General features: G+C 51.4%; 4 protein-coding genes across 7 annotated transcripts; 2 read left to right on the top strand and 2 right to left on the bottom strand.

Annotated features, from left to right (window-relative positions):
- Positions 1–10,954: 10,954 nt before the first annotated feature.
- On the bottom strand, positions 10,955–20,261 carry LOC106738621 (uncharacterized). The gene is made up of 15 exons (XM_059721354.1): positions 20,198–20,261; positions 19,541–19,861; positions 18,954–19,253; positions 18,747–18,851; positions 18,176–18,541; positions 17,370–17,681; positions 16,863–17,219; positions 16,409–16,720; positions 15,888–16,244; positions 15,116–15,427; positions 14,609–14,965; positions 14,155–14,466; positions 13,636–13,992; positions 11,970–12,281; positions 10,955–11,819 (listed from the first exon to the last, which is right to left on the bottom strand). The coding sequence occupies exons 1-15, from the start codon at positions 20,259–20,261 to the stop codon at positions 11,269–11,271; spliced, it is 4,695 nt and encodes a 1,564-aa protein (XP_059577337.1). The 3' UTR covers positions 10,955–11,268.
- A 13,539-nt stretch (positions 20,262–33,800) lies between these two features.
- On the bottom strand, positions 33,801–47,026 carry GMFB (glia maturation factor beta). The gene is made up of 7 exons (XM_014595123.3): positions 46,856–47,026; positions 44,919–45,015; positions 44,020–44,069; positions 42,274–42,323; positions 41,290–41,372; positions 39,737–39,810; positions 33,801–37,815 (listed from the first exon to the last, which is right to left on the bottom strand). The coding sequence occupies exons 1-7, from the start codon at positions 46,856–46,858 to the stop codon at positions 37,744–37,746; spliced, it is 429 nt and encodes a 142-aa protein (XP_014450609.1). The 5' UTR covers positions 46,859–47,026; the 3' UTR covers positions 33,801–37,743.
- A 5,955-nt stretch (positions 47,027–52,981) lies between these two features.
- Positions 52,982–72,402, top strand: CGRRF1 (cell growth regulator with ring finger domain 1). Of its 3 annotated transcripts, none has more exons than XM_019494099.2 (6): positions 52,982–53,132; positions 57,917–58,056; positions 59,184–59,361; positions 59,558–59,705; positions 64,335–64,442; positions 71,904–72,402. In XM_019494099.2, exons 1-6 carry the CDS (start codon positions 53,029–53,031, stop codon positions 72,057–72,059), a joined length of 834 nt encoding a protein of 277 aa, XP_019349644.1. In that variant the 5' UTR covers positions 52,982–53,028; the 3' UTR covers positions 72,060–72,402. The 3 variants fall into 3 exon arrangements, with proteins under 3 accessions (XP_019349644.1, XP_019349643.1, XP_006269747.1); XM_019494098.2 differs by lacking the exon at positions 71,904–72,402 and adding an exon at positions 65,397–66,365; XM_006269685.4 differs by lacking the exon at positions 71,904–72,402 and adding an exon at positions 67,450–68,283 and having other exon boundaries at positions 52,986–53,132.
- A 15,399-nt stretch (positions 72,403–87,801) lies between these two features.
- Positions 87,802–258,991, top strand: SAMD4A (sterile alpha motif domain containing 4A). 2 transcript variants are annotated; one of them, XM_006269683.4, is made up of 13 exons: positions 87,802–87,895; positions 88,176–88,967; positions 181,306–181,824; positions 215,080–215,343; positions 225,855–225,964; positions 227,292–227,378; positions 232,377–232,671; positions 233,974–234,059; positions 239,301–239,419; positions 242,314–242,515; positions 243,151–243,277; positions 250,079–250,162; positions 254,000–258,991. In XM_006269683.4, exons 2-13 carry the CDS (start codon positions 88,772–88,774, stop codon positions 254,026–254,028), a joined length of 2,118 nt encoding a protein of 705 aa, XP_006269745.1. In that variant the 5' UTR covers positions 87,802–87,895; positions 88,176–88,771; the 3' UTR covers positions 254,029–258,991. The 2 variants fall into 2 exon arrangements, with proteins under 2 accessions (XP_006269745.1, XP_006269746.1); XM_006269684.4 differs by lacking the exon at positions 215,080–215,343 and having other exon boundaries at positions 87,803–87,895.
- Positions 258,992–283,216: the final 24,225 nt, after the last annotated feature.

The following is a 283,216-nucleotide window of genomic DNA, read 5'->3' as shown; positions in this document are numbered from 1 at the left end:
TTTCCCCTGAAGTCACGTGTCTCTGACCGTTCCAAGGCTTTTCCGTCCACGCTCCACTCAATGCGATGGATCTCCCGGGGGAAGAAGTTCTGCAGGTGGACGGCAAAGGGCACCTCCCCCGGGGGGTCCCAGTGCGGTAACACCTGGATCCTGGACAGCTCCGGCGGGGATGGCGAGAAGCGGGAGTGCGCCTGCTGCAGCTGTTCTGTGCCAGGTACTACGCAGGAGTCATGGAGACAGACACAGGCAGAAATGGGTCGGGGGTGGGTCATGGTCCCAGTGCCCAGGGAGGGTCAGAGGGTCCCAGCTCCCCTGGCTGCACTGGGAGAAGGAGGGCTCAGTTCTGGGGTCAGACGAGAGCCCAGGCGAGGGCTCGCTGCTGGCTGTGCTGCGCTTCCTGCTCTGCCCGGCTGGGCAGCTGTGCCGGGCGCAGGCTCCCTGCTCACCAGCCGGCGCTAGATAAGTGCAGAAGGAAAGGGAGCTGCACTGCTCTGGTCAGTACGGGGCTCGGGTGGGCCCGGGGCTCGCAGGGTCACTGCTCCCGCTTGGCTTCACGCAGCTGGACACAACGGGACTCACCTCTCTCCAGCAGCGCCCTGCAGTGTCTCTCGATGGGGGTCTGCAGGGCGACGTGCTCCACGCGGCAGATGAACTCCGCCTCCAGGTCCTTGTCATCCACAGCTGTGAGGACCAGTCTGGCCTCCTGCTCGAAGCTCTTCCCATCCCCTGCTGGGACGGCTCTGCCAGGGATTAGCCTGCGCTTGGGGGAGTCTTGTACGGGAACAGGATCATGGGCTATTTTCTGCTTCTGGAGCCAGGTCACCTTCAGCTCCCCTGGGAAATGCCCTGCGATGTGGCAGCTCAGGGTGACTTCCCTTGCCGCGGTCACTGAATGGGGCTGGGAGATTTGTGACACCGATGGGGGCTGCAGGAGACCTGGGGAAGGAAACATGCAGAGGCAGGGACAGGCCCCGTCAGGGGAAGCCGAGACCTGGTGGGGGCCGCTCTGCCTCCCCTCCGGCAGGGGAGAGGGAGCCAACACCTGCCTCACCGCCCCCCACAGTGGGTCTGTGACCTCATGAACCCAGCCCCCCGCCTCTCACCGGTGTCCCGGAGGCTGAGTTCTTTCTCCATCGGGGGGTCTCCGGGGCCGTGCTGCACAGACACTCGCACTCGCTGCTCCGGGCGGGCCAGGCTCCGGCTGGGCACCCTCCACACACTCGTGGCACTGAACGAGCAATCTTCATTCTCCCTGTAGTCACTCGGCTCCGACCGTTCCCAGGCTTTTCCGTCCACGCTCCACTCGACGCGGTGGATCTCCCGGGGGAAGAAGTTCTGCAGCTGGACGGCAAAGGGCACCTCCTCCGGGGGGTCCCACTGTGGTAAAATCTGGATCCTAGACAGCTCCGGCGGGGCTGGGGGACAGCAGGAGCATTAGCACAGGCAGGCGATGGGATGGGGAGAAGTGGCAGTGCACCTGCTGCACCCACTGTGTGCCACGTACTACACAGGAGTCATGGAGACAGACACAGGCAGAAATGGGTCGGGGGGGGGGTCATGGTCCCAGTGCCCAGGGAGGGTAGTAGGGTCCCAGCTCCCCTGGCTGCACTGGGAGAAGCAGGGCTCAGTTCTGGGGTCAGACGAGAGCCCAGGCGAGGGCTCACTGGTGGCCATGCTGCGCTCCCCGCTCTGCCCGGCTGGGCAGCGGTGCCGGGCGCAGGCTCCCTGCTCACCAGCCAGCGCTAGAGACATGCAGAAGGAAAGGGAGCTGCACTGCTCTGCTCAGTGCGGGGCCTCTGCACGGGGCTCGGGTGGGCCCGGGGCTTGCAGGGTCACTGCTCCCGCCTGGCTTCACACAGCTGGACACAACAGGACTCACCGCTCTCCCACAGCGCTCTGCTGTGTCTCTCGATGGGGGTCTGCAGGGCAACGTGCTCCACGCGGCAGATGAACTCTGCCTCCAGGTCCTTCTCCTCCACGGCCGTGAGGACCAGTCTGGCCTCCTGCTGGAAGCTCTTCCCATCCCCTGCTGGGACGGCTCTGCCAGGGAGTAGCCTGCGCTTGGGGGAGTCTTGTACAGGAACAGGGTCACGAGCTCTTTTCTGCTTCTGGAGCCAGGTCACCTTCAGCTCCCCTGGGAAATGCCCTGCCATGTGGCAGCTCAGGGTGACTTCCCTTCCTGCGGTCACTGAACGAGGCCAGGAGATTTGTGACACGTCTGGGGGCCGCAGGAGACCTGGGGAAGGAAACACGCAGAGGCAGGGACAGGCCCCGTCAGGGGAAGCCGAGGCCTGGTGGGGGCCGCTCTGCCTCCCCTCTGCCAGGGGAGAGGCACCCAAAACCTGCCCCCTCCCGCCCCCCGCAATGGGTCTGTGACCTCATGGTCCCCCCCACTCACCGGTGTCCTGGAGGCTGAGCTCTCTCTCCGTCGGGGGGTCTCCGGGGCCGTGCTGCACAGACACTCGCACTCGCTGCTCCGGGCGGGCCAGGCTCCGGCTGGGCACCCTCCACACGCTCGTGGCGCTGAACGTGCCGTCTGGGTTCTGGCTGGGCTCGGCGGTGTCTGCTCTCCCGCTCCCGTCCCCGTCCCAGCCCCACGCGATGCGGTGCATTTCCTTCGGGTGGAAGTTGTGTATCTGGACGGCAAAGGGCACCTCCTCCGGGGGGTCCCAGCGCGGTAACACCTGGATCCCAGACACCTCCGGCGGGGCTGGGGGACAGCAGGAGCGTTCAGAGCGGTGCGCAGGGGATCCCAGTCACCCCTGGTGCGGACAGGACAGGACGCAGTTGCCCCCGACCCCACATCATGAACCCCGCGTCCAAGCCACGAGCAGCCCGAGTGCTGCACTCACCTGTCACCTGCAGCTCTGTGCTGCGTCGCTCCACGGGGGTCTGCAGGGCCACGTGCTCCACCCGGCAGATGTACTCGGCCCCCTGGTCCCTGCGCACCGAGGGGGTGAAGAGGAGCCTGGGCTCCTGCTGGAAGCTCTTCCCGTCGGCGGCTGGAACCGGCCGGCCAGGGACGAGCCGGTACTCGGCCGAGTCCTGCAGGGGCGCAGCACGAGCCTCTCCTCTGCCCTTGCGCAGCCAGGTCACCCCCAGCTCCCCTGGGAAATGCCCTGCCACGCGGCAGCTCAGGGCCACTTCCCTCCCCGCCGTCACTGCCTGGGGCTGGGAGATTCCCGACACGTCTGGGGGCCGCAGGAGACCTGGGGAAGGAAACCCCCCGAGGCAGGGACAGGCCCCGTCAGGGGAAGCAGAGGCCTGGTGGGGGCTGCTCTGCCTCCCCTCAGGCAGGGGAGAGAAAGTGAAACCCCCAAAGTGGGGCCGTGACCTCCTGAAACCTCCCCCTGCTCACCGGTGTCTGCGAGGCTGAGCTCTCCCTCAATCGGGGGGTCCCCGGGGCCGTGCTGCACGGACACTCGCACTCGCTGCTCCGCGCTGGTCAGTCTGCAGCCGGGCACCCTCCACACGCTCCTGGCGCTGAACGACCCGTCTTCGTTCTCCCTCCAGTCACTCGGCTCCGACCGTTCCCACGCTTTTCCGTCCACGCTCCACTCGACGCGGTGGATCTCCCGGGGGAAGAAGTTCTGCAGGTCGACGGCAAAGGGCACCTCCTCCGGGGGGTCCCAGCGCGGTAACACCTGGATCCCGGACAGCTCCGGCGGGGCTGGGGGAGAGGGATTCGCCGTGTCAGTGTGAAGACGACAGATGTGCGCCTCTACAGACTGACCAAGCACCGTGTACTTTTATGGCTTTAATCACCCCAGGGCTCCTGACCACATGCTGGGCAAGGACGCCGGGGCTGTTGGTGTTAGTCTGAGCAGGGACTGGGGGAGCTGAGGGGAGTCAGCCTCATCTGCGGTCCCAGGGGGGGATCCCTGCCAAATCATTCCTGGCACTGCCGGTCCGTGCAGGCTGCAGCTTCCCAGTGCGGGGCCAGGGGAGCGGGGAAAGCCCTTCCTCCAACCCAAGTCCCCCAAACCCCAAACCCCCACCTCCAAGGAGGTTCCTCTGGGCAGACCACTCCCCGCTCTTGCACCATCCTGGGCCCTGATTTCATGGTACGCTCTCCAGCGTGTCCTTGTCTTACATGTAATGGGCTCCTCGCTCAGCCGCTGCCCCCGCCTCCCCCCGGGCCTGGGACCTGCAGGGACTCACCCCACACCCGGATCTCCCACCACGCGGGCTCCTTGCTGCTGTGCTGGGCCTCGTGCTGGAAGTGACACCGGACCCGTGCCCCGTGGTCCTGCACCGTGGGGGTGAAGGTCAGGGAGGCCGTGAGGCAGGTCTCAGACCTCTCCTCTGTCGGTGTCCAGCCCGGGGGCAGGGCCGGTAACAGCGGCTGGTGCTCAGGGGCCGCCCCGGGCCCGTCCTTCTGGATCACCGCCCTGTCCTCGCCCTGTGTCCGCTCCCACGTCACAGCCGTGTCCGCAGGGATCTTCCCCTCCATGGAGCAGCGCAGAGTCACCTCCTGGCCCAGCCGGCACCGCTCCGGCCCCTCCACCTTGGACATGGACCCCCAGCCTGGGGTGGGAGGAACACACCAGACTCAGGGTCAGCTTGGGATGGTCCTGGGGATGCATCCAGCCTGGGATTGGGGCTGCGGGCTGTGGGGTCCCCAAAGGCTGGAAGGTAAAACCTGCCCTGATCCAAGGGGCTCCATCTGCGTAGAGGCCTTTGCACCCCCCAGCGTGTCCCCGCCTGAGACCCTGTCGCCGTCCCACTCCCTCGCCTCTGCCACCCCCAGACCGCCGTGCCCGGTACCTCTCCTCTGCCTCCAGCAGTAAAAGGCTGTGCCCACAGCTCCTAGTGTGATGACGATGCCCACGACGGCCCCAATCACAGCACCGGTGCGATCCAAGCCTGCAACTGGGACAGGACGGGAGGGAAAGTCGGTGCACAGCCTTGGCTCTAACATTGGCCCGATAGCACTGTCTGGCCTCACTGCCAGGGCCCATTTTGGGCTCTCACCTGGGACATCCAGGGCAAGCTCGGCCTGCAGGGGCTGCTCCAAAGCTGGATGTTGGACGCGGCAGGAGAAGACACTGCTAGTGTCGCTTTTGGCAGGGGTGAAGGTGTAGGTCAGGGTGAGGCTGAAGGTCCCGTCCAGGTTCCTCTTGGGGCTGGAGTGGGTGGAGCTGTCCAGGACCCGTCCGTCTCTCAGCCATGTGGCATCCACATTCCTGGGGTAGAAGCCCCCCACGTCACACAGGAGGGAGGTCTCTGTTCTACCCACCGCCTGCTGCTTTTGGATGGAGATGGTCGGGGACGCTGGGAAGAAGAGTGACAAGGTGCATGTGCTGCGCCTGCCTCCTGCACCACAGCCCAGGGGTGTTTCCTCCTGTGCTCGGGCATCTCTCCCGCAGTGCTCGTGGCCTGCTCTCAGCCTGCCACAGCCTGGTTGCAGACCCTGGACCATTTGGGAACTCCCACCCCTGTGTGTATCTGTGCCCAGACCATCCCCACGCAGGAGCCCCCGGTCCTCACCGAGCACGTGGAGGGTGGTGCTCCCCTGCTGCTGCTGGGCACCGTAGCGCACGTCGCACTTGTACAGCCCCTCGTCCGACACGGCCACCTTGGCCAGAGACAGGGAGGCGTTTCCGCTCTGCAGGTCCGTGTCCAACAGTCTCCCTCCGAGCTGGATCTGGCCTTTGTCGAACCACTCAATCCTATCCTCCCAGCGGTACCACGTCACCTGCAGGGAGCCCAGGGCCACGGGCCCCCCGACGTCGAAGCGGCACGGCAGCACAGCCCTGGAGCCCAGCAGGGCCTGGGAGGAGGGTGCTGTGAACACCCGCAGCTGGGAGCCTGCACGGGGGGGGGGAAAGAGCTGTGGGCTGCAGTGGGCAGGGGGGAGACGGGGACCTGGGGCCCCCCGGGGCAATGCCGTGGTGGCTGCAGTGGGTGCTTTTTGCACTCTGGTGCCCTTGGGCTGTGAGCTATGTGAGACCCCCCCAACCTGCCCCCTTTTGGGACCCATCATGGATACCCCAGAGCCGGCTGTCCCATGCAGGCACATTGGGCTGCCTGGGTGTCTCCGTTGTGGCACGTTTGCGCGGCGGTGCCTGGCTGGCTGCACCCAGGGGCCCAGATGGGCACGGCCAGCCCAGCCCTGAGAGCGCTGACTCCAGTACGCACGCGGTGGGCACTGACCTGCCAGCACGGGAAAGAGGAGGGGGAGGAGCAGGCCCCCAAGGTGCAGGACCCAGCTCTCCATGTGTCCAGCCAGGCTCGGTCCCTCTGCTGCACGGTGGAGATGATTTCTGCGAATTCGGTTTTTGCTTTCACTTTCCGGTGTTACATGGCACAGGGACCAAAGTCCCAGGACAGGGGCGCTCTGGCACCAGGAGCTGGGCTGGGCCCAGGCGTGGCCCCTGCCACCTGGCAGAGCGGGACGGCTCAGCCCAGAGCTCTCCACAGCCCCCGACTGCCAGGATTAGAGGAGGCGGCTGTGGGGCTCGGGGTCAGGTCTCTCAGCTCCTCCCTGGTCTCCGTGTGTGGGGGCAGGGCGAGGGGAGCTGCCCCCAGGCCAGAGGTGGGCCAGGCAGGGCTGGTCCCAGACTGCTCCCACCCATCCTGCTCCCGCAGGGGCCAGCGGCACCCGTGCTGCCCCCACAGCCCAGACTCACCACCATGGGGCCGGGCTCTCAGCACCTTCCCGGTCTGCACATCCCAGGACCCCTGGCCACAGCGGGAGGGGAGGAGATGCACCGACTGCTGCACCCTTCCTGCGCACAGACCCGAGCTGCCCGGTGGCCACAGGATGCCCAGGGCACTGTGGCTGGGGCAGCTTGCAGAAAGGTGCCCACTATGTTGACAGCATGGTACAGGCTCCTGGCAGGCTCATGCCCTGTGCTTGGGCTGCCCCATCTTTGCTACTCTCAGGCGCTTCCCGCTGCCCCAGACACACATCTGGACAGACACATCCCAGTGCTGTCTCTTCCACATCATCGCTCCCAGCTCCGACCACTCGGCTGAGGGGGAGCAGCCAGGGAGATGCTGGGGAAGATGCTCCCTGGGGAGGGATGGGGACTGGCATGCACGGCCTGCACCAGGGGAGAGGAAACAGCTGTCAGATCCCACAAGGGCCCAGGGACCTGCCCCCAGCCCCTGCCAGACCCCAGGCTGTGGCCAGAAGCATTTGTCTGTGCAGGGCCCTGTGCCCTGCCCTGCATGGGGGGCAGCGTGTGGGGGCATCAGGACTTTGCTTACCGGCCACCCCAAAGCAGGGGCAGGGGAGAGCCCCAGCCCACGGACCCGCTGTGTGTGCATCTGTCTGCTGTGGATACCTGGGATTCGTACGTGCGCATGGGTGTGTGTGGGTGTGCATGGGTGCCCGGATCGCGGTGGAGTCAGGGTCTGGCAGGGCTGCCTGGTCTCCCCAATCCTGTTCATCTGCACCATCGACCTGGCCCAACGCCTAAGGCAGGACCCAGGGATCCCCAGAGTCCACATCCCAGTAGCAACAACCAAGAAGCCAAGGTCCCGGCCTACACGGACGATTTGGACATCCTGTGCTGGAGCAAGGTGGCAGCAGAGGCCAAGCTCAATGTGAGCAAGAGCACCTGCCTTGCCGTGGGCGAGCTCAGGGACGCGGATTAAGGACCACAAGAAGTCCTTCTTTAAATACATAGTGGGTAAAAAGAAGGTACCGGGGAACGTGGAGCCTCTGCAAGGCACGCTATGAAGTCTGGTTGTCGCACTAGACAGCAAAGCTAACCTATTTAACAATTTCTTTGCCTCCATGTTTCTGAGCAGGGACCAGGTCACCTCCCCTACCCCCACCGGGACCCCCTCAGGCCCCAGGGGAGGCACACCGTGGCCTAGGGTCAGAGAGGACCTCGTCAGGGAACTTCTGGAGGAGCTGGACGTATTTAAATCAGCTGGTCCTGACGATCTCCACCCCAGGGTGCTGAGGGAATTAGCAGAGGTCATTGGGGGACCCCTGGCACGGCTTTATGAGCACTCATGGTGCTCTCACGTGGTGCCAGAGGACTGGAAAAGGGCCAACATGGTTCCCATTTTCAAAAAAGGGAGGAAGGAGGACCCAGGGAACTACAGGCCAGTCAGTCTTAGCTCGGTCCTGGGTAAGCTTTTTGAGAGAGTTATCCTGGCGCATGTCTGCGAGGGGCCAGCAGGGGAGGTGATGCCTACAGGACAAAAGCCTGGTGCGGAGGCTGCGGTCCCTCTGGTCACCCGAGTGGGGGATGGAAAAGCCCCTCCTCCTCTGCCCAGGTGACCAGTGATGCTTTTTAAATCGGTTGGCCAGTTGCCAACACTGCTGGCTTCTCCTGGACTGGGCTGCTGAGGTCAGAAAGGCGATATAAGAGCCTGGTCCAAGAAGGAGGAGGAGAGAAGCCATTTTTCCAGCAGGGCACAAGCACCAGGACACAGGGCGAGAGTCTGATCCGGCCGAAACGCTCTCTCTCTGGAAATGTCCAAGCCAGATCTCTACCATCTTCTGGATGATACTTGTAAGTGTTGCTAGAGAGCTAGCAGCTCCCAGCGATGCATTTGCATCTCAAACGGCAACCTCAGCCAGACTGGTTTGCTCAACGGTAATCCCTTGATAGTGCTCTACCTCTTACCCCATTCCAGCCCTGCCCTTTGTACCCAATACAGTTCTCCTTCGTGACTGGCGTAGGAGGCTTATCAAGGGGTGGGTTTAATTATGCCTAGGAGGCTCCTTAGGTCTGCGGACTAAGGGAGACTATCCTTTTTGGCCCCCGACTTGGGGAGGAGCCCCAAGTGCTTGTATTGGGTTGAGTACCCATAGGATGATTAGGTCTGTGTTTCCCTGAGGACACAGGACCCAGACGGTCCCCTCTCAGGGTGGTGGCAGCACGTTACCCCTGGACTCTGCGGTGGAGCTCGAAAGGGGGTCTGCCAGGGCTTAGGCGCCCCAGGAGAGACACACAGAGTCCAGCAGGTGGACGGGCATGGTGAGGTGGGAGGATCAATGTGGGAGCTCCTCCAACTGGCCCACCACACAGGTCACAAAAACCTTGGACGCAGGCGTAGCAGTGGACGTAGTCTTTCTGGACTTCAGGAAGTCCTTCGACACTGTCTCTCACCCCATTCTCATTAAAAAACCAGGTAACCATGGCGTCGACACCTACACAGTCAGATGGGTTGCTAACTGGCTGGAGGGCCGCACCCAGAGAGTGGTGGTGGATGGGTCTTATTTGACCTGGAGGGATGTGGGCAGTGGGGTCCCCCAGGGCTCGGTCCTCGGGCCTGCGCTGTTCAACATCTTCATCAGTGACTTAGATGGGGGTGTAAAAAGCACCCTGTTCAAATTCACAGACAACACTAAGATGTGGGGGGATGTGGGCACGCTAGAAGGGAGGAATAGGCTGCAATCGGACCTAGACAGGTTACAGGGGTGGGTGGATGAGAACAGGATGGGTTTCAACACTGACAAGTGCAAGGTGCTGCACCTGGGGGGGAAGACCCAGCAGCAGACCTACAGGCTGGGGAACTCCTTTCTCATCAGTGCAGAGGCAAAAAAGGATCTTGGAGTCGTTATTGATGCCAAAATGAACATGGGCCGACAATGTGGAGATGCACTTAGGAAGGCCAACCGCACCTTGTCATGTATCCACAGATGCATCTCGAGCAGGTCCAAGGAGGTGATCCTCCCCCTCTGTGTGGCACTGGTCAGGCCGCAGTTGGAGTACTGCGTCCAGTTCTGGGCGCTGCACTTCAGGAGGGATGTGGACAGCATGGAGAGGGACCAGAGATTGCTGCTTCTGCCTGCCACAGCCCAGCTCCTGCCCTGGGCTGCCCTCCCTACGCTTCCCAGAGCCCAGGGCTCGGCCAGGGGAGGGAGGAGCTGGGCTGCTTGCCAGGCGCTGGCCCTCCAGACCTGAGCCGGTTCATGGGCACAGCATGCCCGAGGCGCTGTGCGGAAAGGCGTCCCAGGGACCGCAGGGGCTGCTTGCCGTGAGCTTCAGCTGCCTCGTCGTTGAAAAACCCAGGCCTTTTGTGCTCCTCAGTCCAGACCGCCTCTGGGTCCGGACGTACCGGCCAGCCCGAGGCAGAGGAGGAGCAGGGGGAGCAAAGACCACAGCCCCACAGCCCCACTGCACGTGTCTGTTTGCAGTACTCGTGGGCTGAGTCCCTTGCACACCCTTCTGCTTTTCCTGGAGGGCCGGGACCCTAACCCAGCACAGCGCGTGTGTGTGTGTGTGTTGAGGGGGTTACCCCAGAGAAGCCCCCGCATGGGTCCCAGGGGGCAGTGTCACTGTAACCTGTTGCTGATACCAGGTGCCCCCTAATCCCCATCACTCCCATTGCACAGCCAACGGCCCCTGCCTAGGGACCCCCAGGTCTCCCCGAGCCCCCGCCCCATGGTCCTGCACCCCAGGAATACCCTTCAGTGCCCCACTCCCACCCTCAGGAGCTCACTAAGGCCCAAAGGGCCCCCAGCCCAGAAGAGGGCATGGGTCATGGGGTCCATCTGCTTGGACCTGCACCCCTGAGCGCCAGGCAGGGCCCCGCTTCTGCCAGCCTCAGCAAAGGGCATCCTGAGAGGCAGAGAGCGAGGGGGCTCTGCCGGCCTGGACAGGCCCCGAGAGCCTTGCAGCCTCCTGTGGGAGACCAGGGACCCTCAGGAAGGAAGGAGGAGGCAGCCGGCTGTCCTGAGCTTGGTTTTATTCATGACTGACAGACCTGGAAAACCTTATTCAGGGTCACATGGGATTGTGGGTGCCTCAAACATGTGTGCTGTCTTTCACAGTCCCGGCATCTGGAAATTGCATCTTTCCCCTTGCTGGTATGTCCGGGCTCCCTGCGCCGGGCTGAGGCCAGGGCTCCGCTGGTATCTCCTCACTGCCTGCAGCCACAGTCAAGGTCCTGGGGGCACCAGCTCTGTCCCCATCCTCCTCACTGCTCAGGGCCCCGGCCCTCTGTTTTTGCACGGACGTGCCTCCCTTTGTCCCGTCATGTGAACCGCTCACGTCCCCTGGGGCTCCCTCATCTGCTTTCCCTTCCTTGGACTCAGGATCCTGGGACATGGGGGCATCTGGTGTCCTGGAGCAAGAGATGTCCATGGGGCTGGTCAGTGCTCACTGCCCTGGGGACCCAGACCCTGCATAGGACCTCCCTAGCCCTCCCCGCATCCCCTTCCCCCGGCAGCTGGAGTGAAACGCCGAGCAAGGTGGTCAGTTCCTGGGGCCTATGCATTCTCCTCGAGGGGCTGAGACCGAGGGTCATTCTGGCCCCAGTGCCGGGGCCCAGCCGCAGCAGCCAGGAGCAGCAGTGTTACCACAGGTGCTGGCCTCCCCACACCATCCTCGACCTTCCCTGATGGAGAGTGGGGTCCGGTCTCCCACTGGGAACTCCCTGCTCCAGCAAAACTGCCATCACCACGAACGCAGCCTCCTGCCCAGAGGGCCCAGAGCGAGTGGGAAAGGACCGGGACCTTGTGACATCCCGGTGTAAAGGCGCTGACTGACCTGTGACTTGCAGCTCCCCGCTGTGTCCCTCGATGGGGGTCTCCAGGGCAATGTGCTTCACACGGCAAATGAACACTGCCCCCAGGTCCCCCTTCTCCACGGCTGTGAGGACCAGTCTGGGCTCCTGCTGGAAGCTCTTCCCATCCGCGGCTGGAACCGGCCGGCCAGGGACGAGCCGGTACTCGGCCGAGTCCTGCAGGGGCGCAGCACGAGCCTCTCCTCTGCCCTTGCGCAGCCAGGTCACCCCCAGCTCCCCTGGGAAATGCCCTGCCACGCGGCAGCTCAGGGCCACTTCCCTCCCCGCCGTCACTGCCTGGGGCTGGGAGATTCCCGACACGTCTGGGGGCCGCAGGAGACCTGGGGAAGGAAACCCCCCGAGGCAGGGACAGGCCCCGTCAGGGGAAGCAGAGGCCGGGTGGGGGCCGCTCTGCCTCCCCCCAGGCAAGGGAGAGAAAGTGAAACCCCCCAAAGTGGGGCCGTGACCTCCTGAAACCTCCCCCTGCTCACCGGTGTCTGCGAGGCTGAGCTCTCCCTCAATCGGGGGGTCCCCAGGGCCGTGCTGCACGGACACTCGCACTCGCTGCTCCGCGCTGGTCAGTCTGCAGCTGGGCACCCTCCACACGCTCCTGGCGCTGAACGACCCGTCCTCGTTCTCCCTCCAGTCACTCGGCTCCGACCGTTCCCAGACTTTTCCGTCCATGCTCCACTCGACGCGGTGGACCTCCCGGGGGAAGAAGTTCTGCAGGTCGACGACAAAGGGCACCTCCTCCGGGGGGTCCCAGCGCGGTAACACCTGGATCCCGGACAGCTCCGGCGGGGCTGGGGGACAGCAGGAGCATTAGGAACAGTAAGCAGGGTGTAGACAGGGCAGGGGACAGCTGCATGGCTGGGGCAGGGCACGCAGCCCTCTGGGGAAAGCACTGTGTGAGACAACCCCAACTCCTTGTGCCCGTCCAACTCCTGTCCTGGGGCTGCACCATGTGGGGCAGACGGGGATGCTGCACATGGCTGTCACAACCCAAAGTTGTGATTTTTTGTTTGTGCGTGCGCTTCGGCACCACTAAATTATTTCCCACCAAATTTGTCGCTTCCTTTGCACGGTAGAGCTCTCTGCTGCTAGGGAGAGCTCTGGTGCAGCGGGGGATTTCCCGCCGAATTGCAGCTTCTTTGCAGTGTGCATCTCTTTTTTGCATCGTAGTGATACACGTTGCAAAGAAGTTCCCGCCATTTGTATTAGGGTCCACGCCATGTTATTGGCCGACTCCTAATTTAGGCACACATAGCAGCTAGCGATTGGCTTGCTAGCCATACAAAAGGCTTGGGTGGTTTACGCCCAAGCCGCAGGAGGGAGGAAGAGAGAGAGATTCTGTGTGAAGATCTCCAAGCGCTGTGGACCCTCGCAGACCCGGCGCGCCTCCCCTAAGCAGGCAAGAGAGGCAATAGAACCGAGCCTACGGAGCTTTCACTTCTCGCCTCTCCCCATCGCCGAGCGCAATCCTAGACGTATCCCTTTCCTGTAACTTCGGACCCCGCGGAGCCTAGCAAACTCCGGGGAAAACTTATCAGACCCGCGGAGCCTGAATAACTCTGGGGAAACTTTTCAAACCCAACTTAACCAGACCCGCGGAGCCTAGCAAACTCCGTGGGAGCAATTGTTTTGTCAGAGTCCTCCAACGAGGGTTCAAGCAGGAGCTGTGCCTGGAAACTTGTCCAGCCTACACCAATACCATCTTTGGGTGTAAGTAAATAATCTTTTCAATCAACCGTTACGCCTCCGTGACTAATTCTAACTCACGTGTGCTAAACCGCTTCGCGGTTCTCTCCCACCCTGTGTGCCCGGGCTGCTGGCCACAGCCCGCGTGCACCGGACACGGGTCCGGTATGATCCTGGTTCACCCCCGGCTTGCCCATGGCAGCCAGAGTGGGATCGGAATCACTGCCGCGCGTGGCAACGAGGGCGGGCTCGGGGCCTGGCCCGCACAATGACGTACACCTATCCCAGGCCTGGGTATTTCAGTCCTTGGAGACACTGGGACACCCTGGGCCTAGCTCAACCTATTTATGGAAGAGGAGTGTGGTAGAGGGGTGGGCACCTCGGTAACAGACTGCTGCCCCCCGACCCACGTTGTGAAACCCACGTCCAAGCCACGAGCAGCCCGAGTGCTGCACTCACCTGTCACCTGCAGCTCTGTGCTGCGTCGCTCCGCGGGGGTCTGCAGGGCCGCGTGCAACACCTGGCAGATGTACTCGGCCCCCTGGTCCCTGCACAGCAAGGCGTTGAAGAGGAGTCTGAGCTCCTGCTGGAAGCTCTTCCCGTCGGCGGCTGGAACAGGCCGGCCAGGGACGAGCCAGTACTCGGCCGAGTCCTGCAGGGGCGCAGCACAAGCCTCTCCTCTGCCCTTGCGCAGCCAGGTCACCCCCAGCTCCCCTGGGAAATGCCCTGCCACGCGGCAGCTCAGGGCCACTTCCCTCCCCGCCGTCACCGACTGGGGCTGGGAGATTCCCGACACGTCTGGGGGCCGCAGGAGACCTGGGGAAGGAAACCCAAGGCAGGGACAGGCCCCGTCAGGGGAAGCAGAGGCCTGGTGGGGGCCGCTCTGCCTCCCCTCCAGCAGGGGAGAGGGAGCCAACACCTGCTCCCCCTGTGCCCTGCAATGGGTCTCTGACCTCATGAACACCCCCCGCCCCTCACCGGTGTCCCGGAGGCTGAGCTTTCTCTCCGTCGGGGGGTCTCCGGGGCCGTGCTGCACAGACACTCGCACTCGCTGCTCCGGGCGGGCCAGGCTCCGGCTGGGCACCCTCCACACACTCGTGGCGCTGAACGTGCCGTCCGGGTTCTGGCTGGGCTCGGCGGTGTCTGCTGTCCCGCTCCCGTCCCCGTCCCAGCCCCACGCGATGCGGTGCATTTCCTTCGGGTGGAAGTTGTGTATCTGGACGGCAAAGGGCACCTCCTCCGGGGGGTCCCAGCGCGGTAACACCTGGATCCCGGACACCTCCGGCGGGGCTGGGGGACAGCAGGAGCGTTCGGAGTGGTGCGCAGGGGACCCCTGTCACCTCTGGTGCGGGCAGGGCAGGGGGCAGCTGCCCCCAACCCTACATCGTGAAACCGACGTCCAAGCCACGAGCAGCCCGAGTGCTGCACTCACCTGTGACCTGCAGCTCTGTGCTGCATCGCTCCACGGGGGTCTGCAGGGCCGCGTGCTCCACCCGGCAGATGTACTCGGCCCCCTGGTCCCTGCGCACCGAGGGGGTGAAGAGGAGCCTGGGCTCCTGCTGGAAGCTCTTCCCGTCGGCGGCTGGAACAGGCCGGCCAGGGACGAGCCGGTACTCGGCCGAGTCCTGCAGGGGCGCAGCACAAGCCTCTCCTCTGCCCTTGCGCAGCCAGGTCACCCCCAGCTCCCCTGGGAAATGCCCTGCCACGCGGCAGCTCAGGGCCACTTCCCTCCCCACCGTCACTGACTGGGGCTGGGAGATTCCCGACACGTCTGGGGGCCGCAGGAGACCTGGGGAAGGAAACCCCCCGAGGCAGGGACAGGCCCCGTCAGGGGAAGCAGAGGCCTGGTGGGGGCCGCTCTGCCTCCCCTCCAGCAGGGGAGAGAAAGTGAAACCCCCCAAAGTGGGGCCGTGACCTCCTGAAACCTCCCCCTGCTCACCGGTGTCTGCGAGGCTGAGCTCTCCCTCAATCGGGGGGTCCCCGGGGCCGTGCTGCACGGACACTCGCACTCGCTGCTCCGCGCTGGTCAGTCTGCAGCCGGGCACCCTCCACACGCTCCTGGCGCTGAACGACCCGTCCTCGTTCTCCCTCCAGTCACTCTGCTCCGACCGTTCCCAGGCTTTTCCGTCCACGCTCCACTCGATGCGCTGGATCCCGCGGGGGAAGAAGTTCTGCAGGTCGACGGCAAAGGGCACCTCCTCCGGGGGGGCCCAGTGTGGTAACACCTGGATCCCGCACAGCTCCGGCGGGGCTGGGGAACAGCAGGAGCATTAGCACAAGCAGGCGATGGGATGGCGAGAAGCGGCAGTGCGCCTGCTACACCCATCACGTGCCAGGTACTACGCAGGAGTCATGGAGACAGACACAGGCAGAAATGGGTCGGGGGGTCATGTTCCCACTGCCCAGGGAGGGTCGTGGGGTCCCAGCTCCCCTGGCTACCCTGGGAGAAGGAGGGCTCAGTTCTGGGCTCAGACGAGAGCCCAGGCGAGGGCTCGCTGGTGGCTGCGCTGCGCTCCCTGCTCTGCCCGGCTGGGCAGCGGTGCCGGGCGCAGGCTCCCTGCTCACCACCCTGCACTAGAGACGTGCAGAAGGAAAGGGAGCTGCACTGCTCTGCTCAGTGCGGGGCCTCTGCATGGGGCTTGGGTGGGCACGGGGCTCGCAGGGTCACTGCTTCCGCCTGGCTTCACGCAGCTGGACACAACGGGACTCACCGCTCTCCCGCAGCTCCCTGCTCTGTCTCTCGATGGGGGTCTGCAGGGCGACGTGCTCCACGCGGCAGATGAACTCTGCCTCCAGGTCCTTCTCCTCCACGGCCGTGAGGACCAGTCTGGCCTCCTGCTGGAAGCTCTTCCCATCCCCTGCTGGGACGGCTCTGCCAGGGAGTAGCCTGCACTTGGGGGAGTCTTGTACGGGAACAGGGTCACGAGCTCTTTTCTGCTTCTGGAGCCAGGTCACCTTCAGCTCCCCTGGGAAATGCCGTGCGATGTGGCAGCTCAGGGTGACTTCCCTTCCTGCGGTCACTGAACGGGGCCGGGAGATTTCCGACATGTCTGGGGGCCGCAGGAGACCTGGGGAAGGAAAGACGCAGAGGCAGGGACAGGCCCCGTCAGGGGAAGCCGAGGCCTGGTGGGGGCCGCTCTGCCTCCCCTCCAGCAGGGGAGAGGGAGCCAACACCTGCCCCCTCCCATCCCCCGCAATGGGTCTGTGACCTCATGAACCCCCCGCCCCTCACCGGTGTCCCGCAGGCTGAGCTCTCTCTCCGTCGGGGGGTCTCTGGGGCCGTGCTGCACAGACACTCGCACTCGCTGCTCCGGGCGGGCCAGGCTCCGGCTGGGCACCCTCCACACGCTCGTGGCGCTGAACGTGCCGTCCGGGTTCTGGCAGGGCTCGGCGGTGTCTGCTCTCCCGCTCCCGTCCCCGTCCCAGCCCCACGCGATGCGGTGCATTTCCTTCGGGTGGAAGTTGAGTATCTGGACAGCAAAGGGCACCTCCTCCGGGGGGTTCCAGCGCGGTAACACCAGGATCCTGGACAGCTCCGGGGGGGCTGGGGGACAGCAGGAGTGTTCGGAGCGGTGCGCAGGGGATCCCAGTCACCTCTGGTGCGGGCAGGACAGGACGCAGCTGCCCCCGACCCCACATCATGAACCCCACGTCCAAGCCACGAGCAGCCCGAGTGCTGCACTCACCTGTGACCTGCAGCTCTGTGCTGCATCGCTCCGCGGGGGTCTGCAGGGCCGCGTGCTCCACCCGGCAGATGTACTCGGCCCCCTGGTCCCTGCGCACCGAGGGGGTGAAGAGGAGTCTGGGCTCCTGCTGGAAGCTCTTCCCATCAGTGGCTGGAACAGGCCGGCCAGGGACGAGCCGGTACTCGGCCGAGTCCTGCAGGGGCGCAGCACGAGCCTCTCCTCTGCCCTTGCGCAGCCAGGTCACCCCCAGCTCCCCTGGGAAATGCCCTGCCACGCGGCAGCTCAGGGCCGCTTCCGTCCCCGCCGTCACTGCCTGGGGCTGGGAGATTCCCGACACGTCTGGGGGCCGCAGGAGACCTGGGGAAGGAAACCCCCCGAGGCAGGGACAGGCCCCGTCAGGGGAAGCAGAGGCCTGGTGGGGGCCGCTCTGCCTCCCCTCAGGCAGGGGAGAGAAAGTGAAACCCCCCGAAGTGGGGCCATGACCTCCTGACAGCTCCCCCTGCTCACCGGTGTCTGCGAGGATGAGCTCTCCCTCAATCGGGGGGTCCCCGGGGCCGTGCTGCACGGACACTCGCACTCGCTGCTCCGCGCTGGTCAGTCTGCAGCCGGGCACCCTCCACACGCTCCTGGCGCTGAACGACCCGTCCTCGTTCTCCCTCCAGTCACTCGGCTCCGACCGTTCCCAGGCTTTTCCGTCCACGCTCCACTCGACGCGGTGGATCTCCCGGGGGAAGAAGTTCTGCAGGTCGATGGCAAAGGGCACCTCCTCCGGGGGGTCCCAGCACGGTAACACCTGGATCCCGGACAGCTCCGGCGGGGCTGGGGGAGAGGGAGTCGCCGTGTCAGTGTGAAGACGAGAGATGTGCGCCTCTACAGACTGACCAAGCACCATGTACTTTTATGGCTTTAATCACCCCAGTGCTCCTGATCACGTGCTGTGCAAGGACACCGGGGCCGGGGCTGGATATGTTAGTCTGAGCAGGGACTGGGGGAGCTGAGGGGAGTCGGCCTCATTGCGGTCCCACGGGGGGATCCCTGCCAGGCCAGTCCTGGCACTGCCGGTCCCTCCAGCCAGCAGCTTCCCCGTATGGGGACAGTGGAGTGGAGAAAGCCCTGCCTCCAACCCAAGACCCCCAAGCCCCAAACTCCCACCTCTGGGGGCTCCTCTGGGCAGACCACTCCCCGCTCTTGGGCCATCCTGGGCCCTGATTTCACGTTACGCTCTCCAGCGTGTCCATGTCTTACATGTAATGGGCTCCTCGCTCAGCCGCTGCCCCCGCCTCCCCCCAGGCCTGGGACCTGCAGGGACTCACCCCACACCTGGATCTCCCACCACGCGGGCTCCTTGCTGCTGTGCTGGGCCTCGTGCTGGAAGTGACACCGGACCCGCGCCCCGTGGTCCTGCACCGTGGGCGTGAAGGTCAGGGAGGCCGTGAGGCAGGTCTCAGACCTCTCCTCTGTCGGTGTCCAGCCCGGGGGCAGGGCCGGTAACAGTGGCTGGTGCTCAGGGGCCGCCCCGGGCCCGTCCTTCTGGATCACCGCCCTGTCCTCGCCCTGTGTCCGCTCCCACGTCACAGCCGTGTCCGCAGGGATCTTCCCCTCCATGGAGCAGCGCAGAGTCACCTCCTGGCCCAGCCGGCACCGCTCCGGCCCCTCCACCTTGGACATGGACCCCCAGCCTGGGGTGGGAGGAACACACCAGACTCAGGGTCAGCTTGGGATGGTCCTGGGGATGCATCCAGCCTGGGATTGGGGCTGTGGGGTGTGGGGTCCAAGGGGTTCATCTGTGCAGGGGCCACTACACCCCCCAGCGTGTCCCTGCATGAGACCCTGTCGCCGTCCCACTCCCTCCCCTCTGCCACCCCCAGGCGCCGTGCCCGGTACCTCTCCTCTGCCACCAGCAGTAAAAGGCTGCACCCGCAGCTCCTAGTGTGATGACGATGCCCACGACGGCCCCAATCACAGCAGCGGTGCGATCCGAGCCTGTAGCTGGGACGGGACGGGAGGGAAAGTCGGTGCACAGCCTTGGCTCTAACGTTCGCCCGATAGCACTGTCTGGCCTCGCTGCCAGGGCCCATATTGGGCTCTCACCTGGGACATCCAGGGCAAGCTCAGCCTGCAGGGGCTGCTCCAAGGCTGGATGGTGGACGCGGCAGTAGAAGACACTGCCAGTGTCGCTTTTGGCAGGGGTGAAGGTGTAGGTCAGGGTGAGGCTGAAGGTCCCGTCCAGGTTCCTCTGGGGGCTGGAGTGGGTGGAGCTGTCCAGGACCTGTCCGTCTCTCAGCCATGTAGCATCCAGATCCCTGGGGTAGAAGCCCCCCACGTCGCACAGGAGGGAGGTCTCTGTGCTACCCACCACCTGCTGCTTTTGGATGGAGATGGTCGGGGACGCTGGGAAGAAGAGTGACAAAGTGCATGTGCTGCACCTGCCTCCTGCACCACAGCCCAGGGGTGTTTCCTCCTGTGCTCGGGCATCTCTCCCGCAGTGCTCGTGGCCTGCTTTCTCAGCCTGCCCCAGCCTGGTTCCAGACCCTGGACCAGCTCCTTTCCACCCATTTCCCACACGGCAGGCAGCATCATGGTGCATGTGCCCATCATGTCAAGCAGAAGTTTGGGGACTCCTGGCCCTGCGTGCATCTGTGCCCAGACCATCCCCATGCAGGAGCCCCCGTCCTCACCGACCACACGGAGGGTGGTGCTCCCCTGCTGCTGCTGGGCACCGTAGCGCACATCGCACTTGTACAGCCCCTCGTCTGGCACGGCCACCTTGGCCAGCGACAGGGAGGCGTTTCCGCTCTGCAGGTCTGTCTCCAACAGTCTCCCTCTGGGTTGAGCCTGGCCTTTGTCGAACCATGCGACCCTCTCGTCCCAGCGGTACCACGTCACCTGCAGGGAGCCCAGGGCCACGGGCCCCCTGACATCGAAGCGGCATGGCAGCACAGCCCTGGAGCCCAGCGGGGCCTGAAAGGAGGGTGCTGTGAACACCTGCAGCTGGGAGCCTGCACGGGGGAGGAAAGAGCTGTGGGCTGCAGTGGGCAGGGGAGACGGGGACCTGGTGCCCCCGGGGTGATGCTGGGGCGGCTGCAGCAGGTGCTTGTTGCACCCTGGGCCCTTGGGCTGTGAGCTACTTGAGACCCCCGACCTGCCCCCTTTTGGGACCTGTCACGGATGCCCCAGAGCCGGCTGTGCTGTGCAGACACGTTGGTCTGTCGGGTGTCTCCCCTGTGGCAAGTTCTCAAGGCGGTGCCTGGCTGGCCGCACCCAGGGGCCCAGATGGGCACGGCCAGCCCAGCCCTGAGAGCGCTGACCCCAGTACGCACGCGGTGGGCACTGACCTGCCAGCACGGGAAAGAGGAGGGGGAGGAGCAGGCCCCCGAGGCACAGGACCTCGGTGTCCATGTGTCCAGCCAGGCTCGGTCCCTCTGCTGCACGGTGGAGATGATTGCTGGGAAATCTGTTTTTGCTTTCACTTTCCGGTGTTACATGGCACAGGGACCAAAGTCCCGAGACAAGGGCACTCTGGCACCAGGAGCTGGGCTGGGCCCAGGCATAGCCCCTGCCACCAAGGAGAGCGGGACGGCTCAGCCCAGAGCTCTCCACAGCCCCCGACTGCCAGGATTAGAGGGGGCGGGTGTGGGGCTCGGGGTCGGGTCCCTCAGCTCCCCCCCGGTCTCCGTGTGTGGGGACGCCAGGCTGCAGGGTGAGGGGAGCTGCCCCCAGGCCCAAGGTGCGCAGGCTGTGCAGGTGCGGTTTTTGTAATGGATTATGTTTTTGTGTGTGGATACTCGGAGTGTAGACATGTATAACCCCATATATATAGGGAGAGATATTTAAAAAATAAAAGTGAGTGTGTGTGTGTTGAGGTGGTGACCGCAGAACAGCTCCCACCGTGGGCACCAGGGGTGGGGACAACACCGTGTTAACCTGTCGCTGGCCCCGGGTGCTCCTCCCTGAACCCCATCACCCTCCAGCCACCCTCTGCCCCAGGCCAGGGCAGGGGCATGCACTGGCACTGCCCCCACCAGCAGTGCCAGCAGTTTCCACAAAACGGAAAGTATCCTAGGGAAGCCCCTCCATAGCACTAATCATCCTTACCGCCCTCCTCTGGACCCTCTAGTTCTTCTATAGCCTTTGTGAGGTGTAGGGGCCAAGAGTGGGCACAGTATTCAAGGTGTGAATGCACTCTGGATTTCTAAAGGGGCGTAGTGATACTTTCCATTTTGTTTCCAATTCCCTTCTTAATAATCCCTAACACTTTGTTCACCTGGTTGATGGCTGCTGAGCTGACGCTTTTAGCAAACTATCCGCAACGGCTCCCAGATCTCTTTCCTGTGTGGTAACAGCTAATGTAAAGCCCATCATAATGTAGGCATACTTTGGGTTATTTCTGCCTATGTGCATCACTTCCCACTTACCTAGACTGAATTTCATCTGCCATTTAGTTGCCCGTTTGCTCAATCGTGCCAGATCGTTCTCTAGGTCCTCACAGTCCACCTTGGTCTTTACCACTTGGAATAATTTTGTGTCATTGGCAGATTGGGCCACTTCGCTACTCAGCCGTTTTCCATTCTGTGCAAACCAAAAACATTATCTATCTATCTATCTATCTATCTATCTATCTATCTATCTATCTATCTATCTATCTCTCTCAATATTTAACTGTGGCTTTTCTTTTCTGCATCTTTAGCCTTTCTTTATTTTTAAAAGCTGATTATTCTCCATGCAGTAAAATTCTCTGGAAGAAAATCAGACACAAAACTGAGCAAATTGAAACCAACAAGCGAGGAATCAACATGGAAGTGTTTTCAACACAGAATTTAGCCTGAAAGAGCAGATACCAAAAACACTCTTGTTCGCTTTGAAACTTGGACACACACACAATGGCAATAAATACCGTTCCACACCGGTGACATGTTTAATAAGATTAGCAAAATGTGGCTGGAGAAAAGGAAGATGGATAGATGCCTGTTAGTTAGAAACACTTGAGAATACTGAACTGTCAATGCCCCGAGGAAAAGGATCATAGGTGTATACAATCCAAAATCAATGTAATTTAGAGGTTGCTCAGAGGAAACAGCAAGAAGATGAGAAAAGAAATAGTTTGAGGGGAATGTCAGATGTTTTCCTTCTATAGCAATCACATAAAAGTAATTTGAGTCCTAGAGAAATAATATCCTGCAATAAAAACAAAAGACCAGCTAGTAGCTTTGCAGTAATTCTTCTAGACAAATATAGCAAATATCAATGCTTTCCATAAAATCAAGAGCAAAGTCTGAAAAATACATAAATACAATACTTTGCAGCTGCAAAGCACCTTCCCTCTGAGCCGGCCTATAGAACATGGCACATAATAAAGTCAGCCTCACTTTCTTCCCCTCTTTCCAACTCCTTTCACAGAAAGGTAAACTGAGGCACAGATCATTGAAAAAAAGTTGCCCTAAGTAGAGACAGACCCTTTGCACTTTAGCTAAGAAGCAATCCTCCTCTTTGATGCACCCTTCTCCAAAAGTGTTCCTAACTGTCTGTTCCATCTCTGTTACTGACAGGAAATCCAGAAAATGGATCTGAAAACAGATTTCAGGAAACTTCACAATCAAAATCTACAGGAAGCAAAACAAGCCAACAAACAACAGGAAAACAATGAGAGGAATGCATGCCGCCCAGGCTGCTGCTAAGGAGCCTAGCCCTACTTCCACTCGGCTTAAATGGAGTTTTCTTACTGAATTTAAAGGATCATGATCAAGTGATGTAGAAACCAGATTAAAAAAAAATCAGTGAAAGGACAGAACATTGTGGCTCTATCCGCACACAGGAAACCATTCTCCAGATGGAGGAATTGAAGGACAGCAGAAGCAACAGATTTATCAGTACTTTTGAGGGGTGAGATGTGTGTGGGCAACGACTTTTTGCTGGTGGAAAGGAAGAATGGCTTACTTTGGAAAAATCACACGTCAGTAGCTGATGTGGCAGGTTTATATGCAAGACCCTTCTCTTATTAATGTTGCCAGTACATCATGGCTGCTCTCTGAAGCCATCTCTCTCATTCCTTAGGAGTAATTTTGGAAGACGGTACAACTGACTCCTCATTTCCTTAGCAGTGGGATTTATTTTTTGCTGTAACAGTCCCCTTACTTCAGCTGTGAATGCAGCTCTTGTGGGTGTAAACTCCCATGACGTTCACCTGAATGTTTTGCCTTTTCCAGTTGCTTGGACGCAGCTGACTCCTTGCAGGGTGACACCTTGCCCTCCGGTGAGATTCCCTAAAGGGCCCCAAGTGGTTCTTGCCTGCCACGTCTTGTTAAGGATTATTGGTGGGAGGAAGTTCTCTAATCCTGCCTCTCCTGGTTTCCTCTTCAATTTCTCACCTAGGTCTTTGTCTCAGGGCTCTGCCTCCCCTGCACCCCACCTTGCACCAACCAACGATGATGTTAGTCCTTGGCCAAGGCTAAAGCAAAGTCAGTCAGCTGCAGCTGGGCCTTAGACCTTATCTAACCTTAGTCCCATTCTGTTAGTTTATAAGGTGTACCTCTACCTTGCCCAACTTCAAAACAAGCATGGTTAACTACCTCTCTCTACAAAAGACTAAGGGAGATAATACAACAGTGAATGCATATACGGTTGTTTTTGTCTTGTGGTAATGGGGATAGGGGGCTAATGGCCCTTAAATGGGAGAAGAAGATCAATAGCTGTGTCACTCATGGCAAAGATAAAGCAAAAGTTGGTACTTAACTTGTTAATAGAAAAGGACACAGGAATGTAGAGGCCTTCACTGACCACAGCTTAATTCAAAATGTCCATGGCTTCCTCAATGGGCCAAAATCCTGTAGTGTTTGTAATTGCTTTTGACACTAGGCCTACAATAGTATCCATAAAAAGCCAACAGTATTAATCATAAAAGAGATCTGATCCCCCATGAGATCCACGCTCTAATCACCATCAAGCTCTTAATCAGCACGCAACAGCTCAAGCTCCAAACCACGCAGCCTGCACAGGAAACAACACGCGGATCGCGCAGTCAGTTCTCGGTGGGCTGAGGTGACCCATGAAGAGGCATTTCAATCCCGCTACAGCCAAGAGTTTGACTGTGTTTCAGCAAATACCCTACAGTAGTGCTGCTACCGTCTAAACTTTTTGAATGAGCACTATAATAGCAGTCAGGAGTGTTCCTGTTAGGAAAGTCCCATGATAACACATGGAGACATTTGGGGATTAGAATATATCACCCGTATTAGCTTGGACATGATGGAAGAAAAGGAAGCCTTTCTTTTACACATGAATAAGCAGCAGTGTTGCTAATTATATTGCTGTCACTCACAGTAAAATACCTTGTAAGGTAGCTCTGCAATACATACAATTAGTAATATTCCTGCTCCAAACAAATTTGGCGTTTGATTAGCTCTAACATTTGCATACATTTCTGGAAGTCATTGTCATTTTGTTCTGAAAACTGGAAGTCAGCCAAATATAATTTCACACCCCAAGGATCTGATCATTGCAGGATTACTTACAGTTGGGATTATCTAAATCAATCAAGAATATTTTTTTAACAACTTATTCTGCGGACTACAGTCAAATCAACTCCCTTTCTTTCAGATTATATATCGATAGATAGATACACGTGTGTGTGTGTGTGTGTGTGTGTGTGTGTGTGTGTGTGTGTGTCTTTATTTATTTGGCTTCTCAAATTTCCCAACAACTGATTCTGTTTTCTCAGGAATGTCACTCTCCAGACCACAAAATTATGACAACGTGCATCAAACAAATGCTCACATTGTTAAATACAGAGGGTGGGATGAGACATATAGGCTTAATGCATTAGCTCATTACTTCTGGATTCCTGGATTTTAATCCTGGTTGAATCCCAAGTGAAAACAGCAATGTCCATTGGTTTCCTCTTACATCCCTAGAAAGCATTTGTCTACATCAGAAAACAGGTATAATTCAGCAGATTTCACATAGGGAAGACTCCAACCAGAAGCAGCTGAAGAAAGCTGCTGCAGGTCATGTCTGCAGCACATCAGCAGAATTGCGAGTGAGGTTGAGAGCTAAACTAAACAGCCAGAGATTTATCCTCTGACATTCCTAAATTAACGATATTCAGTACCAGGGAGGGTAGGGCAGGGAATGAATTACTCTATTAGTCTGTGGGCGCATCTACACATGCACATTTACTGCACAGTAATCAAAATTACTACAGAGTATGCATCTACACGTGCATGCCCATACTGTGCAGTAAATATGGCAACTTATGCCAACTTGAGCATAAATTTGATACTTACTTTAGGCCCGATTAGTTACTGCACAGTAATGCACATGTAGACACCTTACTACATAGTACCACTGTGTGTGGACTGACTTGGGACTAAATTGGGACACACACAGCGCTAATGTGCTTTAATGCCTGCACATGTCGACACTGGCCTATTCCTGCTTACTGCACAGGAACTTACTGCACAGTAAATTTAGGCCAGTATAAATGCATGTGTAGAGATGCTCTGTATATATATTCTCCCTCTAACGCATCTACCATTTGCCACTGTTAAAGGCAGGATACTTCCTATGTTAGATGGACCATTAGTCTAATGCAGTATAGCACTTAAGTTCTTCTTATGTATTGGTAACATAATTTCCTATTAATTGTGTTTGGCACTGCTTACTACCACTTGATGCCGGCTGCCAACTAGACATCGAGCCATTGATTACTACTTGCTGAGCCCAATGCTGTTGTGGGAGACAGTATCAAAAGCCTTGCTAAAGTCAAGGTACACCACATACACCCATCTCCCTGCACCCACAGAGCCAGTCCAGTCATCTCACCAGAGAAGGCAAATCAGGTTGGTCAGGCATGACTTGCCCTTAGTGAATCCATGCCGGCTGTTCCTAATCACCTTCTTCTCCTCCAAGTGCTTATAAATGGATTCCTTGAGGATCTGCTCCATGATTTTTCCAGGGGCTGAGGTAAGGCTGACTGGTCTGTAGTTCCCTAGATCCTCATTTTTCTCCTCATCTTAAATATGAGCACTATGTTTGCCCGTTTCCAATCATCTGGGACCTCTCCTGATCACCACAAATTTTCAATGATGGCCAACGGTTCTGCAATCACATCAGGCAACTCCCTCAGCACCCTTGGGTGCATCCCATCCGGCCCCATGAACTTGTACACATCCAGCTTTTCTAAATAGTCCCTAACTTGCTCTTTCACCGCTGAGGGCTGCTCACCTCCTCCCCACACTGTGCTGCCCAGTGCAGTCATCTGGGAGCTGACCTTGCCTGTGAAGACCAAGGTAAAAAAAGACATCGAGCACCTTAGCCTTTTCTGCACCCTTTGTCACTAGGTTGCCTCCCCCATTCGGTAAGGAACCCACACTTTCCCTGACACTCCTTTTGCTACCGATTTACCTATAGAAACCCTTCTTGTTACCCTTCTCATCGCTTGCTAGCTGCAACTCCAGGTGTGCTTTGGCCTTCCTGGCTTCATCCCTGCGTGTCCAAGCAATGCTCTTATACCTCTCCCTAGTTGTTAGTCCAAGTTTCCACTTCTTATAAGCTTCCTTTTTGTGTTTAAGCTCACTGAAGAGTTCCCTGCTAAGCCAAGCTGGTCTTCTGCCATACTTGCTAGTCTTCCTGCACATCCGGATGGTTTGTTCCTGCACTTTCAGTAAAGCTTCTTTAAAATACATCCAGCTCTCCTAGACTCCTCTGCCCCTCAGTCTGGCTTCCCAGGGGATCCTGCCCATGCATTCCCTGAGTGAGTCAAAGGGAAGAGAATCTAGGAGGTCCCTCTTTTTGCTCAGGAGGAAGGCAAGAGTCTGCTGCCTCTTTTTTCTATCCAAAACCTTAAGTGCCCTCTCCTCCTATCTACCCAGAGGCTGCCACAGCTACCTCCCAGTTGCCCGCTTCCAGCAACACTTGCAGTGTCAGCATACACTTTCAATGGGAAAACAACCTGTTAGCACATAGACACCTAAAAATGGGGGGAGCAGAGGAGGGTGCATTGGCTGGTGTTTCAAGTTAAGGGACGATAACCATGCATTTCTAAGCTTTTGAATTTGAACATTAAAACGAGCAGCATAAGGAACACTCTGCTGATTGGCTTGGCCTAGCCAGCGCATGAGCACAAGAGAGAAGAGGTAGGGAGCAGGACAAAGCAGTGCAAGTGTAAGGGGACATCCCAGCAGGCGCTACCTTGGGACATAGCAGGCCTGTAGGTAATTCCCTGCTCTCCCACAAACTGCTCGGTCTTTTTGGGCTTGTCACCTGAAGCCAGATTACTGCAGGTGTGGAGGCACTGAGAGAGGGAGAGGGGATGGGAGGGGGTATTCAGAAGTGCCTGGCTTTGCTTTCAAGAATACTTTAAGTTAGCTCATTCTCACCTTTCGTGCTAGTGAGACATCTCTGACATAAATTAACAGAGTCTAATTGAAATGACACTCTGTTTAACCCAACATCTCTAATAGCTCTTCCTTTGGGGTGGTACATATAATTGAAATCACTGATTCAAGGAAAGCAAGGGGGTTACTTAAAGCCCTTTGCAAATCCAGGCGGTAGGTTCCTTATAGGATTGTGAATAACATCCATCTGCAACTGCAAGCACCCGAACACCCTTCAAGAACTGGTCCTCATTTTTTCTGTCTCCCAGTTCCCCATCTGCTCCTCACCACAGGGCAGGACCATGGCCGATGAAGGTGCTCCTATGCTCTGGTAATGGGGCCCTTTGGGATGGACAGCAGGTGCACGTGTTTGATTGGTCTATCACAACCACAGCCGGCAGCTGGCTTTGAATTTCCGAGGCAAGCAACTGCAAGCTCACAGCTGGAGGTGGAGCAGGTCTAAGCATTACATTGAGCTGATCCCTTCCTTAAGCCGTGTGGCCGTCCTAACCAAATGAATCACATTCGCAAATCAATCCAGGATTTGATGACAGCGGAGCAGATGGCACAGCACACGGCACGCACGCGCAGGGCAGGCACGCTCTCCTTCGCATCGCCCACTTGTCTTTTCCAACGGCTGGTATAAAAGTGAATCACAAAAAGGAGCAAAACCTCACTGAGATTGCTCAGAGGGTAGCTTGGAGCCTTTTTATTTCACAACCGTATAATGCTAGGCCAGTTATTGATATCTCTTCCTCACCCCCAAACATTTTGCTTTCGTGCCTTTTTATCTTTTCAATTGCTCCCTTGAGAAGACCAGCGCACGATACCCAAGGTAGGGATTCCAGCGGCTGTGGCGTCGCAGCTCCGGGAAGCGCCGCAGAGTGGAATGAGCCTTCAAAAAGTCTTCTCCCCTCCCTCACCCCCCGCTTTATCCACAGCACCCATTGCATATTCGCAGTGAAACGGCAATAAGTCATGGAGCTTTCCCAACATCAACGTCTCATGGTCTCAGTCTCTCTGGACTGAATTTACACTCTCCCTGCTAGCAGCAGGGCCATTTGACCTGTCAGGCTAAGAAGAGTATAATTTCAATTAAGCTGAGTTAATTTGTCAGGCATGTCTTATTGGTAACAAAGGTAGGCTTTTCAAACACTTTCAATTAGGCAATTCCTAACGGAGTAAAACATTACAACACTTATTTAACTCTGCATCTGCTTCTCTCCCAGACCTAAGGAAAGGTACAGTATTACCCCAATGCTTATTTAAGCTTCTCAATCAGGCGATGGATCCAGCAAAAGACATCACCCCCAACAATCCTGACCTAAAACATTAGAGAACATTTGGGGGGGAGATAATGCACCCCAAGTGCAGGAGATGACATAAGCTTACTACCTCACTCACCTGTTTTTAAATGTATTAAAATAAGATTTGCTTCAGTTAACAGTATGCACGTTGTTTAGAAAGACTAAAGTGCTGTTACATTAGCACTGGACAGATCAGCGAGTCTCAAACAGGGTGCCACGGCAGCCTGGGGTGCCGTGAGATCCTTTCAAGGGTGCCATGCAACGTTACCACCGCCAGGTTTACAAATATGCTTCATAAGACAAACCCAGAGATTTCAAATGGAAATTCCTATTGTGATCTGACTTCTTTGCAATAGAAAAACTGTAGTATTTGTCTGTAATCAAAAAAAAAAAAGTGAAAACAAAGAGCTGGTGCTTTCCAAGGACTGCCCTTAACCTACCCAGGGGTGCCTCAGGTCTAAAGAAGTTGAGGACCACTGGTACAGATCTATCGCAAAGGGCTTATACAAGCTTAAGATAACAAAAATATGTAGCAGTGGGCAAAGAAATTAAACATGAGAAGCTGGAGCGGGAATAGATGCAAGGCATACAGCGGTAGTGTTGCAGATGTAGTGTTCTGCGTTCTCGGGTTTTTTGTTTTGTTTTTTTAATGTCCGGGAAATTTTCAGGGTTTATCTTCAAAACTTAAAAACCGGGACAAAAAAAAATCAGGATAAAAGGAAGAAAAGGGAAAAAAATGATATAAAAATGGGGGGGGGGGGGTGGAATTCGGCAGTGGGGGAGGGAGGGAGTAAGGCTGGGACTAGGGAAGGGACAGGGGGAGTATCGCACGGCTGGACGCGAGGGGCAGGGACCCAACCCCAGCACCAGCACCTTGCAACCTACCTGGGGTCAGAGCCAGGAGCCTGCACCCCCAGGCAGCTGCTGCCACCACCGTCCCCCTGCTCTGGCTGGAAACCTGTGCCTTGGGTACCTGGCACTTTTAGTTTACCAGTGCCACCCGTTTTTCAGTTCAAATCCCTGTTAACTGGCACAAGTGGGGAATGGGCCATTCCCCACTCATGCCAGTTAACAGGGATTTGAACTGAAAAAATGTGTAGATCAGTAAAAATCAAATGACTACAAAAAAAATCCAGGAATATATCAGTAAAAACTGAAAATATGGAACACTATGCATATGGTAGCATTGTAGCAAAACCCCATTTTTGTTTTTGTACTTTTTTAAACTTAAAAATACATTCCCTCCCCTTCCCCAACTATTTCTGACTTTCTCTCTGGCCCCTCTATCCCTTATAAGTGATTACAAGTAGTACTAGGTAAGCTAAGCTCTTGCATACTATTATTGTAAGAAGTCCCTTTTTCATATTTTGTAACTAGTGTTCTGTTATGTTTGCAGACAAGGTTCCTTGGGTGAATTTGATATCTTTTATTAGACCAACCCAAATGGTTGGAGAATAGTTATTAAGCAAGCTTTTGGGATCAAAACCCCTTCGTCAGGCTAAGGAGGCTTCAGCAGTTGGTGTGTGCTCTTCCTGGATGGGATGAAAAGTGAAGAAGCCAGGGGCTGGGCTGGGCTGGGCTGGGCTGGGCTGGGCTGGGCTGGGGAGTCAGCTGCCAGGCAGATTGTAATGTGTCAAAAATCCAATGTCTATGTTTAGTCCTTGATCTCTAGTATCCAGCAGGTTGATGAAATGGAGCTCATAGGCTCGTCTCTGGGAAGTGTTGTGTACGTTTCCCTTGAGGATCAGGACAGAGAGTGGCCCTCCCGTGAGAAATGTGCCCCCACCAGTAATTGGGTGTTTCTGACTTTGATGGATTTCCGGTGTGCATTCATTCTGGTGCGCAGTTGTTGTTTGGTCTCTCCTTCAAGAAACCCACAGACCAACATACATATCTGCACAGAACCAGCAATCACCCTAAACACACCAAAAAAGCTGTGCTATACAGCCAAGCCCTCAGATACCACCACATTTGCACTGAAGAGCACACCTGGGATCGCCACCTCACCAATCTTAAAAAGGCTTTCACCCAGGAAGGACACTCGTCCAGAGAGGTAGATCGCACGTTTGAAAGAGCCACCCAGATACCACGTGAAGAACTGCTGCAGTACAGAAGAAAACCCCCACAAATCGCACACCGCTGGTTATGACCTATCACCCCTCCCTTGAACCTGTACGGAAAATCCTCCAAAAATTGCAACCCATACTAGACAGAGACCCTATTCTTAAAAAGATCATCCCAGAGCCACCCATCCTAGCCTTCAAACAAGCACTGAACCTCGCCAACCTCATCACCAGAAGCAAACTTCCTCAAGGCCAGAACACACGGAAAGGATCCAGACCGTGCCAGGACAAGGAATGCAAAACCTGCCAACACATCTCCACCACCCCCACTATTACTACACCCCACAACAGAGCCATCAGCATCCCTGCATCTTACAGCTGCACCTCCAGAAATGTAATGCATTTCATCCTATCAAATGCCCCAAATGCCCTGATGGAGAATACGTAGGGGAGACCAAACAACAACTGCGCACCAGAATGAACGCACACCGGACATCCATCAAAGACAGAAATACCCAATTACCAGTGGGGGCACATTTCTCACAGGAGGGCCACTCTCTCTCCAGTCTCTCAGTCCTGATCCTCGAGGGAAACTTACACAACACTTCCCAGAGACAAGCCTACGAGCTCCATTTCATCAACCTCCTGGATACTAGAGATCAGGGACTAAACACAGACATTGGATTTTTCATGCATTATAATCTGTCTGGCCACTGCCTCCCCAGCCCAGCCCAGCCCAGCCCCTGGCTTGTTTACTTTTCATCCCATCCAGGAAGAGCACACACCCACTGCTGCAGCTTCCTTAGCCTGACGAAGGGTTTTTGAACCCAAAAGCTTGCTTAATAACTATTCTCCAACCATTTGGGTTGCTCTAATAAAAGATATCAAATTCACCCAAGGAACCATGTCTGCCTATGTCCTTAGACCAACACGGCTACAACCTAAACCCCTGCTGTTATGTTTGTATTGATTTTTACTGTTTTATATTGTATTTTATTGCATTCCTATCATTTGTGCATTGATTTTTTATTGTTTCATATTAATATTGTATGGTTTAGGCCAGCGTCTATAAAGTGATGTCAAGTATCCATTCCCAGCTTGTCCCTGTACCCTGTTGTGTAAGTATGCTGCAATTCTGTAACCTCTCCCCTGTAAATTGGTTTTCCATGAATACCTGAAACAAGTGTGAATGGATGAGCGAAACACAATGGCAGCAGGACCCCTACTAAATCACCCCACCATCAAAACCAATACCTGGACCAACGAGCCAGCCATTGCAACCACCCTCCACATTCAAGACACAAAAGACAAGGCAACCCACCACTGTGCCAAGGCTGCACGTGTGCAGTATGAACATCTGGAAACCTCTGGAACCGAGCTGACATTGCCTGGCCTTGCCCTCCCCATAGGGGATCATAGGTAGTCTGCCCCATAAAAATGGGTAGTGAAGACTGACTCCCAGGGACGCTCTCTTCAGCTGGACCAGACCTGCTCCATGTCACGCTGCCTTTCAACCCAGAGGCCCTGCCAGCGACGACTCCTGGACTACACCTGCTGGAGAAAGACCCCACCTGGCTCTCGAGGACCCCCTTCCAGCCTGGATAGGTAGCTATCACCCCCACCCTCTCTTCAACCAAGGACTTGGACTCTGTTTCTCTTCCCTACCTGGACTCCAACCCTTCCACCGAGTCTCTTTCTCCTGCTACCATCGTGTGAGCGTGTGTGGGAACCAAGCTGTACAGTATGGTGTTCATTTAATAAAACTGTTGTTTGGACCCTTAATTGGGTTTTGCTTTACTACAGCTCAGCCCTGCTCCAATCTCTGCTCCTCGCCCCTCTAACTTCTGTCTCAGTTCTCCCTCTCCTGCTTCTGGCTCACCGCCACCTCCAACACCTGTCCCATGCTCCTGTGCCTCCAGCCATCCTGAGCTCCTCTCTGCCTGCAAACCCTTGGTTCTTTGCTATTGTCTCGTCCCCACTGCCTTTTCCCTGATCTCTGCCACTTGCTATTGCCTTATCTCCACTGCCTTTTCCCCTGATCTCTGCCACTGTTATTGCCTTGTCCCCACTGCCTTTTCCCCTGGTCTCTGCCACCTTCTCTTTAGTTACCAAGCCCCCAAGCATAGATACCCCAAACACACACACATTCATACCGTACCATCCAAGTTAAAAACTCACATGTGTATGTGTAGGTGGGTGGTGTGTGTGTGAACTGGTGAATATACACATAAGTATATGTCATCATGTGTATGAGATACGAATTAGTGATCCGTGTATGTGTATTGGGTGTGTGGATATTGACAGTTGATTTTTGTCTAACTTTTGGTGTGTGTAGTGTGTAGGTGCTTGAATTGGTGATAGGTGTGCATGTGCCTAGGCTGGTAATTTTGGATGTGTATGTGCCTGAGTTGGTAGTGTGTGTGCACACCTAGTGGGGGTGTATACACCTAGAGTGTGTGTGCGCACATCTAATTGATTTTTGTATGTGTGTATGTGCAATTGTGCACCACACCCTCCTGTCTAACAGCACAATACTGAAATCCTGAGCATTGGCCTGACCCCACAGGGCAACAGCACTGCCCCTTTTTTCTTGCTCCTCTTGCTGAAGGAGGCCAATAAGCAAAGCAGCACCAGTATTCACAGCCTGCCACTTCCCAGAGAGGAGGAGATTAACTGCTAATAAGAAATATAGTTTGTGCAAATTGCTTGGCTCAGCCTTCCAGCCCACTGTATCTTGGTAACTACAGTAAAAATGCAGGTTACTGAGGCATTACAAAATAACAGCAGAGCTCACAGATTATGCAGCTCTGGTATTTACCAAACTGTACTTCAGGATTCATAAAAACATGTCTTTGTAAAGGACACCACAAATGGAGAGGATGGGAGCCCCACAATGCCCACCTCCTGCAAGAGTGGAGATGAGCCACACGCTCATCAGAATTGTGTTCAGCCTTGACCCAGTGATGACACAAAGAGCATCTAAGTACTTCCCTGATGATCATTTTGGCAGAAACTTCCCGCAGTTTAAGAAGTTGCTGTCTTGGAAGCATAAAAGACATTTTACTGCAAATCTCTCTCTGAGATGCACCTGCTCAGAAAACAAAAAACAGGTGCTGTGACTCATGCAATGGTGCCTTTTATGGTTAGGCCTTCTTACGCAGTTCATTAAGTACTTGAAAACAGGACAGGAAACAGCAATTTATGTATTAACATTTTATTTAAACCAATACAAGCACCATGCTTAGCAAAAGGTTTGGTTTAAAAATAAACATGCAGTATGAACTAGCAGAGACTAAGTAGTGCATGGAAACTGTACCAGTTATGGACATTAACAGTTACATGGAATTGCTAAATTAACAACATTGACCATCAGTATTTCAAGCCTCCTTGATACCCTCCTCTATCTGCAGCATTGGGAACTTATCTTGGCATGTGCTTAAGCAGCACACAGCAGCCTCTCTTTTGTTGCAACGGGCCAAAGCAGCTGAAAATTTCCACTCGTCTCTCATTACACCTTGTTTCTGCAGTAGCTCGAGCGGGATGTTTCAACACACATTTCAGTGTGCACAGAAATTGTGGAGTGAAGATTGAAGGCAATTACTTTACTCTTGCACATTTGACTCAGACCCTTAACATTATTTTAGGATGATTTTTGGGACTAAAGCTGGTTAGTTTTAAGATATAAAAATAGGATTTCAGTGGGAATGTGCAAGACACTCCTTTGCGCGATACACGGAAAGGTGTAAATCCCACCCTTATTGCCATTTTAGTTTATCAAGGGAGGCATACACAGTACTGGAATTACTAGTAAACCACCAAATATCAGCATTTAAACATTTTTATTCAAAAATCCAACAGCATCAGTCCATTTTATGAACTAACAACATGCAAACTCTCATGCTAAATCAATTTGGCCATTTTTTGATTAATGGGATTGCAACCGGGTATCCCTCACCCACTTGCCTTACATATAAAACAGCCAAATTTAATGTTGCAAAAGGGGCTCCCCGTTCTGGAGAGCTTTCAGTCAAGTTTCTGGTCAGGGGCTGTTGCCAAGGCAGGTATTCACTTCTCAGTAACAGAAGCCCATAACAGAAAAAGCTGACTGAGTGAAACCTAGAACTACAATGGCTCCTCCACCTGTGATGATTTAAATACTGTTCTGTCTTCAGCGTCTGAATACTCTTTAGGTGTAAACGTGTTTTTTGGTCAGACAAGAGTCATCATTAGTAGTTAAATTTGCCCATCTGATATAATACGCAAAGTCAGAACTTACTGGCTTTCCGACTACAGGGAAAGGTTTACCGCCTTATGATCTTAAGGGATTGCTGTAATTGCTGTAAAGAAAAAGCAGTTCTAAAGACAGGATTAGGCAGTTAACAACATGGCAGCATTACAAGTCACACCTGTTGTGTGGACTGCATCGAGGTTAGCAATGCCTGCACTGAGTTGTTATGACAGTCCTGAACACTGTCCTTGTAGCCTTTATCATTCGACAGCCAGCAGAAGTATGCGTTAATAGTGTACAAAACCTGTACAGTGCAGAAAGCCACTGGTTTAGAGCGCCTCTAACTACTGCAGTTGCTTCTCTTCTTTCACTGGAGAGTGAAGAAAAGAAACCAAGGAAGCACCCCTAGAGCCATCAGTGCCCCTAGAGCCACCAGTGCTTCTAGGGATTCATGCATCCTATACATCACAAGCATCTTCAGATCACAAAGTCCCACATGATTCGGGGATGCGTACAAGGGTAAGCAAAGGGGCAAAAGATCCTGGGGTGAGGTTGAGGTGGAAGACGGTAGAAGATGAGCCAGCAGGAGGGCCAGAAAGCTGAATGAGGCATAGTGGAACAGTGAAGGAAAGACTGGGAAGACTGAGGGAGAAGCTTGTGGTTCAGGGATACAGGCAGGGGGCAACGGTGCAGAAGACTGGCAGCATCCCATATTAATTTCTCATCACCACTTGAATTAATTGGTATATTAATTTCAGTGAAAGAGAAACTCTTCCCAAAGAGGTCCCTTTTATTGACATAATTTTCAGAAGTCTTATCTATATGTCTGTCAACAGGAGCCGATTCTACTGGCCCATAGCACGCAAGAAAAATCACATTTTTAATTTTTAAAAAAATATATAGTCAGTAAGTTCTCTGTCCAAGAATGAGAAAATGGGTTGTTCCAGTTCAATACGGTAAAACAGGAATCTTAGGGCATGTCTACAGGCCATGATGCAGTGCTATGCAGATGCCAGAAATAGCTTGGGAACTGAAAACCATATGGATACCTTAATCTGGGCACTGGGCCCAGACTAATACAGCTACACTGTTTTCAGTGTCAACCGCATTCAGGATATACTGCTGTGCAGAGACCTGCCATGTAGACCCCACCCTCACTTCCTCCAGTTACAAGATCTTCTAAGAAACACAATAGTTTTGGAGGAAAAAAGCCCAAATCCATATTGTGAATATATGAAGGAGCAATAAAAGTTGAAGTAAACAGTTACTGCCACTGAAGACAAGTGTACGAGCTATGTGCAGATTTCTTGAAAAACACTGCTATGTTGTATTTGCAAGTAAACATGCATTCCTTCCACAAAGGTTTCACAGCATGAAATACTGGCCTCCTAGTTTGAGTCCTGATTCTCCTCATTAGACACAGATTATTAGGGCAGCTGTACTTTAAATAACAGCTATCCCCAACTGGAAGCTGCACTTCAGAAGACACTTATTCAGAAGCACAAACACACCCATATAAGCTGTAAGTGAGACATGGTTACACGAATACCTTTTTGCCACTACATGGGTCAAACAGAATATCCCAGTTCAAACTATTCTACTTTTTTATATAATATATAAAAGACTCTTAAAAAGATGTCAATTATAAAAAGTTAAATACAATTTATATATTAGACTCTTTTGCTGTTTTGCCAAGGAGATGAACCATAACTAAGTGAAGAATGATTCGAGTTATTCAGGCTGGAATGTAATGTTGATCGACAAACAATTAAGAGTCAGGAAACTGTCTTTCATTAAAAAAAAAAAAAACAAAAAAAAACACAGTAGTTACAAATGGCCAAAGTCTCTCACAAAAATAAGACCATTTTGAAGTCAAATGACTCACAAAAATAATGAAAAATAACTGAACCACTGGACTCCCAGGCCTTTGCTAGAGGTGGCAGTCAATTGGAATTTTTTTCTTTGAGGGACGAGGAGGGGAACAGGAACATTTCAAAGGTTTGTTTCATTTTTTTACATGTCAGTCGCACCATGAGGCACTAGGAAACATGTTACTTGGACCCCTTAACAAAAGTCAGTCTTCAAATTTGGAGTAAGTGGCAGTGTAAAATTGTTAGTTTCAAGCTAACGAAGTAAAGGCACACACTATTAACAGGTGTTCGTATGACAAAAGGATGCGAATTAAGAGGTAAATTTATGGACAAAGTCGCCTATGAGAGACACATGGAATGGATGTAACCAGTAGTGTAATTGAGCCCTTGAGTTTATATAGTCTTGGCGAAATTAGGCTATTTTCTATAAGTCCTGGTCAGTCATGATTCTGCCCTGAATTTTAGTTAGACTAACTTATAAGCAGCTGAGATAGTCATTGGAATTACAGAGTCAGTCCTGAAAGCTTGAAAAAAGTTATTAGGACAAAAAGGCTACTTTTTTTTGTAGTACAAATATTCAGATTCAGTTAGTATTAAACACTTCCACAGACTAGTTTGGGAAATTCAAAAGCCATAAAGTCAAAGTTTCATAAGATCAAAACAGGTTGTCATGTACTATTTTCACATATAAACAGTACAGAATATCTGTCAAAAGGGTGTATTTGCAGCTCAGAAAGTTAGTGTCAGCTTCTGAGTTATATCTGTAAATAGCTACAAATTCTGAATGGTAGTAGTAATAGATATCAATCACGAGAGTGCAAAAGAGTCCCTGCATACAAGCATTCCCTCAAGGTACAAATAAGAAAATACTTTGCAAAGTTTTGCTAAGTCAAGGAGACAAACCTTCCCCTCCTTGTAGAAACTTTGCACAAGAGATGTTCTGCAGGAAACTGTTGTAAATACAGTGCATTTAGGCATAAGTATTCATGTCTGGTTCCAGTATTGTCAGGATGGTACATAAATACTTAATACAGAGGTTCTGTTAGTGGAAGTAGCCCAATTTCTCGCGCAGCCATTCTTCAGTTAGGTCTTCTGTATTTCTTATTTCAAACACCTAAACAAAATTGCAAAAAAAATAATCAAGCAGACATTTATATTCTATTACTTGGAAAGGAGAGAGGCATCATGTAACACCTCCAACGATACAATATAGCAGCACTGTAAAAACAGTCACGATGCACAAGGAATTGTGCTCATGTGCTCTTTTCATGTACATTCTTTCAAAGGCAGGTTAACATCCTAGAATAGTGAGGCATAAAACTATGCAGGACCCTAGGTGGCAGCATGTGTTCAAGTTAATTTGTATTACAGATGTCCATAATTTCTGTTTCTGGGTTTCCTACCCTTGTTTGTAATGAAGATACAGTATCTGAACAATACCCAAGAATGCCATTTCAGAGTAATTTAAAATATTATGTTGATATGTAAAGAATTATAATCTGAAACGATATCTCTAGTTTAAAGTTACCATCCACTGCTATAAATTAACGTTGAAGCACTTGGAGTGCATTCCATCCAAATTCTAGTTAAGTGGTAGGAGACACCCACAAAAGTTCAATCACTAAATTATTTTGTTCATCTGGTACTTGAAGGTAGAGGAGAGGTATATAGTCAAATATTAAGCTCACAAACACTGAACTTTTGCAAAAGTTCTTAAAAAAAGAGGTCCTGAACCAGCTGATTAAACCAAAGTACAAAGTATTCCATCACCCTTGTCAATAAAAGTCTAGTAGAAGAGTAATTATTGACCTGATAATGCCATATGCCAAGTCAGGCTGTACTACATTGCTCTAGCTAAGGTCCTTGGGTTTTGCACTAGTGAATTACTACCTTCTTAAAAGGTAGTCAATAGCTCAGTAATTAGTTTTGCCTCAATAGCAAGTGGACAGAGCTCTCTTTAATCCAATGCAAGCAAGATAAGTCTCAAGCAGAGAAGCTGCAAGTTAGAATTATTAGCAGAAAGAGGAAACGCCCTGTATCCTAACAGAAATCAGGATATTTTACTATAATATTCAGTCTAAATTTGAAGTTGTGCCAATTCCAACATAGCTTAAGGACATACGAGGACAGGAAGCCAATGCCAAACGTCAACTAAGAGTAGGGGGATTCAAACAAGAAGTTATTTATGAATAAGTTGCCAATGAAATTACTTTTTGGCTGGCATGAATTGCCTTATTAACCCTTTTCTTAATAATCCCTACATTTTAAGATTCATTATTAGATTGTCCCCTTGTTTCCATTTTGGCATTGTCATCCTCATCTTGCTTTCTAGCCTTGTTGGCCCCATCTCTGAACACCAATTCTTGTGTTCAGTCTGTTGTTTCCTGGACTATTGATTGTAGAGTAAAAAGATGAAACAAGATCAATATTATAGCGTCAAACAGCAAAACGGAAGCCAAGACAATACGCCAAGACCCAGAGAAACAGAGTGAGTCAATTAAGTCAAGTCAGGTGGAAGTCAGTGGGAGAAGGCAAGAGCAGAAGCAAAAAAGAAATGCCTCAGGGAGAGAGCAATTTAGCAAGAAAATATTACATACCCGCCTCCCTATTAGGCACAAGGGGATCAACACCCTGACTACATCTAAAATAGGGCTAGTTTCGGGACAAGAGACAATCATCCCCTCTGATTCGCACCTGGCCATTCTTTCAAAATGCTTTCACATTGGCAAGAGAGGTGTTTGTAAACAAAGAGGGAAAAAAATCACGGGCAGAGCTGGTCTCTGGGCTTTCCCCTCTTACGTGAGAAGTCTGGGCAGTCTTCCAACTGACCAGATGGATGAGCTGTTTGTAGTATGAGCTCCCCCTTGAGCCCAGGAAAGCTCTCACCACTCAGCATCAGGAAAGCAGGCTACAATTTTCAGGCCTGCCTGACTCAGAACCCAAGGATCCTGCTGTATTATGTACCAACAGTAACTTGGCCTCTTTCCTTGGAAAACAGAAAAGTACATTTCTTTCAGTTGATCGGTAAGTTGTACCTTGGTGAGTTCAGCTGTTTGTACAAGTTTATTCTTGCTTCCAGCATACATCATCTGTTGCTCAGGCTTACACCCTGTAGTGGGGGGAGGGACAGAAAAGAGAGGAGAGGAAAGCAAAGCCATATTTAACAGACATTTTTTACTACAATCCTTTAATACTACAAAGTTTACACTTTCAACAGAATGCAGGAATCTCTGCCTGGCAGAGACCTGTTCCTTTTGAAGCATCAAAGGGAAACTAAGAAAAAAAAATACTATATCAGTATTTATGAAGTTATAACAAGTGAGGCTGAAGTGGCAGCCTCATCAACAGGCATCTGTACTTCTGCTTAATGCTGAACTGAAAGAATACAAGATATCGACCTATGCCACTGTGGAGCTTCTTTATAGTGCAATTCAAACTGCATAGCCAGCAAAGCAGAAATCTGAATCTGCTACATTATAAAGAAGTGCTGATCCACTGGAAACCAAATTTGCCTTTGCTACCTTTTCTGAAGGACTCATCTTCCCAAAAAGCACAGAAGTAGTTTGCAATGAAGCCTGTTATCTGTCTGGATCTAACCAATGCTGCTTTCAAAATATTTACTTTCAGGGCAAAGCAAAGAAATATTCAACTGCCACGGAAAAATATGTATCATCTTATTGAACTTAGTAAGCTATTTTCTAGAAAAGATTACTTTGGGAAATTTCTGTAGCTTTAAAATCAGACTGCTTCACTGGGAAGTAGGGATAGAAAGGGGGTGGGGACAGGACATTGAGGCAGTCTTCAAGATAGCAGCGGTTATTTATGTAACTATTTGAAGGTCTTTCATGAAGTATCTTACTGCTGTTCAGATTCTCAGACAGCAGAGCCTTCTCAGCACTACTGTAAGCATGGCTTATGACTTCTGCTACCAAAAGTCACTATCAAGCACAGAGAAAGATCTTTTATGCTAAACTCTTCCACCCACCTGGCTAGTCTAAGTCTGCAGAGTAATTTAGGGTAAAATAATATAATCAGCTTATCTCCTAGGACCTAGAGGATAACAACGTAATCCAATAATCCTAAAAGCTGCCCTCGTACTATTCACAACCTGCAGCCCAATACCAAAGCACTAATTTGTCTCTACATATTAAAAGAGCTCAGAGCAAGACAGAAGTGCATTGGCTTTGCATGCTCCTATCCCAGATGTTACTCTACTCCTCATGCCAGTGAAGGCAGCCTTAGAGTTGCTCCAACAAACTCCAGAATTACAATAGTTTTTTTTTTGACAGCTGGGAATAGCTGAGACACACAAGTGTCTTACAGACCTCTGCTACAGGGTATAATGTAAAGCCCTCTTCATGCTTGACAGGGTCTTCCCTCTAGTAACTCCTTGAAGATCACACACGTTACTTTGCAGAGCCTTCATGCCAGGGTTGGCAGATAATGGGCCACTTTGAAGAACTGGGCCTACATGTGAAAAGCCTGAGTCTTCAGAAGAGCAAGATGAAACTGCTTAATACTTCCTTAGAGATAAAGGACTTCCACATTTATAATCACACAGCATCATGAATGATAGCTGCTCACTCACCAACAGGACTGGAGAAGATGAAACACAGTGGATAAGAAACTCTTCCATCCTCGTGCTCATACTTGTAGCTATACACAATGAATGTTTTTATAAGGTTAAAGAAACTTAAGAAAGCAAAGATCTGAGAGCATCATCCTCAAAGTTAGCAACATTTATATAAATAAAAATGAGTTGCTTAAACATGAAGATGAGACCTAGATGAGATGGAGATGGCTAAATTCTATTTCTTAATTCCAATTTAGGTTTCACCTGCTGTAGGACCTTACTTCTTCTATCCCAGGGGGTGTCAACTGGGGGCATGCGGACCCTTGGGGGTACTTGGGAAGGCCCCAGGGGGTATGTGGCAGCAACGCAGAGAAGAGGAGGTACTTGGGAAATGCGCCACCCCACATTGCTGCTGCCTGCCACATTGCAGTACCCTCCTGCAGGGAGATGCAATATGCCTAGTGGGCAGGGTCTTCCCTCGCTCACTTGAGTGCAACTCCCCCTGCAGTTGGGAAGTCAATGGAAGATGTAATCAAGCAACTGTGGGTAAATTAGACCCTGGGTGTTTTGCAACAGAAATTGAGAGTAGATTCACAGCAGTTTACATTAATAAACTGAAGGCCTAGAGCAGATCAACTGTTCTGTCTGCATACAGAAAGATGTACCACCAACATATTTATTAAAAAATGGACATTTTACTTTACACAAACTAAAAATAAATATCAAACTAGCAATTATACTATAATTCTGTAAAAGTAAGGGAGTCTTAAAGACTTTACTAGATCATTGTACAAATAAATCTGTGTTAAGTAGGGGATATGAATGCAAGGTACATATGCAAGTGTGAGAATCACTATTGAACTGGCATGTGGAGAATTACTGTAACAGAATCTCACAGTACACAAACAATTTTTTTAAGAAATGGTTGAAAACTTCAATATATTTTAGACATCATTCTTCAATGAAGAAGATTTAATGCTAGCAACAGAAGAAGGATATCGAGGTTGTCGCTCAGGTAGCTCATCTTTTAGTTCATCAGGAGAAATACCCTGGCAATATTGGAAACATAAGCAATATTTAACCAAGTGAATAAAAGTTACAGCACCAAGGATGAAAAACTACTGTAAAAATGAAGTGACACGGGTAGTTTAACTGAAGACAATATTGCACAAAATTATTAAAGCATCTTTGGAAAAAAATGTCCAGTAAGATTTGGAATAACCAGCAATATGAACAGCACTCTTGAAATGTCACACTTTGTTTTTGTTCATGAGAGACCAGTTTTTGGGCCAGTGAACAGTAAGGTCTATTAAAATAGCCAATACCTCCCTCTCCAAAATATTACAGCAAATTTCAATGTGCTGGGAGTGAAGGGAAGTTACTTCAAGTCACTTTATTGGTTTTTTTTCATAGTAGGTAGGGTCGGAAGGGACCTGAGCAGATCATTAAGTCCGATCCCCTGCCGTGGCAGGAAAGAGCACTGGGGTCAAACACCCCCAACAAGGTGTTCATCCAGCCTCCTCTTAGAGACCCCCAGGGTAGGAGCCAGCACCACTTCTCTCGGAAGTTGGTTCCAGATCCTAGCTGCCCTGACAGTGAAGTAGCGCCTCCTGATGTCTAGTCTGAATCTACCCTCTGCCAGCTTGTGACCATTATTTCTAATCACTCCTGGTAGTGCTCAGGGGAACAGGGACTCCCCCAATGCCTGCTGGTCCCCCCTGACCAGTTTGCAAACTGGTCCCCCACCAGTTCCCAGCCACTAGATCCCTTCTCAGCCTTCTCTTGTGGAGGCTGAACAGGTTCAGGTCCCTTAACCTTTCCTCGTAGGGCCTGCCCTGCTGCCCCCGGTCATGCGGGTGGCCCTCCTCTGGACCCTCTCCATGTTGGCCACATCCCTTCTGAAGTATGGCGCCCAGAACTGGACGCAGTACTCCAACTGGAGCCGGACCAGTGCCTTATAGAGGGGGAGGATCACCTCCTTGGACCTGCTTGAGATGCACCTGTGGATGCATGACAAGGTGCGGTTGGCCTTCCTGACCGCGGCCCCACATTGGCAGCCCATGTTCATTTTGGGATCAATAACGACTCCAAGATCCCTTTCTGCCCCTGCACTGATAAGAAGGGAGTTCCCCAGCCTGTAGGTCTGCTGCTGGTTCTTCCTCCCCAGGTGCAGCACCTTGTACTTGTCAGTGTTGAAACCCATCCTGTTCTCATCCGCCCACCCCTGTAACCTGTCTAGGTCTGATTGCAGACCGTTTCTCCCTTCTAACATGCCCACTTCTCCCCACATCTTAGTGTTGTCTGTGAATTTTCCCGCTGCACATCACAAAAGGCTACCTGTTGGACTGAACCCAATATATTTAAGATCTGCAGAGGATTGAGGGGCCTAACTTCTAATTGCTGGCACATCAATTTAGTCTGTAGCACGCAGATCAGCAAAAATCCCTCCACAAAGGCAAGAGCTTCCAAGCGATGCCTTCTGGTTTACAATATAATTTCATTAACAAATTTCAATTTCTTAAGCCATTTTACTTGGCTAATTAACACAACTCAATTGCTTCTTTACAGCTACACCATTAATAAACATTTAAGCTTTACATGCAGCGACCATGCGTTTGAAATAATGCTAGTGACCCAAATGAGATGAAGATTTAAGAACAAATTTGAAACTAGAGGCAAGCACCTGAGGCAGCAATACATGGCAGGCTGAAGATATTCTTATTTACAATTCATGAAAAAACAAACCTCATGCTCCTCATCCAGTACCACCAGCTGCTTATCCTTGTCAATCTTCACTGTAAGAAACACACAACACAGGTGAACAACTTTCCATAAAAGACTTCTCTACATACACCTTGCTTGTTTATTTGAAGGCTAAAACTAGTAACCTGGGGGGGGGGGGAAAAAAAAAAAAAAATGAGCATAAAATTCTTCAGCAGTTTCCTGCCTCTTCCCCTACCTCCCACTGCACTAATATGCTTTTCTCCTCCGGCACTGCCAGCCTACCCCAACCAGGACAGGAAAGACGTGCTTGAGTGTGGCTCCTTAGATCACTCAGCCATGCTGACAGCACAAGTCATGATGAGTCACTGAAGTCATGCCAAAGTACTTAACTATGTGTGCACGGGAGCAGCATGGGCAGCAGCAGAGGGTTGTGCCCCTCGCTGCTGCCCCTGCCTGCAGGGGAAGTGTGGCAGGGCAGTGGGGAGCTGGGAGCAAACAGCTTTCTGTGCCCCCCGCTGTGCCCTGCCATGCCAGGTTCTAATGCTGCTTTGCAGAAGCGGCGAGAGCAGCACAGCGGGGAGCACTGCCAGTACGTGCTGACTCCCCAGAGTCCGGGCAGACAGGCAGCAGATGTTTGAAGCTAGCCCAGGTTCTGGGTAGCTGCTGATAACCACGGAGTCCAGGCTGCTTGCAGCAGGGCTTCCATGGGAGCAGCCTGGGCTCCATGGCTATCAGCAGCTACCCCAGAGCCAACACATGCCGAGGAAAATGTCCTCGCGTGCCATGCTCAGTATGTGTGCCGGAGCTTGCCAACCCCTGTACTAGAAGCACAGTCTGTCATCCTGCTGCAGCAGGTCAAGATGATCAAAGAGACTTCTTGTAAGACCTTGTAACTTTCGTTGCCAGTGATTTTAGCTTACTTATAATGGCAGCATTGTTGGTTTCCCTGCGAAACCGGAATCTCCTCAACTTCTCCACCAGGTCTTCAGCAACATCACAAACAACGAGGGATTCACTCTACATAGGAAGAGGGAAAAAAAGAAAAGAAAAGAATTGTTTCAATTTTAATCTCAACTCCACTAAAACAATGAGAACAACACGCATGCCATCCAGATGTAGATATGTGTCAAGCCCTGTGAAAGCAGACTTCCGTTATACAAAAACAGAACTCATCTCATTTTTTAGAAGGTCACGCTGACGCTTAACTAATCAGAAACGTGTCAGTTATAGATAGTTATATATTCTCAATTCCTAAAGTCAGAATGTTATTTCTAAGTCCTAGGACTTACAACACAATTAGTTTCTGAAAACCGTCTGTCAAAACACTGCAAATCGGAACCAATTTTCTCATAAGAAAATGTTGTAACTGTGGGATTGGTTTCTGAACCAAGGCTTGATACCGTATTTTCACCAAAAATAACCCAAAATTTTGTACTCGATCAATTATAGATGAGTAATATAGCTACATTAATGTATTTATATTGTAAACAGCAATCGCATTGATTTGGAAGGACTTCTCTGAGGTGACTGGCTGAACTTCTTGAAGGACTCTCGGTTGGATTTTTGGACAGGTTTTTGGCTGGAGTCGTCTCAGGGGTCCCGGCTGCAGGTTTTTCTGCAGTGTTGTTTGCTTTCTTAAAGAAAGTGTCCAAGGAAGTTTGGACAGATGTTCTCCAGGAAGATGAGCGACACAGCGAACTTGTTCTCTGGCGTGATGTCGTGTTGGATCAAGCGTCGTAAAGTTGAAACTGACGTCAGAAAGTTGAAACAGGGCGTCCATTTAGAAACGCTGTAAGCGCGAAATGTTGTAAGTCGACGACTACCCGTACGTGTATTTTACCAAGTGTCCCTATGCCTGTAACTTAGTGATGAAGGCAGAGCTTCAAGTCTTGTTGCAAGTCTGGTCCTGAAATGAGATGGCTTCATAAACCTTGCGTTGCATTTGCTATTGTGTACTCTGACCGTTTAGAGCAGCAGGAACTAGTATTGCAACCGGAGGCAGCAGCGTCACGTATTCAGATTTATACCCAAAAAGGGCTCGAAATTAGAGGTGTTAAACACAAAAGTACCGCTTCGAACTTTCAAACGTTACCCACGTGGGGAGCATCTAACAAGACGTACGAGTCAGGTAACGCACGCTTACGCTTCAGACTAATTTAAAATCAACACACAGTAATTTAAAATTTAAAATCCCCCCCCCCCCGACCTCTTTACTATTCCTCCCCCCAGGAAGGGCGAACACCAACTGCAGACGCTTCCTCAGCCGGACCAGGGGGGTTTAAACCAAAAAGCTGGCTCAGAAAATGCTTCCCAACTAATTTAAGGTGGTGCAATAAAAGAGATCAGGGTCACCCAAAGCGCCTCGTCTGCCCCACACGCTCGCTCTCGCTTTCCCTTTTGTTCATGTTTGTTTTCGAAGCCGTTATTTGGAGGCATCTAACACGAGCGCCGGCGGAGACGGTCCCGCAGCCGGCGGAGGGGAGGAGCGATCAGCGACGGTCTAGCAGGGGTGGACGAGCGGTCCCTTCCAACCCGAACTGAACTACGCGGCCCCGCAGACGCTCTGCACCAAAAATGTTCATTTTTAACCTACACAAACCAATCTGTATCTGCATAAAACGATTGGGGGAGGGGGGGGTGTTCCTGTACACACTCATTCAAAGGCGGGGAAGGAATTTCCCACTTTTTCCCGTTTGAAAGCAGGGCCCGTGTGGCTGGTTTGCTCCTCGCCTTGGCGTGGAGGGCCGCCCTCCTCCAGCACCCCCTGCCCGCCTTTCTCCGCCGCGGGAAGACAGCAGCCGTGGCCCCGCTGCTCCGCGCCCGCCCCTTGGCAGGACCGCGACCCCCCGCCGCTCACCATCGTGCCCCGGCCGCGCCGCTGCCCTCGCGCTGTGACACCGACCACCGACCCCTCCTCACGGCGGCCGGCCCCCACTGCGCCTGCGCCGCCACCTCCCCAGCCAATCAGAGCATCGCCCCGCTACAGGGCGCGAGAGGGGTCAAAACGCGGCCCTCGCGGGACGTGTATGCAAGGGGGGACGGGGGGTGGGGCACAGGTCTCGAGCCAATCAGAGGCGTCGGTTGAGTTGGCACTACGGAGAGCGGGAGGGGGTCCTAAAGCTGTCCGGCGGATGTGTACAAGAGGGAGAAGAGGGGGCGGGGCATAGGTCTCGAGCCAATCAATCAGAGGCGCCGGCTGAGCTGGCCTCGGGCTACGGCCAGAGGGAGGGGTCATGATTCTTCCCTGAGCATGTATGGGGAGGCGGGGCATGAGCCTCGAGCCAATCAGAGGCGTCGGTTGAGCTGGCACTACGGGGAGCGAGATGGGTCACTCCGCTGAACTCACGGGAGGTGTATGCGAGGGAGCGGGGTGGTGCATAGGTCTCAAGCCAATCAGAGGTGCCGGCTGAGCTGGCCTCGGGCTACGGGAACCGGGAGGGGTCATGTTATTTCCCCGCGGATGGCACGGACTGAGCCGGGGGAGGGGGCACAAGCCTCGAGCCAATCAGAGGTGCGGGCCCGCGCTGCCCAGCTTCCACGGGGCGTGATTGGTCGCGCCCTGCCGCGCGCGGGCTGTGAGATGTACGACGTCAGCAGACACTGCGTGACGTCAGCATGTCCGAATCTTGTTCTTAAAAGTCTACGCTTTGGGACCGTGAAAAACATAGCTCTTTAATATAACTCATAAGATCATTGGGTCCAGCCCCCGAAGTTATTAACTTTGCAGACAATTGCAAATTGCTGGTAGTTGCAAGCACTTTGGGAGGTGGGATTAATGTTCAAAATGATGTTGACAATCTGGAGAAATCTTTGGGGGAAAAAGAAGTTGCAATTCATTACAGATAATGGCAAAGTACTTCCCATAGATAGGAATAATAAATAGCACAAGAAGAAGATGGGGAACCACCGGCTAGCAGCAGTTTTTCAGGAAAGGATCTGGGGATTATGGAGAATTGCAAATTGAATGGGAGAGAATAATTCACACATTTACAAAGAGAGCCAGTGCTGTACTGGGACGTATAAAAAGGAGCGTTGTATATAAGATGTATTGAGTAATCCTTCAACTACCCAACGGGAGTGCTGGGTGTAGCCTTGGGCGCCCTGCTGCAAGAAAGATGCGCACCAGCTGGAGAGAGGACAGTACAAGGGACCGGACGTCTGAAAAACGTGGCCTGTGTGGAAAGATTGAATGAGGGAAAGGATGGGGTCTGTTTAGAGAAAAGAAGGCTGAGGGGAGACCTGATCGAATATGCAAAGAGGAAGGTAATTAAATTGTTCCCCCGTCCACCGGGGATAAGAGGACGAGTAATTGGCTTCAATTTCAGCAAGGGCGTTCTAGGTTAGCCATCAGGAAAACACTGCTGACTAAAAGGATGGTCAAGCCCTGGACTAAATTGCTGGGAGAGGTTGTGGCATATCCATCATTGGAGGGTTTTATGAACAGATTAGATCAATGTCTGTCAGAAAAAGTTGCGGCTGATCTGCCTCGGGGCAGGGGAATGGACTAGGTGACCCCTCAAGGTCCCTTCCAGCCCTGTTTTCCACGATCAACACTGTCACAACATCCCCGTGGTCTGTACAGGCCACGGGTCCCTGGCCAATTGCTGCGGTTTTAAAATAACATCCGCTTCTCTCTCCTAAAGTTTGCTTCTTTCCCCTGCCGCTGTGGGAAACATCAGCATAAACAGGGAGAAGTTTCATAGACATAGACGTTAGGGCTGAAAGGGACCTCGGAAGATCATCGAGTCCAGCTCAGGAGAAAAATTAAATTTCAAGCACGCTTCTGTAAAATGCATATGAATGTAGGAAGCAAATGGATAAAGAGATTTTTTTCCCCCCTCACTCTCATTCAGCTTCAGTGACCTGGGGTACAGTAGTAACAATACACAAAAACGACCATATTGTGATTTTTTCCAAAATGGCTAATGTCCTTTTTAAATGCACAAAAGGCTGGGTGTGTTCATGCAAGCCCCTATCCTGCAAGGGGCTTTCCCTGTGTACAGCCCCATTGCCTTAAATGGTACAGAGCTCTGCTCAGGACTTACTGCATAACCGTAGCCTTAATAATGTCAATTAATATTTAGTTCTCATTACTGGAAATACAACTAGAATTGTACCATGAGACTGTCAGACACTGCGTGTCCAGCGTTGCGGGGAAAAGAAATCACCAAAGTAAGAGTTGCTTGAATTTCTAGACGCATTTCATTTCTCATATTAAAATAATCTTTTCGTCTAAGATCTGAAAGGAAGGCAAGAGGCTCTAAAGTGAATCCCAATTCCTTGCTACATTTATCTGAATCAAGCAAATCTTTTAAATTTATAGCTCTGCAAGGGACACTGAAAAGGCAAACTCTGTTTTTCTCAGATTACAGTCCAACTCCAGCATACGAGATGATGAACATAGATGCCACTAAGTGGAAACTATCAAAATGACAGATCTTGAGGCCTGCTTATCTACTGAATAAATAAGTATGAATGTATACAAAGTACATCCATAAAGCCAGAAGAGAGAGCTGGGGCGGAGATATAGTCTGACATCCAAAGTACAGCAGATATTTTCAAATGTATTATTGTTAGTCTAAGTATTTTCTCATGTGACCTTTTATATAAGTCTCAACTAATTCTGGAAATGGGGCAGCATTAGGCATAAACAAAACCCTAATATGAGCATTAAGCACTAGGAATGCTTGTTCTCCATATAAGGTTGCCGGTGGATTTCTCTCTTTATGATATTGTCAAAAGTTGGCCTGTTTCATGTAGCTGGAAACTTAATCTCGCTACAGCAAGGGGATGCCAAGTATCTTAGAAATCGTACAATTTTGAGTAGTAAAAGTCATTGTCTTGCCTTGTTTTATATGATACAGTGAAAGCATATATGTGAAGACTAATGACCTCAGACACTACATCAAATTGATTACATTAATTGCTTAAAATGTCAAAGCTATAACATAAAATTGCAGTCTTTCAGCAAGAGCATGAGTCAACATAACAAAACTGTGTTCTGTCAAACAACTAGTTAAAAATCTAAACATCACCTTCAGAAAAGGAAAAAAAAGCAAGTTTACTGGATCCTCACATCAAGAGATTTGTTTGTGAGTATAATGCATATATAGGTGCAACTGCTTCAATATATAAGGAGTGTTTTAATAGTATGCAATAGGAAGTTTATATATTCAAAAATCATGTTCAATCAAAAGGGTACAGTTTGGAAGCAAAAGTTTGTGGGGAGTTTTTTCCTGGAGTACAGCATTACAGAAATAGCTAGGTCCAAACATTAGGAAAGGAGATGATTTTAGTGTAAGGATAAGTATCCTGTACCATCTCATGATCTTAGGATTTCAATGTTGTGTTGAATAGATGTATCATGTTGAATAGATTTAAATGTTATGTTGAATAGATTGAACAATAATGATGTCCTGATGTCTACTTATTTGAAGGAAAATCTTTGTTACTTATTTTCTCTGGGAGGCCAGACATACTTTTTGCTCTTAATACCTATATGGAATACTTTTGATCTAATTTGTAGGATCAGTTTTTCCTAAAGTATTATAGGGAAAAAACCAAGGGATTAATCTCCCTCCATCTCTGGAGTTAGAGACATGGAATGATTTACTTCGATCACATGCAAAATGATTTTGATAACCGAGGCACCTTACCATATGATCCTTATCTACATGACAGCACTATTTGTCTGCTGCTTTGTTCCAGTCACGCAAAGGCCCAGGGTGAAATATCAGGGTGCTGAGCAGGATGAAGCTGCATTGGTTGAGTTGCTGTAGGGACCGAGAATTGGGTTTCAGCAGAGTTGTGTTACAGGTAAGGACGAAGGTTCATTGGCAGATCAGTACCAAGTGTAGGACTGCATTGAAACGGCAGGGATGAGGTAGGTGGGGATAGATACCTGCTGGCAGGGCTGGGGTTTGCACTGGGATAGCTGCAATGCTATGTTAATAGTCTGAATGCTACTCAGGCCTATAACATTAAAAAACACTGGAAAAGAAGTTTACTGTGAGAGTTTCCTTTTATATGTATTGCTGCAGCATCACAGCAGCTCATGGAGGATTACCCTGGTTTAGGGGGATTTTCCAGTAGCATAACAGCCCCAGCCTCGCGGCAGGCACAGCTGCTGCCCTCCAGCAACCCTCAAGTACTGAAATAGGCTTTCACATGGCATTAGGGCTAGGTGGGACAGTGCTGCTTTGAGCCAAGCCTGTTCTATGCCTCACCAAGCATCTAGGCCCTACCCATTGGGTGCGAGGACAAGAGGCATAAAGGTACCATGTGGTCACATCTCTCACCATCATTTTTTCTTTGTGCCAGGCATAACTCAGACCGAGGCACAGACTGAGCCCAGTGCATATCAGAGCATAACATCCTCCAAACAAGTCTCAACCCCACTCTCTGTTTAACCTCTGTGGAACACGTGGTTATCCGCAGAACAACTGCTGACCACCATGGGAACCCACACTGTTGTTAAGTCTATTTATGCCAGGGATGGGCAATTATTTCAGGCAGAGGGCTGCTTGACAGGCAGCCAGGGACAGATAAATATTAATTTTCTAAAAATTTTAGGGGCCCAGTGGGCCAGATAGGATGGGCTGGCGGGCCGCATCTGGCCCACGGGTTGCTTTTTGCCCACTTTTGATTTATGCTCTTCCCTATTTGCCTCTCCGTCCCCCACGTCCTCTGCAGATCTACACCACTAGCCTTAAACCATCTCCTCCTCTCTCCATTTACACTCTCCCGAGCTTTTTCACACCCCCACAGGCTCCAATAGACCTCTTCTGAGCTTCCCTGCTCCACCCTGCCTTCCCATATCCTGTGTGGCCAAATCCCACATGCTGCCAAAGACCTCAGCTGGCCGCTTCTGCATGCAGCCGTCAGCATGGGCATGCACCTATTTTACAGACACCCCCAGCACTTGCCCTTTCTGCTACCAGAGAGAGACCCTGGCGCAAGCCTACCTTGAGCACACCAGGTTGCAACCTCTTTTCTGCCCCCACCAGAACCCCCTGCTGAAGCTCTTCGCTGCATTTCTCCCTGCACCTTTTCTTTTATGCATTCTCCTTCCATGCCTCACCAAGCCCTGGGACCTCCTGGTCCTCTTCCTCCTGGCACTCGCCAAGCTGGCCATCTACCTGACCAGGGCAAGTGTGAGGTTGTCTTCCCGTCACTCCTCTGCTCACATCTCCAGGCAGCGTTTCACCGGTTGACGCCCTCAGCTCATTCAGCAGGCGCTGGGGCATAGTGTCCCCTTGTTATGAACCCGTGACGTCATTCCCGTCCCTGTTTTCTTTGCTTTTTGTCCCTTTGACGTGCCTGTTGTGACCTCTCTTATTAGGGGAGGCTTATACTTTCCTAGCGGGCTCCTGGAATGGCACGTCATGTATAACTGCAAACAGCCCCAAACTTTCAAAGACTAACGAGAACAACTTGCAGACCCTTTCCTTCTCGTGTCCTCGGGACAAGGGATTTAGCAGAATTCACAGCCTCGTTTGAGCCCGGCGGGGGCCCGTCTACGGCCTTGACCTTGCAACCTCTGGGCTGTCAATGGTGCAGCTTAGCACCCGCTGCACCCCAGCCCTGGCCCGTGCTCTAGGGTGGTTTGGACGGCCTGGGGTGGCTTGGACAGGGCTGATCCTGGCTCAGGCAGGGGTTGGACTAGAGACAACCTCTGGAGCTCCCTTCCAGCCCCTCTTCTTCAGGGTTTTCATGTATCCCCTATGGACTTGGGGTTGGACTAGATAACCCCTGGGCTCTTTGGGTGCTTCTCTCTAATGTCTCCTCCACTGCCTGCCTTGCTTGCTTCAGTTGGATCGAGTTTCCCCTCCCCTGGAGCCCCGAGGCTGAGCTGCAACCCCCGTGCCCTGTCCCCAGCCCCTGCGCAGCATCCTCTGCACTGCCCGGCTGCGGGCAAAGGGCAGCGTGAGGGCAGTGGCTTCGAGGCGGCTTCACGTCCCTCCGGCGCCTGCGCGCAGCCCTCCGCGCAGGCGCAGTGGCCGGGTTGGGACGCTGCGCGGAGCCGGGCCCATGGCCGCTGTCTTCCTGGTGACGCTGTACGAGTACTCGCCGCTCTTCTACATCGCCGTTGTCTTCGTCTGCTTCCTCGTCACCAGCGGCCTGGTGCTGGGCTGGTGAGGGCGGGGCACCTGTCGCGGGGGGGAGGGGCGGGGCATTTGCCTGGGGGGAGCAGGGGGCGGGGCACCTCCTTGGGGGAGGGGCGGGGGACCTGCTGGGGGGCATTTGTTGGGAGGGGAAGGGAAGGAGGCGGGGCAGTTGCCTGGGGGAGGGGCTGGGGTACTTGCCTGGGAGGGGGCAGTTTCCTGGAGGGAGGGGCAGGGGGCGGGGCACTTGTCCTGAGGGGGAGGGGCATTTGTCTGGGGGAGCAGGGGGCGGGGCAGCTGGGGATCATTTCATTGGGGAGGAGAGTAGGGGGAGGGGCACTTGCTGGGGGACATTTGTTTGTGGGGGGAGGGCAGGGTGCAGGGTTGCTGTGGGGGGTATTTGCCTGGGAGGGGGCAGTGCCTTGGGGCAGTTGCTGGGGTGGGGGGCAAGGGGCGTGGCACTCGTGTGGGGGCGGGGCTTGGGAGCTGCCTGCAGGGGGTGGGGCTGGGGGTCAGTGGGGGGGGAGACTGCTGCTGAGCAGGGCGAGGGCTGGGGGCACGGTGTGGCAGGGCTGGAGGGCACAGGGCACTGCTGGGTAGGGCAGGGTGGCAGGGGTCCCCTCGAGCCTTGGCTTTGTGGGCCCGGGGGCGGTTCAGCGCTGGTGCCCTCCCAGGTAGCCTGCGAGCGGAGAGCGAGCCACGGGCAGCGTCGAGCCTCCCGGAGAGCAGGGAGCCAGGAGATCAGCTCGCAGAAGATGCAGCCTCTGTGCCAAGCTAGCAGCGATATCCCTGACACGGCCTTGTCGCGTCTGAAGGCCGTTACTCGACGCGCTGCCACGTCAGAGCTGTGCTGCGCTCTGCCCGGCTTCTCTCCTGCCCCCTCCTCCCCTGCAAACGTCTCCCTGCCGGTCGCTACCAGCTCCAGTGCCCCGTAGCCTCTGCTCCCTTTGGCGCCGTGCAAGGCCATTTCTCCATCGTTTTTCCGGAGATGCTGCGCTCGAGCCTTCGGTGTAGCTGAGATTCTTGGGTAGACCTTGGTGAGCTGTTCTGTTGTTCGGTTCACGTGCTCTCTGCTGGTGCTGTAAACCAAGGGAGAATGAGACCAGCGATTCTCAACCGGGGTTCCCCAGCAGCCCGGGGTGCCACCGCATCCCTTGCAGGGTGCAGCAGGGAGCTGCACGATATTAGCGCCGTTGTGGGTGCAAACACCTGTGCACGGCTTACCAGACAAACCCAGAGGAATCCGGGGCGTCCAAACCATTCTGACCTGCCGGGGCTTTCTGAGCTCTTCGCAATGCAAGAATTGCTATATTCTTTTTTCCATCGTCAGAAATGACTGAAAGCCAAAAGCTGACGTGTTCTCAGGGGGCCCTTGAGTCTAACAAGGGGGTCTTTGAGTCTGGAGGTAGAGAACCACCACGCTAGACTGCTTGACACTGTTACCACTAAGCACAAGTCCAGCTGTTTCTGTGGGGATGTGCTAGCGGTTCCCCAACTCTGACAGACTGCGCACCACCCGTTTACAACAATACGACCTTAAGTACCGCCAGCAGATTTTTGTCACATAAAGTAATTATAATAAATCTGTTAACGTGTACCGCTGACAAGTTGTCTGTACCATTGGTGGTACCCGTACCACAGATTGGGAACTGCTGTCTAGCACATAATCCAGGAGATCCTTCCCCTTTGTCATTCTTCTTCCCTCCTGTTGCACGTTAACAGCAGAACACAAGACCGCCCACTTCTGCCACTTACTCATTTTTTGCTCCCTTGGGGTGCCTGAGGATTTGTTTTTTGGCAGAGCAGAGCACCCATTTCCCCACATGATGTCACTCCACACCTCTGGAAAAGCAGTCCTAAGGAGGGTCTCCGGAGTGGATGCTCTTTGACAGTGTTGGTATGCTACTGTATGCTGTAGTCTAGGAAGCTATGTAGGTATGTCCCTAGCTTTCGCATGGGCTTTCAGCCCAATGTCACTAGAGTTATATTACAACACTGATGCATTCAAGTTCAGGGGGTCCGTTCCTGCAGTTGGTTTAAGGAACTCAGTGGAGTTACATCCCTTAAAATCCTCTGAGGATCTGACCCAAAGAGTAAGAATGTCATACATTAAACTTAAATTCATTCCTGGATTGCCTGTTCCTTCCAACAGTGCTTCTATCCATTTATATTTGGTAGCTGGTTAATTTAGTTAATTATCCCCAAGGCTTTTGTTTTGATTTGGGGGAGAAGGGGTTGTCCCTAACGCATTATAAGACTGCTCTAGAGCCTGTTTTTTTCCATGAATACTTTCTTAATGGTATCTTGTTGTTGCTAATCGGTGGTGGTGGTGGGTGGGGTGGGGGCCTTTCAAAGACCAAGACGCAAGAGTTTTTATGGGTGATATCTCTGATTGGACCAGCTGCATGGTTGAGATGGCCATAGATGAGCTTTCAGGTGCACTGCATTCTTCTTCAGTCACCTGCACTGCATTCAAAATCTTGCCTAAGTCTATCCCAGCAGTGCAGTTAGTTTAGTAAGAGGTCTCGCCCACAGCCATCCTTGCCTCTTGCTAATTTCCTGGTCCATCCTGGTAACTGCATCCCTCCGACGCAACTGATTCCAGAGAGCAGGGGTTTTTACCATTTGGAATCAGCACCTGGCAGGAAACTGCATGTGCCTTAAAATATCTATATAATAGTTATTGTTTTCTATACATACCAAGACACACTTTTATATATTATATAAATAGATCAACATAAATAGTTTTATACACACACATATATTTCTATATTATAGAAATATACAATTAATTTATATATACACACTGGGGAACATCCACAGAATATTAAATTCACCCCATCCACTTACATTAAGAGCTGGATCCTCAGCTAGTGCAAATCGGCATCGCTCTGATGGAGCCAGCGTAGCTGAAGATATGCCTCTCCATGTGAACAGGCTGATCGGTGCTGAGCTGTCCAGATGCTCTGTATAGTTGACTAGAAACATTTCCAACAGAGCACAGCAAATTCTAGGCTTGTTTCCAAGTCTTGTTGCCTCTCTCTGATCTGGATTAATAGGGGGTATTTTTGTTACAGAGAGAAGACGTGTAGGGCTCTTCTGCCTTGTGCCTCTTCCCTCCGCGTGCACGGGCAGCCTGTGGATGCTATTATGGGAGCCTTTTGCTAGACAAATGGGGATTCTTTATTGTTGCTGCAAGCAGGGTTGGGATTTTTTGCTCTTTAAAGGGACACTGTCAGCTTGAAAGTCCTCCCTTTCCCTTCTTGGATGTTTTACCTCTTTCTGTCACAAGTAACACCTAGGTTTGACTTGCTAATAGGTTGAAGGGAAAACAAATCTGTTGTTTAGTTGTGCATTTGGCAGCACCATATGTTTAGATGTGCTTCTCCTGTTGCCGTAATGGTCCTTTCACACAGCGATGGGGGACGGAAACACAGTTAAAAATAGGGAGAAGCAATTGTGCAGCCACAGATGTGGTCCAGCTGGCTCGGAGCAGATGCCACGTGCGACTGCTTCTTAAGACAGGCGAGATTTAAGTTGACAGTGCCTGTGTGAGCTTGAACTGCGGTCCAGTCTTGTGTGATAACCAGTAGTCTGGCTCTCTTACTGGAAACCATCATTGCAGGGAAGCAGGTGCATTTCCTTCCATCCTCATCGGGAAGTTTGTTATAAAAGAGGTAAGAGCATCCCAAAGAGTTCTCCGGCAGGTGGGGTGCTGCTACACATCCTGTAAACGAGCCATTAATTAAGCACGTCAGCGAACAGTGATAGAGGCACTGACCATACATATTAAGGTGACTGGAGCAAGCAGAGGACAGTTTATAAAGTGCACTGACAAAAGTCCCTTCAACATGTGTGTGCTGTCTCCTTTGTATAGAGATGAACGTGGAAACAAAAGTCTCTCTTTTGTCATCTCTGGAATTGTCCTCTGATTTAGCAATGTGTCTCCGCTGTTACTTGGACGATTGTCCTCTTCTCTAGAGGTGAAATTATCTTGAGCTTACATGCCGTGGATCACAGTTTCTGCTGTTGGTTCAGTGAGAAGTTTCATTTGAAGATTATGAAAATACTAGGTTTTGTATCTGATATTGAGGATCTTCCTACAATATTTCACATTATACATTATGCTTATTTATGCAGGTGGGTTAAGCTAGGGGAGGGGAGCTGTGCATTGAAAATTGGGAGCGCAGAATCTTTAAACGTTTTTTCAGACCATATTGGGCTGAGAGGCTGTCGTTTCCTTTGAGAGCTTGATGCCGAGCCCTGACTCCTTGGGCTTTGGTTCTGGCTCTGAAGCAGAGATTAAAATCACCAACTTAGAAATGTAACGTTATAATCAGGATTAAAATGGAAACCCAGTTCCTGCAGTCCTCGTGAGCTCAGCTCCCGGGGCTGCAACAGAAGCTGTCTGCATGAAAACGGCTGCATGATCTGACTTGAGCTCTTGCTACTGCCCAGAACACAGTAGGTTTGTCCCTGCAGGGACCAGTGGGCAGCTGTGTGGAGTATCCAGCTCACGGGAAGTTTAGACTGGACTTTACCACTCGAGGGAACTAAGCATCCTTCACTGGCCTTGCAAAGCTCACCCCAGAATAAAGGGTCATTTCTCTCTACCAGCACTAAAGATGAAATCATTTCTCTCTACCAGCGCTAACGATTCCCACTTGTTATGTGAAGGACTCTTGAGATTTCCAGCATCTATTGCCTGTGCATCCTTGCACATATTGTGCAATTGCTCATTATTTATATCTGGACACTAGTTGAAATGCCCCATCACTAGCACGTGCCCACTGACACATCTTGCTGTCTCTTAGGTTCGGTTGGGATGTTCCCGTGATCTTGAGAAACTCGGAAGAGACAGAATCCAGTGCAGGAGTATCTAAAAAGCAGATGAGACAAGTGAAGAACCCTTTTGGCTTGGAGATCCTTCATCTCACTGCAGCTTCAGTAACAAGTCAGTGAATTTTTGTCTGGGATACCTGTTCTTGTGCCCCTCCCTCACCAGTATCTCCCCAAACCTTGCTTGCATTGCAGTAACCTGTCACCACTCACCTTAGAAATTCCCTGTGCAGTCCATCAAAAAGCACTGTGCTCCAAAGTGGCAGGCCCAAAACTTGGCTTGTGTGTGTGGTTTAAATCTCATTTTATTAAAACATTTTTCTCATGGGGGAAGGTTTTATTAAGTAATAAAAGCAATTGAGGATGATCAGCTCTGGTATTTTTAGCTATCTGCCTCTCAAAATCCATGCGATACACTCAAGGGCTGAGTTATGCCCGTGTATTTCAGAGGGGCCGGGAAGTGAAATTTGCACCTAGCTGCACTGATTGAAATGAGTGAGCCAGGCTGGTGAGCAGCCCCTCACGGCTCTGGCTGTGCTTATAGGCAGAGTAAAGACCTGTGTGCCCACTGTGGAAAGTATTGGGGCAGCTGGGTACGTGGAAATGGCCCCTTTACTCCCAGCCCTCTCTTAGAACGCCCTGCCTTGCAGCTGTCCTGTCCACACCACCCAGCCCAGAAGGATACTTGAGTGTCCTTAGGATGCAAACTTCAGTGGCTGGTGACATTTTTGCCTGGCTGTTTGAAAGTGCTTTTTTGTTCAAATGTCCAAACCCTTCCAGGGAGCATCAGAGTGGAGATCTCAGCACAGCTCAGACAGTTGACATGTTGTAGCACATCAGAGTTGAGCAACAAACCTACAAAGGTGTCATAAGTGCCTAAAGAAAGTACTGCAGTAGCCAGTGCAGCCTCTTCATCCCTTTCTGCCCCTAAGGAGTCTTGGTGTTACACTTTCAGAAGGAGGCACCCACCTGTCCCTCCATGCTAACCAGAGCAGCAGCACTCCCCTTTCACCAGCACTCAGTCCAGTCTAAATTGGAAATGATTAAATGTGAATTAAAAAAGAAATAATCTGGGGCACTTGCAGTGCTTTCCATCTCCTGCCTTTAATGAATTACAGTTGGTAATTTCAGGAATCATGAAGCCGGCAGCTGGTCATTTCATGTCTCCAACGGACTGGTAAGTGCATGAGACTTGCAGTGTGCACAATGCGTATTTTCATGTCCTTGTGTTCTTTCTGCAAGAGGGCATAACGTTGAAACCCGACTGCCTGGAGGATTGTTTCCTTACGTGCTATTGGGGGTGCAGTGTGCAAAAGCTATATGAAGCTTTGCAGAAACACATCTACTGCTTCAGAATAAAGACTCCGCAAGCACTAGAAGATGCTCTGTACAACGAATACCTCTATCGACAGCAGTACTTGTATCCTTTAAAAAAAAAAATTGTTGTGACATCCTATGCTAATTTATTGGCACAGCGAGAAACGAGGCTGTAAGCATGCTGCAAGTCTTGGCAGAGTGTATTTATGAATGAATAAGATCAAGAATACTCTTAGCATAAGCACCGCGTTTGCCTTCCATTGCCGTGACATTGATTGTTTTCCTTTACGCAAGTACAGCATTAAAAAAACCGACAAGGAAGAGAAATATTGTCAGTTATCAGAAGATGCTCAAATTACAGATTTTGGCCCCGTGCCCAGATCTTGCTACCCACTAGTAGCTCTGTTGACTTTAGCTGAAGAAGAAGACAGAGAAATATATGACATTGTAAGTAACACGAGAACACACAGTAAGCCAGCTGGTTTTAGGCGTTTGGATGCTTTGGAACATGTGTTAGTCCTGAGTAGAATGGCTGGGTGTCTTTTCATGTGTCAGCTGAAAGATGGATCTCTGCAGTAATGGAGGCTCCTTAGACAGGGAGCGAAGGCAGCTGTATTTTGCTGTGGAAAGAACAGAAAAGAATGCGTATGATATCCAAGGAGTGCTTAGCCTCTGCATAGCACCGAGATTATCTGCCAGGGTTTTCTTGCGGGCCAGGCATAGGTGGCCTACAGGCCATAGTGGGCAAGGGTTTAATATCCCTTTCAAACTCTTTTTCAACCGCTGTAGTTTGAATTTGTCTCTCTTGGAACATAGGTGGCAAGAATTGTGCACAATTTTCTAGACAAGGCCTTCTCAGTGCCTTGTATGATGGCATTAATATTTTCCTCTCTCTCATACACCCTGGAATCGTATACCTCTTTCCATGGCTGCATCATTTCAGTGGGTTTTAGTAATCCTACGACCAGCTGATGTAGGACTTTCTCCTCCTTGGCATCAAATGGATGAGTCCCAGTTTAGAGCAGAAATTCTTGTTAGTCCCTAAGCTCATGTCATATTTGGTGCTACTAAATGTCATCCCATTTCTGTGATTCCAGTCCTGAGTCATCCAGTTCTTCCTATGTGATTTTTTTGGCTCTCTTCCTATACTGATGCTAAGTAAAAATGAATGTGGTGCAACAGTTTTGATCACAAATTGTTTTGACGGTATAAATCTTCAGGAAGCCCTTTGCCCTGAAGCTTTACAGCACATCTGAGGTGAGCATCCTTCAGCTTTCACTGCAAACTCCTGTTCTTTTTATTTAAAAGCTCTCACATGGCTGGCATTTGCTAGTATGTGAAATTTTGAGTACTGTCTGCTGTAGACAAAGACAGCGGTATGACCAGGACCTAAGACTATCTTAGACACTCTGTCATTGTTTGGTCTAGTTACAAAAGTGGTGGGAAGTGTGCTGGCCATCTGTCCAACAAGATCCAGGAGGGCTAATCCCACTGAATATGGGGAGGGCAGCATGCCATTCCTGTGCCCTTGCACATTAGTACTCCCAGGGGTTGATGGTCTGTAACAATAGCCTAAAACTATCCATTAAGAAGTGATTATATTCCACTGATTCTCAACCAGGGTGCCACAGCACCCAGGGTGCCTTGAGAGCCTTCAAGAGAGTCACGGGGTGCAACAGTGTTAGCGCTGTTAGGGGTGTAAACATGATTCACGTGATAAACCCAGAGATTTGCAATAGGAATCCCTAGTTGTGGTCTTTCTGATTTCTTTGCAACAGGAAAAACTTCTATATTATTTTTTCTGTAGTCAAAAAAAGAAGGAAAACTAAGAGCTGACATTTTCTGAGGAAGGTCTCAGGTTTATCCAGGGTTGCCTCGAGTCTGAAAAGGTTGAGAACCACTGTTCTACTCTGTTTCAGATGGTCTCCACTCTGCAGTGAGAGGGTTTGACAAGGATATGTTAAGACAAGACTTTGATTTCCATTCTTCATAGATTACTTTGAATTAACACCTTTGATGTCCTTATTGAATACAAATTAGTTAAAAATACAGCATGTTTCATCTCTTCTAACAGCATAGCTGCATGACAAGTGACACAACAAAGCCTACGTAAGCAATACATTTAATATGAAGTAACCGCCTGGGCACAGTGGGTCCTGTGAAGCTGTTGATTAACTATACCCAGCATACAAGGTTTAGCTACCCATGGGATTACATACAGAGTTGCGGGATGGGAAAATAATTATTACCAGTCACCACATATTTGTGGCCAACAATTCTTCTCATGCAAACTTGCTTTTTCATTTTTGAGATTGCAATTTTGGTTAAAAAGGGGAACAGTATAAAAGTTGCATACTTGAACTACTGAAATTCCTTTGATGTAATATCGCATGACATCCTGATTTAAGAAGTAGCACTACAGGGTATCATAAAATACATGTGAAGTGGCTTTTGAAGTGGTTAATACACAGATCTCAACAAAGTAATAGAGGAGAAGCATTGCTGAGAAGTGGTGTTTCCCTTAGGCTTCTGCACTGATTGAGTCTAAACCCAAAGTTATTCAACATTGCCATTAATGATTTGGAAGTAAATATAAAATCAGTGTTGACAAGAGTAGTAGGTGATTCAAACAGTGGGGACAAGGCAAACAGACTGATCTGGATCGCCTGGTGATACAAGCCCATTCAAACAAAATATGTTCATAATAGAGCTAAATGCCAAGTTTTCTATGTAGGAACAAGGATTCCAGTTTGTGCCTAGGGATAGGACAGCATGAAGAGGATTTAGGGAGCCCTAATGGAAGAGCAGTTCTCAGTAACCCATGAACCAGAGGGCTGCCACCAAAAGTAACCTGATCCTACACACCCAGGGGGTATAAGGAGAAGCAAGGTGGTGGTTTTACTGTAGTCTCTGTCATTGGTGAGGTCGATACCGGCATCCTTAATACAGCTCTGGTACCCGGATCTTAAAAAGGATGTTCAAAAAGCTGAGAGGGGTTCCGACAAAAGCTGCAAAAAATGAGTTGAGGGTTACAGAGACTTAAAAAATCCAATCCATTTATCAGGAGGGATCCTGATTTTCTCTGATTTAAAAAAATCCCCAATTTTTGATTTAAAAAAGTAACTCCAAATCCACACTTTTCCATGCTTAAAATGAAACTCCACTACATATATATTAGTGGTGTTTCATTTAAATCACAGAAAAGTGTGGATTTGGGTTTGTTTGTTTTTTTACCTGAAAATTGGGGATTTTTTTTTAAATGAGAGAAAGCAGGATCCCTGCTTATCAGAAAGAAGATTGGGAAGTGACTGACTTACTGTTGCTGCTTATTCTGTATATAAGCGTCTTTGCTGGGAGAAAATATTCGATACTAAAGGGCTCTTTTATGTAACAAGAAAAGGCGAAACAATGGACAGCAGCTGGAAGCTGAAGCCGAATACATTTAAATGAGAAGTTAGTCACACATTTTCTTAGCACCGGGGGGTGACTGAGTGTAAGAACTAACTACCAAGGAAGTGGTTGAGTTTCTGTCTCTTGATTGTCTTCAAATCCAGCCTGGATGCGTCTGGTAAAACACAAGTTATTGGTACATGGGTGAAATACAGAGGCCTTTGTTATACCCAAGGTTGGGCAATATGACCTGGTTGTCCCATCTGGCCTTAAACCCCCTGATTGTATATCCATTGCTGCTCTACCAGGCTTCTGGTGGCTTCTGAAACGAGGGTTATGGCTACTAGAGACAGCACAGATTATTTAGAGGGATACTACCCAATTTTTATGCAGTACTTCTAGTACATAATTTTTCTTGGGAACCAAAATAGTTCTGCAAGTTTTGACCATTCTGCTCTACACCAGGTTGCTGTGTATCAGGCAGGGACATAAATAGTCATGGAGAAGTAATTAATTTTGTATTGAAATGAGTCACTAGTACAGTAGGAGTTGTTGGCTCTTAAATCCCTTTTACTGAGCAGCAAATCTGCCAGTTTTAAGTGAGTATAAGGGGCTTCCGGATGCCAAAATGAAATTAATGCATCTCTAGGAAGCTGTAAAGTGTATTGTGATTAAAAAGAGGCCCCAGCCTTGAGGGATGGTAAATGTAATTAGTATAAATACATATGCATGATGCATTTAATCTCTATGTTCTCTTTATTTTTGTTCGCTGACTAGAGTCATTCTAAATGCAGTTCTGCGTCCCAAAGCTTTTAAAACAACTTTAGAGAAACATCTTGGTGATCACACTTCCCGGAGGCCATCAGAGGAAGCTGCAGTAATATTGGGCTTTGCTCTTTTTCTTTACAAGCTATTATATTATTTTGGGGCTTGAAAACAGCATACTTGCCTTTGGGTGCCTTTCTTGTTGGAATAGGGACTGTAGAAAGCAGTCTGCAGGGTTCCTTCCTTTGCTAATTTTCAGGATTGTGTCTGGGGGTCACTCGGTTTATAAACCAAATGATGATACTTCCGAAAGCTCTCTGGGATCTGAAAACTATGCCCTGCACGTCTGGGGCAAGGGGAGGTGCAGGAGCCAGATAGCAGGTTCTGTCTTTCACGTCATCGGCAGCAATAGAGATTCTACACCAATGATGGTCAAGGCAGCGTGGAATCCAGCCATGGGAGTATGAGTTGTCCTGGACTTGCAGTCCCTTGGTTTATTGGGTGCTCAAAGAGTTGCCTCCCTGTTGTGCTGCTTCATGCCACAACAGCAGTTCAGAGGAGGGCAGCGCCCCTTTCTGCGTAAAACTCATCATTACCATGCCAAGAGCCAGCGAGAGGTGCTGCCTCTCTCAAGTCCCCAGCTGAGCAAAGCTACTAAAGCATGGGCCTTCCATAACTTCGTGTGCCTAAGTCCAGGAGCAGAGAGGGGTGGTGAGTGGATTAGCTGCAGGAGGAACATATGTAGAAAGAAGGCAACACTTAGATAGGGTAGCAACATGAACCAAACTTCATGGTAGTTCCACTTTGTCTAATAGACTGCCCTACTTGTCTGTGCGATATGCATGTCACTGTGCATATATAAATTAACAGATCAGGTGCATGGAATGTGAAAGTACTAAATACAGCTTTTCTTTTCTCCAGATTTCCATGGTGTCCATAATACATGTCCCTGATGAAAGTTACAGACTTTCCTGCAGAATATTGTATCAGTATCTGCTTCTAGCCCAAGGCCAGTTCCATGATCTAAAGGTAAGCTCCATTCTGTGCCTTATTTCACTCTGACTGCAATATTAATGTCATTCGTGCAGTGACAAGTCCATGAAATCAATCTGCTGCTTTTACAGTTTCTTATTGTAAAGGCCTGGCTCCGTCAGGATCCTCATTGCCAGCCCCACCTGGTCTGATTGGTGTGTCAGTCTGGCTATCCACACATGCCGTCTCCTTTTCAGAAAGGGGCAGCAGGCCGCCTATTTATGCTTGCCTGTGGTGACTGACACACAAGCTTCTAGGACGGTTGCTGACTTGCTCTTGAATGTCTCTCCTCAGTCCTGGTTCCTGAATATGGCTCATGGGTTGCCAACCCCAAAAAATTATTTTTACTGACAATCTGCAAATTTTTTACTGACACCCAAACTATTTCACTGGCACACGTCCATAATTATGTATGTTTTACATTATGTAAATATAACCCTTGTGCCAGGCCCAGGACAGCAGTTTAGAAGGGGCGAGCTCAAATGTAGAGGTTAACACCAACCATAGTAAAAAGTTTGGTTGATAGTAAAACGTCTGCAACTTGTCAGTAAAAAAATGTTCTTGGGTTGGCAACCCTGCTCAGATTTCAGTCTAATATAATTGAAGGATCTTCAAGGATCTTCTCCTTTTAAACAGAGGCAAGTGGTCTACTCTGCTAGTCTGCTGTCCCCTCCTCGCACCCCTTCCATCCCCTCTCTGCTGTACGGTGCTGAATTACAGCATTGGGAGCACTGTCTCAAATGCACTAACTGTTTAACTGCTGTGTTCTCCTAACATCAATGTGCACTGACAATCGAGTACCCTAAGCTGCTCTTCAGTAAAGACAGGGATTTGTATCAGTGTCCCCTCTCCTGCATCAGGGGACTTTACAGACCTGTATCCTTTCTGTGTGGGATCATAAATGTTCAACCAGTGCTGTGAGAATGAGCTGGTCTCTTTTCCCCATTCCAGGTACTCCTGCTCCCTGTCCGTCCTCCTGGTATCTCTTCTGTTGCCTGCGCCTCAAGTGTCCCTTATTCACCCCACGCCCTGACACCTCCAACTGTACCCTGCACCAAGCTGCCCTGCAAGCCCCGCTGTCCTCATCCTGGACAGACTCTCACCCACCGCCTTTCCCCCCTCCTCCCAGCCCCACAGCTTTATCCCAGACACATTCCTTCCCTCCATGTCATGCCTTGCCTGGGACCATGCAGCTACATACCATCGGAGTGAGCACTGAGATGCTGTTACAAGCAGCAGCAGCACTTGGATAGGATAGGAGGGGAGAAGGAGCTACAGAGGCTTCAGTGAGCTAGAAAGCCCTAACAGACGATTTACTGTACGGTTCATGCTTAGACATCAGGAGAAGGCACTGGTCTGCTGTGGCCGGGATGGGATCTCTATCCGGCATCAACATTTCATCGTGACAGCAGATCTTGAAACGAATGGAGCATGTCTTGGATTTTTTAAGCACAGCTTAATTTTCTTACAGATTTTTCAAACAGGCATTTTTAGGCTGCTTTCTTAACAGATCGCCTATACGTTTATGGCCAGTTGGCAACCCTGCCCGTGGCCCTGTCTCCTACTGCTGTCACTGTCCATTGGTTCTGGGTTGCTCCCAACACCCAGTCATTACCTTTGTGTCAGACCATGCGGGTCCCGGTGACATAAGACAATAAAGTACATTTAGTTCTTGCTAAATTAGTTGCAACCAGGCCTGCGCAGGTTTATATATATTACCATCCAGTCACCCCTAGGCCCTGCTGACTTGGTGGTGGTTATAGGTGGCAGCTGTTATTTCTGTCAGTATTCAGAACAAGCCTGATTCAAAACCTATGGGAGTCCATTAGAATCTCTCATTGATTTTTTTTTTCCTTGCTTTGACTTTGTTCCAGTGTATGTTATCAAATTAATTATGAATAAAGTAGATATTGAAAATCATTTATTAAGGACACTGCTCAACCCTTTGCTTTATAATATAACAATTAATTATAGTATCCTATGTCTGGGTTCCTGAAATCTTGTTTTAGCAGGTTGTATCAAGTGCAGTCTTGCCTCTAAAGGAACAGTCCTCTAGAATACTTTTGTAAAGATAATTTTCCTAGCTGGTCTCTTCAGTCATATCGTTATCTTCTAGGGAACACTTCACTGACTCCTATTTCCCTGTAGCATCACTTTGAAAGTGCATCACAGGTAGGGTGAAGATTGGCTGTCACCTCTTGTTTGCAGTCAGGACCCTGCCGCACACCTGTGCTAGGCCCATGAAGTCTCCATCATTTGCCTGTGAGATTTTCAAACATGTGCCCCCGTGCCTTTTCCCTTGCTACCCCTTGCGTTTGAGAGAAGCTTCCCATAAATCTCTGCTAAGACAACCTTCTCCTCCTTCAGATCCATCCTTACAACTTTCCTTTGCCGCGGTGCCTACAAGAAGCTTGACACAGGTTCAGCTCCTGCAGCTCTGAGAGCACTGCCTGGCACGCTGACCAGCCTCATCTCACTGTTCATTTATGTTCCCACACTGTTTCTCTTGTTTTATACTTACATTGTAAGCTGTTTGGGACAGGGATTGTCTTCTGCTGTGTATTTGCGGAAAGCAAATCGTACTGTGGGATGCTGGGCCATGACGGGTGCTCCCAGGTGCTACAAATAATATTTCTAATTCTAAGCCATCCGAATTATTTTCCTGCTCTATCTGTATTGATTTGATTGAAGTTTAAAAGCAAAATAGATTGGTCCCAATAAATATAACCACTAGCAGCTCCTGAGGCTCTGGTTTCCCTGTATTTAGGGAGGCATCTCTCTGTCCTCTCAAAACGGATGAGGCTGAAGGCAATGGAGTAGTGCCTGCTTACATCTGCAGTGAATCTGAATCTGGCCCTGAGGTGTACAGTACACGATGGTTATGGGATGTATGCATGCGGAGAGAAGAGAGACCGCATCAGTTTGTATTTGATCCATGGTACATCAGATTAGCAAATAAAACCCAGTTACTGACGGCTGAAATTTTGTTTGGGTTTCTGTTTAGCAACTCTTCATGTCTGCAAACAGCTCACCACCCACCAGCGATCCCCCCCCGGGAGAGAGAGACGCTGACCGAACCTTGCTGGAGAAGGTCGGACTGGCCGAAGACGAACCCGAATGGCACGAAGAAACCAGTAAAGACTGCGTTGTCTGCCAGAACGCAACAGTGAACTGGGTCTTGCTGCCCTGCCGGCACGCCTGCTTGTGCGACGGGTGCATGAAGTACTTTCAGCAGTGCCCCATGTGCCGGCAGTTTGTTCAAGAATCTTTTCCGCTTTGCAGTAGGAAGGAGCAAGATGAAGCTGAGCCCAAGCCTGTTTTGTAGAACGCTCCCCGCGGAGGAGACGTTGGGTGGAAAAGCAAGAAAAATGAACTCGTATGTTGAAGCTGACGGTGCAGAACCTCAAGCACTTCGAGTCCTTGGGAGCATATGCAGTGCAATTGGATTTGCTGCTCATGGGTAGATCACTTGTAAGCAGCTTTTATATATCCACATTCCTTTATACCTACAGAGGCACAGCACGTGCACTGATAACGTGGACAGAAGCGTTGTGGGAGATGTTCAGGAAGAAGAGAAATGTTTATTTATCCTGCTACTGGCTTTTCATGAAGAATTACTAGCGGTTACTTTGACTAGTCCGTTTCCCTAATCTAACTACTAAATTAAAAAGAATAAAAGTTTATCACTAAAGCTGAAAACTATTCACTACTCTTAAATGTATTTATAGTTGTTTTTTTTTTAATGTGAAGCCAGAAGAAAATATACTTTTACTCCGGTATTGTTTAGAAACTGTAGCACTTTATAGACCGTGACTGAAGTAAAGGAAGAAAAGCTTGAGTATAGACTACGTGTGTTTCTTTTGTAGCTGGCTTGGCCATGGAAGGAGTAGGAGCCACTTGACTCCTGTCTAAGTCACTGGAAGCATAGATGCTTGGGGCATTTTAAATGTTTCAGAGAGATTTTCCTTATGCACAATGCATAATCCAATGCTACTTTAAGTCAGCGAAGTGACTGCCAGTGATTCCAGTTAGCCTTAGTGTTGGGCCAGTAGCAGCTTTCAAGCTAGTAGAAAGTCTCAGCGCACCTAGCACATATAAATTGCCACCTTGAATTGGTTTGTGCTTTAACTCTAGCTAGTGGGAAAACAGAGGGTTATGAAGGACTAAGATTTGCATGGAAAACAGGCTAGTGATTTTCTAGGGGAAGTTAAATTAGGCAGCAAAAGGTAAAATGGGTTTCCAACACTCTCTTATTTGTCATTCTTCATGGATGGGAACAAGCTAACTCTGTTACTTTTCCTCGCATCAGTAGACCCATGAAACATGGTGGAGCAGGAAAGGAAGCTGAAGGATGTAAAAGGATGACTGTCTTTTCTGGTGTGTTACTAAGATAATAAAAATGGTTGTTCAGAAATCACATTGTTCGGTTTTGAATACATAAGAGACGAATACAAGTCCGGGGAATATGACCTCTAGGCCAGGACTTCTGATCTGGTGACATGACACGCCAAAGTAGAAACAGGAAAACTCCGTACCTAGGATCCAGCGGGAGACAAGGACTTGGAGAGAAGCCGCAAATCACTGCCTTCTCCATGTTGCTTTCTCACTGCTTCAATCCCAGAGTAGGATTTCACTGCTTTCACTTTGGCGTCTCAGGCCACTAGATGGAAAGTCCTGGCCCCAGACAGCACTTGGCTCAATGGAATAGAGGCGCTGCTTCAATGGGGGCTCTGCAGCTTCTCCCCCAGCTTCTTCTAGTGGTGCTAAAATTTGAGCCCTCTACGGATTGGAGAAGGGGAGGAAACTTCTGTCCTAGAACTTAAACCATGTGCATTTTCTTGCCATGACACCATTTCAGAATCCTTCATGGGCACAACGGGATTTGGTGGGTGGTGGTTTCCAGGTAGCAAGGTTGTGGGGGAAGGTGAAGAGCCAATGCACTAGGCAGTTCATCATTTTACAAGAGTGTGATTCATTCGAGTGAGTACTAAGATCCAGTTCCTCCAGTGTTTTAATGCTAGGTTGCTTCTCACCCCCTCAGTGACTTCAGACCAGCTTTGGGGCTGTACATAAAACTGGAATTCTGACTTGGATGTTGGTGAGGACTAGTTAATGTTTGTGAAGACCTTTGGAAGCTGGACATTTCTGGATAACTATTGTTATCTTCACCATGGGGAAATCCCAAGAGGGTAAAGCTTCCAGAGGTCAAATGTGACTGATCAATCTCTAGGTAGGTTCTTGTGGTGATCTGGCTGGGTGTTGGGTCCATAGTTGGCCATCTTTTTGTGCCAACAAAAAGCTTTAGGGGACAGCATGGTCATTGACCGGTTGCATCATGCCTTGGCAAACATGCTTTGTAATTCATTGACCTTCCATTCTAATGTGCCCAGACCAAAAAAGCAAGCCCAATGCTGTTAACACAGTTGGCTCAGTTCAGTTACAAATGTCTTTGTTACTGATTTTGTTTTTGCCACTTAATATGAAGCAGCTAATAACGATAATGAGAACTGAGTGTGTGAGTCCACTGTACTTCAGCCTTTCTCAGTGCCCCTGTTTTACAGCTGTGCAGTAAAGAGGTGATATAGCAGGTGTGTTTGTAGATCTGCAGCTTTGTAGAAAGTTTGATGTCTCCATGGAAGCCATTGAAGAGTCCGGAGCATGTTGACAGCAGCTGTTTATAAGAGTATCTACATGGGTAATTCCCATATGTTTTCTGACTGTCACCCTGCTTACAGACAAATACTTCTTGTGTGAATGCAAATGCTAGAATAAACCAGCTTTACATATGGCTGCGCTAAAAATGAACAATAGCAACCACACTGGGTTATTGAGTTAACGTAACACACGTGCTGGAGCATCCTCTTTTTAAACTATAGTGGTGTTGCAATGGCACTTCCCTTATTTAAAGGGAGATCCACAGTGGAACAACGTCGTGGCTTGATGGAAGCCAATGCGATGAATAGAGCTTTGTGTGGTTGCAAAGAGTACCAGCAACGTTGATGTGTGACTTGATACCAGTTACCAGTCATTGAGCAAATGGAAGCTTTGAGTCTCAGAGAGCATTTGTGCACACCACGGTCTTTGATCCTCGTTAAATTTCTGCTCCTTAAAAATTTTAACCCAGGTTATTGTGGCGCATCGCATTTGTGTTTGCACGCCACATGCTTTCTAGCGAGCTGCTAAATTTCAGTTGTCAACCCTGTTGAATCAGGTTGAAACTTAAATGAGTTTTGCACCCAATCATTTGATGTGTCCAAGTCTAGAAAGGAAGCTGCAGGCTGGGAGAGGGTCAGTTCTAACATCAATGGGAGGTTGATGGCTGCTATTTTCAGTTTAAAAGTTGCAGAGCTGAGGGAATGTCTTCTAGTTTATCTTTACCAGGTTATTCATCCAGAAGACAGTTTTCTTCAGGAGCTCAGCTACATGCTTGCAAAGCAGTAGAATATGTGTCTTCTTGCTTTGCAGACTGTGAGGTTATCTGTTTCTTAAGAAAATATCTCCTTGATAGGCAAGAAGAAATGTTTTGTCACCATAAAAACCACCCAAACTTGATTCAGTTCAGATTTCTTGGCATCCGTAGTATGTGTAGGTAGCTTGTGTCTCAGTCCAAAGAAGCTTTCCAAAAATTTTCCTCTGGAAAGCACCCACCTTGCGTGTGTGAAACTCATACACCATGCTCTGATCCTGTTTTCTCACGCAACTTGGCCAATAGACAAGCCCTTACCAGCAAAGCATTGACATAGTTTATTAAAATAACGTGTTTCAAAATCCCACTGAGTATGGGGTCAGATCTCCTGATGTCACTTGTTTTCAGTGAATTATGCATTTTGACCACAGAGTTGACGGCACAACTTCCTTCACCCAGGCCTGCCGGCCTGATGTATAGCCAGCCGTAAAGGAAGAATCTAGCCCTGTGATCCACGGATATTTCTTTTTTGTATATAGCTACAAAGAGCATCAAACCATTTTTTCCTGCCATCTCATGTCTGGGAAGGAGTCAAAACCACGTCCCCAAAAATATCTTCTTCCCATATGTAGCTCAGATGGGCCAGAAATGTGCAACACGGCTCTTAGTGTTGACATCTGCTTGACATGCACATGGTGTATTTTTGCAGTCGACCAATATGTTTGACTGATTTGGGACAATGGCTTTGATTTTTTAAATTTTTTTTTCACTGAATGGGAGAATCATATAGCTTTAATTTACCTTGGATCTCCCACACGTAACTTTTACCATATCAACAGTGGGCAAAACCAGTCTCCCTAGTTATGTGAGGTTTCTTACTCTGTGCACTGCCTCAGACGAGGTTCTCAGAGACCAAGCCCTCCTGAATCATAATTTCTGAAACAACAGTTTCCCCCTTGCAACACTGGACGAATTACTTTGGTTTTCCCCATATGCTTTCCCTGATGTTTCCAAACACAGCTTAAGTTTGTTTGGTTTTGTGATTTCTGCAGATAATGCTACGTGACGCAGAATGCATTGTGGCTTTTCTTCGTTGTTCAACCACAACACATGAGCAACCAAAGAATGTCTTTGTCCTGTCGAGCATAGTCCTTGCATCCTCCTTGCTGATGTGGCTGATGCCAATAAATGTTACTGCTAGAGCTTGAAACGGATACTTTTTTTTTGAAGGAATCCTGATATTCTCACAGGCAACTACGAATGTTGCAAATGTGGTATTCACAAGAACAAACAGCAAATGCTAGAAGGATATGACCCAACACTGAGTAGCACATGGACCGTGAGAAATCAGCTAGAGAAGAGCACCCCCAAGCACCAGCTTGCCAGCTGTGGTCGACCCCAGAAGTGATCAAATGAAGGCATCTTGACAACAGTGCCACGTTTCTACCACTGGTTTTCTTTCTTCCTGAAATAATAGGTGAAACTGCATTTCACTCGGGTTTATGGCTGCACTCATAGGCCTCGTGATTTGGGAACCACCAGTCTACATCTTGATAGTTCATGGCTGTGGGCTTAGTTTTGTCCAAATCTGAGAACCAAACTAATAAACGGTGCTTTTTGCCCGGCCAAATCAACTACAAACTGCAGCAGTTCATCAAACTAATTAAGTTAGTAAGACAATGCCATCAGCACAGTCATGCAGCCAGCTAGCTACCTCCAAAAACCCTGCCTGAAAGATTGGGTCAGTAGTGGAATGATCCTGTCTGACACTTCATTGAGTCTCCCCGCCTCTGCCAGGGACTGCACCTTCAGTTCAGGACATTAACACACACAAATATTTCCAATGGGATTACAACGGCGTAGTACCTCAACAGGGGTGTAGGTTGCAGCCGTGTTGGTCCAAGGACATAGGCAGACAGGGTTCTTTGGGTGAATCTGAAATCTTTTTTTGATATCCGTAGTACCTCAACAGCTGCCACAGCCTGCCTTATCACTGTTTCTAAAGAGATGCTAAATAATGCCTTTTCCAGTTGCTGTGGATTATATTATACCAGGTGATTTGGAAAAACCTTTGCAGCTGTAGACCAAGAGTGCTTTCACTTGTTTTCAGCGGCTCAGGGAGTAAAAGAAACCCCTGGCACCTTCCCAAATATCAATTTATGGACCATCATCTGGATCACTCCTTGGTTGAAGGATGGTTGCTCAACGGAGAACTTCCTGATAGGAGAGAATCATAAACAATTCAGGTTGGAAGGGAGCTCAGGAGGTCACATCTAGTCCAACCCCCTGCTCCAAGCAGGACCAGCCCCAAATACATCATCCCAGCCAAGGCTTTGTCTAGCCAGGTCTTAAAAATCCTCCAAGGATGGAGAGTCCACAGCCTCTTTGGGTAACCTGTCCCAGTGTTTTACTACCTTTCTAGTGAGAGATTACTTCCTAATATCTAACCTCAACTTCCTTTCCTGCAATTTGAGCCCATTGCTCCTTGTCCTGCCATCTGCCCCCACTGGGAAGAGTCCAGCTCCATCCTCTTTGCAGCCCCCCTGCAGGGAGGTGAAGGCTGCTATTCAATCCCCTCTCTGCCTTCTCTTCTGCAGACGAAATCAGCCCAGTTCCCTCAACCTCTCCTCATAAGCCATGTTCCTCACCCCCTCATCACTTTTATTGCCCTCCACTGGACTCTCTCCAACTTGTCCACATCCTTTCTGTAGTCGGGGGCCACAGCTGAACACAGGACTCCAGATGTGAGAAGTGGCAGAATGGAAATCTAAAAAGCATCTTAAAATCATCTTCCCATAAGATGCCACAGTCCTTATTCCTTGCTAGGCAGGTTGATACCACGCTCCTTTGTGAACTCTGCAAAGTTAAAAAAAAGTTGTGGAAATGGCATCTGTTACAGCCAGCTTAGACCAGGCTGCCTGCAGGGATCACCTTGTCTTCCGCAGGGACTTGGCTACTGAAGTTGAGTCCATTTGGCCTTTCCTGTTGCTCTTAACAGACAAGTCTTAACCCCACGCTCTCGCCTTGCTTTTCTTCTTTGCTCCCACGGCTGATCTAAGGGCTGAGGCCCCAGCCCTTTCATCAACACCATTCCTCAGCAGATGACAAAGGAAATGAGACCTCCGTCTCTCTTCCTTCCATCACCTTGTGCAGTTTGAACTGGAAAGTCATCTGGTAGGTCGCTCCCGTGAAAGCTCCTGCCTCGGTCAGCCCACCTTCTGTCTGCTGGCTTCCTGACATCAAAGTCAGAGATGCGCCTCTGTCAGGGGAAGCTGATGGGCCAGTGTTGAGTCCAGCACCTCTGAACTCATGCCCTGGCTCATGACAAGGGCGTGATCAATCAACACTCATAGTCCAACCATTTGGGCTGTGACACCTGCGGGCAGAGCAGTGTGACTGTGTTCCTGGTGTGAGAGCGCTTTACTAAAACTGACCATCTCCTTGTGATCAGGACAAGAGTTTGTCTTTGCCACTGTGGTGAAAGAGCCCCCAGCAGCCCTACCCCTATCTGCCATGCAGGTAGCTCACACAAAGTTGGAGCTGGGAATGTCTGAACATTGCCTGAAATGGCTTAAGCATCCTCAACCACCGTTTGCAAGGCCGGGATGGTTGCGATATGCACTTACCCGAGTGGGCTGTCCAAGAACTAGTGAAAAGAACTTGATGATCTCCGAGGTCCCTTCCAGCCCAGCCCTAACATCTATGAAATCTATGAAAATTAAGTGGGGATTTTGTTTTTCTGGACAGACATTGAGTATCCTTAGTAATGCAACTGAATGTCACCCTGCCCTGTAGGTATGTTCCTGGAGACTTAGTTGTTGGACTGTGTGCATGCATGCCTGTCTGGTGTGCAAAGCTGCTCCCTTGCAACCATCAGATCCTTGTGCCCTGCGTTCCCAACTCTTAGGAGCATTGATGGTGACCTCATGCAGCCTCTGTCCCTGCAATGGCCACCAACCAGGTTTTTGGGGAGGTCAGATAGGGGGTTTCTTTTATGGATGGCTGCTGACCTGGAGCAGAAGGAGAAGATGCGCAATAACTTTAGTAGTGGACATAAGTAGCCTGGATAGCCCCCCTGACCCTTTTCCATTTAGCTTGTTGGAGAGGCAGAGAGAAGGGAGGAGACCGCTGTATCAATGCAGTATGTTCCTCTTTTCCCCGAGTCTGCAGGTGCCCCTCTGGATATGCTCCACAAGCCTGGTACCCCAGGTTTCTGGGCATAGGGCAGCTCCTCTGCCAGTTCTCCACTGACCACCACAGAGCTCCAGTGGTAACATTGCACACAAGTTAATCACGAGGAAATCCTCCGGGGATCCCTCTGCCAGGCCAGGGCTGCTGAATGCCAGCCAGGTCCTGGGTGCAGCTGCATGAGCAGGGGTCACCGAACAATGCTGGCCGAGGAGGAATCGACTGCCCACTGAAGTGTGAAGTTTCCCATGCATAGGTCAAGCTCTTTGTGGAAACCAGTGCAGTCTGGGGGTTACTCCTCGGCCTTTTCTGGAAGCTGTTAGCATGCTGCTCGGAGGGGAGAACTGGACCCCTGCCTCACCAGAGACTGAACCCTGATCTTTCCACGTGCCCAGGCCTCTTCGTGGGCAGGTAGCACCTGACCTTGTAACAGGAGAAGAAAGGTAATCCACAGCCTCAGCACTGGCCTAGCTCCCTGCTCATGGACGGAGGGAGGACAGATAAGGCAGTCTGAGGACACTGGGAAATCCTGCTTCAGATGATTATTTCTGGCACGACCCTGAAGCTGTGAGCTTTGAAGCTGTTACACACACTGCATGAGTCACGATCTTCCTCTGGCAGTGATTAAGTTTCGGGCCTTTCCACAGTCCCCATTCTTGGCATCCCGAGACTCGTTACACCTCTTTCGACGGGAGGACCGTTCCTTCCTGCCTCGGAGTGAGAGGAGAGCTCCAAGCTGGCATTGTGCATGGAGCTGGGTTTGGTTTTCCCCGTGGATTTTGATCGAGCTTTCTTGGTGACAGAACGTGCATGCATTTACCGCACAACGGTATGGCCCAAGGGGAATTTCTCTGTTGGCTTCCAAGTCTTCTGGTTGAGAAGCGCAATCTTGACCCATCAGCTTGAGCCGCTTTGCAAAAGTTGGATGAAATGTCTTCTCTTTCTCTGCCACCAGTGTCGCTGCAAGTCCCTTACACCTTCAGATACAGATATCCTTTCCTGCCCAGTTCTCAGATTCATGGCTTCATTCATATTATAGTGGGACCTAGTGGCTCCCAGCATAGGTGAAGGCCTCATTTTGTCCAGGCCTAGGCTGCACTGACGAGCCTGCCATCTGTATAGGAGTGGGCATAGGATGCGTTGAGCCATGAAGTAACGTGTACTAGGTCAGCGCCAAAGCTAGGAAGACGGCCCAGGACTCCTGACTCTGGACTCGGTGCCCTGGCCCTTGGGTGGCACATCAGGTCTTCTTCACTGCGTGTAGACGCTGGTGTCTACACTGGTTTGGACCCACGTGAACTCTGTCGCTTTGGGGTGAAGACCCATAACACATCTACGGTATCGTGAATTGACCTTTCTTTGCAGTGGAAGGGGAGAGGGTGCCTGACGCGCGGCCCTACTCAAACCCAGAGTGAAGCTACCCCTTAAAAACTATACCGTAGGTGGGAAAGTCACTAACTGGAAGGTGTCCTCTGTCCACACTTTCACGCTGGGGGAAGCCACCGCCTAGTTCCCAAGCACTGCAAGAGCACCTACTTTCAGCAACTAGTTCAGGAGCACTGGGTGTATCTGTTCCTTACTACAGCATAAAACCAGGGGTAAGTTACCCTGGAATAATCCTGTTGTGTGTCCACACCCTTACAACTGATGTAGTTACAGTGGTACAGCCCTGTACAAGCCCCGCACATGGGGTTGGTACAAAACCCATAGGCCTGATCATACAGCTCCACAGACCAGGTTCGACCTCAGGCCGTATGTTTGACCCCCCTGCCTCACAGCAGTGTTGTCACATGCCCGTAGCTACATACAGTTTGAATATCAAGATCTAATCCTGGATGGCCACTCTGTGGTTCCTATGGAAATTCCCCATAGATAGTAAACACTGTCAGGACCAAACCTGTTTCTGGCTCTTCATTCATTATTACTTAAGAAAGGATCAACTGTGCAGGTGTCACTCATGCTTGTCTTCTAAGATGCAAGGAGCCAGACTTCCAAAGTGAACGGCTTGCTCAAAGGGGTCATTGCCTGGGTGGCTTCCTCGTCCACATGTGCATGTGCAGGCTTTGGGGTCCAATTGCAAACAGCTGGCTCAGGCAGCGAAGCCATTTGGTTGGAAGTGCCTAAGCATCTTCCTTCACTGGGGCCATCTGCTTCCAGCACTCCCACCGCCCCCGCTCTGAGTCTGAAGTTGAGCCACTTTGATGAACAGCTGAGCTGACTGGGATATATCATAGACATGATGAGAGGATCTGGGCTACAGCCCTCCAGGGAGTTTTCTCACCCTCCACCAGCTACAGTGTGTTACCATTTACCAGAGCCTCACTTCGTGTTATGGGGTGCCTCCATGGTGCAATTACACACAAACAGAAGTGCTTGCGTGATGGGCACATACAAGTTTGGACCTAAAGGTGAGGGGATTCAGGATGCTCCAAAGCTGAGCCGCTGTCTCCCTTGCACAATGAATGCTTCAGAGCCAGTCTTTCTGCAGCTATTCCTACTCAGCGATGGCGTGTGACTGCATGCATCTATGAGCTCGGGAGGTTTTTGCAAGGGGCCTTTTGTAAGCCCAACTGGTTTGTTTTGTGGCGGTGGCAGGAGCCACTTTGCTGACTGGAGATGAGAGAGATGACGGCTTCCTGAAAAGCAGGACCCTGCCTCCTGCACCATGGAAGTAGGGTGATGTGCGGTGAATGAGGCAGAGGTTCCCCATGCAATGACTTGACATTGCCAAGGCACCTGTGCATTGTGACCACTGCTTACTATGCCGAGCCCTTCCATCTTGCTGCTTCCTTGGGCTCCTCTGTCCCACGTATTCACCTCTTGTCTTACATCCTGTAGCAATAAGAAGTATTCCAGGGCAGGGATTGGCTTTTGTTCCCCCCTGGTAGAGCACCTAGCATGAGCAGCACCCTGGTTTCTCTTGCGTTTTACCTACAGCACATTACAGGCCTTTTTTCTTTTCCAGAGGTGCTTTGAGGCTGTGCTGCATGCGGTGGGTTGTAGCGAATGATCTTGTGGATGCATTGCACAAAAAGTTGCCTACAAGCACAGAGGATTGGATGCAGTGGGCCAATGGGACCCCTTCTAGCCACAGCAGGGATCCAGGATTGTCAAGATCAGTCAGAATGCAAATGTATTGCATTGCATCGTATTGGGCTGTATCATCAGGAGATCACTGCCTCATTTGCTGTGGATTCAGATGGATGGCATGCTTTGAAGCATGGGCCATGCACTGAATGATGAGGATAAAAATAGATAGTGAACAGCTGCCTCCTTCAACTGGGGCATGAAATTCAGCCCTTTGCAGAGGACCAAAACTTGCTTTCTGCACCACTGAAACTTAAAGCCTCGAAAAATAGGGCCCCAGGAGACCTGATGTGGTGCCTAGCCCTTGTGCTGTCTCTCCGCACAGGGAGGGATTTCCCCTGGAAGGAGACAAGAACCCTGCAGAAAATAGCATGTGAACATGTCACTCGGGACCGTCACACTACAGAGCGGGGATGAAGGAAGACTGCATTTCGTGACAGGTCGGCAGGATGATGGCAGGCCAGATGGCCCAGCTCAAGTCCAAGGCAAGCCAGTGCTAGGTCCTAGCTGCCACCACCATTTCCCTCCTGTCGCAGCTTCTCTCTGCCGTCAAACCACAGCACAGTGCCGGCGGGACGTCCTGCTGTTGAACGCCACCAAAGTCCCCAGGCTGGATGTGGCCCAGGTTGCCAACCCTGCCCTTCATCACTTTTTGTGCAGATCTGTTATATCCATGGATTTCAAGCTACTGGGGAACTTGCAGAAGATACAGGAAAAAGAGAAACCAGCCCGCTGTTGTGCCCGACAGCATTCCAGTTATAAAAGAGAAGGGGCCAATCCGTAATTATTTTATTCAGCTGACCCTCAGATTTTTGTTAGCGGTTGGTTTTGGTGAGATTGTGATGGGACATGTTACAAACTTCTTTGCAGACAAATACGCAATCAGAAAGCCTCGTCGGAGATGAGGCATTGTTTCCCCTGTGCTCATGGGCAAACGTGTCAGGATTTACTCATTGTTTAAGGCAGTTGGGCGGATAAAATGTTCCCAGAAGTGCGCAGAAGTTACAGACATGCAGGACAAACTTTGAAAGCAGGGTACTGGTGCCCAGCCCAATAGACAACTCCCCCGGTAAGACGCCACCGTCCAACTTTTCCCATGTAAATTATACTAGTTTTGGTGGCGTCTGTTCACGTCCACCCCAGGGCAGCCGTCGCTTGAGCTGACTGTCTTCTGCTTGTTGGGCATGCAAAAGGGTCTTTCTTTTGTATGTATCAGTAACATTTTTATTTAAAATTTACCCTACAGACCTATAGGAAAAGTCAGAAGCACTGTTGGGTACATCAGAGCTGACCTGCGGGTTCATATAGTGGGTGACTTCAATACAGGTTTTATCAGGACATTGATTTTGCCAGGACGTTGTGAGGGCTGGCTAATTAACGCTGAGGCCTAAGCACTTACAAGTGTTTTGGGGTCCTTTGACATGAGACACTATGGCATCATTATGATTATTATCAATAGGCCTGTGCGAGTAGGCAGCTATTCAATCCGGCTTCGGATTCGGCTGCTTCAGATGCCGGGGATCTGATCTGGAGCTCTGGACCGGGTTTCTGCTTCGGCCTCAGAGATCCGGCCATAGGGTATAATGGGGAATCAATTAAATATCTATAACTTTGTTGTTTTTGTCTGATTTGGATGAAACGTGCAGGGCTGGTAGCCTCCGTTGAGAGCATGAAGCTTGCCAAGTTTTAAGATCAGTCAAGGGATTTGGGGGGAATTGCACCCCAAATTCTTGAAAGCAAAACTCATGTCACGTGTATGTGTTACATCACAGGGGGGTGAAAACTGCAGGGTGGTGGCCCCGGGCGAGGCCACAAAACCTGCCAAGCTTCAAGGAGATAAGTGCAGGGGTTGGGGGGAACTGCACCTCAAGCTGCCGACAAGCAAACCTCGTGACATGGGTGACACTGCGTGTGTTAAGGCACAGCGGGGTGAAAGCCGCAGGGATGGTGGCCCCAGCTGCAGTCACGACCCCTGCCAGCTGTGGAGGAGATCGGTGCAGGGGTCTGGCTTCTGGGGCCCTGCACCTCTAGCTGCTACGGGCAATACTCATACCATGGGTGCTTCAGGTGCAGTTCCCCCCAAACCTCTGCTCCTATCACCTTGAAACTTGGCAGGCTTTGTGGCCTCTCCAGGGGCCACCATCCCTGCAGTTTTCAGCCCGCTGCGCCGTAACACATGTATGTGACATGAGTTTTGCTTTCAAGAATTTGGGGTGCAGTTCCTCCCAAACCCCTGCACCTATCGTCTTGAAACCTGGCAGGCTTCCTGCTCTCAGCAGAGGCTACCACCTCTGCAAGTTTCATCCAAACCAGACAAAAACAACAAAGTTATAGATATTTCATTGATTCCCCATTATACCTTATGGCCGGATCTCCGAAGCGGCTCCGAAACTTTTCCGAAGCGTTTTGGAAGCTCTGAACCACTTTGGAAAGCCTAACAGAGCCAGTGCTTCGATACGGACATGCTGCTTTGGATGCCAAAGCGTCCAAAGCTTCTCCAGATCCGAAGCACGGTCCAAAGCCTCCCACAGCCCTAATTATCAACACAGAATCACAGAAAACGAGGGGTGAAGGGACCTCAGGAGGTCACATCTAGCCCAACCCCCTGCTCCAAGCGGGACCAGCCCCAACTACATCATCCCAGCCAAGGCTTTGTCTAGTTGGGCCTTAAAAACCCCCAAGGATGGAGATTCCCCAACCTCTCCAGGTAGCCTGTTCCAGTGCTTCACCACCCTCCCAGTGAGAAAGTTTTTCCTAATGTCCAACCTCAACTTCCCTTGCTGCAACTGGAGCCCATTGCTCCTTGTCCTGTCATCTGCCCCACTGGTGACAGATGTGGTGACAGATGATGATGATAAACATTGTCATTAGTATTATTGTTGTTATTCCTGCAGTTGAAGGGCAACATGTAAAGCTTCTGGGAACAGCCCCAGAGCCAAGCTCCATCTTTGTCGAAGCTGTGCTTTGTAAGTAAGCAAGAGCTCCTGGTGCTCGGCCTCCTCCTGGTGTTAGTCCTTCTGCCTTGACCTCACTGTCCCATCCACGCATCTCGTTGGTTATCCCGTGTAGCAGGTTCATCTCTAAGATGTGCACGTAAATTCAGCAGATGGTGCGTCCTCTCCACTCCAGTTGCCGTTCATCAACACGTTAGGTTGATGAACAGCAACTAGGAAGGGAAGGAAATGGGGGCTCCTTTGACTGGCTGTTTATTAAGACAGAGCTGGAAGATTAACAGATGGCTGTAGTTTACTGGCGGGGAACGTTTCATGTTTGCTTCATTAGCTGCACATCACACTGAAGCATGGTACATGCAAGTACAGAAGCATCTCTGCGAGATGGCTCATTTGCGCTGGATGCCAGAAATTACATCTGGAGGAACAGAGCTCCTGACCGAACCTGGTACTCCCAAACATAAGATGTCTGAACACCGAAACCTCAAGTTCTTGGCGAACCGAGGCGCCCTCATCTCACCAAAATCAAGTTCTCCCTTGAAAAGAGAGATTTGGGGGTTTTTTTACTTGCTTTAAACCAAACCATAAGGAATGTCATGGCTTTTCCTGACTAGGTAACTAGTGGAAGAGGAGGAGGATGGTATTGTGGAGAAGGTATGATACCGGGGCTCAGGACCTTGTGTTTGATTCCACTATGGGACTTTCCCTAACTCAATGGTGTGCCTCTTTCTCTAGCTCCTTCCCCACCACCTTGGGGAAGGGGAAGGGATTGGGATACTAATGTATTCCCAGCTGCTGAGGTTACGGTTTATAAAGCACAAGAGACCCTGAACTGGGAAGTGCAGTCGAGATGGGGAAGATGACTGTTGTTGTTACTATTATTATTGTGAAGCACAAGCAGCACGTGGAGCACACGTTTCTTATCTTCCCACTGTGCCTGCTTTGGTTCCCTATGACTAAAATTTCACACATTTTTCTATTTTTAAGACACTCAAGTCAGATTTCTGCTTCTGCAGCTGAAATGTTTGCTGACGTCTTGCAATGCACCCTTCATGCTCTCTTGTTTTGGCCTGAAACTATTTCTTTTGTCCAGCATCCAGCGACTAGGTGAATGAAAATGTGTTGAGTGAATCAATACCTTGAAAGCCAAATCCTGCCCTCTGCTATGTCCCTGTAGTCCCACCGCAGTCAGCGCTTGCTGAGCGAATCCAGCCACCCGCATTGATTCAGCAGAGCTGCAGAGGCAGAATCGAGGGCACGATTTGACTCTCGAGCATCAAACGACTCCCCTCGGGGTTCACACCCAAGCACCTCTTGGGAAAATGCTACTGATTGTATATGATGGGTGTAACCAATGCACGGTGCTATCGGGGGGCAGTGCTGAGTAGATTTGGCTTACGGCTGAGAACGAAGTAACCTGGGTTGTGCTGTTGTTTCACTACGTGACCTTGGACAAGGTGCTTCTCCTCTCTCCGCTTACCTCCCCCGTGGCAACATGGGCAAAGCAATGATGCATTGCCGTAGAGTGCCCTCTGAGTCCAACAGAGTAAAGGGCAAAGCATTTTTACCTTGGACTGTGCTGCTTTCTGCTTCACCAGGAGAAAGCTCTTGGCCACTGCAGCAAGCCTGGGCCTTGGTGCATTCGCTGTGGGACTCATGCTGCGAGAGCAGGCACTTGCGTGAACTTGGGTCTTACTCTGACTGCGATGGAGAGGCGTTTGCATGGGGTCCTCTCCCTGGCAGAGGGGCATGTTGTGATGTGGGACAGAGGTAAGTGGCTGGCCGTCCTGAATCTTCTGGGACGGTTGCAAATTGGGCAGCCATGTCCCCGGTGTCTCCAGAGAACCCCCGAAACAACCATTTTAACTCCAATTTGGACAGCCTCTCCCCAAATGCGCCTGGAGGCCAGGCAACATCCTGCTGAGACTCTGCGCTGCTCTGCATTAGCTAATTAGCTATGCCGAGTACAGGCTAAGTAGCCATATTCATGTGGCACGGTGCCTGAGCTAATTAGTGTCACGCTCAGGCAACTCCATTAACTGGAAGCAGAAGTGATGCGGCCTCTCGGGTCAGGGGTCTGTAAAGAGCCTTGGATCTGTGGAGAGCGCAGGGCTGGGTCCTAGATTTCGGTACCTAAACGTGGGTCACTTTAGGATGGGGATGTACCCATGAAAAAAAAATCCCCCCCCCCCGATGAGCAAGGCCAGGGGACACTAAAATGTGTGTCCTTTGGAGCTGTGATTTTTTTAAGGTCACTTTGTTACTGATGAGTTATCAGTTAAATGGACAAAAAAGGGCTTTTGTCACCAGTTTATGATGTTCAGGACCTGGAACTGCCTAGACACTAAACCACGGTGCCACTGTAAGCCTTGGCTTCGCTAGGAGGGTTTGCTGGTAGTTAGCCTGGCAAAGGCTTCCTAGCATGGACTAGGTCTCGGAAACCAGGCAGAAAGGCAGTCCTTGCTGAGGGGCTTCGGTCACCCTGCTACTCAGCCGGCTGGGAAGGCAGAGACATCGCTGCATCCAAGGCCCGTGCCCTGGTACCAAGGGCCTCAAGCCCAGTCTCAGGGGAAGCAGTCTGCCATGCAGCTCATCCCTCTTCTGCAGTTCAAGCTGGGCTCAGCCTCAGCTGGGGGTGTTACCCCCCCAGTGCAGTAAAGGCCATTTCAGCAGGGCTCCAGCCTGCTCCTTCATCTGCCCCAGTTCTCCCTGGCTCAACTCGGATCCTCCTGCTTCTTTCCTTGCCCATCTCCTCGGTGCCCTCCCTGTCCAGATGCCTGTGCCTGCCCTCTCATCTCATGGCCAGCCCCTGTAACTCCTTCCGTGTGCCGCGGACTCCTCACTGGCCCATTTTCCCTTTCCAGTTTCTCCTCTGTGCCCCTTCAGCCTCGTGTTCCCGGATCCAACCCTTCGCATGCCACTTACCACCACCTCCTCCTCTTGCACCCAGTTGCATTCACCCAGGTCACCCCAGCGTCCTTGGTCCACAAGCCATTTCTCCACCAGGTTACCACCCTGTCCGCCTCCCAGCGGTCACTCCTTCCTCGGCCTGGCTGGTGGTCAACTTCCTCGCTCGAAGGGCTGCAGCATTCAGCTACCCCACTTTTCATTCCTACCCGCCACCTCAGTGAGGCAGGACTATCAGTGGGGGCCAACCTTTTTTGCCATAAATTAGCCTTGCACCCTCCCCAAGAACCACTCCAGTCCCCTTCCCCTGCCTGTTCTGCTGCTCTGCTTTCTGCTCCCTACCCTCCCTGCCACTGTGCAGCCTGTCCCGTCCCTAGTCTGCCACGTGCCACCTTCAGAGGCTGCCCGTGCCACTTGTGGCCATGCTGCAGGTTGAATATCAGGGGAGCGCTCAAAGCACTTGAAGAGGGAGGGGGTGAAGCTCAGACCAGTCTGCAGGTTGCAGTGGTGAAAGCCACCCAGAATGGCACCGGGCAAACCCCAGGCTGTCCCAGTTCTCCAGCGCTCCTTCACCAGTTCAGGGAGAGCCAGCCAGTTCAAGAAGATTTTTTAAATTCTCCCTGTATGACATGACTGGAAAGCACATGATGTGTAGGGCAGGAATATACCCTTTCCATACGATGCTAGCATGCATGGCCCCAGGCCCTGGGTTGCCCTAGTCATCATTGCTCATGGTTGGTGGCTGGACTAGATGACTCTTCAGTGTGCTTCCAACTTTATGGTCTTCGGATCTGACCACCCCCATCTTGCCCTCCAGCCTCAGTCATTGGGTCTCTAAAGATGCCAAGCTTCTTCCCCTCTCCAGGTCATCTGGCTGCTTGGTTTTGGGATCTGTGAAGAGCTACAGCAAGCGTAAACCTGTCAAAGGGCAAAGGTCCAGAGAACGTAGGAGGGTAGCAAAGCACTGGAACAGGCTCCCCAGAGAGGTGGCGGACTCTCCATCTTTGGAGGGTTTTAAGACCCGGGTAGACAAAGCCTTGGCTGGGATGATGTAGCTGGGGCTGGTCCTGCTTGGAGCAGGGGTTTGGACTAGATGTCACCTCCTGAGGTCCCTTCCCACCCAAGTTTTCCATGACTCTAACGTGGACTCAAGAGTTGACCTGTTTGCGAAACCAGAACACATCATCAGGACAGTTTCCAATAGCGAGGACCATCTTGCCCTGATAGCTGAAGGGAGACTCAAAGCTCACCCCAAACTCATGACCTTCTTGATACAGGGGCAGCTGAGAACGAACCGCCCCAGTTCAACCTGGTTCAACCTTGCAGGGGCTGGCAGCTGGGAGTCTCCCGGGCTGTGTTTCTGCCTGTTGTCCGCTAGATGGTGATTCTCTCTAACAGTACCCAGGAGGCTGCAAAGCGGCTGCTGCCGCCGGAGTGGGAATCTGCATTTTGTTGGCCTGGAGACTGTTTTAAATTGTGTATCAGAAATCCCTGCTCGCCAAAGGAGCTGGATGGGCGGCCGCAGAGGAGAGTTCTCCACAACCGCTTCAGGCACAAAAGCAATGCAAATGCTTCCAGCCCTGCATGCTTCCACCCTGACACAGGTCTGGGGAACAGCTAGGAAGTGTTTGGTGGCTGAGAGTCAGCCCAGAGCCACGGCAGAGCAATGCTGGACAGAGGTTGATCTTTTGGTGACATTTCTACGCTGGCCCGAGCACTTGTGCAGGCACAGTTACATTGCACGAGGCATTTAATGCTGCAGGCTAATGCTGAACTGGTGCAAGCAGCACGGGCAGAAACAGGTTTGTCCTGGTATAAGCTACAACCACACCAGAAAGGTTTTGCCACCGTTGCTATAATGCCAAACCTGGTATGCGTAGACCTGACCTGAGTTTAGTGTCTTTTCTCTTACGGGAAAATCCTAGATTTTAACATTTCTTTTAATAATATCTTAATTATTTTAATTAAAATAAACTTATTTATTTTAATAAGAAGTAAGTTTCCTTTGGAGGTGGGAGGATTTTTGTTGTGTTCAGATCTTCCTGTAGAATTGAATGGAAAATGCAATCCTGTCTAAAGAACTGGGGTGGATAGCTGGGAAGTTCAGTAGAAACCAGCACCTTCTCTTTAAAGGACTGTAACACTGTTGCTTTTGACCCGAATACATTCCAAATTGTGTCCATTCAGGCTTCCTCTTATCTTTTGAGCATGCTGATAGTTTGCAACTAGTACCCGCTGCAGTGGTCATAGATGTTTGCCCACTGGGTGAAAGGCTGAAATGGCTGCATGCACTGTATACAGGCTATTAAAGCCTTCATCTGGAAGCAATTTTAGGGCATTATTATTGAAACTGGATTTAAACTGCCTGCCTGCAATAAATAGAAACACAAAAACATTAGCACTGCTAGGAGGCACCTGGTGCTTCTGGCTTTGCCTGGTACCCTGGCACATATCATCGTCAAACCACCACCCAGTGGAAATTTGCTTGGTCCTTTACCAGGGTTTATTTTCCTTGCAAAATGTGTTTGTGCCCTGTTGACAAGGAGGATATTATTGATGGAAACGACCTCAATCATAATCAGAGCTGATGTGCTGGCACTGAAATCCCAGAGAGATCTGCCTGAAATTGCTCCCAGGTTGGGCTTCAGGGGATTCCAGCGGCAAACGACGTGGGCCCAGCTCCTCCCTGTGATGGCCACACCTGGTCCTTCCTCCCCAGCTGTTTGTTACTCGCCTGCCACGTCTCGGCCATGAACCGAGACTGCGGGCAGCCTCGGGCCGGGCTAACCTCCTCACGTAGCATTCAGACAGGGCCCATGAAGCCTGATGGGTTGCCCCACTGCCTGACATCTCCTGCCGAGGAAGACCGTTTCCTTGCAATATATGTATCAAATGAATACACAAGTTTGTTATATTTATAATGAATTGGAATTTATTATAATATTAGTGGGACACAGTGGGCAAGCCCCACTCTGGGCTCTGCAATGTGGATGGAGTAGACCCACTTCAGTAATGCAGCGACTGCACATTTAGACCTTAAATGCTTGGAGGCTGCAAGTGGGAGAGGGACAGGAGGGGAAAACCCGGGTTAGACCCAGGCAGACCAGGTTCTTTTGAGTAAATTTGACCTCTTTTATTTGACCAACACCAATAGTCGGAAATGTTCTTCTTTGCAAGCTTTCGGGTACCAATCCCCTTCTTTTTCCAACTCTTTGAACTAGTCGAATAAAAGAGATCACGTTGACCCAAAGGACCTCGTCTGTGCGTGTCCTGCTACGGCTGCAACCAACACCGGCTAGACCCCGGTCACTCCCCCGTGCTGCGACCCAGCCAGGCCTATTCGGCGGAGAAAAGAGACGCTTGCGGGGACCACGCGAAGGGCGCTGAATGGCGACGCGGAAACCCGCGCAGATTCAGCGTGGACTCTGCCCCGCCAGGCCCAAACGGGGGGTCCCGGCACGAAACCAGTCGGTTTGCTTGAAAACTGAGCGTGAGATGCCTCTTCTGCGCTCCGCGTGGATGGGGAACCGAATTCGCCCGGGGACCGACCCAGGCCCTGCTTTGGGGTGGGATGGATCCGCACAAGGGCAGCTCTTGTGGGCAGGAGACCCCCCAGGGGAGAGCCCGGCCATGACGTCACCGCGGGATGACGTCAGAGTGGCCCGCAGCTCGGGGGAACTCCGGGGCAGATCCCCAACCCCCCCAGGGAGGAGGAGGAAGGGAGGGAGCGGGAGGGGGGGGGGGGGCTGCGCTGCCAAGCCCATGACGTCATGGCTTATGCTAATGCCTCGCGTGGAGCGGGGGCTCCGCTCAGTCTCGCCCAGCCCCGCAACGCCGCCGCCGCCGGAGCCGGAGCCGGAGCCATGGCTCAGCCCGGGCCCCGCGCCCCAGCACGGCCCCCCCGCCGCCAGGTGAGCATTGCACCGCACCGCACCGCGGGAGGGATGCAGGGAGGGAGGGAGCGTGCAGTGCCATGCATTGCACTGCACCGCACCGCACCGCACCGCACCGGGGGAGGGAGCATGCAGTGTAGTGCATTGCACTGCACCGGGGGGGGAGGGAGGGAAGGAGGGTGGGAGCGTGCATTGCATTGCATTGCATTGCATTGCACCGGGGGTGGGGGGGGGCTGCCCCGCGCTGCTGAATCATAGCGCAGCCCGCTGCCTCTCGCTCTGCCCTGTCTCCCTGCAGCTGTGAAGGGCCGCGCCGGGAGGCATGCGGGCGCGCAGGCTCCGGACCGCCGCCCGCCCCAGCGCAGCGCCCGCCTGACACCGCCGGACACCGCCCGCCCGCCCGCCCGGCCCTGCACCGCCCTGCGGAGAAGACCTCCCTCCTTCCCTCCCCGCCGACCTGTAGCCCCTTCCCTTCACCGCCTTGCAAGGAAGATCTCCACCCCGCCGCTTCCCCGCCCGGCCAGAGGAGCTCTAGCCCCTTTCCCTTCCTTTCCTTTCCCTTCCCTTCCCTTCTCTGCCCGGCGGAGAAGACCTCTAACCTCCCCCCTTGGCCGCTCCTGCGAGCAGGAGACCTAGCCCCTTCCCCGCTACCTCCCTTTCCCCACCTTGCCCAGAAGACATCTGACCTCCCCTTTCCCCACTGGTCGCCTGGCGAGGAAGACCCTTGCGAACCCCCCTTCCCTTGCAAACCCCGCTTTTGCCTTGTCGAGAAGACCCCCTTTCCCCGCAGCGGGGGGAATCGCACCCTGTTTTTCTTTTGTATTTATTTGCTTTTTCCTTTCGGCTCCCTTCCTCCCTTGTCCCCCCGCACCCCTGCCCTGCCGCCCCCTAACCATGATGTTTCGGGATCAGGTCGGGGTGCTGGCGGGCTGGTTCAAAGGCTGGAACGAATGCGAGCAGACTGTTGCTTTGCTCTCCCTCCTGAAGCGGGTGAGCCAAACCCAAGCCCGCTTCCTCCAGCTCTGCCTGGAGCACTCCCTGGCCGACTGCACCGAGCTGCACATTCTTGAAGGGGAAGCCAACAATCCTGGTAAGTTTTTTTTTGTATTTTTTTTTGGTGCAACCAATCCATTTTGAATGCTACATTGTTCTCTGATTGATGCCCCCATGATTTGGGTAGAGGGGGGGGCGGAAAAAACGGGGCAAGGTCAGGGAGTCGGATTGTATTACCGGCTTTCCCTTTTGCATTTCATTTTTCAATCGGGGGGGTGACTTGTTTCAGTTTGGATTTGCACAGCAAAGTCCTCCAGCCTGGTCCGTGGTAGAGCTATGGTTGCATGAATGATTGATTTTTTTTTTTTGATTTTTTTTTTTTTCCCTTCCATGCAGTTTCCTGTGAAATAAGTAAGTCAGGTCACGTAGAGTCTGGATTTTCTAGGCTTCTTTTGGGCAACGTGGCTGGCTCTGCTTGAAGTAACATGCCGTAGAAACTCGCCGTTGCCTGATCCAAACTCTTATTTGTGCTGAGCTCTGGCCAACTGGGGTGTCTTAATTTATTTTTAAACGGTAATTTCTGTTTCGTCGTTGCGATCCTGCTGGACTGATTTTTTTCTTTCCTGAGGCTCTGAATGCTCTTCTGCGTTGCACAGAAGCTCTGGGAAGATATTGGAACCCTTAAACGGTTCTACCTAATCCCCGTAATACTGCGCCTAGTCTTTCCTAATGATGTACATTTAATCTCCGGGTTTAATTTTAATGCCATTTGTACAAGTGAGTAAATTAGCAGCAACGCCGCTGACTCCGCGGAGTTACGTCAGTGTGAAGATTGTGTAACCCAAACGCGGGTCGCACTTGGTGTGTCTGTGCGTGCACCGTCCGCGGCTTGGAAAGAAACTTCCCCGCCCCCCCCAAAAAGCCAAAGCAGTTATGGGCTGAACCTATTCCCCAAATACTTCGTTCTGTGCCATTTGCACACACCCCCCAGCATCCAACCCTCCCTCTTGTTCCTTTTTTTCTATTTTCTAATGCTGGTTGTTTTTTTAGGATTCCAATTTTTTTTTGCATCTTGGGCGTGTTTAGCAGAGGGGGGGAAAAAATCAGCGGAGGCTGCGAGGGTGAAAAAGTCAGGCCGTTGCATCTTGTGATAGGTGAAATTCTTGAGGCCTTATTGCAGATCCTGAACAGAGCCCCCAGTGTTTACTGGGAGGAAGGAATGCAGGGTCCTCTTCCAGCTGTTCCATATTAGAGCACTGAGCCTGCAGGATTTTGGCAGCTGTCTACGCTGCCATTTGATGACAACGTCCAGCACAACGCTGCTGCTCGGCCTAGGATATATTTAAGGACGCCTTTAGGAAACCAACCCGAGGGCTGTAATCAGAATGGTGAAAACCCTGGAATTGGATATTTCCTTATATAGCTCGCCCGAGCGTGGGGGGAAGAGCGGTGCAGGGTGTGTTTCGGTGCAGTGCTGCATCTTCGAAACAGCCCGACAGGCCAACCTCGGACGGTTTTGGGTGTGGAGGCCTAGCGAAGAAGGAATTGGGCAGGTGTCCTCTTTTAGCTGATCCCCCGCTGGCGTGAGCACCGCTTCTCTTCGGTGCCTTCTGCCTCTCGGGATGTGCAATTATTATCTCAACTTTGGAGTTTTTTTGCTGGCGTGGTGGGGGCTGGCGTGTTGGGAGCGCCGGGGACTGATTTATCTGCAGGCTGCTGTAGCAGTGGTGTGTCTGTTTAAATGATGAGGGAAGGGGGGGAAAATCCTCAATGGCCCACCCGGCTATTCAGTGGTGTATGAATGAAAGCCCGTCCAGTCGCACGTGCTCCACCTCTTCCCAAACCAGAAAAAGACAGTTGACCCTTCAGATCCTGACTCGGGAGTTATCTGTATTTGTGCATATAATTTCATGGACCCCCCTTGGGCAGAAGGTTTGTCACATTGGGTAAGACTTAAAGAACCGGGCCCCTGGTTTTCTCTCTTAAGGTTTAAATTAGCAGAGAATTTGCCCTTATCTTTCTCCTGAAACTTGGATGTGTGGTTTCTTGTTTTTTAGGGCTGTCCTAGCCCCAGTAGCAACATTTTAAGAGTCATCATGAAATGCCTGATGCTGCTAAACTGGACTACTTATGTTTGCAAAATGTCAAAGGCACAAGATGAACTCTTTGCGCTGGAGAAATAAGGTGTTGACTTTCTGATTAGGGCGGTACAATCCTAGCAGAGGAATGGCTGGTAACTCTAGTCCACAATTAAGGAACAAGAGGAAATGGCTTTTTGTTAACACTGCCTTCTTTGTAAACCCCCCTGTGTGTTAAATAGCTGGTACTCGCCACACATTTCGTACCCTGGCATTTGTCACTCAACTAGAAATGAAATCACTCCAGGTTTAAAAACACACACACACACACAAAAAAGCCGAAACCGTTTTGGTTTCATCACTCTTGCTGTCTGAATTTTGCAGGTTGCCCAGCACACTTGGGGGTTATTTCCTCTGGCATTGGTGGTGACGAGGGTTGTGCTAATGGAGATCTGGAACGGCCCCCTGGTTTGGGGGGGCTGATCTTCATTGTTGTTAGGGGCTGGAAGGGACCTTACCGGTCATCGGGTCCAACCCTCCTGCACGTGGGCAGGAAAGACTGCTGGGCTCGGTTGCTGCAGTTTGTGCAACATAAAAAGTATTAAATAGATGCGCGCGTTGTAAACGCTTTGCAGATGGAAGATCTTCAGTTTAAGGACTATACGGTCCAAGGACCAGCGTGTTGAAACCAGGGGCAGTTTTCTTACGGATGCAGGCTCTGATCCCATAGCGCTTGCATGCAGGTGCCCCTTCGTTGCCCCTTTTGGAGTTGACGCGGCTACTGGTGGGCAAGTCCTTTGCCCGTGTGCAACAGGTGGCAGGCATGGGGACTTCAAAGGGGGCAGAAATGCAGGCTGCATCAGTCCATACGGCATGCTGACTTTGGGGTCACTAAACCCCCCCGCTCTGTAGCTTCCCCAGACCCGTACGGAGGCCAAAGCAATGGCAGCCGCACAAGCGTGGCTCTGTTCCCTCGAGCAAAGTGAGTTTGAAGACGGCATGTGACTAGAGCGAATGTTTGAATTGACTTTAAAGTTGGAATCCCTTTGGGGAATGAGTTATTTTGTGGACACAGAGCCTGTGTTGCTTGTTCCAGCGTGGCCAAAGAGGGCAGGGCTTGAAAGCGGCTTTCCAAATGACCACTTTTTTTAGGATGAATTTGCAAGCCAGCTCCATTTCTTACCGGGTAGGCGTTCACCCGCAGCGGACTGGAGGCAGGAGGGAGGGTTTGGGCTGAATGGACATGGAAGGCAAACCGCTCTCGACCACAAAGCCGATCCCACCAGACCCAGGCTTCGAGCATGTTGGCTGGGCAGGCAGCGGGAGCCGGCTCTGTGATGCCAGCCTGCTGCCTTTTCCAAGTATCGACTCCGCTTGCAAGAATATCCGGTGGAAAAAACACACAAATTCTTACCTACCCTGTTTTAGAGAAAAACGAGCACGCTCCAGTGTTTGATTCAGTCTTATTTTATTTTTTTTGGTTTGTTTTCTTCATGTGGCTTTCTTTAAAACGTTTTTCCTTTGCTGAATCGCGATCTCTAAACTTCTAGTTTTAGTCCCTAACTGGCAAAGTATAGATCTGACTGGAAGGTGCCACCCCAGCATAAGTCTCCAAAAGGCTTTCTAAGAAATCATTGCTGAGTTTGCGTGGTGAGAGAATAGCAGTGAAATTATTGTCATGGATTTCCTCAGAAAAAGGGTCCCTGCATGTCTTTTGGGGCGCAGAGCCACGCTTTGATTAGCGATGTTGCAGGTGTCACTATGGATGTGCGTGTTGCGGTATGAGCCCTTGAAAACTATTACTGCATTTTAAGTCAATTTATTGCAAATTAAATCAGTATTATTTGATTAAGACAGGTAACACTGCAAGCAAAAAAAAACAACTCCCCTATTAGATAAAACACGCAGCAGGTCTGTGATGTGTGCCCTGCACAACCAAGACACCTGCAAAGATTAGCCAAGCGGGGGAGAGAGAAACCCAGACAACCCGTTGGGGCTTGGATCCTCAAACTCCTGTGGGGCTGGGAGGGAGCGGAGATCCACCGATTGACAAGCCTATCTCTGTGCTAATGCAGGTGGTGGAGGCAGCCGTGCCGAAGCAACCTGTCCCAGCCCAGCATAAGTTCAAATCTGTACAAAGTCTGCGCTTGCTCCCAATTTTGAGATTGGCAGCAAAACTCCCATTGATGTTACTGGAAATTTCACTGGTCCTGCAAACCGCCCCGGCAAGGGCTGCAAGATGCTCGTTAGATGACTTGCCTGATGAGACTAGCTTTGCTCGTCGCAGGTGTGAGAAGGGGTCGGAGACCAGGAACACCTGAGCTGTCTAGCGTGGCATGCTAGTGTGGTCTTTAGTATTTTTTTTTTTCTTCCCCTTCACTTGGTGTTGTGGTGTGGCTCTTACAGTCCCAGCTGCTGGGAGCTGTCAGGACGGAGACTCCATGGAGTCGCAACTAAAGGTCAGACGGCAGGCAGGCACACCGGCCCCACGCAGCAAGCAGCACGGAGCCTGGTGCTCCACTTCTCCCTATGGAGCAGGTCTCCCTTGGGGTGCAGCCCTGCCTTGGGCTTGTGCGTGTGCTGGCTGTCTGCCCGCCGGAGACTTTTACCCCTAGGTCCATGTTACACTGGGTTTGCACTTAAAAATCCTTCACAGGGGAGCTGGTTCAGGAAGGAGCTAGGAGGGGCAGAATGAACTTGCACTGATCGTACTGGGCTCCCCAGGCTGTCTAGGTTGGGTTGTGGTAGGACGTACAGGATAGAAACTGGATGAGCCACGCCGGTGATGAGATGCTGGTGCCTTTTGGAGTTGGGAGCATTTTCATCCAAGTGCTTTCGTGCCCTCCCTGGCCTGTGCATCGCTTGGTTGGGGTCCGTGCCTCTGTGTCAGACTCAGGTGTAGCATTTCCAAGACCTTGTTCTCAGAGGACCCCCTGCTCCCACGGTCTCCACTGGGCTGCTCAGCCAGGCCGGCTCATGAATTAACATCCTTTTGACTTCTAGGCTGATGGGTGCCGCGTGGCGAGGGGTGGCGTAGCAGGGCTGCTCTGTTCTTGACCTCTCCTACGTGCCAACACCTTCCTATAGGAAAGCTCACCCCTTGCTGCGGCACCGTTTGGAGAGCAAACCTCCACCACCAAAGCCTCAAATCCCATCTTGAATTGATCGGTGTAACAGCTGCACGTGCCCAGCTTTCTTCACCCTTTGCATGGGGACCTGACCGCTCGCAGGCGAAGTCCGGGATCTTTATCTCACCTCAGCAAACTGCAGCGAGGGGCTGGAAGGGAGGTGGTTACCTGATTTTCTTGCTCTGGGAGAGGGTGACGGGAGGAACTCGCCCAGGCTGTCGGGAGGAGAGCATCTGTCCACCTGCGTGACTCCTGCTACTCCTGCAGGAGCTGAGCAGCAAGCGCTGAGCTTGGCAATGCTCTAGGTCTTACCCTGACTCCCTATAGAGTCAAACCTCGGGTCTGCTATGCCCTAAGGGCACTGGCCCATTTTTAGGGGGTGGCCCAGGCACCTGGCGAGGCGGTACGCATTGCATTGCTGAAGGGGGTATGGTAGAGAGTCCTCAGCTGGTCTGCACCTTGTCTCCTGAGGGCACCTGGGGGAGTTCCCCGCGTGCAGCCCTGGTGCAGGTGGGGCACGATCGGTGGCCGGGTGGGAACGCAGGAAGGCTGTCTGTGCCAGGCTTCCTTTGCAAAGGCTTCCTCTGCAGCAGTCGCCCACAGCCTCCACCAGCATTTCTGCAAGCGTTTCTGCCCGGCTCAGGGCCTCCCTTCACGAGGCCGCCTTAAAAATAACGAGAGGCAAGGATTTGTCAGGGTGGTCTCTTGGACCAGCTCTTTAGTTGGGAGAGAGATTAGACCAGCTTTGGGGCACTGGGTACCCTTCCTTGGGGTCTGGGAAAGGAGAAGATGCAGCTTGAGCTAAGTAGCAGATGGATCTGTGGCCTGTGTAAAAACTCCATGCGTAAAGAAAAGCGGCTCGCTTAAAGGAACGGAGAAGGGCTGCAAACTGGGAGCAAAGAGACATTATTAGGGATAGTGAAAAGGCAAGAGAAGTGCAGTCGAAAGGACAGCCAGCCGCTCGTCGGGCTTTCTTTGGTACTGCACTTCTCTTACCCGATCCCCCACAAAAATCCTTGCCACGCACGTTTCACAGCTACGTCATCGCTCCAGCATGAGGTTTTTAAAAAATAAGTTTTTGTGCCTGTTCTTGGCTTCGGGTGTTTTTGGAGCCCTTTGCAGGCCCATCGGCCATGCTTCCAGCTTTTCTCTGTGATCGTGAGACCAGATAGCGTGGGGCTTGTGATACCATCAGAGAAGTTAGTGCTGCTGCTTTGTGAACGGCCCTGCCTGCTAACGGGTACCTGTGGGTCGGCTTATAGCACACGTGTTGGAAAAGGATTTCTTCCTGCTCTCACTTCTAATCCTCCGGGGGAGAATCACCTTGCAGGCTCCTCGATTCCAATAGGAACTGGAAGAGTTAGTTAGCTTTGAGCTCCCTAGCTTTTATGGGCAACTCTTTATCTCCTGTGTTGCTTTCTTTCCTCCTTGATTTCACAGTATGTTCCTCTTGTGTTTTAAGGAGTGAAGAAGGCCCTTGGTGACTTCGTTCCCCAAAGGTGAGACGTGCCAGGGAGGCCCCAATCCTCTGCTAAGGACCGTGTAGGCAGAAGGACTGGCCCAACCCAGGCCTTTGTACTTGCTTCATCATTTGGAGAGACTGCGTGCGTCTACATGAGATGCCAACTGTGCAATAGCCTAATAACACTGCACAGTAGCGTGCCAGGCAAAACCTGTGCCAATACACTGCTGCGCAGTTCAGTGAGATGCAGTGCATTGATTTAGTACTCGGTTATCCAAGTACTAAACTTAATGCGCCGTAACTACGGCACGTTAATGAACGTGTAGACGCATCCAGCGAGTGGAAGTGCTTTGCATGTGATGCGATACCTGGAGGGCCTTCCCCCACCTGCCATCAGTGTAATGAAAACCGATCTGTTGTGATCTGCTGGTGGGGAGAGGGAGGGGGAAGAAGTTGTCTGCTGTCTACACGTATTTCATATCTGATCTGAACAGTCCACACAGAACAAAAGCTGCATTAGGAAAATGCCCATTTACTCCGAGAAAAAGGGGCTGTCTCTAGGAAGCCAGCTCGTGGCTAGGGAAGAAGCCTAGGAATCCCGAAAGTGGTATTTTATTCCTTATTTACCACAATTCATGATGCTGGTTGCGTTGCACCGTCTTCTTTCTGCTTTTATTTCCCTATCTGGAAAGTAGACTGTGCCTTCATGGGTGTGTAGAAGCAGAGGGCAGGGGCTGGAAGTCGAATGTTAAAATCCCGGTGGACTTCAGCTGGAGCAGTCCGGCTGAGATGGAGCCATTTTCAAAATCCCACTTTACAAAGCGGGTTGGGATCATTAGAAAAAAAAAAAGTGCAAAGTCTCTATTTAAAAAGTGCAAAATCTCTTTATTATGACTCCCATTCAATTTAATAAAGAGACTTTGCACTTTTTTTGGAGTCTCCTGACTTCTCTAAACGGGTGTCTTTCCGCGTGGCTAAACGTTTGTGCCTAGGTAGCTTGCTTTTGCATTTGGGGAAGGGGAAGAAATAAACCTGAGCTGCCCTCTGCAAAAAGAGCAGCAGAGGAAGTGAACTGGCCAGAAGAGGAAGCTGCAACAGATAGCGCTCGGTGCCTTACGGCAGCCTTGAATTTGATAAATCACAGATTGATGGGGCAGGCTGGGAATAGCTTTAGATCGGTAGCTAAATAAGGGCCAGCCTCTGAGCTGGGAATTAAAGTAAGTGCTCGTACTATTTGTAAATGAAGTTATCTTAAAATCGGATTAAGTGGCTGAATGGGGCTGCTTCTCTGCTGGCGGAGTCCAGACTCCTGCCAGCGGATGATGGCTGGGGCGTGCAAGGTTACTGGGCCCACTGGGGCTGGTGGTTGACTTAAAACGGTGACCAGGCCCATCCCTGTGTTCAGCCGGCTTTCAGACAGATTGGTTTCAGCAATGCTGATGCTCCAGGCTAGGCAGTATTTGAAAGAGCTCTTGGGCACCAAATGGGTGGAATAAGTCTCCCGTTTGGGGTGCCACGGGGTCTGGAGCCGAGGCACTTAGCTGGACCTCTGACTTCCTTAAGTGAGAGAGCTCGCAGGAGAGGGAGCAAACACCTGCTGCAGGGGACATGCCTGCCTGCGTCTGAAAGGAGAAACGCGGGGTGGGTTATCCCATAGCAGGGTGTTGCAGAGTTTCAGGGGCTTTACTTTGAAGCAGCCGGCGGTGGCTTCTGCTGCAAACGTGCCATAGGTGGCAATTCCCGCGTTTCCATTAGTCCTCAAGCACGGCCTTGCTTTCTTCCGCCCGTCGTAAACCCTGCTTGTTGGCCGCGCGCGTGAACTCTCCCGCGCCAGGAGCTCCGCTTGCAGTCGGCGCGAGTCCCCGAAATAGGGCTGCGCGCGGGCGCTTGCTTTATTTTAAGACGTGTTCGTCAGTCCTCCGCCGTCCACACCTGGCGCTCGCTGTATCTAACGTTACTGCCGAGAACCGCGCGGAGCTCACCCGCTTCTTGCATTGCTGGCAGGTTAAAGGCGCCGGGGGCTGATCTCCCCATATACGGCGTATGGGTCTGTAGGGACAGAAAATTTTGGGAGCTGGACGCGTGGCGTCAGTCGGCTTGGCTCCCCTGCGGACGGAGCAGCTGGCCGGCGAAGCAGCTGAGGATTGGGACCTCGGGTTTCCAAGCGCTGCTTCCCACGAGGGGTTGCTCCTCGGGGCGTTAAAAAGGGGATTCGTCACCTCCAAAACGGGTGCGGATCTGCCAGGTGGGATGTCTGCACCTCTGACTTCCTGCTGTTTCCCAGGGGCAGAGATGCCAGGGGGTCACCGGAGATGGGGAGCGAGCTGTGCCAGGGTATCTGGCTTGCAGACAGCGGCTGTCCCTCCAGCGTGGCCGCTCTCTAACCCTCCTCCTCCTCCGCCTCGGCTCCCCTGAAATTCCTTCTCTCTCAGCCCTCCACGCCGGGTCGAGCAAGGGCTTGGGTTACGGCAGCAGCATGCAACGCAGCGTGTCCTCCCCTGGGCTAAACTCCGGAGGAGGGGCGCGCTTGGCACAGAGGCTTGCTTTTGGGACCAAACCTGACACGAAGTGTGAGCGTGCGTGTGCTCGTGCACATGCTGGTCGCTCCCGTGTTGCCGTTGGGGTGAATGGACGCAGAGCGCTTCCTCTGCCACTCCAGGCTTCCTAAGAGGTGTTTGCACGTCTGTCACGGCTCCCGTGCCCCCTTCAGTCCCGTCTTGCCTGCCGTAACCCTCCATTGGGTTACTTCCGTGGGCTCTGCAGAGCTGGAGGCTAGCATCCCGATAACGTGGCCGGTGGCTTCCTTGTCTCACGCCCCCACCTTGCAGTGTCTGGAGTAGCTCGGGCTCTGGGCTGGGGTGGACGCTTCCATCTCCCCTCTCCTCCCACCCTGTTACAACCTCTTTGGACGCGTGCTTTAAGCAGGGAGTCAGACTTCCACAAACGTACGGTTTAAATAGTTTCTCTTTCGGAGGCAGGGATCTTTGCAGGCGGTTTCCTGGATAAAACGACGCATTGCAGCCCTGGTGCTAGCGGGGAGGTTTGCACCCTGGCCTTTGCAAGGAGGGGTGAGGAGAAGCTGAACCGAGTCACCGACGCGGAGCCGTCGTCCACTACGGGATGCGCATCACCTCTGCGTCTAGGTAGGACAGGCCTGTGCCGTGGACGGGGCGAAGAAATGGCTTGAGGCCGGGCAGGGATGGGAATCCCATTTCCTTTGTTCCCTGGATTTGTAGTGGGTGCACCGTCCTTTCTTGGCCGTCCCAGAGCAGAGCAAATGTGTGAAAGAGCAGATGCAGGTGCAGAGTTTCACAGCAGAAAATCACACCTCCAATGCCTGGTTAACACCTTACCTTTCTTTTTTTTTCTTTACGTGCGTGAAATGACTCGGTTTTGTGGTTGTAACAGAGAGTTTGGTAAGGACTTCTCAACGCGAGCACTTTTTTGGTGAGGCCTGGGTCCTGCGAAGACTCGCGTACAGGCTGGAAGTGAAATGGCTTGCACACATCTCAGTGGGCTCCACGAATACAAGTTAGTCCCGTGTCCTCCCCAGGTGCCGCTCCAATCCTTTCCCTGACCTCATCTGCCGCTCTGCTTTTCTGCACCCTGCCCTGTGCTCCCTGAATGAGCTTCTGCTCTGCTTTCTGCTCCCTGCTGTGTGCTCCCTCTCTGCAACTGTGCCACCTGTCCCCAGGCTGCCACTGCCCCGCACAGAGGCTGCCCGTGCTGCAGGTTGGCCATCCCTGCTCTAGACGATCACAGGCTTCGCCCATTAATAGTCCCTGATCCTTAAGGGTACAACGTGCCCCCAGCTTCAGCTGGGCTCGCGGGCTGCTCTCCTGTGACGCCCGATGCTGCAGTTGGAAGCAGGGCAAGTTTCTTGTAAGACTGGGAGGGAAAAGGCCTCTTCTCCCCTGCCGCGTGAGGACTAGCCACATGGTCCAGCAGACACCCAGCCCTTTGATAATACACACATGCATTTCTTGACTGCCAGCTGATGTATGAGGAGCCCAAATCAGGCCCCGTGGAAATCAATGGAGAGCTTCCCTGGAAGTTAATGGGAGTTTGCTGCCCAGGAGCCTTGCTTTAAAAATGGCTTTATTTTTCCATACATTATAGCAGCCTGTATATGCTGCAGGTGAGGGTTGCTGTGTCCGTCCATCTGTCCATCCCTGCTTCCACCTACTCTGTGCTCTGAAGCAAGAGACAAGCCCGGAGGTGGGAATCTCGGACATCTTAGAGAGCTGTACCTCTGCCCTCTTGCTTTCTTCTCCCATAATTGTTTCCAGGTTTTGGTTGTGAACTTGGGTTTCACCAAACAACCCACCTGGCCTTGCTCGTGGCTGGTTTATTTTTCCAGCTGTTTGCTATGCGGGTGTGTTTGCGCCGCACCTGGATAGACGTGCGTGTGCGTTCATCAAAAGCAGTGCTAGGGCATCCAAGTGGATTTAGGAGCCTACGTGCGGTTCCGTCCACCCCGTTCAATTCCTCAAAGTACATCCATGCATCCGCTGCTGTAAGACCATCCCCTGGCCCTTAAAATTGAGTCACTAAAACTCAGCAAGGAAAAGGATGACCGCCGGCCTTTTGCATTGACTGTTTTTCAGGCTAATTGCACAGGATGGAATAGGGTCACATGTAGGTGCACTTTAAATCCATTTACCCGCCTCGCATATGCAGTGTAGGTTTGATCAACGTTTTTCATTTGAAACTTTTTTTCCCCCCCCGCCAGGAACATTTTTTCCCCCAGAATATTTAACTTCTGACTGTCAGTGGAAAATCAGAAAACCAGTCCCCCTTCCCCACCTTCTTTCTCTTCAGTAGCAAAAGAAAGAAATTGGAAAAATGAAAAAAATGGATTTGCCTGCCCCACATCCCCCCCAAAAAAGCATGCAATCTCTCAAGTGGTTTGTATGAGCAGTTCACCACTTTCCTTTACATATATTGTCTCTCCCACGGGGTCCTCCCTTCTGTTTCCCATGAAGCACAAATCAGTGGGATTTTTTTTTTATTTTTATTTTTTTGCCTTGCATTGCCCGTGCCATTAGCACAGCTCAGCGAGGTTCGTTAATCAAACAAAAATCTCTCTGTGCCAGAGAGGTGTGTTTTAAAAATAGACTTCCAGGCTGTTTCCCTCCCGATAACGTGGATGTAGATGAGATGTTGAGTGTTAACTACCTGAGTGACCCCGTACGGCAAGAATTGTTATCAGCTTGTCACATTATGTTAAACTGATAAGACTAATGTTTTTTTTCTTTTTCTGTTTTTTTTCCCCCTTAAAAGAGCCTTTATAACCATAACACTGATCGGCTCCCAAATGCCCTCTGGATGCTCCTGATTTAGGTAGTGATGCACAGCTTTATAGGGCAGCGGGCAATAACTTTTCAGAGTGGAGGGCCCACGTGGCCTGTTTGCTGACCTGGCTGGTGCTGCTTTTCCCTGGCTGCGGAGTGGGTGCATCTCCCCAGCTGTCCGGTCCTGGCACGAGCGCTGCCGGCTCCACGGGCTGCATGTTGCTGACCCCTATATAGATGATACAGCAGGGTGCTCAAGGGCAGCTAAGCATGGACCTCCAGGATTTTGCTGTAGCCTACACGTCGTATTGTGAAGGTGCCCAGGGGAAAACACTGGCTCAATGGAAACAGGTGATAACAAACTTCAGAGACACCAGGATTTTCCTCCTGAAGCCACGCTTCGGCCCCTGGGGGTTTGACCCTGCCCGCACGGTGCTGATTCCAGTGGCTTTGCTGCAGCCAAGCCCGATCTTGGGGGCTGACCCCGTGTCTGTGGACAGCGGTGGGAGGCCTGTCACTGGCTGCATTGAATTGGATGCCGGGGGGTGGGAAGTGTGCAGGGGGACTGGTTTCCTTCCATCCTCCTGGCCCAGCAGTGTGTCCAGCCAGGCTGGGGGGCCACAGGGACCTCATCTGTAGCATCCCAATGAGAGCAGCGCTGGCTGGGCCCTTACTCCCCTTTCTCCAGGATGCCAGGGGCTGTTTCCCCTGAAGATGACCTCAAGCTACTGCAGTTGCTCACTGCAGCTGCTTGGCTCCTATCCTGTCGCCTGCCTGCTGTGCTGGGAGGCACAATATAGCCTTTAGCGCGGGGCTGGATGTTTGGACCCCTCCGTGCTCATGGCTGGGAGGCGTAGGCTGCTGCTCGTCCTGATCAAGCATTTACATCTCTGATAACAAGGTGCACTTTCAAATCCCAAACAGCCCCCAGCCCTGCTTTGTGCACGGTCCATTTTTACCCGCTAATCGAGGGGACAGCGTCCACTTCGCTGCGCTGCGTTTCCAACGGTGAGCGTTGTCCTTGCTGTTGCTGCAGGTTTACATGGAGTCTGACAAAGCCAAAGGAGATGGAGTGGGTGGGTGCCTTTATCTTTTGCCGTTTGTTGGCTTGGCATGCACGGCAGTGCCAGGTGTGTGGTCCACTTCACCCTCTGGCTGATGGTGCCTGCCAAGCGAGCGCATGGCAATAAGACCAGAAGCAGAGCTGAAATGCAAGCAAGCAGGTAGGGGGGTGCACACACACACGCAGCAAGTGTCAGAAGAGAAGAGAAGAGAAGAGAAGAGCCCTGAGAGCTCTCTTGTTGTTGCTTTTCACTCCTCCCAAGAGTCCTCTAACCATGCCCCGAGGGTGGGGGCAGAGGCAGGCTCGGACCAATTCTCATATGTTATTATTTTTAAGTCTCATCCGTGCGATGAAGGGGACGTCATATTAAGAAATCCATTATCGGAAGCCGGCTAGCTTTTAAAAGAAAAATTTGGGGGTCTCTTTAAGAGACCTCCATTCCCTACAGAGGAGGCATCTTGGATTGTGCATCTAACCATCTTTTGTAATAAAAGTATTGCAAACCAATTGGCTCGGTGTCAGCTGCTATATATATATATATATATATATATATATATAATAGATGCTTCAAACCTTGCCCAGGAAGACGGCCTTCATTTTTAAAAGTGCATGCTATATTCAGCTATGCATCAGGGCAACAGCTACGGCAAAAACAGCTGTCCAGCCAAGCTAGCAGTCTTTATACATGATCTATAAGAGATCCCACAAAGAATGAGTATGTAATGGGAGGGAGCTGCTCAAAGTGGCCTCTGTACCAGTAAGTATAGTAAGCCTCTATGCTAGTAACAGGTGGCCTGCATCACTACGCTTCAGCCCGTGGCCCAGTTTTATATTTCATGCAAAGCAAATGTTGCATTAATATAACTTTTGTGTTGTGGCTAAAGTGCGAGGCTCTGCATTCATTATCTGCAAACGGCACTTGCAGCTTTCAGTTTGCCGTCTTTTTATGGGAGAGGGTAAACACTAGGAGGTCTCTCCGGACAAGTCGCGGCAGCTGGAGGATACTGGTTTCTCTACCCAGTGAAGGAATTTCATCAGAGAGGCTATTGTTTCACTGTGTTCTCTGCATTTTGGCAACTGTTCTTCAGATTAACCCTTTGGAGAGAGGAACATACTTTGCCATGCCCAAAATAATTTCAGAAACCTAACCGGGTGCTTTTGCAATGTTGGAAGTAAGCACTTTGTGGTCATGCCCCCATATGAGAAAGGAATGAAGGAAGAGGAGTTCACTTCTCCAAATCCCTGAGAGAGCCCAGTTGGGTGTCAGCACCGATATCCCATATTTTCTCATTAAAATAAATGTGTTCACTTGATTGTTCTGAGCTGAGTCCGGTCAGGTCGTTGGGCCGTATTGAAGGGGTGCTGCCCGTGGAGTGCAAACCGCTGCCAAGGTTTGGGAACAGAAGGCGCCTTATTCCAAGTTTAAGGGCAGGTTCGTGGCTGGTGCAATGCAGTTGATTTTAGCAAGGCCAGGTTTGCTTGGTAACCTCTTTTGCTGGGCTAGCTGTAGTTGGGAGAGATGTTAGATTAGCTTTCAGGCCCGAAGTGTCCTTCCTCAAGTCTGGAAAATCAGCAGGTGCAGGCAGTGCCGAATACCAGGTAAAAGGATGACTTTGTTTCGCTTCATTTTGTAAAATAGATGCTGCAAGAGGACACGGTTTTGCTGGCTTTGCTTCCGACTGCCTTACCCCACCGTACGGCAGCGCTGTAGTGATGGAGGCAATGTCAGCGGGGTCGTTTTTGTGCAAACTGGGTGCTGCTTTTTTAGCAGGCTGCAGCGTTGGCTGGGCACTGATTTAGGGCTCCTTGCATGCGGTGTGAAATCTCCAGCTCTTCATCTTTTTGTAGAAGACCTTAGTGACTGAGCTGCGTGCATCGAAGGCTTCTCCAGGGGGCCTTGTCCTGGGTGAACCAGGGCCAGCTACTGTGTTTTCAGACACACTCTATTAGGCAGAATGGATCTTGGCACGCTTTCTTCCCGGGTGCGTTCCCCGAGGGTCAGCGTGGCTGGTGACTGCTGCCTCCCTCGATGTGCTGCTGCAGTAACACCTTTCGCCCTTCGTAGAGCCTGCATCCAGTGACCGCTCTCACAGCAGGGACTGCTGCGCTCCCTTTCTTTAAAATCCTCCGTTTTAAAGAAAGGGAGGATTTGCTGCTCCTGAGCTTGCATCTGCTGATTCATTGGAACCGTTTCATCTGTTTGCTCCTATCCCACAATAAGTATAACTAAACTGCGGTAACTTTCATTCCTGGGTTGGCTGCCACGACTTGCTTCGGACTTCCCCGGGATGGGCAAACCTGACACAGTTACGGTGGGTCGAGCTGAGCCAGAATAAACTCTTCGTCTCCCTGGTTAAGCTGGTTTGTTTGTCCGTGCCCTGAGATAGTACCGTCGCTGCCAACTACCCATCCGAGCAGGGGGCATACAGAGGGCCTCCGGCCTGGCTGTCCAGCTCGTGTCCCCCTACACCCGGGACTAGAAGGAGGTGCAGCAGGGCTGGCTTGATGCATGGGGAGGTGCCACCTGGCATGAAATAGCCAGAAGTCCATGGGCCCAAGCCCTGCTGCAAGATCATTGTTTAAGAAAGCACAATCTCTCCTGCTTTAGGGAAAAAGTAGGAGCGGGGGGGACATTGATGCTGCCAGTGGCCTTTGAAATACCTGTGCCCTGGGTGGCTTTTGGGGCAGGCTCTTCCTTTATCCCATCCTCTCGTTCGGCTGCTGTCAGCGTAGCGGGGCCCATCCACCGGATGCCCGTGTCGCCTCTACAGGTGCATCCCTTCCAACAAACGTCTCGGCAGGTCCATCCTAGCAACATCTGCTGCAGCCGAGCCGAAAGAAAAGAGAAGGCAGTGCGGGTGCCTAGTCTCAAAACCACGCTGCTTTCTGAGCTCTCTGCAGCGGAAGAATTGCTCTAGTATTTTCCCATCGTTAAGAAGAGCTGGCATTTTCCAAGGGGGGTGGGTTGAGTCTGTCTAACGAGGCTGGGCACCACTGCTGCGGGGCTCGCAGCCTTTCTGCACCTCTTGCGTGTCGTGGTAGTCTCATTGAACCAGCGCGGTCTCACGGGGACTGCCCCTGCCTGGGTCTGAGCCTCCTTGTGATCGGCCGTGAGAGCACGCCGGAGTGGAGAAGAGCCCGGCCCTGCCAGCAGCCCCGCTCTGGGGCTAGGATGGCTGCGGGGGGGGTGCATTTTGCGAGCTTGCTTCGTCATGGAAGAACGAAGGCCTGTTACAATAGGAGGCATTTCCCTCCAGGCATCACCTCTGACCCGGGCCATTCCTCTCTCCCTCTTTGTTCTGCAGAGGAGACGAGGGCTGTTTTCCTGCTCTCAGATCTAGCCCAGGCAGGAAACTGGTTTGGAAGCTGCTGCCGTGCGTTGCTGCTTCTTGCGTGCCCGGTTTCCATTTCCTTCTCCCTGCCTCCATCGCTAAAATTGCCTGCAGCGTTGCGGCTCGTGGAGCAGAGGAGCGGTGGGGTGGGACCCGGGCTCTGCCAGCCAGCAGACACCCCGTGCTGCAGTTTGCTCGGTGCTGCATAGGGGTTTACCCTGTCAATCTTAGTGGGGCTCTTTACAGCAGTGGTTTTCCATCTTTTTAGACTTGAGGCACCCCTAGATCGACTTGAAGCCCCCCCTTGGAAAATGCCAACTCCGTTTTCACTCTTTTTTTTTTTATTACAGAAAAATAATAGAGCAGTTTTTCTGTTGCAAAGAGCACAGAGGAGTGCATCTCTGGGTTTATCTTGTGAACCGTGTTTGCATACCAATTGCGTGGCAGCCCACGACACCCTTGAAAGGATGTTTAGGTTCCCCGGGGTTGAGAATCACTGCTTTACAATATAGCATTAGGCCACGTGAGCAAATGGCCCACCCAAACTCCAGTCACAAGTGGCAAGCCTGAAAGAAAGTGGGGAGTGCTCTGATACCCTGGCTGGGGCTTACTGGCTCCTTTCTCCACCAGTGCTCTTGCTAGATCAGGTAAGTGGGGGCCTGATTCTCTTCCCACCTCTTTATATTCACATGTCTCTATGCAGGGAGAGTTGCAGGGATCACAGAGAATCCTGTAGATCATAAAATTATAGAAAAGTAGGGCTGGAAGGGACTTCAGGAGGTCACATCTAGTCCAACCCCCTGCTCTATGCAGGACCAGCCCCAACTACATCATCCCAGCCAAGGCTTTGACAAGCCGGGTCTTAAAAATCTCCAAGGATGGAGAGTCCACCACCTCTCTAGGTAACCCGTTCCAGTGCTTCACCACCCTCATAATGAGAGAGTTTTTCCTAATATCCAACTTAAACTTCCCTTGCTGCAACATGAGCCCATTGCTCCTTGTTCTGCCATCTGCCCCCACGGAGATCAGCCCAGCTCCATCCTCTTTGGTACCACCCTGCCGGGAGTTAAAGGCTGCTATTCAATCCCCCCTCAGATGGTGTGTGTAAGTCGGGACGGCCTGGCTGCCTAGTCGTGACAAGCTCTTGGCTGGGATGGTTTAGTCAGAGGTGATCCTGCCTTGAACAGGGGATTGGATAGATGAGACGTCCTGCGGTCCCTTCCAGCCCTTCTTTCAATGATTTTGAGATGAGGTCTTCTTCCCCAATTTCCTCCTTGTTCCTCCTGAGCTTTTAAAATGTGCACGCTATTTGTTGCACTGCATTATATAATGTATTTAATTCATTTTTTTCCACGCTCCAGGGCTGCTGCTGGTCACTTCTAATGGTAAGGAAGAATTTTTTTGCCCCCTTCCCTTCAGTGCACAACTTTGGCTTCTGGCTTCCCTTGGGGTTTTCCTTTCTCCAAGGTGCCAGGTATTGGGCAGGGCATGGCACTATCCAAGGATGCTGTAAAGCCTTTCAGGGGCTGGTGGGTAGGTCTTGCTCATGTACAGTGTGGCGGTGCTTGCCAGATCTGGAGCTAGGAAGGAGTTTGCAAGAAGCCTTTGCTGTCCTTCCTGAGGACCCAGCAGGGTCTGTGCTATACTGCTGCTGTCCCCATCTGCAAGTTGCTCTTCACACCCGTTCAGTGCAGCACGGTGATGCAGGGGCTTGCACTGGAGCGGCAATGCCCAAGCAGTGCAGAAGAGCCGAGGTTGGGTTGGCTCCAACGTGGAAGCGGGTAATTTATCCCCATCAGTGAAGCAAGGTCTGGATACCTGCGGGGTCTGGATGCAAACCAGGTCTGGTTTCCTGCAGGGAGCAGGTGCATGAAGGGGGTGACACCGTCACATCCTCACTTCCCTGCGTGGAGCCGCTGTTTGGGGTGGGTTCTGCCGGTGTAACAAGAAGACAGGAGGTGTAGGTCTGCATCGCTCCACTGGCTTTTTAATGCAGGACAAGTTGTCTGGCAGATAACTGGGACTCAGGAGGTTTCCGCTCAGTCGCAGGCATGGCCGCAGGGAAATCACTTTATCTGCCCCGTGCCTCAGTTTCCCAAGACTCGCCCACACCGGCATGTCGTACTGCTAAAATCCATTAATAACCGACTGAGAGGTGTGTACCTACTAAGGTGTGGAGGTAACTATATGGCCAGAACACAGCACAGCGGAGTTAAACTGGTTTAAATCTGAACTATCTAGGAGCAGAATTTAACCCTAAAACTAGTTACCTATCGGTTCTGCAAAGTCTAATAGAGTTGTTAGCGATCCACATTGCATGGTTTTGGTTCACTTTGGTCTTAACTTCTACCACTTTTTTTGGTTGTTGTCTTTGAAGAGATTAAAAACCTGTCCGTGGCAGCGTGGATTAAAAAGTAGTAATCCAGCAATTAAAAAAAGAAACATCATTTTCTGTATCAGAATATTTTGGGGGGGGAGGAACGCACATGGGATCGTTTGTTGTTGCAGTTTTCACCAGGAGGGCACAAAAAAGCAAGCACAAGGATCACCGAGTAAATTGGAACCGGAGGAATGTAAAATACTAAACTAAATCCAACTGCATTAAAGTGTTAGTGGTGATTTTGTAAGAGCTTAATTTTTGCCTGCGAAGTCAAAGCAGTACGGTTGCATTACCAGCGGTAGGATTTAACAAGTCACTCTCATTTTCTTCTAACGTTGCAGCACTCTGCAATAATGCAAGGTCATGCCAGGCATCATTCATTGCCATTTAAATGCCCGCTACGTTCATCTCTCTGCAGACTTGCAGTCGGGGAAACAATGCTTCTGTCTTAAGGAAGAGCTGGACAGGAAACGAGACCTCTGGGATCTGTGCAGGCGACATGCATGTTTGCTTCCACTGGTGAAATTTGGTTTCGTGTGTAGCTTCCTCCTCCCGCCTCCCCCAAAGGCCCGGAAAGGGACTTGCCCGATTTCTCGGGCAGCTTCAGCAGCCCGGTGGAGACGTTTCAGGTGCTGCTTCCCCCGCTCCCAGTTTCACACTGGTGCTGAATAAGCCGAGGAAAACCAGTGAGAACGGTGACCCACGCAGGCCCTGGTCCTCGGCTGCACCTGAGAAGGTGAAAATGGTCCTTGCGTGTGTGTGTGTGTGTGTGTGTGTGTGTGCATCCACAAGGAGACTGTTGTGCACTGCCACTTGCTCTGGGAGTGTGTGTGCATGTGTCCACGCACAAGCAGACTGTTGTGACTGCCACTTGCTCTATATGTGCGTGTGTCCATGCATAAGGAGACTGTGGTGTGCTGCCCTGGTACCTGTACACGAGCTGGTTCTCCAGCATCGTTGAGTGCAGCCGCACGAGAGGGGCAGCCGGCCCTTTCCTTAGGCAGGGCTATTGAACCCTGAGGGGCACGGGTGTACGTCGGAGGGAGCGGCGCTGGCACCATGCGGTCTGGAGGTTTCTGGCCCATCCAGGAGAGCACAAGACAGCTGCAGACTCTCCCAGAAAAAAGGTGTTTGTACCCGAAAGCTTGCAAAGAGCATTTTTTCCAACTCTTGAGTTGGTCTTATAAAAGATATCTCATTTCCCTAAAGAGCCTTATCCGGATGTCAAGTGATTAAAGCACCGATCTGGTCTAAGGAGGGCGCGGGGGGCCGCTCCGAGCTGTCTGCTCTGCGCCTTGCTGGCTTGGGGGGTGTGGGGCAGGGCTGGTTTCTTGCTGCCTTGCTCAGGAGAGGTTTGCGGTGCCACGCCGGCTGACTGCCGTTTTTCCCTAGAGGTTTGCTTTGTTTCAAGTTGGAGGGGACTGTGGCATCCCCTGCACGGGGCAGAGATTGGGGCAGTTACTCCTGCCTTCAGTCCATCTCTGTCCATGCCCCACCGGGGTTGCTCCGGCCAGCGAGACAGAGCCCGGCCTTCTGGTCTGGGGACCTAGGAAGGCTTCTGGAGCAGGCAGTCGTGACCACCCGAGGACCAACTTCGGGTGCATCCTTTATTGCACGTGTGACTTTTTTGCCCGTCAGACGATGGGACCACAAGAGCCTTCCTTTCCAGGAGGCGTTGCATCTTCAGAGCCGAGACGGACGGGCCATGCGGAGCTCCTTGGAGTGACAAAGAGTTGCAAAACGAACACGCGGCCGTCCGTTTTCACACGGCGGGTAATTAAGATGTGGAACTCGTTGCCACACAATGTCCTCGAAGCTGACAGCTCGGCCAGGTTCAAAAAGGGATCAGACACATCCTTGGAGGATGCTGCTGAGCATCCGAGCTTCCTAGACCTTAAATGCTGGAGGCTGCGAGTGGGAGAGGAGCAGGGGAAAACCCTCGTCGGACCCAGTTCACGCTCCCTTGCAGCACCCGCTCTCTGCCCCCGTGACACAGGAGATGGGGCAGGATGGACCTGTGGTCTGAGCCAGGCCACGGCAGCTCGTCTGTTCATAACCAAGCTGCTGGTGTGAGTCGGGTGCTTGCCGGGCACCCTTCCTGGCACTCTTTCATTGCCCCTTGCCTGAAGAAACAAAGATTTTGGTTTCTTGAGAGGCAGAACATTACAGCGTTAGGCTCCTCTGTCGCTGTAGTATGCAGATCCGAGTTGAGTGAATAGCAGATGTGCATGAAGGTGCAATTCAGGCTGAGCTTTAAGGGAGACCTGCGCTAGCGTGTCGGAGGAAGGGGGTGACCGCTGGAGCTCCTGCAATGCCTGTTCCTGCAGCGCTCACTTGTAGGCCTACCGGGAGTGTTGTGTTTGGGCCGGTGCCTTAGTTTGCTGGCCCTGGAGCATCTAGTGTGGGAGCAGACTGACTGGGAGAGACATGGTCTTTGTCCTGATCCCCATCATTGACATGAGTGATCCCTCCAATCCCTGGCACATCACATATCCACTTGTTACCTTCACCTCTTCGCCTAGGAAGGGGGGGAGCAATGGCTTTGAAGGCAGTGCCTCTCTGTTTGCTATCCTATCTGTGTGCGATTCATCAGCCCAGGGAGGTTGCCTCCTGTCTTCTTGTCTCTCCAAGCTAAGCCACATCCAGGGATGCTTTTATTGCCATTAACTTAAAATGGCCAAGTGCAATATTCTGAAACCCTCCCTCCACTTCATTCTCCCCCAGCTCCGTGGGATGAGTTGTGTATGGCTTTTGGTAAAAGTGGGTCTAATACCGCAGGGGTCGCTAGGGACCACCTAGGGCACATCAGTAAATGGCATGCGATCCAGCCTCTAGGAGGGATGCAGACAATGCAAACTCCAGATCTGCATCGTTCCCTATTTGAACAGCGAGAAGATGGCTGGGGTTTGGTTGTTGGAGGAGCTGCAAACGTAGCGATAGTATCAGGGTCGGAGTTGATGAATTGAACAGTCTAATGTGAAACAGCAAAGTGCCATAAGATCTAAAATTAAATCTGTTCTTAATTACTGCTCGGTAATCTCAAACACTAAATGGATGCGTGTAGCAGAAACGAAGGGCTGTCGTGCAAGCCTCACCATTGCCATTTGGGAACCTCCCGGACGTGCCCGTGGCCAAGGATGCTGTTGAACTCATTGCAGCGTGACACACCGTGAGAGCAGCCTCGAGGCCCTGAGGAGACTGTAAATTGGGTGGCGAACAGGGCAGTGTTCAGCGTATGGACCCGGCAGTGCTTGTCTGTGGGTGATGGTTTTTCTCTTCTAATTTTTTGGCTAGTGGGGGGGAGGTAGCATAACTAAGGGGTGGCAGGAGCAACTGGGGCACCAGCCCTGGGTGCTGATTGGGAGGCAAGGCACAAAAAAAAGCAGCTGCCTGTCCAGGTATGTCTTGCAGGGAGTGGGGGGCAGTAAGCAAAGCTCCCCATGAAACCAAAGGTTGCCTTGTAGCCTGTGCCTATAACGGGGTTCCCTGGTGCTATTGTCATACCAATGCTGTTGTCTCTGAAGTGCTTCTCCGGCATTTCCTTTTAGGCCTGGACATTGGAGCTTTGAAACGTTGCCGTCGTCACGTGGGGAAAAGGGGTTTGTGGAGGTTTCTCAAATGAGTTGCAGTTTTGCATCCTCTTATGTAGTTGAGACCTAAGATCATAGGAAAGCCGGGCGGGAAGCGGCCTCAGGAGGTCATCTAGTTCAGCCCCCTGCTCCAGCGTGGTGCAAAGAACCAAACCAAGTGTCAAAATGCCGTTTCCCACAACAACAAACCAGGAGGGTGGTGAAACATGGGAACAGGTTATCTAGAGAGGTGGTGGAGTCTCCATCCTTGGAGGTTTTTAAGGCCTATCATGCCTGGGATGATGTAGCTGGGGCTGGTCCTGCTTGGAGCAGGGGGTTGGACTAGATGTGACTTCCTGAGGTCCCTTCCAGCCCTAATTATCTATCATTCTATGATTTTCTACGTTAAAAGTTTATTACCCTCCTAAGATGATGTGTGGTATAGTGGTGTTGCCGGCACTTGCTGGAGATGCCCCATATAAAACTTGTTCCCACCCTCCTTTGAATAATGCAGCTATATGCACAGCGTGCAACACCATCATATCACCAATTTGCTCTTTTTATGTAGGTGGAGCCTGTCAAGTCGATTGGGCAGCTTTGCAGCTTGTCACAGGGCACCGCCGTTTATTTTGGGAAGGAATTGCGTGTTGTTGAGTCCAGATAGCAGCATGGCTTTAAAGATGAGCCTCTCTGATAACGTGTCTATTTTTGGCAAATACTCTGGTTTTCCTAAGAGAGATTTTCAGCAGTCTGCCATTATCTGATAGCAACGTTTAATTGTATTGGCTCTACGGTTGGCTCTAGCCTTTCTTGACTATGTGCTAGTAACAGATGAGCATGAAAGATTCTGCATTGCTCTTTTGCCAGGCTAACCTTGTACAGGTGGTGGTGTTAATTCCTGAACTGTTGCTTCGGGTTTAATCTGTAGCTTTATTTGTTCTTTAATTATATTCGAAAGAATTCAAAAAGTCCTGCTGCTGTAGAGAAAAGGGGGAAGCTTTATAGTGTTCACAGCTGTTTTGCCTGGTGGTCATATTCTGGTGCAAATGCCCGCGTGTTCATGCATCTGTTCCTTGTTTGCCCCTCCTGTGAGATGCATTGTCCGTGCTATGCGGTAACTCTGATGTGTTTTATATTTGAATCTTCCAGTTGTATTCTGCTGCAGTATGGTAGATGGAAGAGAGGGATGCGCTGTGATAGACTAGTTTCATAGTTGTTAGGGGCTGGAAGGGACCGTACAGATCATTGGGTCCAGTCCCCCTGCACTTGGGCTTGCGTGCTTTCATTTTTTAAACAGATACACGTAGGATTGCAGTCATGGGAAACAAAACTTACGGGGGATGTTTGAGGTTTTGGGAAATAAATTAAAAACGATTCCGCAATAGCATCAATTTGAACTTTAATCTGATTTTAGGATTCATCAGGACAGTGACACTGGCTCAGGCTGCGTCTGCCCCAGTGTGGACGGGAGAACAGAGACGCATTTGCAAGGAAGCATTTGTGGGATTTTTGCATAATGGCAGGATGGGTTTTTTGGGGATTCAGGAGCTGGAAGAGAATCTGCGCTTTGAGGAGGCAAAATTAACAGTACCTCTTGCATATTGAGCGTGCCAAGCAGTGCATTGGGTACTGCATTGAACAGAAAGATAATGACAGGAAATACTGAACCTGTGGAAATCGATGGGATTTTGCCATTGAATTAATTGGAAGCAGAGTTTCACCTCTAGCCTTTGTCTAAAATCTGCACACGTAGGTGACCAGTTCACCAGGTTATGTTGGTTCCTGTGCATTTCCTGCACTGTTCTTCCCCACTCTTTTATTTGAGGCTATTGGCACTAATTTTTAGTATGGGCTATGGAGAAACAGAGCAGTGAATCGCACACCCTCTTCCTTAACACATTACCCTTTGGAAAAGTGTAAAGATTACTGATGATTTGATCATTTCAGCTGTCAACAAAGATTTGTTTAACTTCCTGCCAAACCTCTGTGGATATTCTCCATGGCTCTGTTTGCACACATGCACGTGCAGCTTAGCAAAAGAAAAATTATAGCCATATTCTGTATCCAGCTCTTTCCTTAAGGCTGAACGCCTCCCTTTGTTTTTTGTCTACCTTTTGTAAGTATTTTGGTTCAGTAAAAGAGCATCGACTAAGTACTAGGTTGTAGCCGTGTTGGTCTAAGGATGTAGACAGACCGGGTTCTTCGGGTGAATCTGATCTCTATTATGAGACCAACTCAAATAGTTGGAAAAATTCTTCTCTGCAACCTTTTGGGTACAAATACCCTTTGCCAGGGTGAGGAAGCACCTGCAGAAGAGCAAATGCAGATGCTCCCTCAGTCTGCCTAAATGCGGATGCTCGCTCCCTCAGTCTGCCCAAATGCAGATGCTCCCTCAGTCTGCCTAAATGCGGATGCTCGCTCCCTCAGTCTGCCTAAATGCGGATGCTTGCTCCCTCAGTCTGCCCAAATGCAGATGCTCCCTCAGTCTGACAAAGGGTGTTTGTACCCGAAAGCTTGCAAAGAAGAATTTTTCCAACGATTTGAGTTGGTCTCATAAAAGAGATCAGATTTACCTAAAGAACCTTGTCGGCTAAATTCTGGAATCTCATCCCACTGGAAAATGCGAACCTCTTGTCTCTGTCTCTCCCCTTTTCCAGTTTGTAAATACTGGCCCATCCCTTAGGCTATGTATAAAGCTCTAATGGGCTATGAATATCCCCGGATTCTCATTTTTTAGCTGGCTCTTGAATTCAAAATCAAGAATGTAATGGTCATGAAGGGCAGAAGCACTTGGTTGCAAGCTTGGCATTTCAGCCATTTGACTTGCCCTAGCTGTTCCCAGAGTTGCAGGCTGAAGATGCTTGTTCCTGGTCCAACGTTGTCCTTTTTCTCCCCTGAAAATATAACTAATAGGTTCAGGAAGGAATCGTCGTGGGCTTACTGCTTTGTTGTGGCAGGCAAATCCTGTGCTTTTCAAGTTTTTTATCATACAAGAATCAGGCAGCGAGATGTGTGCCAGCATCACCCTTATGAATGAAAGGATATACTTGATCTTGGAGCTAATTTCTATGGCTCCACAACTAACAAGTACTTGAGCATAAGACCCCCTTCATCAGAACAGGATCTTTGTTATAGCGATCCTTGCGGCCTGTTTTGTTTAACGGAGAATTACCAGCGCGCTTGGAGGCAGGCTGACACAGCCTCTTACCATTCTGTGCTCCTTCGCTGAAAAGGTTCTTTTTTATTATTTCCATAATCCTTTAAGATGCACGTAAGTGGATACTTAGAAAGAAGAAAAAAATACAAAAATAAAAGGCAAGTTCACCAACACTAATGATTTTTCAAGCCAAGGTGAGCACAGACTGGAATAGATCACAGAAGGACGGCTGATGTGTATTTGCAAAAGGTTTTCAGTATTTTTAGAAACAGGAAAGTTGACCATACTCTGGAATTGAAGATAATGCTATTATTTTTCCCATCACATACTGCAAAGGTCTTTTGTAGGCATGTGGGGTTGCACGGAGGGGGGTCAGCTACATTTTGTGACCGCGACTGCTGTTGAGGTTGTCCCTTGAAGATATTCTTCCACCCAGGAACGAGGAGCAGGGGCATGCAGCTGCCTCTCTCGGTACAGGGTCTTCCCTGGGGAGGGTCTACTGCCATCGCACTCTGCATCCCATCCAGCGAACTGGTAAGATCTCATCAGGAAGCACCTAAACCTGCCCGCTTAGCAGTGCAAGGCCTTGAAGCTAGGGTTGACCCATGAGCCCAACCTAGCCGATACCTACTAATCTATTGTGGAAAAAGGGAAAGTTCTGCTTCGCAACAAGCAATATCATATAGCTATTTCTAGGACCAAATGACGAGGTGTAAGAAGCTTTTGCCCAGCGTTGAGTTTGTTGCCATACGTTCCTCAACTTCACTCCTTTTTTCCATCAAATTCAAGGTCACAGCAAGACCAGAAACATAAAAGGAAGCTTTTGTCTGAGCAAATGAAAAAAATTGAGCAGGTTCATTGGGAGAAAACAGCCTGATCCGAGCTGAGACTTATGACATGTCCTTGATGTAGCTAAGTGTTTGTTTTCCATTGATGCTCATGCCAGTAAGAATAACGTGGAGTGCTTTGTAGGATATGTGAATCATCTCCAGGATGTTCAGCTCAGTAGCTTGGAGGCCGCTCTTTCTACCGGCCGGTCTGCAGGCTTTGTTTGGACCTATATTCCCAAGTGAGTTTGCATGCGTGTTTCTAACCCTTGCTTTTCTGATAGGATATCAGGCATGACTCACAACAATAAAGAGGAGGGAGACAGAGCCTCTTCCACATCGGTAGCCCAGTACAATTCCCTCTGAGAGGCCGCATGAGTGTTTCCAGTGACTCACTGGGTGTGGGTCAGCTCCTTGGATCTCTGCTTGGCCTTGAATGATTTATTTGCGGTTATCCTCATGCACTAATGTGACGCCTGGGGAGCCGTCGCACTAGGCGCTGCACAGATGCAGCACGTATGTGTCCCTGTGGTGTCTTGCCCGGAAGGCCACGTTCTTGACGCTTCGTGGGGAAGAGCGGATTCGCAGTCTCTTGGAGTGCTCTGCGCCAGCCACAGTATCACCTGCTGATGGCTGGCTGTTCCCCGTTTTCTCCTCCCCAATTTATAGTGTCATAGTTTCTAGGGTCAGAAGGGACCTGAACAGATCACCAGGTCCGACCCCCTGCCCTGGGCAGGAATGAGTACTGGGGTCATAAAACCCCAGCCAGCTATCTATCCAACCTCCTCTTGAAGACGAAGAGGTGTCCAACCAACGTTTAAGTCCAAACAACATTGCTCTCCTATGATCGAGGCCCGATTGATGCAAGACTCCTAAAGAAAATGTGCCAGGATCCTTGTTGGTGTCTCAGGAGTAACATCATAAATGCTCAAAACTGAGGAAGCCCTAAGAGCGGAGACTTATTCTGTTCACTTGTGAGATGAAGATGATGGACGCCTCGCTTCAGGAGCTGTGCAGAGCCCCACTTGGCTCTTCCTAGCCATCGTGGGCTGGATGTAGCCACATTTTCTGCTGGAGGACGTCCAACGTGGTTCTCCTAGGGGCTGTCACTTCGAGGCAGCCCATTGGGATGATGGTGCTCTGGACATCCTTCTGTTTGTCCTCTGTCTGGCCTGGGCAACGTGGAAGCAGAGGAGAGTCATGTGCAAGCCCTTCCCTTATGTCTCCTCCATCCCTTTTCCTCATCATCCTAGATACCTTCCAAGGAAACCATTGGTTGAGAAACCTCTTGCAGATCAGTGGTTCCTACAGATGTTGTTGGATGCCAGCTTTTAATGGGTGGGCAGGTGGGAACTCGCACAAGTCAGGACAGAAGTCTGCCTGTTGAAGCTCGGACTCAGGATGGGACATGTGCCTTTTTAGGGGCATGTGGCCATCAGCGAGGTGATGCAAGGTGCTTTTTAGGGGCACGCGTCCATCAGCAGGGTGATACAAGGTGCTTTTTAGGGGCATGGGTCCATCAGCAAGGTGATGCAAGGTGCTTTTTAGGGGCATGGGTCCATCAGCAAGGTGATGCAAGGTGCTTTTTAGGGGCATGTGGCCATCAGCGAGGTGATGCAAGGTGCTTTTTAGGGGCGCGCGTCCATCAGCAAGGTGATACAAGGTGCTTTTTAGGGGCATGGGTCCATCAGCAAGGTGATGCAAGGTGCTTTTTAGGGGCATGGGTCCATCAGCAAGGTGATGCAAGGTGCTTTTTAGGGGCATGTGGCCATCAGCAAGGTGATGCAAGGTGCTTTTTAGGGGCATGGGTCCATCAGCAAGGTGATGCAAGGTGCTTTTTAGGGGCATGGGTCCATCTGCAAGGTGCTTTTTAGGGGCATGTGGCCATCAGCAAGGTGATGCAAGGTGCTTTTTAGGGGCATGCGTCCATCAGCAAGGTGATGCAAGGTGCTTTTTGGGGGCATGGGTCCATCAGCAAGGTGATGCAAGGTGCTTTTTAGGGGCATGCGTCCCTCAGCAAGGTGATGCAAGGTGCTTTTTAGGGGCATGGGTCCATCTGCAAGGTGCTTTTTAGGGGCATGTGGCCATCAGCAAGGTGATGCAAGGTGCTTTTTAGGGGCATGGGTCCATCATCAAGGTGATGCAAGGTGCTTTTTAGGGGCATGGGTCCATCAGCAAGGTGATGCTAGGTGCTTTTTAGGGGCATGGGTCCATCAGCAAGGTGATGCAAGGTGCTTTTTAGGGGCATGCGTCCATCAGCAAGGTGATGCAAGGTGCTTTTTAGGGGCATGGGTCCATCAGCAAGGTGATGCAAGGTGCTTTTTGGGGGCATGCGTCCATCAGCAAGGTGATGCAAGGTGCTTTTTGGGGGCATGCGTCCATCAGCAAGGTGATGCAAGGTGCTTTTTGGGGGCATGCGTCCATCAGCAAGGTGATGCAAGGTGCTTTTTAGGGGCATGAGTCCATCAGCAAGGTGATGCAAGGTGCTCTCGGCTCTAGCAGGAGGAGGTTCTTCTTGTCGGCAGGTGCACAATAGGTCGCCTTTGAGAGTGGCTCGTATAAAAGAAACACTCAACCAGTAGGCCAGTTTTGCAGACCAGCTTTCTCCGTGGGAAAATAGGAAGCGCTTAGGGCAGGGACCTTCCCTCCAGTACTGGGGATGTAGCACGGGCGTCAAACAGATCGCTCTGCTTCGGGGAGTGGCAGCTCAGAAGGACCGTTCCAGGCATCGGGACCTCTCAAACGATGATTGATTTTGTTTCGTTTTCCTCTGCTGGCAGGAAGAGGAGTGGGGAGCCAGCACACAAACAGCTCTATACTGCCTGTGCCGGCACCGGCTTTCCCACACAATAGAGCCGCTAGTCTAGTGCGAGTTTTCAGTACAAAGCCTGGTTACTTCAGACACTATCCTTTAGCCAGCTGAAGGCATTAATAGGTGCGTGCTAATGACATCTCCAAGGAAGCATCGTTTTTCTTTCTTATGGGGATTGACTAGTCAGGAAATAACAAAAGCACTAATAATTTCAGATGTCGCTTCTCCCCGTTGCAGTGCCGTGCATGGCACCAGGGAAGGAGGCTCATGGTTCCTGGAGGGACACGGACTAAGACATGCCAGCGGGGGCCCTGTCACTAGTGGACGGATCCAGGCTGCTCAAGGTGTGGCCTGCCCAGGGGCCAGTGCTCTGCAAAGCTGTTTTCCACCCCTTCACCTCTGAAGATTTAAAAATTGGTGCAAGTGGCTCAAAACGCCCCCCATCTGGCTGACACCAGCTGCACGAGTGCTGCGCGTTTGCCCAAAGGCACAACCGATTCGGGCTTTAGTGCATCATTTGTGGCAGGGAAGCAACTTTCCCAAAACACCGCCATTTATTTATTTTTTTTAAAGTGAAGCCCCGCTCTGAGCGTGCAGGAAGCAAGCATAGTTTCAAGGATGAGCAGTTCTCCTGTGCTAAGGAGCCCCGGAGGCTGGCCTTTCGCCTGCCTGGGTGAGAACGTAATGGGGAGGATGGAGGCAATTGCAAAGAAAGCAGCAAGGGTTTTTTCCCTGCATTGCCCAACTTTCCATTTCCCCGCTTACCTATTCCATGCGGACTTCCTCTGCCAGGCAGAAACAGTCGTGGCCTGCTCCCGGAGAGTTTGATGGCACTGAAGAAGAAAAGCTCACGAGGAGTGGAGATTCGATGCCTTTTTGCCTCCTCCGGAGCTGGGCACCTGATAGCCCAGGGATATTGCTATAAAGCATTGCCCCTCCACCACCCCTTCCTATAATATTATTTCTTTTCAGATCTGCAGCAAAGCCAGGGAAACGCTGGTGAGTGCGGGGGGTCATCCTGCGCGGCAGCGCGGTCCGAGCTCTTTCTTCTAGTGGAGAGGGACTTTAAGTGGAAGAGTCAACACCCATCGGTGTGTTGGGGACATGGAGGTTACTCTCGACTCCTGCTCTCTATGTGGGGGCTTCCTATGGAGACTTCAGCTCTCCCACTCTGATGGCAGCTACCAAAAGTCTCCAAAGCCTTTGACACGATTGCCTGTTAAGCCACCATTTGGCCTCATGTCATGCCAACTGTATAATTAAGTAAAGCAGTATTGCAGAAATAGTGCTGATTATCCTCTCCTGGACTAACCAGGTAGACCCCTTTTTTCTTCCAAAGGGGGCTGATCCCCCGTTGGAGGGGTAGGTAGCCCTCGGAGGCCGAGGCCATGCGTGTAGGCACGCATGCCCTGCTGGGTCCTTTTGTGGTTGGAAAGCCAGACACACAAAGGAAAGGTTGAGAGAGCTAGGTGCGTTGAAGCTCGGAGAAAAGGTGGTGGTGTTGGGTTATAGTGGTCTTCTAATAACCGGAAAGACTGCCAGAAAGAAGAGGATGAACAACTTCTCCCTTGCTACAGATGGCAGGACACAAAGCTGTGGGTCTAAAATCACTACCGAGCAGATTTAGATGAGATCTCAGAAAGGTCACGGGGAAAATTTCACCAGCGAGGCAGTGGACGAGGCTGCCCAGGGAGGTGGCAGGGTCTCCTTCATGGGAGGTTTCCAAGGAGAGGTTAGATAAGCATTGCACAGGGATGGTTTGGGAGTAGCATCCTGCAGCGGGTTGCACCAGGTGACCCTTGAGGTCTCTTCCAACCCTAGGGTCTTATGATTCAGCCTGAGATCTGATCGCATCAACACTTGCTGCTGCGTGGACTTCATTGTACAGCTCAGACCTCCAGGGAGATCTTGATTCCTGTGTCCCAGTGGGGGAAAAAGGCTTTTTTTGGGAGGAAAAAACCCCTGTAGGTGAGGGGGGCCTGGGTGGTGGTGTCAGCACAGCCGAAGTCTCCCTGGTGAGCTCTGCTAGGCTGCTCGCCTTCCCTTGAGCCTCAGTTTCCTCCTCTCTGAGTTGGGTTAAGTGGCCTGACAAAGGGTACCATGAAGCTTAAATGAATTACCGTTTTGTGAAAGCGTACGTTCTTTGGACACATGGCACAGCAGCGAGCACGGAGTCGGGGTGTATGCACAGTGCAATGCATTGCTCGTGGCTAGCGTGCCTGCCGGCCTGCAAAAGTGGGCTGATATACAGACTGGTCTCAGAAAACTGCCTGGGAGGTGGAGAGGGCGTCTGGGAAGGGATAGTCTGCCGACCTCTGGGCCTTGCCCTTGCCATCTGACTTCATCTTCTGTTACGATTTCTTAATCGTGGCTTATATTTGAAAAATCATTTGGGCTTTTTCCCCATATCAGACCGTGACAAAGGATTACAGCGCCTCCTTGATAGGTTTGGCCTTCTCTGGTCATCGGGGGATGAGGTTTAAATAAAAAAAAAAAAGTTCCTCTGAGTGAAGAAAGACACGTTTCCTTCTTTTCTATTTCGATCAGAGCCACGTGGAGCTTTCCTGTCTGTAAACAGATGAGCACTAAGGTGTCTGGATGGAGTTTAACGATGATTTGGGACACGTCGGTAGAAGTAGGAGGATATGACAGATTGGTCTAGACTTTAGCAGGCCATCATGCCTTCCTTCTGTGGAGTAAGGAGACTTTTGGACAGAGAGGGATTGTGCAGAAGGATATGTATGTTCGTGACTGATGGAGTCCTAGCCTGGACACTCACTCGATAGATGGCTGTTTTAATCCCCAGTAGAATAAATGTTGAATTAACTTCTTCACCCAGTGGGAGTGCAGAAAAAGTTAATTTCCTCTTCTTCCTCCTTCTCCTCCTCCTTTCTCTCCCTCTCCGCTGGGCACCAGGAGGGTGGCAGGTCACTGAAGCTCTTTGAATGCGTCCCTGATGGCGCGTGGTGGCTACAGAAGGTGAATGCCACCTCGGGGGGGTTTGCACCCTACTTTTACCATGTCAGCTATTTATACCTGTGTTTGGCATTTAAGTTGGTCTAATAAAAGATATCAGATTCACCCAAAGAACCTTGTTTGGCATTGAACCTGGCCTCAATCTTAAAGCCAGGTGCCACCAATATTATCCTGCGAGACGGTTTCACCCAATAATTTCTGCAGCCGGGCCCATGACTTTTAAGCGAGCCACATCTGGACGTGGCGTTTTCCATTGAATCTGCCAAAGGGGTTTGAGTCTTGCCTGCTTCTCTCCCCTCCTTCTCTGGAGGATGAGCTTGTCTCGGCACGAAACCCTCCGTCCTGTGGCTGGCCTTGCTGATGAGAGGTGGCAGGGGTAGGCCGTGCTTGTAGCGCGAGACGCCTGCATCTTCCAGGTCAGTATTTCTCAAGATGAGGCCTGCTTCTCCAAATTGTCTTTTTGGCAGTTAAAAGCAAGGTCGTGAGCGCCATGGAGCTCCTCATTCCCCCAAGCCTGCGGTTACCCCCTGCATCCAAAATGAACAGGGCGTGGAGCTTGACTGCCTCTCTTCCTCTGCGGTAACTACCCAAGTGGCTGCAGTTACCCCATGGCAAGTGAAAGCTGCCCTGGGGCCATGTAGCCTTGCTCCAGTCAAAGGCAGGGTCCAGTTTACCTCTCAGAGGGTGCATTTACACATGCACATTCACTGCACAGGAACCAAAATTTTCTGCACAGTACGGGCAGCGTCTACACATGCACACCCATACTGTACAATAAATATGGTGCCTTGTGCCAACTTGGGTGTAAATTTGATACCTGCATCATGCAGGTATCAAATGCAGTACATTACAGTGCAGTAAATTTACTGCGTAGTAAATGCACATGTAGACGCGCCCAGAGTGACTCGAGAGGGCACGGGGCAGTTACCACCCATTAGCTGAGGGGCGGTAGCTCCCTGCACCCTGTTAATCGCAGGCACAGGCACAGCACTGACCACGCATACAGGGGTCATCTAATGCTTGGACACCGGGTGTAGCTGGGGTGTCTGCAAACCAGCATTCCCAGCTGGTGGGCCCCACATGCCCCTTCGCACACTGCTCTTGGGCAGCGCTGCAGGGAGCCGGCATGGTGGGAAGCCGCAGTCTCTGGCTCAGCTTGTGAATTGGAACAGCTCTCGTGTTCGGATACGGTGCAGCCGCCCCCTCTTCGGCTGTGGGGAGCCGGGACATCTTGCTACTGCTTACTGCTATGCCTGCTTTTCCCAGGCTTTGGTTGCGCTCACAGAGATCTCTTGCACGCAGCTCCGTAGGGTTGTTGCCGAGAAGGCTGGAGTATTTCTGTTGCATTGCTCAGGTCAAGCAGTGCTCGGCCAGGACATCACAAACCACCTCTCCAAGGTTTCTTCTTGTGCAGGTCCCTGCTGCTCTTCCCTCATCTTTCTCCTTTGCATATTGCTGTTTTAGCCCTGCCGTTCCCATCCCTCCCTCCTAGGGACGGACCCATCATCCTTTCAGCAGACCTGATTGGGAGCCTTTGCATTGCATCTCAGTATTTTGAGCTTTTACGTTTGTTCTGTGTTTTGCTCAACAGTGGCCTATTTTTTGCATGCATTTCCCCTCCCCCCGCTTCAGTAAAACTATTTCTTTCCCTAGCTCCAGTCCCATTGATGTGGCCTATGTTCAGCTGCACAAGCTGCGTGTAGTGCTCTCTTGGGGTGTGCCCAGGGACCAGCCTGGCTTGAGGAGCTCTGCCCTGCTACCACTGGCAGGCTGAAGTGCTGATTTATTTTGTGCTCTTCCTGGCACGCTGCAGTCGGACAGACAGACGGATGTGCTGGCAGAAGCTGCTGAATCAGCTATTAGATAAAAGCATTAAAAAGCCCCACTAAAGCACACAGTCTGTATAGATGTTGGATGAGCCAAGTCAAACCGAGGTGGCTCCTCTTCCGATAAGGCATCTGTGACAGGTGTGTGCCCCAGGAGTGGCTGTGAAACCCTCTTGGTGGCCGTGTGACTCCTGTCCGGCTCATTCTCTATTACAGCCTGACGCACCTTGTTCTTAGTAGAGGTTGAATAAGGGAGGCTACCCATGCGTCTTAGAGTGAGCCCTAGTCCACTTGCAGTACCACTGGGTCTGTCCTGGACCCCCAGCCACTTGGATTTGACCCTTAAGCTCAATAGACCCTCTCGACTGGCCTGTGCCCCTGCAGGGCTCCTGTAGCTTGGAGGGCTACATGCATATCTGTGCCCCTCCAGGGCAGCTCCAGCCTTAAGGGCTCAATGCATGGCTCCATTTCCTCCCCTACACCATGCCCCAAGCCTTGCAGGTGTTCTCTCTCTTTTATGTCACCTATTTGTACACATGCCCCTTTGGACCCCCTGGACCCTTATGTAGTTTCCCTCTGCACTCTCGGACCCTCGGTCCTGCGTGCAGCCCCTCCTCCAGGCACTCAGACCCTTGGTCCTGCGTGCAGCCCCTCCTCCGGGCACTCAGACCCTCTAGTCCAGCTTAGCCTGCCACAGCAGGGCTTAAGGTTAAACTACCAGTGTAACTTAAGCAAGAAGCATCTCCATCCTCTGGTCAACACCTCAAATCCTCTAGGGGTTTGACATAAAGGCCACTTGCCTGTAAAACCCAGTCTTTCTCAGCCCAGGGAAAAGGAATCAGAACTCAGGGTAGAGGTGATACCTAGTTGGTCTAATAAAAGATTTTTGCAATATTTTATTTTATTTTATTTTATTTGCAAAAATCTAGTTGGTCTAATAAAAGATATCACCTCTATCACAAGTTCTGATTCCAGGTGCATTTAGGCACCTGCCATAGGTCTGTTGAAGATATTGTTTACAGACCTACCGGTTGGCACAACATCATAAACCCGTTGCAGTGGATTTTCCCCCCATCTATTGCTCTCCCACTGCCCATCTCAAACTCATCTGCTTGTTGCTTCTCCAGGGAGAGCTAGCCTCAAATGCTAGTGAAAGGGGTAGAATAGTTCAAACTCAAGGGAGAGCAGAGTATAAATGACACGCGATAGCCGTGCTAGGGATTCAGAACTGATTTTGGTTAGTGGAGGGCAGGTGCCCTTCTTAGCCTCTGGGTCTGGTGCAGGGTAGAGACGGGTGTGACAATCGCTTCAGTATAAACGATACAGGTATACACTGGTGCCATGTAGTTTCGACAGCTGCACAACTCTATAGCAGTACGTGTGCGCGCAGTACATCACGCTTGTGATACCATTGCAACATTAACTGTTCTCTTCAGGGTTAAAGCTAGAGCTGTTTAACTCACCTGTATCGCTACAGGTGAATGTAGGTGTAACAGGTGTGAAGTGCTTGCAGCTGTGCTTCTCCATGCCAAAAGCATTCATGAGAAGGAGATCCCACTATATGTTTATTGAACAGCTCGATTTATTAGAGCACAGGCCTCGGCCACTTGGGCATAGTATTATTGGAATTGGTTTGTCTACTAATGTGCTTGAAATTAGACGTATGGCTAAGTAGGTTACTGGACTGGGGCCAGACCACTGTGTGCCTTGCAGAATTGACCCCTTAGGACCAGCGTGACCAACCTGCAACATGTGTACCACGAGCGGCACGAGCTGGATCTGCGTACGGCACGTGGCAGAGGAGAGGGAGCAGGAAACACAGCAGCAGTTATAGTGGGGAGCAGAAAGCAGAGCAGTAGATCAGGCAGGAGAAGGGGATCAGAGCGGCACTTGGCAAGGTGTGGGGGACTTATCTTGTGGCACACCTGCCAAAAAGGATGGCCTCCCACTGCCTTAGGAAATGCAATGGTCCTCATGAAAAAAGGTTAATGCTTTAAAAAGTCAGGCTGGTTTTTGTCAGGAACCTTAGGGTGCAGCTTGGGGTGGTTTCTGGGGTGCCTTGCTATGAAAGTCAGCAACATCAGTACAGACACAGCCATGTGCTCATGTATTAAATAAAGGCGCATCTATTTTGTTGATAAGAAGAGACAGAGGAAGCATCGGATGGCGAGCAGGCGAGAATTCCCCGAGCCGTGATTATTTTTCTTTGTTTTTAGTCCAGTTCCTAATGAGTTGGTTTGCTCCTTATATCCAAAGCACCCCTGCAGTGGAAGACAGCGGCACTGGGGCAGTGCCAGCCTGCAAAGGGCTCTGGCCAGGAGAATCCCAATTTTGCAGTCTGCTTACCGGCAGAAGCGGGCAGGCCACTGGCCATCTCTGGATCAAGCCATAAGATGCCTGCCTTATTTGTATGGGGCTTGAGCACAGCTGGGAGGACCCTGCAGACAGGCAAGGAGCTCAGTTGCTAAAGGTCATGGGTTTGCAACTTTTTAGGAGTGGCAGATCTAATCGGCACAGCTCAGGCCAGAGGCAGGGCTGCCATGTGCTACCCCCGACCGAATCGTGGCTGACGTGCGTCTGATGCAACCGCTATTGCCCTTGCTGCTGACTGCTGCCCATTTCCGCCCCCTGCCACTGACGTCCCAGCTTCGCAGCCCGGATGAAATTGCTTGGCACATTGGATGTGGCCCACGGGCCGCAGGTTGCCAAGTCTTGCTAAAGATGATTACATTTTGATTATTTATTTTTTAAAGCACTGTGAGCGAATAAATATCCCCAGCAAAAGCGCCTCGGGCTTGAAGATGAGTGAGGTTGAACCCACGTCCCTTCACTGCTCTCCACGGGCACGACCACCCTGTGCTCACAGGGGTGATTGGAGTGTGTCCCCAGCTCCTTTAGCTTACCTGGCTCAAGTGCTGGTGGCAGTGTGGCCACTGGAGCACGAAGCTCCTTGTGGGCTGTAAAACCTGCCTGGGACCCCAGAGAAATACTCGGGTGGGGGTTCGCATACCCCAAGCTCCAAGCTGCCGTGGCCGTGCTGTGCTGCTCTCGCACCGTTGGCTGCAGTGTAGACCTACCCGCTCGACTCCAGTCTGTGTTACTGGTCTGAAGCTGTGTGCTGGTCCACAGGTGCAGGCCAGGGATTGGTACATTTGGGGCACGCAGTCCGTGGCGGGGTGCCATGCACAACTGATCCAAAGCCTTGCCCGTTCCCGGCGCCATCCACATGCACCTTGCCACTGGTGAGGACCGAAGTGGTGACCTGGAAAGAGAGATGGGGACAAACCAGCTTTTTAAGAATCTCCTCTTTCCTTCTGAGAGAGTTCGGTTTGTCTTGGATGCCAAGTCCAGCCTGCTTGTAACGACCGTCTGCAGCATCCCATTTGAGGCTAATTTTCTGCTGGGACCATGGGTGCTTTCGTCAGCTTTTGTGCCCAGCGGCAGTTTGTGTCAAGAGATGACCCATGCTCAGCAGATCCTGTGCCCGGCGCCTTGCGGGCAGGGAGAGTGCTACTAATTAGTACTTAAAGCTTGCTCTCTTGCTCGCTAGGCTTTTTTTATTTTGCAAGTCTTTCTTTGCTGTCAGGGGCAAGCAGTTATTCCCAGGGAGGTAGCCCAGCTGACTTCAGCGAGAGCCCGTGTGCGTGCCAGCGGTTCTTCTCCTAGCCCTGCGACAGGTCTATTTGCCTTTGTTTCACAAGGCAGGAGACAACTGAGTGGGCGGCTGCTACCATTTCTAGCATTAACCAGGTCCCTTTGCAAGTCGCTTTTAAGTTAAGCCGGTTGAGGTTCCCATAGAGTAAATTGCAAAGTCCTCAAACCCTCCCTCTCCCTGCCCGAGGTGCAGCCGAAGCTGGATATAATGTCCGATCACAAAAGAAAGGAAACGTTTGAGTCCATAAAATGTTTGACATTTGAGAGCTGTTTTGAAGACATGACCTCCAGGCGAAGGTTTGGTGCTATTCAACTCCCAGATTTCCTGTTTGAATTTTTAAATAGTAACACTTGAGCTGTATAATCACAGGGCAGCCTTCATGCTGGCCGGCACAGAGAGGCCAGGAATGCTGATAATAAAACCAATTAGACTTTTATGGGGTTTTTTTTTAAATGCCCCACGTGAGGTTTCAAGTGGCGTTTATGTTTCAAACCCGAGTTTGAAATGAAAGGATGGTGCGAGAGTCTAGAAACATCTGAGGCATTAACTGCGTCTTTCTCAATTTCTTCTTTCTCTCCAAAGATAATAGAGGCTATCAGCCTAGCCTTCCCCCCTGCAAAGCTGCTGGGGTTTTGTTTCTTTTTACTGCGTATTTTGGCAGGAAAAAAATATCCTTGAAGTTTGGGAGAAGATAGAAGCAGATTCTGAAACTTTTAATGCGCCCGAGCATCGGGAGTGAGACGCAGATCTGGCCCTGTCCCCAGAGGGAACAACGAGATTGGGGTTTTTCATGCAAAGGCGTTGGGGGCAAAACCCTGCTACCCAGCGGACGACCATCACAGCGCTCTTCCTCGCTGCAAGAAATGGTTCAGGCTGGTGCAGCTTTTCCAAGCGGGAACGAGTGCAAGGCTGAATTTTCAAGAACAAAAACGTGCTCCATCTGCACAATTTTTTCTCCCTCTTTAAGTCATTAAAAAAAAAAAAAAAGCATTTGTTTCACAGCTTTTGTGTTTCTAGAGGTGTCGTTTATCAGGCGGTGGCTTCATGATTCCTGGCTTTTTCCCGTAGGTTTTGGAGACTGCCTTTTTCTACAGGCGTGCGAGGAAGTGTGCATGTGTGTGCATGTGCACGTGTGTGTCCTCTCTCTCTGTTTTTCCTTACATAGCTTAGATTCAAGGAGCAGAAGCTGAAAGCGGAGGTTTATTTCCTTTCCCTCCAAACCACTGTCAAGCCGTCACATTGGCATCCAGGGTTTCTTCTTTTCCCCTTCCCTTCCCTTCATTTACATCAGAGCAGCTTGACTGGTTTAACTGGAGTTACTCCTGGCTTGCGTTGGATCCAAAATTTCCACTCATCCCAGACTTTTTCACTGAGGGGCAGGGAGCCCAGTGTCTGTTTTGTTGCCCTGCAGGTCTTTCAGGACGCCGCGTGTCATTTTATCAAGCACGTCTTTGCGTGCGGGAGCGTTTTGCTCGCTGGAAAGGTGCCTCGGCCATCAGGTTGCTGGCAAAACACGTCCCGAATTGCAGTCAGAGGGTTGATGCGAGGATGCGTGTCCCGGCTCAGGATGTGAAACACAGATGAGCGTAGGAAAGTGGCTGCGTGGTCTGCTGCGGCGGGGGCCACTCTTTTTAGCAGATGGGCCACCAGTGGAGCCCACGCTCTCCAGGACCGTCACTCTGCTCCCCTTCCGCTGCCTGATCTGCCTCTCTGCTGTCTGCTCCCTGCCCTATCTGGTGCCTATGCCCATCGCATAAAAGCAAATTTACCTTGCATATAACAAATTATGGGTCTAAAAATGCTCATTGCATAAGAGCAAATTTGCTCCCCTATACCTCGGGTTACCGTATTTCCAGTTTCAAGGAAGAAGACACTTGGGAGGGTGGTAGATAGGATTGTGGGAGGGCAGTGATATGCTCATGCCCTCCTCCTGCTCCTTACTCCCAGGCCACAGCCCTCCAGCCCTGCTGCTGCCCCTCACTCCTGACCCGCAGCCCCTGCCCCTCCCAGCCTACCAGTGCCCCTCACTCCTGACCTGCAGCCCCCTGCTCGCTCCAGCCTTAATGGTGCCCCTCACTCCCGACCTGCAGCCCTGCAAGCATCTCCCAGCTGCCCCATCCCCGTGAGCATGAGCGCACAGCTCCCTGCTCCCCTCCTCTGCTCCCTCTCCCCGCTGGTGGACCAGGCGCTTCCCCTGCCCTGCTGCAGCCCAGTGCCAGGGAAAACTTCGATGCTGAGAAGGGAAAAATCCCAGACATTAGTTGATGTTTTAAAAAAGCACCTGCCCGGAGGTGGGAGGATCCAAAAAGAGGACGTGTCCAGGAAAACCGGGGCATACGGTAATCCTACCCATACCTTCAGAGGGTCGGGGGACATCAGCTCTGGCAGCAGACCCGGATCTTGCACGAACCCTGCTGCGGTGAAGATAGAGGAAACCGCAGCGCTTTGCGTTGCATCTTTGCATGCGCTTGCGGGGGCGCCGTCCGGTCCCCGGACCAGCTGACTAACACAAAACTCCATGAGCTGAAATTTGGGTTTTCCTGGCCCTTTCCTTTCTTGGGTTCTTCCCGGCGTGAAAGCATGACTGACCCCAGGGATCTGGATGAGTAAGCTTCAGTAGCTCTTTTATCACTTGTTTTTACCCACAAGAGCTTTCAGTGGTGACCTCGCTCTGATTCCAGTGGGCGTAGTGAAGCCAACGCTGCCTGCTTTGGAAAATCCCACCCTAACTTTTCTGCTGGCTACAATGAAAAGCTGGACCAGCTGAGAAAACTGAGCATCGGTGTCCCAGCTGCAGATGCACGAAGCAGCACTTTGGTTGCCCGAACCCTGGCCATGCCGGTGTGGGGTACCCCTGTGCATTTAGTCCTGGCGTCACACTGTGTGTTGGAGTCCTGCAGGCGACGGGCTCCCTTGCTGTATATTGAGAGCCTTCAAAGTGCCTCCTTGAGCGCCGTTATGCAACCATGAGACCTTGCACTCATGAAGGCTCATCAGGCTGAGGTGCCCACTCTTCCCACAGCATCGTGCCTGGAGGAGATGGCCGGCACAGAACCAGCCGGTGATGTCTGAAGACTTCCTGCACGCAAGTGCTTTGACCTTGCTTGTTTTCCAACACTGGCATCATCTTCCAGCTCCAGTTTCAGCGACGTGCCCCTCTCGCATTAAACATAAAAGTTCATCTTCTCTGCCAGGGGCCAACAATGTTGTTGGGCAGAATGCAAAAATCACCCGCAACCTCAACTTGCAAGATGTTGGCATGCCGGGAAGATGGTGGGGGATCTGTGAGGGGCCTGATCCTTGTGGCAGTGCAGCCCCAGTCCCTTCCCTGCCATCCACGCCGAGGTGTGTGCGCCAAGCAAAATGCCTTTGAGTGCAACAACTCTGGCACCCGTGCCGGGGGGTTGCCTACCCCTGTTCTGTGCCTTTAGCTGAAAATACTTTAAGCACTCCCTGATGAGGACCAAACTGATGACTTTTAACAGCGACTGGTTTAAATTTTACTTTTCTACACCTGTGAAAATCTGGCTCGACTCGGCGTTTCATCAGTTTGGCACCTAAGTTAGCTAAGAGCAGAATTTGGCCCGTTGAGGATAGGAGATGTACAGACAGCGAGAGAAGTCGTTTTGCTCCATTATCCAGCCACTGCCCCCCTGTTATGTCTGTCTTGGTAGCAAATCTGGTACCGTGCCTATCGCCACCAGAGCATCTGAACTGAAATGATGAGGGCAAAGATAAACCTACGACTTTACAGGGGGGAGGAGGAGAAGTGACCAAGAAATGACTGTTCATGAGAAAACAGCACAGTCCTGAGCTAAACAAGAGAGCTCTGTAGTTGCAGGGGGAAGGGAGGAAGAGAGCAGAGAAAAAAGTACACAGTGCATCAATGATGCCTTCAGCAAAGAAAAATTATTCCAGATCGAAAAGTGCAAGGAATCTGTTGACTGCAGAACATTTTGTGAAACATCTTGTGCACGCAGCAAGTTGTGCTCGTTTTATTGTCACCCTTTTGTTTTAATTTACCGCCCAGGGCCCCGGAAGCAATATTTCACCCATGTTAGAGCTCCGCTTTTGCATAGCACCAAATTGTTGCTTCTTGAGTTTTGCCTTTTTTGCAGGAGGATGTAGTGGTAGCCTACAAAAGATTAATCAACCTTTCACAAAAATAACCGGCTGAAGGGGGGTCTTTTATGCCCGCACGAAGTTACCTTGCAGAACTCATTGCTGCAGGAGGACGTAGACGCTGATGCTATAACTAGTGACGTCGGCCAAATATCTCCAGATGTTTGCTTCCGTGTCACCTGGTCTTCGTTCCCTGTGGCAGATGTGTAGACAGCTTTAATGCACCGTTGTGAAATTCTGTTTCTACCATTAGACGGGTTGGGTGAATTCGGGGATTGCATGGATAGAAGTACAGAATTGGCTAGAGTGGATAAAATTTGGTGATTTAAAAAAAAACATTTTAATTGGCTTTTTAATTTAATTGAAAAGATCTGTCTTTTTTTTTACAAATCAATCAAATTAGATTTGAAGCAATGACAATCTAGATTAAGGCCTAAATTTATTATAGTCTATTAGAGTCATTTAAATTAAATATTCAAGACGTGCATGAGTGCTGCCAAAGTTTTAAGAGAGTCAACGCAGTGAATGGGATGAACTCACTGGACAAGCACCTGCAAGCACGGTATCAGCTGCTGACAGCAGTAGCCCCCTCCTCGATGCTTCGTGCCTTCTTCAACCAGCTCAGTTCACTGACTGCTTCATTCAAAACTAAGAGGCTGACTGGGAAATGAAAAAGTAGGCGAGTTTTTGTTTTGCTTCGTCTTAGGTATCAACCAAACTCGCATAAGGGAGGGCATAATTTATTAGTTCTAAAATCTTAGGGGACATAGTGATCAAAAACAGGCTATTAATTTAATTAATTGTGGGTAATAGTTCCTTTGTTTAACAGACTGATTAGTTTTAAATGTAAATATGTTCTGATAAATGACTTTTTTTCCCCCTGCTTCGCCCGTATACTTAGTGTAGTTTCTTTTTAACTGCCAAAAAACATTTTAAAATGCTGGAGAGTTCCTCCTTTGGTATGTCGTTCTAGTACGAATATATCTTTTAAAAAGACCGTCTTCCAGACACAAATTGACAAAAATTGTGAGTTATTTAATAGATAAGAAATACATTATCCACCCTTTCCAGACATAATAACAACAACGAATTGGAATAAAAGTATCTAAAGCTACATAAATGCTTAAATAAACATGGGTTGATCTAGCATATCCTCTTCATTAGAAAAAAGAAGCACTAAATATAGCAAAAGGGCTATATTTAGTCACAAATCAACATAACTTAATGATTACCAACTAATGAAAATCAACCTTATTTAAGACAAATGCCTAGAAAGTGCAAATGCAAAACAAGATTGAAATAGATTATTTAAATAAAGGCTTTCTGCATGCTGATTTAAATAATGATTAAAATTGGCAATTTAAATCTGCCTGCCCTGTAATTTTCTTCCAAACATCTGTATTTTTTTTTTATTGCACTTGCCATTGTGCTACGCTGCTGGCATATGCAATGATGGAGAGACTCTCAGCTCTGTTCAAGAGGCCATTCTCTTTCCTTGGCTGGCTTTGCTGCTTTTCTGGGTAGATCTTTTTTGTGCCATGTTGGTCCTTCTCTGGCTGTTTCTATGAGCCGAAGGCTTGTGCAAAGAGTCTTGAAACCCTGACAGTGGCAAGACCAGGGTTCTTGCTCTTTGGTCTGTTAGAAACCTCCAAGTGCCAGCATGGATACATAAGTCATTAGGCCACTTGTGTGAATAAGGCACCCTCCTAGATGGTATAATTCTTAGTAATCCACATAGGTTTAATGGACACAAGGGCAGTGAGCAAGTATAAAATAGCCAGAGGGCCTGTTTGGCCTGGAAAGTACTGTCTACACTAGGGAACTTGTCAGTTTTCTTATCATCAAGCCACCAGGATGGTGGAACAAGCTGCCCAGGATGTACAAGCCCCTTCACTGGAGGCTTCCCAGAAATGGCTGTGTAAGCATCCGTCTGGCATGGCTGAGAAACGGCACACCCTGCATTTGTGCAGGGGGATGGACTAGGGACCCTTGCAGTTTCATAGTTTAAGTTAGTTAAGTTAATTAAGTTATAGTTGGTTCATAGTTACGTTAAAGAGCCCCATTGCACCTCTGCTAAGAAATGCACATGCACTGGTACAGATTACAGGGGAGCCGTGATCTTCCAGAGACCTCCAGGTTTACAGCTTTGGCCCCATTCTCGCTCCCAGCGGTTTTTTGAACCCATGCCTGTCCAATGTAAGAGACTCTAAGGCCGTGTCTAGACTTGCGTGGATGTTTGACTCCCTGGAGACAACTAGCAGCAATGCACCTTGTGCCCCAGCAGCCTTACCTGGGCTTCTCGTGTCTACAGCGCTACCTACCGCATGGCCACACTCATCTGTACATGGCCTTACAGTCCCATGCCCAAGAAGTAGCATAACTATTGGTGTTATGCTCAGGATTGTCTCCTGAGATGCTCTGTAGCACCACAACGCATCCCACAAGGTTTGGCAACACCAACACCAGAAGCAGTGGCCTGTGCAGGATATTGGGAGCAGACCCTATGGAAAGGCTGAACTGGAGACGTGACAAAGAAGAAGCGTAACTATGAGGCTGTGACGGGGAGCTGCCTCTCGCATATCAGCATTACAAGGGCTAGCTAAGGAACCATAATAATGCCGGGTTCAAGGATAGGACCCCAGGCATCTCCCTTTCTCAGGGAGGGTTTTGGTCCCCGGGCTACAGACTCAGGCCCCCGCTTGCTGTCTCTTCGTCTGCTCCCGCGATTCTTGCACACTTGGGTACCCAGGTCTCCAGCGGCGAGAGCGCCCCATCCCGCCTGTTCTACAGCCGTGAGTTCAGACGTGTTTTGTGCACGGCAGTCTGCAGGCGGTCTGGGTCACCCTATGGAGGCATCTTCCATTCCCCATGCTCTGCTGTGGGCAAACTTGGTCAAACTGAATCGCTCTTGGATGCACCAAGATCTCTCTCTTGACTGCCTTAGGGACCCTTGGTGCTTAAGCCTGGGCAGATGGGATTGCTCTCCTGGGCTCCAAGAGGCTTGGATGTGGGGGGCTGGGCTGCTTAGTTGGGCACAGATGAACACATTTAGTGCGCATGCCATAGCCATGCAGTTTTGTGTTTGGGTCTTGGTCCTCGCCATGTGTTCGGGTCTTGAAAGCCATGTCAGATGGCTTTCCAAAAAGGCAGAACAGGTCTTAGCTGTGTCTTGGGATCTCTCCTCCTTGCAAGTTTTGACCTCAACCCTGCTTTGGGAAGAGAAGGTGCAGCTCAAGCTGGCGGTAGGGTTTTTTTCCCACCAGATTGTGGAGACACCACAGAGAGGAAGTTGATTTTGGTCTGGGGGAGCCCAAAATAAGCCCCCCCCCCCACGATGTTTTACCATGTCAGCAGCGTGACCGCCTGTAAGCATACCGTGTGCCATGGGCTCTTCTGCCTCCATTGGGGGCCATTGCGGCTGCTTGGCCATCTGGATGGGTTTCTGCTTTATACTGGTGCCCAAGGCATCTGGTTGCTTGCTACTTTTCTGTGGAGAGTTTGCTGGTCTGCATACGATCCCTGACTCAGTTTCCCATCCCACCGTTTGAACACGCAGCTCCACAGGGTGAGCTATTGCCTCTCGCTCGGGTAGGTGGAGCTGAGGAAAGCAGATAAGCCAACGCTACACCTGCAGGTCAGCCTCAGGACTCTGGTCCCCTACCATAGACTGAGAGGCCTTGCTTCCAGCTTCCTCCCCTCTCTGGTTCATGTCTAGCGTGGCTGCTTGTTTCTGGGGAGATCAATGTGGGGCAGCTTCTGTCGACCTCCGAAGAACGTGCCCATGCTCTTGTCACACCAGGGTTAAGCAGCATTAATGCCTTCGCTCCCTAGGGCCCAGCGATGGTCCCACAGCTGCACACAGGAGACTCAGCTTGGGGATGCACGCGGTTTCCTTCCAGGTGTTCACCGGTGGGGGGAGAGGAGATTTGAGGGGGGTCAGAAGCAGTGAGTGCTACCACCTTCCAGCTCCATTGACCATTTGCTTCCATCCCTATGACCGCATCGCTCCTGGAGAAGCCGTGCTGCCGCAGCCGTGGCCCAGGTCTCTTGCTTGGACCTGTGCGGGGAACCTGGCCGAGAAGTGCTATCGTGCACAGAGAATTGCTGCTGCCTCTAGTTGCAGATACCCCTTCCCCTTGGATTTGGAGGGGGGCAGTGGCTTCTTCCTCTCCTGCCTCCAGCCTTTTGCTTAGGCACACCCTGATTCCCAGTGCACACCCCTGGGCAGGGCTTCCTTGAGGCTGAAGGACACCTCCCGTCTCCCTCCCAGACCTGTCAGGTCTGCATCTGGAAGCAGGCCATGCAGTCTGGCCCCTGGCTCCGGCTCTGGGCCTTTGTGTTCACTCGCTCTGAGACCCAAGCTTTGAGGACAGGGGCTTTGAAGGGGCCTTATGAATGAGAGCTGGGCTTCCAGAGAGGTGTGGTGTTACCTCAAACACAGAGAGCCGCCTTGTCTGTCTCACCTTTGCCATGCAACATTTGCAACACCTGGGAGGGTTGGTTGACATGGATTCTCCTTCTAAGCAGGCTGTGGCTTTATGCGTCCGTCACCCAGCAGAAGGGTTTTGGCATTCACGCCGGTGACCGGCTCTAGACAGGTCAGCATTGGGTCCTCCCATCCCCTCTACACACCTAGGTGCTTTAATCCAGCTGGCATGGACACCATGCCTGCATAGGTGCCCCAGCATGCGCCAACCCTCCAGGCAGCTGCAGTCTATGTCCAGCTTGTTAGCGCAGGCTAACACCTGTGCTGCCAGGTCTTCACCACTTGAGTTCCCTGTGCGAGCGAGGCAAAGCTAGCCTGGGTATGCCAGCACACCTTCCTACTGCTCTGAAACACGCTGACAAGACCTCTCTGTTGTGGGAGGCTCTAGGAAGGGGGACTCTCCCCAAACTTCCTCATCCTCATATTCTTGGAAAGCACGGACTGGGCTAGCATTGAGAGAGATGCAGCTGTTGCGGAGAGGGGGTGCAGCTACAGCCCAGTTCTCCCCTGTATCCCTCCCCTTTTTGGGCAGCAGTTCACAGCCGCCACAACTACACCCAGCTTCTCCACAGGTTTCCAAGGTGTGCAGCCCTCCTTGATGCTTTTTGTCCGAGCTGGTCCATATACTTAACGAGCCAAGCCCTGCAGTTCATGTTCTGCACTCCCGCAGGCAGCGTCCCTATAGATGTCTATAGGCACTGACAGAAGTGATGTTTTGTTGCACACTCAGCCACTGACAGCGCTCTACAGCCGTGCCCTGACAGAAGTGCATGGCTGCAGAGCACTTGAAAACATGCCCGATTGCATGACAAATGAACCCTCATTACATGAGGGTTCAGATGAAGGTGCTCCAAAGTGGAGCGCCTTCATTAACTTCTGTCAGTGCATGGCAGGAGCAGGGCTTGGCTGAAGCAGCCCAGCCCCGTCCCCAGTGCTGTTTTCAGGACGGGAGGTGGGGAAGGCAAGGGAGGGAGTCCATCTGGCAGCACAAACACTGAGGTGAGGGGCTCCAATCCACCCGCCCCCCAACTCCAATGCAGCAAACCCCAGAACATATCTCCTTCCCCTGCCTTTCCCCCTCTCATCCTGAGACAGCACCAGAGCTGGGAAAGGTGGGGTAGAGCTAGGGGAAGAGGCTCCAGAGACACAGCCTCTCTCGCTGGATTGGCTCCAAAGTGGAGCTCGATCCCGCACCCTCCTGATCCAACAGTGAATGTCTGTTGTGTTGGGAGGGTTGGTTTAACTCATGGCGCTTTCTGGAAAGCACTGTGGATTAGACTGGGACACTGCACAGGTGTTTTGCTGACAGGTTTGCACACCCAGTTAAAAAGAAACACGTGCCTGCATCCTTCTCTTCTGGGAAAGGAGAAGGGGGGCTCTGGGACCCCCACTGTTTTGAAGGATGGTATTGGGGCTTCTGCCTTCGGCTGTCTTGTCGAGCGAGGCGCCAGTAGATGACCTCTCCCTTGCCTGGCTCCCCTGTTGCCAGGGATCTCCGAAGCTCTCCGCCGCTGGTCCCCTGTGAGGGATAAGCCAGTATCTGGGAAGTTGGCCTGTTCAGTGGCTGACAGCCATACCTTCTTGCACGGTATTAGGTAGGGGCAATGGCAGGGACCGGTGTCATAGCTCTCTGTTCCTTCCCTTCCTGGTCGCTCGTGCAACGGGAGGGCCACAGAAGCACCCTGGAAAATTGCCTTTAGTGAAGAGGAATCCATGAGGACACTTTAGCTCCTTTTTCTCCGCTTCTGCAGGCCCTGGGTGGTGGTCTCTCTCAATTGCCAACTTGAACGAGAAGGGTTTGAGGGTCTAGCTTCGCTCCCTGCTCTTTTCCCCATACCACTGTAACGTCTCCTGGACTGAAAAGCGCTTTGGCAAGAGTTCATTGAAGGGAACGTACATCAGGACTTCTTTTCACACCATCTCCCCGCCTGCCTTTGATGAAAGTGTCCCAGCTGGTGCAAGGGACCCATTTTAATTCCAGCTTGAACCAAGGTGCTAGTATGTTCAGCTGCATCTTACCCATTTCACTGTTTTCCCCATTTTGAAATGAAATCATCCCTCAGCATTTAACGAATGGAAACTTGTTCTGGTTGCCAAGCTGGGTTCTCCTGCCACTGAAACTATTTTTTTCCAAAGGACTGGAAACATTAGGCAGCTACTATACATAAAGCAGAATGGAAATGTGCAAATTTATGTTACCTCTGATGCATAGTTTCTAGAGCTACCCATTTAATTCTCATGTACTGTGTCACAAGTGAGTGTATCTGCGTGTTTCTTCTCAGGATAAAGATTCCCACTTGTATTAAGGCTCAGTCGCTCTGGTCTGGTAGCTGTTAAGAGGCCTCAGAGTGCGAGTGAATTTTTGCTCACATCCCTACCTTTTTTCAGTGTGAGAGGAGTATAAAGCACAAGGCATGTAAGTCAGACACGGCACCTAAGATTTTACTCGATCCAGCTCAAAGTCCCTATGAAATGAAGTGGGGAGAGGGGGTTTCCATCTTATTTTCATCGAAAATGCAGGGCTGAGCGACGCAACATGCAGCGCCGACTTCTTTTTCAAAAGTGAAAAGGAGGAAAAACTAGAGACTTTTTTTAAATTATTTTTTGTGGTTTGCTTGCGTAAGACTTGGAAAACCTCTGGAGTTCCTTCTCCCTACACAGATATGTCATCCTTGAGCATACTTGTTTGACTCTCCTAACTGCCTGTTTAAAGGTCAGAGACTTGGCAGGCTCCCAATATATATCACCAGGATTTTTTTTTTCTGTATAAAAATGTGCCCATAATGTTTTAAGTAATTTTTTCCCCAATTCAATTAGATTCTGGTGGTGCATTGGTTGAACTTACTTACACAGGGCAGAGTGGACCTAGGCACTGCGTCACCAGGATGTGTGCGGTAGCAGCTCTTCCATTTTAAGAGAAGAATTGTTTTTTATAGGTGCAGACTGAATATCTGGAAACGTCTGAGGAGGGAAAAAATGCACCAAAATGTTCACTTGTGGTTTTTCTTTTTCCCTTCTCCCCATGTGCGTGCATGCGTGTGTACGAGAGAGAGAAGGCAGAAAAAAAGTGGCTAACATTTTCGAGCATCTAACGGTGCTCAGCCCTTCTGAAATCAGGCCACGTATTAAGGCATCTAAATATAGATTTAATTTAGGCATTTAGTGTTGAAAATTGTGTCCATTAAGGGACCAGAGGCTTGATACTAAGACGTTTCAGAGCCACAGGACAGGGATGGTGCAGGCTTTCTCCAGCCCTTTGCTGAGCTAGACCTGATAGCTCAGGACTAGTGTGGGGGGCCCCCTCCTCGTCCCCATTGCTGTCAGTCCTGCATGAGATTCCCGACAAATAATCAAGGCAGCACGGCTTGTTGCTCACGTCTCTTCGTGCCGCAGCTTTCGGTATTTATGCTTATCTAAATCCTTGTGTAGTGGTAGAGATTGCACCAGTTTAATTTAAATCGGAGCAAAGGGACACGAGCAAGTTACCACGTGGAAAATGAGGATGGGGCTTTTCAGTGTCACCCGCTCTGTGGGACCTGCCCGTGTGCATGCTCATCACCCCACGGAGGAGAAAGAGGGGTAAGCTGCCACGGGTGAGCTTTTCTTTATTGCAGAGGAAAAGCGTGCACGTGAGCGCTTTACTGCGGGGCATCTAACAGGCTGGAAAATGCCATCCCCATTCATCTCACGGGAACGTGCTCGTGTGCCTTTGCTCCGCGTTCTGGTACTGATCTAATTCAAGCTGCACAAATCCTCCTGTGGACACTCTGGTTGGACTGGAGCTTGTTTCCAAAACTAAACTGAAATAACCCCGTACGAATACTCTGTTTTACACCTGCTTAACTACAACAGTTGAAAATCTCACGTTAAACTTGAGCGGTGGCCTGGACTCTTCAAGATGAGTGGTAACATCTGCAAGTCAGCCATGAAAGGAAGAAAGTCCAGTTTTAATTACCAGGAGGGTAAATAGAGCCAACAGCTATCAAAGGGATGAACTTCCTAGGTCTGATTCTCAAAGCAAACCCTCTTCACCCCCCCAGGAGAGTTCACCGGTGGAAATGGCCTTGCGAGACATAAAAAGCTTACAGTGGCAAGACCGGTGTTCTTGACCTTTGGTCATTAGAAATCTTCAAGGCTGCTTTAGCTGTTGTAGGCCTGCCATAAAGGCTGTACCCCAGGCCTCTTTCCCCATCCCCAGCAGGGATGAGCCAATGCGTCTTAGCTGCGCTGCATTTCAGCTTGAGCAGACGTCAGAAGAGCTCTGCAGTTGCTCTAATTTAACGCCGATAACCAGTTGGGTCTCTCTACGGCGCCAGGATTCGGGAAGTGCAAAGCTGCCTTGCCTGCCTCGCCTTTTCTTGGATCAGCTTCTTCAGAGATTACCAGAGAAGAGAGAAATCGTAGCCCTTAAACCAGAAGGGACGGTGTTGGTCCTGCAGTCCGACCCCCGGCATAGCGCAGCCCACGGCATCCCCGAGTCACGTCTCCCGCGCCTACACGTCAGGCCACGCCTCGAATTATGCCGGGGTTTTATTCTGGGAAGCTCATTCCTGCATGGATGCTGCTGAAAGATGCATTTATTATATAAGTTATAGCACGAGGCTTCTCCGGACCCTCCGCAAGGATGCCACTGGAAGGACCGTGAACGAGCGAAGCCACGTTACGTGGCGTCGGCCAGCGGATTACACCTGCTGCGGTAGGGCCGTGCAGGACTGTTGGATGCTGAAAGCAGTAAAATGTCAGATCCCCAGCCTATTTCCGTATTTCCGTTGCTTTGCTTTTATAAATGGGTAAGAGTGATCTCGAAGTGAAAGAATGCGGCTAACCACTGTCACTTGGGATCTTCTCGAGCGCTGCGGAAACTCCACATTCTTCAGGCCAGCTTGTGGCATGCCAGCACATTCCTATACCGTGAGGTGGAAGCAATACTGGGAGTGTGTGCTGTGATTTCTGTGCCTGGGGTGGGGAGGAACGCGGCTGTAAAAATACTCCTTAATTATATTCCCTCTCGGCAGTGCATCAGTCCCATTTTTAGCCCATTACAAATGCTATGATTTTCGGTTAAATGGCGCTTGTTCTATCGACCTAGTTTTTGCTTATTTATTTATATGCTCGGTGGGGTGGCAAAGCCAAATTGTTCTGTTTTCGGGCCCCCTTTCCACCCATCCCCAGCAATTTTAAAGCCCCTGTTTCGCGTTCGGTCCCTTGTTGTGTGACCGGGCTTGCTCGCTTTTAGCCGGGATGCTCCAGGAGGCTGATTCAAGGCGGCTGTCGGACTCTTTAATCCCAGCCAGAAAGCCGTAAGCAGCACTTGCTACTCGCACTTACATTGCTTTGCTGCATCAGCCTTTCGTGGGCTCCCGGCCGAGCCGTGATGCCGCAAGGCTGCCTCAGCGCACACCTACCTCCAAGAGGCTTTGAGCCAGGTGCCAAAGGGTTTGGCCATCCCCTGCTTCCGTCTTGGGGAAGGGAGCGCTGTACCCGATGCCCGGGGTTGCCACCCTGGGATGCGAAGGGTGGGGAGGTGCCAGTCTGCATCTCAAGGTGGCCAGAAGTAGGGGAGGAGTGTGGTGCCCTACTGACAAAGTTGGGAGAGGGGCTAGTGGTGGGTGACTTGGCTTCCCCTCCAGAGTGGGTTGTTGGGGATGCAGTGGGCATCCTCCTTAGTCTACCCTGGGAGGGCTTGTAGGAAGGAGCTCCTCGATGCCTCTGTTTCTCTCGGGTGCAAGGAGCTGCTTGGTTCGAACTTGGTGGGAAGAGCCTGCTTTGCTGCAGGACTGTGAGGCTCCCTAGAGGAAGACCACAGACTCTCAGCATAGTGCCACGTCCATTGATGGGAGTAGTGAGCTTCCTTCTCCGTGTCCACCTGGTGCAGTCTCCAGCTGAGCCACAGACCTTTGGGCCACCTTTTGAAATCTATTTTTCCAGCCCTTCTGATGTTCCCTCCTATCACCTACTGTACTTGGTGAACCAACTTCCCTCTCTCATTGTACCTACTCCGTTTAATTAAATCCTCATGCGGGCATGCAGCGTGCCCAGGTCAGGGTTTGTGCCCTTCCCACCTAGGCAGAGTCCCAGGTTCGGTTCCTTCTCACCAGGGGCCGGTTTCTTTGGAGCTGCTGCGATCCACCTGCTCAAGGTGATGCTTGGTGGCACAAGATGCCTACTGCCCTGTTATATAGGGGGTGGACTTATAGGATCATAGGAAAGTAGAGCTGGGAGGGACTTTACAAGGTCATCTAGTCCAGCTCCTTGCTCAAGGCAGGGTCATCCCGGACCAAACTATCCCAGCCAAGTGTCTGCCCAGCCTGCTCTTGAAGGTTTTAGGGTCTTTTCTAGGCAGCTTCTTCCAATGTCTGACCACCCTCAGAGTCAAAAAGTTCCTCATCTCCAGCCTCAGTTTCCCCTGCTGCAGCCCGAGGCCGTTGCTCCTAATCCTGTCCCTGCAGCACATCTCCATCCGCTCAGTATTTGCTGAAGTGCGACTGCGTAATTTCTCCATGTCTTGCTGTCTTACCGATGCAGGAGAGAGGGCTGGGTTCCTTTAATCCCTGTCCTCCCATGTTTCAAAACAAGCCGAACGAAGGCATCGTGATTTAAAGTACCAATGAGTAAGTGCATTGCCTTGCAAACTCCTCGGAGCGCCAAATCCAGAGGCAAGCTGCTTGTCTGGCCTAACCTGTCCCCGTTGCCATCGGTGTGATGTCTGGGTTTTTTATTCTTCCTCTCCTTGTCATGCCTACCCAGTGGAGCTGAGCTCCGTGTGCGTGACCCGTCCTCATCTATATGTTAATGAAGTGGAGAGGAGAGTTGACTTGTCTTTTTTGCATATTAAATGAAAGCTGCCTCCAAGGGAAGTGTTGAACACGGTAAGAACTGAAACGGGTCAGGAGGCTTGTTGTGATGGGGAGGAGCGACCAGCGTGAGCAGAAGGGTGTTGTTGCAACGGGGGAATGGATCACCCGGAGGAAAGGACTTGAATAGTGTCAATGTACGGTGCACATGAAGGAGGAAAGCATCAATTTGCATGTAGGGAAAATGCTTAATTTATCCCTCAAGAAGAAGTGACTTGTTTGTGGTGTAGAAACATCTGCACGGCTGGGAAAAAGGGGGCTGATTTTCTGATAGCCCCCAGCTCAAACCTTGTAGAAGAAGGCAGTAGATGATCCCCTGGTTAGAAGCTGAAGCTAGACAACTTGAGAGTGGAAATAAGGTCTTGGTGCAGGGGGCTGGACCCGATGATCTTCCAGCCCCTTACAATCTGTGAATCTAAAATTGTTAATAGTGCAGGTCATTAGGTGGTGGGATGGCCTGCCAAGGGCTGTGGCGGGTACTCCCCCACTGGGCGTCAGCTCTGGGGATAGTACGAGATGGTCCAGACAGATGTTCAGGAGCCACCGAGGTGGGCGTCTCTGCGCCGGGGTCTTATCACAGTGGTCCTTTCAAGAGTGAACATCTACAGACCTGCAAGTATGCTCTCTGGTGTCTGGGTAAAGGGATATCCCATCTCACAGCTGCCCTGTGTGTTGATGCCAGACACGGACCGGGGCAATAAGCACGTTTTGTAAATGCTGATGCCTCCCGTGCAAAGTTGAGGGTCCCGGCTAGGCACCTTTTAATCTCTCCACTCCTGTGCTGCGAAGTTTATATTGTCACAGGCTGTGGCAGGATCACAGCGCAGATCCGGCGCTCGGGGGCTGCAGGTGTGCTCCAGCCTCCTGGTATTTCCTTTTTCCTTTTCCTCGGGGAAGAGCAAATCGCTCTTTCTTGGCTTTAAATTGAGTTGTGACCGTTTTGCCCGAGGAAAGTGCTTGTCAGCGCCCTTGTACGCAGCAACGACACTCCGCTGCTCTCAGGGGAGGTGGCGAACGGTGAACGTGACAGCTGTTGTACCGGCCCAGGGCACAACGCGAGCTGCGATCTTCCTCCGCCACAGTGCTAGAGATACGTACTCATGCAAAAACCATAGGAGCAAGCGATTCTAGCCCACAGGCCCCCGTCCCATGTTACTGCTCGTTCCCTGAGTATTGGTGAAGGGTTGTTGGCCTGTGAAGTATTACGCACACATGACGCTATTCATGTTGCCTGATCACGCTTTGCATAGGTTTGCCCCGTCACGGGTGATGTACGTCTCCTTCGGCTTTCCTCTAGGGTCAGAGCCAAATGATTAGATTTTTTTTTTTCCCCCTCCCAGGGGTGGCTTTCCAAAGTTGCAGACGTAAGTAGGTATAACAAGATAAAACAAAGAAGCCCTGTTCCAGCGGACCTCTCCCATCCCAGCTCTATTTTCGGCCGGCTGTGACAGCGAGAGGGTATTTTTAGAACAGCAGTCATGTGTGCGCTATATCTAACGTGCTGCTGTGCCTTCCTCCTCATCCCGTTGCAGGGATGCGGTCTTTCCTTTCAGCTTGTCGTTCTTCAGGATCCTTTCCTAGGCATAGACTGTTGCTCAGTTCAAAAAAATAAAATAAAATAAAAAACCCCCTGTAAGAATACACTCAGCTTAGATTTTTAAAATCAACCTATTCTCAAAAAAAAAAAAAAATAATTCAGTTTCTTGATCAGATGCATTTTAATAGCACATCCCAGGATGAAGAAGGATGTATGATTTCTGCTTTCTTTCTTCATATGAAGGGTCTTTCCCCTATGGATCGATTTAGGGGTCAGCAACTTTTCCGTACTGGCGGGTTGTGTTAGCACAACGCGGTCCCGGGGTGGCCACTGCTTGTCATGCTGCCGCTGCTGCTGCTTGTCCCCCGCTGACTTGGTGGACTGGATAAAAACCCCTTGTGGTCCAGATCCTGCCTCCAGACCAAAGCTTGCTGACCCCTACTCTAATTTATTAAGCAGACAGAGAGAAACAGAAAAATGAACGTTGTGTGCAAAAATAAACACGTTTCCACTAGCACCTTCAACCGCCATGATCTCAGGCATTGATTGTAATTATGGCAGGTGCACACGTATAATTTTGATATCCTGTTAGCCCTCGTAGACAGGAAACAAGTGGCTTCATTGAGCGGTCCTTAACCATGAATACACTTTTTTTTCCTTTTCCTGCTGAGTAAGTGAATGTCGCTGCATGGAAACCACATGCAGATTTTTAACCTGCAGGCTGCTGTATTACATTTACAGATACGAGTATCTAAAGGAAAAGATCTAAAATACAGAGAGTATGTTCTTAGGATAGCTATAAACCAGAATGTATCCGAACACCGAACGATGGAAAATCATTCATAAATCACCGGGGGATAATGCGTATTCCAAAAGACCTGCTCTAGACAGTCTTTGTGCGCTCCAGACAGATAGATGGGAGCGTAACATTTGCTCAAGAATCAGAAATGGAAAAAACCTCAGCCCAGCCTTTTAATACCAACTTCTCCAAATTACATTTTTATTGACTCGTTTAAAATACAAGGCAGGCAAAATCTGTTTCTCAAGAGTGACTTAGGCTGGAGTTAAAAAACAGAAAGCAGTCCTCGTCTGTCGGCCAAGTAAAACTTGGATTGCTTATTAAAACCAGAATATCTTTGGCTAGTCGTCGTATCTGATTACGTGAAAGTGTGGGAGCTAGTGCTTTCGAAACCTATTTTTCCAGCCCTTCTGATGTTCCCTCGTATCACCTACCATAGTTGATCAACTGCCTTCTCACTCTCCTTGTACCTACTCAGTTTAATTAAATCCACACGTGTCAGGAAGTTTAGAGAAAGTGCTTTTAGGGCTGTAAACTAATTAGTTTAGCTGAAAGCCCAAATAAAAGGACATATAAGTAGGTGGCTTTGGGTTGTAAGTGTTGTATGTTGAGCAGCAAGGAATGTGCAGATTCTCGCGGGTCTGTGACTCCTTACTGCGTATACCACCATGACCGAGCTCCTCCGCTGCAGCATTTCATTGTCGCTCTGTTGAAGCACCGGTCGCAGCTGAAGGTCCGGCTCTAATTTCTCATATATGTGAGATTTGATCTCTTTAGGCTCTGCTTCTCCCCTTTATAATGTAGGCTGCCCATCTGCTTTCCAGGAGGATGCAGGGAGGTGTAGAGGCCTCAGGAATGGCAAAGCAGACACAGCTTTGGGAGGCGGGTATAGCAAATACCGTATCTTCTCGCATACAACACGCCCCAGAATAAAATACGCACCTTTTTTTAAAAAGGCAGAATCTTTCCTTGGCATCAGTAACGGAGGAGGGAGCCAAGCCCACTCGCGTTGTTCTGCTCCTTGTGGGTCCTGTGCAATTTGCCTGGTAACCCGTAGAAACGGTCCTTACCATATTTCATGCATATAATACACACTACAATTTCCAGTAGCATTGGGGTGGAACGGCATGCACATTGTATGCTAGAAAATATGGTAATAGCCATTCGCTGAATGGGTATTGTTAGCTTAGAAAAACTACCAAGACTCCAGTGAAGAAGATCTTTCATAAAGGGATGATTTTCTTAGTTTGCAGAATTCAGAACGAGCCGTGCAATTGCCAGCTGCAGCTTTTACTTCCACGAGCAATGTTTCTGTGGTCGGTGGGAGCACAGCTGCAGCCCTGCGCTGCTGATTGGAGAGGCCGTGCTCTTTGAAGTAAGTCGCAGCAAACAGCTGGAGCACCTCAGCAGTCCCGGGTAGCTGTTTGCCATGCCACTGCGCACCCCCAGCTGGTTCATGGACCCTCATCCTTGCAGGGTTATGAAGCTAATGTTGCAAAGTACCCAGGTCCTGCTGTAGTCCCCGAGTTTTCCCTAATATCCACCCCAATCTCCTCCACCAAACAAGATAAGTTCCTCGTGTCCTATCCCCACTGGCCATGGAGAACATTTGACTACCATCCTGTTTATAGCAGACTAGAAGACTCTTATCATGTTTCCCCTTCGTCTTCCCTTTCTAGACTAAACAAACCCAGTGTTTTCAGTCTTTCCCTAATCAGTGCATTTTCGAAACCTCTTTCCATTCCCTTTGCTTTCCTCTGCACGCTATGCAGTCAGTTCGTATCGTTCTTAAAGCGCCGTGCCCAAAACTGGGTACAGTTCTCCAGCCAAGGCCTCACCAGCACCTAATAGATTCGGACAGTGCCGTTCTGGGACTTACAAGTGACATTTCTGTTAGTGTAGCTCAGGACGGGATTTGCCCTTCTTTGTAGCAGCATCGCACTGTTGACACACATTCAGGTTATGATCCACTCTAACACCTTTGCCTATCCAGTTAATCTTCCTTTTGTATGCACATGTCTGATTTCTTATTGGTTGATGCAGTGCTTTGCCTGTGTCTTTATTGAATCTCCTCTTGTTGATTTTGAGTCATTTCTCCAATCTAGCAAGATCCTTTTGAAACCCAGTCCTGTTCGCCACGGTGCCGACAAGCCCTCCCAGTATAGTTTCATCTACAGGGTTTCTGAATGTACTCTCTATTCCGTTATACAGATCATTAATGAAAAATATTGGATAGACAGGACGGATCCTACCAGGACCCCTCTGGAAATCTCTTCTGTTTGACAACAGACCGTTGATAACTATCCTTTTACAGCAGTTTTATAACATGTTCTGCTGCCCAGCTTGCAGTGGTTACATACAGGTTAGATTTGCCTAATTTGCTTGTGAGGTTGTCCCACATCACTATGTTAAAAGCCTTACAAAGCAGACACTGGGAGCCTAGATATCTTGGCTGCAGCAGGAGCCGGGGGGAGTGGTGCTTGGGCAGGAACCCATGGTCCACAGAGCTCTGCCCTCCAGCCACCTGGCTCTGAGCAGACCCACAGCCCTGAACGAGAGGTGCTTGCAAATTATTCGGTGATGGAATATAATTTTTTGGTAGCAGCATGTCTAAACTTTGCAATCGGGTGCGTTAGACCATGACCCACAAACCTGCCAAGGTTTCCATTCACGTGCGATGTGATGTCTGCGTGGAGTCCGGTGGAAAGTCAAAGAGACTCTCAGCAACCCAAAGGCTTCATGCTAGTGGTGCTGTCCTCGGGATCGGGACCTTGGCTGACGCTGAACAGGATGCCAGAACACTAACTCGTGGGACACCGTGACCTGATGTTGTGGGATGATACGTTTTTCCTCGTTCTTCTTGGTCAGGCACGATCCATTTAATGCATTACCTTGAAGTGTTTCATGCACTCAAGTTATGAAGCAAGAAGCAGTTATTGCATCAGTTCAAATTATTACTCCTGTGGGTCTGGTGGCTGAGAGAGCCTCAAACGCACGGCCCAAGCACAACGACTTCAAGTACTTCTGTCTGTCTTCAAAATCTGAAATTCCCGCAAGATGGGACTTTCTCCTTCCCCCCCATGGGAGATAACATAGATACTTGGGAGACATGTTTCAGTAGGAACCAAGCAGCATTTTCCAGACAGGCTTAATTATTTATCCTGTTTGATTAATAGTAACTAAGCCCCAGACATTTCCTGAGCAAGAATTTAGGGTAAATCCCAATGAATTTGGGAGCTTTTTTGAATTTGGGAGCTCCACCTCTTTTCTGTGGAGTCCCACTGGGCTCGGTCTTCAGTCCCCTTCTGCTTTCCCTCCACTCTTTATATCTGGATGATCTTACCTGCAAACACAAATGCACGTGCCATTGCTGTGCGGATGACTTGCAGCTATACCTCTCCTCCATGCTTGTTGTCTCTGTCCAGACTAAAATCTTGGCTCGTCTCTGATGTGTCGTGGGTGTCTAACCATCAGCGCCACTCGGTGTGCTAAAACAAAGGTCTTAATGTGCTCTCTCAAGTCCTCCCTCGAGTTATCTTGGACAACGCTGCCATCCAGACTGCCACTTGGGCATGTAACTTTGCATCATCTTTGGCTTGGGCCTTTCTCTAGGCTAGTGTTGGCTAACTTTTTTTGGCAGGTGTTCCACAAGTTAAGCTCCGTACCCTTCCAGGGTGCCACTCTTATCCCCTTCCCCTGCCTGATCTGCTGCTCTGCTTTCTGCTCCCTGCCCTATCTGCTCTTTGCTCTTGCTCCCTCCTGATTAGCCGCATGCCACGCAGGAGCTGCCTGTGCCACCTCTGATACCACAGGTCGACCAGCTCTGCTCTAGGCTCTCCCATCAAGGCTCTGCCTAAAATTATGCCTACACCTTGCATGGATACACCTTTAAATTGGCTAGCTTGGGGACCAATACCCGACTAGCTGCAAAAGCACAAAGCCGTGCGGACTAATTCTGTAGCAGTCCCCTAGATTTGCCGATTCTTTTCTGCATTACGTCTCCAAGATGCAGCCTTTTTCCTCCATCTGCACAGCTAACATCTCAGTACCTATCATCTGTAATCTCTGTTACTGTCATATCCTTTTCCTCCTGTATGGACTATGCCGTCCCTCTCTCTTTGCAGTGGATCACCTTCCCGATTGCATCACGCATAGGCTACCTCTCTCCATTCTCAACTCCTCTCTCCATTCATCATTAAAATATCAGTGCCCTGCTTTGATTAGCCCATTATACTGGCATCCATCACCCACATGTTAAATTTTCAAGCAAGCACTTGCTCTTGGTGCTCCTAGGCTGCTCTCTTCACTTGGAAAGTGCTTCCCATCAGCCCGTTAGCACCATTACCTCACTTCAGAAGATCACTTCTTAAACCTCTCCCTTGCCATGATGTCTACAAAGATCATAGCCACAGAGAGGCCACGGAAATGCTACGATCACTGTTTATCAGGTTGGCTGATACTTGCCACTTTCCTCCCAGTGCCTTGCTGTGCATAGCTGTATATCCATTTGTTGTTTCTTGTTTTCTGCTTAAATGCCTGCCTGCCTTTGTTCTGCTTGGGCAGCGATTCTCAACCAGGATGCCGTGAGATCCTTTTAAGGGTGCCACACAGTATTAGCACTGTTGGCTGTGCCAACATTTACACAGCTCACAAGATAAAGCCAGAGATTGCAAACAGAAAGACGCCGACGGGTCAGGATGATTCCGGCACGATGGATTGCAAAGCAATTTGCACCAGAAGAATTGGTCTGTAATCAAAGAGCAAATGGAAACTCAGGTCTGGCATCTTCCCAGGAGGGAGGGTGGGCCTGGAGTCTAACCAGGGTGTTCTCAAGTCTAAACAGATCCTAGCACAGCGGGATTGTAGCGCACGGCAAGACTTCTAGGCCGTCCTATAGTACAGATAATTGATGATGATGTTGGGGTGGTGTGGAACAAGCATTTTCAAAAGCATCTCTGTGATTCAGGACCTCACGTCTTAACTTTTGGTGCCCCATCCACACTGGGAGAGCCGGTATCATTTGCACTGCTGTCTTAATGAATGAGCCCTGCCCAGACTCACGCTGCCAAAACAGTCTGCTCCGCCGTTGTCCAGCCTGCAGAGAAAGAGGGCTAATGGAAAAAAAAGTTCTCGCTCCTCGTTCCAGTTTGTCGGAAAATGCCGGGATCCTAATGGCTGGCTCGTGGGAGCGAGGGATGGTAAATGAATACCGTACTAATGCTGTAGAGCTGCTGTTTGTTTAAAGGAGCAAAGTGAGATATTTAATGATTCCCTCGGTCCTTTGGGCTAGCTTTGGTTGATGGAAGACAGATTTCATTGAAGAGTCATTAAAGGCATAACTTGAGGTCAAGAGCGGGTTCTTAACGTAAGTGATTAGGTTACATGCAGCATCCAAGGCTTACGTGACTTTGTATATCGGTATGGAAGCACTTGCTGCCTTCCTCACTTGCTGCCTCTGGCGTGGAAGGCTCTGCGGGCACGCGGTTCTCCGAGACAGGCAGCGAGACCAGTGGCCGGTCTGTCCGAGTGAAGTGTGTTAACAAAACGGCTCTGTTCATCCCTGCTAGGCAGAACAGCGTGGCACCCTTGCCAAGTTATGTTGCCAGTGCCCTGGAGTGCAAGAGGATGAATTGCTTTCTTGAAGACTGCTCTTCTGCATATAGCTGCTTCGTCGTACAACTGGTGGTCCTTCTCTCCGGGGCCGTCTGTCACAATGCAATTGTCTGGGCTTTCCAAACCATCTTTTCTCATCGTGTCCTGACTCGGAATAATTTCTTGCTGTCAAAACCGATTGATGCCACTGCTGTGACTCCGCATCAGCTCATCAATCAGAGCCCGCTTGGAAAAGTCATGTTCATGGGGAGGTGGCCAAGGGACAAGCTATAAACAAGGGTTTGGCTTCCTCATTGGCTTTTGGGCAGCTCTTCTTTTCCTCTTTGGGTGGAAAGAGTGGGTCCTCTCATGTCATTTGGGTCTAAAGTGCAGAGCGTGACATTGCCAAGGGACATGGATTTGGGTGTTCGGTGTATCCTCCAATGTGGTGGGGGTGGGCCACCATCATAGCAGCCCCAAAGCTTATGATCCGGACCAGTAAGAAATAGCAAAGCTGTCCTGCCCCAAACGTGGCCGTTGGGATGAGTGGCCCCTGCTCCTGATGCCTTTCAGGGTCAGCTCTTGCTGAAAAACCCAGCACGGCTCCTTCTGCCGAGCACCTGGAAGTCAGTAGACTTGGCTTCATCCAAACCAGGTAGACAGTGAGCTGCTGAACCGAGAGCTCTTGCTATGAAAACCCTGTGGATCAGGGGAGTCGGAGCTGATGTGCTGCGGCTCGTCTCTGCTCTGATGTGCTGCCCAAGAGGTGTGTTTCCCTTGGTAGGGTTTAGACCAGTGATTCTCAACCTTGTTACCCAAAGTCCTCATTTTTGGCTATGGAAAAAGTCTAGAGCAGGTCTTCTGTTGCAAAGATCTCGGAAAGCCCACAGCAGATTGGGATGGTTTTGATGCTTGCGATTCCTATTTGAAATCTTTGGGTTTATCTGGTGAATTCTGCGTAGGTGTCTGCTCACCTGAAGATGCTAATATTGTGTAGCATCCCATGCACCCTGGAAAGGATCTCATAGCACCCCAGGGTGCCATGACCCCTAGTTGTGAATTGCTGGTTTAGATCATTTGGGGTCTTCTCAGTTGCCTGGCATTGCACTGAGAGGATCTGAAAGCCAGAGCATAGCTGAGCATGCAAGCAGCTGAATCCTGCCCTGCTGATGGTGTTTGGGATGAGGGCCGTTCTGAGAGCATTATTGCAACCCAGGGGATGGAGGCACAGACAGCTTCGCATCCAGCACCCAAGGCAAGGATATATTCTGCTTGCTTCCTGAGGGTTGAAGCCAGATGGGGGGACCAGGAGGTGGGGAAGGGTCCGGGTTGCCATCTCCATACAACCTGGAGCAAAGGAGCCATCTGGGTCAGGAGGAGCTGCCTCTCTGCACTGCTTTCCTTGGGCAAAACTGGCCAAAATTATACAGGCCAGTATTCTTGGAAGGCATTGCTAATGGAAGGCCACCGGTAGGACTAAAATGAGTAATACAGAAGGCTTGAGCAAGCAATATTTATATGCAAAGTGCTTGGAAGGATGTCTTATCTTTAGAAGCACAGTTACTTCATTAATCTCTCTTAACACTGCTAGCCCCATAAATAATATTTATGTAGGAGTTGCATTTATATAATGAGAGGCGACTTCACTTAGGTGTTATACAGATGGAGATTAGAAGCAACTGTATCCTCCAGGAAGCCCAGTCATCCCTCATCAATACATGCTGAATGCTCAGATAATAGAGCTTCCCGTGCATGTTTCTTGGTCCCCACTGGATCCAGTAACACTCTGCCTTATCCGTATTTTGCAGCGTAATTGAAAAATGCACATTCAATAAAGGCTTACAGAAAACGACTAGGAATTGTTAATCCGGTGACATTCTGCTTTCCTTTCAGCATCTGAAAAATACTAATAACAGCATCCCATGAAAACCACACCGCTTTTAAGTGCTGAGAAGCTTTAGTGCTAGTACTCAGGAAGCCTTTGCATTGTTAGGCCCAATATGGGGAACATGGTAATCCTGATGTTCAAAGAGCCAAAGCTAAATTGTATTCATTTGCCATGAGAGTTTTTAGCGGGACCTGACTTTTCCATGCAAAGAAGAAATGCTTATGTGAATGCAGGCTTTTGGGACCCAGGTGTGAAGAGCTCGGAGATGTGTCTAGTTTTCGTGGTTACACTCGGAGATGCCTCGAACAAAGCAATGGCAGATGCACTTTCATGCCTGAAATTCCTACCTCTCCCTGCCTTTTTTTAATTAACCATTTTAGCCTTACCTTTTCATTTTAGCCATCAAACCCCCTGCATCCCCTTGCTATGCTAGTGATTCATGCTGTCTAGCACACCGTCATCTTGCTTTAAGTCACCAGGTGCAACACGGAGCGGATGTGACATCAGTTCTTGGTCGGTCTGTGCGCCACATGAGCCAAGTCGGGAGCCGTATTCGGGGTCCAGGAGACAGGGAGCCATGTCAGAAAAACCACTTCTGCACTCGAAAAAAGACCAATGCGGGCACGCATGGAGAGAGACCAAAGCTGTGCAGTCATTCAGGGACATCGTCAGCCTTGTGTCAGAGCTGGTGTAATACCGGACGCCCGGTTTCCCACTGCCTGGCCCATTGGTAGTCGTTTATCCTATCAGGACAGGATGGGAGCATTTTCAGACCAAATCTGCTCTTGTGTTTGGGTGGAATGAGTGACCGCACAAGAGAGCGACTGGGGAGCGAGAGGCAGAGGAGCTTTTTAATCCTTCTTCCATTGAGCAGTGACTTTGCCAGCCCGCTATATTGTTTGTCGAGTCCGTGGAAAGCCCTAACCTTACACAGCAGCATACGTTGTTTTATAGAAAGGAAAAAGTAGGGGAAGAGTACAGAAACATTATCATAATTCCCAAAAGATGGGTCCCATTTTTCAGTGTATTATGGTAATCTCTGTATGTGCGCTGTACTTTGTGCGAGTCCCGACTGCTGGGGACAATGTGCATGTGTATAGAGTGACTCCTGGGAATGCCAATAGATGGCTTCACCTTAAACCAGCGCTCTTGTTCAGTCTTGCAGATGTATTAGACTCCGTGCTGTTCGATCCATTTTCACGAGGTGGCTAGAAACCCTGACACAAGCTTGCAGAGCCTTGTGTAAGTCGTACACGTGATGGGAGATGACTCCTCCAGGCACCGACTACTTCTGGTACAACTCGGGGCAGAGTTTCTCCAGGGAAGGAAAGAAAACGTTTCTGCTAACACTGACATTCATATATATAGGCAGTCCTGAGGATTTACGGTACCTTACCATGAAATAGTAAAATGGTCCGGCGCATCTCTTTCTAATGGCACATTTGTGAAAACTTCAGGATGAACTAAGATGCACGTAAAGGGCCAGATCACTAGAAATTTAGCCCATGCCATCAAAGCTAGGGATAGATTGAAGATGCAAGATCCAGGTCAGGAGTTTACCCCTGCTTTTCGGGCTGGTGCGTATTCTAGGTTTTGAGCTAGGCGGCTGTCTCACCAAACTAGCATGCTAAAAATGCAAGTTTTTGGGTAGCATCTCTCACCAGTGAGGGGTTTCACAGGGGCATGAGAAAAGCCACACTCCTTGGACTCACCATTTGATGCATATTCTGCTAGCATGGCATCAAGACAGGCAGGTCCTGCCTCTAGAGCTGAGATGTTTGCTGCAAAATGGACCCGAAGTGCACTTCAATCTCAACAGCCACGGGGATTAGTCCTGATGCTCAGAGGGCTGAGAGAGGCACATGTGTAGAGCCTGGGCTCAAATGCCACAGCTAGCAAAGGCAGGCAAGGTTCTCTGGGTGAATCATACCTTTTATTAGACTGACTCAAATAGTTTGAAAAATTCTTCTTTGCAAGCTTTTGGGTATAAATACCCATCTTCGGGCTGAGGAAGCATCTGCTGCTAGCAAAGAGCATGGCTTGCACCTAAAAGCTGTGCTGTGCTGCGGATGCTGCCCCACTCGGGCATATTTTTCCTTGCAGCATTGCGGCCCCGGCATGTGGAGGGGTCCCAGGGACAAGCTCTGCTTCGCGATGCAAAGTTTCTAACCAGTATATCCGTCGGGAATAATCTTTCAGGCCCCAGGTTAGCAAACCTCCCATTTAGCACCTGGAGAGCCCTGTTGCTGTCTCAGAGCCTCGCGCTGCCAGCTGGTTCTGATGTCGATAGCAAAACTCTTCCTAATTTGCAGGTCACATTGAAAATGGAAAAGCCCGGCTCTTCGTGTCATGAGCTGTGAAGCTGCAGGACTCGAGCTCATACCCTTCCTCTTGTGCACAGTCTTGCCAAAGTGAATTGGACATAGTGAAGAGGAGGTTGGTGGGCCGAGGTGTGTGGGAAGGGAGGCCATCATTTGGTTTAGGACAACACAGCTCTGATCCCAGGTCTGTGTGAGCAGTTGCATGTGACCTTGGTCGCTGCAACTTTCTCTGTTTCTTTTGTCCTTTGCATTTATCTGTCCTGGCTGTTTAGTTAACGCGGGGGTAAGGTTCATCGCCGTGTCTCTGCAGAGTGGATCTGTGAGGTCTCAAGTGACCAAGCCTCCGCTTCTTAGTTGGGCTGTCTACATTGTACTTGGATGCAAAACAGAAGGAATAAGAAGGGCCGGTGGGGTCAGGTTTGAAGCCCTCGCTTGCTGACGATCGTCTTTTCTGGCTTAAGTGATCTAGAAAGGTTCTCATCCATGCAAAACTCTTTGAGGTCTGGACGCTGCTTCTGTGGGTAGGACAGATCCTAAATGCTGCCATGGGAGTCCCAGGAGCTTCTTATGCCCTTGTCTCCATTATGCTTGCAAGCTCAGCCTGAAAGTAAAAGCTCAGCATTTTACTTTCCCCAGTTAAAAAGAGCACACATGAAAGTTGCAGAGCGCTGGCACACGGTCTGGTCTCTCTGCTTGGGGGCAGTGCTCTCCTGAAAGTTGTATCATTGAGCAGCTAATGCAGAAGAGGTTGACCGCTTTGGACAGTGATGGCTCTGACTGGAGTGTGGAAATGCCTGGGCATGGAGACTTGGAAATTACTTTCTTTTTTCCCCAATAACCCCATTCCTCATCCTTTGTTTCAAGCCTGTGTTGGGTTTTACTTAAGAGCCCGGGAGACAACAGCTCCTTTGTGCGTGCACTGAGAACACCTCTCTTTGGCCACAGGTGCAACCCGTTTAATCAAGAGCTGTGCACGCACCTGGGCAACAGCAAAACGCGCTGCTTACAGCACACCGTGCCACCGCCTTGATCACGGGGTGGCCGGGTGTTGGAGCTCCCAGCCAGCACGGACAAAAGGCCCCTTTGTGAGAGGTGTTGCTAAAGCTAGGAAATAAAGCAGGCAGCCCCAGGCCTTCTAGGTTTTCACGGAGAAAGCGAACGCCGTCTTGTATCTGGTAGCCTGCGCTCGCTGGTGGAGGTGTCAGCAAAGCAAGCTAGGCTGGTTTGTAGTTCCCTTAGCAGCTGTCTTGCTCATCTTTTGGGACATGATCCTGTAGAGCCTTTGGCTGACTCCAAAGGGTCCCGTTGACACCGGTGGGTTTTGGAGGGGACCATAATGGAGCGGTGTATCTGCAGCAAGACCTCCTTTGAGTAAGTGTGTGCTGAGCCGAGCCTGGGAGCAGAAACGACGCTGCTCCAAGACTCGCTATCCCAGGCAGGAATGAAGGGCACAGCTTTCCCCGAAGGTGTTCGGATGGGGATGCTGCGTGCCGGGGGCGAGCGGAGGAAGAGGCGGCGGCTTGGGAGAGAGCAGCTGTGCTGGTGCAGGTGACGCCGCCTCTGTGATTTACGCCGGGCCTTGGCAGCTGCATCCACGGGAGAACAGCGACGCACTTCTTCGCGCCGGCTGCGCTGAAACCAGATCGCGTTTCACCCTTAAATAAATTTCTCCTGGGCGTGCAAACAGTCGTGGCAGTCAGAAGGTTTGAAACCCAAGCGTGGCCCGCGATTGGGTGCTTTAGCAAGCCAGGGGCTGAGTGCATTTCTTTATTTGCTTGCTTCCAAAAGCCGCTTTTCCGCCTCTCCCACAGGAAAAAAAAACAACAAACCACCAGAAAAGCAGAATGCTTGCCCTGAGACGGGAATGCTCCAGCGTGCCAGTGCCTTTCCTGGCCGGATGCCTGGCTGCTGCTAATTGGCCTGGCTCCATCAAAGGCCTCGTAGTCACACCGAGGAGCCGGACCCCGGCTGTCCCTGGGGGACTCGCCTCGCCCATCGCAGTGAGATCCCAGCCTGCCGGGTGTCTTCGCAGCACTTTTCCTTGTTTGGTTTTCATAGGGGTTTTTTGGCTAATGGAGTCATATTTTTAGTGCGTTTGTGACTGCGCTGTACACAATCAGGAGATGTATGTAGCGCCGGTGCATCATTCCCTCCTTGCTAGTTCTCTTTCCCTTACTACCCAATACTGCCAGTGAAACCCATCCTAGTCTCCTTGTGGCATCATGTCCCTGGCTATGCCAAGCCTTGTCAGCCATAAATATAGGATTATTGTATCCCAGAAGGAAGAAAAAGCATGAGAAAGTTGGCTGCGAGGGAGCCTGTTTGTGGGATGATTGGGAAGTAGGGTTGGAAGGGCCCTCACAAGGTTATCTAGTCCAGTCCCTGCTCAAGGCAGGGTCATCCCTGACTAAACCATCCCAGCCAAGTGTCTAATGCTCTTAAAAACTTCTCAGGATGGAGATTCAACAGCTTTTGTCCCAATGCTTGACCTCCCTTAGAGTCAGACAGTTCCTCCTAATCTCCAGCCTCAGTTCCTCCTGCTGCAGCCTGAGGCCATTGCTCCTAGTCCGGTCTCCGACAGCCACCGAGAGAAGCCCGTCTCCATCCTCTGTCATCACCCTTCAGGTGTGTGAAGACGGTGAAGTCTTCTCTTCTCCAGACTAAATAACCTGAGCCCTTTCAGCCTTTCCTCATTCATCTTGCTTCCCAGGCCTCTAATCATTTTTGTCCCTCTCTGCTGGACTCTTTCCAATCTATCCACAACCTTCTTGAAAAGTGGGGCCCAAAACTGGACACGGTAGTCCAGGTGAGGCCTCACCGGTTCTCAATAGAGTAGAAGAATCGCTTCCCTTGATTTACAAGGGAACTCCTATTAATACAACCTAGGATGCTGCTGGCTTTTGTTGCAACAAGAGCATACCCTTACGCAAAATAAAATAAAAAGAAATAAAAAATGAGTATCTTCAGCAGTAGGAAAGAGCCTCAAGAAAATGGCAGGCCAGAGAGATTGCCTTTCATGTTGCATGATCTGCTTTTCAAGAGCCTGCCGCAGTAGGAGAAGGCCGATTATGAAATAGCGCAGAACAACAGGCGCTTGTTTGCACTAGAAAACTTCTGCCCGTGTTTTCCGGCAGTAGCAGCGTGACAATGGGAGCCTGCTGATGGCGTGGCCTGGTGGGGCCCAAGGGGAGGCTATTGTGCTGCTGTGAGTCCTGGCAGTGTTTTCACAATATAGTGAGAAGGGGCAAGAATTGCTGGCTGCTCTCTGCAAGAGACCTGGGGCTGGGGAGACCAGTGCCCCCTCCCCTTTGCATGGGAACCCGAAAGCACTCCAGGGCAACGCATGTCCATTCCCTGAGAAAATGCAACAAGCCTTACATACTGGTGAGATTTCTGTGCAAGTCTGGCGAGAGACGCACTTCGCAGGAATTGTTGCACCGTCGCCGCAGAACGACGGCACGGGACTGATGGGGCTGATGAAACGGGACGTGTCCGCTGTTAATCCCAGAAAACTCTTGTAGGTTCCTGAGGTCGTGGACAGACAAACACTTACACCGGGTAGCATGTTGGCGCTCCATGCTGGTGCATCGGCTACCCACACGTAACAATTTTATCCGTCTGCTCGTCTCCTGCAGTAAATGCAGCTCAACAGTGGTGCTCTAGCTCTGTCTCATTTTGGGGTAAACTGCCCCAGTTTGTCTGTCTATGCTTATCCCATGGTGAGTGGAAGTTAAACAGCTACAGCAGAGCAGTAAATCCTTCCCCCTTAAAATGCCACCGTTGCTTGCCTGTCTAGACCTGAACTACCTCCCCATTTATTTGTTTTTTAGAGACTCTCAACCAGAGGATATATGTTTTCTGTGACCTCCCTCGGGCTCGGATCAGCTGGAATAAATAGCTTGCAGGATAGGAGAGGGATCTTCCCCAAATACCGTCCAAAAATGCTTTACAGTACCTGGAGGGTAGCGTTTCTATCTAGGATATTGCACCATCTCATTGCCCGAGAGGCAAGCTAACAGGATGCATAGAAGACTAAGGAATAGGGATGCTGGGGGAAAGTATCCCCCTCGTGACAAATTCAGTGAAAGCGAAAAGATTTTGTTGCCATGTCCCTACATCCTGCTCCAAGATTTCACCAAAGCTAAATACGGATATTCGGGGGTGTTAGGGGGAGGTTAAATGGTTCAAATTGGCTGCCCGATATTTAGGTAAGTCAGGATTAGGGAAGGGGCGGGCTAGTGGGAGGGTTGGGGGTCCACTGGGGGATGGGGGGCAGGTTGCCACAACCTGTGGGTGGGTTGGGGTGGACCCCCCCCCCATCTCTCAGCGAACCTACACTCCCACCCCTCCCCACACCGGGACTTGTCGCTCGGCTTCGGCAGCAATTGAATGCTGATAAAAGTGGCTGTACCCGGAGTGGCTTGTGGCATGGGGCTTGAGAGGGCTGGCTGGTTGGGGGGTGGGAAGGAGGGCAAAAGTAGACAAGTGCAGGGGGAGGGAGGGGTGAACAGAGCAGCCCCAGGGCCCAGCTGGCTTTCCCAGCACTGGGACTCTGCAGGGAAAGTGCCCAGAAGGTCCATGCACCAGTTTGACCTAAATCAAATAAGTCTGATACTACATAGATCCAGGCTTATCTTAAACCGGGTTCTGCAATATTTAATCTGGTTTGCGTGCATGGAACTTTGGTTCAGTTACAGGTTTAAACTGATTGCCGGTCACTGAGACCAGGCCTGTAAGTGTAAGGTCAGCACCAGGACAGGCAACGTTTAAATCAAGCAGTCGTTCTGAACCCAATTTAACGTCCCCAAATGTCTATACTTAGCCCAAAAGATTGAAAACCCAAACTCCCCAAACTTCAGGTTTTAAAAAAATTGTCTTTGACAAAGTAAACATTTCAGCTGGTTGGGGGAAAACATTTTTATACTGAATAATTTTACCCAACTGTCCAGAAGTTTCCAATCTCCAAGTACCCTTCCCCCAATTTTTATTTTTTTTGGAACCAAAATCTGAAGAATTGTTGACTTGCAATTTTATCTGGCCCATAAATATCCTCTTAGAAGGATATTTTCTACAGAAAGCTGCTTTTTTTTTTTTTTTAATGAAATGAGGGGAAAAATAACATTTGAATGAAAAATGTGCTCCATCTCTACTCCAAGTAACTATTTCTTTCACATCTGCTCCTGGTAGGTTTTTTTTTCCCATGGACTATGTGTACACTTCATTTTGCTTCCTCCTTTCCTTCTTGCCCTGAAGCTGGGGTTTCAGCTTGACACAGTGGCTAAGTACAGACAGTCAAAAAGCCGGAGGCTGAATTGATTCAATCTTCTCAGGTTAGTCTAAATTGCATAGATTGAACTGATAAGCAAGTGGACAGTCGTTCACTTTTGATTCTGGAAATGCAGGCACATGCCTGCAGGAGCCCAGGCCAGAACCCGAGGGGCGCAAGAGCAGTGTTTCTCAACTTGTGGGTCGCGACACAAAAGTGGGTTGCAAGAATATTTAAAAAGGTTGCAAGCAAGTGCCAGAAAAACATGGGAAAGTGTGGGTTTCCCCTTGCAGGCTGGCAGTATTCCAGCCTACAAGGAGCTGCTTGGGGCAATTGGAGGTAGCGGGTGCACGTGTACATGGCTGGCATGCAGCCAGGCAGGGATGTGGGAGCAGCCCCAGCAGCTGGATGCAGCTAAGTGTATACAGAGTAGGGGTTGGAGGTCCAGGGCTTGAGGACTGTCGGGGGGGGGTGTTGGGGGGAGGACAGGTCCTGCTGGCATTGGCTGGATGCCAGGGCTGCATCAGGGCAAGGGAGTGGGGGGAAGGCGCCTGCCCCTCCAGCAGGGGAAGGGGGTGGGGGGAAGCTGTGTGGCTGGGCCGGCAGCACTGGGGCCAGTGCCCATACACATGGGGGTGGGCTGGCCGGGAGCCAGGTGGGACCCTGACCAAGCTGCATGGTGCAGAGCAGGAGCCCTAGCTCGGGGGGGGGGGGTACCACAGGCCTTCCCACCTCCTCCCTTCAACCCACGCTGGGGCCGAACCCACTCTGCTGTCACCCTCATGAGATAGAGCTGCTGCAACCACCACGCTCTGACCCGAGTGGGATGGGAGCATCTGGGGGGGCCCTCTGGCAAGGCTGGGGGGTGCAGAGGGGTGTGGGTTGGGAGCGAGGGGCATCAGCATGGCCTGGGGGGCAGGGGACTTGGCAGTGAGGGCACCGGAAAGACCAGGGGGCGGTGGGTCGGGACTGGCCATCGATGTTTACAAATGGGTCCTGGTCCAAAAAAGGTTGAGAACCGCTGGGCTAGAGCACGCCTCCCTGCGTGGCTGGAGCAGACAGCTTGGGCCAAGGCTAGCCTGCCCACCCTGAGCTGGGGGTTTGCAGGGGAGGTACAAAGCATCCTGGGATGCTGGAGGACTGTGAGTTAACTTGGATCTGGACAGAAGTTCAATAAACCGATTTAACCTAAATCAGGTCAGTCTGATACTGCATCCATCCAGGTTTATCTTAAACCAGTTTGAGCCATTTATGTGTCCTGAACTTCTGTTGTGATACAGATTTGAACTGGTTTCCGATCACTTGTACCGGTTTATGTGCTGTTTCTGCCCCTAGCCAGCCAATAGCATTACCAGGATTAGCTCCATTAGCCCTGTGAAGCCTCATTCTTCCTCCGGACAGGTTTCACATCATGCTTACTGTGTAGATTTCTGTCGAGTCCTAGTGATTTGCCCTCATCAGTGAAAGCCAGTCAGGTTCAGCAGGTTGGCCTGGCTGCTTTGCACACGTGTTTGTCTTCTGTCTTGGTTTCAGGTTTGCACCTGGACAATGTGAGTTTTACACTTGGCAATGGGTTTAGTCATCCCGCGACTTGAAGACATGTTGGTGGCACCAGCTAGAAGAAGAAATGAACACACATTTCCAGGACTACCCTCGAGCAAACACATGCAGCAGTGTCAGGAATATTTAATTATAGGGGATGTATCATGCTGTTGCATTTGGTTGGTTTTGTTTCTTTTTTAATCTGAATTCGGTATTCAGCTCCTGGGGTTTCATATTCCAAATATTTTATGATCTTTGCAAAATGTTCTAAATGAAATAATTGTTGGTGCTGTTGCAATCGGAGCCTCCCACGAATGGAAACATTTCTGTGAAATTTAAACTAACTAGAAGCAAATGGGGGGGAAAAAATTAGTTTTTAAAGAACAGTGCTCTCCAGAGAATCGCCGAGGAAGATAGCTTCAGGAGCAGGGCTCAAATTTGGCAAGATTCACCAGGTGGATGAGAGAGATCAAGCTAAACAGTGACTTTAATAGGTTACTCTGATCCACTCTTATATGACTCCAGCTTGTACTGTCAACCCTTTAATACAGTTTTAAAGCAATTAATGGTTTTTGCTGTTCTAAGGAAAATACTAAAAAAAAAATCCCTTTATGAGCACCTCTATTAAATCCTCCTTCTCCATCAGACTCGCAGATGTCCTGTTTTAATAAGGCATGTGCCTTGCGCGCTGTTCAACTCAGCTTTTTTTCCTATTGAAGTTGTCTGTGTGTACGCAATAAAAATGGGAAAAAATTAGCAGTCTGCTCGTGTTGCACATTATGATGAGTCACGGCTGGCTCTGTAGGGTGTTTTGTAACGGGAAATGTATTCACACATGGCACGGGCAGAGTGGATCTGTGAATAATGGTGATGTAGAAACCCTCCTGGAGATAGCCGCACTCCGTGGAGCATCCAGACTATAAAACCGAGGTGGTCGTGGGGTGGCTCGTCCAGCTCAGCGCATGCCGGACTGTCGCAACGTGTTTTTAATCATGCTGTATAGCCACGGCAAAATATTTAGCTCCTGAAGCAGAGAGGAAATCCTGTTGAATCTAAGATCAGATCAGCTAAAGGACATTTTGTCCGCAGAACATGTTCCCTTGCTGCTACAGAGTGATTTAAGTCCTGACCGGGCCAGTAGCTGCCTGTAGTTTCGTGTTGCAAAGCCGGCTTTAATTCCCGGCTTCCAAATGGCGGGATCTAAAAGCAACGTGGAGGCAGTTGTCTGTCACGGAGATATTTTTCACCATGCTGCAAAGAGGTGGGACTGTTAAGAACAGAAGTACTGTGGCAAGGGCAGTTTATAGCTCAGCTCATTACACAGAAATGCTTCCTAAGACACCAGTACGCGTTCACCGGTGCATCCTATCCGGAGTCGGACGGTGAGATCTCTCCAGGGCAATAGCAACTTGTTTGTAGAGCGTGCAAAACCAAGCTCTGGAAGTCTATTTTCTGCACCTCCGTTGCCCTGTTCAGTGTGTGATAGGGTGTGTGGCAAAGAAAGAAGGCTCTGAAATAAATGGGTTATAGGAGTGCAATGTTCTCTAGCAAATGGCCTCCAGGGCCCTGTGGCTTCCGGGGATAGGCAAATGGGTTCAGGAGAATTAAGAGTCAGTCCAAACCTCAAGCTAAGCCGCAACCCTTTTCAGTCTCCAAAAAAAGTCTGGCCTACTCTCTAATTTTTGCACTCCCCGGTTTGGGCACGGAGGAAGAGTCATGCGAGATCTCTTTTTTTTCAGAGGGGGATTTCTTTTTTCCATCCCTTCCGGATGCTGGTGCAAACCTAGTAAAGGGGCTTGAATGCTTAACGGAGCCTTCTGCGCTTGTAGTCGCCGGCGGTGATGCAGCTGCGTCGAGAGGCAGTACAAACTAATGGACGGAGCATGGCATTAGGTGCCAGGAAGTCCTGGACATTGGTGTTGTGTCTGCTGCTGATTTGCCCGGTGAGCTTACACACGTGTTTAGAGCTCTGACCATACGTGCTTTGCAGAGGTGTGGTGTAGGGAAGTTAGTTAATGCGTGCGAAAGCCAAGGATGACCTTGCTTTGTGCCATCGGTCCCTACTTGGAGAAGAGAGCGGGGATGGCGGGCAGAAGTCCACGAGGAGCTCGGAGGCAGATGGTTGCACACACAGACCTCAAATGACAGGAGCTGAGGACGCGACTCCAACGTGGATGAAAGGAATGAGCGTACGGTAGCAAACAGAGGGCAAGGGTGCTTGTGTGTTAGGGTGTCCAGATGGCTCCGTTTTCAAGCCATTCATAATGACCTGTTGCTCGTGGCTCCGGAGCCATTTATGTATCTGTCCACCTTGTGGTCATTTTATCCAGGCCACATTTCTCCAGTTGGCTTGGGAGAATGTCACATCAAAAACTTTTCTGAAGTCCAAGCGTGCTGTGTCCTCTGCAGGCCACCCAGCTTGTTAGACAGCAAGCTGCTGGGACCAGATTTGGTCTTAACAAGCCTTTGCCCTTCCAGATGTTTGCAAACGTTGACCTCTTTGAAATTTGCTCCGGTAGCTCCCGTTGGTATGGAAGTCAGGCTGGTCTGTAATTCTTTGGGGTCCTTTTGTTAAAGACGGGCACTAGGCGGATGCTATGTCGGCATTTTCCTGGTCGTCTGGAGCCTCACACGCCTCCCGTGACTTCGTAGATATTATTGCCAAGGGCTCTGAGATCCCTTCTGCCGATTCCTTCGCTTGCTTGGGGAGAAGCTCGTGAAGTCTTGTTGACTAAAATGCATTCAAACGAATCAAAAGCTCGGGTACTCTCTAGTTATCGCGACTCTCGGCCTTTCACCTATGTTAGCTGTCTGGTTGTAGCTTTTTTTTTCGTGAAGGCTGAGCAAAATAGCTGTTCCGTGGCTTTGTCTTCTTTACATCTGGTGGTTAGGGGTCACCCTGGCTATTTAGCAGTGGATCCACAGCTTCCTTGGTCTTTCTTTTCTGAACAGCATATTTATAGGACTTCTTCTTGTCCTCCGCCAGGTGTGGCTCTCTTTACAGTCCCTTCCTTCCTTTGCCTGTATGGCTTCCTTTTGACTTTGGGGCATCGCAGAAGCTCCTTGTGTGGCCACATCAGTCTCCAGCCATTCTTCTTATGTTTCCAGAATAGCTCCATGTTAAATGCCCAGGCGGTTGGCCAAGGCCACCTTGGCTCCATGTTAAATGGCAAGGTGGGTTTCCATCCACCTTCAGAAACTACAAAGCCTTTCTGGACCGCTTTGGGGTGCACCCGAGGAGCAGCAGCTGCATGGTGCTCAGCGGGCCTGGGATTGCAGGCTGAGAAAAAGTGAAGATCTCATGCATCTGTTCCTATGGGACCACCCTGCTTGGCTTTTCATAGATTTCATAGACATTAGGGCTGGTCCAAGGCACCGGACAAAAGAGCCTGCCCCACACTTGCCAAGCTTGCCGTTTTTGCAGCTGGGGCTCACACCTTTCACTAATGTGGGCCAAGCCCCTCTTGAGCAGCCCATGCACGTAGCCCCACTGAAGCCACGGGGACTTGCAAGGAAGGCGAGAAGGAATCGGCCACGCGCCTGTTTGTACGAAGGAAACGGTGACCTGAAAACTTGCCTCTGGCGCAGGCGAGGACTCCAGGTCCTAGGCTAGCCCTTCATGCCTGCGGTCGCGTTGAGATCCCGGCTATCAAACCCAGCCCGGCGGTGGGGCACGTTCAGCATTATGCCGCAGCCAAGTTGCAGTACAAAAGAGTCCCGGATGCAAAGTTCGTGGCTCTACCCAGCATTTTGCATGGACTCGAGTGGGACCAGGAGCTCAATCCTCTCCCTTGGCCTTTTCCTCCCCCGACTCCCCCTTATGCTTTTTTTTTTTTACAGTTGCATCCTTATTTTAATTTATTTGGGAAGTACTTTTCCTTGGAAAGCCCATTCAAACCCGGCAGGGCCGTGCTCCCTCTGTGTGCCTGCCCCGGAGAGCAGCCTGCCCGGCTCACTTGTGGCTGTGTGACACAAGTTGGCCCTATCAGCCAGGATGCGCGATATAGCGTGAGGTATGGATGGGGGAGAGGGGATGTTCTCGCTACAATTAACTTCCTTCTTTTGTGCATCCTCTTAGCTGCAGGAGTTCAGCTGATGCCGTTGCTTTTGCCGGCGTCCAAGCAGAATTTAATTGCGGATGATTTCATTCTGCCCTTTGGAGGTTGAAGCCCAGGGCCTGCGTCATACGGCCGTGAATTTAGGCAGGTTTTATTTGCATGTGAGTCATCAAGCTTTTCCAGCTGAATGTCACTAACTTGGAATTTTTCTCTGATTTTGTTTTTGTGTTCGTCTCTCGGTGTTTTTCCACCGCGCCCCCCCAAATATAGGAAAAGCTACGGCGTACTCTCGCAGGGGTTTGAATTGGCAACTCCGAAGGAGAGTATTATGAATGTGCAAAGGGAAAAAAAAAAAAAAAGGGATGCTTTATTTTGCTCTGAGGGAGGGACCGGAGCCAAGTCAAATTGAGGGCTCTAATTCGGGAGTGGTGTTATTACAGGTCAGAGAGAATCAGTTACTGGCTATATTGGGAGGACGGTCACATGCGGTGGCTGCAAATGCTGTTCACATGATTGCAGCACAGTGGCTTCTACAATTCAGTTTTGCTCTGTTGACAACACCAAAACGCCTGTTTATTTAACGGCAGAATAGAGACCGTGTACCGGTGGGCCTCCCCCCGCCGCCCCCAGCTCCCAACACTTGCCTGCGCTTCCACAGATGGGTTTATAAATAGAGCCACTCCTCCAGTATGGGCAACTTCGGTCTCTTTATTTTTGTGCTGGAATCTGTTCAATGATGAACAGTTTAAACCATGTGCTGTATATCAGCACCGTGCATACCCTTCATAACTTATTTTTAGTATTATTTTTTCTCCCCCACCTCCTAACTCCTTTACCCATGTTAGGCAACTCGGTTCGGACATTCGGAGCATTTCTCTAACCTTCGGTGAAGCTCGGCCACGTTTCAGTGGAGCTTTGACTACCAAGTTTTGCATGTGAAAGAGGAAAGCCAGGGGAGCGTTCCCCGTGTCGGCGCGCACAGCGTTCTGCACCAAAACCAGCAAAAGGGATCTGCGTTCTTGGGGATTAGCCATAGAAGAGGGATTCAGAAACTTCAGGTTCAGGATCTCGTGTCCTAGGAAGTGCCACTGATAATCTGGAATTGGGTTGGTGCCCGGACATGTGGGACAGTGTCAAGGGAGTTAAAACACAGCTGGTACTTCTAGTGCCCTTCATGGCTTGCGTGCCGCTGCTTGCGGCACCGGCTCCGAGACACCACGAAGGCTTATGGAGGCTTGCAGCAAAAGCGGCAAGCAGCTGGGTTATGCTTTGAATCCTGTGCAACCCGTTCTATTGCTGGACTTGGCCGGGGGCTCTGTGCCTTTTGAGCTGCGTGGCGCTTGACCCAGGATAACTTGGTAGTTCGTTGCCCCCTAGCCCATCCACACCCGCTTGCCCACCGAGCACGTTGGTGCCATTTCTAGACTCCCCTGCTTCTCACCCCTTATTCCCCCACCCCAAAAGGGAGGATGCTGGTAGACACGATGCTCTTGCTTTCTGCCTGTCTGTGCCAATGGCCCGAAGCAGGAGCGTGGATCAGACCCGGTGCGCTGCACAGCACAGCACAGCTGGGACCACACTCCCTGCTCTTGGGTTTCCATCCACCATGCAGAAGCAGCCTGTGGATTTAAACACCCCGCTCTCCTCCTGGCCTCTTTGAGGACAGAAACGCGATGTCCCCGGTGCACAAGAGCATGCCTGGCAAAGCAAATGCTGTACAGGCCTTCGTGGGTAGAAGTGGGCGCTCTGCCAGCTACCTCTGCCCCTGCCCAGCAGGTTGCTTGTGGATCTCTTGCTGCACTTGAAGACAAGCTCCCCTGCCCATTGCACGTGCACGTGGCAGCCAGTCCTCTGGGATTGACTTTAGGGACTCTCATCCCGTCTAACCCCAGGGCTCGCTAGATGCCAGCCCATGCCTGCTCCCCATGTTTGCTGGCTTTCTTTTTTCCTGCCTCTCCCCCACTCCGCATCCCGTGTCTTGCATACAAACCAGCGAGAGGGGAATCGGTGGCCTCTGTATCATCCCCGGGATGCCTGGCCTGTCCATTCAGACCATTAGCAGAGCTTTTTTCCAGCCAGTTCTGGCCTTTTGGTCAACGGGACGTATTCAGACCACGCGGGCTCGGCTCTGCGCCTGGCTGCAGGTCCCCGTAGGAACAGCACTAATCACTAATCAGCATCTCGTCCTGCTCAGGAGTTTGTCTTCTCTTTCCTCTCTCCGTTAGTCGCATCGTTCGCTGGTGCAGCTGAGTCTGGCAAGGCAAAGGTTGTGCAAGGACTTGTCTCTCGACCAGCGTTGTGCACCTGGCAGGAGAGAGACTAGGCAAAATATTCAGAAACCTCGAAGTGACTGAATTGTCCGTGGCTGCCCACGCCTGTCAGCCCCTGTGGCAATGAGGTGCTTCTGAGATTTTATCCCAGCATGTCTTCGCTGTAACCCAAGTAAACCCAATGCCTTGCAGTGCTGTTCACCACCGTCTCCGCGTCAGGTTTAGAGTAACGCTCCCAACCTCGTCGTATCTGGTATTGTGCTTTGAAGCAAAAGCGGGCGGCAGCCCTGGCTCAGGAAAGCAAACCCATAAAACTTCCTAGCAGATGCATGGCAAGACCATTCCAAGTCTCCATGTACTTTGGTTTGGTACGACATAGATCATGGAAAAAGTCGTTCCTGCTGAATTTCCTGAAAGTCTGCGCTGGGCTGAAAGTCATAGGGGTCGCAGCCAGTTTTGAAAAGAAAAAAAAAATCTGTGACTATTACTGTTTCTCCAGAAATGCATTTTATAGGGAAGCTGATCACGCCATGCCATTGTCACACGACGCTGAAAATACAATCCTCCGCATCCCAAGCCAACCCCTTTTACAGCAGCGCCAATGCTGTTAAGTTGGCATGATGGGGGAAGTGTATAGCAAGCAGGCAAATCCTTATACTTCAGCACGCTTAGCAGCAAAATAGGACCAGATCCTTTTGTGGGTCTTTAAAGTAAGGAACACAGTAGGTAGGTTCTCCCCTTTCATGCCACGTGTCAGCAAGATAATTGAGTGTTTTCTTTGCAAAACTCTGGCTTTCACAAAGATGAAGTTCCCATGCTGGCCCATATCCATGTCTCTGCTAAGCTGGTGGAGGATGGACACGCTTATTGGGCTATATGGGACCTGGTTTCATTAAAGATGCTCATGGGTGGTTTTCTCTGGCTGGTCTCAATGACTGAGTCCTTACCCGCAGTTCCTTTTGGCCTCCAAACCGGTGGCATCCAGCAGAAACCTCCCAGCAGTTTTGCCCAAGCCTAATGCAGTACATCGGGGTCAGCAACTTGCCAGATCTGGTCATTTAATCAGGTGCGTGGACATGGGGCAAAGACTCGGGGTCAGACGTGAACGAGTTGGGTGCTCTCTTGCTAGCTCACAGTGGACACTTCCCCACGTCATGAAATACTGCACAGTGTGGCACGTGCTCCCTTTCCACGGCCCAGGGTGGGGGGTGGACTAGCGGGAGGTTTAAAGCAGGGTACACAACAGCCGCTGCATCAGCAAGCATGCCTGGCATTTGCACACATCCTTCTGGGCTCAGCTATGACCTGCAGCTCTTTCCTTTCCTAACCCTCTGTTCACACCTAAGGAGTTAAACATGTGCCCTACATAATGCCCGATACAGGCCTGTGTCACCTCGAGAACAGATTATTGTATGACCTTACACCCGTGCCGTTTGAACGGGCCATTCCTGTAACAAGGCACGGGTATTCCTCCGGGATGGGCAGCTCGTACCGGCAGCAGCAGGGAGGCCGTTCATGTTTTGCTGCGGCCCATATATTATCTTTCTGACAATGCCTACAGGTATTGATCCCGGTGGATGAATTAGGGCCATTACACTTAACGATCAAAGGGGACGGCAGGTAGTTCACTCGCGCCAAAGCTAATCATAGCATCATCAAAGAAGCCAAAGACAGAAACAGCTTGCTTCAGTTAACCTCTCTAATTTGCGTGTGTGTCAATGCCAGACCACACTTCCGGGCGGTATTTCTAGCACTTTGTCTTTACTTGCTTTCTGATTCTCACTTTGGTTTTACTGAAAAACCGATGCAGTGCAAAGCGGGGAGCTCTCAAAGCGTGGGCCACAGCTAGCGGTCCGTCTTCGTCCCCTGTCCCCTTCTCCGGACAGCAGTGCAGTCGTCTCCCAAGCACAGCCTCCTAACCTCTCTGCAGCAACTGCAGCAGTTGCTTATGCCGAAAAGGCACGTTAGGAAAGTATTTAATGTATTTTTAGCTGCTTTTAATGGGATGGAGCAGCTGGGATTGAGGAGGAGAGCCAGCACCATGTGAGTAGATAGCCATCAGTGGAAACCATCAAGGTTTCCATGGATGATGGGTGGCCCGTCGGCACCGTTTCAGAGGAACCAGGGTGCAAGGCATGGCCCTGCGAGGGAATAATGCAGCTTCCAGCCTGGCGTTAGATCCGTTATCAGGTTGCACCGCGTCGACTCTCTTGCTCCTCACTGAAAAGCCAAGATATGAGAGATCTGGGAGGTTTGCAGAAGAGCCGAGTTGCTTTCTGCTCCCGTTCCTGCTCCTTGACGCTGAATAGTCCTGATGGCCTCTTCTGGCTTGTTCTCCTCTGGGAGCTGGGCTTTATCGGTAGAGGCAATCCCTCACAGTTGAGGATAATTGTCCTATGCGTGGGTCCAGGGATGTCTAATGAAGCCTATTGGGTATCAGTGCACTCTGTTGCAGCTTGGGCATGTGTTTCCATGCAGGGAGGGTGGCTCTGGGTTCTTGCTTCGGTCTATGACGCTGTTTCTGCCGCTCCTGCTTTTCCGTCTCCTGTTGTCATAAGGTTTCCAAAGTGCTGAGATCCTGGCAGCAGACTCTTCCTCCATTTGGGGCAGTCCTGGGTACAGAGTTTCCCATGAGTTGATGTTGGTGTTGCATTACTTTTCAAGCTGGCCTCGAGGACATCTTTGAAGTGCTTTCTCTGCCCTCCTCTTGAGCGCACACCTTGATTGAGCTGGGAGCGTAAAACTTGCTTCTGGAGCCTGGAGTCGGATATCCGAAAGACGTGGCTGGCCCACGTCAAGTATAAAGTCGGCATTATGCTTCCCATAGGGGCCCAAATATTTCGCTCCACTCCTGTGGGCAGGTGGGAGGACGGCAAGGGAGGCAAACAGCCTCTGGTTGCAGCTGTTTCGTTTGCTGGGGAGAGGACAGGTGCCTCAGTAGGGCTGGGCCCAAGACTGGGGGGACGAACAGTGCCATAAAGCCACCCCTTCTCCAGTGTGTCACCCTGCATTCATGGACCGCATCCTCCATCCCAGCGCACAGGGAATAACTCAGCTCTGAACGTAACGGGCTCCGATTGACACCAGCGTGCACGTCGCCGTTGCAAGAAGCCCACGGGCCTCGGTGTGCTGCAGGCTGGGGGCCGCTCCCAGGCTCAGCCGTCGCAGCTTTGCAGCCAAGCCGAAGCAAGCTCCTGGCCCTCTTTGCTGGCGCAGGCTTTGAAAAGGCCGCCGCGCTGAGTGCATCTCTTCCAGCCACCTCCCAGTGCTGTGCGATGGGCGAGCCTGCAGTAATTGATACCGTGACGCTCGTTTTAATTGGTGTCAGTTAGAACGAGGAAACGGCGCTCGTTACAGTTTCTATTATCTGATCTGTGTGGGGGGAATTGCCAATTTTAAACAGCGGCGGAAAAGGAGATGGCGTATTCTGGCAGGGAAGGTGAGGGATTCTCGGGGGATTTGCAGCCTCTCTCTATTTTCCTCAGTTTTAATGTTCTTTTGATAGAGAGTTAACGCAGGAAGACAAGCAGTCGAGGGAGTTTTACCCAAACAGATTAGTTTAAGAAGTTTCACCTACAGGTAGTAACACTTGCAAGGAGTGATTTTAAATCCTTTTATCTGGAAGGATGCTGTCTGCCTCCCCGCCGCCACCACCACCACCATCCATGTAAGGATCTCTTCATCTGCCATTGTTGCCCTGGGGGGTCAGGCCAGCTCTCAGGATCTCAATATTGCGCTGTTAGACAGGAGGGTGTGACACAATTGCACATATACAAACACACACAAATCAGTTAGGTGCATACACGCACACACTACCAGCTCAGGCACACACTCATCCAAACCAGCCTAGGCACATGCATACTTATCACCAATTCAAGCACATACACTATACACCCCAGAAGTTAGACACAGATCACTAATTCGTGATCACTAATAACCAGTCTAGGTTCATGCACACCTCTCACCAGTTTAAGCCCATACACGCTACACACACCACATTTAGACAGAATCAGGTACCAGTTACCGACACCTGCACATCCAATACACATACGTGGATTACTAAGTCATATACCACACACACACAATGCCAATGCTGTGTATATATATCTGTGTGCATTCACTAATTCACACACATACCACCCACCTACACATACACACAGGTGAGTTCCTAAGTTGGGTGTTGTGATGTGTATGTATGCATGTGCTTGGTGTACTTGGGAGACCTGGGGAAAGGTTAAGGTAAGAAAGTAGAAGTGTAGGGAGTTAAAGTTACTGGAAATGAAAGTCACCGGGACCGGGGTTAGAACCGGTAGATTAGAGGGGCCTGGGCTGAAGAAGGAGGCTGGGGGAGGTTAAGTGATCTTAATTGATTAAAAGACAACGCCCAAAGCCTGCAGAACAGCAGGAGAGACAAAGGCAGCAGGAAAGCAGAGACAGGCAGCAGAAAGTCACAGGGAAAAGGCAGTAGGAATTGAGAGGAGATCTGGAAACTAGTGGAGGGGGGTCGGGGCTGGAATTGGGAGAGAGAGCAAGGCTGGAATTTAAGACAGGGAAGGGACTGGGATTCAGTAAAACATGACCCAACTCGGGGTTGCAAATGACAGTGGTTTTATTGAACAGGGGAGATGGTGACACAATGCCAGATTGGTTCCCTTGCGCGCACACACTTACACACACGCACTCACACTGGCAGCAGAGGTTAAAGAGACTTGGTGCAGGGGCTGAAGTCCGCAAGGAGAGAGAGCGACAGAGAGTCCAAGTTGTGGGAGGAGGTGTGCAGGCAATATCTACCTATCCAGGCTGGACGGGGTCCTTGTCCAGTAGGTGTTGTCCAGAGGGGGTTGCTGGCAGGGCCTCTGGGTGGATCGGCGGTGTGGCATGGTGCTGGTCCAGATGGAGAGGGTGTCCCACTGGGTCTGTCTTCACTGCCCCTTGTTACAGGGGCAGACTGTGTGTGACCCTAGTGACAGGAGGCATGCCCAGGCAGGGGTCAGCCCCTGGCGCACTGAGCATGTGCGCTGCATGCAGGGACGTGCAGTTTTGGGTGTCTGTAATGGTGGGAGTTGCTGGTTTTGCAGGGTCCTTTGTCTTTCAGATGCTGGTCTTGTCTCTGTTCGTGGGTGAGGCGCGTGGTTCCTGGGTGAATCAATGCGAGGTGATGGCCCAGTCGTTACAGGCCATTGCGTAGAGGCCTGCTACCATTGCATTTCAGTCATTTCCAATCACACTCATTCATCGGGGAACCAATTTACATGGGAGGGGTATGTGACTCATACAGGTGCAACATGGGATGCCCGGGCAGAGGACACAAGATGGAGACTTGACATAAAAAAATGGAAACTTGACATGACTTTGGTTCACTTACAGACACAGGCCTAAACCGTACAGCATCCATATGAAACTATAAAAATCAGTACAAAAATTATAATAATACAATATACAACGGTGGATATCCAAAACCAAAAACTTGCTACCCAAATAGAAATGTTTAAAGCTTATCTAAGTCTGAACTCACTTATACTTATCTATAGGGAAAAGAGAGGGAGAGAAAAAGTCAGAAATGATTGGGGAAGGGGAGGGAATGCATTTTAAAATAAATAAATAAATAAGAGAGAAACGGGGGGTTTTGCTACACCATCAAAATGCAGCCACTTCTGGGGTGCAGCACGACAGCTGGCTACGAGGACGAAGCAGCACCCCACACGAAACGAGTTCTGTATCTAATGGAAAGCGCGGAGTGAATGTGATAGGCCTGGTTTCATTTACTTTATCAAAAAGAAAGCTGAAGGAGGGCTTGGGCAGAGTGTAACAGTAGTTTTGTGGGGAGAAAATACAGTGCAGAAAAGGGATCCCTAATCTAATTGCAAAAGGCAGAAGAACTGATGTCTGGGAGTCGAAGCCAGATAAATAGCAGACAAGGCACAACTTTGTACCGTAGAGAGTGAACGAGCATTGGAACAAACTACCTGGGAGGTGGTGGATTCTTCATCTCTGGAGGTCTTTAAATCCTGCTCGGATACCTTTTTGGAGGGCGTGCATTAGCCAGACACAAGTTATCAGGCTCAAAATGGGGGCAGCTGGACAGAAGCGTGTTGTCCAGGAGGTTGGATGGGCCCACAGAGGTTAGTACAGCGATGCGTGCCTGCCGCAGGATCTCAATTGATGGCTCATAATCTGGCCGTTCAGACTGATGCCTCAGTTGAGGGACAGCCCGTGCAGCATCCCAGTCCTGCCTGATCACATTGCACGGATCTTGCAAAGACCTGCAAACACGGGAGCCTGGGAGACCTGAACTTCCCAGGACAAGGCTCTTCTGGGTCAGGCCTTTTGCACCAGGGCAAAGCCCTCCAGCAGACATGATTTTCGCTGGGACAGTGCAGTTTGCACCTGTCGGCGTTTGGCATGAAGCGCAGCAATGCTTTGGTCTGAGGAGTCTGCGCCTATAAAAGGGCTAAGTAGTAGGTCATGGCATGCTTCTCTTTTGACTACCAGCCAGGCTCAGCGCTGCTTTGCTTGCAAGGCGAGAGATCGCAGCTGAATGTATAATACCGTTTTTCACGTTTCTCCCACTTAGAGCACAGTCCCCATTTACCAATATAGCGACATTATTCCGGCTAGCCAGTACCTTCTGGATGCACGCGTCTAACTCGTAGCCATTTCTTGCCTGAACCGATGATGGGAATGCACTTCTGAGAACCCTTTTACGGGAGATGTTGTTCAACTGAAAACAAGGGTATAATAAAACAGCAATTTAAGTGTCATTTACTAACAACTAGAGCCCCTTAAATGAGCTGACTTACCATTGTGCGGCAATAATACCAGCCTTGGTATTTAAACATGTGTGCTGTCACTCTGAGAATCCTTGGGCAGTTTTCAAAATCCTCCCCGTCTGTAATTATCATCTTCGTTACTCATTCTAACCTGTTGTCTGGTCTGTACAATACAAATCATTAATTTTTACCTGCTTGCCCGTGGCCCCACTGATGCATTTTCCTGCCTTCCTCAGCAAAACCCCTCCCCTGCATGCGACATTGCAGGATAAGGCTTCTCTGCAGCAAAGCGCTCCGGCCTGGCTTCAAAGCGACAGCGTTTGCTCTGATAAGTTGTCTTTAAAATGCTTCAGGCGCTTGTCTACGCTGCCTTGGCCCACGCGAGAACAAAGGCACTCCCTCCCAAGCCACGTGCACCAAAAGCTCCCCAGTGCCACTGTTGGGCGCCTGCATAGCGTGTCCATTATAATCCAGTTTTATGTGCTGGATGCAGCCTGCTGGGATTGTAACCAGCCTGCAGAGCCGGGATGCTGGCAGTGGTTCGGCAGCATTTGGAGGTGAGGGAATCCATGGCACGTGGCGGCAAATGGTGGGGCATGGCACCAGGGATGGCAGCCAGCCTTATATCGTGCTCTGCTGCTGCCCAAATGATGCCAGCCCCTGATCTAGGACCTCTCCGAGGCTCTCAATGTCAAGTGCATGCATTTAGACCAGCACTGGGCTTGGCCAGTGCCACTCTTCGTGGCAGACACGTGATGTTTCCGTGGCAATTGCACACGGAGTGGGAACAAGTGGGCAGGGCATGATTTCACGGCAACGCTCCCTAGCGTCGTTCCACCGCGGTGTGGGCATCCTTTTAAGGCCTCTTGTATGATGCGGTAAACTCGGTCCTGGTCATGCCGTCAGCTGCTCTTTCTTCTACAGGCCCAATATTTTAAAAAAATGGAAACCTCCTGATCACTTGCAAATCAAAACCCTCTACCAATGCTGGAGGCATTCAGCGCTGCTGCGGCTGTGTCCAAGCCCCTGTACTGCAAGCACAAACCACCACTTAGAACGAGCGTGGAGGTCCTTTGGCCTCATTTTCTTGTGTGTTTGCGGTATCCATGCATGCAGCCATGGGTGCACAGGTGCATTCACATTTTTGCACACCTGTTCAAAACAACCTCCTTGCCGTGTCCCATCTGACGTGCCAGGGGCTTCAGGAATTCCTCTTCTTGGCTTAGACCTTGAGTAACCATGTGCAAAACCAGTTTGGGATGGCCTTATGGAACAAAACTGCTGAGGTCAGCTCAGTTGGGGTGGTCATTGTGGTATTCCCGTCATACAGATGTATTGCAGCGGTCAAGGAGGGGGACCGCCCGTGTACAAAAGAGGGTTATTTAGGCTGCAAAGTCAAGCATTTGGCAAGTTAGGAATTAGATGTCTATATAAGATTAACGCCACCCCTTTGTGCATCTCTTCTGCGAAGCAAGGATGCTTTGTGAAAGCAGGGGACGGGACGCTGGTCTGGTCTCCCTGGGCCGTCAGCCTTCCCTCCTTCCATCGCAACGTGTACCTCGGGGTCTACCTAGCGCTGGGCGAACAGGACGGGCCTGAAGCTTTGGCTCCGACTCAAACCTTTTTCCAGAAAGTGTTGCGCATCCGATTAGTTTAATTGGGCATGGCCCGGTTCTGGCTGGGAAGCAGAACGGCTTTTGCACGCTCCGCCAGCCCTGTTCTGAGCAGGGGCCTTTTCTGACGAGGTCCCTGGCTCGTTTTGCAGACTGGGAAACTTCAGCCTGCCCCAGCTGCTGGCTTTGAACTGCTGACTCTCTTGGAGGCCGGGGATGCTCCTTCCCGAGCTTGCAAGCAGCATGTTTGAAACGTCCTTCCTGTGCTTCGGTGATGAACTCAGCTGCCTCCACGGTGCCCCTGCCTCCTGCACCGTCTATGGAGCGGTTTACACACCGGACCTTTTCTCATCGCAGTCTAGTTCGCATCCCCGTTCCCTGCACCGTGTCTGGACAAGGCCTTTGCTTTCTCTCGAGGCTTCTCAAAGCCAGTAGATCTTGTAAGAGGGTGATTTTGGTTTCCTGAAACCCCGCTTCCCCGAGTCCTCTCTCCTGGGCTTAGGCTGAGTCCAAAAACAATTAGAGCCTCTCTTTCTCCAACCTGTCTCAAGAGGACGGGTGGAGCGCAAGGTGGGGTTCGGTTATTTTAGGGAGCGGGTAGGCTCTGTGGGTTGCATGTCAGGTGGGGACAAGGATAGAAAGGCACGTGCCGCAGAGGCAGGGTGCTCGGGATTTTTCTCTCCTACACAGGCCTTTCGGCTTCCTGCCTCCTGTCGCAGCTCGATCCGGTGCCCTCCCCCTGGTACCCTCCCTGCGGGCACTGCTGGGTCCGCGGGGCCCGCTCTCAGCTGCCCCGGCTGCATTCTTCACAGGGGGACGTGGATCCTAATTTGGGACATCCTCTGGTTGCTTGCTCGCAAGGCAGAGAGGAGGCGGCAGCTGACGGGCGGACAGCACAGCTGGCCCGGCAGCCGGCAGTAAGGTGGGGAGCTGTCCGGGAGCGGGAGTAGGTGGTTAGCTGCCGGATGGGCATCAAGCAAACCCTGCGTGAGGTCGGGACTCAGCTGCCAGGCTGCTGAGTAGGCTTTGTCCCTTTGCTGGATTATTCGTGTGCTCAAGAGAGCCCTGGAAATATTCTGCGAAATGGGTGTGGAATAACATCGTTCTATTTTAATCCTGCGATTAACTCGCGCAGGGCGGGGAGGAGAGGAGAGGAGCCGGACCCAGCAGCTCGTACTGATGCTAACCCCAATGCATCTGAACGGTTTCCACCTCCTGCTTTTGTCCCTGGGGCTCCCGTTTTGGGAAGGGGATGTTCTGTATCTGGGCAGGCCGGAGCCAGCCTTCTCGTGTGAAACCTCCAGCTGCGGGCCTACTGTCTGCATCCGGTGCAAAACCCGGTGCCTTGTGCTCCGGGCAGGTGCGGGCAGAAAACTGATGGGTGCAGGTTTCCTGGGACGCAGTCCTGGACCCTACGGACCACGAAAACGAAGCGTGTGCAACATGCACATGACCCAGTGCATATTTAAACACCCGTGAGCACCTTGTGTAGCCAAGGACAACGGGGTGTACACACATTAACTGCTCCTGGTAGGGGTCAAGCACACTCTATTAATTAAAATGTTAGTGAAACCCTTGAGTCACGCTTTAGGTGTGCGTCTCAAGTCTAGGAAGGGCCTGATGGCTGGTCTCCACACACAAACCTCCCAGGATAACCCCATCAGTTTGAGATCATGGAAACGGAAAGAAAGGCAGGTGTCACTTCTTGTAACCTGGCGGGGAGCAGTGGTCCCCAATGTCCCACAGCTGCACGCGGGGCCGCGCCATGCAGATTTTTGGCCTGCAATGAACTTCCCAAAGAAGTTGCCCGTACTGCTGGGCTTTACATGTGGGCGGCCGCCCCCTCCGTGGTCTCTTGACCAGCCGGCGGAGGCTAACGTCACTTGTGAATGCGTGCCTTGTGTCAGTCGACATGTTCAGATTTGGGCTTGGCGAGGATCGTTGGACAGGGCTGATCCTGCCTCAGGCAGGTGGTTGGGCAGGATGACCTCGGGAGTCCCCTTCCAGCCCTGCTTTACGATTTTGTGAGTCCTTAGAGAAGTTTCCTCCAAGTGCTCTTTGGGGAGAGAGTGCGGAAAGGGTGCAAGTCGTCATCACCGGTGCGGAGAAGAGCAAAGAAAATCCTTCGTACCCCTCTCTGCCAGCACCCTGCCTGCTGCGCCTCCCCCACCCTCCCCAGCTGGATGCATGGAAGGGCTTCGGTGCCTTGGTCTCATTTAACAGCCCTTGTAGGCAGCTAAATACAAAATTCAGAACGTGAAACACCCCCACCCCAGCTGCTGCCTAATCCTGGAGGCACCTGAAGCCCTGGCGTGCTAAGGTTTTTTGCAAGTAAAGCTCACTAAGAGCCAATGGGTCTGGGTGTGCCCCTAGCTACTGAAATGCAAGCAGTGATGAGCAGGGATCCTGTTTTTCTCAGATTAAAAAAAAAAAATCCCCAATTTTCGGATTGAAAAACGTAACCCAAAATCTGCATTTTCCCCCCGATTAAAATGAAACACCACTATATGTATATCTATGTATTAGTGACATACAAAAACCTAGAACGCGTGGTTCCAAAATGTTACCTTTTATTAGAAATTAGAATTAGAAATTGCAAAAAACTGGTCCTTTTCTGCAAGCTTTTGGGATCAAAGTCCCTTCGTCAGGCTCTGGGAAAAGATGGTACACGATGGTAAGAAGTCCTCATAGGTAGGAAATAAACTTCATTTTTTCACTATTTGCATTATTTTTGGAAATAAAATGAAGTTTATTTCCTACCTATGTGGACTTCTTACCATCTTGTACCATCTATACTTTTCCCAGAGCCTGACAAAGGGACTTTGATCCTGAAAGCTTGCAGAAAAGGACCATTTTTTTGCAATCTCCCAGTTGGTCTAATAAAAGGTAACATTTTGGAACCACGCGTTCTAGTTTTTTGAACATCTTCTTGTCTCAGATCAATACGATTACCAAGTACACTCCTCTATATATTAGTGGCGTTTCAGTTTGATCATGTAAAAATGTGGATTTTAGGTTACTTTTTTAAATGGGAAAATTGGGGATTATTTTTTATCAGAGGAAACCAGGGTCCCTGGCGATGATCAGAGAGGGGTTTGCATCCTGTGAGGCTCCACGAATGGGGTGTTCCTCGGCCTGACTTACCCGCGTGGCACTTTCAGAGCTTTTGTATTGTATCGTGCACAGAGCACAGCCGAGGTGGATGGTGGTGCATCTAGTGCCTGCTTTATGTATTTATTTCGGTGGTTTACACCAAGTCATCAGAGCACAGACTGGAAGCCAGGTCTCCTCTTTCCCAAAGAAGGGCCCTAACTACTAGGAAATAAAGCTATGCACACCCAAGCATAGGGTTGGTTGGGCCCTCAAGGGCCATCCTGTAAAAGCCCCAGTTGACTTTAGAGGCCAGTGGTGCCCAACCCTTCAGCTCCTTGGCCTGGATGAGTGGTGCAGGACCAGGGCCTGATGTGGTGCATGGGGCTGGGCCAGCTGGGGCCTGATCCAGTCTGCGGGGCCAGCCTGACACATGGCCCCAGGTCCATGCAACAAGTCAGGCCTGGCTCCATTCCTGGCCCCCCATGCAGGATCAGACCCTGTGCCAAATCATGCCCATGACTCTGTGCCCACGTGCAGGACCATGTTTTTTAGCCTACAAGGCTTGGAAACTTGGCAGTAGAGGTGAGGTGATAGTGCTAATAGTCTCCACTCCCCTGCTGCCAAATTTTTGGACCTGTGGGGAACCCCGTGGGCCAAGGGACATAGCTCCGCAGGCCAGGGGTTGAGCACTTCTGTTATAGTCCATTGCTCAGGGGCCGTGGGAGAAGGACAGAGCAAGGGCTTGAACCCAACTCATGTTCCTCGTTGCTGCCAGAGCCACCAAGCTACGTAATGCCACTGTGCAAAGCAGAGCCGTTTCAGGAGGAAGCGAGACCCCCTCCACCTCCGCACCCCCAAATACCCCATGGCCTGGAAGCTGGAGCATCCCCTTGGGGGCCGGCGATGCAGGTTTGAGCCATCCGAGGCAGAGAAAGGAACTGAACCTGGGTCTCCTGCCTCATTTAGCTCTGGTAGGAGCGTTGCAGCCATGAGGAACGGCTGTCTCTGGTGTCTACCTCCAGGTGAGGGGTCAGGTTTGAGAGTCCCAGCAGATGGGCACTTCCCCAGCACCCAACGTAAGGGGCCTAAGTCTCTTGGGAGGGGACTTAAGACCCACACCTCTCCTTAACATTGCCTATTGACTAGCTTGGGCAGCTCCCTGCTCGTTAGCATGGCTTTTGTAGAGCCCGTTTTTAGGCCCTTGACTGTGCAAGCGTCGCAGAGGAGCTGAACTTAGATGCTGCATCGCAGGTCATTAGGAGCCCCTGGGCCTTAGCCATTACCTCTGAGCAATGGGCCAGTTGGGATGAGGCACTTGGAAGTGCTCACGCGTGGAGAGTGCATCGCCCCGTAGACACCCCCCGTGCACCCCGTCTGCTTTGGTTGCAGAGCTCGTTTTCAGCTCATTTCGCTTTCATTGCAATGGTTTAATCGCAAAGTCGCGTTCTCCCGCCGATCGTTTTCCTCCCGAGGAAAGGAACCTGGAAAGGATTGCAGAACTGAAAGCGTCGAGGTACCTCGGGGCACATTGGGCGAGGAGGCAGTATTATTACATTATTGCAAGAGGGGTTTTTTGAGTCGGAAAAAGCAACGTTTCCAGAAAGCCACCTAGTGGCTTTGTCTGAAAACGGCCGTTTGCTCTCCACCAGGCAAGAGAGGCTGGTGGGGGCATGCGTGATGTGCCGAGGGGCTGTCAGCGGCTGGGCAAAGAAATAAGAGCACAAATTTTGGTCTTGGTTTTCAAGGCTTGCATTGTAGCACGGGAGCATTAGGCAGCCCTCTCCGGTGTGACTCATCGCACGGTAGTGAAACACTTGCATTGTACCAGTCAGAAATATGTAAATGCCTCGCACTACCGAGGCTTCTGTTTTTCCAAAGAATTAATTTGATGAATGGACACGCTTACAGACGCAGGGCCAGATCTTTCATTGATGTAAATCAGCAGAGCTCTGGTGGCAGTCTGTTTGCGCTAGACAGCGTTCTGGCACATATGGCGCCGCCGGGCCCTGGGTGTGCTGGATCCCGGCGCGCTCGCATCGAAGCTCTCCGTTTCTTTTGCTGCAAAGGGCATCGGATGCCACGTGAAAAGCGGTGTCTCTGCAGATCTTGCATTCAGCCGGAACGAGAAGGAGCGCGTCGCACTTGCAGAACGGACGTGCTTCGCATCGGGAAATTTTAACGGTGGCGTTTTTCCACCGAGCTGAATGTGACTTTTCATCGGTGTTGTTGAAGGCCTCTCTCAGCATCTCGCCGAGTGAATGTCTCTCTCTCTGTTAAAAGAAATAAAGCAGTTATTAAATCTTGGATTAGCCAGGATTTTTCAGGAGCAACTGGTGATTTTTGGGAGACCCTGAAAACAGCCCAATTCTTCAGGAAGTGTACAGCCCTCCCTCTCTGACGAGGCAGCCCCTTTCAGAGGCCTCCCATTAGACCCCTGCCCTCAATTCATTTCCTTTTAAAAAAGAAATACACTTTGGTCTTTCTGCTTAAATTTGGGATTAAAGGCTGTGTTCTGCACGGCACAGGAGGTGGCACAGCCGGCGGGGGTGGGGGGTGTCCCTGTGCTCTGCTCTATTTACCTGGTGGGAATCTATCTAGTTATCTGGTAGACGTGTTTGCTGATTTCACAACTTTCTTTTTCTTTTTTTTTCTCTCTCCCCCCCAGGAATCATTAACCAGTGGCAGCAGGAATCCAAGGATAAAGTGATTTCCCTATTGTTAACCCACCTGCCTTTACTGAAACCGGGAAACATCGAAGCAAAAGTAGAATACATGAAACTGTTGCCTAAAATCCTGGCTCACTCCATCGAACACAACCAACACATAGAAGAGAGCCGGCAGTTGTTGTCCTACGCTTTGATTCACCCAGCCACGTCCTTGGAAGACCGGGGGGCTCTCGCCATGTGGCTGAACCACTTGGAGGATCGCACGTCGGGTAGCTTCGGCAGCCAACACAGAGGCCGGTCTGATTCGGTGGATTATGGACAGACGCACTACTATCACCAAAGACAGAACTCGGACGATAAGCTCAACGGGTGGCAAAACTCACGTGATTCTGGGATCAGTGTTAGCGCTTCCAGCTGGCAGGACAAGAGTCTAGGCTGTGAGAATGGCCACTTGCCCCTGTACTCTTCTTCTTCTGTCCCCACGACCATCAATACCATCGGCACTAGCACAAGCACAAGTAAGTACCGTCGGCATGAAAGCTGGCGAGAGCCGCTTCGGGCAGTTGAACTTCCCCTGCCGCCCTTGGAGCGTTAGAAAAGGGGTCGGTTTCGAGTTGGCCGTAGCCATTTTTTGGACCCGCTTGTCCAAAATAGTCTGGCTGTTTCGTTTGGAGAGGGGGCTTGTTTGTTGTTTTTGCTTTTTTTGCTTTCTTTTGCATTTTGTACCATTTTGAACCTGCTTGAAGCAAAGAGCGAGGAGTTAAGAGGGGGTGAGAGCAAACCTGCGTGTTATCCAAAGCAGCCGCTTCCATTCCACCCGCTCTAGGTTTGGGAAGAGTCTTCCCCAAGTCCTGCAGCGATTTAGGAGCCCAAGTTTCATTTTCAAACACAACCGGGGACTTTGCGGCGTAAGTTGTACCGGAAGTAAAAGAGAAGTAGGCTCCCAAGTAGCTAACACAGGACGGGGCTCTGAAATTTTTCAAGCACTTACCAAAGTGCCCCTTGTTACCGCTTGTGTGTGGAGAGGTGACCCCTGCCATCACCTGTGCCTGTTCACCTGGCGGTGTGCAACCTCCTTCACTTGTAGCAGCGCAGCCCATACGCGGAGCTCGTGATCGGGACCTACACGTGCTGGGGGACTAGGTCTGACCCAAAACCAGGTGCTCCAGGGCCATGTGGCTGATGTGTAACTGGGGAGTCCCCTGGCCTCCGTGCAGAGGTTTCATACAGCTGCTTTTTAAAGCAAACCTTTCTGCCTGCTCAGCATCCCAGGTGGAGAGCGAGGGGGGCATCACCTCCACCTGCGGGGATCCTGCTGCGTGGCTGGCCCTGGCTCACGGCACGGGAGGATGTTGCAGGGGTTGTTCAGGCTACAAGGAGGCGCCGGGGGTCTGTGGACAGGACAGACGGGGTCTTAGGGAGACCGGCCCGTGCTTTAGGAGTGTCCTTCCCTCCCTCCTCTCTGGTTTAATATAATCTGCCCTCACTTCCCAGCCTCCCACTTCGACCCCCCGGTGCTCCCCTTCCTACCTCCCCATGCCACGCTCTTGTCTCCTGGCACTGACAGACCTCATGTCCCATGGGCATCCCTTTTCCTGCGTGCCAGCCTCCCTGCCCATTTGCAGATGGGGAAAACACCAACCCCCCCCCCCCAATTAAACGCCCAGGATGAAGAGACAGCATCCCGGGGAAGAAGACGTGCATGCGTCTCTCAACCTGGTAAATGTCTTTACCTGGTAAAGTCATTTATGTGCCAGTCAGCCTACAAAAGTCTAGTTGGTCAAATAGAAGATATCACCTCTACCACGAGTCCTGATTCCTTTTCCCTTCTCTTTGGTATCTGGGACGTCCTGGCTGTAGCAGCGTGGTCTGAGCGGGAGCGCTGTCTCCTGTTCTCTCCTCCTGCCCAGATTCATGGCAGAGGGGGCCAACGTCAAGAGCTCTGGGTGTTGATCATCAGGACTCATAGTAGAGACGATATCTTTTATTAGACCATCAGGATTTTTTGCAACAAAATGTTTTTAATTGGGTGTTGATAGACACTGAGATTTCCTCCCCCTGTTCCCCCTTGGGGGCATCATCGCTTCGGGCAGGAAAGCAGTGATGTGGTGCCAGACACCTGCTCTTTGAGAAGTTCAACCAGACTCTGCACCAAAGAGTCCCCCCCAGAGGGTCATTGGGGTTAAGCCTTGCCATGAAGAGGAACGATGGGCTGCGATGCACATAGCCATAGGTAGGACTCGGCTGCAGGCCTAGGGCTCCCTGGGTGAATAAAGGCCGTGGCTTAGTAGGGCCATGCAAACTTTTGTTGGTCCCGACAGCGACTGCAGCTCCTCTCTCAGCGAAGCATGCAGACCGGCTACTTTAAAATAGATGATGGCATCTCTGGACTGACTGAGCGAACGCAGGCCGTGCCCCCTCCAGGGACCCACGGAGTAGCACCAGGGCAGCTAGCTCATCAGCGAGGATGGGGAGGGCCCTCTTCCAATTTATGATGCACCAAGTTTGAAAGAAGCCATCTCAAGAGTTCAGCTTGGACATGTCCCTATCCAGAGTGAGATGAGCCTGATGCAGGGGTGCAAAGGGGGCCAAGAGCCTTCTACCACCATTCCCACCTGGGTCCAGGCCATGCTAAAAGGGGCTGGGAGGGCATGGGACCATGGCACTGCTCCCTTCCTTCCCTGCATTGCCCTGCCTGCTCTCCTTTCGCAGCACGCAGCCCTGTTTTCTTATGATTTTGGGGGGTCTGAGCCATGATTTCTGCAGGTCTGGCACTAATCTTGCAATAGGCACATGTGCAAGAGGCTGGTCTGGGCAAAAAAGAGGGGACGCCCCCAGCTGCCAGGTAAGCTTAGAGCCATGGAGGAGCCGAAGAGTTCCCTATGGGAGCCCTTTCTGGGCAGAGAGACCAGTGGACTCTGAGCATTTCCCTTTGGGAGAGCTGGTTGAACTGCAATTCTTGCAAAGAAGAGGTCTGAGACGGGAGTGACACTGGGTGTTTACCAAAGGGAAAACAGGTCAGGATAAGGCTTGCCCAGCCCAGGAGAAAAAACAGCTGCTGATAAGCCGGTTACAACACCATGCTTGCGGTGGGTTAATCATTGCAGCGCTGTGTGGTTTGAGGGTCTAACGACCCTGCCCCCTTTTCAGGGGAAGAAAAAAAATCACAAAGTTGCATTAAACTCTTTGGGGCCGGGACAAGTCTGTTCCAGGGAATTTGTACAACACCGCACATGGGGGTGAGGAAGGCGGGGAGCCTTAAGTGGGTAGCAATGAGTAAGTCAGCAATCTGCTAGAAGGATTGCCGCCCTTGCCTGGTTTGCTGAGAGAAGAGAAAAGCCCCCAATTCCAGAGGCTGTTCCGGATGGTTTTGCAGGAGCGTAAAGCCATGGGCAGAGCAGAGCAGAGCAGAGAAGCAGCCTTCCTTGCTGGATCGGATGCATTGCATGCCTCATCCCGCAACTTCCATGGGGCAGCCTCTTTGCTTCATCTCTTCCCCGATCCCCGCTGCTTGCTGCGCTCTCTGCATCTCGCTCTCCTTCCCACCGGTGTTGCCGACTCCCCGACGCAGAAGTTTCCTGCACAAGCACTCCTGGCCTAGGCGAGCTGCTTCCTGGCCCCGTACAATGACTGCTTTCTGCATCACCAGCCCATCAAACAGCTCAGGTCCTGCTGAGAGATTTAGGGGGTCCGTATTCGTGGACCCATTTCATGGAGTTTTGTGCCGACGGGAAACACACAAATCCATAAAGCCAAGGGGCTTTGCGGCGCGCTATGCAGCTACCTATACACGTGCTAGTTGGTGTTTTAGTTAGAACTCGATTAATCGAGTCTGCTCCACGTGCTTATTAAAATGCTCCAGCATGGCCTCGTCGTCATGTGTATAAGCTCCCATGGGTTTAACAGTGACCTTGTCGAATGAGGTTTAGATAAAGCATCCCGCAGCCATTTTTAAACCCGCTTAATACACGTGACAGTGAGCAATTTTAATTAGAGCCGCTCTCCAGGAACCGCTCTAATTAAAACGCCCCACCCCCAAGCACAGAGGCATCCCATGTGCCTTCAGCCCAGCCCGTGAAGCCGCGTAGGTCGGTGAAAGATGAGCGTTTTCTGAGCGAAGCAGAGATTTAGTTGTGGCCTGAAGGTTGTCCCTGCCATTCGTTTCTATAACGGCGTGTGCCACCGCGGGAGGTGCGCCGTGGTCTGTGCAGGGAACCAGCGTGAGCAGCGGTGGCTGTGAGTCACTTCCCGCAAGTCTACCCTTGGCGCAAAGCGCCGAGACCCTGCTAACGTGTCCTGACGGCAACGTGCTCCGCCAACCTGCAGGCACAGCTGGAGCCAGCCCCAGCCCCAGCCGCGCCGCGTGTGCTGCTTCGTGAGCTTCCCTAACACAATATTGACTTGGCCGTCCACAAACACATGCTAAAAAAACGAGCACAGCTCGTCAGCTTTTGTCCAGCCTTTCTGTCTAATCAATACGTCCATTAATTTGCCGTTCCAAAGCAAAGCCCGCAGACTGTTAGCATGTGTTCGGTTTAAAGAAAATATCAAGTCCCCCGCCGACTTGGAGCAGCCTCTGTCTGCCCAGTGGTCTGGCGCATCCGCGGGCTCCAGGGTACGCACGGCAGCGTGCCTCTCTACAAAGGCACTGCTTGTTTCCCCGGGCAGGCCTGGAGAAAGTCCTTCCCGCACAAGAGCAGCACAGTGATCTTGCTCTAGGGAGACTCTGTCTGGAGCCGGGGCGTGTTTGGATGCATCGCTGTTACGGTTCGGGTTTTCCAGGTGTGTCGCAGTTCACTCGAGAGTGCACTTGATGGGATACGCAGCCTCGTTGGCTTGCCCGGGTTTCGCCCGGGCCCCCGACTGCCACAGGAGCGCTGTCAAGAGTCGACCGAGTTTAGCAGCAGCTCCGGGCCAGTCGTTTGCTAGTTTTGTGCTAGCAGTGTCGCTTCCTGCGAGCAGAACGGTGTCTCTGGAGGACTAACACATCCCTTGTTGCTCAGTCTAATACCTATGGACCTCAATCCATTCTCCATCCCGAGCAGTGACAATCTGGACTAGCTCTAACAGAGTCACTCTGGATTCGCACCAGTGTAAATGACGGGAGGCTCGGACCCAAAGTGAACAGGCAGTCGCAGCTGCCTGTCTGGGGGACGGTCTGAATTCAGTGCCGCGGAGAGGAGGTGAAAGAGGTTTTTCTCCGTCCTTCGGGCACAATGTCCCATTTGTAGGTGTACCTGCTTCTGCGGAGGGAGAACAGAAGTGGGCACGGGGCAGAGCTTGCCCAAAGCCCCGCGGGAAGGGAGGGAACAAAGGGCCTTTGACTCCGCAGCCGAGTCATGAAATAATTGCAAGCCGACTGGGTTAGGAAAACACGGTTGCATTGGTAGTGTAGACGGGGCCTGAAGATAAAGAGCCCAAATGAAAGAAGGGAAGTAAAGAGTTTCCTTCTGCTTGCAGTGAAGGGGCGGCGGGGGCGAGGGGGGGAAGCTGCCTTTTTCAGGCCTGAACCTTCCTGCTTCGGCTGCACAAAGGCAGACATTTGCCCTCTCTGTGCGTCTACCTGCACAAACGCCGCTCCTCTGAGGGTTGTTACCGCCTCATCACATATGCCACTAGGCAGCCGGCAATGGCACGAGCACAGTCTTTTAAAAACTCAATTGAATAAACCCAGCACAAAGCCCTCGGCTCTCGTGTCGAGGCGGATGACAGAGAGGAAAGAAATGAAAGCTCCAGACCAACAGCTGATTGCATTTGGGCACTGACTTTTTTATTCTTTTGCCCATGTAATTGGTTCCACCTGCATATGATCTCCTTGCTTATGGGGCTTCATTTGTCAACCTGAAACACAGGGCGGCTTCCCTCCACACTTCTTCGTGGGGAAGAAGCGAGTTTGCTCTCTACCTTTAGGAGAAAGGATGGTCTTGTATGAACATACCCAGCATCCAAGAGACACGAGTCCGTTCCTAGCCTACCTGCCCCTTTCGCCCTGTTCGTTAAGCAAGTCTCCTGGTGCCCTCTGCCCTCCATATGTGAAGCGGGGATAATAATACTTCCTTTGCCTCTTCGTGGTGACATTTTCTAACTCGCTGTGGATAGTCTAATGCTACTCCCATTGAAGTCGGCGGTGAACCCCCCCGGGCTCAGAGGCAGGGGCCGTCTTGCTATGTGTGTGCAGTCCCTAGCAGAACAGACTTCAACATTTTGCCATAATGTACATGCTATCGTACTCCCCGATGCTAATTAAATTAAACACCGAATAACACCAGCCTCGCTCATGGTGGGTAGAGCCTTCCTGTGCACGAAGCCGCATCGATTTATTATGGCCGGCGTCAGTATAGGGACAAAGAGCTTTTACCGCAGCCTGGCCGAGGACGCAACCGCTGCGCCGAGTAAGTTCCCCAAACTGCAACCTCTCCCACAACGGGGACCTGAAGGTTTGCACAGCCTGTGCATGAGTCCTGTGTCTGGTTTTGGGCCCCCACTACAGAATGGATGTGGGCAAATTGGAGAGAGTCCAGCGGAGGACAAGGGAAATGGTTCAGGGGCTGGGGGCATAACTTGTGAGGAGAGGCTGAGGGAACTGGGCTATTTAGTCTGCAAAAGAGAAGACTGAGGGGGGTTTAATAGCAGCCTCCAGCTCCCTGCTGGGGGGTTGCAAAGAGGATGGAGCTGGGCTGTTCTCAGTGGGGGCAGATGGCAGGACAAGGAGCAATGGGCTCAAGTTGCAGCAAGGGAAGTTGAGGTTGGGTATTAGGAAAAACTTTCTCACTAGGAGGATAGTAAAGCACTGGAACAGGTTACCCACAGCAGTGGTGGACTCTCCGTCCTTGGTGGTTTTTAAGACCCAGGTAGACAAAGCCCTGGCTGGGATGATAGTTGGGGCTGGTCCTGCTTTGAGCAGGGGGGTTGGACTAGATGTGATCCCCTGAGGTCCCTTCAACCCTCGTTGTCTATGAGTCTAAGTGAGCTACATTAATGCCATAAATTACAGTAATAATAGCCTTTCTAATATGAGCACAAGGGCGGGGGGTGGCACTGACTACCCTTGGGTCCGTTGTCCCAGCTCCATTGTGGCTCTTGCTAATTCCAGCAGCAGGTTGATGCTTTCAAAGGCCTCCGCTGTATGCCTTTGTGTGCACTGGTCGGTTCGTTGGAAGGATGCAGGAATTGTCCTTGTTGGAGTTGGCAGTGTGGAAGATGTTCAGGGTAGGCTGCGGTTCCTGAGCCATGTGCTGGTGGGGATCCCATGGGAAGGGCCTTTGCACCTCCTCGATGCAAGCTGCAAGCGTGCAGTGGAGCTGCAGCCACTCTCCATCCTCAGTTCCCTCCTGCCACCCAGGGCCGTTAGTCCGACCCCAGCAAGCACCCAGCCCATCACTCCCCTTCAAGGCTTTAAAATCACACTTCCATCAAATTGGCAAGAACGTTTTGTCCTCGTGCCCCAAATGGGATGTTTCATAAAATAAAATAGGACGGGAGCAGAAAGATGGTGCGTGAGTCCCTTGGCCCACCACTCTCCTGTGTGGCAGGGTGAGGGGCTCCACACTGATGTTCACATTTCCTAGCAGACTCCTAACCCCCAGGGTTCAAAATGTCTCTCCACCAAGGACACAGGGGTTGGAGCCAACCCCAGGCACTCTCCCGCTCCCAAACAAGTGAGAAGTGATAGCAGGTGTTTCCCAATTCTCTGAGTGCTTCAGTGCCCATCCAAACTCTGGGCACCCCAGTCTCATTGGCGCAAGAGCAATCAAAGTTGGCTATCTAAGGGCAATGTTGTTGAGAAGCTAGATCTTTGATGGAAGCAAGGCATGTTCCTCACCCTTGCTGCCATTTCTGCAAGCTGCGGGGCCTGGCTTGGCAAATATAATATCTACCCTTGGGAAAGGGGCACTCCTTTCTTATCCGAAACCCCGCAGGAGACCAGGGATGAGGTGAGGGAAATGACTGAGGCAAGATTGATGGTTTAGGGGACATCATTAGAAGCAGCAAGGTTGGTGGCCACCACCATCACATTGAGGTAGCTGGCATACTGTGTGATATTCAGGGGAGTTATAAAAGACTTTTCCTCCAAGGGAATGGAGATCATTGAGCACAGAACAGCTGCCGTGGTCCATCCCCTCCAGGACCGCGTTGTCATCCGGTAGGATTTACACACCTGCTCCCCACAGGAGGGAGAAGAGACACCGTGAGGTCAACAGCTGGGGCACTTGCTAAAAAAAAAAGTCCTGAGTACTTCAGTGCACGACTGTCTTCTACCTCCTTGGCACACCTGACTGTCTTTCAGAGACAGCAAGTTAGAGAGGAGCCTCCAGAGTCGCACAGGAGCCTCTCTGAAACCTGCCCCCAGCTTCAGGCACTGATTTTTTCCCTTTCTACAGGTCAGGCATGACTGTCCACAACCATGGTCGTTGTCTAGAACGATCATTCATTCATCCCACATCCCGTTCCCATCCCTGGTCACGGACACGTCTCACAAGAGTCTGTTACAAGTCGAGTTGGCCCCATGGTTTTATCTAGGAGTTGTAATAGCTGGAAGTACAGAGCACCTGGGAAAAAAGCTGTTTCTCCTGATGTTTCCTGGCCTCAGTGGTTCTTGGCCTTTTTGGACTCAAGCCACCCGTCGGAAAATGCCAACTCTGATCTTTCACTCACGTTTTGGTCGCAGAAAAATATGAGAGCAGTTCTGCTGTTGCAAAGGACCCAGAAAGGCCCCCGAAGGTCAGAATGGGTTTGATGTGGGACGGGCCGTATGGCCCTCTACCTGGGATCTCGTGTGTCTAGGTACAACCTTTTACAGAAGCAAGGTGTTGCCTGCTTTACCTGTGGCGGGTTAGGGTGTTATGTCTTGCATTGGGTCAAGGTTGATGGTAGCTTTACAAAGCATTTAGATGATAGATTTGTATAGAAAGGTTTGGATAGGGATGATCCTGCCTCGGGCTGGGCTAGGGGACCTCTCGAGGTCCCTTCCAGCTCTGCTTCGATGGCATGATGGATTTCTGCCCGATATCCCTGGGTTGATCTTGTGAATCGGGTGTAGGTGTTTGCACACTTATGCAGCACCCCACAGGGCCCTGAAAAGGATCTCATGGCGTTGCAGGGGGCCACAGCATTGTGGTTGAGAGCCACTGCATTAACCTGAAGAAGTCAGCGCGTCCTAGACCTGGGGGGTCACCAAACGAGTGTGCTGCCTCTAATGCAGGATGGCAATATCTGCCTCTGTCTTCCCAGGTCTTCCAGCTCACCTCCATGTTAGAGGACTCATCCTTCTACCGAGCCATTCACCCAACCATGGGAAGGGCCTGAGAATCACAGGGGGACCCAGCCAGTACCAGTACAGTCGTCTGCCATTGGGACTCTCCAGGTCCTTGACAGTGACCCATCTGAGAAGGAAGGGTTTTTGTGCAGCCTTACCCAGAACGTGCCCTGTCCCCGTTCTTTCCCTCCTGGGACCTCTGAAGCATGGCCATGTGTCCCATCGCAGACACTGATGGGCTCCAGGCTGTAAAGAGAGTAGTTTCCAGAAGACAGATGCCTATCCGTGCAGTCACGCTCCCTCAGGATAATGTCATGCCATCTAGGTCCTGTGCCATCTTGCATATACTTGACCCCTCTTACCAGATGTCACCTGTGATAGCACCAGCTCTGGTTTTGGTCAGGCAACTCCCCGGGGAAATGGCAGATAGACAAGAAGGTGTTTCCATCCCACGTCTTTGCAGGATTGAGGTGGTGGAAGGAGCCTCACTGCTGCCTATGGGGGAGGGCTGTTTTCTGCTCCTCCCTCTGGCCATGACTTCCATCACCTGGGCAGCAGATATAGCATGGGATGTAAAGGATCTGGGTTTGATTCCATATTTGCACCCTGGAGCTCAGAGCTATCAGGATAGACTTCCAGGCTTTTGTACCTGTCCCACAAAACCATTGTGCAGATGCTGACAGTCACCACCTCCCTGGTGCCCTTCATAAGGCAGCAAGGTGATTCATGCTTGTTGGCCCTCTGTCTGGAAGCCATCAAGGCCTGACCATGATGCCACTGAGACGGGATAACTCCGGTGGATCTTCATCTCCTCAGCACCAGTTACAACCTAGCAGGTTTCTTTAGCAGGGCATTAGCTATCATCATTCAAGAGTGATTGCAGCAGAGGCCCATCCTACAGCGGGTGTTCTTCCATTTGGGGACTTTTGTGATATATTGGTTGGTCCACATCAAGTGCCAGAGGTTTGGTTCCCAGTCGCTTCCTGATGCTTCTTTCTGCAGTGGTCTTACAGCTTCCACGTGCCTTTCCACCGAGTCCTCTGGGTGATTTCCAAAATGTAAAGGGCAAAGCCCTGATCATTCTCCTAGTGCCATACCGGCTAGTTTCTAGGAGAACTGGAGCTTCAAAATAAAGGACAAGGAAGCATCTCTGGGTCATCAAGTCCTGTCCTTGCGACTGCAGACATCTGTGCTGTACGGCCTTGTCCATAAATGGCTCCAGCTCCATGCATTCAACTCCCAGGTTACCCGGACCAGGTCTCAGCACGGTGGCCAGCTACTCCACCTGTCCCGAAGTCCCTGCACTGGGCCTCTCTTGGTTTGTTGAGTATCCCAGAGATGGACTGCTCCAAAAATAGACTAGGATTTATTTTTCCAAATGCAAGAAATTCTCTGTTGGGGTGCCCCAGCCTTGCCCGGACCTCAGTGGTGAAAATTTTGAACAGCCTGTTTCTAGGCCAGTCTTGATTCCTGCCTGCCTGCCAGTAAGAGAACCAGCTTCTGTCTGCGTTAATCCCAGTTGCGTCCTCCTGAGGCTTATGGGACTGGTCTTTGGATCTCTGCCTTTGAACATCTTGCCTTTTTCTAAAGACTGTCTTCCCTAGGAGCTGTTTCCAGAGCCAGAAACCTCCCTCTCTGGTCTAAGAAAAGTCATCTATACATATTAACTGGACAGCCTGTCAGCTTCCCTTAGCAATGTTCTGCGCTGGGAGAAAAGGAGATGTATGCTCTCGAGCTCCAGCGCTCTGCTCTGTTCCAGGAGCGCACCATTCAGGCCCGTCCCTGTCTATTTTTGGCCATAACCAGACTTTTTAAAGGTCAAGCCATCCCTTCGCAGATGAAATGGATAGCGTGGCATATCTCTCTCTGTTACCAGCTGGCTTGTGTGCATCTCCCCCTCCCATCTTTACAGCTCGCATCGCCTGAGCTCGGTCCGCATCCCCAGCCAGCCTGAGAAATCTGTGAAGCAGCAATGTGCCGGAGCCTGCTGACCCGAGCAGCTAGCGCGGGGGCCGAGTTTGGGGGAGCAGTTCTTCCCTTCCTATTCTACCATCTCGAGGGGCTGCTGTTTGCCAGGCCTCTTCTGCAGGGCACCTTGCTGCCACGTATTTGGAGAAGGTGGGTCCCCAAGGTGCTGTCATCGCTGGGGATACACGACCCACCCTCCGTTCCTCCTTTCCAGAGCCGCCCAGGGCTTTGCATTGCAGGGGAACCGAGGCCAGGCTGCAGCTGCATTGCCTGGCGCAGGGAGGCCACCCCAGCAGACTCTGCACTTCAAAAAAGATTCAGATTTCACGTCTGAGGGAACAGGTGCACGTAGGAACATCTTGAGCACCCCCAGCTTCTGTCAAGCGTGCAGCCCTTCTTGCCTGGGTTGGGATATAGATGAAGATTGCAATGTGAGCACAGGATCAAGATGAGGGGTGGGTATTTGTTTGCCAAGAGCAGGGGATAGGGGAACTTGTATCCATGGAGGGTGCTGCTGTTTGGAGACCTGAGCTATAACCTCCTGCACACCTGCCTCTGGGAGGCTGCAGCATGGCTCATCTTCATCATCCTCACCCCTCTGATGGCTCCTAATGGGGCAGAAGCAGCAGTCTGGCTAATGCTGGGGTTTTGGACAGCTCAGGAGATGGGTCGCTGCAGGAGAGAGGGCCCCATTGTTTTTTCCAGGCTGGAGAAGCCCAGAGCGGACTGAGCAGCAGGGAGCCGTGCCAAGGCACGGGGTCAGGGGTGCGTTGGCACCTTTATCAGCTGCAAGGTTCCCCAGGGGCTTTGCAGCACCTCCTAAGAGGCAAGGTGCCAAACTCCCAGGTTACTCAGTCCAGGTCCTCGCCTGCTTAGGAGCTTTTGGGGAATCCTAAATCCCTTGTGCGATCTGATCCTCTTTGCCAAGCCGAGACCTCTGCCCAGGACCTGGTGCGGAGGTGAATGCAATGCCGATTTACCACGTGCCACCAGATGAAACAGTGCAAGCAATCTGTGCTAGTCACCTAGGGCCATTTGTAGACGTGCTCACCGTTTTCTAAACCATGTTAACTGATCACATCAGTTCGAGTCAACTTTCAGTTCAAATTAAGAGTTAATAGACAATCAAGGGGGGTTGCTCCCTTTTGCACAGACCAGTAGCCCCTGTGCTTGGGCAGGGCTGGGGGCTTAGTCAGGATACTGGTACTTAGTCACTGGGAGGGTGTTGTTGGCACATTTGACTTTGTAAAGGGGTTATTTGGTGCCTGATAGCCTCTGTTGTGTTGTAAAAACCTAACTGAGTTTCCTGAAGTGGGGGTTGATATTTGCAATGCTTATCTGCATTCCTAAGGGATGCTTATCTGAGTTCCTAAAAGCGATGCCATATATACGTGTTCATTAATACAGTTTAAATTGCCTAATTCAGACTGCCCTCCCCTGCATTAACTTTCACCCTCATTCAACGAGGACAAGTTCATTTGGACTAGACCCAATTTTCATTTGGACCATGTGCATAGCGATGGCTGTCGTCTGGATTAAACCTAGAAGAATGCAACCTCTGTAAACAACTGCTCGCTAGCGCTCCGGTATGAGCAGATGAGCATGCCTAAGGGACTGCACATGACCAATCCATTTTGTCCTACTAGTTCTTCACAGCAGTGTCCCTCGGGGTGCTAACTGCCTTGCTTATCTCAAGGATGTACTTGGTAGCTGTGTTGGTCTGAGACAAAAATACAAAAATCTAGAACTCTCGGTTCCAAAATGATGCCTTTGATTAGATTTTTATTAGAATTTTATTTTTATTAGAATTGTATTATTCCCAGTTGGTATAATTTAATAATAAATAATTAAAGGTATCATTTTGGAACCAGGAGTTCTAGATTTTTGTATTGTTCAACTCAGCTGATCTAATGCACCCACCTGTCACCCCTCTTAGCATCTTGTGTCCCTTTCCCTTCTCTGTATAATCTTTTCTTTCTGCTAGTCCGTTCATAGCATCAGGTGAAGTAGGTTGTTGTCCATGAAAGCCTGTGCCTCTCTGAACCAGTTAGTCCCTATATGATGCCACCCTGCCCTACCTCTTGCCTGACCTCAGACTAAGCCAGCTACCACCTCTGATTTCTCTGAGTATCGGTAAACTAGCCAGAGGGGAGGTGATCTGCTGCCCTGTGAGCTGTAGAGACTCACACTTGAGCTCTCCAAATCCCTAGTGTTGCTGTGATTCTTGCAAAATACCTCCGGGTGCTGCGGGGTGGTCCGGGGGGTGCCGTAACCCCGGCTTACTGTGACGACCATTGTGAACTCCGTATTTCCCCATGACGCTGAGCCCTGTCTGGGGTTTTGTATCTACTTGTGTGCAGCCTCAGGTGGTGAAATCTCCGGCGTGGGGACTGGGTCTGTGTTCCCCATTCGTGCAGCACCTGGCACAGGCTGGCATCTCTTGGTTGCAACCACAAACCTAATGAACACCACAGCTGGATCAGCCTGCTGCCTCTTGACACTGTCACCGTGGGATGAGATGTCTCCTCTTCCTTCAAGTGAGAAGGCGCTAAGCCCACGCTCAAGAAACTCTCCTGGGTTCACTGTTGCCCCGTGTTCAGGACTTGGGTCATTGTGTTGCCTTGCGAGTTCTCTTTTTGCAGCCCCAGCAGTCAGGCTTTTGTGGTGCGCGTGACACAGGCCCCACAAATGTCATTCCTCAACAATGGAAACCAGCCAGACATCCGGCGGGACTTATTCCAGATCCCTCAGTGACCTTTGGTGCCTTTCAGGGAGGAAGGAGGCTCTGCTGACTTGGCTGCTCACCCCAGATATGATCCTGCTCATCAAAGGGTCCAGGGGATGCTCATCCTTCTCAGGGACCAGCTTTTTGCAAGGCTCTGCGGGATTTCTCCCCCTCAGGGCTGCTGGGAAAGGGTGAGTGAGCCTTTGGTGGGTGACCTCTCCATCTCCGATCCAGGGCATGCTTTACCAGCTCTTCCAGCGCCTGGCAGAGATGGTGGCATGGGTGACAGTAATCTGCTGTGACTTATTCCAAACAGGCTGTTGCCCCTGGATATGCCTGCCTGGCTCTTCTTAGCATTCCCAACAATATCTATGTGCCTTTTCCTCCCAAAAGGGCCCAAATCCATCTGCAGTTGATTAGGAAACACAGCCAGGGACAGTTTCGTGCTCATCTCACCCCTTCCATGTGCTCTGCATGCCGTGACCTCCACTCGAGAGCTGCCTGTAGTGCTGTTGCCCTGGGGGGTCAGGCCAACTCTCGGGATCTCAATATTGCACTGTTAGACAGGAGGGTGAGACACAATTGCACATATACAAACACACACAAATCAATTAGGTGCATACACGCACACGCTACCAGCTCAAGCACATACACATCCAAACCAGCCTTGAGACATGCATACTTATCACCAATTCAAGCACATACACGCTACACACACCACGTTTAGACAGAATCAGGTACCAGTTACCAACACTTGCACATCCAATACACATACGTGGATTACTAATTCATATACCACACACACACAATGATATCTATCTATCTGTGTGTGTGTGTGTGTGTGTGTGTATTCACTAATTCACACACATACCACCCACCTATACATACACACAGGTGAGTTCCTAAGTTGGGTGTTGTGATGTGTATGTATGCATGTGCTTGGTGTACTTGGGATACCTGGGGAAAGGTTAAGGTAAGAAAGTAGAAGTGTAGAGAGTTAAAGTTACTGGAAATGAAAGTCACCAGGACTGGGATTACAACCGGCAGACTAGAGGGGCCTGGGCTGAAGAACTGAGGCTGGGGGAGGTTAAGTGATCTTAATTGATTAAAAGACAACGCCCAAAGCCTGCAGAACAGGGAGGCTTGCAGGCACAGAGGCTGGGACTGGAGCCAGAGCTGCGGGGGAGCTGAAAAGGTAGATGGGGAGAGGGAAAAATGGGACTAAGGGAAAGTGTGTGCGCTAAAGAGGGGCTCTGGGTGTGGGGGAGCCAGAGGATGGCTCCGGGGCAGCTAGAGAAGTAGTAGGTGCTGGAAGCTGGAGCAAGGCTGCAGCTGCTGGAGAGACAGCTAAGTGGAGCTGGGAAGCTGCAGGAGGGGGCGGGGAGGATTACAGAAGGGGGGCGGGCCTGAAAACAGAGAGCGGGACAGCAGAAAATCACAGGAAAAGCAGCAGGGACAGCCGGAAAGCAAGGAGAGGCTGAAGGGTGGCAGAAAAGGGGAGATGGACTCGGGGGGAGATCAGGTAACCAGCAGAGGAGGGGACTGGAGCTGAGGGGGAGAGAGAGAGAGAGCAAGGCTGGAATTTAAGACAGGGAAGGGACTGGGATTCAGTAAAACACGACCCAACTCGGGGTTGCAAATGACAGTGGTTTTATTGAACAGGGGAGATGGTGACACAATGCCAGATTGGTTCCCTTGCGTGCACACACGCACGCACGCATGCAACACGCTGGCAGCAGAGGTTAAAGAGACTTGGTGCAGGGGCTGAAGTCCACTGAAGTCCCGGAGGAGAGACAGAGAGGGAGAGAGTCCAAGTTGTAGGAGGAGGTGTGCAGGTAGTATCTACCTATCCAGGCTGGACGGGGTCCTTGTCCAGTAGGTGTTGTCCAGAGGGGGGTCGCCGGCAGGGCCTCTGGGTGGATCGGCGGTGTGGCGTGGTGCTGGTCCAGATGGAGAGGGTGTCCCACTGGGTCTGTCTTCACTGCCCCTTGTTATAGGGGCAGACCGTGTGTGACCCTAGTGACAGGAGGCATGCCCAGGCAGGGGTCAGCCCCTGGCGTACTGAGCATGTGTGCTGCATGCAGGGACGTGCAGTTTCGGGTGTCTGTAATGGTGGGAGTTGCTGGTTTTGCAGGGTCCTTTGCCTTTCAGATGCTGGTCTTGTCTCTGTTCGTGGGTGAGGTGCGTGGTTCCTGGGTGAATCAATGCGAGGTGATGGCCCAGTCGTTACAGGCCGTTCAGTAGAGGCCTGCTACCATTGCATTTCAGTCATTCCCAATCACACTCATTCATCGGGCAACCAGTTTACATGGGAGGGGTATGTGACTCATACAGGTGCAACATGGGATGCCCGGGCAGAGGACACAAGATGGAGACTTGACATAAAAAAATGGAAACTTGACATGACTTTAGTTCACTTACAAACACAGGCCTAAACCATACAGCATCCATATGAAACAATAAAAATCAATACAAAAATGATAATAATACAATATACAACAGTGAAAATCAATACAAAAATGATAATAATACAATATAAAACGGTGGATATCCAGAACCAAAAACTTGCTACCAAAATAAAAATGTTTAAAGCTTATCCTGCATCTTAGCTTACTTATACTTATCTATAGGGAAAAGAGAGGGAGATAAAAGTCAGAAATGTTTGGGGAAGGGGAGGGAATGCATTTTAAAATACAACAAAAAAAAGGAAAAAAACCGGGGGGGGTTTGCTACCGTACAAAGCATTGGCACCCTTCCTAAGTGGAGCCAGCTGTAAGAAGTGCATTATTTCCCAGCCGGTGCTGACTTCTGGCTTGCCTTGCAATGCAATGTCAGGTTGTGGGCTTTGTCTGCAAGCCCTGGTGCAGCTGAGTCCTGGTTGTCCGAGAGCTGGGGCACCCCCACTCCCCCGTGGGTAGTTGGAAAGTGGCAGCAAGTGGTTTCTCAGTGGGACACCCTGAGCTATGGAGAGCCTCTCCCTTTGTTGGCACCAAGAGCCAGGACTCATGGCACAAGGTCCCCTTCTTCCCTCAAGCTTTTGGGCCGGACGGGGAATAGGATCCATTTATCTCAAGCAGCCTGCCTGGAGTGGACATTGGAAATGAGCTGTTTCAAACTACTTAACCGTACCTAGAGAATAGCCGAGGGGTGATAAACCAACCTTCCTCTCCTGTGCCTTGGCTCTGATTTCCCAGCTTTTCTTGGGAGAGACCCACTGGGGGGTCTGACATCCTCAGGGAATGGGGATGGGGGAGCAGGGGCAGAGGGCAGATTAGCCCTGGCTGCTGAATGGGGGTGCACGGGAGCAGAGACTCCCGAATACACGTTGCACACGGGTGCAGCAGCTGGGCACCCTGGTCCTTGGAGACATCCCTTTCCCATCCCCAAATTGTTCCTTGGCAGCGTGAGACCTGGGCTTGCAGGGACATTGCCAGCAGCTCCTGATGTGTCTGGCCAGAAACCCCCATGGGAGGGTCTTTTCTCTCTGCCAGCCCACAGGTGCACACACACAAGCACACGTGCACACTCATGGATTGATGCACAAAGCCAGGGAAATGTGAGACTCTTACAAGGGTCCAAACATTTCAAATATAATTTTTTTTCCCCCTCCTGAAAAAAGATGCATCCATGGATAAAATCGAGATAGAAATTGCCCTAGGGAAATCTCAACCAGTGGCTGAACCTCGGATAGAAATGGGCTGGACAGGTTCCTATTTTATCTGAGCTGAATCCGGCCTCTCTCCCTTTATTTGCAAAACGCTGCCTGTCACAAACATTTGGCTGGCTGCGTTACACTGATTCAGTATCATGCTAACATTTAATTAACCTCTGACTTACGGTTTACGGGAGCCGCGCACAAAATAGTTATTTTGCTTCATTTGAAAAGTCTTTTAATAGCTCCCATAATTATAGCTTTTTTGGATATTTTGGGGGCAAAATGTTTGCTGTTCCGCTTGCTGATATCACATCCCTCAAATTGCTAAAGGAGGCTGGGATAATAGGTCTAGTGATTATAGATAAGCACCATCTGCTCCGTGACATGCTTCCTATCAGCGTGGCGAGGAGAGTGCAAGAAGGAGGTTTTCTTCCCAGCCCTGTTAAGACTTTTGATTCTCTCCCAGCTCCAAAGCAGGGCTGTCTGAATGCAAATGGATCAAATGCACAGTAATCAATGGCTTATTTTTGGCAGCCGTGAAGTTGGACGGTCTGCCTTCAGTTCGTTGTGTTATTTCTGTTGGATGCTGCTGGCTAGCTGTGTTCGACGTTTCTCTTGCAACTGCAGCCTTTCCCATTTACAAAGCCATATCATCAGAGCATTTCTGTTTTGTTAGACTGCAGAGCGCTGTGTGTGTCGATCCCTAATGCAAGGAAATGTGGATTGCTAAAGGGGGGAGGGGGAATCCTCCCCAAAAAACAGAGGGCGGATTTTTGACCCTTGTCAGCTCTCGGCTGTTGGGCTGGGGTTTGGGTGATGCTGGGGAAAGGTTGTGCCGTACGTTGGAATACGTATGACAGCAGGGCTGGTGCTCCCGAGCTGCCGGGTCGAGTTTGTCAGCAAACATTGCCAGCCATTGCCATTTGTGCCACTGCTGGGGACAACATGTGCAGTCCATCAGCTTTTCGGCTAAATTGAAGTATGCTGCATTAGCTAACTATCTTTGCCATTCTCTTAGGGCAGGGTTGTAGCTTGCCTTAGCCGTGTGACTGCCTCAGGAGCCAAAGAGGTCTTCCCCCTCTGCCTGGCTTGCGTATTTTGATGGCCTTTTTAAAGCCCCCTTTGAAGCAAAAGGTATCCAGCAATGCTTCGGAGGTGAGGGAATCGGGGGGATAGCATCACTGGGGCCGGAGCATAAACCGGTGGGCTTGGGATGGGGCCTAGGGTGCCTGGAAAAGGGAAGGAGAGAGGTGTTTTTGAGAGCACGAGGTGTGAAGCAAGAGAAGGAAAGCAGCAGCAGCCGAGCATGGAGCACTGCGGCGCGTCGTGTCGCAAAGGCAGCGAGTCTCTGAAACCACCGTATTTCCTGCATCGCGTCTCCTGGCTGGTCGAGTGCCATGACTGTAAGCCTGCTTTTCCCACCCCCCCCAGCTCATTCCTATGGATGTATTTATTCATTAGATGTGCATCTCATTAGCTGAAAGGGCTTACGATAACCAAGCACGGGGGATTCCCTAAGCAACACCCTGGCACCCAAGAGCTCCAGCCCCGCTCCTCCAAGCACCACATCCCTGCCCGGCCCCCCGAACAAGCAGCCCTTCCTGCCAATCCCAGCCACCCTTCCCTGCTGCTACTCACATCCAGGTACCCCACCGCTCCGCCTCGCCCAGCAGCGATCCCACCCCATGCTCCCCCCAGGGGCTGCGGCTATCACCACCCCCCTAAAAAACACTTCTCACTCATGCCCCCAGCCCCAAATTCATAGATTCATAGATGTTAGGGTCGGAAGGGACCTCAATAGATCATCAAGTCCGACCCCCTGCATAAGCAGGAAAGAGTGCTGGGTCTAGATGACCCCAGCCAGATGCCTATCTAACCTCCTCTTGAAGACCCCCAGGGTAGGGGAGAGCACCACCTCCCTTGGGAGCCCGTTCCAGACCCTGGCCACTCGAACTGTGAAGAAGTTCTTCCTAATGTCCAGTCTAAATCTGCTCTCTGCTAGCTTGTGGCCATTATTTCTTGTAACCCCCGGGGGCGCCTTGGTGAATAAAACCTCACCAATTCCCTTCTGTGCCCCCGTGATGAACTTATAGGCGGCCACAAGGTCGCCTCTCAACCTTCTCTTGCGGAGGCTGAAAAGGTCCAGTTTCTCTAGTCTCTCCTCGTAGGGCTTGGTCTGCAAGCCCTTAACCATATGAGTGGCCCTTCTCTTGACCCTCTCCAGGTTATCCGCATCCCTCTTGAAGTGCGGCGCCCAGTATCGCACGCAGTACTCCAACTGCGGTCTGACCAGCGCCCGATAGAGGGGAAGTATCACCTCCTTGGACCTATTCGTCATGCATCTGCTGATACACGATAAAGTGCCATTGGCTTTTCTGATGGCTTCGTCACACTGCCGGCTCATGTTCATCTTGGAGTCCACTAGGACTCCGAGATCCCTTTCCACCTCTGTGCCACCCAGCAGGTCATTCCCTAGGCTGTAGGTGTGCTGGACATTTTTCCTTCCTAGGTGCAGCACTTTGCATTTCTCCTTGTTGAACTGCATCCTGTTGTTTTCTGCTCACTTGTGCAACCTATCCAGGTCTGCCTGCAGCTGTTCCCTGCCCTCCGGCGTGTCCACTTCTCCCCATAGCTTTGTGTCATCTGCAAACTCGGACAGAGTACACTTCACTCCCTCGTCCAAGTCGCTGATGAAGACATTAAAGAGTATCGGTCCAAGGACCGAGCCCTGCGGGACCCCACTGCCCACACCCTTCCAGGTCGAGACCGACCCATCCACCATGACTCTCTGGGTGCGACCCTCTAGCCAATTTGCCACCCACCGGACTGTGCAGTCATCCACGTCACAGCCTCTTAACTTGTTCACCAGTATGGGGTGGGATACCAGATCGAAGGCCTTCCTGAAGTCTAAGTAAATGACATCAACCCCAAATTCAAAAGAGCCACAACAGGAAAGTAACACAAAGAGCCTCCAGCCCTGTCTTGGCCACTGCCGGAGGGTGATGGCAAAGGGCACCCATAAGCATTGCCCTTTGGTGGTGCCTCAGGGTGGCTTTGTAGGGTTTGAGGCTACCTGAATCCTCCTCCCTCCATTCAGGCAGCCAGGATGTTGTGGCGGAGATGGGGAGGGAGTGATGGGAGCAGTGTGTTGCTATTCCCCGATGCATTTTAATTGCTGCTTGAGCATTTGTAGACATGCTCAGCATTTTCTAAAACGTGTTAACTGATTCACATCACGCAGTTCGAATCCATTTTCAATTTGAATTAAGGGTGAATAGACCAGCTTGACCATCAACCCCTTAACAGACTCAATTTGCTGCCTCTGTATGGGCTTATGTGCCTGTAGTTGGAAGTAATTAGGATGTGATAATTAGCCTGTTTAAGCACTGCTACATTGTTGCAAACCTACTGACAATTATCTGAAGTGCTGTTTCAGAAGGGGCAATGGGTGGGATTGACCTGAGTGTCGATGACCATCTCAGCCAGTGCGTCCTGTGTGGAGGGCAAGGGGGGTTGCCCCCTTCTGCACAGGTCAGTAGCCCCTGTGCTTGGGCAGGGCTGGAGGCTTAGTCAGGGTACTGATAGTCACAGTGAGGTGTTGTGAGCACATTTGACTTTGTAAAGGTGTTACTTTGTGCCTGATAGCCTCTGTTGTATTGCAAAACCCCAGTTGAGTTTCCCTCGAGGGGACTGATATTTGTGGAGGGGACTGATATTTGTGATGCTTATCTGCCGAGTCCCTAAGGACTGTTTTTCCTAAAAGCAGTGCTGTATATACATGTTAATTAATACAGTTTAAATTAGAGGCTGCCCTAGTCTGCAGTAACTTTAATCCTCATACAATGAGGGTTCGTTAATTCAGACAGGAGCCCATTTTAAGTCGGACTACAGACGTCCACGTGTCTATAGTGGTGGCTGTAGTCTAGGCATCACCTAGACTTCATGTCTATAGTGATGTCCACATGTCTATAGTGGTGGTTTCACCTAGACTGCATATCTATAGTGACGTCTGCGTGTCTGTAGTGGTGGCTGTAGTCTAGGTGAAACCTAGACTGCATATTTATAGTGATGTCTGCATGTCTGTAGTGATGGCTGTAGTCTAGGTGAAACCTAGACTATAGCCTGTGGGTCTCGGGTCCCAGGGGGAATAGACACCTGGACATACCTGAGGGGGTTTTGCTTGCACCTTTCCACGTGCTTTTCTAGAACGACTCTGGCAGTTTCTTATTTGTCCCAATGTGCTATTGGGAAGCAGCCCACCTCCTCCCTCCCCATGACTGAGTTTGCCAAAAGTGGGACCGTGCTGTGCATGGGAAGACATCTGTGTCCTCACCAGGCCTGGCCATGTTGTTGGAGGGTCTTTCCACCTCAAATATGTTCTGTTACAGAGACCGGTGCTGCCCGTGGTCCAGCAAGGGAGCATTTTCCCAGTGCCTGAAAATGTAATGAGCCATCTCCAGACAATGATTAATGAGCGCATCTAAAAATACACAAAAATGCATAAGCTCCTTTCCTCCGTCTTCCCCTGTGCCGCAGGCTGGGATTCAATGGGGCATCACCGCTAGTCTGCAAAGTGTCTTTGAAACCAGTGGCCAGATCTTCAGCTGCTGCAGATTGGCCCAGCTGCCTTGTCTCCACTGGACCTCTGCTGCTTTGTGCCAGCTCCACGTTTGGACCAGAAGCTCCTCCCCTCGGGTCATGATTCCCAAAGCGTTGGCATGGCATGGCATGGCATGGCATGGCATGGCATGGCATGGCATGGCATGGCATGGCATGGCATGGCATGGCAGGAAAAGGCAGCTTGATTGAGAAGTTTCTGCAGAGGAAAAGGAAGCACAGACTAGACTTTGTCACTTAGGATGCTGCCAGCTTTCTCTGGGCTTACAACAAGTTTAATGTGTGACGCACCAAGCCAATTCTTGTTGGCTGGGAAATTGATACTGGAACAAGGTGACTTGGAGCCGGTGTAGCCAGATTTCTGTATTTAGACATCAAAATGCCACTGGTAGGGACCTGGTGGACTTTTCAAAGGTGCCGAATTCAGTCACCTTCATCCTACCAGTCTTGATGGGAGGTAGGCACTTTGGGGGACTTTTGCAAATCCTGTTGCATCTTGCAGTGCCTATGTCCATTTGAATATACGGCTCATGAAGAATAAGGAGAGCAAGGATTTGATTGCACTGGTGAAACTTGAACAACCGGTACGATTAAATTGAAGTAAAAAGCTGTATACGCTTATTCCAGTATGGGTGACTTATTTGGATTTGGTTAATTCAGTTTGTAGTCAAGCTAAGGTCAACCAAAATAAGCCACTTGTGGGATGAAGTCAGAGGACGGTGGTTGCAAAGAGGATGGAGCTGGACTGGTCTCAGTGGGGGCAGACGACAGAGCAAGGAGCAATGGGCTCATGTTGCAGCAAGGGACGTTGAGGTTGGATATTAGGAAAACTTTCTCACCAGAAGAGTAGTAACGCACCAAAACAGGTTACCCAGAGAGGTGGTGGGATCTCCACCCTTGGAGGTTTTATAGACGCAACTAGACAAAGCCTTGGCTGGGATGATGTAGCTGGGGCCGGTTCTGCTTGGAGTAGGGGGTTGGACTAGGTGTGACCTCCTGAGATCCTTCCAACCCTAATATGATTCTATGATCCATTAATCCTTTTGTACCAGGTTATACTGATCTGTATAAATTCATGCCTGAAGTTATATCAGTGCAGTTTCCTCCTAGACAAGCCCTAAGTCACTTTGGAGGTTTTGTAGTAATAGCTGCAAGGGAAGACAAAGCAAAAGAAGTCCAAGCCAGAAGAAGTGGTTCAGAAATGGGTTTTTTGCATAGAGCCTGCCAAGGAAGTTGCAACTCCTTGGTATTTCTGATGCTGCTTGAAACCGGGGGAAGAGGCCTGGGATAGGATTTATGGTCCCTAGAGATTCCTTCCTCTGCAAGAAGAGGTTTCCTGAGTCCCGATGGTTCATTGAGGAGAGCTCGGTCAGGAAGCGAGGACGAACCTGCCCCAGGAGCCAGCTCAGAAGTGGTGAATTCTGCAAAATTCCTGAGTTTAGGCCAGCCATGAAAGGTTTGCACTGGTGAACTGGGGCTCCACAGGGACCTGTATTTTGGGTGGAATTAGTATATGGAAGTTGCCAGATTTTCAAAGCCTGTGTTTACCCAGGGCCCTCTTGCAAAACTCCCGTAAAACTGGGTCCTGGCAGGCTGAGAGCGCTCTCCTGGCCAGTTTGAACCCAATGGGAGTCCTGCTATCAACTCCCGCAGGGCTTGGATTTCACTGTGAGACTTGACTGCCTTTTTATCCCACACATTAAACAACTGTCTGGATTGAAAACGGAGTGTAATCATATTGCTTCATGCACGGTGGCCAGCGCTCAGGTGAGGGGTGCAGGGCAAGGGCCCTGATGGACCAGAATAGTTTGCTGCAAGGGCTTTGCATTTGGCAGCTTCACTGAGCCCTTCTCTAGAGATGGATGCTTTTGGTTTACCAAGCCCAGGCTAGGGGAGTCCACATCCTCGGCAGCAGCTGGGGCGCAGAGTTTTCCCAGCCGCACGGATGCAACAGAAACGGGCAGAGCCGGTGTGTGTGTTTGTACCATGCTGAGCATGGAGGGGAGGGGGGTCTCAATTGCCAAAGGGACCTCTGGGTAGCACCGTAACCTAAATGAATGCACAGCAATCAGTTGAACGCGGCATTTACTCCTTGGCTGATCCGGGAAAGGCCTGCTCCAAACCCGCGGAAGTCACTGAAAAGACTCCCACCAACTTCAGTGGATGCTGAAAAGACCAGCAGCGCTGGTAACAAGCAGGCTATTGTGATGGCCTTCATCTGGTTACTGTCCCCATCTTGAATGGGCGACTGTGTGTTAACCCTGGCATCATTGAAGGATGCCTTTTTTGTTTTAAACTTTTCTCAGAAAGCTTTTTAGCAACCAGTGTTTCTTCCTGGTTTTAACTCCATACAGTGCTCTGCTTGCAGATGCGTTTTCCTCTAAATGCACACAGCTCCAGAATAATCCTTGGGGTTTAGGATTGTGGGTGTACCTCCATCCCCCTTTCCTCCCCCCTATACATGTTGCATAGGATTCAGAGGCCAGAGTTTGCTTATTTGGGTGCTACAAACCCACCCCCCTCCAAAAAAAAAAGTTATAATCACAGCAAGAGAAGCTAGGAAATAAACTGTAAAGAAAAGTCTCCCGGGGCTGGGGGAGACTGTGCTGGAAAAATGTAGCGTTGTCAAAATCTGCTTCCTGCGCGTTGAGCTTTTGTGCTCGTTTGTGTGTAGGTAGCTGCATGAATGAACCGCTCCAGGAAAAGGGCCAATAGTGAGACAGACTCTATGATTCATGGCCTTTTGTTTCTGACATCTTCACTAGAGAAAGTAGGAGAAACAGTGGGAAAGCAGCAAGCAGCTTGTTTGCCCCAAACAGGGTCCCCTTCCTGGAACAGATGACCTCCAATCCTCCGAGTAGCAGCAGGGAGAGGAAAAGGCCTGATTTGAACTCGGGGGTTTTTTTTTGTTGTTGCCAAAGGGACAAAAGGAGCTGTTCAGTATTCCCGCTCTGTTGGAGGGGTCTGGTCTGCAAACAGCCCACGGCATATACTGCCTGCGTGGCCGGGGTGGATCGAGAACACAACTCACTCATCCGGCTGATGGGTCTGGATCCAACCCCTGCCGTGCCCATCTATTTTGTTGGTATTTAGATCCTAACTGCGGAGCTAGAGAACAGGAGAAAATAGCCCTTGCCAGGGCATGGTTCAGTGACGGATCATAGCAAAGCTGACAACCGTGTCCTCGGGGAGGGCAGCGGGTCTTGGATTAAAGGCCGAACACCCCAACCCTGTGCCACAGAAGTGACATGCTTTGCAGCAATTAGGCGGAGGTGTCCATGCTGTATCTCTGTGACGTGGGGGGGAGTAATCGATATGCTGGAGGGTGGGATTAGTATTCAGAGAGACCTTGGCAAACTGGAGGATTGGACCAAGAGAAATCTCCTGAGGTTCAGCAAGGACACGTGCAAAGTCCTGCACTTAGGACAGAGCAGTCCCATGTACCAGGACAGGCTGCAAAGCAGCAGCTCTGCAGAAAAGGAGCTGGGGGCGACTGGGCAATAAGAGGGATATGAGCCAGCAGTGTGCCCTTGGTGCCAGGGAGGCTAAGGGCATCCTGGGCTGCATGGGTAGGAACATTTCCAGCAAATTGAGGTCAGTGATTCTTCCCCTCTATTCAGCACTGGGGAGGCCGCATCGGGAGTCCTGTGTCCGGTTGTGGGCCCCCACTACAGAAAGGATGTAGACACATTGGAGAGAGTCCAGTGGAGGGTGACAAAAATGGTTTAGGGGTTGGGGCACATGACTTGTGAGGAGAGGCTGAGGGAACTGGGCTGATTTAGTCTGGAGAAGAGAAGACCGAGAGGGGATTTAATAGCAGCCTTCAGCTCCCTGCAAGGTGGGGGGTGCACAGAGGATGGAGCTGGACTGTTCTCAGTGGGGGCAGATGGCAGGACAAGGAGCAATGGGCTCAGGCTGCAGCAGGGAAAGTTGAGGTTGGCTATTAAGAAAAACTTTCTCACTAGGAGGGTAGTAAAGCACTGGAACCAGTTACCCAGAGAGGTGGTGGGATCTCCATCCTTGAAGGTTTTTAAGTCCAGACTAGACAAAGCCTTGGCTGGGGTTATATAGGTGGGGATGGTCCTGCTTGGAATAGGGGCTTGTGACCTCCTGAGATATCCAACCTTCATTTTCTGTGATTCTTTGATTTGGCCCTTGCAGAGACCCAGTCCAGAGCAATAGAAAAGGACCTGATAGCACCGTGGATCAGCCCTTTGTGTGTCAGATTTGCAGACTAACTTAAGTCATTGTAGGATGCACTGGTCTCAGCCAAGGCATCACTCTTCCTACCTCTGCATCTGAGCTCTCATTGGTTTTCATTGGATTTTAAGATTGTTTACAGCTGGTAAACTGAGGCAGGAGGCTGCTCAGCAGCTTGCCCAAGACTATGTTCTGCCTCGGGGGCATTGCTGAGTCCAGACCCGAGTCCCCAGCTGTAAGTACAGGACGTGCTGCTTGTGCTTCTGAGCCACAGGCTGAAAAACTCAGCGTGGACTTCCAAGAAACCACTGCATGACCATTTGTGCTGTCACTGAAAAAAGCTCCTGAAATGTGTGTATAAATAGGCAGCACTACTTCAAAAGGGAGAGAGAATAAATAAACCCCAGCCTGCCCAGCCCATATCCCACGTGCATCAGCAGTTGCAGATAAAGGGCTGCAGTCATCTTGGAAGTGAACAGAGTCTGTTTGAGAGCCAGAAAGAGATCAGCTGCAGAGTCAGCCTCTGAATTTCCCTCTTCCAGCCCCTCGGCCCCTGGACTGTGATCGAGCATTGATCCACTTGGATCCTCAGCTGAGATCTAATGTGGATGCAGAGATGCCGGCTGAGGATCTGGCCTCAGTTCTGCACCGCAGACCGCACGCGGGTTTTCTTCCACGGACAGAAGTGCAAGGCGAGCCCCCGGCTGGCCACTGCGATGGCAGTGCCACGAGAAACCAGTTTCTCTGGTACTCTGCAACCCCTGGAGAGCAAAGCCATGTTTCTGTCCTCCCGACAGCACGGTGAGGACCCGAGCCAGCCGAGGTGGTACTTCTGCACACCAGCAGGCACCCAAGCCATTTGTCAGGATGGGTCTCTATTACTTTGAAATCTAAATCGGCTTGAAACCCAAAAGAGATTCTGCAGCATGTGCTCATTCTCCATGCCACTAGGGAAAGCATGGCTCCAAAGCATTTATCTCAGTCCTTCTATTTGCTGCCACCAGCCTTTGCAAAGGAAAAGGTGAAGCTGGGTGGGAGGAGAGGGGTCGAAGGAGCCTTCTTCCTTCATGCCAGCACAGGGGACAGCTGCATTTCTACTGTGTCTTCCCCATCACTCCCTGGCAGCTCTGGGGGGATAAAGCATGCCCGGTGGGCACAGAGAAGACGGGTAAGAGGGAAGCAGCAGGCCCTAGTTTGTTAGCAGCACCAGGCTAAGCTCCTATGGGAGAACCCAAGGTGTTGGCTCGAGGGCAGGCTGCAAAGAAATGCATAATTGGTGTCAACCAGCACTTACAAAAGAAGGGTCTGGCCTCAGGGATTGCTTCTTCCAAACCCCGCTCCGTTACACACCATGGCTCTGGGAGAGAAGTATCCGAGAGAGGCTGTCTGCAAATGGCCGAGGGGAGCAAGAACCTGGTCTCTGCCATCGGAGCTGCCACCTCCTGCGTCTTGGACCAGAGGGAGCCGAGGGCTTGGCATAGCAGGCGCCCTGCACCCTGGAGGACTGGGATGTGAAACTGCAATGTTACTCGTTAGCCTAAATGCACGCGTCAGTACAATTCTGCATCCCCCTTCGCCCCGACGTGAACGGCCAGTACTTGGGGACACAGCAAACATTGTCTTGACGTTGAGTATGAACGGGTTTCTTTTCCCAAGAGCTGTTTGTTCTGCAGGGCGCATGGCACCTGAGAGACTACACGCCACGCAGCCCCTTGATTTTCTTTACAAGGTCTTCATTGCAAAGTTGGCCGCCACTCACGATCAGCTGCTATGGGGTAGGATCCTGCAGAAGGCCACGGCTGCTGTGTTACGTGGGTGAGAGGGAAAGTACAGCCCAGTCTGGTCTATCCGTATCTGAACCATTTAAAAATCAAACCCATTCAGCTTTGGCTACAATCTTACTGTTGAGTATAAATACAGGAAATGCAGAATTATCGCAAAAGCCTTGCAAATGATACCATGCTGGTCTGGACAAATAGGCTGGGGTAGTGTGATGTTCAAATGTTAAGCTCAGGAAATGGATACAACAACCTTTGTTTTGCAGCAAAACATGGGCCAACCACATGTCCTGTTCGTGTACTAATTTTATATATTACTCATTAAACTAGACCAGAAAATACTTACTAACCAGCAAATTACCCACACTTAATAGTGCTTAAATAGACCCATTTAGGATTTGAAGGTCAGATCTCAGTAAGTGGCACCAGCTTCTGCTCTTTGCTACTGCCGCTAAATTTTGCCAAACTACTTATAACGAGGCAGCAGGCCATTTATTTACATTAGGGCAATTTGCCCTCCTGGAGACGAAGATTTTAGCTTCTTTTCAATGCAAGCTTGATGGTTTGCCCGATGCAGCAAAAAATTGTGCAGAGTCTCACGTCTTTCATAGGTAGGGCGACTGCTTTAACGGGACACTTTCAAAATCATGAGCCGCAAATGCCTTTGCTAGCAACACTGTTGATAATTAGAAACAGGCTCATTTGAAACACTTAGCAAGAGATTTGCACGTGCTCTGTGGGGTTCGCAGTGACGTTTGGAGTGCAAGTGTTCATAAAGGCTGTGGCCGTGGGATGTGCCACTATACGCATCCGTCCCCAGCCTGCCCCCCCGTCTTCATTGCAATCAGCAGGCGGTTTTCCACTGACTTGAGTGGGAAAGTAGAGTTAGGCTTTTCAGAAGTTGGGAAGCATGTTTCTGGAGCGGTTCCTAGCAGGCAGGCGGGAAGCGGAGTAGCCCGTCTCACTGAAGTCCCACCGAGCTGGTTCATGGTGCCACCTTCTCCATCACTACACCCATCTGTTTTGCTCCTTGGGAGGCTGCCAGGGCATATGGGGCAGTAGGGGCAAGCACGCATCAACGCAGACCTGGTGTAGCAGGGCTTGCATCTGCTTGGAGCAGCGGCGCTGCCTTGCTTGCCCTTAATTCATTTATGTGCGCGTGTATTTTGAGCCTCTCTTGCAAGCGTCGAGGCCTTCGCTACAATTAACAGGTACACTTCAAAATAGGCCTGAAATTCCCCCGCCGCTTGTCACAGGAGTGGGCTAGACACGTTCAGGCAGAATGCGACCGTCCGGCTCGACAGTGCCCTTTTCCGAACTTACCTGAACCAACTTCGAACGTAGTCAGAGTCGTTCCAGGAATTGGGCTTTGTTTTTTCCTAGCCTTGAAAGGAGCAGCTCTCATTTCTTTTCTCGTTGCGCTGCGTGACTTCAAGTTTCACCCGTGGGAGCCTGTCCCAGGGACCTACGTACAGGATGCAAAGTGACCGCAGGCTGTGCTTTGCAGAGAGAGCGTCATTCATGATGCAGGCTTTTTTTATTTAAAAAGCATTGCTCTTGTCTTTCGGAGCATTTCTTTGCCAGGACAGCTTGAAGGCCGGCTGGTATTCTGCTCTTCCCTTTGTAAGGCAGGGAACTGCCTGTGCCCTGCCTCCTCTTCCAGCTGCTCAGTCCCTGGCAATTCTTCTCCAAACACTTTATTCTCCAGGTGAGAAGAAAGAGCTCTGCAGCTCACAGCTTGAGACCACAGTGATAAAAGAGGCAGCTGCAAGTGTACTTTCAAAGTACATGCCTTTATCCAGGATGTCTTTCTGGATTCTCTACGAGGCACTGAAAAGTCTCACGAAGTCCGAGCTGTCTTGCAGCTGACTTCTAGCAGAGTAGCTCTTCAGCTGACGGCTTTCTGAATGGAGACAGTTATTGCCTATTCTGCAAGTCAGTCTAGCTGTCGAGGGCATTGCTTATTTTTTAGGGGGTCAAAGAACATAGGCTTCCATGGCCCATTGTGTGCGATGGGGAGGAGTTCATTATCCCTTTTTCGCAAAAGGCACTAAATGGCTCTTAACACCACCTAAACGTGGGAACTTTACCGCCATTCAGTAATAGGCGGTCCCTCCTCCTTTGAGGTTTGCTGCCAGGGTAGCAGGCAGCATTGCAAAGTCCCCTTCGCAGCCTGAGGTTTAGAGCAAAGAGGTGAGGGTCGGTCCTGGCGACATGGATAGCGCACCTTGGATGGTAGAGGCCTTTGTAACTTCACCGACCGCTTAATGTTCACCCAGCGTTTCCAGCTTTTGGGAACTTCCCGGTAGAATCGTTGATTCCTTTTCCAGGGGTGGAAAAATGGGACAGATGTGCAGGTTATGTCTATGTGAAGAGTAAAAGTGTACCCATAACATGCTATGCAGCGATAGGACAAAGAGAAGGGACTGTGACAATCCCACGGTCCTATTCCCAGTGACTTTGTTCTGAAATGTGTCGTTAACTTTTGAAGTAAGATATCTCTTACTTATTTTTCCCTAACTCTGTAACTCACGGTTCAGAGGTGATACCTTTTATTAGACCAACTAATAGATTGCAAAAAAAATATATCTTTTTTCTGCAAGCTTTCATGCCCTCCCTCAGGCTCAGGGAAAATGAAAGATGGTACAAAGTCCCCATAGGTAGAAAATACACTTCATTTTTGCCCGGAGGAAGCTGAAGGTGGAAGTCTGTTCCTCTGGGTCCATGAGAGTGTCTTTATTTTTCCCTGTGCATCTGGACCACCTTGTCCCAGCCAAGCCGGGAAATCCCCACACCATCAGGAAATGTTAAATATTTAATATTGCTTTTCAAGTAAGACCAAATCCCCACTGACAAATTTTGTCTCAAGTCACAGGAAAATGGTGGGAAGTCACTTCTACACGTTTCTTAGTCAAGAGAGAGCCAATTATTCCAGCTGCGCAATAGTCTTTGCCACTGGAGAGAGACGGAGACACCCCGTCCTCCTGGGTGCACCTCAAGTTGTAGGGGACTGAAGACGATGAGCTTTTCAAGCTTCCCAGGCTATTAACCAAGTGCCTCCTAAATACAGCTGTCTGTGACATTTAGACAAGGGGCTGAGTTTTTTTCTCATTTCCACCTCCCTTTTTCATTTAACATCATCCGCTGTTTAGTCCTTTTCTGCCCGGATTCCTGCCCCTTGGGAATGCAATGCCTTGCCGATAGACTGAGCTGGCAGTAGAAATCTCGGATTATTTGAACCGCCCGCGAGAGCAGGTTGGGAATGTTCTGACCAACTTTCAGCCCAAAGTGCCAGCACGTCGAGCGGGGGATGTTTCACGGGAAGCACCTCCAGTTTCTCAGCACGTTCACTGAGTGGGTTCAGTTGCCACCCAGCGTGAGTTCTTGATTGCCCGGGCCCAGGGGCAGTCCACTAGCAGAAAACTGCCCCGGGCTGGGGACCCTTACCAATCCCCTCGAGCCACTGCAGGGTCCCAGGAACTTCTGCGTGGCCAGAGACATCCCAAATGATTTCGGCTTTAGTCCGATGCAAACGGAAGCAATATTGTCTTCCCCGAGAGAAAAGGCACTCCCGCGTTCATCTTCTCCGTATCTCACCTTGTGGAGCTTGCAGCCAAAGTGATGGCCATCAGATGCCTGCCCATCTCCGGACATTAGCCTCTCCCAGCCTAACTTAACGCCCTCTTTTCTCCAGATATTGAGCTTTCATTGAAAAATAGATGCATGCATAAAAGGAGCTTCTGCTATGTTTCCCAGAGTCAGCCACGCCGCCTTGAGTCCACATCCAGACGGGTTTGGGAGCTTGTGCCTCTTCTCATGATCGTTCCTGAACGCATACGACTAATTGCTAGCACTTGAGTATTAAGAAAGGTCATTGTTTCACCCCCCGAGCAGCCTGTTCGGAGGTCCGACCATCTCCTCCTGTGCCGCTGGAAGTTCCCAGAACTTTTTTATGTCCTGTTTGCATGCAGGGATTTGCCAGAGCGAACAAGAGGGGCTAGCCCCCAACCAGCTACAGCAGTTCATTAAAAGTCAGGGATGGGTAGAATAAGATTGCAATGCACGGGGTGGGGTTGGTTAAGCTCTTGGGGATGGTTTTGTTCCTCATTGTTATTCCCAGGCACAAACACTTAGCCAGCCCCATCCAGTGCATTGCAACAGAGACTATTTAAATTCCCATTTTATTCCACGTTTATTTAGGTTAGAAGAAACGCATGAAGCGGTGTGATAATTTAGCTAGTTTGCATCACCCGAAGAAAACAAGGCTCCTTAATGTCCCTCTCCTCTCACACCTTCAAATTGTTCTTTTCAGCAGCCTGAAGATTACGGGCTGGTTGGCGGGTGCCTAAAATCAATCCAAGGGTCCATTTAAAAGGGTATGGAAAAATGAGAGTTTTTCGTGGCAGCCTGAAATTCAGACCCTGCCGTAAGAAAACCTGCATTTAAAACGTCTTCAAAATCCGACGCTCCCCAGAAACATCTCATTTATTTAAAAAAAAACAACCAAACCCAAGTTTCACCAACACTTCCAGAACATCTGCCCTGCTGCCTAACCTCAAAGCAAGATAAATGCAGACCCTGTTTTAAACACTCCTCTGCAAAATAAGCCTAAATCCTAGGAGTTAGTGCTTTGTTCTGTTTTCCTCCGGTCCTGGAAATGTTGTTTGCTAAAAAAAAATTAAAAAAATAGTGAACTGGGTTGTATTATAATAGCAGTCAGGAAAATAAATACGCAGGAAGGGCGGTGGAACCAAGTTTTGGGAGGGAGAGAGATTCCTGGGAAGCCGACTCATCTCCGTGTCTCCCGCGTGTGCTTTCAGCCGAACTTTGGGTGTTTGCTTTTGGGCAGGGCTGAAAAGCATATGCTTTAATGCACGCCTGCTGGGCTCTGGTGCTGCAGTGCCCTCGTTACTAATGGGATGCTGACGGAGTCCGAGAGCGTAGCAGGACTCGCTAAGGATTAGGCATTCACACGGCTAATGAGAGCATGCACGGTTGCATTAATAGGGATGCGAATACTCAGGCTTCGGGGCGCGAGCCAAGCGCTTACTGAAGAGAGGAAGCAAGAAAAGTCTAGGGGCAAGTTACTGTGCAGTTGTCCGTGCTGGGGACCGTGGCGTCTTCCTCCCCTGCGGATGGCCTTGTCAGAGGCAGGGTGCAGGACTCGATGAAGCGCTGCTGCGTCCCGGCGCTGAGCTCTGCAGCCCAGAGTACTCCCTCTAAACCAGCCCCTGCACTTCGGTAGCAAGAGAGATGCTAACCCCAGCCCGAGCACCCGGCAGCCTCCTGCTACCTGTGTTTTGTGGGTGCTGCTGCAACATATTTTGGCTAAATTAGGAAGGTAGCCTCTGCCCTTTCCCCCTCTCCCCCCACCCAGCGATTAGGGCTGCATCCCATCATCTCAGTTTGGTTCGAGACGCCGCATCATTTTGCTTCCTAGAAGCCATTAGGGCACGATACGGTGAAGCATGGGCAGCCGTGAGACAGCGCGTGGATGTGCCGGGGGTTTTCACTGCCTCCCAAAGGGCATGGGGGGGCAGGGAATAACCTTTTTAATTTTATTTTTTTTTCCAGTTCTCTCAGGCCAGACACACCACAGCCCTTTGAAACGATCTGTGTCCCTTACCCCACCCATGAATGTGCCAAACCAGCCTCTAGGACATGGATGGATGTCTCATGAGGACTTACGAGCTAGAGGACCCCAGTGCGTCCCATCCGATCATGCCCCCCTGTCTCCACAAAGCAGTGTAGCCTCTTCGGGAAGTGGTGGGAGTGAACACTTAGAAGATCAGCCTTCTGCTCGTAACACATTCCAGGAAGAAGGGAGTGGTATGAAAGGTGAGTGCAAATGAGACCCTCTCCCTCCCCTCTGCAGAAATAGGCTTCGCCCCAACTAGACGCTCTTGCATTGGGGTGGGAGAAGGCAGGAAGGAGAGAGAGAGAGAGAGATTTCCCTCCAATGCCAGCTTTTTTCCTTGTCATTGAGAATCCCTCTCCAAACAGGCTTACGAGCTCTCCGTGCTGGTGCTGTTAATGCTTTAATCCCAGGTCTTGTTTCAGCTTTAGTTTCAGGCTAATCCAGCGGGTTGCCAACAACACAGTAGAGTCGAGCGTAACACGGGGGCTTTCTTTGGACACCGCCTGTCCTCTTGAATCAGCGCTGATGAGATGGCTGTTATGCTAGCCCGGGATGCCGCCTTACCGCAGTGCCTTTCAAACCTGCAGGCGCTCTGGCCTCAGCTCCGAGTGGCCTCTCTCTTGGGCTTTTCCCTATTGCAGAAAGCGGCCTGGGATCAGCCCAGGCAAACGTATGCAATCCATCGCTTGTGTGTCCGCTGTGCTGAGCATCCCACCAGGTACCTGATGATGTTGTAGCTTGGAAAGGATGTGCGTTTGCGCTAAACGTCTCCCGTGTGCTCTGGTGAAGTAGTCCGTGGTGCCTGTATTTTTAGAGAGGGTTGGCAATGACGGTGAATCTTCTTATTAGCCACAGATGCAGAATTTGGAGCGAGCCATGAAGGCACTGATCCTGCCATCAGATCGGATCAGTGCTGTCACAGCCGTGGGGCAAGATCAGGCCCTTTTGAAGAGGAATATATTTAGCGGTAGATTGTATAATTATAAATTATGCAAAGTTGTTACCTAGACAGAATGATAACGCATGATACCCAAGCTATTTTAGGTGTCATAGCTGTAAAAGTATCTTTACACATGCACGCACGCATGCACGCACACCCATCTGCAAAAACTGAAACCACTACAAAAGAGTAAGCTTCCCACTAATCCAAATCCACACTTACCTGCCGGGACCAGCAACAGGAAACGGTTCGTGATAGCAGTAACATTATGCAGTTATGTTGAACTCAGTAGGGCATTGCCATTCATGCACACTGTCTTGTGCGCGCGCGTGTGTGCTTGTGCATGGTACGGATTGGCAAAGGACTGTTAGTGGCCTCTGCGCACTTGTTTGCCTTCAGAATAAAGCAAAGGTAACCCCTAGCAAGGGTCGGCGATCTGTGCAATTGGGTGTTTTATAGGTGCGCCAACCAAAAGCAGTTGGGCTTTCGTTCCGTGTTGCTCTGTCTGTTCACAGCACGATAAAGATAATTTATTTAGAGAGCGTTTCCTTGCTGTGTCCAGGAGAGCACTGACTGCAGCATGATTTTGTAGGCAGGTCCTGGCCCTTCCCTGTGCCTTTTGTTCCCGTGCTAGCTGTTATCTGTCCTGTGAAGCAAGAACATGCCTGCAGCCTTGTCTGTACAGGAGCTTTACTGCTACATTTCCTGGTGGGGACAAGTCTTTTCCGTGTGTCTTTATCTCAGCTAGGACAGCCCAGGGCTGCTGGAGTACGAGTGCTGGCAGTGAAAGCCCATGGGACGTACTCAGGAGACCTGGTCCCCAAGATGGTTGAGCACCTGGCACAGATTAAAAGCAACCTGCAGCTGGTTTGTGTCAGGAGCTGGCCTGGCCCCAGCCCCAGCTTGGCCCAAACCTCCCTCCCTCTTGCTTCTCCAGATGTATTTGGTTCTGTGGTATTTATCCAAAGCGACCAGGGGCACCCAGGCTTCTGCCCATCTCCAGTAGGTTGTGCCAATCTCCTGCCAGGGCTAAAAAGGGCACCATTAGCAATGTCAGGACAAATCAGCAGCAAACATGAACAGATCCTCCCTGTGTCTGCATCTGGGGGTAGGTTCTGCTCCCCCTGAAGCCATGGGGGGGGACTTTTTGCAAAAGGAAGAAGCACCACTGGGACCTGCTTAGCATTACTTCACTCCAGTTGCACACTGGCCTGGTATGGGGACAAAAAACGGGGAATTGGGACTGGTGGCAGTAAGGGTCTCAGGGCTGGACCCCCCAGATCTGTTGGCTTCCCAGTCCAGTACAGCATATCTCCAGCTGGAGATGCATCGCTGCCGGATCTTCGCTGCTTCCCCCTGAGCCTTTTCCCCGTCGCTTGGGAATGAAAGATGGATTCAGCGCAGAACCCAAAGGCATCTGAGACTCTGTGGGCAGCTGTTCATTAAACAAACCCCGCGTCCCCTGCTGGGCCTGCCCACCCAGCCCCAGGACAGCGTGATCACAGCGCTGGCTCGTAGGCCTGCGCTAGCTGAGACGCCGCTGTCACCCAGGCTGCTGCGGGGAGACGTGGCAGCCTGGATTCAAACACATGCTAGCAAGCAGAGTGCAGACTCCTGGCGCCTACGGGGGTGGCTTGGCATGGCTGGCACTCCTGCTGCCGTGTCTTTGCTGCCCGGCTGGATGCACATGGTCCGCTCTGGGAGCCTGGCCTGTGCTGCAGTCACCCGTGTCCTGTTCTGGGAGGCTGTGCCCATAGCCAAGTGCTGGAACAGGTCCACGTGCATCAACCCTGCTGGTGCACTTAGCTCCCCCCGGACCCAGCCACTTCCTTCCTCACACTTTGCAAGCTGTGGGTGGCAGAAATGCCTCCTCTACCTGGTGGTGCGCGGTGAGGGAGACCTTTGCACTGGCTCCTCTCCATTGGGAACAGGAATACCAGTTTCCCTCGTGTCCATTTGCAACCCATTTTTTTGTCAGCCGATCCCAGCTCCAGGTGCTTTATGGTTTTTAAATTCTTTTGTTACTACTGGTGAATGCCCCTTGGAAAGGAGTAAGTCCCTTTTGGAAAGCATTGGGTTGTATTGGAGCATGAAGGGGTTTAGGTACAGGTGTGCACAGCATATGCCTGCAGGCTAAGGGACGTGACTTATGACCTCTCTCTCCCCACCCAGCCGCAGAATTATTATTATTATTATTACCATATTTTCTGGCATACAGCAGGCCCCTGGATGAAATATGTATCTTGTGTTTGAAAGAATGAAGGAAAAGATATTTCTTTGAAAATACTCCTCGTTTCCCTGCCCTGTTTCCCAACCTGCAAGGGTCTGTTGCGTGGTTCAGCTCTGATGTTCAGGTCCCTTCATTTCACGCCAAACATGCCCTTTGGGCTCCTTCCCTTTTGCAGCTTGCTGTTCCCCGCAGATCTCAGCGGGGCGAGACCTCTGGTTTCCAAGGTGTATCAGTTCCCACGCATTCAGAGCCGCCTGGCCTGAGAGATGGGGCACACCAGTCGTCGGGTTGATGGGGAGCAGGTGCCCCGATCGTCTGCTCTGCCTCCCATCTTCCTTGGTCTCCTCCAGACTCAGTGTGCAAGCTGTGGCAGGGCATCCAGGCACGGTCGTGCACCCCAGGGACGGTCAGAAGTAGGCACCGAAAAGAGAAATCGTGATTCTGAGTTTAACGCCTGCATTTGGATCCATTGTTCTTGGTGGACCCGTTTTAGGCAAGACCGTGCATGGATGCAAGCAGCATTCTCCCTCCTTCGCCCTCTTCTCACCCGACCCATCCTGCATCCTTGCAGGGCGCCGTGTGGCCAGGCTGGCAACAGGACATCGAACCCTGCAGCCTTAGAAACCTCAAGCAGATTAGCAGGGAGAAGTCAGCAGCGATGCACGAGCCAGGCCTGTTATTCTGAAAAGGCACTTGTTGCCTGTCTCCTTTCTCTGGCTGCGCTTCAGTGCGACAGCTTGGCTTGCACAAGCAGCCCTGACCCCCACGAGCAGACGTGAGGCTGGTGGAGGTGTCCCCACCAGTAAGAGCTTCCCCATGGGAGCCAGGAGAGAGGGCATTGCACACTTCAGAGACAGCCAATGCCCCTCCAAGGAGAAGGGGCAATACCCAGTGAGCAGCTCTGATGTGGGGAAGAGGCAGCACTGCGAAGCACCTGCAACCAGGAACAATGCACCCAGCTGCCGTGCGAGCTCCCCACGCTGTCCCCAGTGGCTTACCCCAGCGCGGACCTGGCCTGCTGCTCGAGGAGGGCAGGCCATGCTCTATGCTTTGGACCGAACACAGCTCTGAAAAGGGGGCCAGCTCTCCTGAATTGCTTTAATATATCTTAGCATGGCCAGGGAGTCCCAAGGTGTGAGCAGCATAAAGCAACCGCTAAAGGGCTTGCTTTTCCTTCTGATCCATCTCTGGTAGGGTCTTATCCTACCACCCTTGGCTGGGTATATCCGCGCAGGGTCGGCAGGGTGCTTGGTGTCACTCCTGCCCATGAGGAGCAAGCTAGGGCACATGCTTGGCCCCGTCACTGCCCCATTTCTGGAGTGTGCAGGCGTGGGTGAGCAGGGCTTATTCCCTCGGTCACAAGCCACAGCACGGTGCTGCCAGCCGTCGAGCCAGCACACGTGATGCCAGCAGGAGCAGAGAGGTCCTAGGGCAGCAGTTTTCAGTCTTTTGGGGTTTGCGGCCCACCTCACTAGACTTCAGACCCCCTCGGAAAATGCCAGCGCTTGGCTTTCACTTTGACTACAGAAAAATACGAGAGCAATTCTTCTCACAGCAGATTTTTAACACTCTGGATTCCTATCTGACATCTCTGGGTTTATCTTGCCAATCCTATTTGCACACCTCAGAGGTAACGTCACATCTCATAGCACCCTGGAAAGGGTCTCGGGTTGCTTTGGCACGCCGGTTGAGAATCACTGTCTTGGAGGGCGTAGCCTGGCATCGCTCGGTCCATTGGGCCTCTGACTCCAAAGCTGAGGTCCCGGCACCTTGTGTAGATGACCTCCTGAGGGCTCTTCCAGCCCAGCTTTTCTATAGGTTAAGGTGTTGCCAATGTTTTGGGGCAGCGTGCCTTTTGGTTGTGTGACAGGGGCATTGGTGTAGTTGTAGGACTAGGCTAGACAAGCGCTTGGGTTGGCTGGTTGGGGTAGGGATGGTCCTGCCCTGAGCAAGGGTTGGACTAGACGCAACCTCCGGAGAGCCCTGCCAGCCCTGCTTTCCTACGATGCCGTGAATCTAAGGAGAATTTCTTCCTCAAGGTCAAGGCTGCACTTGTGGGAGGGCTTTGCTATCTTGTTCACTTTGTGGGATGGGTTAGTGGAGGGCTGGGGCTTGCATGGGGGCATTGGCCAGTCAGGGGTGTGAGTTTTTGCGGTGCACCTATGCCATTAACCCCCTCCCTGTGGGCTTGGGAGCGGTACAAACACCAGCACAGTACGGTGCACTCCCCGAGCCAGCACCAGCACTCCCATGCCAGGGTCTCCAGGCCTGCCCTGGGGGTGGGTGCAGGTTTGCAGCTCTGTTGAAATGCTCCGGCCAAGCCGCTAGTGGCACATAATTGATGATGAAGGAAAGAGGATGGCCTTGGGGTCGTTGCATCGGTGTGAAGGGCTCTGACACCTCATAACCCTGCTGCTGCCCCCTCATCCTGTTTGGTCCGTGGAAGGTGGGCGTCTCTCTGGCCTTCCACAAAGACTGAGTCTCCCTTTCTTTCAGCACAGGGAGAGGAATGAAAAGGGGCACCTTTTTCCACCGAGCCCTCCATTGCAGCTGCCCAGTCTTGCTGGGGAGGGACCCGATGCTGGGCTTGCTACGGGGAAAGATGAATAGCTTCGGCGTTCCCCTGGGGGAGATGCAGCTGTGCCCAGCAGCCGCTTGCTGTGGGCTCTGCATTACTAGCACACCCCAGTCCGTTACTGGCAAACCACAGCATGCTTTCTCATGGCTCTGGGATAGAGAAGGGGTGACCATTAGCGGGTAAAGACACAGCTTCGATCCACCCTTCTGCAGAACTCGAGGGTTGATTGTCCCGGAGGTCAAGAGCCATCTGGAAAACCCTCTGGTACGTAGCGGTAGCACCTCTTCCTGAATGATGAACCTGCTTCCCTGGCAGGTGCATGAGTGCTGAAGCCGGATGTCCCCTGGGGAGGTGGGGACAGCTCCGACTCGCTGTGCCAAGATGCAAGACTACAACTGCAGGGTGTTTTGTGTGCCTGGGAGGTCAGATTGCACCAGGAGACCCTCCTGGGCTGGGTCTCATCCATCCCTGTTAGAAACAGGAGCCCGTCTGTGGCTGTTCTCGCCAGCTCGGAGTTGTTCTGTGGGGTCTAACGGGGCAGTTGGCACAGCCGGTCTGTCCGGTACCCTGTTTATCTTACACCTGCCCCACTTGGTGCATGGCCAGATCCTGCTGGTGCTGTGCAAGGGCCATGTCCTCCTTTGTCTTTTGCAATGTAGCATTCAAGGAATGTCACTGAAATGCCAGGCCTGACCTTGAAGGGAGATGGAGGCCCAGGAATGGGAAGGGAATGTGACTGCCCGGACGTGTCTTCGATCCTCTGCTTGCTTATGCATTGAGGTTGGGGTGAGGCCTGGCAGCAAACAGCTCCCGTGCGTGTGGGGTCAGGCTGGGAGGTACGGCAGGAAGCCGATCCCAAGACCTGCCAACGAGGCCAGTGCTCGGAGCCAGACCTTGGCCTGTTCCCTGGCATGGAAATGGGGCGGCCTTGCTCTGAACGGCTGCTGCGTGGCTCTGCGACGTCTATTCTTCTGTGGGGTTTGGACGCCGCGGACCAAATTGTCCCAGTTGGGTGCTGAGATTGGTCTCGCAGCCTCTTGGGAGTGGAATGACCCAGTCAGTTATTCAGCTAAAACGCCTTTATTAAATCCAAAGGCCAGTGGCGGTTGTACACTCCCCTCAAATGCCATAGCAAAATACTGGCTGTGCATTAGGGAGCAATGTTACAATCCTAATTAACGGCCGCACCCCCGCACTAATTACAGTGACAAGCACTTGATCAGAGTATGTACTGCTGGGCTAACGAGGGACAGTCTCGCTGTCCCAAGCAGGCTGGATCCATCTTTCATGCCTGTCTTTTACCCACCTAGATTTCTCATTGCATCGCCTTCCCCTGAGGGCCACAAACTGGTCAGAACAGGGCCAGACTCATGTTGTCCTTCCCAGTCCACTAAACCGTCTTGCTTTCTTTGCTCGTTCTTGGTGGGTCTCCTGGAGACATCCTTGGCACCTTGTCCACCCAGTTTTTCTCCTACAGCAGCACATCTGTAGCTTAACTTATCACACTTCATCCTGGCACGGTGCACGTGTATGTGCATGTGTATGCGTGTGCACCTCTGTCTCTTGCACCTCTCAAATCACAGATTCCTTTGATCCTCGTGCTACCTTCTGATAAAACATCCCATCCCTTATTACATTGCCTTGCTTAATTCCTACGAGGTCATCTTTGTAGGTGCAGTTGTGTGGATCTGTGCACGGGTCCCCGGGTGGTGGCCACGGCTCTGAGGGGCTTTGCCCCGCTGACTCTTCCCCACCCACTGTTGATCCCTGTGGTAAGAAACAAGCCTGGAGACTTCCCAGCAGCCTGTTGCACCCAGGACATGAGAGCTTGCTCTGACACCATGGAGCCAGGAGATCTCAGAGCAGAGGGTGGCTGGCTGGACTTGAACTCCCTGCCGTGCAAGCTGTCTTGCTAAAACCCCAGCCAGAGCACAAACCCTGCCCCCCACACTGCAGAGGAACTGCCCAGCTGTTGCTGCAGCATCTGGGATGGACCTGCCCCTCACCCCCGAACGGATTTGGGCTCCCTTTGCCCTGTCCTGCAGTGCAGCAGGTCCTGGGCTTTGCTCATACCAGACCACAAAGCCCAGGGCTACTGTCAAAATTTCCACATCCTAGTAACAAGCCAACGAGGGTTTTGCTCTTGACTTTACCCAGTAAAGGGTCCTCCAGTATCCAGGATGCCGTGATCCAAGAAGGGAGGATGCTTTTGGGTGCATCTGTGCCACGCTGACACATACCACGTCTACACTGCACGTGCTGTCTCCTTGGTCGGACGTTGGTGCCTTAGTGCAGCACTGCAGAGAAGCAAGGCTTATGGGCACGTGTCTGGCATCACAGCTGAGCAGCACAGACATGCCCATAAGGTCTTAGTTCGGTGGCATACCCAGAACAAGATGTGTCTCTTGTGGCTTTTCACGGGGAAGGTTGCAGGGAAATGGAGCCAGTGGGGTATGTGCAGGGGGTGTGGGGAGGCTTTGAAGACGAGCCCACCCTCACCCTGGACAGGAATAAACTGCAAACAGGCAACAAAGATCCCTGTGTCCTCTCTGAACTGGAGCTCCTGAGCTGCTGGTTGCGCACGTGTCCATCGCTGCATTTGGCCGTGAAAGTCAGTAAAATTTGGCATCTCCAGTTGCATTTGAAAACAGTGAAGTAGAATGAGGGGCTGCCATGGTTTTTCATACAGTCTGAAGCTATATCGGTTTGTCGGTTCCCTTGTTTCCTTGTTCTCTCCTGTCTCTCTGTCTCCATCCCGCATCACTTGTTTTATGCTTGGATTGTCAGCTCCATGTTTCGTGTAGCACCCAGCACAGCTGGGCGCGGGATCAAGACCAGGGCTGTGAATCACTATAAGGATCACAGCCGTGGTTGCTTCAAATGTTAAGACAGAGAGGTCCAAGCAAGGGTCCTGTGATACCCGAAAGCTTGCCGACGTCTGTGCCAGCCATGCAGTTGGTTCAATAAAAGATTGCCTATGAGAATTCTTGCCTCTAAAACAAAGGTGACATTCAATTAGAAAGCATAGGTTCGGGTTGTAATACTGTATAATCAACAGGCCCCTGTTTAAGCATATGCATAGCCTTAGGCACGTGGTGCAAGAAACTGATAAAGGTTTTTAGGTGCCTATGGCTAAATACCTTTAAAAACCCTGTCCTTGTTGAAGCTGAGCCTCGTTCAGTCAGGAAATTGGGTGTGTTTAAGCGCCGCTGCTGTCAGCCCAGGGTCTCTGTGAGTTCATCTGCAGAATGACAGCGGGTCCTGGGTATGACCGTAAGCTGCATCCGGCTGCAGGGCCCGGGGCTGCTTGTGGCAGGGAGCTCCTATAAAATACCACAATGTCACAACCTGCGAAGTAAAGCGAGTATAAGTTGCTGCAAAACCTTAGCTTCCCACTGCTAGGGTACTCCTTGGTTGGAGAAAGGCCAAGGGACATCACCTGGGCAGAAATGCACCCTTGCTGAGGTGTTAAAGCAGTCAGCAGCAGTTCTTCTCCGTTGCTTTTTGGCAGAAGCTACAAGCATCGAGGCACTGACCGTCTGGACTCTGTCCGGCAGTCTACAGTCTGACTCAATGGTCTAGAGGGGGAACAGTAGGTCTAGGGCAGCCTCCACTCCTCCATACCTTTGCCTAAGTATACGTGCTGGAGGTCTTGGTGTGATGGACCTCTTGTGCATCCAAAGGATGAACGGTTGCCAAATAGGAGAGCACAGGCTTTCGCAAACCAAAGGTCAGCTCATCAGATGCATCACATTGAGCGCCTATACACGTGCAGAGAGATCGGTGCGGTGTAATTACAGCAAGTCGGAGGAGACTCGATGAATCGTAATTGCCGTGCTCCAGCAGGCCCCAGGGTCGCATGCATCAGCTTCCCCGCCCTGAAAAATGGCAGCAGGGGCGCTTTAACTAAAGCTCAGTCCACACGCTTTAGTTAAAGCAGCCTTGCCGCCATTTTTCAGCACGGGGACGCTGATACACGTGACACTCCGGGTGCTTTAATTAGAGCAGCTCTTGAAGCCGCTTTAATTAAAGCACCCCCTCTTTGCCTCCCCCCAGAGCATGTCTATAAATGCCCATAATGCAAGCAGTCATGGGCTCACTGCCATCTTACTGGACAGTCACCCTCGTTGCTCAGGTTTCTGCCTTCCAGAAAACACCAACAGGAGGCACCTGCCTGACCTGGGGATATTTCTGGCTGCCTTCTTTGACTGCACCAAGGTGACCCCCCCTTGCCCTGTTGGAATGGGTCCCATGTTGGGGCCGTTTAGCCCGGTGGTGAGCTGAGCTGTCCTGGTGCAAACCCCATGTTACACATGTAGCACACCTAAAGAGGGGCTTTGCATTGGCATGCACACACGGGACATACCCCCCACTCTGCACAGGTGCCAAGCCACCCTCCGTCCTGCTGAGCAGTGATGGAGTTGCAGTAGTCTGCAATCACGTTTTAAGGCAGGATAGCTGTTTTAGACACTTGACAGTGCCCATCCCTAGGGATGGATAAGGCCTGCACCAACCTGGCTGCAATGACCTTTGGAACAGGCCCCAGCTCCAGCATTTCTGTCTCGGATGGAAGACAGCTACTTGAGCAATAGCCAGGGAGCAGAGAATTAAATGGGATCTTTAAAAGACAGCAAGCAGGTTCTGGGCAGCTCACAGAGTGCAATGAAGTCTATTAGGAAATGTCTGATATAAAGGGCCAAATCCTGCCATTGGAGAGACTTCCTCGGTTCTATTGCAATCAGCAGGAGTTCGGGAGTTGTCCTCAGGCATCTTCGGGTCCCCGTTGTTCACATTAAAGTGCAATAAAACTTTTGAAGCTATCAGAAGGAATAACCATCCCGTGGGTAACCCACGGAAACAATAACCTAATAAACTCCCCCTGTTGCGGTTGATTTTACACTGTTGTTAACCAGCGCAATAAAATAAAAGGGTATTTTTTTGCCTCTCTGCCTTTGTTCCCCAGATGTTCCTGCCTGGTTGAAGAGCCTCCGCTTACACAAGTATGCAGCTCTCTTCTCTCAGATGACCTACGAAGAAATGATGGCCCTTACCGAGTGCCAGCTCGAGGCGCAAGTATGTTCCCAATTAGGCATGAAACAATTAGCCCCGTTTCTTTTTTTTTGTTCTTTTTCTGCTGTTGTCACAGTTGCAAAAGCCACGCTTGCTGGGTGGGTAGACAGGTTTCCCTAAAAGCATCACTATATTTGCTGCATTATGCATTAAGGAGGGTTGCAGAAGAACTCATTCAGTGCTGCAAAGTGATGTACCCAACTGTTTGTTGTTGGACTCAAACAATTAAATCCTCTTCCCAATAAAGTCTGTGGGAATGGTGCATTGGTGTCAGTGAGGACGGCATTTCACCGCAAAATCTTGGAGAGATTTTCACAGGTACAAACAGCATTGGGGCATCCCGCTCCCATTTCAACTGCTGGTATCTTCAAAAATCTCCCCCTTGTTCCCTTTCTTCCCAGGCTGTCTTTGAGAGAAAGAGATGTGATTAGCATCTTCACTCTTCTTCGAAGTCCTGTTAGTACTCTAGAGTCCCCGGTGGCAGAGCGGCTTCTAGAAGAAAGGAACTTAGCAAACTGAAAGCCAAGATTGCAAAAGTCCCATGACTTTCTGAAAACTGCTGGCTAGACCCAGTGCTCGGTCACTCTGGTGTTCTGGGGACCAGGTTGGGGCACCAGCGGTGTTACGTGTTCGTTGAGTGCTGGAGTAACCCTGGAGAATGACCTGAGCACGAAGCCGGAGGCCTGGGGGGGTGGCACTCATTTTGATTCCTCACTTGGAGAAGCTGGGGGCAGGGGGTTGCTTGGGTTTCTTTTGCACGCATCAACGCATTAACTCATCTTGTGCAGAAGAGTTTAAAACTCACCTGAAAATCAATCCCCTTTCCCATTAAGTCCCCCCCTAACCCAATGACATGGGCAGTCCTTTTGGGATCCTGCTGTTATTGTCAGCGTATTTGCTATTCATGTCAATCCATTCCCCTCCAAGAGACAAAGGGCGACTGAGTCAGCCATGCAGAGAATTGCGGGCAACTGCTAGGATATAGCAAGTCCTAAAGGGTCTGTTTGCTCACTTCCCACCAATCTCAGCAAAACTGGGCACTGGCAGTCAGCTAGGCAGCTCCTAGACCCGACATTATATTTAAAAGTTTTCCCTTGGGACAGCGTATAAAGATAACCGCTCCGGAGGAAGGTGGGCACGCCAGCAGGAAATCTAGAGCTTCAGTGGGTTTCCAGGTTGTTTCCTGAGACTCTCAGCCTCTCTGCAAATCCCTGAATTCAGGGGTTTGTTTAATTTTCAGCAAGGTTTTTCACTGGAAAGAAAAGGCTCGTGTATGACCTGTCATCTGGTGGGAACATTAATGTCAGGTTTTGTGACATTTTTATTCCAGAACGTTACCAAAGGTGCAAGGCACAAAATAGTCATCAGCATCCAGAAGCTGAAAGAGAGACAAAACCTTCTCAAGTCACTAGAAAGGGTAAGTCGGCCGTGAGTCAGCTACGTTTCTTCTTCTTTCTTGGTCGACTGCAAGAATAGCAAGGACTTAATTCTTGGGTAAAATACACATTGGTTAGGTGTCTCGACTGGCTCCTTCAGGTATAGAGGGCCAAATGGACCAAATCCATTGTTGGTGTTTCCACCTTTGGGTAACCACTGCTGTCCCAAGCATGAGCTTCTGTTTGAATCCTTCAGAGAGTTATCATTGGCCTCTCTCTAGCCAGGGTGCATATACCCTCCAGCCTCTCTCCAGCCAGGGGTGCATATACCTTCCCCGGCCATCCGAACGAGTGCACTAATGCTGCCTGGCTCATTGCAGTTGGGGCCAATGCTCTGCTCGTCCTTGCTCCTACCCAGCCCTTCCCAGCACGAGTTGGAGAATGGTGCTTCTGTGGAAGCTGCTTCTGCCACCCAGCACAAGGAGCCAGTTAGGGGGCAGCTGTCAACCCCTTGCTGTCCTGTGTGGATACTGTGCACAGGCCATGGCCTGGCCCTGCACTTGAAAAGGCAAATTTGGTTTCTCTGCGAGTCCAGCCAAGGTGATTTTGAAAAATGGAGGAAGTTTGTGTGGAAAGAGCGAGCTCCAGCTTGGTTTTCCCCACTGCAGCATCCTCCCCTAGCTCAGACTGACATGTCGTGGCTTTGACTTGCTGATGCTTATAGCAAGCAATGATGCTTTGGTTGATGAAAGACTCAAGTCCTGATGCTGAGGGGAGCTCTGCTGTTGACCTAACCCACCCTTATGGTGTTGGATCAGGATCAGGCAGGAAATACCAGCAGCACCAGTTCTAGTCGACCTCTCTCTGGCAGAAGAACCAGTGGTTGTGGGTGGTTTCTGATACCACCGTAGGGTAGATAGCAGGTGTGGTAGCATCAGGGACGACACAGATGCTCATGGACAGATTGAGGTCTGGTTTATACTTGCAAGTTTTTCCTGGTTAGTTGCTTGGTAAGGAGTGTGACGGTACCCACGTGTGGACACAGAGTCCTGGCATTCAGTCATGTAAAGGTGCCACAGGATCTGAGCCCTTATCCTAATAATCCTGTCTCCTGCCCTGCCACGCGTGCATGGCAGAATGTACAATTTTGGGATCAGATCCCAATTGCAACCTTTCTACTTAGTGCAAAGGGAGCCTGGGATCATGACCCTGGACTCCCCCTGCACCAGTAAGTTGGGATCCAGGTGCCCTCAGCCCAGTGCATCCTGGGGCCAGGAATGGCAGTCCACAGTGATGATGTGAGACCCTGGTGCGATCCTGGCGTTGGGGCTGACAATCAGCTGATTGTTGGCCCCAGTCTGCAGCAGTCACAGACATGTCACAAGTTCGGTGTAAGGCAGTGGACAAACCAGCCGTAAAAATGTTCTACATAACGGGTGTATCTATACATGAAATCAATGTGACATCATAAACTCCGGAGCAGTTTGAGCTGGAGTCAGCTGCTCCTGAGCAGAGCGTCTACATGTGTAGCCAGGATCACAGCAATTTGAGTCGGAGTAGAGCAGCTCTGGGCTGGCAGGGAGCATGGGGGTCAGCCCTGGGCTCCAGGTAGTGATGTTGGGTGGCAGAGGGGCCTGGCCCCAGGCTGGCTGGATGCAGTTTGCACCTGGTGGTCACCGTCTACACTTGCATTTAATTGCATTGAATTACTCTGTTGTAAGATGGCACTGTCCCCAATAGTGCTACCTTATGGCAGACTTAATTAATTTACTGCACCCTAATACCAGCGCACGTGTAAACTGCGATGCATTACTACAGAGCTAATTAGTCTACTCCACAGTAAAGCGCACATGTAGATGCACCCAAGTTATGCAGCATTTTTATGTCTGGTTTGCCACAATTTACACATTAATTGCAGCATAAATGTAATGTGTAGAGGGGCCCACAGCTACACCGATAGAAAGGTGACTTAACTTCACGTAAGGACCGCCATTGATTGGGTCAGGCCACAGGTCCATGTCACCCAGTCTCCTGTTGTGTCTGAGCGTGGATGCTGATGGGCCAGAATTTTTGCGCCCTCAACTCCTCGCCCACTGCAGCTTCCAGCACACCTATACGTAGTCCTGGGGAAGCCACAGACCTTTTGTTTCCTGGAACAGACACGTTTGGGGAGTATTTAGCCTTTGCAGGCTGAGGAACCAATTGATTCGTGGGTAAAGTGTCAACAGGACAGATCTTTCCTGCACGTGGTGATCAGTGTCCAGGTTACAGAAGTACCAGATGCCTCTTCTGCAGCTGATAATGAGCGCGGCTTAAATATTGGCACCTCCCTGCAGTGACTAGCTGCTCCCCACACTGCTCCACGTGCACATTGTACCCCTGCGCCAAACTTAAGGTGCCCAGTGGGGTGCAAAGGACTCTTCCACGGTGTCACGTGTGTTACTGCTACTCATTTCCTTGACTGAAGATCCGTGGCTGGTGGTGCCACATGATTACCCACGGGGCCTTCGTCTCCTGCTGCACCTCAAAGGAAGGAGCCTGCCAGATTAGCCTGGGATACGGGACCTTGCCAAGGGGAGAGCTCCTGCCCCTCCTTCTCAGCAGAACCGGTCTGGGGTCACGGCATCTTCAGGCTTCCACTGCGGGACTCGGCTCCGGCGGTGAATCTTCGAGGGAAGATGGCCAGCGCCAGCTCCCGTTCAGCAGGTCGCCTTTGCAAGCAGAGGCAGAATCTTTTTCTTTTGTTTTTTTCATGAGAAAATAAGTGAATTCTGCATAATTTAGAGAAGCACCGGTCCAGCCCTCCTATCATCAGCTCCACCGTACTCCACACCATTGGGTTAGGTTGAACCGATGATCACCCTGCGAAGAGCACAGCCGCCTGCTTTGGGCACTTGGATAAAAATGCTGCGCGTTGCTTGTGGCCGGTGTTTTGCTAAGCCCACGGCTGCACTCACATCTAACATGGGATGAGATATATGGAGCCGGAGGAGCTAATAAAGCCATATTTGCCTCTGTACATTAATAACACTAGTTGAAAATGGGAGACGGCTTGCTGGATTGAGTTTGCTTTGTCGATGTGCTTTCTAGGCAATTTCCCAGCCTCCTCTCCTCTTCCTCTGCGGGCAGTTTGAAATATGGTATTGATTGGCTGTCGTTAATACAGGAATGTAGCCCAAGTTTGGCAGACGCAGCGAGCTACGCTCGCTATAAAACCAGAGGGGATAACTAATAGGATTTGCTGTTGAACATTAGCAACTCAGCGTGCTTTGCTGGGACTGTGATTATACCATGAGGATGTTTTGAGTGAAGCCCCTCCACAAAAGCCACCTCTGGGCTGAGTTACTGAAGAGCATGTGTTTGTGCTGCAAGTTCCCTTCCAGCTTTTTCTTTTGGCAAAGCAGGAGAGTGCGAGACGCGATCTTTTGCTCACACCCTGTTTTCAGTCTTTGGAGTGGTTGCAGCCAGTTGATCCTGCGGGAAACATCCCCCCAAACAGTGTGTGTCACTGAGAGCAGGGGAGGTGCGGGCAGTCGGCATGAGGGCACCGTTCATCCTCATCCCGTGGCTCAGACGGGCCATGGCTCGGCCTCTGCTTTATCGTGCAGAGCTGCCTCTCCACCTCCTTCCCCGGGACAACACGCGGTGCCGCAGGAGCTGCTGACAGCAAACCCAGCGCTCTGCGAAGGCAGCAACAAGATGGTCTTGTCTGACCTCTATTAAGACCAGGAGTCAGTCCTTCCTCCTGGCTCCTGGGATTTTCCTGGAGAGGAGACGGCAGGATCAGACCCCTTGCAAAGGCAAGCAGCAGTGACACTCACACATTCAGCTGCGGTCAGATGGGATTGAGAAACCCCCATGTCTTGTTGTCAGCTGCTGGGAACAGCGCAGGCGTTTGGGGGGGCTGAGATCCCATTTGTAATAAGGTCCTGACCCCATTGAAGGCCACAGCAAAAATCCCAGTTGACAGCAGCATTACCAGGTTTTGCCTATGGAGACCTCCAGTGAAATCGGTCCCTCCCTGCTGTCTCTTGTCCAGCCAGGTAGTCCTTACTGGACCCCACGTGCATTTTTGCCTGGCTTTTCCTGCCACTCTCATTCTCTTTCCCACCTTCTCTGATTAGCAACTAGACCCCTGAAGTGAGTGTTTGGGTTCAGGTTTGTGAGAGTGGATGTGAGAGTTCAGGGAGCACTAAATGTGGGGTGCTGTGATTGCAGGGGGGTTAGGTCCTGGTTTTACAGCTGCCCTTTGCAGCCAGAAACAGTTTTGACAAACAGGAAAGCAGAACTTCTCACACGCTCCCAAGATGCCAGCAGCTGCAGGATCGCAAGAAGTTTTGCAAATCACAAGTCTTGCAAGAGCCGGCGACAACACTTCTCTCCCTAGCTGCTCTGTCTGGCACAGCTGCCTCCCGAGAGCCCGCTCGCTGCTCCCAAATCTTCTAGCACAGTCAAACGCCCCTGAGAAAAACCCAGCCACTGCGCAGACATCCCTTCCAGGCTGGCTCCCTCCTCTCCACCATCTCCCTCGCTAAATCACTCTGCTTCCTCTCCCAACACTGCAGGCTAATGCTTCTCGGAGTCTCTCCAGCCCACTCAGGCTGCAATGCCCGTGATATCTTTCAGCAAAAAATGGGTGCTGTCTGGATGGATCTCTGCTCCTTCTGCCCCGGACTTTCCCCCCAATTCAAGAGTGGGTTCACATCTGTTGCCACCAGGGTCTCTGGGCTACCCCTCCCTCCCTCTTCTGCCTACGGGGCCCAGAGAGGCTCAGGGCCCCCCCCGTGTAACCCTCGGCCCATGCACACACGGCCGCCGGCTGCTCCAAAGTTGGACAGATCCTTTGAAGGATTTAACCTCACAAAATAACTTGCCGGACGTGCCCCACCCTATGCAGCAGAAGCCGGCAGCCTTTCTACAGGGGGTCTTGTCTTCAGCCACCTGCCAGGGCTGCCAGCATTTTCACGGCAGAGGCGCGGGCTGCCGAAAGGCATGTTCACGGCAGGTGATTGATGGCACGTGTTGACTTGCACCCACAGGACATCCTGGAAGGCGGCAACCTGCGGGTCCCACTTCAGGAGCTGCACCAAATGATCCTCACCCCCATCAAAGCGTACTGCTCCCCCAGCGCCAGCCCCGACGAGCACAGCCGGGACCCGGACCCTCACCACCCGCCTTCCCTGATCGGCTCCGACGGCCAGGTCTCCGACGGCAAGGACTCGGCCTCGGGGGGCATGCAGCAGCACCACTTGCCCGGCTGTGAGGGTGAGTCGGGAGGGGCCCCTTTGCCCGAAGGAGACCTCCCCGGGCAGTTCACCAGAGTGATGGGCAAAGGTAAGTCGCTACGGGTTTCACTGTTCCTCTTGGTGAGATTGGGGTTCATTGCGGTGATGTCCCTGCTTCCCATCCACCCCACTGCCACCCTCGGTGACGTGATGGGGTCCCTCGCACTGGGAACAGTGCAGACATGAGGCAGGACAGCCCCTGCCCCACAGAGATCACAGTATAAATAGTCGGAGGGCATTCACATGGGGGGCAGAGGCCTGGAGGACTGAAATGCTTCAGCCACGATCACGCAGCAGAGACAGGACTACATCCAACATCGTTCCTCTGTGCTCGAGGGCTGGGGACTGCCAGCTACACCCCTGCAGACAAGGAGGAGGAGGGGTGGAGAGACAGGCCGCCCCAGGGGAGGTGGCTGGCTGGAGAAGGGGGTGCACACATGGCCAGGAAGGGGGCTAGCTGGGGGGTTTCTCCTGCTGTGCCCCATCTAAGACAGCATCTGTAGGGCCACCAGAGCAGTGACTGTGGCATGGTACCGCTGTCCCCACCCCGTCCCCAGGGCCAGGCTAGGCCCTGTGCAGCCAGGTGAGGTGGGAGCTAGCCTGGGAGCAAGTGCTTCAGCACTGAACGGTGGTGCAGCTTCTCTTAAAGCCTGTGCCAGGCTCTTCTGCTCTGTGCCGCTCAGACACGGGAAAGGCTAAAAGTCTCCCCTCGGCCACTTCCACCTGCTGGCAGCCCGTGGACCCTGCTGCCAAGGGGGCCTAGGACTCCCATCCATTTTGGCAAGCTTTTTGAGTTGTTTATAGCCCTGGTTGTTAGGGTGGAGGGGGATCTTACTGACACTGCAGCTCCTCTGGTTTTCAACCCAACATGCCCCATGCGAGACCTGTTGCAGGTTAATTTGTGCCTTCACTTCGGTGGCATGATTTCAGAGAGGGACCCCCATCCTGTTGTCCCCCAGGGGGCTGGCTATTGACTTCAGCGGGGTAAGATACGTCCCCTGCAGCAGTAGACCTTCATGCCATGCTCTTTCTCTGAAGATATCTTTTGCATACGAGAATGCAGCCGGGCGGGGAGGGAGATGGATCCTTCTCTCGGTCATTCCCAGTATAACCTCGTTGGCTTAAATGGATTCGCACCAGTGTCACTGAAAGCAAAATCTCATCCTAAATATAGAAGGGCATGGCTGGAATGGTGGAAGGGTGTTGTTCTAGACAAATGCTCCATTGATGAGAGCGGCTTTCAGGAGGACGGGAGTGCAGTTCTCAACCCATTCTTACGATGCCACCCGTTTCCTGCCCGGCTTGCCATTTCCTAATGATCTTTTCTTTCTGCTGTGGTTGCTCTTCGCAGTGTGCACGCAGCTTTTGGTTTCCAGACCCGACGAGGAGAATATAAGTTCCTATTTACAGCTCATAGACAAATGTCTAATTCATGAGGTGAGTCGTGACGGATCTTATCGTGCTGTTGTTCTCATTGCTTGGAAACTGTTTCCAAAGTTTCTGTTGATGTAAACATTTGGGTTTCTAACACAAATATTTTGGGGGGGTATTAATAGTAATTCTGACGGAACAAGGCCGTACCAGACGGTAAATCCAGTATGATGCGCAGAACCGTAGGTCTCTTTAGGCTCGTGCAGCGGGGCTGGAGCTGAGAGATTCACCTGGCCTAGGACAATCGGATGAGCAACTGGGTGAAAGACATCCCCGTGAAAGAAAAATGCATGTGAGGTTTCCTTTGGGCAGCCCAAACCCGCCTCTGGCATCTCTGGTTTCTATTTTGCAGCAAGCACGCGGCGACTTTTGCACCCTGCGTTCTGCAGATCCATTCCCAGCGGCCGCGGCTTTAGAGATTGGTACCTAAGGCAGCAGTGCTTTTTAATAGTGCTTTCCCGGTCACCCTTCAGGGCGATCCAGATGTGCTTAGCGCTCTGTGTGGCACGGACCTAAGTCACCGCCCCATGTGCTGACACAAAGGACACATGCTTGTGCACGTGCGTGCAGCACCTGTTGTTACAAGCGGGGCCATGTGCCTGGATGGAGCTCGAAATGCTTTCCATCTCGGAAGAGCTGCGAGCCGGCAACGCGTCAGTCAGTTGTGCATAATCGCAGAGTCGGGAAGCACGCAGAAAACCGCGCGGTCCTGTGAGATAAGGGCTGGCAGCGTGTTGTCAGGGAAATGCTGACTGCTGCAAGCATGCCGGCCTCCAGTATGCCGGCTGGGCAAAAGGGCAGAGTTCCTGATCCCCTCCAGGTTAAAGTAACTCAGGGAGAAGATGATGTCTAAGTAATAACCCTCTCTGCTGGGCCTCGGGCACTGGCAAGGGCTGTGATTTCAGCAGATGCCCCATTCAGGAACTTAGGTTAGTGCTTAACAAAGCGCGTGCTCACGTGGTTTCCTGAATCGGGGCCAAAGAGGGAGGTTTTCTAACTCTGCAACACTGATGCTCCAGAAAAGAAGCTGCTCGCAGAAAGCTCCCATCGGTGGCAACCACAGCCTTTTTCCCATTCACGGCACGCCGGTGGGATGCATCGGCAGCTTCTGCGGAGCTGCTGGAAATACGCAGCGGTGGCACTAGGGCATTTGCGTGCTGCTGTGAAGTGGTCGGTTTGCTCCTGCAGCTCGCGGAGGCACACACCTGCTTTCTCTGTACCCAGGGCTGCTCATTTGTGGGTTTACGAGCAGCTTCTCCCCCCGCCCAACCACATCCAAGCCTTGGCAACCCTCTGAAAAGCTCCTTTGATCCTGCTCTGTGTGCATTTCCAAGAGCAGGGAGATTTTTTTTCTTTTTTCCCCTCTGACCACTTTGTGGTCAGCCGTGAGATGACTGCAGCTCCTACCAAGGTCTTCTCTTGAAGTCCTAAAACCATCAAGCTGGGGAGGTGGACATGGAGGGTCGCCAGGTCCAACCCCCTCCCGCATGGATTCAGGACTGCTGCTCCTCAATCCAGCCTCCTCGCGAAAGCCACCGCAGTCTGTTCTCCTGCCTCGCCGCTCTCTTTTTCCCTCTTCCTCTTTAGCGCTGATGTTAACCAAGCTATCGAGAAAGAGAGAGGGGGCTTTTATTAGACTGCAGCTTCTGAAATGGTGTTGTGCCTGGACACCTCTCCCAGGCAGGGGAGCGCGAGCTGCACTGAGCGCTCCAGTGCTCTGCCCGCGGTTATCAGAGGACGGCCCTGGCTGGTGTTTAAAACAATGACCGAAGCAGAGCGGCGTTCCTGCACCCCTCGTCTCCCAGCTGGGAGCCCCAGGTTTTTTCTGTCACGTCCCACAGAGCCCCAGGTTTTTTCTCTTGCATTTATGTTATATCACAGAAGCAAAGAAAAGCAGGGCTGGAAGGGAGGTCCAACCCCCCCCCCCCCCCCCCCCCCCCCCCCCCCCCGCTCAAGGGTGGATGCAGAGGCTGTGAAATCTTTTATTAAACCAACTAAACAGCTGGGGAAATTGTTCTTTGCAAGCTTTTGGGCACAACCCCCCTTCTTCAAGCATAGAGAGAGTCTGAGGCTGCGAAAGGTGCAGGATTGACACCCAAGGGAATGAAGACCTCTCCGCATCCTCTGAACAGACACTGTAAAATACTCCCCGGTGTCCAGCCGTTGTGTCTATGCTTGGACCTAGGAGCACCTCTTAGCAGGGAGAGGCGTCTTCCTCTCCCACCTCCTCCCATGGGCTTCCCATTTACTGCCCAGGTCTCAACAGCAAAGGTCGCTTTGCTGCGGAGTGGGGTCCTCTCATGCACGCCTTCACAGCAGTCTGGGATGACAGGGACAGCTCTCCCACCCCCAAGGTGACGATCCCCGCCTGCAGCGCTGTGCACACGTGGCTGCGCCGCTTCTGGCTTCGGCGGCAGCCTGCCTGGAGCCGAGCCGCAGGCTCAGGGATGCCTCTATGGAGCGCAGGTGATGTCGTTGCCACGATGGGCCAGGAGACGTGCGAGAGGCGAGAATGCTTTAATTGGGCCAGCGGCATGTTGTGATGTCCTCCGGCATACGTGGAGCTGTGCCGGTGAGCTCGGGGACTGCACATGATGAGTCCCCTTGGGAACGACGTTACATTCCTCCCGCAGGCTTAGGAAGAAGAGGTCGCTGTGTTGTCTGGCTTCTTTTTCCTTTGGGTTGTGGATTTTCCATTGCACACGTTGCTATCTGCTGCACTTTGGTGGTGCGGAGGTGATGGTGGTGTCGGGAGGGGCCAGGAGATAATATTCTTCCTGGTATCCATAACCCCTGCACTTCTCAGGTGCTAATGAACTTATTGAAGCATTTGTTTCATCTGGTGTTGAGCTCAGCTGTGTCTGCTTCCGGGTTAGGGGCCTGAGGAAGGGTCCTGTGATCCCTGAAAGCTTGCTTCCATCTATCCCAACCGTATAGTTGGTCCAATAAAAGATATCGCCTGCAAGACTTCTTGCTGCTATGGAGCACAGTAAGTTTGCTATGTGGACCCGGCAGCTGTCAGCTGAGGGGATGCAGTATGTGGAGGGGATGGGTTTTTTTGCGGGGGGTCTTCTTCTCCCCAGGCTGGGGGAGGCAGACATATGGGCCCAGAGCCGATGCTTGGGGAGCAGAAAGAGGAGAAAAGAGCCTGGAAGGAGAAGACCAGCAACTTGGTCTTGATGAGGCAGGTGAGATGATGCCAGTGAAAAGACTGGGAAAGGGGAAGGGCATGGCCTGCGCTGCAGACGGGGGAGTTGATTTTTGCAGTGACCCCTCGGGTGGGATTTGTGCTCGGGTGCTGGGCACGTGACAGGCAGTCACACCACTGTACTCAGAAGACACAGATTGCAGAATGCTTTGCAAAAGAGGCCAGGACCCTTATGCCCATCTTAGAGCAGGGGTAACTGAGGCACAGAGGGAAAAGGGACTTGCCCAAGGTCACCCATCAAGATAGTGGCAGATCCAGGAATAGACCCCAGATCTCCAGAGTCCCAGCCCTGGTGCTCTATAAATGGAGCAGCACTGGGAAGAGGAGAGAATCTGGGACGCTGGTGAAGAAGCATTAATTGAGCCCTACTTTCCCGAGGCCGCCAGTTTTTAATCCCAAGCTTAACTTCTATAATTATTTTCAACCCTTGACATTTATGCATCTTCCAACACACTGGCCTCTTAACCAGCGTAGCTGCCCAGAGCTGTTGGGCTCAGGTTGGGCCCTTCCTTTGCATCACACATAGTCACACGAACGCCACCGCTCCAGGATGCCACATGAGTGGAGGTGGGCTGCCCTGAGTGCTACAGCAGTCTCAGAGGTGCTTTAGGGACTGAACGGCGTACGCTGGGATGTAAAGACGTAACCAGCACAGAAGAGGAGCTGTGCCCCCCCGCAGTTTGGATACCCGGAAACAACCACTGCACTGGGTACGAGCTGGCAGTGCCAAGCTGGTAGAGCTAGAGGGGTCTTCCAACCCCTCTTCCCCAGGAGGGGATCCCTTCAGGTCAGGCATGCGGTGCCAAACCCAAGGCCACTTGGTTGCAGCTGGCACTGGGCCCAAGCACCATGTTCTCGTTGTGACTCTCAGCGTGCAGAAGTTTGCAGTTGCTTTTGCAGATTTCTGGACAACGTGCCGGGAGATGCAAGAGCAACTCGCTGACTCAGTCCCAGCTCTGAAGCCATCAGGTGCATTCATTCATTGTGACCAAACGGAGCCCACGAGGAACTGCAGGTCCGTGCTGTGACCTGGTGAATAGCTTTGAAGGTCAGAAGCGATGAGAGTTGTGACCAAGATCTGTCCTCAGGCCCAAATATAATTGGATTTCTTTGCAGGGTAATATTTAATCCTTTGCTTTTACATATATTTTTTTTAACCAAAGCCACGTGTTGGGTTGAAGGGTCGTACCGCGGATACGGAGAGCAGATTTCACTTCCTGTGTATCAGCAGGCTGGTCTTTGTAGCCCTGCAGGTCTCAACCTTTTTAGACTCGGGGCACCCCTTGTCAGACCCTAACAGCCCCTCGTTACACTCGCGGCACGCTTCAGAAAATGACAGCTTTTAGTTTTCCCTTTTTTTGACCACCGAAAAATCCTCTGTTGCAACGATGCAGACACACCGCAGCAGGTGAGGATGGTTTGAACACTACGAATGCCTGTTTGAAAGCTCCTGGTTTATCTAGTGAATCATGTTTGCCCTGGCACGCGGGTTGAGAATCGCTCTTGTAGCAGAACCAGGCTGTTCCCGTCTTGGTGCCAGTAACAACGGGGGAGCGGTAACGGTGTCCTCACCTTGCGGTGTCTGACAGCTCGGGGGAATCCTCCAACACTTGGCGAACGCAGAACAGAGACGCAGCCATCCGTGCAAGGGCGGCGTGTCTCACCGTGGCGGAGCAGGGCTGCAAATTTGGGTCAGGGGCTTCAGGGAAGTGCCATGGGAAGTTTTAAACCCCCGGGCAGAGCAGGAAGCTGGTTCTGCAGGCCTGGGAAACCCATGCAGAGGAAACAGCGGTCTGCTCCTGTGTCTGTCTCCAAGTGGGAAAAGGATGAGCCGTCCCCGCTGGGACCCGATGCTGGAAAGCCAGAGGTTGTGTATGTGTTCACGGCCCGAAGCCAGGCCGCTCTGGGCACACGTTAACTTGCTCGTTCTTCCTTTTCGCCTTTTAAATACCCAACTGTCTCATCCACAAAACATTTACTCCTTTTCTTTTTGTTTTTTTTTTTTGTGTTTTTTTTTCTCTCCCCCCTTTTCTGGGCAGGCTTTCACAGAGACGCAGAAGAAAAGATTGTTGTCATGGAAACAGCAGGTGCAGAAACTGTTTCGGTCTTTCCCTCGGAAATCCCTCCTAGACATATCAGGATATCGGCAGCAGCGAACGTACGTGGGGCTTTCATCTCTTTGATGCAACGGCTGGGCTGCGCGCTTGGGTATCTAGGGCAGGACGCTGCCGACGGGGCTGACGACTGGAGTCCTGTGTTAATTGGAGCCCCCGTGGGCGGATCTGATTAGCAGGGCTGGTTAACTCCAGGGCAGGCAAAATATTCCACCTTGTTCTTGTTGCAGTACTGTAGTAGAGCCTGCACTCCCCGCCGGTCCTGCCGACTGGAGGTGGACCAGGCAGAGGGGCTGGGGAAAAGGCAGGTCCGCTGTGCCCATTTTACAGGTGGGGAGGTTAAGTGACTTACCCAAGGTCATCCAGGGAATCTGGGCGGAGTTGGGAGTCAAACCCAAAGCTCTTGCTTCCCAGGGGAGCATCTCGCCGATGAGCTGTCCCTGCTACCACGCTTGCTTTGGCGTGAGAACAGGGACCCCTCTGTGTGTCCGCTTTGCTCTCCGGGGACAAGATTTCAAACACACCTGAGGCAAATCTCTCCTCCCTGCCCTCAGCCCCCACTGCTCTTACCTCCGGTGCCACTTGGCCATTTGGTTTTCATCCGCTTGCCTGCTCCCCCACCAATTGTGCAAGTCTGGTCACGGGCAGACACTCCCCTGAAAAAACACACTGAGTGAAGGAGAAGACACGAGCCACCCAGACATGGTGCAGAGAGGCTCGTTAGACCAGGAAGTCTGGGAATGGGCTCCAGATAGCGCTTGAAGATGGACACTTGCATCTCCGCTATGCAAAACTGCAGCCTGGCAGCTCCTCTTGCACCCCTTGCAGAAAGGGATGCATCAGAGGGAAACGCTGCTGGACAAAGCACCCGCACAAAGCCCAGGTGGCAAGTTTTGCAAAATCATACAGGGACGACTTCTCTGCCCTGGATGATATTGTGCGTTTGCTGAGCTCCATCAGGAGCATGGCTGGACCGTATGGACCCTGCTTGGGCAGTCGGGTGGAAGCTGCAGTCTGTGGCACAGCCGCATGGGCTGAGCAGCCAGACCACTATTTGGATGGGATTATAGAAACTCTGTTGTACTCCATGACTGGTCGATTTATACTGGTTGGGATCCCCTAGTCCAGTGCCTTTCAACCTGTGGTCCACAGACTATGTCTCGGGGATCCACAAAAGATGACTATGACCAATTAAAAGTATGAATACCCAAGCTTGCAGTTCAAAGGTGTCCGCACCTCCATTCGAAATTTCCAAAGGGGTCTGCAAAGGAAATAAGGTTGAAAACCCCAGTCCTGTTATCTCCTGACACTTGTTGACCCTAGCATATGCAAGCAGAGGGGATGAGGGCTAAAAGGAAGATGTGTCGACACATCGAGGCCGGCAGTGACCTGGGTGAGAAGGACTGCACCAAAGAGGAACAAAAAGTCTCCAGATTGCTCCCCTAATTTGGCAGGCTCTAAACTGAACGGAATAAATCAGGGTGTGACAGCAGGACTGCTCTTTGCTTGCATCTCATAGGATGGCATGGAAAAACAGGGCAAAGCCAGCAGCCAGGTGGTGCAGCTCAGTGAAAGCCGTGCCGACGGGCTGTGCGGTACTCTTCTGCACGCGGCTGTTCCCCGCGAGGCACCACACAAGTGTCAGGGGCTCGTGGAAATGGGGTAAAAAATAAAAAAAGGCAGGCTGTTTCATAACTGCCAACCAAGAAACATCAGCAATAGGGCAGGTGTTTTTATGATGCACCTATTGCACAGGCATCTCCCCCCCTTCCTCATGCTGAGGTGCAGTGTCCACTTCACAGCATCCTCCACCTCTGCAAGCACGAGTCAATAGAAAGGAAGCCCCCTCCTTGGTGGGCTCTCTCGGACGTGGCACCTCACCCTCCTGCACGTTGATTCAGAAAGCAGCAGCAAGTCCTAGGCCCGTGCTCCCACTACGGGCAGGGAGGGTTAAGGGCTTGGCTCTGAACTCAGATCATGCAAATGATGGTGCCTTATGGATCTACAGCCCTGGAGACTGATGAGCCCCCACCTCGGACCCCCCACCCCCAGGACTGGATCCAGGGTGTCGTGCCTGTATCTCACCCTACACAGATGGCACCTTCATTCGTTAGCATTTCGTTCAGCTTCCCAACGGGTCAATTTTAAATGAGCCGCACAGGCAGACCTGAAGCAGCACGCTGGGAGCAATAAAAGCCCTAGATGACCCATAGAGGAAGAGAAACAGAGAGCAGCTGGGAAGCCAGGGACAGTCCTCCCTCTGTGGGCAGGGCACACATCCTCAGTCGAGGATCATAAGGGGAGGAAGAGCTGGAGTAAAAGCAGATAAGTCTGAGGATGGGCTTGAGACCCAGCCTCTTCCATTGGCACTAGGCAAGAGCAGCAAGGATGTCTTTGGAAAGTTGTGGGGGGCTTAGGGGCTGGCTGGCCAGGCATGTGGGCCCTCTTTCCAGGGTACGTGGAGGTGCCATAGAGCAGACCAAAATCCCCGGGGAGCCCCCAGCAGCCGGCCCCTTCCCCGAGCTCAGCGTCTGGGTTCCTCCGGGTTTGGCTTGGCTTGCCTCCAGCGCGTGTCCCGCCGCCTCCGCTTGACTTGCCCGAGTCAGGCAGGCGGGATTTAACCTTGCTGGGGGGAGCAGACAGAAGTGTAACGGGGCTCAGAGCGGAGCCGGCCCTGCGAGCCCCGGGAAAGCCGATGCGTTCCCTCTTGTGGCGGTCCGTGGTAAGGCGCGCTGGGAGAAGCAGCCCGGAGGCAGGGTAGAGTTGCACCGTCTCGGCTAACTAAACCAGAGGTGCATCGGCGTTGTAAGCAGCATCTCGCAGGCCTTCTCGTGGCGGGGATGGGCAGCGTCTTAGTTAACGCACGTAGCTGCCAGCAGCGTTTTTAAACGGGGCCAAGAGGCTGGATTTTCAGACCCGTGTTTTTCTGTCTCTGCAGCCGCGGCTTTGGCCAGTCGAACTCCTTACCCACAGCCGGATCTGTCGGTGCAGGCCTGGGCAGGCGAAACCCGCGACAGTTCCAGATCCCGTCCCGCAACCTCCCCACCACCCGCCTGGGGCTGCTCGGCCCCACGGGGCTCCTCGGCGCTGCCCAGCGCAGCGCCGCCACCAACCCCACGCTCCTCAAGCAAGGGAGACAGGTTGGTTTCTGTCCGTCTGCCCTGGCCCCGGGTGCAGTGGGGCCGCCGTTCGCTTTCGGGGGTGGAGGGGTGAATACTTTGTGGGTGCTGCAAGAAGGACTCGGGGGGACCTGCACCTATGGTGCAGAGTTTCCAGCCTCCCCTGGAGCTAGGGATGCTCAGGGTTTTACAGCACCGGACCCTCAAACCGTTGCAGAGGCTTCCTCTTGCTCGGCTCAGGAGAAAGCCTCATTCTCCCTCTCTCGGTGAAGGTTAGACTGGAAGCATTTCTCCTGATTTCCCTCATCTGACTAACTTGTCTGGATCTCTTTTATGAAGGGGGAAAAAAAAAAAAAAGCCAAGCCAGTGAGAACAGTCTGCAGGCATTTCCTGTTTTTGCTCTCCTCCGTGTAGAGGGGTACTGAAAAGGGACAAGGAGAGCTGGGAGCGAGAGAGAAGGACACGCCAGGCTTTAGGGAGCGTCGGAGGCAGAGAGCTTGTATAAATATGATGCTTGCCGAGAAAGCCCTGCACTGGGGGAGTAGGAGGATGTGGGGAGCAGCCACAAAAGCACTAGTAAACCCTAAGGTTTCCAACGCATGCAGCCCAGCATGGCCTTCCCTTGAAGCATTGGTTTGTCTGTCTCTCTCCCGTAGAACCTGTGGTTTGCAAACCCTGGGGGGAGCAACAGCATGCCCAGCCGGACCCATAGCTCAGTGCAAAGGACCCGCTCCCTGCCTGTCCACACCTCCCCGCAGACCATGCTGATGTTTCAGCAGCCAGGTAGGAAGAAGCCATCGGTCTTTTGCTTATTCATACCCTTGACGTACGCGAGTACAGTATATTCGGATAGCTGCAGTAGCGAAGCCTGCCCGAGAGTGCCTAGCCTCAACTGTCACAATACATTCTTGGGCGCTTATAGAAGGCTTTCTTTTTTTAAACCGCATTGCAAGCACGAACCGTGGTGGGCTGGCTGCAAGCCAGACTATGCAAGCTCCGAGTCTGTTGCAATCTGACCAAGATATTTTTGACGCTAGTCAGATTACCGGATTGATTAAACCAGAGACATCACTGGAGGGATTTGGGCCCTATATATAACAGACTGACTGCGCTAGCGCCTCACATAGCTTCCTTCAGAGAGGCTTTATGTTACACGGGGAACGTCGTCGCTCTTGGATCACCTTTTTTGCTTTTACATGGACTGGAAAATCCCGAGCTGCAATGAGGTGACTTCATGTATTTGGGGAGAATTCTTTGGAAAACCGATGGACTAGGGACAGAAGTGACACATAAACTGATAGAAGTGATCGAAACTGGTTCAGATCTGTAACTCAGCAGAAATTCAGTGCACATAACCTGGTTTCCAAATGGCCCAAACTGGTTTAAGAGAAACCTGCATGCGTGTAGTATCAGGCTGAATTGATTTAGATTAAATCAGTTTATGGCATTTCTGTCCCAAATCCCCTCTAGACTCAAGTTAACTCACAGCCCCTCAGCATCCCAGGATGCTTTGCATCTCCCTCGCAGTTCCCCCTGTACCTTATAGGGTGGGTGGGCGGGCTAGCCTTTGCCCAAGCTGTCTGCTCCAGTCGAACAGGGAGGCATGCTCTAGCGCCCCCCACCTCCTGGCCTGAGCCACTGCAGGCACGTGGCTGCATTTCTGGAATCAAAAGTGAATGTCTGCTCACTTGCTTATGGGTTCAATCTATGCAGCTTAAATTAACTTGCAAAGATTGAATCGATTCAGATTTGGGCTTTTTGACTGCCTTAGTGAGGCAGAAGTTCACCACATTGGGGTTTTGTACTGGTTTCCTCGCACACTTTAAATAGCCTCCTTGCACGCTTTAAATAGCCTCCCATGTGGAAGAACATCCTGCCATTCTCTTGGGTTTTCTGAATGACCTCCTGAACCTTCCTCCAGAGGAAAATCCTTCTTGGTTTCTGCAGGGTTTTTTTGTATTGCTCCATGCTTCTTTTAATTCAACCCCTCTACCAGCATCCAGTTGTTAGCAAGTTTCCAAGGGTCGCTGACCAAAGAAACCAATCCCATTCAGGAGCTCACACCCTTGTTTCATCTGGCCTGTTGCTGTATATTGTGTCTGCCCTGTTGAGATGGTCCGGTTGAAAATGAAAATCTAATCCCACATTGCAGGGACTGTGTCTGCTCTTGTGCATGGGCCAAAGCCCAGCAGGAAGACCAATCGTGGTAAATATTAAATATAATAATAATAAAGAGGGCTCTTCTTTCACATTAGTCTGCAATCGATGCAGACTCCAGGGGGGCTGAAAAGTAGCATTGCCAAAAATATGCATAGAGTCACCAAGAGCATTAGTCATCACAATAACCTCTTGCACCACGCTGACTTCACTCCAAGGGTCTCTTTATGAACACTGATGAATTAATCCCCAGAACAATATGTGGACAGAGGAAAGGATTAGACTTATGGTGTCAGCTGAGCAGTTGCCCATCGTCCCAGAGCAGGCTCAGCAGAGGACCGAGCTGCTGTCCAGCTGGAGTGACGGGGGCAGGAAACCACATTGATTTAAAGAAGGAGCTTGATTAGTTTATGGAGGGGACTGCATGAGCTGGCTGCCTGCAGTAGCAGGGGACTGGAGTTGGTGACCTAGGGCGGCCCTATGTTGAGATGAATCACAGGCAAAATTAGCACAGTAGCCCGAGTTATGACCCGGTCCTGGCCTCTGCGTGCTAGCAGCACAGGAGAAATACTGAGAGCCAGGCTGCCGACTTCTAACCATATTCATGCAATGCTAGAGACACTCAGTTTTTGCATCTCCTAACCTGGAACAAAGGTACCGCACGGGGTGAGAGCAGAGCTCCTTGTACCCCGACAAGCTGGGAACAAGCAGCCTCCTTCCCTTTCCCATGGAGGCTTTGACCCAGCTCACTAGAAAGGGAATCTCAGCTCCTTATCTGAACCGGTTTTGCAGACACCTCTGAGAGGGGAACTTCAGGGAGTGTTTTGCTCCTCTTTCCCCTTCTGATGGGGATCCTGACACAGCTTGAGCCCATGCACATCTGAGGGCAGGGTTTGTCTCTGAACTGGCATGCTGTGTAAAGCAAGCACCAAATCTTTTTTGTGCCATGCTCTCAAACATTACCTGGACTCGAGCATCTGTCAGGTACTGGCCAGGAGGCATTTAAGAAAAATCTGTTGCCTTCTTCATGTAAGATGCATTATGTCCAGATTAAATGGCGCTCTGGAAATAGAAGGGAACACAGGCCACACGCACCAGTAGGTTATTCCACCAATTTGCTCACATCAGAGCTGCCGGGGTCCCTACCTGCCTTTTATTTCCAACCATCCAGATGCATCAGAAGAAGGGGAAAATAAATCCTTGTAAGGCACCCACAGTCAGTTCTCCAGGGCTTTGTCCTGCAGGGTTTCAAATGACACCAGCAAAGGGGCTTATTTTTAGTTTCACTTCTGTCACGCGTATGGAAAACTTCTGCAGCCCTCTTGTCCCTGGCAAGGAGGAGATTCAGAGTGTGCCCTACATGCAACTTTCAAGTTAATTTATGAAAACCACTTTGATTCTGCAATCGCCAGGGCAGACGTAAGAACCCTAGCCCAAAATAGGTCTGAAGAGGGGCGGGCTGGCCTTGAGGCTGTCTGGGATTCAGGCAGAGAACACATTTGTTCTGCAGGGTTGTTGTAGTCACATGTCTGTGCTGCGGTCGGAGGTGTGATCTTGGCACACATCGGCAGGCCCACGTTATTTCAGCTAGCTACTTGGGTCCTCATCTCAGTGGAGAGGCAGCAGCAGCACGGACTTCAGCCCAGGCCGGACAGACTGCAGCCAAGGCCCCTGGATACTTCCTTGGGTTGCGAGGCTGTACCAAAGGCTGGGCTGCTGTGTCTTCGGCGCCCCTGTTGTACCCAAGCCAGCTAGACTGAAGCTAACATAGGGGCTCCTACTCCTGCTGCAGTTGCACGTCCTGATTGCAGAGTGAAAACACCATCCTAAATGTGCTCACTTCTTTGCACAAGTCCAAGCTGAACTGTGCAGGCTGTTATGCCGATACATAGCAAGAACATGTCTACAGGGCAAGCCTGTGCCCAGCAACAGTGCCTGGGCTGATCTGGAAACCGCGTAGCTGCATCCATGCTGGGCTGTGGATTGGCCCGGGAGAGCTAATTAGTGAGTGACAGCGCCAATTAACCCACTGGCCTGAAACAGTATGGTAGGTTTGAGGGTGCTGTTGCCTGGCAGGATAAATCATACAGCTGAAGAGGCAGGACCTGCCACAGCATTTATTCCCAAACAGGCAGAATTGCCAAAGCCTGGGAGAACAGCTGTGGCATTACAGTCTTCGTGAGGGTGGCGCAGAGAGGGACTGGGGGGCAGACCTGCAAAGGTATTCAGGCATCTCACCTCCATGTAGGTGATAGATTTTAAAGAGCGTCAGGCACCTGCATGCTTCTGAGGATCTGGGCCGTGGAGATTTGTTCGAGGTCGCACAGGAAACCCATGCAAATTAGCTCAGCTCTCCTGAGTCCAGTGCCTTAACCCCAGATAACCTCTCCCCAGCTGACAGCAAGTTATATTCATGCAAGTCTCCAGTATTTGTCTTCTCTTGGGGAGAATTACTGATGTGGAGTTTCCTTAAAAGTGAAAATAATCAGCCCACAAGACTGTAGGGATGGGGAGCCCAAGTGGAGCCTCAGTGCCCTCTTTCCACCCAGCATGGGGAGCTTGGTCTTCCACAACTGTGGGTCTAGCACGGTGCCCGTGGGCATTTCTGTTCAGCTGTCGACAGACCTGCCCTTGCTAGAGATTCGTCCACTCCCAGCTGCAAATGTCCCCGTTCCCCGGCAGCTCTGCCTGCTATCCGTTCTCCGGGTAGCTGCACCTGCATTACAGAGACCTTTTACTGTCCTTTTTTTTTTTTAATGGACCTTTGAAAGCCCTTTCTCCATGGTATTTTTCAGACCAGGTTAGGCTCAACTCCCTCCCTCCCTATGGGGGCCTCAATCCCATTGCCCCCGCCAGACTTACCTGCGGGAGCTGCTCTCCAGGCTGCCTGGCAGCCATGTGCATGTGTGAGCACTCACATGCACATGGCATCCCTGCCTGACTCCCGCTCCCCCCAGCCCATTGCAGGCTGCAACTCTGCCAGCCTCCAGAGAGCTCTTTGCAAAAGTGAAAAATCCACGTGTTTCTCCGTTAAAATGAGAAATGCGCATTCTTCTCAGTTAAAAGGGGAAAATAGTCAGCAGGGCTGTGAAATAGGAGAGAGGCATTACTAGGAATGGCTAACAGACAGCAAAACAGCGGAAGAAAAGAGAGTTTGAATAGTGGAACATCAAGACCAGTAAAAAGGAGAGGCGGCTCTTAACACCTGTGAAGTGGAGAGAGATTAGTGAGGATTGGGGAGACGATAACGAGCCACAAAATCAACTGATTCTCTCAACACTGAGATGCATAGAAATGCTGCTGCTCCTCCCAGGCAGCTGTCTTTAAAGTTCAGATGGAGCCTGAATCAAGGAGAATCTGCCCCCGGGCACGTGTCTGCAAATACAAATGCCAAGAGTTCACATGGTGTACATGAACGGGTGTATGTGGGGGGCGGGTGCGGTGTGAAAGCTGATGTGTTTGCACACAATGGGCACGCAAACGTCCTTCGTGTGTTTGGGGATAGAAGGTCCATTGTGGTCTTTACAAGTTGTAGCCAGAGGGATGCAGGGCAAGTGATGCCCTGGTCAGCAGGTTTGCATGGGGACCCCAGGATAACCCCCCGTCCCATGAACCCCAGGATAACCCCCTGCCCTGTGGACCCCAGCATAGCCCCAGTCCCATGGACCCCAGTACAGCCCCCTGTCCCATGGATCCCAAGATAACCTCCTGTCCTGTGGATCACAGCATAGCCCCCTGCCCCCTGGATCCCAGGATACCCACTGTCAAAAAAGGGGCAACTATAGGCCCGGGCAACTATAGGCCCATTAGTCTTACTTTGATCCTGGGGAAACTGTTTAAGAGGATTATTCAGGAGCACATCTGGGAAGGACCGGCAGGGGGGATGATGCTTAGGGACAACCAGCATGGGTTCATTAGGGGCAGGTCCTGTCAGACCAACCTGGTGGCCTTCTACGAACAGGTCACAAAATCATGGACGCAGGTGTCACCGTGGATGTAGCCTTTCTGGACTTCAGGAAGGCCTTCGACACTGTCTCCCACCCCATTCTCGTTAAAAAGCTAGGTGACTGTGGTGTCGATGCCTACACAGTCAGATGGGTCGCAAATTGACTGAGGGGCCGCACTCAGAGAGTGGTGGTGGATGGGTCATTTTTGACCTGGAGGGCAGTGGGTCCCCCAGGGCTCAGTCCTCGGGCCTGCACTGCTCAATTTCTTTATTAAAGACTTGGACAAGAGGTGCAAAGCACCCTGTTTAAATTCACTGGCGACACCAAGATTTGGGGCAAGGTGGACACGCTAGAAGGGAGGGACAGGATACAGCTGGACCTGGACAGGTTACAGGGGTGGGCAAATGGGAAAAGGCTGGGATTCAACACTGACAAGTGCAGGGTGCTGTACCTGGGGAGGAAGAACCAGCAGCAGACCGACAGGCTGGGGAGCTCCCTTCTCACCAGTGCAGAGGCAGAAAGGGATCTTGGAGTCATTATCGATTCCAAGATGAACATGGGCCGCCAATGCGAGGATGCAGTCAGTAAGGCTAACTGCACCTTGTCACACATCCACAGATGCATCACGAGCAGGTCCAAGGAGGTGATCCTCCCCCTCTATGCGACACTGGTCAGGCCCCAGTTGGGGTACTGTGTCCAGTTCTGGGCGCCGCACTTCAGGAGGGATGTGGCCAATATGGAGAGGGACCAGAGGAGGGGCACCTGCATGATCAGGTCAGCAGGACAGGCCCTACGAGGAGAGGCTGAGGGACCTGCACCAGTTCAGCCTCCACAAGAGAAGGCTGAGGGGGGACCTGGTGACCATCTACAAACTTACCAAGGGGGACCAGTGGGGAATGGGAGAGATCCTGTTCCCCTGAGCACCTCCCAGAGTAACAAGGAATAACGGCCAAAAGTTATTTGAGAGTAGGTTCAGGCTGGACATCAGGAGGCGCTAGTTCACTGTCAGGGCGGCTAGGATCTGGAACCAACTTGCAAGGGAAGTGGTGCTGGCTCCTGCCCTGGGGGTCTTTAAGAGGAGGCTGGACGTTTGCCTAGCTGGGGTCACATGAGCCCAGTTTTCTCTCCTGCCCAGGGCAGGGGGTCAGACCTGATGATCTACTTACGTCCCTTCCGACCCTACATGTATGAACCTATGAACCCCCTACCCCACAGACCCCAGAATAACCCTGTGGACCCCAAAATAACCTCTTGTCTCATGGACCCCAGTATAACCCCCTGCCCCATGGACCCCAAGATAACCCCTCGTCCCATGGACTCCAGGATAACCCCCTACCCCGTGGACCCCAGGATAACCCTGTGGACCCCAGGATAACCCCCCATCCTATGGACCCCAGGACAACCCCCTGCCCCATGGACCCCAGGACAACCCCCTGCCCTGTGGACCCCAGGATAACCCCGTGTCCCATTCCCTTTGCAGAGTTCCAGGTGCCAGTGACAGAACCTGACATCAACAACAGGCTGGAGTCCTTGTGCCTGAGTATGACCGAGCATGCCCTAGGTGGTAAGTGCACCCGTTGTCTTCCCCGTGCCTCGCCGCGCTGTTGGCCACGGAGTCCCTGCCCCAGCCCTGAGGATTCTGCAGTTTCATTCGGACACAAACAGACAAACACATACCCCGGTGTCATCCACATCGGCCTTGCACCAGTGCAAACAGATCAGGAGCAAACACCCTCGCTGCTCTCCCAGGGTAGCGCTCACATTTGATGTCTCATACAGACCCTTGCTTTTGGGGGAGGCCAGGAAGCAGGTAATAGCCCACTTGCCTTTATCAGGTGGCTACGCCAGGATGGATGAGGACAGACAACACCCAAACCAGTGGGATTTCCGCTGGTACAGTTTTACCCGATCCTTTCAGGGATAACTCGCCACCAGACTGGTTGCAGTCACCCTGGCTTGAGGCTCACTGGGATGCCAGTTACACGGCTATCAACATTACATTTGCCCAGGCCCTATATCACCTCTGCAAGGGTTTCTGATACAGCCGTCGTCCATGTGGCTGAAGGAGACTGGAGAAGACTGCTACAGCGGTCCAGCCATTTTTTAAGTGTTTGGAGCACTTCTGAGGCATGTGGAGTGCTTCAAGCAGCGTGCCTTTCCATGGCCTGACCTGCACACAGGCGTCAGTGGTAGGACAAGGATTTGAAGGTGCATCTGAGTCTTTGGCTAGGGTCTGATCCCTTGGGCTGTCCTCCTCCTCTGAGTGTAATTAGGGTTACTTTACCCTGTGCCTTTCTAAAACACCCATTGCCGTGGTCTCTGGGTACCCTACGGGACAACCCTCATCTGTTTTCCCATTGAAGGAAGATCTTAGGAGTCAGATGTCAGGAGTGGATGCATGGGAGCACTGCATCCAGCATCCATGGGTTTGCCTACACCAGTTCGACAGCTCTCAAGCATGCTTCCCATCCCTGATAAAACACCGGAGACAGCTTGAGAGCAATTAAAGGCCATTAAAGTGGACGCCTTCAGTGAGGTCTGTGTTCTCCATTGAGCATATCCTGAGCCACTGTCATTATCAGATCTAGCCAAGCCATTTCTCTGCAGGGTTGTGTTCCTTTGGGTTGGGATTTCTTTTTTTTTCCCTTCCACACAGCCTACCCCCAGCCTCCCTCAATCGACTGGTGCTATAAATACCTTTTTATTTTTTTAAAAAGACCTCTTTAAAAAAAAAAAAGACCTGAACAAACCTGTTTGTTCTTAGTCTTCAAATTCCAAATGGATGAATCGAAGCCTAAGTACGAGGCGAGGGCCGTGATTATTTGAGTACCGTAACAGGGAGCGCTCTGTTGGAGCCTTGCATTAGTAATAGCTTACGTGGCCATTGCCAAAGTCAGTAATGTGGTGCAGTGTGGTATGCGGGGCTGCTGCCCTTCTGCGTCGCTCCAGTTCTTTAACAAAACGGACTGTGTCTTGACACCATCTGCTTCTGTGTATCTTGCAAGTCGTATCATTACAGCAGGCCTCTTCGGTATTTCCTCAGTCTCATTTGTGGACTAAATAGGATGCATTATACGGGGTTGCACTGGGCTGAGGTGGGAAGGGGAGAGCTTGCCGTCTCTGATGGTGCATGCTATTCCGGTAGGGTCTTTCAGGAGCTGCTTCTCACTCGGTCTAGAGGGGGTTTGCAGCCTGTGCGTGGCTGTCTCTCGCCCTCCCGGTGGGTAGCGAAGCAGTTCTGCTCGTCAGGCTTCATCTGCCCGTGCAGCTGGAAATGCAGCCAGCCCGGGGGTTTCTGTAGGGAGGGCCAAGGAGCAAAGCTGTAACCTGGACCTAAACTTCCCACAGCCTAAGGGTGAGGGATTCCCAGAGATCTGAAGGTGTTTGATTCAGCCCATGCCAGAGAAAAGCCAGCCGTTCACTTTGGCCTGTATGCAGCCTCCGTTTTCAGGCAAAGGGAATTTGGACCGGGAGTTTTGGTCCATGCCCATCTTTGGCTCTCCCCCGGTGCCCCAGATAGGGCCGGGTGTACAATGGTTGTATCCCCAATTCAGACCCTTGAAAGGGCCCGATGCTGCACTTTCACAGACTGCAGCTGAGCACTTTCGTGGGCCTGCCCCCAGATGACGACGGAGAAACCCCTCTCCACGCATGCCTTAAAAGGCAGCGATTCTGATAAAAAAGCTTGCACCCTAAATGCATTTATCCCATAACTAGCATCTGGTACACACACGCACACGTGCACACACACTTTGTTCGTAGTCCCCAAAAGCTTTTCAGTGTCATCCCCTTGACTCCCCTTTGGTTGAGAGCTGGGCATGGGGAAACCATAGGCGTGCATTTGTCATCCCCGGGGGGAGTAGGCCCTAAACACCCACACACCTCAGCTCACTCTGGCCTTGCAGAAACATCGGGTCTTTTAGGTGTCTCCATTTGTCCCACCAGGTCCTCAAGGCTCACATTTGGGGTCAGGAAGGAATTTAGCCTGTGGTTAGTTTGGTACAGACTGGGGTTTTTGCCTTCCTCTGTAGCAGGGGGCATGGTCCTCTTCCTGATATCCCTCGGACGTATTTTGAACAACCTTTGCAGCAGCAGGACGTTGGCCACTGTGGTCTTCCTGCTTTACCTGTGGCCGATTCGGTGTCATGTCTTGTGTCATGTCAGGATTGACTGTGCTGTTTTGCTGAGAGGTCAGACCATGGATGTGTATAGGATGGTTTGGATAGGGATGATCCTGCGGCAGGCAGGGGGTTGGACAAGATGACCTCTGGAGGGCCCTTCCAGCTATGATTTCCAGGCTAGTTGGGAGGTCTTTAAAAAAGAGATGGCCAGATATTAATTGGGGAGGAGGGGTTACTCCCAGCCTCCTTAGCTCTGGCTAAGCATCAAGGGAGTATCCTCTGCTCCCACTAACATGAACCTCAGTCAAGAGCACTTCCCTTTTCACAGAGCTGGGCTTCACATGCATTGCATGCAACTTCCCTCTGTGAAGCGCCTGACATCTATTTTTTAACTATTTCGCTATCCTCCCCCATCCTGTTGCAGTTTAAAAGGAAAATAAAGCTCAGAACATGTGAAAACGTTACTGCTTCCCTGGCTGGGACCCCATGCTCCAAACGTTCACAGAAAAAGGCTTCTTCCTGCCGTCTTACTCAGACCAAAGCATGCAGGAAACAAGGCCTCCAAGGATCATCTTGGCTGGGATGATGGAGCTGGGGCTGGTCCTGCTTTGAGCAGGGGGTTGGACTAGATGTGACCTCCTGAGGTCCCATCCAACCCTCATTTTCTATGATAATAAGGATCTGCAGCTCCTGCCCCTAAACTCAGGGTGTTAATACAGGGCCAGATGGGCTCACTTATTATGTTCCTTTGTAAAAAGCAAGGGGCAAGAACAGATCCCCGTTGCCTTATGCATAAGCCCACGCATGGTCTGCACCCCATCCTATCCAGGGAGGTAGGAACTGGATAATCAGGAACAGGCAATAAACCAGGAGGTTACTTCCTTCCAGGAGCAAGGGAGGGATCAGGGAACAGCCAGCGCTTCTCATTGCCATGCTGACTTCCTCGGTTCTGGGGCAGCAGTGCCATGCACTTTCCCTTCAGGATGCATTTGAGTCCTGAGCATAGATCACTAGTTCATATGCAGTTTGTACACTCAAGTCATGAGCGGGCATAGGTGCCCTGACGCCTGGCACGCAAGACACAGCAAGTCCAAGGGTAAGTGGGTCAAACCCAGCCACCGAGGAACCCAACATGCCTTTCCCCAACCTCCAAACGCAGGGCTTTGGCACAAGCCTATGTTTCTTCTGCATAGGTGTACCATTGCCCAGCTTGCTAGCTCTCATGCAACAGCACTTGAAGTGAAGTATGGCCGGTCCTCATTGTGCGTTGCTGTTTTCAGATGGCGTCGACAGAACCTCTACCATATAGAAGACGAAGGCGTGACGGTAACAGCGCTGGCTGCGAGAACGACTGCTGCGGGTCCAGTAGCAAGAGTCTCCAGACTTGCACAGGATCCTCAACGACCTTTCGCATCTTTTTCTCTCTCCCTCTCTCTCTGTCTCCCTCTCCCGGTTTAATTTTGTGGATGTGTAGATTGTCTTTGTGAACATGTTGTTAGAATTGGAATTTGGTTTTGTCATTTATTACATCCATGCTAGAAGAAGGGGAAAAACAGAAAAAAAGAAAAAGGAAAAACCCACGTAAGGAAAATCTAAGCGGCAAGCTGAGGTGCTGGGAAGGGAGGTATTCGTCTCCGGTCCGGAGGACGGGAGAGCACCAGAAGCAAACCCTGTTTCTGAACGAGGAAACGTTTAACAACTATCACACAGGTGTGACCAAAAAAATCAATCCCCCAGTGTAAACCAAAACTGTTCCTAGTTCCCATCTCCTCTATTTCACTGGCGCTCAGACATCAACGCGAGCTGCAGTGGGATCGAAAAAGTGCTGGGGGGGAAGAAAGAGAGAAAAACCAAAACTAAGCTTCCTTTCAGCAAATCAAACTAAATGTCAATTTGTGCACTGTTTACATAAAGGCAGATCAAGGGTACATAAGTGTGCAACGACGTCAGGCCAGCCTTTTGTCTCACGTTCCTGTTGTACAAGGATGTGTCATTTTAACTTTTGTTACTTAGCAGCAGGTTTGCATTTTAACTCGCAGCAGAGTTTTGCTTCTAGGGAGTGCGGGCGGCCTGGGGCAGGCCTCGAGTTTTACTGCTGGGTGGGAGCTTAACCCCGGCGAAGAGAAGGGGGGATGTTGTCGAGTGGGCAGGGCCATGTGCGATTAGGCGAGGAGAAGGGGTTGGAGCAGTTTCCATGTCTTTTCTTTTCTAGTGCTGCCTCGTGGGTTTTACCGATCTGCCTCCCTGCCCCGGGCTGACCCACCGAATCATGTCGAGAACCGACTACCGCGTATCAGCGAAATTGCATCTGATAGGGGACTGTGCCTTTTCTGGCAGGCGGTATAGCAGGAGGGGGCCAGGCGCGAAAACCCCGGCAGCAAAATCTAAGCAGTGCTGAACTGCAGCTTGCTGTATAAATAGGGAGCGTGTTAATGCTGGAGCACTCCCTTTTTCTCCGTCTCGACAAACAGTGGGCAAGCAGGAGGTCACGGGATAAAAAGCAGACTGGACTGGACGTTGCATGTAAGTGAAGGGAGGTTGACACGGGGTGGGGTTGAGTTTGAGACGGCAGGGGGCATGTGCAGTATTACGCTGCTGTCATCCCAGACCTGCAGCTGCGTCAGGTTTGCTTTGAATAACCAAAAGTTGGGCCTTGGTTCCTTAGATAGGTGGATTGGGTGCAACGTTGCTCAAGCCAGGGTTTCAGCTGAGATCCGGGGCCGCAGTTGGGTTTTGCCCACGCCAGCGAGTATCCACAGCGCTGCCCTTGAATGCAGGGGGGTTACTCCAGTGTCCGTGAGAGCATGTTACACACGGTTATTTTGAAGCCCCTTGACTTCCTGAGACACAGAGGGGCCTGAACCTGATTTTCCTTACACCAGGTTCATCCCACTGTATCTCCGCTGGCTTCAGTGGACATCTCTGGGTCTTACATGACTGTAAGTGAGAACGTGATGTGGCTCACATACCAGTTCTTTATCATATAAAGAAGAGTGGTGTAAGTGCGTACCGTGGCTAGGGGAGTGTATTAGCAATACTTCCAACATTAGGTCTGTCTGTTCACGTTGCTCCGGGTTGGATGTTCTCTGCAGGTAGCTACAGGATCGGTCAGAGAAGCAAGTTTTTTCTTAGTGCCAATACATGTGACTAGTTTAAAAGGTGGGGGTGGGGGAGGATAAGGGCTTAACTCTAACTATGAAAGAGATGTTCTCTTGTCTCTACCGTAGGATTAGTCAATCCAGTCTAGAGGCAGCATTTTTAAGTAGTTTTATAAAAGCTAAAAGTGCCAAAATGCAATTTTTCATGTTGATCTACGTAAAGTTGACATTTGGTTTTCCGGGGTCCAGAAGGTGTAGTGTGACGTAGAGGAGGGTAAAGCCAGGATGATGATACCCAGGGACTTGGGAACGTGTGATGAGGAGCTGGAGACAAAGTGAATGAAAAGGATGATGAACTGCATGCAGTGTTATACATTATAGCGGAAGAGAAAGGTTTCCAATCGGAGTTGTACCTTGAGCACTCGTAGCTATACAAAACGCAGCTTCCGAAAGCAAGTTGTGAACACAATCACTTTAGCCTGAATCTTTTGAAAGGAAGACTCAAAAAGTATTTACAAATCTGAAATTCTATTTATTCCTTTGCTGAGTCTAGAAACAGAGGTTATCTGATTATTAGATATATTATTTTGGATATATTACTTATTAACTTGCTATGGCTGGTAACCATGATAATGTCTGTTATTAACAACCACATAATTCTTTTTTTTTTTTAAGCTTATTTTCCATTGACAGTGTATAGGTTAAAGAACTACTTAGTTGTGTTTTGCTGTTTCTTGTTTTAATTAAAAAAAAAAAAAAAGTGGCTTCAGTTAAATTTTGGAAGTCCTTCCCAGCTCTGTTTTGCAGCCTGTATTGAGTGCAGGTTTAGAGCTTAATTAAAAAAAAAAAACCAAAAAAAACCAAACAAATCCTAAAGTATAATAAATTTATTTATAAAAAAAAAAACAGTTGCATGAATAAGGCTGTGAAGTCAAATATTTAGTAATAAAGCGGCAGTGCCTTTCTTTTTTGTATTTACCCATTTACCCCAAATGCAACTGTTTTATAATAAGCAAGTATCGAATGACTTCAGATCTCAGAGCAACAACTATTTCACTACATAGAAATGTTCTTCTTGTTCTAACTAAAGCAGTGTGTACTTGGCATCTCTGCAAGCTCTTCCAGAGACAGTAGTTTGCTACACTATTATCAATGTATGACGTTTTATTGGTGCTTTTATCCTGAGCGGTTTCTTACGGTTATTAACGGTAGGGGCAGACACACACACGCGCGCACGCATGCACACGCAACAGGCTGAGACGTACAAGGAATGAAACGCTGCTGCCGATGGTTTTTCACTGCTTTGGGTTTCACTTCTGAATGACGGCCGACAGGAAAAACACGAACGCCGCTCGTCTGCTCGGCGAAGTTGTCTGCACGGAAGAGCGAACCAAGTCCGTATGTTCAAGTGTCCTTGGCAGTGCCCGCGCTGCAGGAATGAACCTCCTTTGACCGCACAGGTGGGGCTCAGCCGGGCCACCCCCGGGCTCGTCCTGCTGGGGTTTAACTGGGCCAACCCCGGGCTCGTCTTGCTGGGACGAGCCCAAAGCCCTTCACAACACACCTGGCAGAGACCCTCGTGCACCAAAGTGCTTCAGCCCCGCCGAGCCTGGCGGAAACCCAGGCTTTAAGCACGTGTTTCAGGTCCGTTGACTCAGGGGCGGGCAATTATTTTGGGGGGAGGGCTGCATCCCGAGTTTTGGCAAGCCATTGAGGGCCACATGACAGGCAGCCAGGGGCAAATAAATATTAATTCTCTAAATTTTTTAGGATCCCCGCGGGCCGGATAGAATGGGCTGGCGGGCCGCATCCGGCCCGCGGGCCGCATTTTGCCCACCCCTGCTGATTGACTCCAACAGGACCCAAGCAGGTGCTTAAAGTTCAACACGTCTTTGCTGAACCGGGGCCGGGATGCAGTGTTTGGTTGCAAGGGGGGGCGAACCGGGTCGAGGCGGACGAGCGCCGCTAGCTGGGACGCTGGGAACCACCCTGTTGTCAAACGCGGCTCATTTCTGCAGCTCGGATGCAGCCTTCTGCTCATCCCAAATTAGGGCTACAGCTGCACTTTCCCTCCCACCTTCCCGGGAAAGGGATGAGCGCTCCCGACGCTGAGGAAAACCCGCTTTTCTTTTGAGGCGTCGTGAGCTCGCCCTTCTGGGAATCACGCTCACGGTCGAAGTGAGCGGAGCCCTCTTCGCAGGTCCTTGCGCTGGGCACCCCCTCTCTTTTTTTTCTTTTTCCCCCTCGAAACATAGAAGTTGGGGGCTTTCTCCCCAGACAGCTGCAGCCCGAAGGCAGAAACAATACTGTGATCTAGGAGCCACCCAACGGCGGGTGCGCGGCCCTCGGTCCGCACGGGGGGAGAGCCAAGGAGTGGGAGCCAGAGCTCGATGCTTAGTCAGCACTTCAAAAAAAAAGAAGAAAAAGATGCCCGTCGTCACGTTTCTCTCTCCCGGGGTGCAGAGACATGACCCATGTTAGGCTTTCTGAATGTGCCTGATGAAAAGTAGATCCTGCAGAAGTATAATTTGCACACAGCTATGAAAACACTAAAGTTGATTTTATACAAGTCATCAGAGTTTGCAAAGTGAGTTTTATTTTTTGTATTCCTTTATCTTTACTTAAAGGTGAATGTGTATTCCTCTGGGAGGAATAGGAAGAAAACAGGAATGTTAATAATGTTAAACAGAATACTTCCTCCCTTAATAATATATAACCCCGATGTATTTATGCATATTGTAAGCTTACTTTCAAAAGCTTTGAACTTTCCTTTGTTGCATGCCATCAAAGGCAGCCCCTTATTGTACATGCATGCGTTTAGTCCCGGGTTTTTTGTTTTGTTTTTTCTGTACAAACTTAGTGCACAAAGAAATATTTTTGCCTAGTCAATGTTGCCAAGCAATGCATATTTTTTAAATTTGTCATATATGGAAATAGCATGTTTGTTACATGTAAAAGCTTCCTGATATAAAGAAATACTAATGTTTGGAGATGCTGTTCTTTGCAAGTGTACAGTTTTCAAATGTTGTTACCAGTGAGACACCCTTGTGATTTAAACTTGCTACAATGTATTTATTACTCATTTCCTCCCATTTAACTAGGAGTCATGGCTATATTTCATATCAACGTTCTATTGAAAGTGAAGGGAGATGATTAATACAAGGTTTTGTAACACTGGGGTGTGTTGCCTTTTTTATTTCTTTTGGAGGAGAGACATTTGGTTACTTCTAAAACAAACAACAATAATTAAGGGCCCAGCTTCATGGAATAAAAAAGTAACTTTTATTCCGTGAATAAGACCAACTCAGAGATCAGATAACTCTTTAGTTTTGCAGAATACCGTTTACTACACTTCTGTCAAGCCCTCTAGTAGCAGTTTAATGCTTAGGACGTCCTAAGCACTGCACAAGGAGTTAGCTGTCCCCTGAAGCCCCTTTATGAGGGAGGAGCAGTAAGCAAGGCTAGGATAATCCAAGATAGTTGGGGGGTTAATCCCCAACAAGGATTGAAATGCTGCTGCCGATGGTTTTTCGCTGCTTTGGGTTTCACTTCTGAATGACGGCCAACAAGAAAAACATGAACGCCGCTCGTCTGCTCGGCGAAGTTGTCTGCACGGAAGAGCAAACCAAGTCGTATGTTCAGAGTAAAACAAAGGTGCAGATCCTTTTTTGCAGATGCAGAAACTGAGGCCAAGTCAAAGATCAGCTTTGGCAAAGACGCACGACAAATGAACGGCAATGACTGGGTCAAACCCAAGAATCACTGGCTTGGGTCCACTGACACCTTTTGCCCCCATCAAACCCTTGTCTTCTGCAGTTCTCCCAGCCTGCGCAGCACGTATCCCCAACTCTTTGCTCCCTTCCTAGCAAAGCAGCACAAATCATTGCAATGCATGCCCTGGCCTCGGTGTTTGGAATTAAAGCTGTATCCTAGCATCCGCGTCTATTCTGCAATTGTCCCATCACCTCTTTGGCTGGTGGGTTGACGCACAATTTTTAGAAGCAGAAGCAAATCTTCAGTGCCCAGCGTGGATATGCAGCCCCTTGGCCCAGGAAAACTAGTGGGAACCGAGCATCAGCTGAAGATCCTGCCTAGCACTTGGCAGCCTCCTGTGCACGGCCCCAAGCTCTCCACTTCCAGCCTGAGGTGGAGGGAGCACCGAAGCTGCCTCGCTCCTCTCCTCGCTCTCTGCACGTGCAAGATGGATTTGAAAAATACCTCCTCTCTTCCTAGCTCCAAACTTGAAACTTCCTGGCAAAGCTGGGGCTCAGATCATGCCACGAATAGGAAGGCAATCAAAGCCCCAAAAAGCCCAGGCACCGTGGAAATGGAAATGCAGACCACCCAGAAGCTGTGCCCTGGGGCTGGAGATGCTGATAGCCCCAGGCCATGTGCTTGGCAGGATCCTAGGGTAGACCCACCAGGAACCAGAAAGCCCTGGGAGCTCCAGCATGAGTCGATGCAGGGCTCGGGTAGCCTGGGAGCTTTGGGAATGGGCCAGACCCCGGAGGGCTTGGGACAGGCTCCCAGGACCGGTGGCTCTGGAGCATGACATGGCTCCTCAGATGGGCAAGTGCAGCAGTCACGAGAGCCAGATGTGGCAGGGGGAGCATTTTCCAACTCTCCCTATCCCTTCAATCCCTCCCACCCAGACAGCGCCAGGTGCTCGGTTAGTAAAAGCAACAGGTCCCTGCTCTACAGTAAAACCCTCGGGAAGAGCAAGTGCTCTGGAAAGCCCCACGTGGAAACCCTGCCGTGGACCTGCCCTCAAGGACTGAGGCCTCCACAAGGTCCATGGGAAGGCAGCACCATGGAGATCGAAAGCCCCCCTCTTCCACGCAGGGCAGGGGAGGGTGCACCCAGGGTTCGCCCCTACAGCCGGAGAGGAGCCCTGGGCTGCAGGGGAGCATCACAGCGCTCCGCTCCACGTCCTGGGGGACATGCAGCGACAAAGACAGGAGGGGGCTTGCCCAAGGTCACCCAAGGAAGATGCAACAAAAGCAAGACTAGATCCCAGGTCTCGCACCCTGCAGCTGGGCACTTCTGCATGCTAGTCTCCCAGACTCAGCTGCAAAACCCCGCGCTCAGGGCAGCCAGGGAGACCGACCACTGAAATCACCTGGAGAGGAGTGCTGGGGACAGCAACGGTGCCCGCGATGTGCAGAGCAGGGCCTCCAGCTTGGAGAAGCCCTGGCAGTGCTGGGGGCTCCCACCTGCCCATGGAAGGGAAAGAGCATGTCGCCCCGTGGGCCAGCGAAAGCGAGGATGCTCGTCCTCTCGCACCCCGGGCTCCAGCACAGCAGTGAGGAAGTTGTAGGGAAAACCAGGCCAGTCTGCCATCGAGCACCTTGTGCGCGGTGGTGGGCAATGTGGCCCGTGTGTCTACGGCAAGCCCTGGCTCTGCTCCTCCCCAGGTGCTGATGTGAACGGGCTAGAGGAGGCTCCCTCCATTAAGAGGAGCCTGGCCTTGAGGACACCTCAACTTGCAGCAAGGGAAGTTGGGGTTAGTTTTTAGGAAGAGCTGTCTCACTAGGAGGATAGCAAAGCACTAGAAAAGGTTACCCAGAAAGGCTGTAAAATCTCCATCCTTGGAGGTTTACAAGACCAAGCAGACAAAGCCTTGGCTGGGATGATGTAGGTGGGGCTGGTAGTTGGAGCAGGGGGTCGGACTAGATGCAACCTCCCGAGGTCCCTTCCAGCCCTCATTTTCTGTGATTCTCTGACACAGGACGTCCTCAAGGCCGACTTGAAAAAAATGCAACCTCGGCATCAACCGGTGGGAGACTATCGCCCAGAACTGCCCCAAATGGCGGAGGAGTCTGCTACGGGGAGCGCAGGACTTTGAAACCTCACAGGGACAACAGGAGACGGAAAAATTCGTCCTGCTGAGCGTCACCGTCCAGCCCCCAGTTACCAGCTGCTGGAGCTGGGTCATATATCACCCTCGCCAAGCAGCAGAGACCCTGTTAGCTAAACCTAGGAAAGGCCTTTTCCTTCCATAAACAGTGACTTTCCATGGCCGCGCGTCTGCTGTGGGGATTTCAAAGCACATGTTTGTCGCACTACCTAGAAAACACCAAAAAAAAAACCAGAACAAAACCCCCTCCAATTGGAAAACTGGAGCGGATTTGCTCCACAGGAAAGCTCAGCTCCTGGCATGTGGGACCTGGATGGGCAAACGGAGAAAGGGAGTTTGTTTGCTTTTCTCCCTGCTGGATGCATGACGTGGTGCCCATGACTCAGTCCTTTACCAAGCCTTGCTCCCAGCTCTGCCAAGGCTTGACCCTCCTCCAGTTATGCCAGCTGTGACGTGCCCCACTGCCCTTCCCTGCGCGCTGCCCCCATATTTAATACACCCCCTCGGGCCCAGCTCAGCCCAGGTGTAAATCTGAAGGGCACAGACCAAATCTGGCCTGTGGTTTCTGCAGATGCATAAAGTTAAAGAGAGATTTTCTTCATCCTCAGGCCTCGTGGGCGTCCTTTTAGAAGCGGGGTGCAGCCAAGAACAGGACCTAATGCCATGCACTGCTGGCATGGGAAGCCCAAAACAATGGACAGGCTTGCACCATGGACGTGTGTGTAAGAGAAAGACAGTGAGCAAGTGAGTGGGTGTGGAAAAGAACACGAGTGTGCAAGAGCCAAGTGCATGGAGCTGCAGAGGCACTAAGCTGGGAGATGCCGGAGACTCGAGAGAACGAGTTCCTGTGCCCCAGGCAGTGCTCTCCGAAGGACAGATCAACCAGCCCCTGCCCCGTGCACTCCAGCTGGTCATGCCAGGGGTATATCCATCCACTGCCCGTCCCTGCCCAACAGTGCATTACCGCCTGGTTCATTGGAGAGGCCTCTCTCTTTACTCTGCTTCTGGCCACTCAAATCCCTTCCAGCGACCGCTGGGTCCTAGGGGTGGTTTCCCAAGCTGGATTCCCCCAGGATCTGACTGATCACCACGTTTGGTGTCAGGAAGGAAGTCTCCCCGCTGGGCAGGTTGGTACAGATCGGGAGGGGGTTGCCTTCCTCTCTAGCGGGGGGCATGGCCTCTGCCTGGGATCTCTTGAGTGGACTTTTACCAACTTTGCAGCAACAGGACATTGGCCGCTGTGGTCCCCCTGCTTTCCCTGTGGCAGGTTAAGTTGTGTAACAGGGTTGACTGTGGAGTTGTAGACAGTGGATTGGAGTGGGACGGCTTGGAGGGGCTGAATTAGATGCCCTCTGGAGATCCCTTCCAGCTCTGCTCTAGGGTGGGCTTCAGTGACACCCAGAGAGCGACGCCCCAGGTCTGGACGCAGCCCAGAGATGGCTTGTTAGGCCAGGCTGCAAGCTTGCTGCGAGCCAGTTCTGATCCCTGCCCTTCCTCGAGGGCAAGGACAGCATCCCCTCGGTTTGGTCTCCTTGCTGCAGCGCACAGGAGTGCAGTCTCTCTCCCTCGGCAGTCTCGGCCTGCTCCGTTGTCCCTGGCATCCCCAGCAGCACGGCGGGCTTTCGAAGCGGGCAGGCATGTCGCCAGCACAGGAGGAGAGGAAAGGAGTAACATCCCAGAAAACTCCAAGCTGTTCAGTCCATGGGCCAAACCGGCACTGGTAACAACTATGCCAGGGTCTGTTCAATGCCGTGCTGAGAAAGCCAGGACGCTTGTGTTGGGCTGATTGCAGATCTCAGCGGTAGCAAACGGGCTGCGTTTCACCCTCATTCATTTGTTGACGTCTCTAGCAAAAGGGAATTGTTCCCAGTGACAATTTAGCTGTGTGGCCCAACAGAAACCTGGGAGACTATTCGTTGGCTGGGAGTTAATCTGCTGCAAAGGGATAATCATCCAGGTACCTGCTGCTAGCAAACTCCTTCCTGCCCTTGCAGGGGCAGGGCATCGACATCCCCCTGCTTGCTCTGTGGCAAGGTAAAGGGTGTTTTTGCTGTTCGGGGCATTGTGCCCAGTAGTTGTGTGTGAGGCTTGCTCCTGGAGTTTGAAGCAAGTGAGACAGACACTTGTCTAGGGAGTATCATTCAACTAATGCATCGCATCTCCTTTTAGCTGCCAACCAGCCAGCCCAGATGGCTCCCAGGAAGAGTACCAGGCATTTCAGCCCAACCCAATGCTGTAGGCTGGGACCAGCCCTGCAAAGGAAACTATCCAAAGCTCCCTATATACAATCATACAGAGGTCAGGATAGAAGGGGCCCCAGGGGTCATTTAGTCCAACTCTCTGTGTGAGGCAGGATCAGCCCTGTCCAAATCATCCTGGGCAAATCCATCATCTAAACCCTTTGTAAAACTACCATCAACCCTGTAAAATTACTGTCAGCCCTGACCTGACACAAGACATCACACCTGAACCTGCCACAGGTGAAGCAGGGCAACCACGGCAGCCAGCTTCTACAAAAGGTTGCTTCTGCCTGACTTCAGAGGCAACCGCATCCCTGCGCATCCATAGCCGAGCTCGTGCAGCGGGAATCCTACACGGATGGGACCTTCCCCCAGTTCCTGCTTCTTTTTGGCCATGTGTGCCATCTACATGTCAAAAATACCCACGTCCTTTTGAATCCCAGGGACATTTCCAGGAAATAACTGAGGGTGCCAGGGGAAGCAGGCAGGGGCAGTCTGCCTTTGGTTCCTCGGCAGACCCCATGGTTCACTAGAGCTGCCCATTGCCCTCAAGGCACATACCCTTTTGCAAAGTGAAGGCACCAAGGAAATGAAGGCCATCTCTTTTGCAAGGTGAAGGCACCTAGAGAAATAAAGGTCACCTCTCTTGCAAGGTGAAGGCACCCAGGGAAATGAAGGTCATCTCTCTTGCAAGGTGAAGACACCGAGGAAATAAAGGCCATCTCTTTTGCAAGGTGAAGACACCAAGGAATGAAGGTCATCTCTCTTGCAAGGTGAAGACACCGAGGAAATAAAGGCCATCTCTTTTGCAAGGTGAAGACACCAAGGAATGAAGGTCATCTCTCTTGCAAGGTGAAGGCACCTAGAGAAATAAAGGTCACCTCTCTTGCAAGGTGAAGGCACCAAGGAAATGAAGTTGACTGGACAAAGGAGAACTCAGGGGTGCATTGCATCACCCCAGGTGCCCTGAAGTCAGGCTTAGGTGATGGTCACCTCCAGCAGGCTCCTCCCTGTGACCTTCCAGCACAAACCTTGAGCAACCCAAGCGTCATGGGGAGCTCAGTCACCCCACACTGAAGGGGCCCAGGCAGCAGGGGTGACTTGCCGGGACCTGGCCCAGGTTCAAGGCTCTGGAAGGAACTTTTCACCCCCCGGAGCAGAAGACACAGTCTATGCAATGCCCATGTTGACAAAAGGCAGGTATGCCCCCAGTGCGGCAGGACCCAGGGCCCCCACCCTTTCACAGCCCTGTGCACTGGGCTGCAAGCTCCTGGCCCTCCCTAGCTCCCTGCCTTGGCAGCAGGAAGAGCCGAAGGTCCCTTGCCCCTGGCCTGGTGGTAAAGGGAAGCTGGAGAAAAGACTGCAGTCTCCTGACAGCACTGGATTTCTGCTCCCTGGCAGCACAACCCCATTGAGGACAGCCACAGGACACGCCATCTAGCCACTGCTCCTCCCCTACACAGCCTGAGCCACCCCTCAAATAATGAACCTGGATGCTGGTCTCCCATGTCCTGGACAAATGCCCTGGCCACAAGGCTAGCGGGCTAAAAGCTGGCAAGGCCCTTCCTCCTCACTCCCCAGGCTTTTTGGCAATTTGGCACAGGACTGCATGCTTTCCTTGGCAGAACAGCATTGCAACAGCCAGCTGCTCAGGGCAAAGCAAGCTGAGGGCTGCTTGCATGGATTTTAGTTCCTCCACGGCACTTCTGTCATTACCTCTGGCTGCCTATGGGCTGCTTACTCCCTGACCAGCCAGTTGTATCCGAGCTTTTTAGTTTCTGCACCTCGCCTTCCCCTCTGTAAAACGGAGATGAAAACAATAGTGCCAGAGTGGGTACAGTGTAGATAAGCACGTTAAAAGGTTGTGAAGCTTTCTGTTATGCCCATGTTAGACTCACCTACAGCCCTTAAGCAGACATCTCCGTTTCCCTTGAAGTCAACACGAGTCTTGCTTTGGATTCAGATTTGGGGGGCCCGCCCGTGAGACACAGCCCAACCAGGGTGATGGCAAAGAAAGGTTTGGGAGGACTGTACAGGGAGGGCAAGGGCTACAGCAGCTCGGCTGTGTCTGCATGGGACCAAGACAGCGTTATTCAGATCCGGGTCTAATACCGCTGGTGCCCACACTTGCTCATGAAGATCAGCGGCAGATGTTGTTCCGCCAGGGCATCTCATACCACAGTGGGAACAGGCTCATGCTAGCCCCTGCCACCCTTGCTAGCCCCTATGGAGATGCACCGACACCCTCCAAAAAGGAGAATTGTCACAACAGCCTGTGCAATTCACACACATGCACGCACGCACACACACACACTGTGCTGTTACTAAAGGCGTCCGGGGCATTTGTGCAAAGACAGCTGTTGATTAACCAGCAAACAGATGTTAACAGACAAGGGCACCTCTGCAAGACAGCACATACAGGTCAAATGCATTCTGGACTCCATAGAAATACAGTCACGAACCGCGGGTCTAATTTATCTTTGGGGTGGATTCACTATTGTTGGAAGTCTTGAATTCAAGACTGGGGGTCCCTAAAGACCTGCCCTAGTTCAAACAAGGATTGATAGCGGGCAGTGCCGGGCTGGCGCTATCCAGGTCAGACAAGAACAAATAGGTCCCTTCTGGCTGCAAGTGTAGGACTGCATTTTAAAAAATATATATTTTTGCTCTTAGAAACATATAAAATGAGGGTTGGAAGGGAGCTGAGGAGGTCATGAGCAGGACCAGCCCCAACTAGATTATCCCAGACAAGGCTTTGTCTAGCCCAGACTTAAAAACCTCCAAGGATGGAGAGTCCACCACTGCTCTGGGTAACCTGTTCCAGTGCTTCACCACCTTCCTAGTGAGGAGGTATTTCCAACCTCAACTTCCCTTGCTGCAACTGGAGCCCTTTGCTCCTTGTCCTGTCATCTCCCCCACTGAGAACAGCCCAGCTCCATCCTCTTTGCAGCCCCCCTGCAGGGAGTTGAGGGCTGCTGTTAAATCCCCCCTTGGTCTTCTCTTCTGCAGGCTAATGCCCAATTCCCTCAGCCTCTCCTCACAAGTCCTGTCCCCCAGTCCACAACCATTTTCATTGCCCTTCGCTGGACACTTTCCAACTTGTCCACATCCTGGGCTCAAAACTGGACCCAGGACTCCAGATGTGGCCTCACCAGTGCTGAATAGAGGGGAAAATCACTGCCCTCTGTCTGCTGGCAACAGTCTTACTGATGCAGCCCAGGATGCCATCAGCTTTCTTGGCACCAAGGGCACACTGCTGGCTCATATCCCTCATTGTCGCCTGTCACCCCCAGGTCCTTTTCTGCAGAGCCGCTGCCCAGCCAGTCACCCCTAGCCTGTACCGGTGCATGGGGTTGTCCTAAGTGCAGCACTTTGCACTTGTCCTTGTTGAACCTCATGCGATTTCTTTTGGCCCAGTCCTCCAGTTTGCCAAGGTCTCTCTGGATCCTAACCTGCCCTTCTCCCCGCAGCTTGGTGTCATCTGCAGACTTGCTGAGGGTGCACTCCACGCTATCTTGCAGTCATTGATGAAGACATTGAACAAAACCAGCCCCAGGACCAACCCCTGGGGCACTCCACTTGATACTGCCTGCCAACTAGACACTGAGCCATTGATTACTACCCTCTGAGCCCGATGCTCCAGCCAGTTTTTTATCTACCTCACAGTCCATTCATCCATCCCAGACTTCCTTAGCTTGCTTGTGAGACTGCCGTGGAAGATGATATCAAAAGCATTGCTCAAGTCAAGGTATATCATGTCCACTGATCTCCCCACATCTGCAGAGCCAGTCATCTCATCACAGAAAGGCAGTCAGGTTGGTCAGGCAGGACTTGCCCTTGGTGAATCCATGCTGACTGCTCCTGATCACCTCCTTCTCCTCCAAGTGCTTGGAAATGGATTCGTGAGGCTGCAGAGATCCCGGGCTGAGCAGAGAGAGGCCTGGACGAGGGTGGATCCTCCTTCTTCCCTTTCTTAAAGATACCTTTCTTCTCTTCTCTCCTGTCTCCACGATTGCTGATGTATTGATGTGCAATACTCTTGTTCGAGGCAGACAGCAATATTGTTTTCCCACCCAGCAGTGCCATTACAGTTACAAAATAATATTATACAATCCAGGCAAACATAACACGGCCCTTTGCCACACTTCAGCGGCTGGAGGTGACCGTGCCCCCAGTTTCAGGAACTGTCTGTCTCCAAGTGCCCGGTCAAGGGAAAACTGATAACAAGGGAGAGGATGTGCCAGAGCTAGACCCGAAGTGGGACAACTGCTCCTCTTAAGTTGTTTGACCTTGTTTAGCTGCACTGGGGAAGCAGATGTTCAATACCACTTTTATAGTCTGGGCAGCCAGCAAATTCATCACAGCGCGCAGCAACCTCTCCGAGCACCAGGGAGATCTATTTTTAATTAACTAGTCTGGCTGGCAAGGTTTCTGGAAATAGGACCGTAATGTGAGATCGGTGCATGTGCCTCGCCACTACGATAGAGTTCACGGGGTAACTCAAGCGACCGTGCTGAGTTATGGCAGTCAGTCTGTTTGCAGGAGTAGACGCCGCTCAGACCAGCACAGCATTTATTTATTTTTTTAAGAAAATGTTTTCGTGTCTCAGATCAAATTAGACAAATCAGGTCCAAATCTGTTTGACGGGCATATGTGGCCCTGCTACCAGCAAGTATCCTCCACCCCAGCTGCATTCAGATACGTCCAAATCCTTTGGCAGGCATCCTATGTGCAGGCCCAAGCCAGGAGGCTTGGGGCTTGGATACCTCTGAGTTTTGCTAGCCCTCGGCCATATGGGTGCAGGAGCAAGCTGGGGAGGAGTCTCCCATTTCCATAAAGTTGGCATATAACTGAGATCTTCCCACTGGAAGTGGGAGGCTAACTGTGCATTGCCTCGGTCAGGGTACTACCCCCTGCCAAAGACCAGCACACGATGTACAAGAGAGGACGAAAGACCCAGTGCATCGCCCTGGGGACCTAGCAGGAATTAGGGATGGGCTTTTCCCAGCGCAGCTGTGTCTCTCTACAGCTCTTGTGTCTATTTATACTGCAAGCTCTTCCGGGTAGAGACTGCGTTTCTACAGCACCTAGCGCAACGGCCTCCCATTTTACTACCCAGTGCTATAGTCAGTGCCTCTGATGGTGCAAAACCATTTCTTGCTCTCTGTGTACTACCTTGCTTCACAATTTCTCCTTCTAGCCCCCCCTGAGAAATGTTTCTTCTTCCTAAACACCCTTCTCTTCACTCTTTTCATTAACCTGAGAGCACAGGCGACTGGTAGGGGGTGCATGGCCCCCCCCCCGATGGGGCCGGTGCCCCCACCGATGGCTAACACTGATGCTGTCGGTAGGGCTGGTGCTCCCCCCGACAAGGTCAGCGATTTCTGCGGGTGCCCCCGCCAGATTCAGGAGGCACCAGTCACTTATGCCTGAGAGTTATCTTTCACTGAGCTACTGAATGATCAAACAGGTTTTCATGTCTTGGAGAAACAGGAAAAATGCAGCCAGGTCTGGCAGCACGGCTGACACGGAAGAACGGCGTTCACTGCCCAGGGCATTTACACTGGGAACAACTGAGAGGCCAAAGTGGAGCAGGACTCCAGTTCAGCCAGAGCGTGGCAGCACAGCACAACGTCACCTCGCTCGAGGCTGCTCCCAGATCGCCAAATCCCAGTTTCCACTTAAAAAATAATGGAGAGCTTACATAGCCGTCATGACCATCCAGAAAATCTCATCAGTGGGCCTGTCTATGTGAGATGTTGACTACGCATTGGCCTAATAGCACTGCGCAGTCGTGTGTCACGGCAAAAACCGTGGTAATAACCTACTGCATGGTGTTATTAAGCTAATGCGCAGTAAGCACCACTAAATAACTGCATACTGGCTTTAATGTGCAGTAACTTGAGGTACTGCACATGTAATTAGTACTTTATTAAGTAGTAAATGAAATATGCAGTATCTAAAGCGTATTAGTGAATGTGTAGACGTGCCCAGTGCGAGCCACATATCATCCTGGCATAAATATGCAGCTGAGTCTGTAAAGAACATGGTACAGCATCCCTGAGAGAGGTGAGCTCCTCTATTCAGCTCTCTGGGAGGCAATTCAAATGCCCAGGGCGGACTGCTTGAATGTCAGCATCGTTATCTATTTAATTCCTCGTTCCACAGAAGGAAAAAAGAGGAATGGGGGCCGGGGTCTCCCATGAAGTCCTCATGGTTAAGCTGGGGAACTGCAGCCTCGACCCTCTCACGGGCCGGTGGCTGGGGAACTGGCTCTGGCCTCGGACCCAACAAGTACTGGTGATGGGAGTGATTCAACGTGGCGCAAGGTGACCAGTGGAGTCCCTCAGGGCTCGGTACTCGGGCCAGTACTCTTCGACATCTTCATTAATGATCTGGATTCAGGTGTCCAATGCGGGCTGGCTAAGTTTGCAGATGACCCTAAACTATGGTGGAAGGCAGTCACACTGGAGACAGGCTGAGGATACAGGTTGACCTGGACACACTTGCAAGTGGGCAGACCAAAACCTGATGGCATTCAATGTTGCAGGGTGCTCCACCATGGGAGGATGAACCAGCACCATACTTATAGGCTTGGCAGTGCTACGCTTGCTAGCACCGCAACCGAAAGAGATGTGGGGGTCTTGATTGACCACGAGATGAACGTGAGCCTCCAATGCAATGCCATGGCCGGCAGAGCAAACCAAACTCTGGCATGCATCCACTGATGCATCTCAAGCAAAACTAGGGACGTCATCCTCCCACTTTACTCGGCCTTAGTGAGGCTGCAGCTGGAGTACCGTGTCCGGTTTTGGGCCCCACATTTCGGGAGGGACGTGGATAAGCTTGAGAGAGTCCAGAGGAGAGCCACCCATACGATCAAAGGCCAAGAGAGCGAGCCTTGGGAGGAGAGGCTGAGGGACATGGGACTCTTCAGCCTGGTGAAGAGAAGGATCAGGGGGACTTGGTGGCAGCCTATATGTACATACAGGGGTGCACCAGGATCTGGGAGAACAGTTGCTCACCAGGGCACCCCAAGGGATAACAAGGTCTAACAGCCACAAACTTCTGGAAGGCCGATTTAGACTGGACATAAGAAAAAACGTCTTTACTGTCCAGGGTCTGGCACAGACTCCCCCCAGAGGTGGTGCAAACACCTACTCTGGACTCATTCAAATGGCGTTTGCATGCTTATCTTGCTGGGATCATTTGATCCCCGCAGACTTCCTGCCTATGGCCAGGGGGCCGGACCCGATCTCGCGAGGTCCCGTCCAGCCCCGAATGTCTATGAATCTGTGAAATTTCCACAGTGATTTTCTCAGGAAAAGAAAAAAAGAATAAGTTGGGTTTTTTTAATTGGAAAACTCCAAACCTGGGGAAAAAAATCAGGTTGATAATTTGGCCAGAGAGGGTCCGTGGTGTGCCAGGCCTTATGAGATGGGGCTTTCTGACCAAAAAAAAAAAAAAGAGTCAAAATATTCCTTGTTGGGGGGCATGGTCTGATTCCCCAGCTGCTCAATAGCAAATACTGCCTCACAAGACCAAGGCCCTTTGCTTTGCTGACCCAAAGACCTCAGCACGTCTTGACACCCCGTACCTGCACCCTGGCACCCAGCTGCATGCAAAAGGGTCAAAGATATGACGCACGGGCCACATTTATCCCCTAGAGCCCCATCGTGCAGCCCTGGTGCTGCCACTGGGTCTGAGGTGACCCACGTACCACTGGAGCAGCCCCAAGGTCAGGGCCTGGGACATGCACCAGTGCCGCCTACTCCAGCATCCACACTTCCACGTGGTGCCTGCCCCAGCCCGCCTGGGACTGCGCTGGGACTGGCTGCAGTGGGCTGCGGATGCCAGTCTGGCTGGGGCAGGCACCATGTCCCGGACTGGTTGGAACAGGCACCGTCTGCTTTAGATCCGGCATGCAAGGGTGGGGGGTCGTGGGCCCGATCCAGCCAGGACACACACCTTGTGCCATTCATCCCACCGGAGGGAAACAAAATTAAACACAAATTAAAATTAAACCGGGAAGGGAGGCCTGCCGGGTGCAGCAGAGGGCGCCACAGACTGGTGCATCCCCAGCCGGCCACGCAGCCCACGGGCTCGTGGGAGCAGGCAGAGGGACCCTTCCAGGAAAGGCGCCGCGTTGAGCAGACGTCAGGCCTTTCCTGGCAGCAGTGCCCTGCCCTGTGCTGTTCCCCTTGCCCGCCAGGAAGTCAGGCCCAAGCGGGCTGCTTGGAAAGAGGAGGAGACTTCAAGGTCCCCAGCTGCAGCCGGGAGCCTGCTAGGCTCGGCCGGGACCAGGAGTGCAGAAAACCCCTAACCAGGCAGTAAGCAAGCTCTACCTGGCCCGCTTCCCGCAGGGCAGGAAACTCTCTCCTGCCTGGTCTCTGCCTTCAGCAGCGATATTGGGAGGTTCTTTATTCAGCCCTCGCCATCACCCTCACAGCTGGCACTGCCTCTGCCCCCTGCCCTGCTGCATGCATGTGTGTTACTACCCTGCCATCCCCCAGCAGGACTCAGACAAGAGCTCTGCACCTTGCCTCACCTCACTCCCCATCTCCTCCCACCACTGCCACTCCTCCTGTGCCCACACTGCATGGCACCCGCCTCCACCCTCGTCCAGGCCTCCCTCCACTCAGCCCGGGCTCTCTGCAGCCAGCTCAGCAGGCTCAGGGTCAGGCAGGATGGTGCTGCCTGTCCTCCATGTGGGAAGTCTGGCCACAACCTCTGCTCTCCCCTAGCACCTCAATCACTCCCTGGGGGAGACAGGGGTGTCCCTGCGTCTGGGAAGACAGATGGACAGCTAGACTGTCGAGCCTCCAAGCTGGAGACCACCGAGGCATCAATGGGGGACTCTCTTGCCAGCGCCCCTTGCCTACCCCCTCCAGTCCACCTTCTCTTCTCAGTGCCCATTTCCTATCCCCCTCCAGTTCAACATCTCTCCCCTATGCCCGTTTCCTATCCTCTCCAGTCCACCATCTCTCCCCAGTGCCCCTTTCCTATCCCCTCCAGTCCAACATCTCTCTCCCAGCGCCCCTTTCCTATCCCCTCCAGTCCAACATCTCTTCCCAGTGCCCCTTTCCTATCCCCTCCAGTCCAACATCTCTCTCCCAGTGCCCCTTTCCTATCCCCTCCAGTCTACCATCTCTCCCCAGTGCCCATTTCCTATCCCCTCCAGTCCAACATCTCTCTCCCAGTGCCCCTTTCCTATCCCCTCCAGTCCACCATCTCTCCCCAGTGCCCCTTTCCTATCCCCTCCAGTCCAACATCTCTTCCCAGCGCCCCTTTCCTATCCTCTCCAGTCCACCATCTCTTCCCAGTGCCCATTTCCTATCCCCCTCCAGTCCAACATCTCTCCCTTATGTCCCTTTCCTACCCCCTCCAGTTCAACATCTCTCCCCAGTGCCCCGTTCCTATCCCCCTCTAGTCCAACACTCCACGGGCTCCCAGGGCCGTGTAGGACACAAATCCCCTACCCTATTCCCAACCCTTCCTGGACATGCCTCAGCTGCCTCAAACTCTCCTGTGTCTCTCACTGTCCCAGCAGGGCCTGGCTCTTCATGCTAGTGTTGGTCGTGCACTCCTGTCTCCCTCTTTCGCCAGCCTCTTCTGGCATCTCCCCTGCTGTTCAGGGTGCCTCGGTCACTGCCCTTCACTCCAAAGGGAGGAGGATCTGGCACCCTGTAACGTGCAAGCCCCCTTCCTCCCCACCCAAGAAAAGCAAAGGCAATGCCCCCCCTCTCTGAAATCACACATGGCATCACATGGCTTCCATCCCAGCATGCTGCTATGCGTTTGATGGTGGCCCATCACTGGAAGGCAACATCAACCCTGCTAACACAGTCTGGGGCTACCACCTTGCACCCTGGCCACCCGCGACGACCCGCGATGGTGAATCAGGTGGTCGTTCTGGGATCTGGGTGAGGCTCCTACATATCATTCAGGCATCAAACAGGGCGTCCCTGCTATCACTCCTCTTTTGGGCAGCAGGGCTAGAGACGACAAATACCGGAACCGTTGGGCAAGAAGATAAAGGACATCCACTAATTAGCATTAATAACTAATCCTGCAAATAATAAATCCCCTATGTTAACGAACGCTAGCAATACTCAAAGTCAAGCATCTACCTGAGCCTAACAGCACCTTGCCTACCCTAGTAAAGGCACACCACATCCTGTAGGCCGTGCCACCCTGGGGAGCGAGGGGGCTGGTATCACACACTGCTGCCTGGGTGCCTATTCATGGCCGGGATGCCTGGTGAGCCCAAGGCAAGGCTTAAACTCATAACTTTGGGAGCTGTAACAAAATGTGCAACTGCTCTGCTACCCTGCTATTCCTTAGCATGACATGGGTAGTTGCCAGAAGTGCGGGGTACTAACAGTGCCCAGCTGTTTCGTAGGCAGACAGGGTTCTTCGGGTGGATGCGATCTCTTGTATTAGACCAACTAAATAGTTGGCAAAATATTTTCTTTGCAAGCTTTCAGGCACAAACACCCTTCTTCAGGCATAGGGAGAGTCGCATAGCACTTTCTAGCAGTAGGTTTCAAAGGGGCTTTGCAGAGGTTGGTATCATTGTCCCCATTTTACAGATGGAGAAACTGAGGTACAGCATTCAAGGTCACCCTACAGCACTGGGAAACACAGCCCACTTGCCATGAGGCTCACCTCAAATCTTCTCTCCCCTAGTCCACATGGGAACTAGATACCATCGTTGCTATTGCCTAAATAAGTCCAGGTGTATAACTAAGAAGGGGATCCGACTCGCCCTGCTTCCTGCCAGCGGCTAATGGCTGGGGCCCAAGAGGAAGCCCCTTCACTGATCATGTTACTCAGACCCACTTTCTCCATGAGGTTTGCAGGTACATTTGTTGCTGATGGGACCCAGAGGAGAAGGACCGCTGACCTAGTCCAGCCGGGCAGCTGCGCTGCATCTCAGCCCGGCCTTGCACTCACCTGCATTCAGAGGAGCCTTGCAAAAGCCTCGGTATTTTGAGAATGACTTTAAACAGCCCAATTGTGTTATTTCTCATTAAAGGCTTGGAAATTGCCTTCAAGAACCCAGTCAGGCCCTTGTCTGACAATAGCTGAGGGCCACAAGCTAGAAGCCAATGCCACGTATCTGGGAGCACCCTGTTCCCGCAGAAACCATCTCTGCTGCCGTCTCCCTGTCCCTGTTCAAACAACCCCGTTGCAGCATCCTCCTCAAATGAGCACAGCAAACAAGGGCAATAAGGAAGTTAACACAACCCAGCACCTCACGCAATGGGGAAAGGATGCTTCACCCTCTCCTTCAGGCTGTACCTTATTTCAGGCCTGGACCATCTTTTAGCTCCTAGTCCAGGACCGCAGCTCCCAAATGCCACCCAAATCAGAGGAGATCTAGTGAGGCAGAAAACAAGGAGAAAAACTAACATTTCCTCCTACCTGATCAAGTAGGCTGCTATTTTGCCTGGCTTTCTTCCTCCCCAAAGAGTTAAAGGACCATTACCAGGTCCAGGCCGGCTTATTACTTACAGACACTTGTTTCATAACTGAGCAGCGAGAATTTCTTTGACATCTGGATGGTATAAACAGCACAGACCAGCAAACCCGGTCTGTTCTCAATCCAGCCGTGTTTGATCTTATAATGACATGGGAACAAAGCATACATGGATCAAAGCTGCAGACAGCCCCACCCAGGGGGGCTTGCAAACAATTTGGGAAATAGGATTAAAATGCAGAGCGATCTCCCTAACTTGCTGACCGGGGAGAGCGGCAGCGACGTGGACTGCAACACAGGCAACAGTTAGGGGCTACGGCCAGTGGAGAAAACCAACGTCCAAACACAGACCGGAGGCTGAAGGGCTTGGCAGTAGCAACTCTGCGGAGGATCTGGGCAGATCTTCACTCTCGGTTCTTTCTTTCCTGTTTCTGCGCCTCTATTTCTTTCTTCCATCTGCATTTTTTCATCGCAGCAATTCCCCAGTCCCCCGAATCTTGAATTTTCCCACCACCTCTGAGAGTGGTTGTTAGACTGGATTGTTAATACACCACTCAGACTAACAGGGCAGAGGGGTGTTCCCCACCTGCTTGAGCCATGGTTGCAGACCCAGGCTGACGTTGCTGGACCTGTTTGGACTTGGTTCACATTTGGAAGGTCTTTTCACAAAGACGAAATAATATGCATGCTCTTTATGGGTATGCCGAGGTGCTTCAGGCTCTGAGTGTGTCACAGCTACGCTGTGCAGCTGAGGCTGGCAGCCAGCTGTGTGACCCGTCAGAGGGGACTGCATGTGTGCGAGGGAGGCAAAGCACCCGGTTTTCACCATTTTGGCATAACTGGACACCAATCATGCCAAAACACTAGGGCTGCCATAGCCAAGTGGTGCACAAGACTTGACCTCCCCAGAAAAGAAGCTGGTCCTATATGGGGTATTTACAGGTAGGCTCCAAACTGTCCTTTGGGGAAGACCCCTCTCCCCTCTTATCTACACGAATTGTGGCAGGTAAAAGTAACAGGTCTTGCCTAGCACTTCCTCTGACCACAACTATAAAATCCTCCAAGCATTTAGCCAGCTAGCAGCTTGTAATAACATTGCTAACGCTGGGCGCTGCTACCATCATTTCTGCAGCAAGAATGAATCCGGGAGCAGACCTTTTCCACCGCTGATATCCTAGAATAGTGTCGGCTCCTGTCCCTGAGTGCAAAGACCCTCCTCCTTGCTGAGCGCCTCTAACAGCCACGAATGTAATGATATTAGGCATACTTATTTAAGGGAGAGTATGCAGTATGGCTCAGAGGCTGAATAAAACAAGAGGTGTGTGTTTTTCAATGCAGCACTTAAAGGGACCACCAATAAGCTGAAATGTTGCTCGTGCAAACAGCAGCAACAGCCTGGGATGCCTTGCCTCCGGCCGGATGCTCCAATGCAGCCTGTGATGCAGAGCGGGGCGGACGTGTGGCTCGGTCACAATTTTGGGAGAGTGCAGCACTTACACTTACGCCAAATGAGGTTCCCCAGTTGGTGTGCAAACCTGCTTGGTCAGGTAGGGTGGGGAGCGAAATCACAGAGAAGTGGGGCTGGAAGGGACCTCCCGAGGTCACATCTAGTCCAACCCCTGCCTGAGGCAGGAGTGGCCCTGTCCAAACCATCCCAGACAAATCCATCATCTAAACTCTTTGTAAAACTACCATCAGCCCTAACTCAACACAAGACATCGCACCCGAACCTGCCACAGGGAAAGCAGGGCACCGCAGCAGCCAAGGTCCTGCTCATATAAAAGGTTGTTAATACGCACTCAAGAGATGGCAGGTAGAAGCCATGCCCCCGCTACGGAGGAAGGCAACCCCCTCACCCCAGTCCATACTGATCTGACCGTGGGGTAAAACTCCTTCCTGACCCCAAATGTGGCATCGGTCTGACCCTGAGCAGAGGGGCAAGACCCTCTAGTGAGGACCCTCCAGCTTTGGCACAGCCCAGTCCAAATCCCCAACCTGGGCCACAGCCAACAAAGCAACCAGACAATGATGCTGGCTCTGGAGGCTGAGCTGCCTTTACAACCTGGGCCCATTGGGCTACTGAGCATAGCCAGGTCTTTGGCTTGCTTTTTGATGCAGAGAGCGAGGGCATCGCTCTGGCTTAGGGTATAAGGCATCAAACTGAGGGTGCAGGAGCCTGACTGCTGCAGTGTGGTCTCAGGAGGGTCATTTTCTTTCTCTGAGCACCCTGAAATTAAGATAACGTGCTTGGAAGCCAATGGGGTTTACCTTCTACATTTTGGAGTGCGATGTAGGGCCTCATTAGTATCATTAGATGGCACTTCCCACCGTTTTACACTGCCCTGCCCAGTTGACTCTCAACCCGCCCCTCTGTTGGCAAGCTCTAGAGGAGCCAGGTAAGATTAAGAAAGGCCACAGCTCAAGACATCAGGCTCCTTAGATTGAAATCCCATCCCCAAAGGGATGCGATTAAGTGCTGCGTGCTTCCTTTCATGCAGAGACCTAAGGAGGAGCACGTATTCCCCAGCACTTATTTTGGGTCTATAAAGGGGCCAGATGTAAAGGGTCTAGGACACACAGTCATATCTGTGTGTTGCAGCCTCACCTTTGCTTCTCATGCATATGTGTGCAGATTGGGTAAGGGTTCGGTTGTAGCGCCGTTGTGTCACTAGCACAGCTCACACAACAAGTGTGCAATCGCTTGCCTGAGCACTGTTGGACAAATCTAGCCTAAAATGTTTGTTGTGCTTAGTTACGTCTGTGCCAGAGGTTCGTAACCTGTGCTTAACTTGTGCAGTGGAGATAAAGCAAAGCACAGCAAATACAACCTCGGGTATCCTTTTGCCTACCAATCAATACTGGATTTGTGTTAAAAAGCCTTTCTGTTTTAATATCCCTAGGAGTTTGTGGCAGCCCAGCAAAAGAAAATGTTGTTTTTTTTGCTGTTACGAACAGTCACCATCTTGATGTTCTCAAAGCCGAAAATAGACCGTCCGATGGCAGGTTTGATAGCCATTTGACTCCAAAGCTGTGACTGAGACTTTAAAAATGCCTGGGAGCCAGGCTCTGGGCAAAGGTGACTTCCAGGAGGTTGGCAGGGCGGCTTAGGCAAAGCTCAAAGGGCACAGGCAGTTACAGTCTTTCCCAACGCGGCTCCCTCGATTGACGACAGTGGAGGTGATGAACTGTGCCAGCTCATTATGCAACTATGACCGGCGAAACGATTGTGATGACGTCATAACGACTTCCTGGAGCTCAGAACCGCAGGTCTTTGTCTTGAGCTGTGCATGCAATGGCTTAGAGCACACATCGTTAAAAACCAGGGCGGAAAGACTCTCGCCCACATTCATTGCTATTCGCTGCATAAAAAGCAAAAGCAAGAGCTGCTTCACCCCGCAGGATGTCCTTGCGCACCTCTGCGGCTCCGTATGGGCAGCTCCACAGAGAATAAAAACATCCCCAGAAGCCATAAGAAAGTTTTTAAAAAACCCCCAAACTACCTGCTGCTGCATCCGAGAACATAACTCAGCCTTGACAGAGTCCTAGCCAAGGGGGGGCTGCAGCAAGCAGTCAGGCTTAGAGGTAAAAGAAAGCAAGGATTTTATAGCACTGATGTCCTTTGAAAGACAGTGTATTTATTTTTCACTTGCAATTCAATGACCAGAGCTGGATGGGTACAAGTCAGCAGGCCTGGATGACCTCCATCCACAGCTGCTGAAAGAATTGGCCAGTGTCATAGCTGAGCAGCTGGCACGGCTGTTTGAGCACTCGTGGTGCTCCGGCCAGGTCCCTGAGCACTGGAGAAGGGCCAATGTGGTGCCCATTTTCAAGAAAGGGAGAAGGGATGAGCCGGGTAACTTTAGACCAGTCAGTCTTACCTCTATTCCTGGGAAAATGCTAGAGAAAATTATCAAGGAACACATTTGTGCAGGCCCAGCAGGGGAAATGATGCTGAGGGGAAATGAGCAGGGGTTTGTCACAGGTAGATTCTGCCTGACAAACCTTGTAGCCTTCTATGACCAGGTCACACATTGCCTGGACGCGGGAGCCGAGGCTGATGTCATCTTCCTGGACTTTAGGAAGGCCTTCAACACAGTTTCGCGCCCTATCCTCATTGGGAAGCTAGCAGACTGTGGAGTGGACACCTACACGGTCAGGTGGGTGGCCAACTGGCTTAGGGACCGCACCAGAGAGTGGTGGTGGATGGGTCCTTCTCGGCCTGGAGGGAGGTGGGCAGTGGGGTCCCGCAGGGTTCGGTCCTCGGACCGATATTATTTAATATCTTCATCAGCGATTTGGACAAGGGTGTGGAGAGCACCCTCTCCAAGTTCACTGATGATACCTAGTTATGGGACAAAGTTAGTACACCGGAGGGCAGGGAGCAGATTCAGGCTGACCTGGACAGGTTGGATCAATGGGCAGAGAGAAATAGGATGCAGTTTAATAAAGATAAATGTAAGGTACTCCGCCTGGGAAGGAGGAACCCCCAGCACACCTATAGGTTGGGGAGTGTCCTTCTCAGCAGCTCGGAGGCAGAGAGGGATCTTGGAGTCATAATTGTCTCCAAGACGAACATGAGTGTAACGAGGCCATCAACAAGGCCAATCGCACCTTGTCGTGCATTAGCAGGTGCATGACTAATAGATCAAAGGAGGTGATGTTCCCCCTCTATGCGGCACTGGTCAGGCCGCAGTTGGGAGTACTGTGTCCAGTTTTAGGTGCCGCACTCCAAGAGGGACGCGGGGAATCTGGAGAGGGTCCAGAGGAGGCCACTCGCATGATTAGTGGCCTTTGTGATAGACCGTGCAGTGGGAGGTTGAGAGAGTTGAATCTCTTCAGCCTTTACAAGAGACGGCTGAGGGGAGATCTTGTGGTCGCCTATAAATTTATTAGGGGAGGTCAACGGGGAATAGGAGAAGCGCTGTTTACTAAGGCGCCCCAGAGAGTGACTAGGAATAACGGGTGTAAACTAGTTGAGAGTGGATTTAGGTTAGACATTAGGAAGAAATTGTTCACAGTAAGGGTGGCCAGGATCTGGAACGGGCTTCCAAGAGAGATGGTGCTTTCACCTAGCCTGGAGGTCTTCAAGGGGGGGGCTAGATAGTCACCTGGCTGGGGTCATCTGACCTCGGTCCTCTTTCCTGCCAGGGGCAGGGGGTCGGACACGATGATCCATTGTGGTCCCTTCCGGCTCTACTATCTATGAATCTATGAACTGCTTAAAGACAGGAAGTTGAAATCTGCTTATGATGAAGGTTTCTACCCAACTTAGGTCTTTTTGAAAGCCCTGTTGCCTTGGCCTCCAGCCGGAAGCAAATGCTGCAGTTGGGGTGCTATGAAACATGTTTGAAGGGAGGCTCTGAGATGGTGTATGAACAGGGCCGTGCACAGGCAGCATCTCTTATCAGCACTCCTGCGCGCAGACGACCCAGAGCTCACTTGCATCCCTTCTTTTTGAAGACTGCAAGGTCTTCAGGGTGAAGGCCTTGTCCCCGTAGATCAAGGGCGAGCAATTATTGCAGGCGGAGGGCCGCTTAACAAGTTGGGGTGAGCTGTCGGGGGCCGCATACGTAGCCCCACCCCTTGACAGTTGTCCTACCCCCTGGTCACCATGTTGGGACCAGAAGTCCTGCCCCCTAACCCCTGACCTTTGTCACCAGCAGCCCCATCCCCTCCCCAAAATACTCCTTTTGGGAGGGGGTTGCCATCTTTGAACCAGAAAAAAACAAATCATACACTAGAAGTCAAACACCTACTATAACATATTTTAATTTTATTACAAAAATATGTCATGACTTGTGATTGTGCACTGTATATAGAAGGGATTGCATAATAACCCCAAAATAAAGTGTCACTTATATATTGTGTGTGTGTGTGGTGGGGTGTAGGGGGGCATAGGATATGTTGGGGTGTATGTATATGTCGATGGGTATTGTGGGGGCAGGGTGTGGGTGTGTGGGGTGTGAGGAAGGGTGGGGGTTGTAGGGACACCCCACTCCCTCCCCCACTGCTGCTTGGCAGCAGCAGCAGCAGGCAGGGAGGTAGGGTGCTCGTGCCCGGTGCAGGCGTGGCTCCAGCCAGTGCTGCATGAGAGGAGGGAGAGGAGCCTGCCCTATCGCTGAGGCTCCACACCACACGCCTGCAGCTCCAGCATTCGAAGTGGGGGAAGCTCTGTACCGGAGCCTGCTGCTTCCCCCACTCCCTGCTGCGTAGGTCCCCGCACTCTGCCAGGAGTGGAGGGAGCCCCAGCCCCTGCTTCCCCGCAGAGTCCAGCCCAGGGCTTTCCCACTGTGAGTGCTGGAGCTGCAGGCACGCGGTGCGGAGCCCCTGCGATGGAAACAGCCAGCGCTGAGCCCTGACCTCCCCGCCTGCTGCTGGCAGCTGGGGTTGCATGCCATGTGGGGGGTGGGGAGGATGTGGAGGGTCCCCTACACCCTCCCATCTGCACCCTGCCCAGGTGAGCTCCTCTGGGTGCAGGCTCCCACTTCTGCACAGCTACAACTGCATCCTGCACCAGTCCCACTGCTTCCCTAAGCGAGCAGGAGCCCCACCGGCAAGCAGCTGGCTGGGCAGAGCCCTTCCACGAGGGTGGGAGCAAGGCTCAACAGGGTATGTTGGGGACTTGCACATGTGGGCGCCTCGCTCCCACCCTCATGGGCAGAAGGACTGGGCAGGGTGCATTTTGTTGGGGGGTCGGATGAAAGAGCCTGGCGGGCCGTATTTTGCCCACCCCTGCTGTCAATGGCTGGGTTACGTCTAACATAGTCGGCCCCTGCTCTTAGGTGGTGCCTCTAAGCACTGTTGCAATACAAGTGAGCACGCACCACCCAGAAGTAAAACCTGAGCTTTGAGAACTAGCATCCTGTGACCAGGTGCCTCTCGAGGATGATCCATCCCAGATGTATCGCTCTTTCAAGTGCTCCCTAAGGCAGTAGATCATTGTAGATGGCACAAAATTGCAAACACGCACACTGAAAAACTGGGAGGAGGCAGGGGGGAAACGCAAAGAAGCAAGGTGTCATTAGGAGAAATAGCTGCTAGGAGGCCTACACATCACTGAAAGCCCTGAGGGATGGGCTGTGCAGAGCAGTGGCAAAGGTAGCACTAAACAGATGCAGAAGTAAACCTCTGAGGACGGCCTGTAGACGCTCTCATCCACCAAAGACAGCCATGTGGAAACAGGTGTAATTAAGAAACTGCAAAGTGAGTAATGTGTAGGCACAGATATGACTGCGGTATGTGCAGAGGTGGATAATCTGTTTATTAAACAGGGCCACAGGGATACCGAAGAAACCCTGTTGCATTCACAAGACTGGCCAACCCTGATCAGAGGCACGACACTGGCAGTGGTTTCCCTTCCACTATTTTGGCAGCACGAGGGTTTTGATGTCACCAGTCAGGGGATTTCTTGGGGCAATAGTTACCTTGGAGCACAAGGGACTGGTCTCTATGGCCCCTCCAGTCCTAGGCTAGATCAGTCAAGTCTCCTTTTCTGGAGAGGTCAGGTCTTGTGAGCCACTTTGCAAGGGCAGCACTAGTCTCCCTGCAGCCGTGCTCACCCAGGCCACCGGACCCCATCCTCCCCATGGCACCTGCCTCCAGCAGGGACGAGACGCCCAACGTGCCCGAGCAGTGCCAGCCTCTGCAGCATGCAGCTAGTTGCTTGGAGGCCAGCCCTGCTTTGGGGCTGGATTTGGCACCAGGGGAAGTCCACTTCCAGGAGCATGAAGAGGGTGGCGTGTCATTGCATCGCCACACAGCTCTGGGACTGTAAATCCAGCCCCCAAGTCCAAATCTCAGCCCCCCTGCTGGCTTTATCC

Source organism: Alligator mississippiensis, chromosome 2, assembly GCF_030867095.1.
Source record: "Alligator mississippiensis isolate rAllMis1 chromosome 2, rAllMis1, whole genome shotgun sequence".
NCBI classification, from domain to species: Eukaryota; Metazoa; Chordata; order Crocodylia; family Alligatoridae; genus Alligator; species Alligator mississippiensis.
Note: the sequence above shows the minus strand (reverse complement) of the source record. Positions and strands in the feature narration are given on the sequence as shown.

Coding starts and splice junctions, on each gene's coding strand:
- LOC106738621 (XM_059721354.1), bottom strand. CDS start 20,261: ATGGACACCGAGGTCCTGTGCCTCGGGGGCCTGCTCCTCCCCCTCCTC. Junction 19,862..20,197: donor CCTCTTTCCCGTGCTGGCAG/GTCAGTGCCCAC, acceptor TCCCCCGTGCAG/GCTCCCAGCTGCAGGTGTTC. Junction 18,542..18,746: donor CTGCTGGTGGCAGAGGAGAG/GTACCGGGCACG, acceptor CTCCCACCCCAG/GCTGGGGGTCCATGTCCAAG.
- GMFB (XM_014595123.3), bottom strand. Junction 44,070..44,918: donor CAACAATGCTGCCATTATAA/GTAAGCTAAAAT, acceptor TGTTTCTTACAG/TGAAGATTGACAAGGATAAG. Junction 37,816..39,736: donor AAACAGCTGAACTCACCAAG/GTACAACTTACC, acceptor AATTTTGTTTAG/GTGTTTGAAATAAGAAATAC.
- CGRRF1 (XM_006269685.4), top strand. CDS start 53,029: ATGGCCGCTGTCTTCCTGGTGACGCTGTACGAGTACTCGCCGCTCTTC. Junction 58,057..59,183: donor CACTGCAGCTTCAGTAACAA/GTCAGTGAATTT, acceptor TCTTTCTGCAAG/AGGGCATAACGTTGAAACCC. Junction 64,443..67,449: donor GCCAGTTCCATGATCTAAAG/GTAAGCTCCATT, acceptor GTTTCTGTTTAG/CAACTCTTCATGTCTGCAAA.
- SAMD4A (XM_006269683.4), top strand. CDS start 88,772: ATGATGTTTCGGGATCAGGTCGGGGTGCTGGCGGGCTGGTTCAAAGGC. Junction 243,278..250,078: donor GCTGATGTTTCAGCAGCCAG/GTAGGAAGAAGC, acceptor TTCCCTTTGCAG/AGTTCCAGGTGCCAGTGACA. Junction 250,163..253,999: donor GACCGAGCATGCCCTAGGTG/GTAAGTGCACCC, acceptor TGCTGTTTTCAG/ATGGCGTCGACAGAACCTCT.